At 41.8% G+C, this 288,358-nt stretch overlaps 2 protein-coding genes across 2 annotated transcripts in view; one reads left to right on the plus strand and one right to left on the minus strand.

Moving 5' to 3' along the window:
* Window positions 1-17,239: 17,239 nt before the first annotated feature.
* LRP8 (LDL receptor related protein 8) lies at window positions 17,240-210,400 on the minus strand (the record flags this gene model as incomplete). Its single annotated transcript, XM_082002685.1, has 19 exons — window positions 209,871-210,400; window positions 208,924-209,043; window positions 94,483-94,605; window positions 60,783-60,911; window positions 43,572-43,934; window positions 35,833-35,955; window positions 35,427-35,549; window positions 32,443-32,562; window positions 32,188-32,313; window positions 30,133-30,304; window positions 27,176-27,403; window positions 26,490-26,608; window positions 24,839-24,978; window positions 22,216-22,357; window positions 21,626-21,778; window positions 20,763-20,993; window positions 18,645-18,713; window positions 18,251-18,423; window positions 17,240-17,278 (listed from the first exon to the last, which is right to left on the minus strand). Exons 1-19 carry the CDS (start codon window positions 209,938-209,940, stop codon window positions 17,240-17,242), a joined length of 2,763 nt encoding a protein of 920 aa, XP_081858811.1. The 5' UTR covers window positions 209,941-210,400.
* Window positions 210,401-284,229: 73,829 nt separating this feature from the next.
* The window catches only part of DMRTB1 (DMRT like family B with proline rich C-terminal 1), a gene marked incomplete at its 5' end in the record, with an annotated part of 7,594 nt that continues 3,465 nt past the window's right edge, over window positions 284,230-288,358 (plus strand). Inside the window, 3 exons of the mRNA XM_082002671.1 lie at window positions 284,230-284,635; window positions 286,334-286,566; window positions 288,224-288,358. The exon at window positions 288,224-288,358 is cut by the window's right edge and continues 10 nt beyond it. Coding sequence (XP_081858797.1) covers window positions 284,230-284,635; window positions 286,334-286,566; window positions 288,224-288,358 — 774 coding nt within the window. The remainder of the gene's footprint in view (window positions 284,636-286,333; window positions 286,567-288,223) is intronic.

Raw genomic sequence — 288,358 nt, forward strand, 5'->3', positions numbered from 1 at the left:
TCATATAGATTTTTTTCATGTTTTGCTCACTGTGTAAGAGCTCAAAGAGATTCCCACTCTAGTATCTTCTCTTAGGGGAGTGAATTGCATTAACTGTCTCAAAGTGAAGCGTCACTAGAAGATGGTGACCGAGTATTTGCATTATTATTTCATTGACTGCTAGCTTCTCAACATGAAGCTGCTACAAGAACTGAAAGCCTTTCTATCAACTCAATCAATGCAATCTATTTCCTCTTTTTTTTAAAATACACTCCCACCTCCCCCCCCCACCCCGCCCCTGATTTCTAGTAGAGCTCTAACTAATAAAATATGAGGGCGTCTCAGGAGTGAAAGCCCTCTGGGAGGAAGGAACCAGTTTGTGGCTTGCAAGACTAGTAGTAGTTAAACAAAACCAAACCAAAAAAGTCAGAAACCCCAACCCAAAACCTTGTGACTCTTCTGTTCAAACCTTCATACTTTCTCTCTATACTCAGAAAATACTACCTGGAACCACAGAGACACAATACAGAATAAAATTCTATTACCATTATTAGTATAATGATATTCTGTAGGATGACACTAGTTCTTATTGAGAAGCTTTTTGATGTAGCATTTATATACTGTAAGAGGATTTTTTGTTATTGTTTTAGAGGCCTTTTTATTGCTTTTGACGTAGAGGGATAATACTGGCATCTATAAAGATAATGGAACCAGATAAAGACATTATGCCAGTCTTGAACAATTTACAAACTGAATAAACATTAAATCCTTTTTCACCAGAAGGGTGGCTTTTTCTGTTCTTAATGCAAAGTGACTACAATTCCAAGTTCTCCTTAGTTTTACTTGTAGTTCAAGTTCAAGAAAAAACAGAACAGTCTAGAGGAAAAGTATATGCATACTGGAATTGAAGCTGACAGTGTTTCTGCAATTGTTCTTTTCATTTCTCTCTCTCTCTCTCTCTCTTTTTTCCCTCCTACACCTCAGATTATGTACATTTCCACCTGATTTCTTCACCGATCTGCAGAGAGGTAAGAATACCTCTCTGTAATCTGCCTTGCAGACCAAGACAGAAAATGAAGTCTGTGATAACGTAATACCAATTAAAACGTCCAGTGCAGGTTAAAATAAAGACTTTCTTTCTTTCATTTAGTTTTCTTTGTATCTCGGTAGTTATCTTTTGAGGAGGTAGGTGATGGCATATTTTTGCAGGAGAAAGGAAATACGTACTAGGTGTTAGCGCAGCTGGCTCAATATGAAAGTAACTTACAACCCTTATGGTAATCAGAATAATCTGCTGGAACAGAAAGCTATCAAAGCCTCTGCTGGAATGGGCCATCAACCGTGGGCAGCACATTCAACAACCTGAGATCTCTCTAGTATGTAGCCATGGAAGAAACTGATACAGAGCAGCAGTAAAGTGTGTGTATATTACCTAGTCTTCTGCTTGTAACTCTATGAATATATTACATCCCTCCCGTGTAGCATGCCCACTAACCTTTGATCCAGACTGTCTGTTGTAAAAAATAGGATAGTGATTCTATTGTAAGATCACTAAAGAGCTTCATGAAAGGGAGAATCATTTATTTGAAATATCTTTAAAAGCCTGTATTTCACTAGGCCTTAACAGTATAGGTTTTGAATTTTTAATAGCAGTGCTTGATTTTAATACTCTGGGGCATTTCACAATTTTTAACCCTCATGAAACATTCCTTAAAGTGATAAAATGCATTATACCTATTTTGACTTTATCACGGCCACTTCTGTTTCAGATGAAGTTATGAATCTTCCAGATGTCTTCTCTGCAGCTAGCTCTAACACATTTTTTTAGCATTGTTAATATATATCAAACACATTTCACTGAGAGTTAATGTAGTCCTTGAAAATTAATTCTTTACTTAAGGGAGGTGTTATCCTTACATACTCTTGAGAATGCTGCAGGTAATCGTACTGTTTTTTTGCAGTTTCCTCTGGCATACAAAATTTCTAAGTCTCGCCAGAAAAACTGCAAGACATCCTTGCGTATCCTCTGAATGTAAAAAGTAATACCTAACCGGGTGTTTCAAGGTCTTAGCCTGAACAACTGCTTGTTCTTAGAATTATTGACTTGAGTGATTGTTTCTTTTCTGTGTTGATTCCCACTCTAACGTCCTTTTTCATTCATGTAGTGTGGTGCTTCTAGACACTTTTGTAAGCATCCTGGCTCTGGATCTGTCAGAATCGGTATACGGAGCTGATACTGCTAAACTGGAGTACAGACTGGTGAGTGGAGAGCATGGTTTGATCACTAGGGTGAACATATTAAATCATAAGATACCCGTAAGTACTAACAGCACATTGTCCTCAACAGAGCTCAACAAATCATATGTTGAACATTATTTTCTGCATTAGTCAGAAGCCTGAAACGCTTAGGTTTACGTTGCAACTCATTAATTCATAGTTTTACATGGTTTTAAAGGCTACAGAGGGATAATGGTTTTCCATATAATAAAGAACCATGTGCATTTTTGCTGAGCACCTCAAAAAATGTAAGGTTAGTGAGGTGAAGACTTATGGTTTAGGGTGGAGAGTTTATGACATGGATTATAAAAACAGTGTGGAGCAAAGAAGGCTAAGTACAAAGCAATTGGTCTTTGACTAAGGCAATGTTTTTTGCATGGAGTAAGAAAGAAAATCAAGTGAAAATGTTTAAAAATATTGAGGTCTGATGTGAAATTTATAATGTGACTCTTCTACAAAGGAAATAGCGTTTTCTTTACGGCCAGCTCATCATTGACCATTTGTCTGACTTCAGTTTTACTCCAGCAGTCTTTGAGATGATTAAAGAGGAACTAAAAAAGGCTTACTTCAAAATGCTCATCAAATCAGAGGTGTTAGCCAAATGAGTGTCAGTGGGGAAAGGCTTAATTTTAGGGTAGTGGTAGAAAAGAAAGCAATCATCTTTGTTCTTCCTATGTTGTCATAGTAGCGTAACATAGTGGCTTGAGGAGCTGCCTTTCTTTTTATCAGAAATTACTGTGCACTTCTTTGCATAGTCTTGTTGAATATAGTGAATGCCAGCACAATAATTGTATGTGAGCACAGTTTTCAAACTGCGAAATATTTTTGCTGTATACTAAGTACTAGTACTAATGATCAGGTGCCAAAGGCTAACATGAATTCACATATAAAAAGTTATCCTGTGTATTTTTTTCTTATAGTTGCTTGCATTTCTTCTGTCAGCAGCACCTGTGTATATGCACTTGGAAGTTAAAACTCCTTGTTAGAGGATTATCAAATCTTCTGGATAAGTGTCAGCTGGAGTCATTTCCTTCACAGAGTTCCAGCCCAGCTGCCCTTTACTTCTTTCTAATTGCCATTGGTCTCAGATAACTCACATTTCGTGCTCTTTCTTTGTCAGTTCCTCTCCTCCTCTCTGAAAGCAAACATTATTTACACTTGGGTTATCATTTAGACAGTTTTTATTTCCTTTCTTTCTAAAAATGTTGGTAGAGAAGAGGAGATACTTGAGGCCTGCTGCCGCAGAGGTGCATGTAAGTAGACAAAACTGATATTGCCTAAGATCAGTGTCAACCAGCAAAATTTCTGCTTGATTCAGAAAGGATAGCTTACTGGGATCAGAGCTGTTCTGTAGCCCAAAAGAGCAAGAGATACCTAGAATCTTCTTCAATAGACCGAGGGAAACCACACTGCTGGGTCTTTTGAGAAAAGACAGTAGCTAGTATGGTATGAGTATGATCTGACATCTTATTTGATACTCATTGGATCTGATGACATAAATATTCTGATAGCATTGTGTTGATTTTTCTCAAAGGAGAAAATGTTAATCAAAGTAATATATGACTGTAGACTCCTGATCTACAGGAGCAGTTGCAGGTTACTCCTCTTGGGGACTTACTCTTGTTAGGAAGGTAGTGTGCACTCTAAAAGGTAGATACTAAATCAAAGCTCAGGGTATTTTGTAGTCTTTATAGCACCAATAACTATTGACACCACAAATTATGTTGTCTTCATTAGGATTTTGCCTTGAATTGACTAACTGAAATTAAAAGGCTTCTGTATACCTGCTAATTAGAAGGCTCTGCTCCAGTATTTAGGATTAAATTAAGCCTTTTGTAGCCTGCTGTATAGGTAGCACAAGCAGTGCGTAGGCCCCTCAGGAAAGAGGGAGATAGCTGTGCATCAGATAACCAAAACACAAATATATAACAGCATATATGTTTAAGATGTGATGGGTGACACTGCTGTCTGTGCTCCCTTCAGAAAGCTTCCATTCACTCCTCTGGCCCGTCCCTGCCCTGTTAAGTTCCGAGTGGCGGATTTGCCAAACGTGCCTCTGCTCTGTAAGGTAAAAACTCTCAACAAAGGTAACGCCAACTCTGGAGTGACAGTGTATTATCAGGTAAAGTACTAGAGATTTGCATATGGTTGTTCATATTACCTGTAGTAGTTTGCTGTGCAGCCACCATTTAAAGCATGGTCAATGCAGAACCAGTCTGCATGATCACTGTGGAGGGGCCTGTTCAGGTCACTGGTTGAGAGAGTCCCTTGGGAGACAGTCCTGAAGGACAAAGGGGTCCAGGAAGGCTGGACAGTCTTCAAGAAGGAAATCTTAAAGGCGCAGGAGCAGGCGGTCCCCATGTGCCGTAAGAAGAGCTGGCGGGGAAGGCGACCGGCCTGGCTGAACAGGGACTCAGGGAAAAGAGGAGAGTTTATCACCTCTGAAAGAAGGGCCAGGCAACTCACGAAGAGTACAAGGATCTCGTTAGGTCAAGCAGTGACAAAATTAGAAAGGCAAAAGCCCAGCTAGAGCTCAGTCTGGCCACAGTCGTAAAGGATAATAAAAAATGTTTTTACAAATATATTAACAACAAAAAGAGAGGCAAGGAGAATCTCCATCCCCTACTGGATATGTCAGGGAACATTGTCTCCAAGGACGAGGACAAGGCTGAGGTACTTAATGCCTTCTTTGCCTCAGTCTTTAATAGCCAGTCCAGGTATCCACAGGGTATTCAGCCCCCTGAGCTGGAAGACAGGGATGGAGAGCACAATGTACTCCTCATAATCCAGGAGGAAGCAGTCAAGGACATGCTAAGCCACCTGGACACCCACAAGTCTATGGGGCCTGATGAGATCCACCCGAGAGTACTGAGAGAGCTGGCGGAGGAGCTTTCCAAGCCACTCTCCATCGTTTATCAGGAGTCCTGGTTAACAGGGGAGGTCCCAGAAGACTGGAGGCTTGCCAATGTGACGCCCGTCTACAAGAAAGGCCGGAAGGAGATCCTGGGAACTACAGGCCTGTCAGCCTGACCTCTGTTCCAGGGAAGATTATGGAGCGGTTGGTCTTGAGAGTGCTCACAGGGCATCTGCAGGACAACCAAAGGATCAGGCCCAGCCAGCATGGGTTCATGAAAGGCAGGTCCTGCTTGACCAACCTGATCTCCTTCTATGACCAGGTGACCCGCCTAGTGGATGAGGGAAAGGCTGTGGACGTTGTCTACCTGGACTTTAGTAAAGCCTTTGACAGCGTCTCCCACAGCATTCTCCTGGAGAAACTGGTGGCTCGTGGCTTAGACAGGTTTACTCTTCGCTGGGTAAAGAACTGGCTGGATGGCCGAGCTCAGAGAGTTGTGGTGAATGGCGTTAAATCCGGCTGGCGGCTGGTCACAAGTGGTGTTCCCCAGGGCTCAGTTCTGGGGCCGGTCTTATTCAATATCTTTATTGATGATCTGGATGAGGGAATTGAGTGCTCCCTCAGTAAGTTTGCAGATGACACCAAGCTGAGTGGGAGTGTTGATCTGCTGGAGGGTAGGAGGGCTCTGCAGAGGGATCTGCACAGGCTGGATCGATGGGCAGAGGCCAACTGTATGAGGTTTAATAAGGCCAAGTGCCGGGTCCTGCACTTGGGTCACAACAACCCCATGCAACGCTACAGGCTTGAGGAGGAGTAGCTGGAGAGCTGCTCGGCGGAAAGGGACCTGGGGGTGCTGGTTGACAGCCGGCTGAACATGAGCCAGCAGTGTGCCCAGATGGCCAAGAAGGCCAACAGTGTCCTGGCCTGTGTCAGAAATAGTGTGGCCAGCAGGAGTAGGGAAGTGATTGTGCCCCTGTACTTGGCACTGGTGAGGCCGCACCTTGAATCCTGTGTTCAGTTTTGGGCCCCTCACTACAAGAAGGATGTTGAGGTGCTGGAGCGTGTCCAGAGAAGGGCAACGAAGCTAGTGAGGGGTCTGGAGCACAAGTCTTATGAGGAGCGGCTGAGGGAACTGGGGTTGTTTAGTCTGGAGAAGAGGAGGCTGAGAGGAGACCTTATCGCTCTCTACAACTACCTGAAAGGGGGTTGTGGCGACGAGGGTGTTGGTCTCTTCTCCCAAGTAACTAGTGATAGGACAAGAGGAAATGGCCTCAAGTTGCACCAGGGGAGGTTTAGGTTGGATATTGGGAAAAATTTCTTCACTGAGAGGGTGGTCAGGCATTGGAGCAGGCTGCCCAGGGAGGTGGTGGAGTCACCATCTCTGGAAGTGTTCAAAAAACGTGTGGATGTGGCGCTTCAGGACATGGTTTAGGGGACATGGTGGTGCTGGATTAATGGTTGGACTTGATGATCTTAAAGGTCCTTTCCAACCTAGTGATTCTGTGATTCTGTGAAAATGACCTGAACGATAGTGATTTTGTAAGCACAACTCAGGTGCACAAGACTTACTAAAATCCTTGATGACGTTACAGCTTATATTATTTTGTGCATGTTTATTTTGGATATGTGTCTTTTGCTTTCCATATGCCAGCTGCTGCAGTCTTGGTTTTGTCACCTTTCTTCTCTTTCTTACCAGCTGATGCTTTTTTCCTCCCTTCAGTTAATTCAAAATGGTCTTCCCACCTGTGCAGTGGATACCAAATGAAACCATTTGCCTTCTGCTTTGAAGGCACAAGGGGAAACCAGAAATTGTTGGCTTGTTGTTTTGAATGGTGACTTACTGAGAATTTAATGTGGAAGTCCATCCAGGCTGGGTTAGCATGTTTGTTTTAGGCTGGGGTGAGGAGTTTAAGAGAATGTATTCATATGGGGTTGCTTGTGGTGTGTTTTGACCATTCCTAACAAATCTTAAATGCTTATTGGTGTGTATAGGCTGCATTTACATACTATGCAATGCTTGGTACTTGGTAAAATAATGGTTAATATTGAGATAAGGCTCTGATGGCATGTACACTTGTTACAGCCTGCTGGCACTTTATGGTATAAGTACCTGGGACTGTCCTGGTATGGTTCTCCAAACAATGCCCTGTTTCATTTAAGAAGGAATAAGTAAACATTTTTATTATAGCTAAAAATAAGTGCTTGTGAAGATTAATCTCCTGTTTTCTCCTGTTGCGGAGACGTAGATTTACCTGTGTTCATTTCTTCCTAAATCCGTGTGGACAGGGGAATCTAGGGGCAAGTTTAGTGAGTTTAGTCTGTTCTCCCTTGATTTGACCAGGCTTGTCTGCAGGGTCTGAAACAGCATGGGTATGGTCAATCCTGCTGCTGTGAACAGGAGTACATTTTGACTAAATTCAAGCTGTTTTTCAGGTGCACATGGAGGAGCCTTTTTTCAGTTTCCTGCAAACCAAGGAAACGCTTGGGTAAGCTCAGTGTGGGGAAGTATAGCTCCCATTCAGCTGTTTTTTCCTGAACAATTAGTCCCATAGACCTTGTTGCTATGGGAAACCATAACTGTAGCTAATGCCTGGAATAGTGTAGCTGAAAGTTCAGAGTAATGCCCTACAAACAAATGCAGCATCATCACTAGGTGCTTCTGTCACAGCTTCTCAATTAATTTATCTAGGTCTACCGATAGGCCAGTTTCGTTTCTTAGGCTGTGCATAGATCAGGCTTGGGGCACATCCCTATCTATGTATTACTTAGTCTAGGCCAGTAATCATACTTTGAATATCATACCTTCTCTAATTTAAGTGTTTTAGTGCCTTATGTATTGAAGTTACATGAGCTTCTGTAAGCTAATAACATGCCTGAAGAAAAAACTAAAATGTTCTGTATTTGGTGGTTGTTGATGTAAAGTTGTCATGAGTAAGACATCACTGTTCATTTGTAGTTCTGTCCTGGGCAAAGAGCAATGGCTAAGGCAAAGGAACAACCTTAATTGTCCTTTGGGGTTGTGTGCCAAAGCCCTGTGGTTTTGTCTCTTAGTCCACAAGAGACAAAGTAGGTGTTTGTGATCAGAGTCTGTATTGATAGTTGTTAATGGGTGGTTCTTAAATAACCACCACCACCACCACCAAAAAAAAAAGAGAGACAAGAAACAAAGGGAGATATAGTTTGGCAGGTTCATGCCTCACCACACTGGGATGGAGCTCACATCTTAACCCCAAAAGGGCAAAAGGATTTGAAATTTGGCCTTTCCTGGAAAAAGACCAGTGCTCATAAATGACAGTCTGTTGAGGCATCTCATACGGTTGAGAGAACTTCTCAGAATGAACTTTTCAGCTAGCTGAACTATTCAAAATTTCTTGTTCTTATAATGTTTGTATTTATGGTACAGTGATACAGATCTTGGAAGCTCATGTGTATCTGTCAGTTTTGGAAATGAAAATAATTTTACACAGTTCTTTAAAATCTCTGCTGTGCATACTCAACCATATTTTGTAATGCTGAGACTGTTAGTGTCTGTCTTTTTTTATTCCTTTTTGTAATAGATGTTCTTTTTCTCTCTAGTCCATTGCCCTTAAAATTTTGCCGTTCCCCTTTGCTCTGTTAAGATTCTAATATTGACAATAAAAAGGCCTGTGTTAACAACAAAACTTCCTGTATCTATTTTGAAATTATTAACACTGATTTTTAAAAAACCCTATTTGTTTGTTAAGTGCTGTGGGTTTTAGTGCCTGAGCAACTCTGCATGTGTCTTTTTGGGTGATCATGCTTCTGAGCAGAATCTTTCAAGACTGCTGCTATTTATTCTGAAGTTTCATGGGACTGTCTTAAAGGAACGAGCAGAAGTTAAACATCCCAGCCAGAGTATCTTTCTCATTCAGCTTACAGGGGTATGATTAATAATACCATGTGGTCACAGCGACTTTACTGAATACTGCCTTTTAAACAAGGGATATTGGGTATTTATTGAAGCAATGTGCTCCAGAAGAACCACAGGAGGCAATTGAGAGGAACAGAAAGGCAGGCACAGGCATAGAAGTGCTACTGTGACCTTAACAACAGCCTAGAGATAAGGACTTTTGGTTGCGTGTGGCCTGAAAGAGGTAAACTCTGAAGGTTTTCCTTCTCCTGTAAATACGAAGGAATAAAGGAAGGAAGGATGTGTAATTGTCTGCTGTCACGCCACATGGAACCAGAGCTGCCTTTGATGTCTGTGAACTGCTTTGTTCATATGAAAACCACATTGTTGTGTTTTCTAAAAAATGTCCATGTTCTATACGGCAATGATTGCAAAAGAAAGAAAAGCGAATACAAGAAATTACTGGTCTGATCATCAGGACTGTCATACTGGATCAGCCTAATTCCATTTACCCCATCTCCTATCCAATAGTAGTTTGCAATGGATACTTAGAAAAATAATTAAGTCCTAGTGCTTTCTCTGTACCATTAATGATTTCGTATATAGGTGTTGTACATCCCCTCAGTTGTGTCTTTCTGAGTTGAAGGTTTGAAAAATGTACTATCTTCCTCAATTATCCTTGTTGACCTTCTCGGCGTCTTTTCTAGCTGTGTTAGTTCTTTTTTAAGATGCAAAGATCAAGGTTGTATGCAAAATTAAGAATACATATTCACCATGAGTTCCCTCTACAGCAACAGGTTCTGTTAACCTCACCTGCTCTTTTGCAGGCTTCCAGCCTCTGATATGTTTGAAAAAGTTTTTGTTATTAACGTCTTCATGACTTTTATTGCCACTGATGCCTTTAGCATCAAAGTAATATGAGGTCAGTTTATGAGGTCAGGCTTTTAAATGTGGCACATATTTCAGATATTGCTAATAATAATTTAATGTAAATTTACAATAATTTTGTGTCAGTTTTTCATTATTACGGGAAGTACTTAGCCTTTGTAAGAAAATTCTGCCATTAAAACTTAGACCTAAACATTGCTTTCCAAGTATTGTTTATCTGCTAAGCATTATTGCAAGGTGTTCTCTTTGCTTAGAGCTTACTTAGGTCTGTGTCTTATTAGCAAAATACGTAGATTCAGGGATTTTTCTTGAATGTTTGGTCATAAGGCTTTCCATTATCCTTTATGTGTGAATTAAATGAATGTATGTGCTTTCAGCTAAATCCCAGTGGGGGAATATATGCATGAAAACAAATTACTACAGTTGGAACTAATTAAGTCTTTGATTGTCAGACTCAGCAGATAAAATCCTGAATAGGGCAATGTGAAATGTCTTTCTTATTTGGCCTCAGTTGTACCTGGCCAAGAACTGCAGTTACAACCTCTACTCTTCCACCCAAGGGATCAGGCCCAGCCAGCATGGGTTCATGAAAGGCAGGTCCTGCTTGACCAACCTGATCTCCTTCTATGACCAGGTGACCCGCCTAGTGGATGAGGGAAAGGCTGTGGACGTTGTCTACCTGGACTTTAGTAAAGCCTTTGACAGCGTCTCCCACAGCATTCTCCTGGAGAAACTGGTGGCTCGTGGCTTAGACAGGTTTACTCTTCGCTGGGTAAAGAACTGGCTGGATGGCCGAGCTCAGAGAGTTGTGGTGAATGGCGTTAAATCCGGCTGGCGGCTGGTCACAAGTGGTGTTCCCCAGGGCTCAGTTCTGGGGCCGGTCTTATTCAATATCTTTATTGATGATCTGGATGAGGGAATTGAGTGCTCCCTCAGTAAGTTTGCAGATGACACCAAGCTGAGTGGGAGTGTTGATCTGCTGGAGGGTAGGAGGGCTCTGCAGAGGGATCTGCACAGGCTGGATCGATGGGCAGAGGCCAACTGTATGAGGTTTAATAAGGCCAAGTGCCGGGTCCTGCACTTGGGTCACAACAACCCCATGCAACGCTACAGGCTTGAGGAGGAGTAGCTGGAGAGCTGCTCGGCGGAAAGGGACCTGGGGGTGCTGGTTGACAGCCGGCTGAACATGAGCCAGCAGTGTGCCCAGGTGGCCAAGAAGGCCAACAGTGTCCTGGCCTGTATCAGAAATAGTGTGGCCAGCAGGAATAGGGAAGTGATCGTGCCCCTGTACTCGGCACTGGTGAGGCCGCACCTTGAATCCTGTGTTCAGTTTTGGGCCCCTCGCTACAAGAAGGATGTTGAGGTGCTGGAGCGTGTCCAGAGAAGGGCAACGAAGCTGGTGAGGGGTCTGGAGCACAAGTCCTATGGGGAGTGGCTGAGGGAACTGGGGGTGTTCAGTCTGTAGAAGAGGAGGCTGAGGGGAGACCTTATCGCTCTCTACAACTACCTGAAAGGGGGTTGTGGCGACGAGGGTGTTGGTCTCTTCTCCCAAGTAACTAGTGATAGGACAAGAGGAAATGGCCTCAAGTTGCACCAGGGGAGGTTTAGATTGGATATTAGGAAAAATTTCTTCACGGAGAGAGTGGTCAGCCATTGGAACAGGCTGCCCAGGGAGGTGGTGGAGTCACCATCTCTGGAAGTGTTCAAAAAATGTGTGGATGTGGTGCTTCAGGACATGGTTTAGGGGACATGGTGGCGCTGGATTAATGGTTGGACTTGATGATCTTGAAGGTCCTTTCCAACCTAGTGATTCTGTGACTTTGTGGCCTATAGGCAAGGACTGAAGAACTGAACTGATGTGAAGACCACAACAAAAAAAGCATCTGTTCAGCCTTCTCTTTGCTGTAATCCCGTGTAAGGCTTCCATGTACCCAGGCTTGGGCCTATCAAAATATCAGGGAGATTTGCTTGTTACGCTATCATAACTTTTAGCTCCATGTTAAATGGCTGCCTTATCATGACTGACATGATTACAATGGTTTCCTTTTAGTAGTGTGGAGAACTTAGCAGGCAGCTGCAGCTAATCCCTTAAGAAAATGTTCTCCCATTTGAATGCTGCAAATAATTTGGAAAAGACTACTATTTTTTTAAATCGTGTTAATTCTCATTCTTATTGTTGATGATGTACAGATACAACCTCCTGTAAGAGCTAAGAACATTGCCTTAACTAGTGCTTGTTGGTTTCTCCTGGTAGATGCTGCCACTGCAGGTATGAGAAATCTACATTCAGTGTCCCGAAGCAGATGGCCTTACCTCTGGGGACACTGCTGTGAGGTAATCTTTTGCATTGCTGTGTCTGCTGCTGCAATATCAAAAGCCACAAGGTCATCTTTTTCTGTGTAAAATTTGATTCTGTGAGACTGGTGTCTTGGCTGGGGAGTCTGTGGTTGTAGCTGTAACAAGTAAAAGGTGGTGCACAAGCTCAGTTTGTTTCCTACTGACCAAGGTGCAATGAGCTTGGTAAACTCTTTGCCAGACACATTTAATCTAGCTGAGAGTAGCCAGTTAGTTCTTTGTCACTACCCCGAAGAAAGTCAACCCTCCCTTTTCCCTTACAGGGACTTCAGATTATGTACTGAAATGCATGGCTCTGTGTATTTTGTTTGTTATTTTTGTGACGAGGATGACCAGTGTATGCCTTTCCTCTAGCTCGTTGTAGCAGATTAGGTTCAGTCTCACTCTTTATGTGCAGGACCTCAGACAGCCCTGTGCCTGGCGCAGACTTTGACAGCTCTGCTTCACCCCAGATTTACCACATTTCACCTCATCATAAAATGACAGTCTTGGCTGCCATTCCATGGGAATCATCGTTTGTGGCAGAAACGGACAGCTGCAAAGCTGCAGCCCCAGCTTTTGTCATCGGGACAATCCGTAACCACCCTCCAACTATGACTGAAAACTACTGTTCTAAGCTGTCACCTGGGACTGTCCCGTTACATTCATCAACCAGTGCTGTTTCCAGGGCTCCCTTGGTCAATGCAAACCCTGACAAGGTGCTCCTGTTTATTAGAGCTGTTTGAATAGAGGGCACCAGGACCTGCAAGGCAAGAGGGAGGAGGGCATGTGAGTGTGGGCATTCTGTTAGTATTTTGGGCTGGCCACTAAGCACCTGGCATGTTAATGTGCAAAGGGCCTGGGGCTTGAATCTAAAAGGTGGGTTGTGTATCCCACACCTACATTCACTGTCTCTGGTGCTATCTTTCTCCCTTTGAATCCTTCCAGTGTTGACGCTGCACATTTAGGAGAGGACTGAACTGGGCATTACTCAACTCCTGCATCAACACAGTGAAAAAGCTTGCAACAGACCATGGATATAGCTCCCTTCTTGAAGGCAAGGATGTCAATTAGGAAGACAGATTTAAAACTTTCACAAAGGACTGATTTGATGGGCAGCAAACTCAGTGTGAGGAGAGGATGCATGTGTTCTGCAGAAGGCAGAGGTAACCGAGTTACATATGTTATATAAACACTAATGGGATTTATGAGTATGTGTAGTTGTACAATATCTTAACGGAAGTAGGCAGTACAGTATTCATATGGATTATCTCATACACAACAGTTATACAAATGTGTAAGAAGTGAAACACAAAATTTTATTGGTAGTACAGCATAGAGTAAAAAAAACGGGGGGCGGGAAATTGTTGTTTTAGCAGGCATACCTCAATGCCCCACATAGGCTTGGGACTCTCTTAAGAGGCTCCTTCACTTCTCTTCATTTGTGCTGTCCTCCCTATTTAGACCTGGAGAGATTTTGTAGTTGTCAGTTTTTCTATTTATTTGCTACCATATTATTCTGCTAAAATATGTAACTGAAATGGAGAAATACTTTACTTTAAAGTAAGAAAACCCCATTTTCAGTTAAATAGAAAACTAAGCCACCAATATTTACTAGTAGTCCATATTAATTTGGTAATAACTATTTGTATCTGAAAAGTGTTAGCTGCCTGGCAGTGTTCCTTTAGGGACAAAAATTGACCGAAAGTTACTTTAAAGAAATATCCTGCTTCAAAAGGCTTTGTAAGGACATGTGACAGTGAAAGGTTGTATTGTCTTCTGTGCTCTGATGTCTAATGGTTCTTTGAGGCGATCCTGCAAATGACCTGGGGTGGGGAAGAGAATGGTCATTCATCTGGTTGTCTTGGTTTTGAAGAGGTACTATCAATGGATATTGGTATTTATGACTACGTCATCCCCCTGGCTCATAACTTGAATTTTAAGTTAAGTTATGCAGTAGATTTCCCACACACAGATCAAAGGGGCCATACAGCGATAGCAAGGAGAGAAATCTTTCAAGCATTGAAAGCACTGGAGACTTGTGTCTCCAACTAAAGCTATCATTGTACTTCTTGTGCAATGGATCTCATTTTGGCTTTATTTCCGTAGATGAAACTGATTGTACTTAAAAAAAAAATTAAGACTGCCTGTTGTAAGTTCAAGAACAGCAGTATTTGTCTTTTTTTCAGGATGGCAAGAGGATGCATATTTGCCTGTAACTGTAACAAATTTTTCAGCTTCTGTAGATATATGTTACTAAAGGCTGTATGAAGAAATTGGGTAGTTTGCAACTAGTGGTTGAATAGTCTAACATGTAATAGTTTGGGTTAAGAACTACACCAGCTTTGTTGTGTACGCCCATTCACTTTCGAGACAACACCTTCTGGACAGCAGGTAAGAACTAGTGTGTGTGGACCACTGGATGCTTTACTCACTCCAGTTACATCACTGAGGTAACTGTTCATCTCAAGGAAATAATGAACCCAGTACCATCTTCCATGTGATTTGAAGATGACTAAAACCAAAGTGTCAGGGAAAGGCGATTCAGAACAAAATGGTCTGTTCATTTACATGTAGAATATGAACGGTTTTCAGTGGTGCTATGGCAAAGCTGCAGCTAAACAAACAGCTGAATTATACAACAGTGTTCCCAAGTCCCATTTTGGGTTTGGACAATTAAGAGTTAAGGAAAACTCAGACCAAAATATGATACAGTCCCAGGTCTGGGACAGCACTTCTGGCAGTACAAAGTAATTAATTCAGTAATCCCAGATAAAAAAATTTAATCTTTCTATAGAAACAGTGCACTGTTTTACAAACGCGTTCATTTGGTTTTCAGTAATCCTTATTGATTAAGTACAGCGAGTGTTACACAGAGCAGGTCCCTCCCCCGCCCCTCCCTGGTCCTTTTGTCCGGGACACAACAACTGAAACACAAAAGGCACCAAGCAAGGACTTACTCTAACAGAACTTCAATATGACAAGACAGAGATCAGAAATGATTACAATGTTAAATATCATCCTAACAATCTGAACTGTTATGTAAAATAATTAATTTCTTAAAAAACCAAATTTGGTGTTTGACTTCTCAGTAGTTACAAATCTGGGAAGGTTGAAATCAGCACTGCACATTGAGTTCATTTACAATGGTTTGAAAAAACTGCAGCCTTTTATACATGGTTTATACAGGTTTGTTTGTGTGTGTTTTTAAAAAAGTATCAAAACTGTAGAACTTTCAAATATATTTACATTCATCTGTTAGTTACAGTGTTACCACATACAGCCTTTTCTCAGTGTTTTTCATGCACACAGTGCATGGATTTGTAGAAACAGAGCTTCATACCTTAAAACAGTCATTGGAAATCTCAATTAATTTTTCACTGCCTTAAAATCTAAAATTTGAATAGAAGGATGCTTGATTATTACACAAGCCAGTAAGTATTTTGAGAGTATGCATTATGTCTGTAATGCATACTAGGTCTTTAGATACCTTCTTCCTTTTCTAAGTCAAGAATCAACTTCCAGTGCACATTACACTGTGGATTTATTCTAACAGAAAGAAAAACAAAAGGAAAAAACCCCAAACCTTTCCAGGCTGACTGTCTTCTACTAGACTAGGATGATTTCTCTAGGCTTTGGTACAGGGAGGTACTAGTCCATTAAGGTAAGTGAATTCCCTGGGAATCTTACAGAATGAGATAAGAAAAACCAGTGTTTTTTCTGCAAGGTGCAGGATAACCCAGCCAAACATGCTGATATGGCTGTGAACTGCCTTTAACTTCCTTGCCTCGTGCTCTATGGGAGACCTACCATGGTGCAGGTGGTTCCTCTGGCAGTAAGTTGGAAGATAATTGCTGCACCTCACTGAATTCTACATACACTGAATTAAGACACTGCCCCACAGCATCTCCTAAATTTGGACTCTTTATCAGTAGGAGTAGGGGAAAACGGCAAGGAGGGAAGGAATTAACTTTTCTTACTGTGGTGGTGTGTTTTCCCTCATGAGCCAGGTAAGAGTGCTCACTTTGGGTGTATGGAAGTATATGGCTAAATCTTTGTTTCTACTAATTCTAAGCTAATTTGAGAAGTGCGAGATTGGTGGTGGGGAAAAGCATTTAGATTTACATTTAGAAACAAACAAAAAACTTGAATCAACTTTGTACCAAGCTGGTAAAAGCAACAATACAACACAAAGAAACTGGGTGCCGTAGGAGTTTCTCCTGACTGAAATGCTGCAAGCAATAGCTCCTCAGTTAAAAGCACTGCAGAGGAAGCTTTCTGGATAGATGGGAAAATGTAGAAGCAACCCTTGCGAGCCAGTTTGGAAAATAGGAGCTCTGTTTGCTGTGGGACTGCTTCACTTGTCCGCTATCTTACTGTGCGGCGCTCTTACTTAGTGTCCTTAGGTTTTAAAGCAAACTTCTCAAACATCCTGTAAAAATTCAATTATCGCTAATTTTCATAAACATAGGCTAGTAGTTTTAAAATATATGTATATTTTTATATATGTATATATTTATATGCCTATATATCTATCTAGTCTAGATAGATATATACTCAGATCTATGCACAGCAAGCCAAACATACAAAAAATAAATACTCTCACCCCTCTACTATATTTACAGAACAGATCTTATAATCCAGATTTTGTTAATAAATATTTCTAAACAGCCTGTACAGAATTTGTTTTACTTATGTTGATGGATAGCCACAAAGCATAGTCAACATATTTACAAAATATCTATAAATATAGTCTTAAAATAAAGCAATAGCTACTGAACTTTCAGCCTGGCTGGTTATGTACATTGAGTTAGTAGCTCAGCTGTCGCTTATTCACTATCACAAACGGGTAGTGCAACAAGTTAAAATGTGTATAAAAGATTATACATACAAAACTCTCACATCCTTTGGATGTTTGCAGTTCATTATAACTTTGTGGTTACCCTTCTGCAACATAAATAACGATCAAAAAGGAGCAGGTTCTGTGATCCAAAGCAGGTTTGTTCACGGTGGTGTCTGGAGCAGCAACGTCATCCTTATGGCAACCCATCATCTTCTAAGCTTAATGCTACACGCTGTGAAGGGGAAAAAAAAAACCCACACGCTTGAAAAAATTTGTGACTTGTGACACTGTTGCTAACTTGTATTTTGTCTTAAAAATCTCATTGTTGTCCCTACTGTATTGGTGACAAATCCATTTTATGCACTGTTTTTTTTCCCCTCAAACGGGGTCACTTGCTCAAGTGTTACTAAGGAGGTGTTGGAAGGTTGACTTCACTTGTGTATTGGAAAAAGTTCCTTGTAGGGGATGACACCTTCTCCAGTGTGATCTTTAGCAGCATGCTGAGATAATATAGGGCACTGCCTGTGTGCCCGCCTATAGCAGCTATATTGCCTTCACCCATTACTTACAGATCTCTGTGCAGTTGTTAACTACCAGTGCTTCATCCCACCAGAGCTGCTGCTTTGAAGGAGGCTCCTTAACAGACAAACTGCCATGCAGAACAGGTCTGCTCTCTCCTGCATGCGCAAGACTCACTATCAAAATGAGTGGTTGCTCTTTGAAAAGCTTAATCTTGCCAAGGCAGATCTCCTTTATTTCTTACAGAACCTCATTCACTCCTCCCTTACACTGTTATATTATGGAGAAAATATTCTCCCTGGTTTGTAGAGAAACTTAAGATAGTTTAGACATTTGGTAGCAGTCTAAGCACGGATATAATGCAATCCAGCAGAGGATAAGTAATCAGCTGTCACATATTGAGGTTTTGAGATAGGTAGCTTTACACTTGCCAGCTTACTACATATATTGATTGGGACAATTGTTCCCCATTTGAACAGAATATCTTACTATATAGACCAGTATATTCTAAGACAACTGCATGAGCTGCCTAGAAGGCTTCTGCCTATTCAATCATTATTAAAGAAGTTCTGTTTTTTGTCATTATATGGCAAATAACCAACACTGTAAGTGGTTAGAGGTAATTCTATATCTAAACTGTCAGCAAAATCAATCTTCTCCATCAGCAGTTTCCTCAGATACTTACTGCTGGGTAGACATGTCCAATTTGGGCAGTCCGCCCAATGTGGATTTCATCTTCATCTTCCTCCTCTGTTGTCTTCCTATACACTGGATTATCAAAATTCATGCTTTTAGTATTCTTCCGTTTCCAGTTCCTCCAGATGAGGTATCCCCCCATGCATAGCAAGCCAATGACCACTGAGGAAAGGGCAAAGAAAGGGCTGTGAGCAGGCATGAATCTGCTGGGATGTTCCCATGTAGATATCCATCCTTGTACAATTTTCTCAAAGCCAGGCTACTTTTCCCCATTTCTGCAGTTCATGTACTCTTTCCCACTCCCAACCCTGAAAATTGGAAGAGTGTATTTACACTAGTGTTTTGGAATGATCTCCTTCAAAGGTTAAATCAAATCAGCTCACCGACAGGAATGACGATTCCAATAACAGCCGCCGTCACAGTTGAATCAAAGCCTTGGTCATTATTTGCATCTGTAATTATAGAAGTTGTTCTGATCATTTAACTAATTGCTGGTTTTAAAGCCGTATCTAAAGACTGTTTTATGTTAGTAACCATGTTGTTCTGCCCATCAGAAAGCTTTTGTAATCAACGAGTTTATGAAAAGTTTTGTAATAAAATTATTATGGAGAAGATAAAACACATACACACGCAAATCTGGGCTGGGCTGAGCTATTTCTTCAGCTGATAAACAGCCTGGCCATAAAGTGCTGCTGCCCTCGCAGGATTGCAAACTACACACCAGGAGCGCGCAGCTTGTTAAGGAAAGAGCCGAGTACAGCACGATCGGATAGAGAAGCTCTAACCAGAAATAAGTGACTGTACTTCGGCCTCTAATTTTCAAGCACAAAAAAGGAGGCCAGTTTTAAAAACCATGACATTTAATGGAAACTCCATGCATAGATTAGGGGATGCTGAATAGTGCTCTTAAAAATCCACAGTAGAACACTTTCTGGTACTGACACAATTAATGATTTATTGAGCTGTCAGAAAAATAATGTAGTTCAAAGCCATCTGCACAGCTTTTCTTTTTAATTATTTTTGTTTTTATTTACAGCTAAGGAGTTAATGAGACACATGTATCACTGCATTGCTGTGATATGCCTGCCTCAGCATACAAGAATGACCCCAAAACTCAATATTCTACTTGGAGAAAAACACAATTATGGGGAAAAATAATTAAAACAAATAATATACTTTTCAAGTTATATACTTAAAAATGTTTCATCTGAGCTCTTATAATAGGGATCAGCATAGAAAATTTATTTTTGCTAAAATATCAGTAACTGAGAGAGGAGGAACTAACTGTAGTTTGTCTTTTGATAGACAATTCATGGCATTTAAAAGACCATTTATCCTTTTAAATACTCCCCTGTGGCAGGCTGTTCTATTACATAGTTATTTACTTAATAATAAGCCAGACTATTTCAAATGTGGACAATTAAAGCACCTTGCTTCCATGGCTTATTAAAATGTTAACTGCTGCATTGGGAAGAAATTTGCACAAAAAGAACTTACAAGAATGTATTTTAAAAATTGGATTCTGCTTTCCCACATGTAGTACAGAGTGCGCTGCATCACTATTCCTACAAACAGGCACCCCAGTCAAACAGGGGTAGTTTATTTTGCTTTCTAGAGCAATGGGAACTGCCTATTCTGCTCAGTGAAACATTTAGGGGAAGAAAGTATTTTACTGTTTTTAGAGCAATCTAGATCTTGAATGACAGTCCTGAGGAATAAAGTCTTCTCTCTGCACTAGAGTTTGTTTGGTGGTTTTTTTTTTTTAAAAGCAGTTCAGCTTTTCTGCTTTACCTTGGCAGCACGATCTAGAGGGATTACCTGTTAGCACTGAGATGGTTGGCTGGAGTTTCATTACACACTCATTATGTAGGGTGAACTTGAGGAAAGTCTCTTAGTACTCTCCAGTGGGATACTTTTCTCATATGTAATGCAAACCTTCCAATGTATATCATGGATCAGGCCACACTTAATATGCAAAGAACAGCCATGCAAAGCAGAAGCAGCTTGTCTTGGGCTGTAGTAGTAAGTGCAAATGTCCAGCAGGGCTAAAGCTGGACAGGAGGCATTTTTGACCCACAGCTTGCGCTACATCACATTAAAAATTAAACAATTAAAACAGGTGAAGCACCTGTAGCATTATCCTTATTATGGCATGCAGCACTACAAACAGCACTGAAGCTGGGATGAACTAGCATTAGGCACAAGGCAAGGACTAGTGTGAACTCTCAGGGCCTCATCTCTAGAGTTTGTTTCATGTCTGTTGGATGAAAACCTGATGTAAGTTCCTCAACGTCCGAAGCAACTAGAATCACATCAGCCATCGTAACACAGATGTCTGCAGAGAGGGGACCCAATGTCTCCCGCTATACAACAGGATGCGCCTGCATCTGACCTGTTTGTAACTCAGATGTTAGGTCAGGTCTCTCTCTCACTCAAACAGTGCTTGAGTTTTTGTGATACCATATACATAGAAAAAGAAAAGAGGAATATCATTCTCTTACAGTGCTGTGATAAGTTGCTGTTTCCCGTGGTCATCTCAGAATCTATCAGAATGGATGTGGTGGAATGTAAATGAAAACTTGGGGTGGTAATCGTAGCTTCCGATACAGCTTTGGGGACGACTTCAGTGGTGTTATTGGCACTGCCAAGTACAGTTGCGATGGTCGTGGTACCAGCAGTTTGGGATGCTGCGGTTGTAGAAACCAGTACAGTAGTTGAAGCAGTTGGAAGATCTGAAAAGCAACAATGAAATTTGGTTAAAGTAAGTAAAGCAAATCACAAACGGTGATACAAAGCTGGGGAAGGATTATGTTTACTGATTAGAAGCATAAACCGGATTCCAATTCTATTTACCAGATAGACTATTGATAGTTCTCTGCCTAAAGCTACAGAAATGATTTCCTTAAGTCAAGCTTAATTTATTAATACTAATAAAGCATTCTGGATGGAAGGTAGTTAAGAAGTTCAGAAACTTGCAGGTTTTTCAGTACCTCAGGAACTATTTGCATATTACGGGAAAACTACACTGAAACTACTCGTCTCTTCAGGATGTTACCAGCAGTGACTGTGGCCTCTCCAGATCCAGTATCTATAAGGCAATAACGTGGCAAATTTTAATGATTTATTGACCATTCACACTTTTAGTGCTGGGCCTTATCCCTTCTTTCCTCTTCCTGCTGTATCTTTTTCTGGTTGTGCTTTCAAAAATACACAAGCTTTCAATAAAGGACACCATAATGCTGTGTTCAGAAGGCAGCAAGTAGCGGAATGTTAAAGCTAGTGTTTGTGTTCCACCATCAGGAAACACATTCACCGTAAATATGATTTTCTTGGAATAGCAAAACAGTGATGTGACTGTATTTACCTTTGTAGCATTTTTTCATGTCGGAACCCAGCCACATATTGTCAGGACAGGCACATGTATACTTGGGAGAATGGGGAGAGATCTGAGGTGCAGGAAGACACAAATACTCACAGCCTCCATTTGGTTGGGGGCTGAGCTCACAGGAGTCTGGAGCTGTTCAAGGATGGAAGAAAAGACAAGTTATTTTTCTAATTATTTCTTGTTCCTGGCAAAGAAATACCAGGTCCTTTAAGAAGACTCTTCTACTCCCTACCTCAGTTGGGCTGCTTAAGCATCTTTACAGTTCAGAGTAGAGTGAAACCTTACACACTACTATAAAAACTGCCCAAATATATAATGAATGGCAAGCATCACAGTAACGAGAGTAACTCACTGTTACCAAACATGCTAATTAAACAGCTATTAACAAATTGCAGACCTTTCAATAAATGCTGCTGCTAAATTAATTGTGCAGGAACTTCAAACATTAGCAATTGATTTCACATTATTACCTGTGCTTTTGTTCTCATCAAGAACCATCATGAAGCATTTCATTTACTAGCTCAAATAAACCTGATTTAGGGCCGTGATAGCCTGAGGATGTGTCTTACCTTTGGGCTGCTTTAATTCATGAAATACCACTATGTCATGAGGATTATTGAGATTTTCTGCCAAAATGGAGATGTCCAAGCCATTCAGTCTGTTTGCACTGAAGATTGCTTCATTCTCCAGGTCAGTCCAGAACACTTTGTCCTGCAGGAAACACATACGATTTCTGACCCAGCCCTGCTCAAATCCAACTCAAATTGGATAAAACTCCGGTAGTCACAAAGTTAGTGCACTGTGTTCCTACCTTGGGGCACTTTTAGTTCATCCTACTTCTATCTGCAGCTTTTTTCGTTTTTGGACACTGTCCTTTCTAATGTTCAAAAGCATAGCAATCCTACCTGCTTGTAAAGTGCTTAGTAATGCTGAGTAGCTATGAGACTGAGATAAAAGAGCAGAAATTTGGTTAAGTACAGAAAAGTTGCAGCCATTCTGTTTCTGAACCTTTAAAAAAAAAAAAAAAGATGCGATGGATCACGAGCAGAACCAAAGGGCCATACTAGAATCTTCTGTTATCTCTGCTGATTTTTTTTCTCCTTTCTAATACAAGACTTGCATTAAACAGGTATCTATGAAGAGGACGGTGCCTAGAGCACACCTGGAAGATGAGTATCTATTTCTCTTTTTTATTAATATTTCTTGCATGGCATACTGTGATGAAGATGCAAAATAACTGGTCAAGGAGGTACACCGGAATTGCAGATATCAAACAGTATTTAGCTGCTTGGTCAGCTATGTATGCTGCTGCCTGCTAAAAACCACACGTACTTCAGTAAGGAAAGCCACATTGCTGGAGAACAAGGGCAAATTCTCAAAAGCAAAAGGGTTGTCTGTTTGTCTAACCAGCCATTCAGATGAGGAAGGGTGTACAGAGGTTAAATAACCCAAGAGATCCTTCTGAACACTGCTGATGAGAATAAAACTCAAGAGCAGCAATGTCTTGGGGAAACCCGTGCCCAAAGTTAGATGCCTGGGTATCACGCTCATTGCACAGGAGGAATAAGGGTTTTAAGGAAGAGGGTTTTGCTGAGTCAAAAGCCAACCTAGTTAAGTGAAATGAAGAGAAAAGAAAGGAGGCTGGCACATGCCTTGACAGGGAGCCAACCAGACACCTTTCTCTGCTATAGTTTACCTAGAGTGAGGTGCCAAAGTTGAAGCTTTTCTTCCCATATTCATTTAAATGGTCACAGAAAGCAGCTTAGCTACCAGAGAGACTTCACTGCCCCAGGCTAGTGACACCTGGCAATCCTCTAACAGGGGAGGGAGAGTGGAAGAGCTGGATTACCTCTCTGCTTCCACCCAGGCAAAGCAGGGAGTTATGTCTTCCATACGTCTGGAGTACTCCTGAGATAGGGTGGGGAACACGGTTCTGAACACATGCTTTAGATCTTAAGCAGGAGATACAAACTGCAAAGAAGCTGTTGGGCGTGGGCCCTGCCACTGGGTAACTGTGTATAAACTAATGGCAGAAATGTGGATGCCCATTTATGTAGGAATTTCTGCAGATCTCAGCAGGTCTTAGTTCTTTCCTAATGACATTTGAGGGTCTGAACTGTACTATTTAATTAATTACTGCACTGCTTTTAGTAAGGCTGCAGTGTGACACTGAATAGTACAAGAGTACTGAATCTACAAGACTAATGGAACATAGTTTCAGTGGAACATACTCAAGTAGGAGTCAGAAGCCTTTGTGAAAAGAGGCTTATGTCTTTGTAGGACAGAGCTATAATTTTGGCAACAGGAAAGTTTCTTTGATGTGTAGCAGGGTTTTTGTGTCATAACTGGAGCAGTTCAGCCTGAAACAGAATTACCTGGCCCTTTCAGAACTAGGTGAACAAGCACCATTTTAATGGGAAGTCCCCAACCTCAGCAATGCACTGGTGCACGTTGACTGCAGGGGGAGCCCTGCCAGCGTCTTGCTGGCACAGACAGTCCGGGCTGAAGCCTTGAGACTCCCGAGACAGGTGAAAACGTTTCTGAGGATACTTCTGCAGGTGCTGGGATAGACAACAGAAACAACTAGCCAATGCAGCAAAATTTATGGGGCCGTCCTCCCCCGAGGGTTCTGTTGGCACCAGAAAATGCAACACAGGTATGCAAAGATGGTGTGAAACAAAGCTGCTGAGAGCAGCACAGTGCTCCACTGCGGGCTGAGAGGCTGCTCAGAGCCCATGCAGCTCCCCACAAAGTCTGGCTTTCAAAAGACAAGAGACATTTTGCAGTGTCACTCAGTGAATGGTTGTCCCACCTGCTGATCACAGTAAGTGGCTTCTCCCTTCCCTTGCTAATAGTTTCAGCCTTTGTATGGACAGTTGTCTCAATTCAAATCAAGGAAAACCCCTTACCCCTTCTCCAATTCTGTGGGAGGTCTTACGCTGGGCACCACCAGCCCCTCACGGATGCACTGGTCCTATATTAGGTAAAAGCATGAGACAATGCATTGCTCCTGATTAAGGGCTTTAGAAAGCCATTTTCCCCACTGAACCACACCAGGTTAATCTGTTTCTATAGCAGCGAACGCCCTCGCTGAGCTTTCTGTGCTATGCAAAAGGCAGAGCTTTTAATCAAGAAGAGCTCTGAGACTTCTTGCAGTCTCTAGTCTGTTCTGCATCCGTTTTCAACTCTTACCTCAAACACTGCTAAGCCAAAAGGATGGCTCAGATCGTCAACAGAAGAGATCAGAACTTTTCTGTTGCTGCCATTGAAATCAATGCAGGACAGTGAATGCAATTTGGAGTCTACCCAGTAGAGACGCTGATTCAGCAAATCTGAGAAATGAAACACAATGCACCAAAATTATACACAACTCCAGCAACTCTTTTTCTCTTGCCCAGCATGTTTTTCCTGCTGGGAGCATGACTAATCTCTTTATTATTGGGCCTTTTTTTTTTTTTTTTAACACTAGATCCGATTTTGAATCAGTGCCCAGATATGCTGGGATAAGACCCTATAAATAAGATTAAAAAGGAGGAACATTCTGGAGAGGGTGTGTGTCTGTGTGTGTGGAATGCCTGACTGACAGCTTTGTACAATGAGGATCTTTTGTTACCAGGAGGAGCAAGCCAGCAGCAGCTTGGGCTTCCCAGAGTTACTCCATCAGTGCCTGAGGGAGAAGCTTCATTCATCTCAAGGCTATTTAGTCCTTGGTCTCTTGTTGGAGAGCAAAAACTGTGATTCAAATGAAACACATCTCTGAAGGAGCTGTGCGATTTACACATTTCTAGTGAAGAAGAATCCTGGGTCCAGAAACCCTTCTTGTGTTGCAGGCTGGGGGAACACTGGTGGTGGGGACACTCCTAACACAACCAGCCAGCTTTTGGGGAGGGTGCAGGTAAAAGTGGGAGGGAAGGATCCAGTGTAACTTAGAATGCTAAGCACTGAATTTCTCTTCCTGGAGCAAATTCACTCACTTTGGATGAGATAAACAGAATGCAAGTGGATGAGTGCCAACACAAAACAAGTTCTGTAATAAATCATTAATGTATTTCTTAATTACTAAAGAATAACAATTACTAAAGAATAATTAGTCAACTTAATTACTAAAGAATGCCAGTAAAATTGGTAGCAGCATTTTCTCCTACATCCTTGTCATGGCCAGAATTTTCAAATGTAAAACCAAGCAGAGAACCTCACATCCATATGGCATTAAGCATATATGGCTGCAACTCCAGAGGAGGGTGTCCCCTGCTGCCCCATGAGCACAGGAAACCTCCTTTCCACTCCTGCAGCTTGGTGTGGCAGCAAGAACGACCACAGCCCTGCGTGGGCCGGCAGGATGCAGGATACGAGCCAAGATGGGTTCCATCTCGCTACCACTACCCAGAGCGGCTGCGCAGGCATATCGATGGGGAATGGGGTCTGCAGGCGGAGTCTCTTTCCTTGATGTACTGTGCATTAATCAGTCCAGTGGCTGATCTTGACACTGCTTCTGAGACAGGCCCAGGTCCAGAGTTGCTAGCAGCAAGGACTCTCTGATGCTTCCTGCATGCTCTGGATGCAGCTCTGCATCCTCCCCAAAAACTTCCCTTCGCCTTAAGGCACACCTAAGAGCAACTCAAAGCTCCTGCAGTATGAGGTTCGGACTGTGGCAAGACTTGCTGCCTATGCTTGCTACTGAAATAAAAAAGCTCGTGTTGATGAGACAGAAGTGACAAGAGTATTTCCAGGATTTTTGTGTGCAGGTGCCTTTGCACATTTACAATTTTGTTTTCCTATTTAACAATAAAAATAAATGTATGTCAGCCACAGTGGATGCTGTAGCTCTAGCCTGGGCACTTACCAAGTGTGATGCCATTTGGCCACTCAATGTTGTCAGCCACCAGCACTTGCCGCCCCACACCATTCAGGCCAGCTTTCTCGATCTTAGCTTTGTCTCCCCAGTCAGACCAGTACATGAACCTGAAAGAGACAGATGCAAAGAAAACTGTAAATTGGACTCTAGCATAAGAAATCTGCATTACTAATTGGAGTAGGAGGCGTTCTTGTTATGCGGCGCCTCAGCCACTTCAGTTTAACTCTGATATGGACCTAGTGGGGCCACATACTGTCCAACAGGGTATTCTGCCACAAAACTTGCACTAGAAAGCAAAATCTCACCTTAATAACCCCATGCAAACTATCCCCTGGTGTGTCTGCTAGGTATGTGGACTTCACTTATCCAAGTAGCCCACAAACATGTCAGACAGACTACTTAATTTCCCAGCACAACTTATGTGCCTGGCCCAGCTCAGGCCCAAACAACACATGACCTGACCGTTATTTTCAGAACTTTCTTTAACAGCAGTGGCCTTGCAAAGAGTTGGTTGAACCTTCTCAGCAGTCCCATTTAAGTTCAATGGCTCTATCTATCCTAAAGGGCATCTGAAGTCTTGATGAGATGAGAACCGCTCACAAGTTTGTAAGAGGGAGAAAGAAGACTGGAATGTCTCTGTTGGCGAAGAGGGTGTTTGTGGTCTTTACACCTACCTCCGTGTGGGATCAACAGCAATGGCTCTTGGCTCACTGAGGTCACTGTTGAAAAGTGTCCTCCTCCGGCTCCCATCTGCAGTGGCCACTGAGATGGTCTTGTTTCCGGAATCCGTCCAGTAGATATTCTTATGAACCCAGTCTATTGCCAGTCCTTCAGGAGAGTTCAGCTGGCTGTCTATCAAAATCACCTGCTCAGCTGTGTCACTCGCTTTGTCTATGTAGGCACTGCAAAGACAGGGTTGTCACTGGACAGACACACGGCGCACAGAGGGCTGTGCACATGTGCATGGGCTTCGACCTCAGCCAACTGCATGCCAGGTAGCACCACTGCACCCCCATGGAAAGAAAGTGCACATGTGGCAGCATGCTTGACACAGAAACCCTTATGGATACATGCTGCAATCTGCTGCTTTCTCCTACAACTTGTTCTTATTTCCCTGTATCTGGATGTTAGGCATTTCCAGAATAGGGAACTGTCATTTTATTTTTCTACCTGCTTCCTGCTATAACTGCACAATTCAGCAAAACATCGATTCATGGGGTTTATGGACATTAGAAATATAATCTCCAGTGCTCTGCTGAAGAGAGTCGAACTCAGCACGCAAATAAATGTGCTTAAATGTATTGCAGAATTAGGACCTGTATAACTAATTATGATTCATCAAAGGAATTCATGGAGCTGTACTAATTTGCCAAGTGATCTCCTTAGATACAAAGGAAATGTTCACTAAATGTCAGTGGCAGCCTCAAAATCTTTCAAAACACTAATGAAAGGCAGCAAACTCCACACAGAAGTTTCATAAATAACTCAATGTTGCTCCTATAAGCGCACAGGCTGATTCTGCTCTGTTGCCCCTGCACGAATATCAGTTGCACTTAGTGAACTGAAATGGAGTTATTCTTAGTTTGCATCAGCATTTCTAAGAGCTTAGTCTGGCTCTTAGAGTAACTTCTTACATCTTAGAAAAGTTATAAAAGCACAGAAAGTCATTGTCCCCCTGCCCCCAAATATTTGAAACTGCAAGATGGTTTACATCTCCTTTTCACTGGCTATCCTGCCTTTGGTCATGGAATGAGAAGGTAAGTCATACAGGAGCTGAGCTCTCAAGTATCAGATTAGAGACTTGGAAACAAATGTCTAAAACCGGGAATTCTTGACACTGTCTCATGGTCTGCGGTCCAGGGTGGAGCGGCTGTGCAGAATCAGGCTGGATTAACAGCACGCTACTGCATCTTCACTACAAGGAATGGTTTTGGTTTCTCTCTGACCCAACACCAAAAGAACGGTAACATCAGGGTTCTTCTGCAGGGTGTCTAACAATGTTCCCAAGACTCCTCTCCACCACTGCAGTGAGCTGCTGTGCTGTACCCTCAGTGTGACTCACTGTACTGGTGGGGAAGCCAAGAGGCTCCTGCGGCTTTCAGAATGGGAAGGCTAAAATACAGACGTTTCAATTCTCCCAGTAACTAAGTATTGTAAAAGATCTTCTGACCTTTTAAGGTCAGATCAAAGATCTGATCAAAGAGGAAATGACCTCAGTGGGAGAGGATCTGGAAAGGCAAGCGAGGTGAGCATTAAGGAAGGTGGGATCTCTTGCCAGCAATTACCTCCTGCACCATAGTTTTCACCTTGCGATAACCTCTCAACTACAAACTGCTTTTCCCCAGAGGACTCCTGCAGGTGGAGTCCTATTCTCTGCTGGAAGGACGTGGTGGCTTTTGTTCAGAACTGTTTGATATTAGTGGTAGCAGCAGTATCTTAAACAGGAACATTAATTGTTAAGAAGTTGTAACTGCACACCTTGCTCTGCAGAAAAGGTGGGACTTACAACAAAGCTAATGCAAGTAGGAGTAAGAAAAAGAAAAATTCTGCTGTTTCGAAAAAGAAAAAGGCTTGGTATAGCCATATTCAGGGTATGAACACTGTTCAGTGGTGCCCAGTGCCCCAGGGCATTCACCATCAGAGCGCTGCAGAAGGAGCAGTGTGTCTTGTATAATTTGTTGTGTATGAACATGAAGCCCTTACCCACCCCTGCTTGTGCCTACAGAATCAGACACAGTGAAAGCAGGCAGCTTTCTTCTGAACCATCTCCCCATTTTCAGAGCCCCACAGGCCCGCTCAGGGTACCCGCCTACCTACTTCAGTGCTTAATACTCAGCACAGCCTGGGCAGATTTCCCTGCCAATGGCAGGGGAGCTACCACAGCCTGCAGAAACCCTGGCTTGGCTCCCACACACTGAAACCAATCAGCCTTTGCCTGATCATTAGCTAAAACCCAGAACAAATCACTGTAGAGGCTGCAAAAGGGTGCAATAGCTATGCAAATCAGAATATACATGGGGGATTTTCAGCACATAAATTAAATAACAGTTTTGACTAGGTGCACTCACAGACCCTGGTACATAATACTGTGATGGATGCCACAAAAACAGCTGAAGGAGGAGGGAGAATGAGAATTACAGAATGTGTACTGTGGTCAAGTGCTGTGAATTTAAATCCAGTCTACCAGAGACTACAGTAGGCAGATAGTATCTGTGTTGTTACCTCCTGGCTCACACCGTTTGCCTCTTTTGTGCTTTCAGATGCCAAGTCCTTTGTGGGTTCACGTACAGCAAGCACACAGCTGTCTTGCACAGCATTGCTTAGCAATATTATGTTTTAGTAAACAAGAGTCTATGTGTAATTGCACAACTGCAGCAGGATCTATTACTGATCAAACCAGGTAAGTGCACAAGCCCCTCATTTCTTTACCATTTCCTAAAAAAGCTTACAAAGTCTGGGCCACAACAGGTGTCGTGGGCTGAAACCAGGACAACAGGTAATCCAGTAAGGGAAGAAAAGCCCTCAGGTTCACTGTACCCTGCATTGTTCTCTGCAGATTGTCCTTAAGCGGTAAAGATTAAACCATAGCTTTGGAAAGATACCAAAACACGCATCCTCTCTTGCCCCTTACCTGTAGATTTTTCGGTAGAACAAATCACACCAATATATTCTGTTTGTTGACACCTCCACATCCAGGGCCACAACATTCTTCAGCATTGGAATGATGCGAGAATAGTCCCTTTTCACCAGGTCTATCTTACGGACCTCATGCCGATTGGTGAAGATCAGGTACGGACTCTTGCCTACCACAGAAAATAAGCACATTTGTCATTTTAGCAGCTGATCGAAGGGCTGGATTCAGCTGTCATTTCTCAAAGAACAACAGAACTATTAGTGATAGTTCTGCTCTGTAAGGAAGCTTTACACTACCTCACCAGCAGCAAGTGTAAGTGGCTTCCAGAGGCAGAGCTATCACACGTGGACACAGACCGCAGCACCTCTGTGATCACTAGATGCACACTGGCTCTTGGTCTGCCCATTCTGCTAAGCCACAACCAAAACTCTGGGGAATATCCTCACCTTCAATTACACAATTTAGATATAAAATACATGGGCCAGATTTTGGTGACTCGTGGCCAGGACAAGGAAGAAACAGCCCTCTGGACTGTCTGGAGGGAAAGGAGGCAGCCATACTTGAGGCATGTTAGAGCCACATTGAATTCAGCAAAGCCAGAACTGGTTGCCAGGGAAAAATTTTAGACTGTCAGGTACATGCAGAACTCACAGAATCCACCTGAGCACTTGGGCTCAGGCAGTTCACATGTCTTTTTCTGTGGGGCCAGAGCCTGCAGCCTGGGTGCTGGTGATACTGCTACCGCAGTCGTGATCTCAGGCCAGCCCAGGCCAGAGCCTCTCATGGAGCATAAAGCTTACAGGACAGCAGGACACGTAGAAAACCAATAATTATTTTGCCTAGAAGACCACAGCCAGCACCCTTAGCCTCCACGGTTATTCACAGTGGGCCCCATGGAGGCCAGTTTCCTACCGTGGGAGGCAGACATCTATGTCTCTAGGCTCAGGTCAAGAGGGGCACATCCTTGCCTTCTGCAAGTAGCAGAGCGCGTGAGTCTCTGTGTTCTTAAGTGTCACTAAAATAAGCTGCGAGTCAAAGAGCTGAAGCTTTAGTTTGCTCTTTGTGCGCCTCCCTATGTGAGGTAGGGACAGGATGGGAGGCTCAGGACAAGCTTTAGTGGGTTAGACTGGTTTGTCTCCAATAGTGGCCAGCAGAATACCCTAGCGAAGAGTGCCTTTCCACTGGGAAAGACAAAAGGGGACTGAGGAATATGAAACTAAAAGGGAAGAGCTGGGACAAGGTTCTAGCTCTGGAATATGTGGTGCAGCAGGGTTCCCAGCACAGGCTCTCGGGCACAACAGAATTTTCTAACCAACAAGTGTTGGTTAGATGCCATACAGTGTCCCAGAATTTGGGTCAGTCCTAACTCACTGCAGATGTGAGACTAACAGACTTTATGAGGACAGCTGGACACTGTACATACCATATAGAACTTGGGAAAAAAAGAGGTCATATAGATGTGGCAGGGTAACACTAGAGAAGCAATTCTGTATTGCAGGTAACTCACCCTTCCCCCTCTTTCCATTAAAGAAACCCTCAGCATGGCCAATGCTCAGTTTTGCACCATTCAGCTTTCTATTCCCTCTGACATTCATTTTTGCAATAAGGTTAAGCAAACTACCGGTGTTCATGTTGGTATTTGTGTAAGAGGCTGGGAAGGTGGAGAGGTGGCTAACCAACCATGCTTTAATTGGGATGTTTTCTTCCTTTTAATACTACTACCACTAAATGTTTTTGCTGCACTGTTTTTAATAACACCTGTCAAGAGACTTTCTTTTCTAGTTTCAACTTCAAACAGCCAACTAGTGACTGTAAGCTTGCTCTGTACATTGTTAAAATATTCTGATCTGCATGATTGGTAGTTCTTGCCTAGAGATGCATCTGCTATCACTGCAGCAGTTCCGTGCTGCTTGAAATGAAATGTCTTTGCTTGCTTGCTTTGCTAGTTCCCTTTTGTTTCTGTTCCCCTAGCCTCAGCCCTGCAAGCATGTTTTCTTATCGGAGTTGTGATGTTGATCAAGCAAAGTTTAAGTGCCTGTGGGATTGTCTTACCTACAGCTTTGCAGTTCTTGGACAGGGTGTCCATCTCATATCCCTCGTAGCACTCACATTTGTAGTCCCCCTTGTAATTAATGCAGATCTGGCTACAAGCGTCTGGATTCTCACATTCATCTATGTCTGAAAGGAGTGTTTGAAACCCATCAATAACTTGAAATCAAACCATCTGTGATAGAGCAATGCTGAAGTGAATATAATCGCATCTCTGTATGGTGAAACACAAGGGACTGCTGTTTGCATGTAAATTACCTCCACACGTTTTTTTATCCAGAAGCTTGTATCCAGGCGGGCATTCACATTCATAACCAATCTTCAAGTCTTTGCATATGTGTGAGCAACCACCGTTGTTCATAGAGCATTCATTAATACCTGGAAGGGATATACAGATTATCTATGATAAAGGAGGGCTTTTAGTTGTAAGATTGAATGAAATTAAGAGAGGTTAAGGTCCTCAGAAATTTCCCATATCTAGCAGCTTTTGGTAGCCAGGAGCTGGCCCAATAGATCATATGAGTGACTTCACAGATAGGAAGTCACCACCGTATCACCTTGCTCTTTATTATTCCAAACCAACATAGGATCACTTGGACTGAAAGCTAGTGGCGAATGAATAGGGAGCCCTGGCGATACAGCATATGTGAATCTCTGCATCTCATCCCATCAGAGAGCTGCTGCTTTGAGCATGTTCTGCCAGATGTGAGGAACTTCCAAGGGACCTAAGGGCTCTCTCCAGGAGTTTCCTTCTTCCCCATGCACTGGTTCATGTTGACTTTTCTGAACAGTCTCTCTGAGTTTTAGTAATTCATGCTGGGAGAGTCTCATCTCCCAGGGGTCAGCTATTTTGAAATACTGTACTATTTTCCCATCTAGCTCCAAAGAATGATCTATGTGAAAATTCCAGAACACACCAAAGTACAGTCTGTCAGAGATACTCCATTAGCACCAAGATACAGTCCTCCCACAAACACCTCCCACACAACAGTCTCTGCTGGCAGCCTGCATCAGCCCAAGTGTGCAATTTATGAAGCAACAGCCCCCATCCTCTCCTGGGTCCCTGTCTAATCCAAGGCCACCTCTCTGATCCTGCTTTCAAGTGCTGAAATGAAAAACAGACTAAATGGATCCTTGTAACTAGAACTGAATGAGAGGTTGAGGAAAGCTGGTTTTCTGTCAGAAATAGCCTTGCTGTTGTAATTAACTTACACAAGGTGAAGAGAAAGTCCTCTCCCTAAGTAAGACTGCTGAACAGCAGCTGTGGGATTTCAGGTATAGTGGGCTCACTAGAAGAAGCAAAAATGATTTGCTTCAATCTGTAATGCAATTTAAAGGCAAATTTTTCATTTATCTTTTACTTCTTGCTTCCTTGCACACTGCAGGTGAGCAGTACAGCAAAGCCATTAAACCAGAGCTCTTGGAAGAAAATGAAAACAACCACAAGCCAATTAAGTCAGTAAGACTAGGAAAGTATCACACCAGAAGGAACGCCATCTCAGGTCTGGGATGCTTTCATCTTCCTATCAAAGACACACACAATACATTTTTAATAGAGCATGTTCACTAGGCTCCAAGAAGGTGTCCGCAGAGTCACATTGTGTGATCTCACTGTTCAATGATGTTTATTAATGGATATCACCTATTCCTACACTTGCATAGGTGTCTAGCAAATTGGGTCATAAATACGCACAACTGCTCTCTGCAAAATACTACAAAGGCTGTTTCAACTAACAAGCAAATCCTTCCTCAGATGATTCCCCTGGTTCAGAGGTGCTTTGCGGAATGGATTTAGAGACTGTAAATCAAGTGCTGGTTCACTTGCAGCACTTCTCAATAGGAGCTGAGGAGGAGCCGGGCAGAGCTGTTAGCCTGTTCTCTTTCTGCTGGGCAGCTGCTGCCTGTTACCCAAACTTCAGCAGTATATTCACTGCCTGCCTAAAATAAGACAAGTGATGTTCTGCCTTTTGCCATGCTTTTTGGGGGAACCTTGGAGGGCACCTGCAGTGTCTAGCACACAGCTAGACAGACACACCAAGATGAGGAGCACCTGTACCTCCTGCCTTCTGCGAGGATTACTTGTGGGTAGGCGTTACATTCATAGCAATCCAAATCATTCTGCACTCTTAAAGAAACCTGTTGCCTTTGGGGGCTACTCTCTGCTCAGCTTCCTAACTTAAAAGACTCTTCACTGCCAGCCTGGGACTGCACCAAGTCAGCCACTGGCACCACTGTAAGGTTGAGCACCAAGCCCAGCTGTGCTGTGCCACTGCCCAGTCTCCTGAGACAAACTGGGCTGACAGCTTTGTTGGAAGACCCCCACAGGCAAACAAGTTGCAACACTCACTCAGAAATACAGGGAGATGTGGATTAGTGTGGAAGAAAGCAAGGGTATACGGAAAGCACAAGGTAACAGGATCCTCACTAGGCATGCACACGCACTTGTCTGATACAAAGAGAATGACAATTGTTCCTGAATGTGAGTTACGTAAGAGGCAGGCGCTCCATGATGTCCTGGAAAGTGAGACATTTCCGCACTGGGGAAAAAACCCAAATGTGTTTGAGTAATGCTCCAGACTGAGGCTGGTACCTGGTGGGAAAGGTGAGAGAGGGGCTGCCATAGGGAGAGCAGCACAGCCCTCTGGCCTGGGCTTTCTGTTCTGCTGAGTCTGATAGCCCTGATGCAAATCCCCACTTCTTGTGTCTTGCGCGTTCTCTCTAGCCCAGAGCTGGCAGGACACTGCAGAGAGCAACCTCTGGAAGCAGCAACAACATGTAAAAGCCAGAAATGGCTCAAGTCATGTCTCAGTGATTGCTGTCATTCTGTGTGCATTCACCTTCAAAGCATGTTCCTAATGCTAAATTTTTATGATGTTATCACCATCTTACAATTCAAAGATAATTTAGACAATGAGGCTAAATAAACTGCTCTGTGCTATGGAGAACACTAGTATCTGGGGAGAGGGGTAATTCCTGGTTCCTAGTCCTGTGCTCAGTTCATACATCCCTCCAAGAATAAAAGCTGAGCTGAGAAGGGCACAGTTCAAACTTAAAGATGATCGGACTAGGCTACTAATTATATTCATATGAAGGGTGATGAGAGAATACAGGGAAGGAAAGAGGAGCTGAGTGAGAAATAGCATTAGCAGCTACATGTGGTTACACTCAAAGCTGTGAGCACCAGATGGAGGAGAGGGGAAGCAGTTACAACAGGAGCAACACGTAGAAGGCAAGTACTGTACCACATTCTTTCAGAGGCTCGTCAGACCAGTCCCTGCAGTCTCTATGTGAATCGCACACTTTGCCTCCGTCAATGCACTCTCCACTTTTACACTGAAACTTGCTGGGACTTTCACATGCTGACTCTGTCATGTCGGGCAAGAGAGGAAAGCAACTAAGTTAGATGAGGCTCATGACAACAAAAAGCCCGACATAAAGCTTCAAGAGGGTGTCATTAGCAGAAACGGATGGGATTAAGCAAATGAACATTAAGCCTGAGTATCATGCAAGGAACTTTTAAAGTCATGCAGTCTGCCTGGTCAGCACAATCATCTCTCCCAAGCAACCCCACTGCCAGAACGGCTTAAAACTCTCTTCAGGAAGCAGCCTGCCAGGGCCCACAAGGAGTGTGGAGCTGTCTGTACCTACCTTGGACACAGCCTGCCTCATCGCTGTTGTCAGGACAGTCATGCACCTTGTCACACTGCTTTGCTCCATGGATACAGGTCCCATCGCCACACTGGAATTCATCTGGCTGGCAGGTCACCAGAGCTTTTAAGACAACACATCCAAGCATTACCCACAGAGGATTTGAATCCTTTTCTGTGGTACCTTTTAGCCATATACCTCAGACACCGCTGGAGTTTTGCACCCTCTGTCAGCCAATGTCAGAGCATTGTCTGCTTCCACCAAAGCAACAGAGACAGCAGCTGCCTCAGCCACTGTTCTCCTGTGCCCCTTTGCCATCCCAGATCACCCTTTATGTCCTTGGGAAAAGAGCCCCAAAGCTTGTATGAGCAGATCTTGTCAAAACAGAATCAGTGCACGCAGTGAAACTTCTCTGGTGAGACACAAGAAAGCAAGCACACAGCAAAACTATCAGCAGTGGGGTCTTTGGTCTATGTGAGAGGCCAGGCTGCTTTCCAACTAGGAGTGCAGAGTGGCACTGGGTAGGCACAGGCAACTGCTCCTCAGCTCTACCCTTCAGCAAAAAAATATACTTAAGATATATTTCAAAACATGTACAGGCTAAGGGTATGGGCAAGAGACATGTATTGACTCTCTCTGCCAAAGCCAATGTGGTCACACTGAGGACGAAGCTAGCAACGGAGACATGATCATTCGGGTTACTAAATGCCCATGAGCTAACAGACCACTGGAAGGCAGAAGAGCTCCACTGTATTGCAGCTTGGTGTTTCTTGGGGTTACAGGCCAAAAACATCTCCACAGTGTCAGGCCAGGTTTCAAGCCTGAAGCTCACTTGCCCAGGTCAGGCTTGAACAGCAAAGCTGGGGAAAAAATAAAACAGACAACTGCACCGACCATACTAAAAGCAGTCACATTTCCCTTCCCAAGGTTACACTAAGTGAGAGACCTACCTACCTGGGACCAGGCTTGCGCTGACAAAGGGTACAGGCACTCACTAGCCAGTGAAGGGCTGCAGCCTGTATTTCACTGGCAAAACACGCTCCTCATTCCTGGGACATGTTATGCAGCTTACTACTGAGGCAACCGTCTTACGATGTTTTCTTAAAGTCTTACTAAGGCAGCGCACCCTTGAGAGCTCTTGATTCTAGCCTCTCCATCTTGCTGATTGCATCCTGGTATCATATGACAGAAAATCACTGCCTCTGAATAGCTAGAGGAGGTCAGCACTGATGTTACTACATGGGAGGCGAGAGCTACGTGGCAGACCTTCCTTGACAATTTGACAAACTGGTTCTAATACAAAAATTACTACTCACATAACCCAGGAAGAGCCATAGAAATGAAGTGAGCTAGCATCGATACCATCAAGTATTTGTTGCACAAAGGCTCAGCATTACTGGTGATTGCATCCCACAGGATGCAGGATCCAGATTCACAACTTGTTCACTGGACTTAGCTCTAGTGCATCTTCAGCTGGCGAAGGGCACAAGGGACAGGAAAAGCCGCAACTGCAGAGCTGGTGGGGGAAGGGAGAAATCTGGCCTTTAGAAATACGCAGTAGTCACATGAGAAAAGTTTGGAAATAGCACTGCTCCTTGGAGAGGAAAGCCATATGCACTAGATTCATAAAAAGCTGCAAAGTGAGAAAAAAATCCCAAGCAGTAAGCATAGTTATGGGACCAGCTGTGTTGCCACATTTCAGCTAATAAACCCAGGCACAGCAATCGGAAACCTCAGTGAGACATCTGGGACAGTAGCTCCAAACTAAGCATGTGGGAACTACTGCTCTAAATGGAGAAAAATGGAAGAGAGGAGGAAACGAAGCTGTGGTCTGGGACAATCACAGACCACAGATCTGGAAGTGGCACTGAGAGCTCCTGCAGGGCCGCAGAGGCACTTCTGCTTGAACCATCCTGCCATGTACCACCACCGGCCTGGAGAAAGTCCTGATGATAGAGAGACCACCTTCCCCTTAGGCAATCCCAACCTCTTCCAAGCTAAACTATGGCCATTGCAAAGCTTTTCCTACTGTCTAGCCGAAAATTCCCTGCCACAGTTACTTCTTGTCTTCACCCCCAACATGAAAAACAGTTTACTTCACCTTTTCTGTAGCAACTCCTACATGTGGAGACAGGAAAGGATGGTCCTCTGTTTCTAACTATAAATATTAGCCCTGCACAAAAGTGCTACATGTTATTAAAGCCCATAGGGGTCTTGCCTTTCCTGCAGTAGGAACAGGTCTCCATTTCAAGTACATCTGCATGACAACAGCTACAGATCTGGAAGGTAGCTGCTATAAAACCTACTAATTGTCCTCAACTGTAACCTTCAAAGCTCTTCTATAAAGCAGTTATAGCTAGACGCTAAGAATAGAAAGGTTTCTAACCCTAAAACAAATTAAAATGAAGGAGAATTTTGCAGGAACTGCAAAGACAATGTCGCAAAAGCACCACAAGACTGAGAGAAAAATGACAGCACAGCTCCCAGCTTGGTTGCTACAAGGACTGCAAAACACAGTGGGTGTGGGACTGTACAACATCATTGCACAAAGCTTTTGCTTCAAGAAGAAGAGACAGAAGTTTGGAGACCTGGCTTGGTTTCCTGGGTCACTTCTCCCTCCAGCAGCACTGTGGAAGTTCAGACTTTGAGGAATAGCCCCTCAGCCTCTTAATGGACATCCAGAAAGAGGAGATACAGTAACAACTCTTACTGATCACAGTTATTAAAATGAATATACAGCGTATTTCTTCTGGTGTATTTTTCAGTAGAAGGAGAGAGAATGCTACATTTACACCTGGCCTGGAGAGCATAAGTTTGAGGGGAGAGGGTCAGGAACTTTGTTATCCTGAAGCTGGGACACAATCTCATCTCAGCACCACCGGCAGCACAGCGTTGATAGCAGGTCACCATCAGGGCCATTCCCAAAGCAGGGCAATATCCCAAGGAGAGGGAAGAGCTGTGCTGTTTATCTGCACAAGATGTTAAGAAAATTGCTGCGCTATTTTGGGGGGTTTAAAACCACGAAATCTCAGCAGTTTTATAGCCATCTCCTCTGCTCTGCAAATCAAATATGAAATAGTTTGCCAAAGTTTGTCAGTTTTGACACTGACCCAGTCAACCCATCAGCTACACAAGCACTCAGTGCTGCAAGTCCTCTCCTGGCTACTACCTTTGGAATTCCCCTCCCTGCAGTATGCAGTAAGCAAAAGGCTTATGCACCTCTGTGGCACCATGGTGATTCCTACTTTGGACGGGTGTAAAGGGCAGACCCTGCTAAATTAACAGGCACACTCAGACACATTTCCCATTTGCAAATACTGGGCGCAAAGCTGTATTGCTCAAATTCAGCAGATTAATTCCAGATTCCAAGTCTGAGCCTGTGTTTCTTCTGTCTTCTGTGTTTTGTTTTTTTTCTTCCCCAAATTAACTTAATCTCAAGAAAACTCCAGCATTTGCAAAATGCATCAATCCCATTTTATAGATGGGGAGACTGAGGCACAAAAGTGTGAGGTCAGGTTTCAAGGGATCTGTTTTCTAGCTGTCAGTTTTAAGTATTATTTATTCTCCCTCTTGGATGCCCTAATGTGAATTGCAAAGGACATTTTAAAATATAACCATTCCAGATTTGGAGACTAATAAACCTAACCTAATGTTCATTTTATAAATATATATACATATTTGAATACATATGCTAGGGAAAAAAACCCAACAACTCAATGTTCTCACACAGCTTTCCTCAAATGACTCATTCCCTTCCCATTTACTTGCTGACTCGCTGCCAAAACTTGTTCTCCAATTGTCACCCTTCATTTTTGCTCTACTCATGTATCCCCCCAAAATGATTATGACAAATGACTGGTGATGGCCTCATGACATTTTTTTAAAGCATTAGCTCCCATCCTTCCCTTATACAATGCAAAGCCCATATGATTCCCCTTTGCAAGAGAAGATGTAGTGCTGGTATCTGCAGTTTTAATCGAGTCAAACCTAGTGGCGCTTGTGCCATTCCTGTTGCTAAGGGGATGGAGCAGTCACACACCTGTAACTCCCCGAGTGCCATGCGATACTCATCCCAAAAAGCAAATTTCTGGAGAAGAAAAAAAAATAAAGGTCAATCCCTAAACTCTTCAGTCCAACATATGAACAGTGATGCAGTGTTTCCAGAGCTCTCAAATGTCATTTTCTTACTGCAGGCCTGTGCACCCAAGCAACAGCTGCATTTAGGATGGGGAAACAACATTAGTTTTGACACTGACCCAGTTGACCCATCAGCTACACGAGCACTCAGTGCTGCAAGTCCTCTCCTGGCTACTACCTTCGGAATTCCCCTCCCTGCAGTATGCAGTAAGCAAAAGGCTTATGCACCTCTGTGGCACCGCGGTGATTCCTAGTTTGCACGGGTGTAAAGGGCAGAACCAGGCACACCATACAGAGGGACACTGCAGTAGCTAAAACATGGGGCTTTGAATTGCACTGTTTCCTGGTCCACAGAACTGAGAGCAGCAGAAGCAGCTCATATGCTCATTTCTCCTGGGTAGATAAGCTGCACATTATGCTGTACTGAGACTCACTGGAAAAAAACCTCGGGCACTGAATCTCTGCTAGTCAGGGATTTAATTGTCTCAAGTCAATTCTGCCACATTTCCTCCTTCCTCCACTGGTTGTCAGCACTGTGCTGTGCTGCAGTGGTGTCCAGCTGTGTCCTCTGCCCTAGGGAGGTTGCCTTAAGAGTATCTGGAGGTGCTATTTGGTGAAGCTGCTCTGTAGCTGAGGGATGCTGTCAGAGCTGCGTTCCTTTTGGGCCTCACATCTCAGCAGTCTGAGCTGAGCTGGATATTACTGGTGTTTGTCAGATCAAGGAAAGAAGCCAGGAAACAGAGTGCTCCCTCTGCCTCACCAAGGTACATGGGCACAGTCCTACTCCTCTCACCCAGCAGTGTCAAAGTAAATGGGACTTGTAAGACTTAAAAAAATGCCTGTCAAGTTGAACAACAGGGCTTGAAATTTTAGAGACGTTTCATCAGAAAATGCCACCTGTAAGCTGCTCCCCTCTTTCACCACTTGGATGTAGAAGGGAGTCCACCTTTCCCTCTCCCGAGTTGTCTAAACTCAGACGTTCTGCCAGGTTGCTGTCACTGCAGGGAATGCAACCTGTGAGACAGACATCAGTTCCGCTGGGAGTCCCCTGCACCAGACACCACGTCTTCACCTGTGTTTGTAACGCAGGCCTAGCTACTGCCTCCTGATTCAGAGGGGATGCAAGTACAGGATTTTCTGCAGGAGGTCTCAGAATGAAAACAGGCACCAAACACCACAGGCTGTCCCAGCTAGTGGTACACATCTCTACTGGACATGCTCCTGCCTGGCTTTCTTACAGTCACTTCATACTGAAATGGATGTCAGGAACCAGCTTTGTCTCCTGACTCCACTGTCCCTGTGATACTTCAGGCCCTGGAAGTATGCCTGGGCATCTGCTGCCCAAGATCTCTCTCAGCTCCTGTATCACCTTCTTGGAGATTAAGGAAAAGACATCCTACGTAATCCATCCCTGCTCAGAAGGAGGTTGACAGCAACGGTATCCTTGTACCGAGCAGTCAAAGCTGCTCTGTTCCTAATGAAACATATTTGGCTTCTTCTACTTTGGTCTCACCTCTCTTCTTTTAGGAGAGTCCTTGGCTCTTTTCAAGGCACAAAAGCTCAGGGTTATCTGTGGCTCATCCCTCTGCCCTCCTGCAGTGTAACCGTGTCCCAGACTTACTACATCCTTCTCCTCTTACTAAAGAAGCCACTGAATTTGCATCTGTCTCTCTCTGCCTGGGAGATAGTTTGATCCCCCTCTCCTTCAAGGGCTCTGCCATACAGCTGCTCTGAGGTCACCAGCCTGGACTCAGTGTTGTCTTGGGTATGAAAAGATGGTGCTGGCAAAAGAGATAAATTTTCTTATATACCTTAGTAACAATGTCCAGTTTCTGCAGCTGGTTGCTGCCTTCCTCCCCAGAGGTGGCCCAATGTCAGAGCTGCTAAATATATACAGCTATGTAAATATTTTATTTCAATCTTGTGATTATGAATATTTTAGTAAAACATTTTGCTCTTATTTTCTTGTCTCCCTCCCTCCCTCCCTGGGTAACTGACCAGCTTGAACAGTTTAGTGACTAAAAATGGATGAAACATTCAAAATACCACGCACACCAACAACACCATGTTAAATGCATACAGCCAGCTGAAGAGAAATCCATTATTTATTAGCTCTGTACCTTTAACAAGCCAAACTCAAAGTGCATTTCAAAGTAGATTGTTCAGAGGTGCTGCTCTTGACTGCCTTGTTCAGTATACTCTAACTTCAGAGGCAGATAATTAATTATTTTTTTCCCTGCTGATCATATATTCCCTTTAGCATTGTGGCTTCTAACCTCCCGGCTGTGACCACACCACACAGCCTGAGGGCTTTGAACATTTTTTCCATTTTCCATTCCCTGTCTTTCTAGTGAAACATATCACCTCTGAGGCACAGTACCATCCAACAGCTCTTGCACCCCTTCTCTGAATCCTCAAGGAAAAAGCATAGAAGGAGTCACAAGCGGTGTTTTCCAGAGCTCGGTTCTGGGGCCGGTCTTGTTCAATATCTTTATTGATGATCTGGATGAGGGAATCGAGTGCTCCCTCAGTAAGTCTGCAGATGACACCAAGCTGAGTGGGAGTGTTGATCTGCTGGAGGGTAGGAGGGCTCTGCAGAGGGATCTGCACAGGCTGGATCGATGGGCAGAGGCCAACTGTATGAGGTTTAATAAGGCCAAGTGCCGGGTCCTGCACTTGGGTCACAACAACCCCATGCAACGCTACAGGCTTGGGGAGGAGTAGCTGGAGAGCAGCCCGGCGGAATGGGACCTGGGAGTGCTGGTTGACAGCCGGCTGAATATGAGCCAGCAGCGTGCCCAGGTGGCCAAGAAGGCCAACAGCGTCCTGGCCTGTATCAGAAACAGTGGGGCCAGCAGGAGTAGGGAAGTGATTGTGCCCCTGTACTTGGCACTAGTGAGGCCGCACCTTGAATCCTGTGTTCAGTTTTGGGCCCCTCACTACAAGAAGGATGTTGAGGTGCTGGAGCGTGTCCAGAGAAGGGCAACGAAGCTGGTGAGGGGTCTGGAGCACAAGTCTTATGAGGAGCGGCTGAGGGAACTGGGGTTGTTTAGTCTGGAGAAGAGGAGGCTGAGGGGAGACCTTATCGCTCTCTACAACTACCTGAAAGGGGGTTGTGGCGACGAGGGTGTTGGTCTCTTCTCCCAAGTAACTAGTGATAGGATGAGAGGAAATGGCCTCAAGTTGCGCCAGGGGAGGTTTAGATTGGATATTAGGAAAAATTTCTTCACTGAGAGAGTGGTCAGGCATTGGAACAGGCTGCCCAGGGAGGTGGTGGAGTCGCCATCTCTGGAAGTGTTCAAAAAACGTGTGGATGTGGCGCTTCAGGACATGGTTTAGGGGACATGGTGGCGCTGGATTAATGGTTGGACTTGATGATCTTGAAGGTCCTTTCCAACCTAGTGATTCTGTGATTCTGAGTCTGGAATATACCTGACCCTGCTGGGGCCATGCCATCTGGGACATAAACGCTCCTTGTCAGGCACACAGTTACTGTATTGACATCAAAAACTTGCTGTAAAACACAACCCACAGCAGCCTCCTGGCCCCTTTCCCCCACAAAGGAGAGCCCTCAGCCCTGCCCTACCCCTGCAGACACTCACGGCAGTCCTGCTCATCAGACTTGTCCTTGCAGTCTTCATCGCCATCGCACTTCCAGTTCAGGTGGATGCATTCACCATTGCTGCACTGGAACTCATGAGCCGCACAGGTGTTGAGGGCCTTGGCATTGTAGCCACACTTCTCTACAGACTCGTCCGACTGATCCTCGCAGTCCGGCTGGTTATCGCAGACCCACAGCTCTGGGATGCAAACACTGTTGTTGCACTGGAACTCATTGGGGTTGCAGGTCAGAGGGGAGCATTTTTTTTCATCACTGCCATCCCCGCAGTCATTGTCACCGTCACACACGAAGATAATGGAGATGCATGACTTGTTACTGCACTGGAACTCATTGGGAGAACAGGCTTGGGAATAAAAACAAACAGATGAACTGTGAGGTCTCTAAACTATCCCTGACTACTCTGTCAGCTTTAGCACGCTGGGAATGTCCGAGACAGGGTGGCAACGGCACCAAAAGCATTACCTTCGCTGTCCTAAACAAAACATTTTTCCCCACTGGTAAACTACATGGCAAGGAGCAGGTGAAGATACAGTGGTCATCTCCCCAGCTGTGCCATAGACTGCATCCTATGGCACAGTGGAGGAGAGAACTGTTGAGTCTTCTCAGCTACCCCTCTGGACCATGGGCAGCCCTGAAGAAGAAGGGGCAGCAGGGCTGCGAGAACTGCAGGCAGAAGAATGGGGGGCCAGCTGCAGCACTGCCTTGGTGTTGAGGCTGGAGCAGCCAGGCAAGCCCCGCTGTGTGGGGTGACAGCACAGAGAGCGGGGAGATTGCAGAGTGGGCTGGAGGTGTGCTGGCACCCACTGGTGGACTCACACAGCGCTTCGCTTTGCTCCGTGCTGACATTACCAGCTTCCTGACTTTCACAAGCACAGAATCAGGTTTCAGGATTTCACAGTGTGCCTGGTTTTGGACATATTAAGTGGGATGTGTAGGGTAAATATTTAGTGAGCGGAGCATCAGTTTAGCTGCAATCTGCCAGTAAGGCCCTTTATAACACACTGAATGCCTTCCCTGGAAACCACAACTCGAACATTAACATACAAATGAGACGTTTGTCAGATGCAAAGCTGAGTGGAGTACTCTCCCCTGCAAGCCTAATGGACAGCTGAACCAGAGAAACCTGCTCAAATTAAACTTTCAGGTACTCCAACAATGTGCACTTCAGTCACTTTATTTCATCAAGGTGCGGGGGAATGAAAACCCCTGGAAAAAATTCTCCATAAGTACTTTTAGGTAGTTACTTAAAAGGAATTCTGTTTCTGCAGTTCCAGTGATCTACAGGAAAGTTATGGCTTTGATAAATGACAATTACAATAAACATATACAAATACATTACAATAAACTTCTGCTTTTTTTAACATTGCACTTGGGAATCTTTTTGTCTTCAGAAACAGAACTATTTACTATCATATCTGCAGAGCCCCTGTGATAAACCACACAGTTCAGATGGTACCGATTGCTGCAATGGCAAGTGTGTCCGGAAAGCAGCAGAATCATAGCCCAGCTTTCAGCCAACAAAAGGAACTCAGTGGAATCCTACTGAAATATCATGTCCATTTTATACCTGGGAATGAAAGTCTATGTAGCAATTAAAAACATGTTCACTTAACTCATTAATTTACTGAGTTACTTGTACATAGATACTTATTTACATTCTAGCTTCAAAATTTGCTGGGTTCTATCTGTTAACCTAAGCAGTCTGTAGTTTTACATCAGAGCATGACACTATATATACTTCTCCCCTCCTGCCCTGTGTTCTGTCCCATTTATTCCCAGGTTTTCCAGATGTTACTGTGTCTACCACAGTAGCAATTTGACTAATTAGCAGAAATTAGCTTTCCTTGGTGCAATACCACCATGCACTGGCTGCGACCCAAGATCTCTCCAACAGGGATAAATGTTAAAGAGAATCTCAGCTGCACACTGCTGTGTGCCCAGCTTGACATCAGTAATTAAATGCAACAGTGTGGTCACCAAACGAGCACCTAGTGTTAGACACCAAAATATCATCTGGTCCAGGTGGGTTGCCCAGGCTCCTTCTGTACTCGGTAGAGTATTTTGGATATAGAGAGATGCCCTCAACAGGCAACTCCTGCCACCTACCTTGGGATAAGAACTGTCCCTTAGAGGGGCCAATATTTCTCTTCTCCAAACAGAGGGAACTGAGATCACACAACTAACATTAGGAGATGAATCCCTCTCATAAGTACCTGAAATATGACAGAGTCTAGTGCAGAAGCATCTAAAAAAACTATTCTGCATGGCAGAATTGAGACCATTAAAATGCTCCACTTTTCACCCAAAATATGCTTTTTCTTCATTTGAGCATACTTTTCTATCCTTATCCCATAACTAGAAATAAAATAACCTGTTAACGCCACTGATCAGTACACAGCTCTATAACCTAACTCTCTTCAGATGATGCATAATATGGAACTGCCAAGTGAAAATTTAAGGTAACAGTTATAATGTTACCAATCTATTTAACAAAGGAAGTGAGAAACAGGAGTATTTCTAGGCCTATGTACAGTTTCTGTAACAGATCAAGGCTGAGAAGAATAAATTGCTTTTCCAGCATTATTTTGATGAGTCTCAGAAGCAGATCAGTGAGCAAAATTTTGCATAGCCCTTTGATCCCTAATTTTTGGGCTAGGTGGTAATGATTTGCACATTCCAAATGCGCATTCATTTCCTTTCCCCCAACTGTAATGAGCCCATCTTTCTTCCCTTGTTGTTTTCCTGGTCCCACCTCCACCCCTCCTTCTGTCTGTACACATTTCCCTTCAGAAATTTGCTGCATTAGCAAATTAGCAACCGATAAACATATGTGTGGGATACAGACAATGGAAGTTTGCACAAATCCCAGTACAGATATAAAATTACTGATAAAAGCAGCCAGAAGAAAACAGAAGCAGTTCAGCTTTTGTAACCTCTCATGAGGACTTTCTTAGTGAAGCTTGTGAATTACGAGCTAGAAAGATCGCACGGTCATGATTATTTTATTCCTTTTTTAAAATTAAATTTAGTGTGATGACAGCACTAGAGACTACAAGTTCTCTCTCCACTGAACAAGCACAGCAGTCTGGCTGTTGCGAATTCCCCCTTCCCACTGCTGCAGTCCTTAGATGAGGTTCAATCTCTGCAACCCACTCGCAGAGCTAAAGCCAGGCGCAGTGGCACCAGCACTACCAGGGCATCACCTGCACTGGGACCAGGCCTAGGAGACAGAAGAGTAGCTCTTTGTGCTGTGTATTTTCCTGCCTTCAATTACAGCAGTGATACACTGCTGGGACAACCCGTAAGACCGACGGGCTGCTACCACCGTGCCATGACGAGGAGGCCACTCGACAGCCACCACAGCTCTCACAGGGACCACTGCTGCGTGGGCGCTAGCAGCCAGTGGCAGTGCCAAATGGGAGCACATGGTCCCTCACTACAGAAGGCTGCTCTAGGCATCTCCTGGTAAACTCAAGAAATAAAAATGCCCTCTTCTTCACTTACAGACCTAATGACCATCTTCAGACCAGCTCAAATGGGATAGCTCCTTCTAGGCCACACATGCCTCCAGCAGAGACCTCCATCCACATCTGCAGCTGGGTCTCCTGCTGGCCTCAGGAAGGCAGATAACGTCCCAATTCCTCTCACCCTTCCCTTATCCTCTCTGACAGATAAAATCCACAGGGCATGCCAGGATAAAGCAAAGTCTGCAGCTTCCAGCCACTCAGGGACTTGCTCTGGCACAGACAGGCAACAGAAGAGAAAAGCTGCTTAAAATCCCTCTGTACCTATGCAAGAGCCAGCATGCTCATGCTCTTTGGGGTCCCTGCTGCATGGTTTGGTGCTGGTTTGAAGAACCCAATAAAAAGCAGCACTACAAATTATCTTACATAGCACCTGGAGAGATGAGGATGGGGAAGTAAAGTCCCAGGGACAGTTTACTTCACACCTCCTTTCATAAATCTGTCAGGGTACCTAGGTAGTCCCATCACTACAGCATTTCACTGCCTCCAGAGCATTTCAGTAGAAAATGTGCAAATAGTAATTAAATGATCACTGAGCTATTTTTCCTTTGACTTGAGCAATTTATTTGCATCCTCTGATTTTGCTACCTGTCCTATGGTAAGCTTATTCATGCAAAACAAAGGAAACAAATATTAGCTTGCTTTCCTTAGTGCCAAAGAAATTAATAAATGTCATACTCTAAGGTTCAAAACCTACTTCAAATATGAAGTGATCCCAGTAGAAATTTTGTAAATGTTTTTGAAGAAGTGTTTAACCAACAGGCTACAAAGCAGTAAACAAGCATAATTACAAAAGCAGTTTACTTGTAGAATATTGCAATCTGTTAAGGTTTTTCACAGTTTTAAGGAAGCAAAATACCACATCTAAATTATAATAGTACATAAGCTTTGGCCTATAGACAATATATATCAGAGGTGTTTTGCAATAATCTCTGCCTTGTACTATATACCAATACAAACAGCCCAGCTGTCACAGCTTTTGCCTCACAGCCTCCAGCAGCAGTTCTGTCACATCTTTTGAGGGTAGAGCAGACGCAGTTTTTGGATAGAGGAAGTTAAAAAAGGATGGGGGGGTGGGGGGCAAGCGGGCAGGGAGAAGAGAGATTGCAGTTGTGAAGTTAGTGATTCAGTACCGGCTGGTTCTCTTTTGCCTGGAGTCAGGATTTAACCAGAGGCTTTAGTGAGTATTCTGGTGCAGCAGGGACAATCTTAGCTCAGGCGCTGCACCAAGAAATTAAGATAATTCTGCCACATGCTTTTAAAGTTCTTATAGAGAAAAGTAGAATGCTCTAAAGATACAGAGCACTCCGAGAACTGTAATTTCAAAAAATACATATTTGTACATAACAATGTTTTTACAATGCACATCTCTACCAAGCACAGACCCTCAAATCTGGATAAAACACAAAATATTAAATAAACAGGATATTGATCGTTAATAAAAGCTGGGAATTATGTACAATGGATTATAACTGCTGCCACTGCTAATCTTTAATTAAAGATTTTCTAGTTCTTCAGCAGAAATTCAGATATTTAATTCATCTCTCTCCTCCAAAGAAGTCAGTTCCACTTGATATTACATGAATGGCTTAAAGAAAGATAATTATTTGGTAAAATTTGTGGTAAAGTGGATAACAGCAATTACTGATGCTGAAGACAAGAAAATACAATGAATTATTATACTGCATTTTTCTGACACCCTCCCCAAAGCAATTTAAAAAAAGTGTGACTCAAAATTTCCTGTTTGATTAAATCTGATAACGGATGATTTGCGCATGCTAACATTTGCATTGGGGTGGGAGAGCTCTGCTGTTGATTTGTCACCGCTTTAACACTGGCAGGAGAGGCTGGTGGACTTCAGAAACTCTTCTAAGCTGTAAGGTTTAGGATCTGAGCTCCACATAGCTGCACAAGTGTAACGCCTGAGCTCCACCTGCCCAGGTATTCCACGTGAAGTGCAAACCCAGCTACCACAGCCCACATAAATTAATCTCTGAGCTGGACCATGGAAAAGGAGGTCAGAGTCCAGACAGGCTAAACTAAGCTGGAACTCCCGGGCCATCTATCAATGCTGTCATCATGTTAGTTTTATTTAACTAGTATTTATTTTCAGGCTTAATTATATCTAAATTATTTGTTTTGTCTGCAGACAATTGGCGTGCTTACCAAATATCTGAATATTTCATACAGATCTCGCATCACATGCCAGTCTTTAAAGCATGGATTCATGCCTGGAAGGACAAGTTTTGCACAGAAAGCTGCCCTCCAGGAAGGTCAGCAAAAGCTATGGAGGTACATGAAGATGACCTTGAGGTGCATTTCTCTGAAAAAATGACAGGCCTCCCACAGAGGGAATAATGCAGCCGAATTGCAGTCTCACTACTAACGGTCGTTGTTGCTATGGTGATTGATACCAAAAAGCCCATATAGACGAAGACTGCAGAAGGAATAGTAATTCCTGATATTGTTCAAACCACTAATGTAGCTAGCCATTTCATGCATGCTTGCAAATTAATATTTACATGCGTGCGCTGCCTTTGCCACACTGCTCCCCTCAAACACAAATGAGTTATTTTCCCATTCTCTGAAGCAGTATTTGCATACTATTAGTTAATTATAATGTAGCAGCCAGATGCCAAAGCCCCTGCTGATAAATACTAGTTGGTTCAAAAATCTATTTACTGATTTAGAATATATTTCCTGAGAATCATATATTCATTCAAAGTGGTTTAATTTTCTGAAAATAGAATTAATTATGACACCACAATTTATGGAGAGAAGCAGCTTACATACAAAAGTATACACAATGAATTTCTTCCCTATTGTTAATCTTACGTGCAATAAGGTTGCTAACTCATACTTGCAGTCTCCTCAATTTTATTTCATAATAGGAAAGTGTTAGGCAGTTTATCACAAGTTTTTCTGGTTAAATGACTGAAAACAATCTCAAAATAAGAACAAGTGAGTGCAGTGTAGAGGGTTTAAATAAAGCAACTTGTGAGAAAAAAAAAAAAAAAGAGGATGGTCAGAATGCCCAAGGTTGATACTGTGCAGTTTTTTCGTAAAATCCACGACACCCCAGGGGATCTCATGGGGATAAAGACCTATCACTACTCTTTTACATTCTGATTGGAATATAATCAGCTGAATCAGATTGGAGATATTTGGTACTAGCCAAAATCTAAATGGAAAAAAATACGCAGGGATATATTTCGTGGGTTTCTTTATCGACTTTGAAAATTGGAATATGTATGGGACACGCTTTCTCTTCCCCGAAACATGACTTGCTTATTAAAATGGAAATTTTACAAATTACAGCAATTTGGCAAATCCCTCAGAAACAGCTGATAATATCTGTGAAACTAACAGCTGCTCTAATATTATCACACAAACTCCGTAATTCTAAGGAATAGATAAATGTTCTTTCAGCAACCAGAACAGAACATTACTGATCAGGGCCTGTTCAGATCCTGTGACAGTACACACAAAACCCACATTACTGCATACGCAGACCTCTTGGATTCAGCAGGATTCCCTGTGGTTATGAGGATTGCCTGCACAGACCTTTCTGCATGACCAGGAGTTAATTTTGCCATTGCAGAGTTTAAATCGCAGACACTTTGCCAGGAAAAGCCTACACCATCGATGTTACCTTCCATCCATTGGGCAGACTTCCACCCTCTGCTCATTTGTTAATACAGACACACAAAATGCCCTATTACATACCTGCCAGTTTCTGGTTTCTTATGTCCAGCTCAGGAGAGACACTTCATCAGAATCTTAAAAGCTACACTTTAGTCACACTGGCAAGCAATGGCACAATTTGTTTTATTCACAAAAAATTTGCAAGCTTCTTTTTTTCTTCTGACTGGGAAAGGCAAGGAATTCAAACCCATGCGTGTTGGTCCACAGCTGTATCACTGGCCTGCCACTTCCTCCTTACCCACACATTCCCAAGCACAAGGATGGCACCAGTTCAACCAGATTCAATTAAGTCTTTTACAGTGCTGTAACTAAGAAGGGAATCCTGGAGGTTTGTAACAATCTACAATACTTATCTTTATTGAATGCAGGTAAGGGATGAGGGAGCAGCAACTAACGCCACAAAGCTACATGCACTGCTAATGCTTGTGTATCTACTCTCACATCATGAAAACTCAAAAGCACTTGCAGAGAAAAAGAAAAATCTGAATTTTTAGGTAGAATTTTTCGTTGATGGAATCACTGCACAGACCTGTCTGTGAAAAACAGACCAAGGAAAAGCCACATTGGCCACCCTAAGGGTATATTTCTGAATCAATGGGCAAAACAGGTAAGGCAGAGAGAAAGCCTGGCCTCAGCATGATAATCTGGAAGCTACAGCAACCGAGGGCTCACAGGTTTTAACTCAGCTGAGTAACAAGGGACAAAGCACTGCTCACGTTGTTAGCAACGAGGTCACCATAAAATCTCCATATCCACTAATTCACTTTGCTCGATATGAATTCTCTGTGTGAGGAGATATTTCTTCTCATTGCAGTTTGCTTCACTATTAGACTTAAATATTCATTGCATTTAGAACACTACAGTGTTAACTATTCTGGAGAACAGACAAAACAAGGAAACACTGAGAGTTGTCACATCTCACCCCTTCAGTTTACTCAGCTCTCACATTTCTCCAGGAACAGAGATTCAAAATGAGTTTGAATGTAGGTGCAGTAACAATTAAAAAGATGCTTTTGAAATAAAACAGTGTGCAAGGCAACTGATCTGAAAGGAAAAGCACCTTAAAAAAGAAGCATCAAGGATACAATGAGACAATTGGTAGGATTCCGTATAGCCAAATTCAAGGTTATGAATATAAGCACATACTCATTTATCAAGTCTACAAAGACAAGACCACTGTGGTGGTTTTGGGAAGAGATGAGATCGACAGACTTTTCGGGAAACAACCAGATCCTAATTGTTTTCACTTATGTAATATTAGGGGGCACACCTATTATGTGATGTAAACAATGTACCCACGTAATGTACCCACAATTCTACAAAAGAATGGCAGCCATTTTTAGAAAAGATGTCTTAGACTTTCTACACAAATGGAAATTTTAAGCACTAAGTGACACTCACTGCAATTAGAAGTGTAAGGGTCGTGTGCTAACTGCACTCACTTCAATAGTAGTACGATTTCTATGACATTAGGATTTGCCCTTCAGTTTCTATGGCTTTCAAATAAAAGGCAGCACTTTGCTGGACTTGGGCTGAGATGAAGAATCAGTTTTACAACATGAGCAACTACTTTAAACTTTTTGAAAGAAAGTGTATTGAAGTGTATTTTATTGTGAGCTAAACCTTCCCAGTTATATTTTATCAAATAAATTTCTTTGCAACATATAAGCAAAGTTAATCCAATCATTGTATCTTCCTCTGTATGAAAATTTCAGCCACTAAGACAACTTTCAGATGTTGTTTTATCCATTAAACATGACTCATAAAGCAGCTTTTTTTTTGGTTTTGTATCAAACATTATATGGTCCTCTCCTGCGTAGGACTGCACTGAGTTCAAGCTAACTGATTCTGATTCAGTCTTCAGATCATATGCTCAGGAAGCATAACTGTTAAGCACTCGTTAATTAGCATAACGCATATGTACCCGTGGCCACTGAAGGATGGAACTCCCACCCACGTATCTGCCATTGTAACACGATCGTTGGCACTGACAGCTACAGGAGATTTCCCTTAATAAAACTAAACAGATTCTCGCTTTTTAGATGAATAGGCTCAGAATTATAGCTCCATTCTTATGAAGAAAGCACTTCAGGGACATGAAATAGAATCATATTTGGCAATAAGAGATGCAATTTCTTGGCTATTTTAACTCCAAGAGCTTGTAACTGTTGAAAGATAGAGTGCCCAGATAATAAAAATAACTACAAGCCAGTTTTTGCTTCTCTGACAGTACGACATGTGAGACTGGAAAGAAGAATCAGAGACAACTTTTCCAGTTAAAGGACAGAAAAAGTAGCAGGACAAAGCTTTTGTGTATGTGTAAACATGGACAATTTATCTGTAACTGAGAGATCAGCACACAGTAAATGTGCAGAGGCCATCATCAAAGCCTGCTGTGGCGAGTGAGGCAGCACTCAGTACTGGGAAACTCCATTTGCAGAATGTTGCATGTATCTGTTGTTTTTTAAACCTAAGCTCAAGAAACAGCAGTAGGGAAAACAATCCCATTTTGCCCTAAGCTTCTGCAGGTAAGAGCCCTGGGGCAGCTTAGGCCACGGATTTAGGGTTTAGTTCTTGACTTATGCAATGACTATTTTACCTCTAACCTAAGTTCCTCAAGTATTTTACATTTAATTACAACAAGCATTCAATATATTAAAAAATGCAATTACCTTAATTTTTCCTGTAAGAGTGCAATTAAGGGTAACTACCAATCTCATTTTTCTTGCTGTTTTATTCTGAAGGAACTCTGGACAAATATGATTATGGGCTGAGATTTTTCCTAAATAACAATGGGGATTTTTCTGCAATTACTACTGCTTTCGAAGGAGCTCTAATACTTTAAGCAGTGATAAAGTGGCAGCTGTACATGTTTAATTTCTGAGAGCCAGGGCATAATGCACAAGCATTAATCCCTCCAGCTGTCCAGTAATTAAACATCATGTAAAGCCCAGAGGATATCATTGCTGTGCTACCTTATCTTATTTATGAAGGACTTTCATTTGTCAAATCTAGTCATTTTCTTTCCATTCTTGGAAACTGTAGATTCCTCCACTGTGGCAAGTGTACTCAAGTTACAGCTGCCTACTATAACACGACAGGAATTTCAGGCTAGCCATATCTCTTTCTCACATGTTGAAATAATCATGAATAGTAGTAGGAGATAAATATCTCCTCTACAGGCAAAAATGCAGTACTATGGGCTTTAACCCCATTAAAATTGGTGGGTTTCTCAGGGAAAATATATGGCAAAATCTGACACTTTGGGTTTGATTTCCCTCTGAGCTGACTGAGGAACAGTACATTACTGTGCACCTAGCCTGTTAATGAAGGTAACAAACAGAATTCATAACTTTGACAAAAGCACCTATTAATCAGGCTGCAAAAGAAGATAAAATTAGTGCTACATTTTCACTAAGTAAAAAGCTCTCAGTAGGACCTGTGGAGGTTTGGAATGAACAGAATCCATATGGTCAAATCTGCATAGGTAGCACTAGACTCAGATGCAAAACACAGGTACCTTTTACTGCATCAAGAAGAAAATGATGCTGAGATGACACGATGCCCCTGATTGCTACAGGACAATGATAAAAGATGATAAAACCATTTAACTGTCAACAGAAGAGTCACTTCATGTGAGTGCAGGTGCAGTGTGGAAGGAAGGTGGCATTAAATCAGCTTTGTAATTTCCCCACTTCAGCTGGCTCATCACCAGGTGGATCTGCTGGAGGGATCAGACCAGCTTTAGCCTGCTTTAAATTCTGCCTTCTGCCAATGGTTCTTAGGTGACCTGAGGACTAATGAGCAGGGCATTAGAAAGAGTTGAGTCTGGAAGTTTTCTGCACTTGGACCTTCCAAGAAAACGATCACCTCACTTGTAAGCACTGCTGCTTTTTATGGAGAATCACACATGTGCCTGGAGCTTTGCTAGGAAAGAGTAAGTGAGAAGTTCCTGCCCTGAGGATCTTACAAGTGATATATATACCACAGAAATGTGAAGGCTGTGAGCTACCATGGCAAGGACATGTGGCTTACAGCTGAGCAAAACTGTGCTTCCTGTTGTTTCCCTTATTACTTTAAAAAACTTTACCCACTTTGTTCACTTTTAATCTGTGATATCGTATCATAGGGCTGAAAATCTAGAACTAATTCTGAGATATATGGGCAGCAATGAAAAGCCAGAAGAACAGGATCCAAAAGAAGATGCTCTTGGTAACGAGGCTGTCACTGTCGTAAGACTCCTGTAGGAATTACTGGCTCTCGCTCTTGGACAACTTTATGAGATCAGTATAAATATGTCCATTACCTGCACAAGTTCCCATGGATAGCTCACTCTGTACTATAGTTAAGCAGAATAAATCATGGTATGGGAAAATAGCTCATTATTCTATCAATATATCAATGAATACATCATTTCACTGTATCTGACTATTGGGAAAAGGGAAGATTGTACACTTCCAACTCCCCATCTGCAAGACATAACTTCCATACTGGGTGCAAGACGTGGTCCAAGTGAGAACCAGTAACATAATCAGAAGAGATGGGGGCAGAGCCTTGCTCCCTCTGTGGACCATCGCAGTCCTGTCAGGAGGAACAAGCAATGTGTGCATTACAGGGATGAAATGCCCATTTCAGCCATTACAGGACGGTAGCTCTTCTGTTCTAAAGTCATGCTGAAATGCTCTCCACATTCCTGAGTGGCTGACAAAACTGGTTAATACCTCTCTTAGCACAGATGTAACAAGTTTTGCAGTAGTTAGCAAAGTCCAGCCTGACCCCAAGTTGTAATGCTTTAATTACTCTCTCATATTTAATTTCTCTTTTTAGTCTCAGTAAACGTGCTCCTAAGCTTGTCCAATCAATTGTGACAAAGGTTAAGTACACTGGGAGCAGAAAACCTCAGCCAGGGAAATAGGAGAATGCCAGCACCTCCAAGCCAGCAAATTCAAGACTGAACTTAACTGTTGATGTCTATTTTAGAGGACTAAACCTGACCTATGACTACAACACACTTAGTATTGTAAAGACACAATTTACTTCTGCTCCAAAGAACTAAAAAATAAGGTTTTTTTTTTTCTTTTTTTATGTATTCTTTTATTTTAAAGAGGCAGACATCTGCATTTTCAAAAACTGTTTGTGCACTGAACATTAGCAGTGGACTTAAAGCCTACCTGCTGGAAGTAAATTATTTAGGTGGACAGGCACTTAGCTACCTACATGCAAGGATTAATACCCACAATTAATCCCTGGTGCAATTACATCCTGTGCAGACACAAATCTGGATCCCTAATCACTGATGCTTTATCCACTGCAGGTTAAATAATCCACAGCTTATATTGCTTCCTTGGGAAGTTCTTCCACAGGGTGAAAGTCAGACCATTTTTCTCCCTGTTCATGGGTGAATAACAAGAATAAAGTGCCTTATCATCCATTGATAATGGCTTCCAAGCAGTATGATGAGTCAGTGCCTGGACTGCTTATGAAAGTAACTGCTTTCCTAATCCTGGTACCAGACCAGGCCTAACAGGCCAGCAAAAGGTCTTTTACACATCTCTCTGGAAGTTTTTATTTTAACGGATTTCATCTATCACATTGCAGTTTCTCTCTCCAGACATGGCAAACAGGACCCTTATTTCAAACGAATACAGTCTGCTTTGCTTACTCGTAAGGCTAGCTCTTTATAGGGCTGGATTGTACAGGGGGAGATGAGGAACTCAAAGAAAGTATTTGACTTATTGTTTGGGATGATTTTTTCAGCCCACCTGCATCCAGGTAAGTCCAGAGCTTGCTAACTGCAGCTGAACCCTTTTGTCTAAGGGGATTTACACAGGGACAGCATACAAGATTGCAAATCCTCTCCTTCCTTGAGGGAAAGATATTCTGAGCACTGCTGTGACAAACCTTTTTCAGATCACACAGTGTGCCAATCAAAACAGCAAGTCTTCAACAGTGACCAGAAGTAAAGGAGAGGGATGTAGAACAACAGTTTGTTTCCGTTCATGAAAGATGATGCAGCAAGGATGTGGCTGATGCAAAGCACAAAGGAGAAACCCACCTGAACAGAAGATTGTCTTATTCATATTTTATACTTTTGTCCCTGAATTTCTGAACAGCAGCTTTCTCCCTCCAACTGGCCGTCCCAGTGCCTACACTGACTGTGCTGGATAAATTTCACATTGATTCAAAAAGCAATTACATAATTATGAGAAGAAAAATCCATCAAGAATTATCATATCCAGAACAACATCTGAAAAGAAGAACCATAATATACTTCACTGTTCTTACAGTTTTGGATGGTTCTACTACCATAATCATTGTTTTCTTCTCCTGCAGTACACCCTTCCTTAACTTGGGCCATGAACATTTTTACATAGGGGCAGACACTCGCACAGCCTTAGCACAACCAGTGCTGTTCCGTACAAGTTACCAATGCAGAAATGCAGGCTCAAGTAATGTTCATAAACTCCATATTAAGTTCTTTGGAAACATTGTAATACTTAGAGCCAGTTATTCCTATCAAGAAACAAGAGTATCCATAGTTAAAATATGCTTAAAGTGCCCCATTAGCTTGAAGTAATAGCTTTAGTAACATGGATTTAGAAAGATCTTAGGGTTTTTCTTCTGGATGCCTTCACTCGCAATATCTTCAAGTCATGTTCCACTTGTTTACTGCACATGGAGGCTCTCACCATAGAAATTATCCTGAGCACAAATAGACTCCCTTCCAAACATTTATCTAGAAAGATGTGTTATAGACAAGGTGGTCAGCTCTGAGAAAGATGCAGCCTTAGCTGTGACAGGGTGCTCTGCTCCAACGGGCTGCAGGTGACAGTCAGTACTGAAGCTTCATTTAAAATGAGAACAAAAATGTGAGTGCAGAAGTTAAAAAAAGAAAAAAAAGGTCTTAACCTAAGAACAGATTTTTTTTTTTTTTTTTTTTTGGTCAGGATACTGTGTGCTGCTGAGATAAGAGAAAACCGATAAAAGAGGATTCTACACAGAGAAGAAATGGGAATGTTAGCAGAGTATCAGTGGATAGGCTTAGTGAGGTTTATCAGATTCGGATAAAAGAGAGGATAGCTATCAATCCTCCACAAGCTCTCAGAGTTTAAACGGCTAACACATTTGTTCTCATCCATGAGGAAAACACCTTAATTTGACAAGCAACCTCACTGAAAATGCTCCCACTACAGCCATTCAGCAGTGCCTCCTGTTTCCTCTCAGAGTGAGCCTCTGAAAGGTGCTGAGTCGACAGATCTTAGTACTGATATCTTCTGATGTTTGCACTCACTCAGGAAGCTCCAGGTTTGCCTGTCAGTGCCTTTTTGCCTGGTCCTCTGGCCAAAGAATAGTCCATCCCACATTCAGACTCGGCAGCAACCCCTTGGCAAAGATTGCAGATATGCACCCACCGAGGTGGCAGCCTATGTGGCAACAACACTCAATCGTAAGGAACTAGATCAAAGTCACTTGTCCTTGGATTAAATTTCCATTTTGAGAACCTGCATGTGTACTACAAGCATGGAAGATAAGCAAGACTAAAGATGATGAAACATCCAGAAGAGAAACACTCAGCTACTTCTAAATCCATTAATAGCATCGTTATGCTGGAATTATGTGGCATTCAGAACATATTTACATTCATTTTGGAGGTTACCTAGAGCCTTGAAAAAAAAAGTTCCAAACAATTTCAAGTAGATTTTTAGTATAAATAAAAGACTCCATGAGACAACTCCTACTGGTGTAAGCAGCAGCATTAAATTAGTGGAGGCGGCCACCAGCGTACAAATTGTTTTAATTTCACTAACTCATATAGGGAAAAGAATAATTTTTTTCAATAGTCTCTGATTCAAGCCTACCATCTAAAGGAAAAAAAAGCACATACTACAGAGAAAACACTAAGAGTTTCTTACAGAAAGCAAATAAAAGACTTCTGAAAACTGCCAAAACATCATTAGCTTAAAGGGCACATGACCAGGGGTCTAAGCACATCACCAACTTATCATATCATAATAATTTATTACTTAGGAATTGTCCATGCTCATGCACTTAATTCCTCATGAAATAGGAGGCAATAAAAAGCAACCTATGCCTTTTCCTTGCAAGCCAACCCAACTGGAACTATGCCGCACAGGCTCAGTGCAAGCACAGTAACCTGTTACTGTTACTCCTGGACTCCTGAGTTATGTGCAGTATGGAATGGAGCAGTTTCGAAAAACTCTGTCTAATCTGTAGTTAATTGAATTAGTAAGTCGCATTGAACCTTCATACTGAGCTTCATACATAACGAAACACACGCTTTCATTAGCAAGAGCGAGGCCAGCAGGTTGAGGGAAGTAGTTATTCTCCTCTAGGTGGTACTACTTAGGTTGTATTTGAAATACTATCTCCAGTTTTGTGCCACCCTGACAGCACAGGAAAGGCATTCGCAACCTGGAGAAGGTCCAGTGGAAGTCCAGCAAGACGGTTATAGTGCTGGAGCACATGATATACACGGAGGGTCTAAGGGAAATGGGTTTGGTTAACCTGGAGAAGGTTAGAGGGAGATCTTACTGCAATTTTCCAATATCTAAAGGGGTGATATGGCGAAGCTGGAGGCCAACAGTTCTTAGAAATGCCTCTTCTCCTTTTGCTGGGCAATGGGCACAAGTTGTGACAAGGGAAAACGTGAAAAAGGACAAAGGAAAAATATTTTTACAATGAGTGGCTAAACACTGGAAGAGGTTGCTCAGACAGTAAAACCTTTGGCAAGACTAGATTTTGTTTGATAAAGCTACCTGAACAGAGATAAATATATCCACAGTGTTTTACTCAGAACCACAAAATGTTCACATAAAACATATTTCATTACACAACTTCAATGAAAAGACATAATGTGGATTATGAACTGGCTACGTATTAAAGCCCAAAATTCGGTTTTCAAATAAACATCAATGTGTGCTTGCATGTAGTCATTCAACCCTTTTACCAGTAAGCTGGAAGTAAAAGTAACATTGCTTATATCACCAGAAATATTGATAGATGGGTGAATAACTACACAGAGCATGAGATAGCTTCTCAATAGCCTGAGATTGTTTGCACACAAAGAATTTAATAATGACAAACAGAGTTATATAAGAATAGTATTAGAAAGGTGATTTTTACTTCTGCACAGACTGGTGGTCTGTATAAAAAAAGGTTGGAAAAGTCAGCTGGGATACCGAAAGGAGCCACCAAAAAAAAAAAAAGAGAGAGAGAGAGAGAAAAGAGTCAAGCATTCATTCACAAGAAAATATTTGACAACAACAAACAAAGATCTAAATATGTTTAGTCTATCAAAAAGACAGTTTGAGAAATGACTTGATTACACAGTGTAGGAGTTTCCAAAGAGGCAAAACACTGCTAAAGAGCTCTTTCATTGAGCAGAGAAAGGCCAAATAAAAGGCAATGGCCATTTAGGGACTGAATTTAAAACAGTTACAGTAAATCGTATATCATTCTCTCTCTGTCCATTGAAACCAACAAGCTATTAATAAAGAAGAGTCCAGGCCTATCTATTATATCCCAGCAGAAGCTGGTCTTAGTCCATAGGGCTACGCTCTGCAGGAGGAAGGACATGGCAGTAGACTGCCGAGCTACAACAGAGGAAGGTTTGAATATTGTTATTTAAATTCTTACTATATCATCTGGGTATTAACCCTGATAATCATGTTCCAAACTGACTAACTATATTCTGCTACAGTAGTAAAAGAACACTTAATTCTCCATAGAGTTCACATTATATTCTCTAGCCAGTTCCAACTGGAGACTCCCTTTTTCCTCTCTTTTCCTAAAATTCACTACTTAGCATTGCAAATGTAGAGTGAATGAATTTGTTGGCAGGAAAAGTCATCCCTTTACATGCAATTTGTAATAGTCACTCTAGGACTTTTATACTCCTAAAGGGAGATGTTGCATACATATTAAATATTACTCTAACTCACCAGGAGTGCAACCAGCTTCATCAATACCACTTTCACAATCCTTCTGCCCATCACATCTCCAGGACGATGGGATACATTTGTTGCTTAAGTCCCCACAGCTAATTTTTTCAGCTGGACATACTTGCTTGGCTGGAAGAATAAAATAAAGAAAAAAACCCCAAGTTAAACATAATTCTAGACATTGCTAACATTGTTTGCACATTTAAAGTTACTTTTATTTTGTATGGCTCAATCCTGAGACATATTGCAATGAAATCCCAAGTCAACACTGATTTGGAGGTATGGCTTACATGTCCCATACATGCTCCCCAAAAGAGATCACAATACTTTTACATGGAAAAAAACAAACAAACAAACAAAAAAAACCTGGCAAAAAAACCCCAAAACACTGTTTGTTTAAACAAAATCCCAGAAACTTAACTTCAAACTCAAGGGAGGAACAGAAGTCAGATTTGCATGCAACTTCTCCTACCTAGCATTTCCTTGCAGGCAGGCTCTTGCTTCTGGCCACCCCAGTGATGCTGAGCTCCAACAAACTGCACATAGGCCCCCTGGCTCTTTACACACTCTTGGGACCTGGTGGCCCTTTCCCATCTTCTCCTTGACATCTCAGCCTGTGCATGAGCTAGAAGTGCCCAGCTTCATGCTGTAACTTTCCTCTCTACAGCATGCTGCTGCTTCTTTAATCAGGTCTCCTTGCACAGGCTTCCCCAGAAACAAGGACCTTCCTGTCCTTCCAGCCTGTGCCTGATCCAGTGAATCCCTTCCAGGAGCACAGAAGTAAAACAAGTACCACACCTCACTCTTACTTTCCAGCTTAACTCAACCAAAATGAACTGACAGAGTTGCTTCAATAGATCAACAGGGATTTCAACTAAGACCCAAGGGCTGGTTGTTAAGCAGAAGGACTGCAATATTACTGTGAGTAATGCTCAACGCAGCAGCAGCACTGCCTGTTTCTGACAGCCTCAAACCCCCAATACACTGTGCTTTTGCTGTTAAAACACTAGCACCCTGCACACAGCAGCAGTAGTACTGGACAAAGTACTCTGAAAATACTACCTCAAACTGAGTCAGGAAAAATGAATTGCCTATTTTTATTATAAGGGTTTACTTATATGTTTGGTATTGCAAGACAATTTCTAAATTTAATTATCTAGGGACATTATGGTCAGTAAACTTGGGGGAAAAGCAGCAAACATGAGCATGAACTCACACTTGTTAAACAAGCTTAACTGTAACTGCCTAAATTAAAGGCAACAGTGATCTAAGACATAGAGACACAGAAAGACCCGCAGAAGTAAAAATCCCCGTACATGCAAGAATACAACTATGAAAAAAAAAAATCTGCCAGATTTATCTGGAACCAAATAAGGTGTGAAGCTTATTCTCTTATAACTATTTTGCACTGCCAAAATTCCTTTTTTTTCATGGTAGCGTAAAGAGCAACAAATCTACGTCTATTGTGACAAGGCTGCTTGAATGCACAATGTTCCACACTTTAAACAATTGTTTAGTATTCTGGAATCATCATCTAGTTTGGCAGGATTTGCTTATTAAACAGACCAATTTATCTCTTTAAAAAATTACATGTTTTCAAATAGTTCTTCCATCAGTATTAGCAATGATAATGCTACATGTGGTTGCAGGTCTACTGAAAAGGGAGGAACCTAAATTTTGAATTAAAACTACCTTTCACATTACCCTGCCCTGGTAAAGGTATTTATGCAAAGTCAATCAGCTTCCCAAGCACCGAGCAAGAGAGGATGAAAACTATACCTCTCCCTTTCCACCTGGCACAACAAGGCTGTAGAGGGGCATCTTACAGCCCCAAAGCATCAATCCGCCACTTAAAAAGCAGTGCCATTTCATCCCACTATTTCTCTGTGTTAGCACCTTGAAGCACTATAAGAAGCAGTTTCTAGAAGCTGTGGGCAACCAATACATCACAAAAAATTAGGTCCTGCCACAGCCAGTTAATAACAGATGTAATGAAGTTTTATAACCCTGAGGCAAGACAGCATTTTTGTTAAAGTTTGGTCACTGCATACCTAAATAACATTTATGAATGTTGCATGATCTACAGGGGGGGGGGAAAAAAGGAATCCTTCCTTAGGCTTTTTTATTATTTTACCAGCAGGTCAGTAATAAAAATCACCTGACATAGGAAAGGCTCCACAACAACACCCCACCCGGAACAACATGTCTGCCAGCTCAGATCAGTGGCCTGCCACAGGACGGGACCCATATCCCACATTTTCCCCTCAGCTCTGGTCCCTCTAAGCTGCAGGTTTATAATGCACGACTGCAGGGACGCTCGGTGGCGCTGAGCACTCGCGTCCTTCCACAGAAGTCAGACAGCACGTCTGAAAACCAGGTCACTTGCCAACTGTGCAAAATGGTGTAAAATAAGGTGCTTGCCCTCACCCTCGAGGAAGCTGGCATGCCTCACTGCGTCCGAGCTGCTCCGGACACCATCCCCAGAGCTGTATGCCAGCACGCACCATCCTTGAACATGCCTAAGTAATTCACGGATACAGAAGGAAAAACAAATTCTGTGGCAGCTGATGGGCAACCAGCAGCCCCCTCAAACAGAAAAAATGGCGCTAAAATGGTCTATTAGGCCTAGAAGCCCCACAGCTCCTCAGCACAGAGGGGCCACACCCCAAAAATACCTCTTCTTCCGGCCTTACCCAGCCCCGCTATGCATAGGTGTGAGCCTGGAGAACGCTGCGTTGAAAATAAAAATGGGCTGAGAAGTCTTTTGGCTAACTTTAAAAAAAAAACCCCAAACCACCAAAACCAACAAACCCTCCGTACAGAGCCACACAAGGATTACAGGCTGCACTCGGGCAGGACAGCCCGCAGGGGCCAGGGAGGGACGGTGCCAGCGGCCCCCCCTCACTGCCATCAGCCCCTCCAAGGCGGAGAGAGCAACTTCTGGGAAAGTGGTAGGGACGGCCACAGGCCCCATGTATGAGACGGCACAGGAGGCCTGGGGTGGTGAAATGGGCACAGTGCCTGGCTGTGGGGAGGGGACCCCAACCCCAACAGCAGGGCTGCCCTGCTTTCTGAAGGACTTGCCCAGCAGCATCGGTTAAAAGTAGGGCTTTTGGCCACAAATACCGTACAGAGGGGTGATGTGCCTGGGGTCTCCAGCAGCTACCTGGGCTTTGTGTTCCTCCACCAAGGACTCCAAAGCCTCTCAGCTCAGAGGTGCACAGCTCCACAGCCACCAAAACCCAGCTGCCCCCTCCCAAATGTCTTCACCACCAAACCCCAGCTGCTGAGGAGCTGCTTCAGAGGGCCGGGCAGATGGCAGCTTGCTGCTGGGGCAAGGAGGGCACAGCTCTCCTGCCCCTCACATGGCTGTGCAAGACAGAGCACTTGCACCCTTACGGAGTGCCTCTTCGCTCCCCCATCCAGTTCACGTTGGGCCCTGTGATGAGGTTTGCTTCTAGGCTGCCTTGTGCTGTAAAACAAACATGTGCTTAGAACACATAAGATAAAAATAACTTTCCTCGCTAGGTTTATAACTCCAAATGCATTTCCATGCTTTTGCACTTGGAAGGTTTGTCTCCTTGCTGCATTTCTGCAGTGCATTCAAGAACAAGGTTTGCATTAGCATACTGGGAAAACTGGGAGACCAAAAAAAGTCAGAGACACATTTGTTTATCAGGTTATTGGTCCACATCCCCAAAAATTGTTCTGGTTATTCTTACTCAGGCTATGGTGATGGAAAGGAAAAGTTGTTTTGATGCCAAGTAGGACCAGCTTTGTCATCCTCATAGTAAATCTCCACTGAGAACTAAGTGGGTCAAGACAGGTGAGAACACGTTCCACACACCTGATTTTGAAGAAGGTGAAATATAATTATAAAATGGTATCATAACATACTGGGATCATTAACCAGCAAAAAGGTTATTTATTGGTCATAGTTTAAGTATGGGCATTACTTTTGCTTGGCTGCTGTAGGCAGATGCTTAATAGCTTTCGAAAGCCAAAAGGTTTTGAAAGGTATGGGCAGAAGACTCCTATTTATGGAAAGCAATCCCTGTGTTAATCATCATGCTGACAGAGTAATTACAGACATTTAAAAAATGTAAATCAAAGCTTGAACTTGCAGGGATGCAGCAACAGCAGCTGCTGTTGGTTACAGTACATCAAATCTCTGCGTACCGGTGGTTTCTGCACCCAAGCAATCGTTGCATGGAAGCCAACAACGTGTAAGCACTGGCAGGTAACAGATAGGAGATCTCACATAACACTCTAAGCAAAATTTTGGTGAAAACATTTCTGCATTATTTCAACAAGTTGGGTTCCCTCCCCCCCACCCCGGAGACGTTGCGCCAGTGCAAGCGGACTTGACGTTGCTGTCCACGCTACAAAAAAGTCTTTTAGCTACTGCAATTCAGACTTAGCATTTCTGTTTCTGCACACTGCTTACACAAACCCAGCCTTTTGGGCTTACGTGACCAAAATGTTTACTTCCCACTTTCCTCTTCATCCACCCAGAAAGGAAAGGGTTAGCGCTGTATGTGATGGTAAGTGCCCTTACCCTGGATATATTCTGGACCAATGCAAGTTATAGCAAGATCTGCCTTTTCAGAAAAGCACTGTTAAACAACTTGGTTGAAATGTCAGACACATCAAGACCAATTTATCACAATGAACTGCAAATGCCAAGGATGGACAACAATGGTTTATTTATAAGGAGACAAGAGCAAAGAAGACAAGAAGGTTCCATTTACTCACTACCGCCAATGGCACATTCTTCTTTTTCTTTACAGGAGGCTACAAAGTCTTTCAGAGAACCATAGAGCCTAACTGGCGCCCCACTGTTTGCTTCCTCTTGTGCTACTGCTGTGCTTTTCAGGCTCCGGACATCATGTATATTCAAGAAAGCCCAAGAAAACAGAATTGATTTACTTTCAGAATACCATTTGTCAGGTTCTCACCAAACAGGTACTCTAAGAGCATACACAAAATGTAATTAAGCAGCTTCTACTGGTGGGAAACCCACAAGACTTTTCATCAGCAGACTGAATAGAACACCCTTTGTGGAAATACATCATCGCACAGGTCCGAACAGTTTCTCTAGATCTGCTGAAATAACCCCGCATCCTCTCCAGGCTGCCCCCCATGTTTTTCCCAGGTTCTTCAGAAAAAAAAAATCCCAACCCAAAGCTTTGTTCTGCAACAGAGAAAATACTACACTAAAATTGTTTAATTAATTTCTGACATGCCAATAAATTGTTCCCGTAAAACTTCCACTACCACCTCACTGTGGAACTTAAAATTTCTACCTCCTCCTTTCTTCCAGCAATGGTTTAGTTGTAGGCTCTTTTTTAAAGGAATGTTTTTTAACAAGGACCTCCCCTCCTCAAATATTGCCCTTGAATCTTTTGTCATAGCTGGCAGTCTATCTCAGAGATGTACCAAGAACAAAATAAATGTTCACACCTGCCACGTACAGGACTAGTACCTCTATGTTTCCAGACAAAACAAGCACAATTGTTAAATGAGCAACTGTTCAGAAGAGAGGAAGGGAGCTGACAGGTAGAGATTGTTTAGGGAAATTCAGAACTCTGAGTTCCCAATTCCTGGAAAATTGCAATTCGGAAAACCATCTCAGAAGTCTGCGTGTGCGTGTAAATGTATATCCCAGTCTACACTCACTATGGACTTACATCTGATACTTTCCCCAGAAGCATTTAGGGTGTCTAAGACACACATTTCAAAACGCATCTTGTGACTTCAATTATTATCACAGCTGAAGGTGTGTCTGCACTGGTCATTTCCTTCTCTTGCTTCTTCTCCCACCTCAGCGTGGGTGCTAGAAATACTGGCTTCTACCCTATTCACCCACTAGTTCACTCTGTAGCACAGGAAAGCTTACTGTTGCCTTACTTTACTTCTCTTAACCCTGCAAGACACATGAGATTTTCTGCTGAAGAGTGTTATATAATCATATTTGTTATATTTAGTTATCTCCCTTATCTCCTCCTTGTGCCAAGCTGAGCCCAAACCAAACAATATCAAAGAGAAGTCTCATTTACAATGAGTTTGTGTGGGAGCAGCAACATCCCTGGCGGATGCCTCTCAGGAATTTCTTTGGCACTGGTGTACTGAGCACACACACTGTGACTGCACGGGAACTGCCCGGCGTTCGGATCTATGTATTAGCAATACTCAAAGATAGAACATGTTATGGGGAATGCTAATCAGACAATCGTTTCCACAAAGGTTGGGATTCTGCAGTGAACTTCCCCTTCTGTCATGTAAAGCAACACACCTATGAGCATAAGCCTGCTGGGATAGCAAGCTTTATGTGAACTTGCAACTTCTACTAAAGACAGTGCAACTGCATCCAGAAGCAGTATTTGGTGAGCAAACCAAATATACCGTATCTGTATTACGAGTACACTTGAAATCACTGAAAAAATAGATGCAACTTTACATTTCCAGTTGAAATAAGGCCAAGGCCAAAATGAATGTCATGATTAGTGGCTCAGCACTTGGAATGAGACCAAACCACCACAACACCACCTCCTCTGCCTTTGTTGACAGAGGAGGCCGACCCATCCATCCGCTAGCAAAGGACGGTCTGTTCAGGTCAGAATTGGGGCATATTGACAACACTGATTCCCAGGACCTGGGAGCTTGGAGTGCTGCTACCTGACTCTATGTTTTTGAGTATGTAAGTACACACTTACGTGCAATAACCTTTGTGTGAGCATGCAAAGGCAGAGAAATAGTGAAAAATCTATTCTTTCTGCACAAAGAGATAATTAACTTATGATCATTACATTCAAACTTTGAACATAAATTACTGTGACTCAAAAGTCAGATTAGGAGAGATGACTAAGAAAATATAATATAAAGGCCACGAAATCATATCATAAACAGTATTAACAGTTGATACACCTGATAAAAAGTTAGATTCTGTGGTGTGATTTGTTTGATAGCAACTTATGTTCAGAAGTTCCCAGGAGAATAGAAAAGGATTTACACAAATTTAACTCCATTGTACTGCACAGTACAGCCCTTATCAAGTCCTTTCTTGTGTGCTTGTAAGAAAGGCTTCTTTACAACAGCATGGGTTAGGAGTCTTCGATGAGTCTCCAGCTCCTCTGTCTAGAAACTGGAGGGAGAAAATAAGCTTAGTGTACAAAGGGTTCAGCACATCTAAAGAAGATAGCATGTACCTTGCTTTTGGACAGATTATCTCATTGGTGATTATCACCTTTGATATTATTTCACAGTGAAATAATCAGAAATTCAAAATCTCAGGATTAATTTAGTTACTGAAATATAGACTCACTGTCGGAATAAAAGCAAGGTAGCTTTTATAGGAAAAGCATGTTTCAAACACATACACTACAAACCACCTCAATGAGGAAAATTACTCTCAGGGATAGTACCAGCAGTTTTAACACGTAATATAAACTGTATTTGAGCACAGTGTAAAGACCATCGTAGGCCAAAAAGACAAATGGCATTGGGTTTTATAGTAAAAAATAACTAAGCTTCATGTCCTACAACTTGAGTCATCTGCATGGGTCAGGAAGGGGTTCTTTACCCAAGTTCAGAGCTATCCTGGCATGCTTATGGTTTGTTTCTAAACCTTTCCCATAATACTCAAGATAGCATGCTGGACAGAAGAGGCTAGTACTCTTGGGCTTCCAGCACATAATTTTTCTTAGATTCCTGATTGCTATGTCTTACTCACCCACTTTAAAAATCGAAACTACCAAACTTGGATAAGAAAAACATTTCCTTCCCTCAGTCAGACTGGCAGGACTTCAGCTGATTTTGTCTTTCTGTAAACACAGCAAATGCTCACTTGCTGCAATCATCTGAGCGTGTCTCACCTAATTCATTTCACAGCTTTGCAAGATACTATTTTGATGGCACTTCTGTTCTCTACCTGATATACTGAACAGCCCCTGCTGCTGAGAACTAAAGTCCTTTAACTCAAGTCACTTAGCTCATTTCAGGTAAATCCAAGTCAGTGGTAACAGCACACGGCAAACAGGAGGTCAAACTGGATGATTTCACAGTCCTCTTTGGCCTCAAGCTGTAAGAAACTTGCAATACTTTCAGTAGGAGTCAGGAAGCTTTTTAGTTGTTTTTAACCTATCCTCATGGTCATATTTTCTGAAGTTTTATAATTTAAAACCTAAGGTCAGATGTTTAACATAGGTTGTTGAGCTTCATTAAATCCCTTTAGCTATCTAGTACTTGTAAAATTACAGTGGTTTAGAGGTATCTGTACAACACACAGTGACATTCCCCCACTATCAAGTCTGACTGAGCATAGAGAGACCAGTTTCTAAAAGACCACGGCAGGTTTTTAAGTATGAGAAAGATCTACATGATACAATAAGGGTTTTCTGCTCCTAAACAAACCACATTTCATTACCTGCCATTACATACACAAGAATTCAAAAAAATATCATAAAGGCTCATTCTCTACAACAGCTTTTATGCCCAAGCAACTTTCGTAACAAGTTCCCTTCCCAGGAGACACTTAACACGTCCAGCACAGAGGGTTAGCAATTCCTCAACAGGGTTAGTCCTTGGACTGTCTTGGCCTCTGTACTCCACCTAGCTCATCCAGCCCAGCTTCTTATGATCAGTAATACTTAGATGTCTCATAGATGTTAGTTAAGTGTCTCTACGCATTGATTTGGTCAGAGATGCATAATCCTTTAATAAACTTGAATGAGACATAACATAATCCTGGGATTCTAATCATTACTACAATTTTATACAGATTCTGGACAACAGTAACGTACAAAACAACTACGACCACCACCTACTTGCGGCATGACAGCGCTGGAAGGTGTCGATCCTGTTGCAGAGATGAGCATGAAGGGTAAGACTCCATGTGGCAAGGCAGAAAAGGTGTACAACAGGAACAAGGTTGGTGCAGTCCAACTCCATCTGAGTAAAACATTGTTATACCACGTCTAGCCATGTGAGAGACCAGGAACCGTGTCCCACCTCTAAACACTGCAGAGTTTTACATCTTTCCTGACATCACAGCCATATTGTCACTAGAAACGTTTACTCAGGTTAATCCAGAGAAGAAGTTAACACAGCCCTGTCATGACAGGCTAGTGCCTAGTTTAATCACTACGAAGCACAGCCCTCATTGTTCAGAGGATCTGAATCTGCTAAAAAGTGGATTTCAGCAAACAAGTCTGAGGCCATCTGCCAACTTTTCCCCCTACTTCTACTAACTTTGGCCTTTTGCATGTCTTCTCTACGGATGAGACAAATCCATGATTTACTCTGGACTTAAAATGGAGAAATATTCAAGCATTCACAGAAAAATCCTGGCCCAAGAAATCCGCTGCTGATTTCAACTGAATGAGGAGTCAAGTCACAGATCATGTTGAAAATTTGCCAAAATGGGTCCAACAACTGCCCCATCCAAGCCAGTATCTGGAAGGCCAACGTTAAATGTGGTCACCAATTAAAATATATCCTGTGCCACTTACTTCCTTATATTAAGTCACAAAAGGATATTATTGCTACAGTGATTTTTAAGAGGAGAATAGCTATACAGAAGACTGAGTTTTGTGCTTTTATCATCAGCAGTCACAAGCAGGGGGAGAAAACTCAAGGGGGATAAAACCTTAACTTATATCTGCTGACAGGAAGAGTTCAAGGTACTCATTTAAATCAGCACAAAAGTGGCCTCTGTTGGTATTTATAAGTAAAAAAAGTGCAATGTCAGACACTTCAAACAGGCTGGTGCTACAAATGCCACTCAAGCCCATCATGTAGCCAAGCAGGAGGAATGGGCATGAAGTGAGAGTGGCTGCATGCGACACCCCATTGAAACCCTAACATGGTCACTCCTTGCGAAACCACTAAACCTTCTTGCCCTTCTCTCTGCTCCACCTCTAAGCCAGGGCAGAACTTGTCTTCAAGAGGAGTGGTAACACTTAAGACATTATTCTGGCTACTGAAAACCTGAGTTTCCATGTTAGAGTTCTTCACATCATTTTACACTACTTAAAATTTTATTTTCTCTTCACTGATGAGCCTCTCTGACCTCAGAGATCAGCTGGTCATGCCCTCAGCTTGGCACAGAGGAAAGGAGAGAAGATATGAGTATTAAACACAGGGAAAAACTTAGACATCAAAGTAAGACATGAGAGCAGCTGAAGAAGAACCTGTTCTTGGTGTACTTAAAGCAGCAGTGTGTATTGCTGATCTCAAACAGTTTAATAATTTAATAAACTGACAGTTGACTTAGTTAGCAAATACAGAGGCCTGTTAGGAAAACCCAGGACTCATAATTTTCTTTAGAGATAGTTTTCTAATAGCAAAGCTATTAAATATTCCCTTTTGTGAAAGCCATTTTTCATGCTCAATCAAAAGCAAAGATTAAAAAAATCCAACAATGACATGGCTTTGCTTAAGAAGGTCAGTTAAAATGCTCCCCTTTCTTCTATTCTGAACATAACATCTTCTTTAAACTCTATTGTTTTTAGAGCTAGTTTGAAAGTGCGTGATGTACAACACTGTCCTGTCAAACCTCCCATCCCACCACTGTCTACATCAATAATTACCCTGTCAGTCTGTGTACACATTGCCAGTTGTAATGCAGTTCAGTCTCCCCTCCTTTTTGCATTAACAGTAACGGGTGATGTTGGGTGGAAAGGTAAAAAAAAAAAGGGAAGGGAAAAAAAAAAAAGAGAGGAATTTGCCTTTCCTATAGCCCAGAAATCAAACCGAACTCCAATCTTTGGCATGGTTGAGAGCGCTGTTCCTCAACACAGATCCTCTATCTCTGCTTATATCCAGGGATGCCTACTGTGAAAACCTGAGTCTGATTACAGACAGCCTTTAAAATTTATCATGATCCACTGTGTTCCCTCATGATTAGTGATGCATGATGCCTTCAAGGCAACTGTGATTCAGGCAAGCCTTAGGAGAATAAAACACTCAATGGTAACAGCTGACGCAGCACAGACTGATAGCAACGTAGCTGGGAATCGGTGAAGTTCAAACGTAGACATGCTACAGGAAGAAAGAAGAGCGTCAAGGAAGAAATGAGAGTCAGGAGGTTAAGGCAGCACAAGGTAGGCATGAATGGAAGTCAGCTAATCAACCCTGAGAAATGCACCATTTGAAAGGAAAACTTGTTCACCACCTTAGATCAGTGATTCTGAAGCCTTGTGGGCTTTTTGAACAACTTTCAAACTTTCTCATGGAGCCACACAGCTGACAAATTGTGTTCAGCTGCTGAATATAGCTCCCGGGGCCTACAATGGCCTTGCTGCGCAGAAGTGCACAGCTGGGGACTGACTGCCAAGGCCTTCCTCCAAGGCGTGACTTCTTACAAGCCTGTTGTCATCTATTCAGGTACCGGGCACACAGCTGACACAACCAGGCTAAGTAGCACAGCCTAATCCCCATTAGCTGGGCATCCCATGGGCACAGACCCCACTCTTAAGCCTTGACTTACAAAGCCTATCCCTCACAGACTGACTTAGCAGAGACTGCAGAAAGAGCTGGTCTCCACAGAAACGCAGGTAATTACTCTATTCTCCCAATCTGTAGTAATACAGTAATGCTTCTTTCTTTATTTCTAGACTTTTGGTTATAGCTTTATTAACATAGCTTTCTTCACTACAGATTCAGTGATAAAATACTCCAGATTGCAGCACACAATAAATCAATCATACCTCCTCGTGTGATTTGTAACTCAGCAGTTTGAAAGCATCTTGGAACAATTTCTGCACAGATACTTTTAGACCAGAGACACATCTACTTTTTATTGAATCAAATGTTATTTGACTGGTTTTGGTTTACAGATACAAACGAAGGAGTGTTTTCTAGCCTCTTCAAATCTGTAGCACTGGGACCTTGAACTGTTTAAAAATTAGTTTCTAAAAAGAATTCATTCTTTTCACTAGCAGTAATCTTGCTTAGTACAAGCCTACCAGCCACAGCCACCTTGGTCACTTGTCAAATTCTGATACAAACAGCTGAGCACAGCACCTGGACCAATTTTATCTATTTCTCTTCCCATATATTAATCTCTAGAATCCCCCATAATATGCATACCAGGGTGCTCCATTCCTATTACAGCAAATCCAGAAACGAATTCCAGAAGGCAGTTTATTTCATACACATTCTGGCACATTTAAGCGCTTGACTTCCCCACTTCTTTTGAAGCAAATTAAGGCTCAACTCAAAATTAAGTTTTAAAGCACAGTTTAAAAAACAGTTCACCAGACTATGTCATACAATTAACAAAAATCAGTTACCAGCTGTCAGTCTGAACTTGAAGACAGAAAAAATATTTCTTAAATACTGAAAGTAATTACAAAAATCACTTAGGTTAGAGAAATGACTGTTTTTATGGGGCTAATACACAGACTGGAGTTGAGAGTACAAAACAGATCAAAGCAAATATCCAGAATGATACTGGGATGAACCCACTGGCCAGCTACCTTGGTAAAAAGGGTGTTGTGGGAACAAAAGATATGAAAAAAAAAAAAAATGTAATGATCCTCACAGTAAATGGCTATACACCGTGCCCATTTAGCAACCACATAAGTCAAGAAATACATGGGGCCAACTTCCATCTCCAGTTCTTCCCAGCAAACCCCACTTCCAACAACGAAACAGGAGAGTACTTTGCCTGTAAACTGAGATGTAAAATAATATATAAACTGGCAGATAACAGATATGTAAACTGTATTATACACATTTTCCTGTGACAGTTCCTGTTTCTCACTCTTACCACTTATCAGATATTCTAGTACTATCCTGAAGATAAGCACAGTTTGATATCTGATGAACTCCTAATGAATATACTGTTAATGGCATAACCTTCCTTCAGTACAGTAACTTTTCTGTTCATCAAGCACATGGATTAAACAGCTTCTCTGCTTCAGAGCATCCTTGTAATTAATAATATATTCTTCCCACTTCTAAATATAACTTCTAATGAGATGCTTTAAAGAATCCAAGCTGCACCTTTCACGAAGTACTTTTGATCAGAAGAAAACGAGACAGTTTGTTCAGACAACAGAACCTGCTTTAACTGTGGCTGTCAGCTTCCCAATGGGCCCCATCCTGAAAGGCAGCAAGCCTACTTCAAGCAGGCCATGGCAACAAAACTTGACAACAGCAGAAAACACCTTCCTCTACCTAAAACATAGTGCCTCCTCATCTCTGGGGACATTCTGTGCCGATCAGAGGTGAAGAGAAGTATACATAGATATATTAGATATAGATAGTATACATAGATATATATTAGGTAACTTCTGCTCAGTAAAGAACAAACAACTCCATGAAAACTCTGCCATCAATCCGCCTATCAGGCAGTAAGCTAATACACGGTGCAAAATGTCACCAACTGCATCTTCCATCTACGTGACATGAACCCCTCTCAGAGGTTTCTCCTGGTTTCCATTTGTTGAGGAAAGACAGATCTCCAACGATCGCAGAACAGAAACAAGGTTTCTTGATACCTATGACTGTCTTTGGAGATCTACAAATGATGATCCACTGTTAGGGAGGAGGAAGGAGAATGGCTCTCCCCTACCCACGAACAAACTTCCCTTAACCTAACAAGGCTATTTTTGCCCTGAAAATTCATTCCCAGTGATCTGGATGCCCAACTTATTCCCAGACAGAGTATCTCCCAGTGTCAGAGCTTAGTACAGCTTGCAGCATCTGGGCCAAATGTCTTTATGTATAAACCATGCCACTTCACCGACGTCTGTTTGCATCGGCTCAGAGCACTTCCCATGTTTAAAAGCTACAGGACCATTAAAATCAGCACAGCAAAAGGTTGTAATTTCTGCATCAACACCCCATTTAAATTACAGCTTATCTTTAAGACAGGTATCTATTTTTTTTTAAAGACTACAATTAGTAATGATTCCTGGATAAGTGACTCCACTTGTTTATTTACCTTTATGTTAAGAGCTGTATCTTATCTCTAGTTCTAGTCCTTCTCTCTAGTTCTCTTATCTAGTTTTGGCTTCTGTTCACTAGATCAAATTATGCTCTTTCTTACTAGGCTAAAGAAACAACTGTGTGATGAAACCTCTAAGGAGAAAAGTGTAAATTGATAAAGGCAATTCTCAGCCGCCTCTTCAATAAATCAAATACCCTTCTAATGAGGCATATTTTCCAACTCTATAATCACGTGAGCTTTGTAAGATTGTTCACAACCCCTTGCCTAATAACCTTTCCGCTTTATAGCATCTACCCATGTCTTTTACCACCTCTCAGTCACGTGTTCTTCAATTTAACACGGCCTCTAATTAGTTTGTAAACTACATTTTTATAACCTTTATGCTTAAATCAAATCACATAACACAAAAAACACATGGTAGTTTATTAACGCACACAGTACCTTATTAACAAGGTCACGATTCAATCAAGAAACAGTGAAAAGTGAGACACCTCCTGTTTTCCCCTAACATTCTGACAGGTTGTTTTTTGTTTTTTAAATCTTGATGTATTATATTCTATTATAAGCCTTTCTATGGTTTTCTCCAAAACCAACAACAGCGTGATCAGCACACACAGCTCCGGGAGCTGAAGTGTATATTGTTGTAGCAGTAAAGAACTCGAGTCTTGGACTGCAGACCTTCTACAGCAGGTTCTATACAGTGCTCTGTTTAACCTTTTAAACTACCATGAAAATACCCGCTTTTACTAACTGAAACTTCCAGCAATGTTCCAACATCAGTAAAAAAAAAGAAAAGTAATAAAAGTTAAAAAAAACAACAAGCCACACATCAAAATACAGATCAGAAAACTCACTGGCTGTGTCTTTCATTGAGAGTTTGCCAGTACTTCTGTTTTAAAAACAAAAAATTTAATAGCGGGCATGTTGTTAAATGTGCAAATGTATCTTCCTCCTCCTCTTTCTGAACAGAAATTACAAATACTCTTAGTATTTTCTCATTTTCTGCCACTGCAGCTTACTGTTTTACTCTCATCGACCAGTATCACACTGTATGGATTTGCTTTTCATACAGCTACATAATTCCTTAGTCCTTAATATATCTGGCCGTAAACTTGTCATGCATACTTATGGCTTTCCTTATTCAGCCTCTTTATTATCTAACTACCCCTTGCACCTAGACTGTAATTGTTTCAACTTTCAGTGTTACAGGTTCTTATGCTGATTTCCTATGGAAACAAAGTTTCTATATAAGAATAAACCCCCCCCAAGAATCTATTTCTCTGCCCTCATAAATTCTAAATGCGGTGGCCAAATCAAAAAGAATAACAAAAAGATAAGAGGTCTCAAGGAGAGTTCCTATAAGGTCAGTGAAAATACGTGACTGGGCAGAACTCCGACAGAACAAAAGGCTGCCATGTAAGCTCAACACATATAGTGGAAGACAAATAACCCATGCAGGAGGAAACTGGGGAAAACTTTTAATTGCAATTCTTACCCTCTTTTACACCAAAAAGTCAATCAAGCCCAGGACATAAATGACCAGGGAGGGGGTGGGAGAAAAAAAACCAAAAACAAAACCAAACTTCACTACTACTGGTACTCCTGAAGCTATTTGCTAGCCCAGTGATTGACCTATCTTTATGTGCAAGAATCTGACCCACAGGACGGAGAAAGCTCACAGAAATACAGTACAATGCACTGCTTCTTACGGGCTGGTACATGGCTTTTTAACTTTTTCAGCAGAAAGACGTTCCTTCCACTCTAGCGTAACTGAAAGAGGTAGAATAGATCTCCGAGACAAAGTTCTGTTGCCTGTATAGTAGGTAAGATTGAATTTGGTCTAAAGTAATTTTTATGACTTTCAAGTTGAAAGTACACCTCATTTCCTATGCAGGTCAGCTATAATTTCCTATGTGGCTACCTAAGACTTGAGAGAGCCCAATGTCAGAACTTTAAATAACTTGCTGCGCTCACAGTGCCTAACTTTTCCAAAACCTTCTCTGACAAGGAGACAGAGTTGTCTCTATGCAGGCTTTTCCACTTGCCAACTGCAGGAGAGAAGACACATGGAGCTCTAGGGGGAAGGGTCTAGCAGACTGTAAGAGCCAAAGCACCTGCCCAGCCCCGCTTCACACTGACAACAAGAGTAGCAAGAAGCTAACATCAGGGACATGGGATGACCGGCAAGCACATACACACCTTCCATTATCATCCTACGCACTGCAGAAAGGTCAGTTATACCGCTGTGAGTGAGCTCCTCTGCAGTATGGGCATCTGTGCCATCCTCCCCAAAGAAAACAGATGCCAGTCTGCTAATCTGCTTTTAGAAGAGGGAAAGGACAAGCTGGCAGAGATTTGGATCTGTTTCACAATTACCATCCAAGTTCTGGAACAACACACACCTCAGATGATCCCAGGCGGAGTTAATAACAAAGGCTGAGCTGAACCACTATAACCTTCAAAATGTAAAGGAAGTAATGCCTAAAAAGCAACTGGAAGTATGAAAACTGTTTGAATACCTAAAGAATTCTTCATCCTGTTGGGTTACCCCCCCCCCCCATAACAAAACAAACAAGAGTAGCCATGTGAAATCAGCAAAATTGAACATCCATTTCTTACTGTTTGAAATAACCCCAATATCCTGATTGCCTGGAGAAGTGTGCTTATAATAATGTTGAAATGTATTACTTGATTACATCAGCCTTTGCAATGAAGTTAACACTTTGAGGCCACACAGAATAATAAAACCAGCCTACATGTCACCCCGGCATCCAGATTCCAGTGCTATTTTGAAATAGCAACTAGTCTCAATGAACCAGAGTATACAGAAAAATCAAACACAAGTTTTGTGAGCATATTCAAGAAGAGGATATAACACGTTCGTGTTGACTTTCAATCAACAGAACAACCTGACTTGCTCTGTCCAGTCTCTCTGCTGTCTAGGTCCAGTTCATAATATGGTTTTAGCTGACAACACCGACACACTACCTGATGTGCAGGAGCTCCAGGCATAGCAAATGTTTTTTTAGAAGAGAGCTTCGTGCATCCATGTATTGTGTGTATTGGCATGTGTCATCCATGGCTACCGTAACTGTGCGTTGAAACATCACACTGAAGTACTGCGTGCTACTGTTCTTCCTTCTCCTCCTCTCAGACCTCTCCGTTCTCTCCACCCAGTCAGTTTTCATCTCTCAAGATCTCTGGGGTTTGGGAAAGCAGCTAAGTACAGCACAGCAGAAGTAAGTCAGCACATGTGCAGGTCTGAACTACCAAAATTTTCCTTTGGCTCAGTAGGAGCAAAAATGTGTCTTGAAAGCCAGAAACATCAGCCCTAGTTCTCATAATATTTGACGAGCAGATAGGAATGTATTCACTCCTTCTGGGACATATGTTACACAACAGCTTCCAGTGGCAGCTGCTTTACACTCTTTGGAAAACAACACTTCGAAGCTAGGACCGTAAGAGATGAATGAAAAAATCCAAGTGAAGAAGAATATGCAGAATTGTTGTTAAGCTATGAAAAGGTAAGAATTGATCCCACTGTTGCGAAGTTCCTGATTTTGCATCATCATTGAACACACTTCTCAGGACCCTGAACCCCAGACTTTTTTTTTTAAATTATTTTGCACAATTTTAGAGCTATCTCCTCCATTTGTTATGTATAACAGGGATCACTTTTCTATTTAGTTTAAATTGGCCTTTTCTAAACATCAGTCCACAGCTCGATCTATTGCCCTTTGAAATGTTTTCACAGTGGTTGTCTCCCTGGTATTTAGAAAGCACCATGACTAACTCTTCATAGCTTCTTAAATACATGCAAAAAGAAAAAGACTTTGATTTTTTTTTACTAAACAGAGTCACATCACAGACTGTCTCCTGAAGCCAACTTTTAAAAACAATAATAAATATTTTGTACCCTATAATATCATGGGTTCCCATCTCACAAAGAAAACAGTCACACACATGGAAACACCTTGTTCACTAGTCTGTGGGAAGAAACTGCAATGCAGAACTCAGACACACGTGTTTATAGAAGTTGGTACGCGTAAGCACAATGCAACGGCCACTACTACATAAACAGAAAATCTTGCGCATTAGGACTCAAACTGTGCTCAGAATTCAGGCCACCAGTGATCTAAGGCCACCAACAGTTTAGATCCATTACTTTTTCTGTTCTTCATTGGAAGCATCATTTAAAAGGATAATTCTGCATTTCAAATAAAATAAGGTGTAATGTTCACACCAGCACAGTCTGGCAATGAAAGGAAGGAAAAGGAGCAATAAAAATTCTGATTTTTCTACATAATCCTAACATACAATACTGCTTAAACATTTCTCCTTAAACCTTCACATCCAGGATTACTGGCTTATGAAAAGTAACAAGGAATAGTTCAAAACACACTAAACAGTGGAGCGTGGCTGGTACTGCAACAATGTCATACTGCTATTCTGCAATGATGTGATTTCTAGACAACCCAAAAACCATGCCCCCAGTCCAGCTACAGCATGCATTTGAACAGCAAGATGCAAAATCTAAGAGCACATATGGAAGGGATGATCTGTGCCTGAAGGTTACACAGATTCAAAATTTTCACTTTTTAAAACAAAAACAAACCCAAAAAATTTTGATATGGATGTTCAGAAGTTGCTCAAGCTCAGTTTTTGTCAGAGCCTGTGCATCTCACTGCCTTCACTAAACTACTGATGCATGTAGCCATGATACTAAAGCATGGACATGGACAGATGCCCCCCTTTCCACCAGCACTATAAAAGTAAAGTCTGCACAAGAAATTGCTTCCTAGAAGCCATTAATTTAGGCCATTCAGCTTAGAAGAAACTGCCTACACTGAAGCATCCAAAAAAGGTGCATTTAAAAATTGGTAATATTTTTCAAAGGTCTCAGCTCAGAGCCTACAGATACTTTTTTGTGCACTCCTGAAAGTCTAGGCTCAATTCTTAGAAAATAAATTTACAAAATACCTTACTAAAGAGGTGTGAAGGAAATCTAAGTAAGGGATTGTGAAAGAGCAATGTTCAACTGAAAATGTCCCCATATTCTAAACTTTTACTCAGTTAATTAAGAAAAGGCACGAAATTAGATCAAGAAGAGTGCTGAAATTAAGAGCTTTTAACCTCATGGTAAAATTGAACCAGTATTTCATAGCCCTATTATTAACTAGTGCCTCTCAAAGAGAAATATAGTAAACAGACTTACTCCAGGCACCTAGTAAGATACAGTGGCACTACTGTGAGCAGCTTTGACAAATTACACCACTCTGTTTTTGCAGATGGTGACACTTCAAACCACTTCACTCACCTGTGATCCCACCATGACGCAGCAGCAGAGCTAAAATTCAAACCCAGGTTTCTTGATTGCCAGACCTGCAGCTCAACAACTTTCCTGAGCAATGTCATGCAAGTCACTTGAGAAACATGTACCAATATCTTAACTTCCTACCACTACCTCAATGTGGAAAGCAGAAGCAGCAGTGCTCCAACAGGGGCACCAGACTCTTGGTTCTCCCACCCCTTCCTTTCACCCTCCTACCTTAACTGCTGCTCACCACGCCCTTTGCATAGAGCATCCTCTCACACTTCTTGCTCATGCTCTCTCTCTTCCTCAAATCTGAAATAATCTTTTTAATAGAATTATATATCTATGTATCTATTATATACCTATTTATAGATAAGGGTCACAGTCAAGCCATGCTTGACCTTAGATGTGGGGACCCTTTGACTTTATTACTATAATCTTTGTTTCACTACTTCTGCTATTCCTCTGTTTCATTAGTCATCTTGCTTTACTTGAGCCTATTCGCACAGAAAACCCACTCTGCCAGCCCCCATGCGAGTAACCTCACCACGGCCGTAAGCTCTGTGCTAGAAGGCAGCTGCATAGGCCTGGGCAGAACCCCACCGGCTTCAGGAACGCTCTGCTGCAAACCCAAATACTTAATTATAAAGGAAAGGTGAATACTATTACAAGGCCCATGTTTGATCTGCTTTTCTGAAGCACTCTCACACACCTCTTGGTGCTGAAATAACCACCGAGTTTAAACACAGTTTGTATAGTACTTGGTGGTTTTTGGATAGAAGGGGGTTGCAGTTGAGGGGTTTGCAGTAGAGTAGTTAAGTGTAAAAAGGATTTTAAAATGTGATTTTAGAGTTGACAATTTTTTTTTAATCCCTTTAAAGCAATTTATTTTGCTGTCTGGCTTGAATATAATGGATCAGGAACTGTTTCTCCGAGTTCCACATCGGATAAGCAGTTAGGTAATTATGGAAACGGAATGGCATTTTAATTATTAAAAAAATAGATTGTTCTATTGTGATCTTCAACAGCATTGCTGTTTCTTATAAATGAACATATTGTGCAAGCTGTGAAGAAACCATTGATTAAAATAATCAAAAGCCCTACTAGACACTTAGACATGTTTTCCCTTTGTGAAAAAACCAAAACATTGTATCTGACTGGTTGAGAGACTTGAATTACCACTTTCAAAGCCTACTTCAATTTTTCATCACAGATTAATTTAAGGAAATCTATTATTACAGGGTTGGTTTTTTTTTTTTTGAATTTTACATAAACTATATGAGAGCTTCGTGTACTCTGATAAACCTAGAAGATTAGAAAATTTTACCAATAGCTTTTTATCTTGTCTTCCTACCAGCCATTTTCAGCTGAAGCAACTTGTTTGACTAACATGCTGTTTCCAACCATGCCAGCAATTAAATACTTTTAGAAGTGAAACATCAGTAGTTGCACTTACAGGTGTCTGATAAACAGAGCAACTTCTCAGCTCCTGCTCTGAAAAGCTGTAATGTCATTAAAACGCATGGTCAAAGAGGTCAGTCATTGGGAGGAGTCCATAACTGGAATTATCCTACTAACTGAATAGTTGCCATCTTTTCCCCAAACACCTCTGTTTTGTCAGCGGAGCGGATGCTCTGCCGTTGATGCCAGCCCAGGACAGCCACATATATACCAGTATTTCAGGGGAGATCGGGTCCAGTGGAGGCAGCATCACTCCCCCAGATGCTCAAGAATATAAATGAGACTGGGGGACTCATGTACAAGTGCACGTGTGCATGCTGGCTCCTTCCCTTTCTTTCTCTGGCTAATCATGACGCAATTCTGTACCCCGAGTGCTGGGAAGAAGGAATGCTCGCAGACCGCATGCTTGGCTCCATTGAGAGCTTGCTGGTTACACACAGCGATGAAAACAGAGCCTCTTCAGAAGTCTCTCAACTGTGGCTAAGTCCAGCACACACCCACGGGGCTCTCTCAGCCTCTGTATTAGCAGCTGCTCTTTCATTTTCCCCTCTTTCCAGGCTCATTTTCTTTCGTTCACAGAGATTACTCCTATTAATCAAAACAGGGAGGAAAAAGCCCCACAGAACACTAGGGGGACAGAATTATACAAAGAATAAAGAAGTTGAGTAGCACTGAGACCATACCTATTTGTAAAAGAGATTATGGTTGCAAAAGAGCTTCTTATCAATAGCAGGAATAAAGCCACAGAAGGTCCCTAGATGAGCAAACATAATGAAACTTGCCAAGATGAATGATAAAAATTATACAAAGCAAAATTATAGGAAGCAAAATTATACAAGTCTCCAGGAAACTGCCAGAATTAATTGTAAAACACTTTTTCCCGCTACGCGAGGTCTGCACCTTTTTTTAATCCAAATGAAAAGCTTACCTAAATATGCTGCAACATTGGTATTTCACCTTGTGCCTGTGATTACAGTATATCCTCTCTGTTCTAGAAAAGGATCGAGTATACCAAACAGCATCCAGGATTTTGTAAAAATTCATACTGTAGAGAACAATTGAGTAGTGTCATGCTCCATGTTACGCCATCTCCAGCATCCACAGCAGCTGAAAGGAAGCCACCCTGCACCACTGCTGGTAACATCTGCATGGCCACAAAGAGGCAATTGCTTCATCAAGATCTGAGCTCACACCAAGTGAAGACGTTGCTTTTTCACGCTAAGGTGACAACTCTTCCAAGGTATTAAAGGTATCAACAAAACGAATTGCTGCTCAAGGGGACCATGAAGAACTCAAGGCAAATAAAGCATTCAGTAGACAAACATAGATTTAGTAATTTCTAATATGTCCTCACTCTTATATGTGCAAAAGAAACTAAGTCTGAAAAGGATCAGCTGCTATTAAATAACTGTATTTCTTATCTTGCATTGAACATTTGATCTTCTATATACATACAAAGAAACCTCCACCTGCCTTCAGAGGATGGAACAGGCAGCTTAGATGGCAACTTTAATTGAATGTATTCAGGCTATTGCACAAGAATAGTGGTGTGTAGACCTCTGTCTGAGAAAAAAGGCTTTCCCCTATCACCTACACCTTTACTTCATTACAAATATCCCCGCTGGTTCACACAACTCAGCTCCAAGTTTGACACTTGCAACATGTCTAGAGGCAGAGAAGGCAGAGAACTGAAGCAGAAATATACAAAATTCTAGCAGAATTCAGTATGTTAATTACTATTTCTCATTCACATTCCATACAGGGCCAATGTATCTACTGAAATGCTTGAATGGCATACCATTATTTTTTTGTGTCTGTGCATATGTGCATTTCTAAATACACACGTATAATTTTACCCATATAAATGCACACACAATAACTAGAAATGAAATTGCTGTCAAACATGCTAGACATGTTTCTCCCTGTACAAAAAAAAAGGGAGAAGCATGGTTATGTTTGTGGTAAAATGACTAGTGTTTGTAACTTCTGTGCCCAGAGAATTCAGAGTCTCCATACAATAACTTGAGTCTTGTACAACAGTACACTTAGAGAACTCAAATGACATGGTAAGAAGACTACCCTAGCAGAATAAGCCAGAAAAATGGTGCAATAACTGGCATGAGTCCATTCATATGGGAATGTGTAAGCATGTGCAGTCCAACAAAGCTGCTGAGCTAAGCCCTCTGTATTTTAATGCAAAGGATTCTTAACATGTTTTAATATGTTAAAATACAAGACAGAAAGGGTGAGCTGAAATCTGTCACTCCGAATACAGCCAGTGAGTACAGAATCCCTAGAAAGGAGACTAGAAGCTATTGCTAAAGTAAAGCCCTGATTAAGGGTCTCAGCAGCGATGGAAGCTCATCGCATCCCACAAATGCACAGGGTGAAGATCCACACTACCCTCACATGTGCAGACAGCACCGTCAGCAACCGTGCCTCACCCCAGAGCACAACCTCACCAGGAGCATTTCAGAGAATCAAAAATCTCCAGTGCGGGGTTTAAATTACGTAAGTTATCTATCAAAGCATACAGAGACTGCGTATTAAACCAGTCTTAATCATGATCCTAATCCTCAAGGAAGAGTGATGGAGTGTCACGAGACCCTTATGAAAACTGCAAATTATTCCAGTGGGAGTTTGTCCTGAACAAAAACACAAAACCATGATTCTATAAATTGTAGGAATGGAGAAAGAGAGGAAAAATACCTATCCAGGAAAAGGTGACAGAACTAGGAATCACAGTTTCAACATACCATTCATTCTACTAAAACACAGAAGCTATTTAAATGTGGAAAATGTTCAACTAATGTCATTTGATATTAACTTATTTTTCCCCTCACAGCATAATTCACACATTTAAGAAAGGAGAAAAGGTTTGCTTTCTGCACTCTTACAGTGCAATACTGCTTCATTCTTTTAGCAAAACATTTCAATTTTCAAATTATGTTTTGCCTTTGATTCCCAGCAATTATTTCCTTTCACATCTGCCATAGTAAGTAAACAAAAGATTTTGGCCACAAAAATGATCAGAGGGTTGGAACACCTCTGCTGTGAGGACAGGTTGAGACAGTTGAGGTTGTTCAAGCTGGAGAAGGGAAGGCTCCGGGGAGACCTTATTGCAGCCTGCCAGTACTTCAAGGGGGCTCATAAGAAACATGGGGACAGACTTTTTATAGCAGGACCTATAAGGATCCTCCTTCTGGCCTTTCTTGTAGATGGGCGTCACATTGGCAAGCCTCCAGTCTTCTGGGACCTCCCCTGTTAACCAGGGCTGCTGATAAATGATGGAGAACGGCTTGGCAAGCTCCTCCGCCAGCTCTCTCAGTACTCTCGGGTGGATCCCATCAGGCCCCATAGACTTGTGGGTGTCGAGGTGGTTTAACATGTCCTTAACTGCTTCCTCCTGAATTATGGGCGGGTTATTGTGCTCTCCATCCCCATCTTCCAGCTCAGGGGGCTGAATACCCTGTGGATACCTGGACTGGCTATTAAAGACTGAGGCAAAGAAGGCATTAAGTACCTCAGCCTTGTCCTCATCCTTGGAGACAATGTTCCCCGCCATATCCAGTAGGGGATGGAGATTCTCCTTGCCTCTCTTTTTGTTGTTAATATATTTGTAAAAACATTTTTTGTTATCCTTTACGACTGTAGCCAGACTGAGCTCTAGTGGGGCTTTTGCCTTCTAATTTTGTCCCTGCTTGACCTAACGAGATCCTTGTACTCTTCGTAAGTTGCCTGCCCTTTCTTCCAGAAGTGATAAACTCTCCTCTTTTCCCTGAGTCCCAGCAAAATCTCCCTGTTCAGCCAGGCCGGTCGCCTTCCCCACCAGCTCTTCTTACAGCACATGGGGACCGCCTGCTCCTGCGCCTTTAAGATTTCCTTCTTGAAGACTGTCCAGCCTTCCTGGACCCCTTTGTCCTTCAGGACTGTCTCCCCAGGGACTCTCTCAACCAGTGACCTGAACAGGCCAAAGTCTGCCCTCCGGAAGTCCATGGTAGCAGTTTTGCTGACCCCTCTCCTTCCTGCATTCACAACTGAGAATTCTATCATGTCATGGTCGCTAAGCCCAAGACAGCCTCCGACCACCACATCTCTCACCGGTCCTTCTCTGTTTGTAAACAGCAGGTCCAGCAAGGCACCTCCTCTGGTGGGCTCACTCACGAGTTGTGTCAGGAAGTTATCCTCCACACACTCCAGGAACCCCCAAGATTGTTTCCTCTCTGCCATGTGATACTTCCAACAGATGTCTGGTAGGTTGAAGTCCCCCACAAGAACAAGGGCCAGCGAATGCGAGACTTCTGCCAGTCGCTTATAGAATGTCTCATCTGTCTCTTCGTCCTGGTTGGGTGGCCTGTAACAGACTCCCAGCAAGATATCTGCCTCATTGGCCTTCCCCCTCATCCTTACCCATAAGCACTCTACTTGGTCTTCACAATCGTTGATTTCTATGCAATCAAAACACTCCCTAACATACAGAGCCACCCCACCACCTCTCCTTCCCTGCCTATCCCTTTGGAAGAGCTTATAGCCATCCATTGCAGCACTCCAGTCATGAGAAGCATCCCACCATGTTTCTGTGATGGCAACTACATCATAGCTGTCCCGCTGCACAATGGCTTCCAGCTCCTCCTGTTTGGTGCCCATGCTGCATGCATTGGTGTAGATGCACCTGAGCTGGGCTATTGATTTCAACTCTGGCACGCCACCCCTAGGCTCAACCCTAGTGAGCCTGGTTTTATCCCCTCCCCCCTCCAAATCTAGTTTAAAGCCCTCTCAATGAGGCCTGCCAGTTCATAAGCTTCACATCCTCAACTTTCATTTTCCTCCTATTCTCTCCTATTGAAATAACTGCAAGATTAATTATAGCTATAAAAAGTCAGCATCAAACCCTTTTATGACCATTCCCGTTTATGAACTGCATGAACACATTAGACCAATAGGAAAAATATTTAAATGCCAGCATTTAAATCTTTGTAGCAGTCAACTAGCAAAAGCCCAAAGTCGATGTGAGGTATGGGAACACTGCAAATGTCAAAGCTTGCAATGCTACATGAAAAAGTGACTTTCTCACAAGGTAACATTGCTTAAGAAAAGAACAATAAAACATCAGAAGAAACCTGATAGGTATTTTCTACTGGTTTTCCTATAGGACTTTGCCCTCTGAAAAGGTCACTTCTGAGATATAAGCTCTGAACACCTTCACTTAAAGGAAAACACACATTTTGTTTTGAACAGATATTACTTAAAACTCTTTAGCACTGGTAGAATTGGAGCACAATCATTACATACCCTAAATTCATTTACATCTCTAGGTAAGTAAAATGCTGAGACCACCAAAGCCATGTAATCATCAAAAAGAGGATGTAATTCACTGCCCATGTGCTGCAGATAAAAGTTATCCCACTACTAGGGATAAACAGCTAGGCTTTGAGTTCACTGAATTTCCTTTGATGTAAAAAGGGTAATTTCATGCTTCAAGAAAAGGAACCGGATGCAGGAAAAACTGGATTTGCTTCCTTACCCTGTCAAAGCCTTCTTGTGTTAGTCCCCTACAGTTTTGTGTCCTTTGGGATACTGAGGTCAACTTGGGGTTGCTCAATAAAGGACACACCTGGAGGCATTCAAAGGAGTTACAGTGGTTAAGAAACCAGAGGCACTTTGGAAGCAAGTATACACTGGCTGAGACAGGATGATTAAATCAGGAGTAAAGGTATATTTGTGAGAATTTGAAGTTACATACACTTAGGCTAAAAAGGATTTTTAAAAATCTGCACTGGACTGTAAGCCACTATCCATAGGGAACTACTAGTCTGCTAACAAGCCTCAGCCTTGTCCACGTGCAGTGTACTGCTGAACACTTCCATGGAAAGGGGTTTTCAAGAGTCTGGAACCCTAAGTAGAGCTGGAAGCTAAGTAGCATACTAAAGACATAAAAATGGATTAATTTTGATGCTATGTTTTTGATGTGGTAAAGCTTGGACAGAGGCCAGTGAATAATGCAAAAACTGTATCCTGGTTGTAGAATCGTGTCATTTCCAATTATCTGACAAAATAATCTGAAATGGAAATGAGAGACTACATACAAGGAGAGGTTGAGAGAGCAGCATTTGTTCAGCCATCAGAAGAGAAGGGTACAGGAAGATTTTATTGCTACTTTCAACTACAAAATGGGAGGAACCAGAGAAGATGGAGTCAGACTGTTCTTGGAGGTGCACAGTGACAGGATGGGAGGTGACAGACATGTCCTGCAGCAAAGGAAATTCTGGTGAGATACAGAGATATTTTTTTTTTCTTCATTAATAAGGGTGGTCAAACATGTAGATAGGGGTCCACTTGGAGCAGGGAATTGGACTAGATGACCCCCAGAGGTCCCTTAATCTGAAATGATTCCATAACTTCATGGAGAGATCATCATGGAGTGCTTTCATTTTATTCTGTATCAATAAATTTGATCACCTTGACAAATCAAAGTTTTCATTATGAGCCCTACAAACCAGTCTGGAAAATGAGACTGCCTCTTTTGTGCCTTGTCACCAGGAAGATCCTGTAGCTCTACAAGTGTTCCCACATCCTATACCCTGTCCTGTACTTGTTTTACAGATGCAGTGGAAACCTGGGATGTGGTCCTGAGCTGCTGTAACCCAGCAGTGCTCCCAACAGCCGACCGGAGACAGTGATGGGGGGTAATTGTAGAGAGACAGTGACATGACTATCAGAGCTGCTGTATTTCATGCTGGCAATAGCCAGTTAGTGTAGTGGGAGTGTTGTTAAAATGCACACCTCTACACCTGACATTAACATTACCTTATTCAATTCCCTGAATAATCTGTAACAAATTAATCCAACAGAACAGTCTTTAATTTACATGTTCCACTGCATTTACAATCCCCCACCATATCATCACATATATACAAACAGATCTGCTCTTAATGTTGGAGGGTGAAAAAACCAAGGAAAAAATCCTCTCTATTACTGCCCCAGGTCCTAAAATCTGGTATCTGGCTGTGCCTGGCTGATTTGGCCTAGTTTTTTCTTTTGCTACTTGAAGGTCAATTGCTCAGTGTATGTGATGCCCTGAATGAGACAGTCCACCCTTCTCCAGGATAAATTCTCCAAGAGCAGGGAAGAGTTTATTAAGTAATTTTCCACAAACATGCAGTAACGTCACCAAACTCACTCAGTCATGCAGGAGACCTGGATCGAAGAGTAATAATAGAGATGTAATATCCTTCGGGGTGGAGAGGTAGGAGAGGACTGTGCATTTGGGGGTGAGCAATACCATCAGCACTACCAACAATTACAGAACTTTGCACTTGGGCAGCTTGACAGAAATCAAGAACAGAACTGATCACCACTGTGAGATCAGCATGAACAGCAGCAGCACACAAAGTGCCTAGGACCATGGAAAATACCCATTAAAAATATAACTGTCAAGTTTGGATACATCTCCTTGAGAGGCTTGTGACATGTACTTCAAAATAAAAAAAGACTGCATGAACTGGTACTGTACTTCAAATCAACATCGAGGGTTTGATTTTATATTCCATTTAAAAAAAAATCTATTTCCAGGACTGCTGCTTATTAAACCAGCCCTATTAAATCATTCCCTATTACATACAATATGAATTCAGGTCTCCTCTTCCCTTTTTCTTCCTCATAACACCCCACTATACCTTTCTGTATAATAATTTCTGCTCTTAACTAGGAGAATGTCACATATCTGATAAAGAAATAAGCTGTCTGCATTCCTTGGTCTCATTATATATACAATGGCCTTCAGCAAGAGTTTGCCAGCTCGGATTTTCACTTGCTCTATCTCTTTAATTTGTGTTCCCTTCAGTGCTGTTACTGTTTGTTAGCATGCTTTTATTATTCTCTAGAGATTTTTTGGTTAAAATCACTGGTTAAATAATGAAAATACTTCAGAGGGAAATTTAAAATTTCTTTCTTGTAAAAAAAGCAGAACGATTCAGTACCTGCGCTGGAGCAGCGTTAGGTGGGTAACATTCATTTTGCTGGAGGTGCCTGTTAGCTCAGTAAGAAAAATTACTTCCCTTCGCCCTCTCTCAGCTGCAAGAAACCAGATAGGAAAATCATAAGGAATGCAAAGCCTGTGCATATCAGCAGCAACTGCATCACAGCTCTAGGGTGATCACCGAGCCACACTGGGTTGCCTTAGTGAGAGCAATGAAAAGTAAGTCCAGGACTCTGGCCATGGTGGGCTCGCCAATGGCAGAGTATGTGTAGGCTACCAAAGATCTCCTTGCAGCTGGCAGCGGCATGCTGCTGTATAACCTTGCAGCAAACAATTATAAGGTCCCCAGCATTCGATCCTACTGGGAGGTCAAAAATATTTTCTGTACCCCAAAGCAGCTGCTGGTGAGGTACATGAGAATCGCAGGCGTCAGGCTGACAGAGGCACTAACTCTACTCCCACTACTTCCAGATATTCTGCTATCTTTTTAAACGATTTGTGGGGAGCTCCTTGCATACTAACAAGCTGGCACGGCAAAGATGAAATCCATTATTATTTCAGAGCACCTTCCAATGACAGTTTTGCACCCACTATAGGGTCTCCCTCACAGCAGGCACAGAGATGCAGCAACGGCTGATGTCAAACAGGAGAACAAGCCTACTTCGCCCGTGACTATTATCTTGGCATGTATCCTGCAAAGCCAAAGTAGTTCATTTGCTTTACGCACAAGCGGCCAACCTTTCCTGAACAGAGGTCTAGTTCAGGCAATTGCTGAATCTAAAAAGGCTGTGTCGAGGAAGATAAAGCTGGGAGTTGGCATGCCCAAGTACTAACTCTTCCCCTTCCCCACCAGGAGCACCGCTGCAGCACAGCTAAGTGGTGTTTCTTTGTTCCCTCTCACCCACCATCCCATTTCTTTTAATTTATTAAGTATGTTTCTCAAAATAATTTTCTGCTCTTCAATATTAAATTCCTCCTCCCTCTCCCAGCCTCAATCGACGCAACTTCTTAAATTGTGAATTTGGTCCCTTTTGCCCCTTGCAGATAGCACTAATTTTCGTGGTTTTGTTTCTCTTGATTTAGCAGCTTATTCTGCTTCCACACGGGGGGGGGGGGGGGGGGGGGCCGGGGGTGGACCAACAAAACCAAAACACATCTCCCGCCTAAACTGACAGTATTTCTAATGATGACTTCAGAGAGAACAGATCTAGCCCACAAGATACCCCAGAATACATCAGTTTATAGAAAAGGAAGACACACTTCTTTGAAAACTTAATATAAATTAAATGAGACAAAATAAATTCAGCAGCCAGATAATAGCACTGAAAAACTGACAGATTGCAGAACACTGAAGTTTAGTAGCAACACTGATGTGTTACATGAATAATTCACTTGGACAAACCTATGGATGAGAGAGCATGTCTAGGTTAAGGATCTGGCTCAAAGAAAAATGAGGAAATAAGCAGTTTCTTACTCATTATGAGACATTTCAAACCAAAGTCTGGACAATCACAATCGTCTTCTCCAAAATCAGTTCATGCTAGAAATTAATCAACCTTCAATTAGGACCAAAACCCACGACAAGAAGTCCTACACATCTCAGCAGCTGAGAATTCCACGGGCCTCAAAAGATATCCTTACACCTGGCCACATTCAGTGGCTTGAAGAAAAAACTTCGAATTGCATGGATAGCAGAAAAGGCCCTAGACATCACAGGTCCAACAGAAGTCAGGCTTCCTGTGATGCCATCTTACCTATCCGACATAAGACAGGTCATGCTCTCCTGAAAATCTGGGGATGGGTAACATCCCTAGAGAGGTTATTGTTAGGTACAAAGCTAGGCAACTTCAGTTATCTGGGAAACTGAAAAAGCAAAGTACTGTTTTGGTTTTGGAGAGGTGTACCTAAAAAACCACATTAAAGAACCCCAAAAAACACCACAGCCACAAACTGTTATCCTTAACTGAACATTAGAGATGGGGACACAACATCCCTAACTACCAATCAGAGAGCACAAAATGTATTAAAAAAAGCACCACAAAAGCATTCAGAAAATAAAAAGCCATTTAGCAGGCAGCTAGGTGCTCAGAGAAACTGCCCTGCTTTGATCACATTCTAAGCTGGAAATACTCCTAAAATGCAATAGTCAGCACTATCAATGTGCTTAACCTCCCTAGCTCGAATGGGCTGTGGACAATGTCCCAGTGTTGCATTAATCGAGGAATAAACCCTGGATCCTGGCAGAGGTGCTGGCAATTACGTGGCCTGTCTGAAAGCAATTGATTTTATTAAGCAGTTTGATCTTGCCAGAGGCGAGAAATCGCGATTTCCCGACCTGCCCCTTCCCAAGGGAAACTGCAGTGCAGGCTCCTCCAAAGGGCTGTGCTGCATTTCTGAACAAGAAAATGAGACAGTCATAAGGGGCTGCAGTCATTCCTCAGCCACAGGGAGAAAGTTCAGCCTTGTTTTCATCAGGGAGAAAGAAAGCAGGACTGGAGGGAGGGACCATACAGGAATGTCCAGCTATAAGTTTTGCCTCTCACTACATTTTCTGTTTTTCATTCCAGCCTTGCCTTGCCCCTAACTGGCATTTACACACACACAGAGGTAGGCCTTTTACGTTAAGGGTACAAATTAAAAACAAAGCCTAACACTTCCAGTTTCTTGTCTACCAGGTTTATAACTCACTGCTGTCGTGACCAGTAGGAAGACCTGCAAACATATGTGAATCAACCCCGTGACCAGCACCGCGCTTACGCATTCCCAGAATGATTCTGTTTCAGAGCAGAGCAGATCAGCCTTTGAGATGACACACACTTGGATGACAAGGATACAAATCATCTGGGAAGAATGTCCTTACTGTGCAAATTAAAGCCTATAGCTATCAACAGTCATAAGATTAAAACTACTTGATCTTCATCTGATTAAGTGTGAACTTCAGATCTGAATAATCCTATAAAACAAGTAAAGTTCCAAAATTCGAGTTGCAGACATTTTTAAGATTCAAAGGCAAGCTTTTAACTGGTATAGACAGAAACACTGGCTTCTATTGCGAGCTAGCCACAAGACAAACATAGGCTTGTATCAAGTATGCTGTGAACATCAACATACAAGTTCATGCATCCAACACACAAAAATTGACCTATTTTTGCTAAAGCTCATAACAAAACCTAAGTACCATATGCTGAGGCAGAGCATGGTAAATCTGCCCAAGAAAGCTATAAACAAATAAAATATGGCATAGTTATATGCTATAGTCTTTCACCTGGTTTCAATGCCCTTGTATTTAAAAAACAAATTAAGAATCGGTCCATACAGGTACTGCTAGTTTCACAAGAAATTCCCAATTCACCCATTAAGCATATACTACGGAATGGGAACAAACTTCTCCCTGCGTTGAGGTGACACTGGCCCACTCCTACTAGCACCAGGGAGACATTTGACATTTCAAGGGCCATCTCTTTTTTTTTTTTTTTTTTTTAACAGAGCCACCACCACAGAAATGCAGACTTCAGTCTCTTAAATGATTTCAAGCAGAAAAAAAAATCACTTTCCTCTCAGGACAGCAGTCCTGTACTGTAACAATCAGAGCCTTCAGTCAAGTCTCTTTTGCTATACTTAAGTTTTAAGGCTGATTTCCCCAGAGGATGAAATAAGTAGGGGAAAAATGGAAGGTTAAATGGCTAGAAAAGGAATGGAAGATGATTAAGAGAAATTGTCAGGGATCTTAGCGCTGCATAGCCTACACACAGTCCATGCTATGGTCTCTAACAAGAGATTTACAGACAGAAACTGCAGGGAATAGAGCTGCTTATTTATTCAGCCCCCCTCCAGATAATCAGGTAGTGGAAGCAGCATTAATAAGATAACTTTTGACTAAGGGTGAAAGACTACATGTTAATGTAGTTACTGAAGTAATTTTTTCTGTAGCCTGTACATGGTTGCAAAAATGATTCCATTCATTTTATGCAAGAGAAGTGCATTCATCTTCCTTAACTAGGGAGAAAGTAGGACTGGTATTAGGCTTAAAAATGGAAGTATGGTTAATTCCAAAGTCCTCTATGTGCCCCATTCTGAAGAAATCCAATAAAATACTTCCTCCAACACTGCTTCTGACTCTTGGGAATATATTTGTGAAGTACATGACTGGAAATTCAATACAATGGCTTGTACCAGTTTCTTGGTCAAGAACAAATCTGCAGATGTAAGTAAGCACACAAATAGAAGTCTACATACTAGTTAGTGGTTTCATTAAAATATATGTGGGATTCCCTTCAACTCAACATTGGACAACCCTTCACAGTTCTAGAACAAAGGAGTGCAAATTGATGTCCTCAGAGTCAAAATTCTTGTTCTTTTGAATGCGCTACATGAAAATCAAGCACGTCACTTTACTGACTGAATCAATGGGTTTTTGAAAGGTGTTCCCTTCAGTTAACATCTGTCATACTTACTTGCAGCTTTAGTTATTTTACATTGCTCATCCTCCACTTGGTACCTTTTTCTTAATTTCTTCTCAAAGGCAAAAAAAAAAAAAATGAGCAATGCTCTAACATTGTACAGTTCCTCTGTAATGACAAGAGCCGTCTGCAGTGATGATAAATCCCAATATGCTACCATGCAAAACACTGCAAATCTGCGTTTCCAAAGCCCTGATCCCAGGTGAGCACAAATCTTCATGCACCACTGCTGATCATGAGCCCTACAACCAGATAAACTGCAACAGAGCTAAAGATATTTTCAATTCTGTTACAGACAGAAATACACATTAGATAGTACTGCCTGTATCACAGTCTGGAAAACTGGTACATTTGAAAATTTGGAAACCATCTGATTTGAATGGCCTGAAGCTTTTGTGTCTTTAATTTCTGTTCTAGCAGAAGCAAAAGTTGACAGATCATCCTGCAAGTGCTAGGAACACCACCTCCAGTTTCTCCATGCTTTCATAAGACAACATGTCTGAGAAACACCACTTTTCTGTGCTACTCACTGCATGCTGCTTCTGATTCATCTGACCCATCAGGACATTCTTCTTCACCATCACATTTCCACCTGGCTGGGATGCAGTGGCCGTTGTCACAAGTGAAATCAGACTCAGCACAAGTTTTCTTTGCTGCAAGGAAGAAAAAAAAAAAAAGTACTTGGCATGAATACAAGCAGTTCAAAAGACCTTCACTGCATCCAGTCCCACTAAGTACAATACTGATTGCCCTGTATTGAAAGGATTCATTTCACATTCAACATTGCTTCTTCATGACAGAGTCAAACAGGTATCAAAGATGGATGTTTCTTCTCGCTAGAACTCTTATCCCTCCATTATTTAACATGATTCTCTCTTTTATGTCCTTTTCCAGACATCCAAAAACCAGGTATGCTCTTTTTCAAACAAATTTTCTAAGGCTTTTACTATAAAAAGCTGCTGCCTACATGGAGCTAAACGTGTGCTGCATGATTTACAGACAGGTAAGACAAACAAGTCTCACCTTTAAGTACTATAATCTAAGCAATAATATTTTTATCTGTGCAATCTATTCATGGCTTTTTAGTACATCTATCACCATAGTAGATGATCATAAAGCACTCCTCTAAACACTAATAATCTTTTCATTAAATGTCAACCACTCCGCACAATTTACTTTGCTTGCATTAATGTAGGGCTCGAAAGAGATGCAAGACGCGAACTCAGGCAATCAATTGGTCTATTCCTACGTGCCGGTGGCACAGCACAACCAGTGCCCTGTAATACAAATCAGCATCTTTCCACTGTAGCAGAAAGTAATCTACAGATATCTGGCCCCTTCAGTCCTTGGCCTCAGCGCCAATGCGATCACCAGTCACTCACTGCTTTTGCAGTGGTGACTTTAGTGGCTTTTCTACTAGGAATTGGACTACTAGCAATGGCTCAGGCTCAGTGTTACCAGCCTTGAAGTGCAAGACTCCATGGCTAACCGGTACCTACCTTTGTTAGGGATCAGTTTACATAGGAAGTGGTGGCAAGGGAAGATTTGTTTCTCCCCTCTGCAAAGCTGCTCACAACCTAATAGGATCACAGGAAAATTCAGATAGTAAAGGACATCAAGAGGTCATCAAGTCCAACCTCCTGCTCAAGACAGGGTCAGCTCTGAGGTCACACCAGGTTACTCTGGGTTTTATCCAGTCTGGTCTTAAAAAAAACCCTCAAGATGGAGACAGTGCAACCTCCCTGGGCAATCTGTTCCACGGCTTAGCTGCCCTCACAGTGAGGTTTGAGCTTGATAGCTATTTTCCCCTGATATGTCATGTGCACACATCATTGCTACATTAACATTTCTTCCAGCAAACATTTTCAAAGCATTAAATACAACAAATAAGCTTCCAGGTTGGTGGTTCCCCCCCTTCTTTTTTTTCTTACACAAGCTGCTGTCAGGGAGGGAGCTATATTAAATATAGGTCATATGCCCACGCAGGAAACAAGGAGCATTATTGTGTGAGGTGCTGGAGAGAACTACATGGAAGAAATCAAGTACTCATGTTTTAACACACAAAACATGCAGCTTCCCTGAACAGGCATCCAGCAGGAAAACACTGCAAAGCATCACTAATCTGTACTAAAGCTCTGCAATCTCTCAGGATGCACTTTACAAAGAGAACATATATTTACAACCCTTCTGTTGCTAAATGAGCCAGATTAGGGGAGGGGGGGTGGGGGGGTGGGAAGAGGACAATTTTCTCTTCAGTCATTCAGAACCAGATATTATGAAATAATACAGGGGGAAAAAACCCAACCCCATATAGACCAAGAGTTTTACAAGAGACCAGTCATACTAAGAATCCCATCTGATCTTCCAAAGACACGGCACCTACATTATCAGAGGGAACAGACCTTCTCCTGAACATGTTCAGTTAGAAAAACCAAAACTCGTGACACTGATTACCGAGTGTCACTTCTGATTTATTTAATGTAAGTTTGATTTAATTAATCTGATGTATTTAATGGTCAGAAACTGCAACCAGCTACAGATGGAATATGCATGCATAAGCAAAGTTGGAGCACTCCCCTTGCTCGCTGTGAAGCTGACTGGGTAACGTGTTGGTTATCTGCTGTTAGGGGAAGGTTATGGCATCTACAAATGAAACAATCACACCTTCACGCAGAAAACAGAGACTAGTATAATACCATAGGCATAAGAAACTTAATTTTTAAAATGTATTTAGTTTTATGCTAGGTCTCTCAATGTCCTTATGCCTTGCTTTCCATAGGAAAACTATCCTTTAACTTATTTTCTAGAGATCCAGACACAACTACTTTTCTGCCCCAAAATAAACCTCTCCTTTTTCCATCACTCTGACACTCTGATCGCTGTTATTTCCGGGACATGTGGACACAAGCACGAGCATGGGGGTCAGCCACAGAAAGGAGCGTAACAGGCATTTCCTTCAACATGGCCAGCCTGCTCACAGCAGATGGTGGCACCGATTGCTTTGTTCCCCTGACGCTGCTCTTCGGCAGCACAATTAATAGATTGCCAGGATTCACAAAAGGGGGAGAAAAGCATTACTGACAGTCCCAGGGCATCATTTGGAAGGCCTTAATGCGCTCCCCGAGTGCAGCTCCTCTAAGTTGGGCACACCCGTCTGTCAGCAGTGACCTAACTGAAAAGTGTCATCCCCGTCAACACGCCCACCCAAAGGTCCAACAGCCCCATGCCAGATAAATCAGCAGGATACAAATGCATTTGGTGCTTTGAATCTAAACTGTCTAATCTCCTAAAGGGGCAGGATTAAGGGAGGGTGAGCTCAAACCTTTCTATATTATTATATTTACTTGTACTGTTTGTGGTGGGGTTTTTTTTACTGTTTCTATTTTTTATTATTTATATTTTAGATAGTACATTTTATTTGTTATTATTTTTTACTACTATGACACTCCAACACATCAGGTCACAGCTCTGCAGACTGTCTTAATTCCAATAAACTCTGCTTTGTGTTGCAAACAGCAACCCAGATTATTCAAACTGCGAGAATACTGAAGGACCGTCTAATTTCTTACCTCTAATGCAAAACTGGAATCCTTTTATTTCCAACCAGATTCACCTTCTGGCACTCAATTGTCATGTTACTGGGATCACAACACAGCCAGGGAGAAGTTAATTAAGATATTAGCACTCTGTGTTTTTTTCCAAGTCCAATAACCTTTTCTGTTAAAGTCCCATGTTATACACCTTTCTTCTATCAATTCTCTATTAAAAATTCACTGAGGCTCACACCATAAATTGTCAGTGGTGCATTAAAGCGTAAAATAAATAAATACATCCCTTTTAGGCAACGGGGACGACACAGGTTCATTTTACGGTTTCACCTGGCTCAGAAATAGCCCAGCGAAATTAATTGTTCCCCTGAGATCCATTTCCTTTGCCGTAAGCAGCCCAGGCAGCTCTACTCACATGCCTCTTCAAAATGAACATAAACAAACAGGAGTAAGTAGTCACAGCATCCCTGTGCCTCTGCTCCTCAGGGGGCAAACCGATCCCTGGAACAAGAAAAAGAGAAGGCTACTGAAGCGTACACAGAGCCTTTCATCTTCTCCCTTGCTCGGATGCAGAGAGACACCAAAGAGACTGCCTTTCTTTTGACTCGTGCTTGATTTGCCTTTGGTACCTGCCTTTCCTTTCTCACATCTGCGGCTGGACACCTATGTCAGAATCACCAGGGTGGAAGTCGGTGCCTGCGCGACCGTGGGGCTCAGCCCCCACGGGCCACGAGCCCTGGCTTGGGCAGCTTTCCAAAGGAAGGCTCAGTCAAAGGCAGTCATTCCTGCCTCCCTTCTCCCAGGAAGAAAGGCAAGGGGGGGAAAAGAAGGTTTCAACTTTATCCAGCCATGACAGAAAAACATCCTAACACACTGAATTCTAAACTGAACTGCATCAAACCAACATGGTCCCTCATTTTGTAAACGTCCTTTTCCTTTCCATTACTCACATCTCTTACTCTGAACTGCAAGTAAGATTTCAGGGTTCACCCCTGCAGCAAATTAAAAGCAGGGGACCCAGGGAGACTGGTTTAGAATATAAGCATTTATAGAGGGAATTCATAAAAAAGGAATCACTGGGGCTATGTATAATTAAACTGGAGGAAATAAATATATAATGAAAGGAACAAATCCTGTACTGGCTAGGAGCAGGGACTGGATGATCTAAATGTGACTTCTAACTTCCAAAAATACCTCTCTCAAAGGTCAAATCCCTGACCCTAAAGCCAGACAGGTATCTGAATCTAACTGAAAGGTTCAGGATTGATTCTTTCTTCTTCTTTCTAATAAATCCCAGCATCCTCTCACTGCCCTCACAAGCCCCCAGTCACTTCATTTAACCACACTTAACTTTTGCCTCAGTTCTAGAGGCTTTATGGAGCACGAACATCTTTACAGTTACTCTTCGTAAGATACCAGCCACTCTGTGATTCAATTTTCAAATCATGCCTCTTGTTTATTCCTATTTTGCACATCTGTAATACTAAGCAATACACCACTCTGCAATAGTTTCATTTTCTGCTACTCCTAATTTTCCCAAACGAACACAGCTGAGAAGCAAAGTGGACATATTTGCTCTCTTATCATCAAGAGTTCTGTGACCAAAGCTGTAGTTATTCAACAGCAGCAGTGATGTAAAAGCACATACAAAAGCGCATTTTCTGATTACAACTTGCCTGTAAAGAACAGTTAAAACAAAGTTTTTGGTTGTGTCTGTCCATGTGGTGTCATCCCCCCCTCAAGAGAATGAACCCCTATGTAGTAATGACAGACTCTAAACACAGGATTTTTGGATTAAGGGTTTTGTTCAAACTCTGGGTTGTGCATCCAGATAGAAAACCAGGCTGGTAACAGCATCCTCGACAGTTAACCCACATGATCCCGCAGACTGTGCTCTCCCCCCACTTCCCCCCCTCAGTAACTGTTGGCCAATTTCCACCAATTCTGAAGGGGGCGGGTGGCAGAGGAGAAACTTCCTACAAGTTTCATGAAATTGGTAGCTAAATAGAGAACAATCAAAATTACGGCTCCGCAGAGGGAGACGAAGGCAGAAAGTGGCCATTGGGCCAGTCTGCGGCATATGCTGCCAGCAGCTGGGGCTGCGCAGATTCTGCATCTCGTACCCAAGGTAAGGTTTATTGCAGAGAGAAGAAAGCAATTAGGGAATAAAAAAACAAATGACCAAAAACCCCAGACACCAAAACCATTGCAAACTGGTTTCATTTGTTCCACTACCCTCATTCCTTTACACAGAACCTGCTCCTATTAACTTCTGAATCAACACCACCAGACTTCCCATCAAACTGTGTATCTGTTCTCATTTGCAGCAATTATTCAGCCTTCTTGCAGAAATTAGTTTCACCCAAGCCACTGTAAAAAGAAAATAAAATAAAAAGGCCATACAATGAAAGTTTTGCTGTGATCGTTCTGCAGCAGTAAAATAGCACAACCCTGTAGGATATGTGAATGGGAAGATGACGGTAGGCCAGAAAGAGAAATTGAAATTCATAAAACAGGGTTCCATTTCATGCTGGGAAACTTCAATGGCAACTTTGATCAGTGGCTTATCAGAGCCGCTGAAAAGACTCCATACGAGAAGAAGAAAAGCAGCATCACACGAGTTCAGGAGCTTAACAGAGACCATCGCCATCACTCAGCCCCGAGAGGTGCCAACGGCAGCTTGAAGTGTAACACAGGACACAAGCTAGCTCTTCCCAGAACAAAATACATCATCATTATGGCTCACACTGCCCTTCTTAAGGACCTCAATTAATCCAGTCTCACAGCGAGCAAAATACACTCCAGCTGAATCATTTGCTTGGCCCAATGAGGTTTTCTGCTTACCAAGAAAGAGGTAGGGGCTCTGCTCATTATTCTTCAGCTCTTGAGAGAGATCTGGGCTATACGAAACTCGGCAGCAAACAGACATCTTCAGTTTATAGCTTCAGTCAACTCTTGATGTCAAACACAGCCACCACGACTTTGCAGATGCTGCTTCCAAAAAAATTTCCAGCAATATAAGAAAGCAAATCTTTTTTTTTTTTTTTCTTTTTTTGAAAGTTACATTCGCTGTGAACTTGATACGTACTCCCAAACCCAGAAAACGCTTGGAGCAGGAGACTGAGCCCTAACCATGTATTTTGTCAGCATCTCTGCCCTTCAAAAGAAAGTCTGTGGTATCAATCCCAAATCCTTTGGCCAGGTTATATACCCAAAGGATATCTTAGTCCTCTTAAGGAGATTTGAAAATCCTAACCTACATCTGACAATACTACAGCCCAAGTACTCTCGATTTCTGCTGTTGACTAATGTGGTATCGATTTTGCAAAGGAGGAAGCGTAACAGGGAATGTAGAACAATCCACCCTGGTGTGGTTTCCTGCAGGTGGGCAAACAGCACTCCATTCCATGCCCAGCTGCCCCTGCTTTAGGCACCCAAACACCGAAAGCACCCGGGTGTTGGGAGCCCAACCCTGCCAGCAGCACCTCTGCCAGGGCTACGGGGTTGGCTGCAGGCAGCCCCTTGCTGCCAAATTCTCAGCACGGGAAATCCCCGGAATGTGTTTTTTTGCAGTTTCAAAGTGGCAACAGGTAAGATCCAAGAGTTGAAACATCAGGAAATCCTAGTAGATGTGGACTGTTGAGTCCTTTTAATTTTCAGACAACTAAGGACACCTTGAAGTAATGAAAGGGAATATTTAACCACTCTCTGAATCTGCCCGCATTTTTTGATGCTGCCACCTCAGCAGGCAATTACATTTATAAAGCAAGATTAATCAGACCACCTCAAACAGCTGGTGCTCAGACACAGACTGTGCTCCCTTTGATACCCCACATGAAACACATTTTAAAGAAACTCTCCCCAAGACCCCCTGAACCAGCCCCAGAAAACAATGCCCAACTGACAGAAGCCTAGTCAGAGGGTTTGGGACTGCTTAAAGCTGCTACTACAGTTAAACATGCAGCTGCCAAGTCTAAACTAGCCCCTCTGATCAATCAAATCAAATCAAATCAATTAAATTAGAAGGAGAAAAAGAGATGTCACCTGTGGTTTTCATCATACCAAAGATATCCAACTTTATGCATTTTAAATGGTAATATGTGTAAGCCCTCTATTTGGAATTTAGATACATTTTCATGTTTAATGTCGAGTATAATGTGAGGAAAATGGCCGCACCTAATTGCAAGCCATGGAAAACACAAAATGCTGAAACAGCATTTTGTTCTCATGTATGAAATTAAAGTGACTTCAACTAACAAATATATGCCTTCATCGCTAATTTACTCATGTAATCAAGGCAAAACTAAACAAAGTTTTTCCCCAACCTGTCCCCAGGTTGCTGCTGTCATGTCAGACTTCAAGAAGGGACTGTACGGTCAGAAGTTGCTCTGTTTTTTTCCAAATACACAAGTTGATCTAACGAATGCAGCATTTGTCCCTACAAACCATGCTTCACCAGTAGGAAAATCCCAGAAAATAATCCAAGGACAAAATGACCACTTGGACTGGCATGCTGCTTCACGGGCATTAGAGGTCTGTAAAAAATACTACTTGGATACTCAATACAGGTTCTGCTTTGGAGTTCGAAGGCTTCAGCAGGGCTCTGGGGCTTTGTTTTGGGGAGCTTCACAGCAGGGAACAGCTCAGGCAGAGTGCTCAAGCACTGCCTCGCTTTGGAGGAACGTGCTCCACACTTCTTCAGGCAAGGCTCCCATCCAGCATCTGCTCCCTCCATTTTTCCTTTAGCATTCTCTGTTTGTTTGGGGTTTTTTGGGTGGTGTTTTTTTTTTTTTTTTTTTTTTTTTTAAAGAGCCACTTGTAACAGTGATCTTTTAAGTTGTACAAAAACAGGCTTTGGGACAATTTTCTCATTGCTATTCTCCAGGAACCCACATCACCTCAGTGTTCAAGTCTCTGGAGTCTAAAAAAAAACAACCAACCCACAAGGAAACCAACCAACCTTCCCCCCATTCTACTTGTAAATTGGAAAATTGTGTCCTTCTGCAGAGGAAAGGGGAGGAATGGACAGATTTTCCTACCAGCATCTTAAATACAGGCCCAGCTTTGCTCGGGCATAGGCCGAGAGCCCTGTCCAGCCTGCAGTCACCTCCGGATGCTGCCAATCAACCCCTCTGCAATGTGGCAAGTTGGCAGGTGCGGAAAGTACCTGCCATTCGGCGTCAAACCACGGCCACCGACAAAACCTCACTGACGCTCACTCTCATACAGCAGCAGCGACAAGGAGGCTGGCAAGCGTGCAGACAGGGTCAGGCTTCAGAAAACGTAATTTTTATTACAGCAAAGATTATGCGAGTACCAAAGGACTAACAGAAAGCTTGCTCCTCTTAAGTAAGAGATCTGAGGACTTGAAATGAGCAAGTCACACATGTCCGCTGTTACAGGTACACAGATAAATGACATGCCAAAAGTCATGCAGCAAATCTGTGGCATAGCCAAGCATCTGACCCACATCTGTCAGCCCCATCTGCTAGTGAGGTATCTTAAGCCCAAGACAAAATTTCCCCTTTACAGAAAAGAGCAACCATTGTTCTGCTGCGGAAGTTGAACATGTTTCCAGAACTCCATATTGCTGCAGTCACGACCTCTTCAAAGGATTTGGTATGCTCTGTGTTACCAGTTTGTTTCTAAATATTTCTTTGACTAAAGCTCATCCACACTGACTTTTGCTGACAGAATTGCCAGCTTTGCCTGTCTGCTTTGGAGTTTGTTTTGCTCTCTTATAAGCAGCAGCAAGACATTGTTGCAAGACACAAGCTCTTGGGAAGGACATTTGCAAATTCCCCAAGAGGCACTTGACATTATTCAGTCTTTCTGTTTCTGGGAATTAAAATACTAGGGGACATATTCTACCCTGGAAACCAATGAAGTCCATGAATAATTATTGGCGTCAGTGGTCTCTGTGCAAAACTGGACTCGGATGTTTTTATGACACCCTATGACGTCTGTTTTCAATATAGGTTTTATAACCCTCAGCCTAAGTCAGAGTTATGTGCCTCACGGAGGCACGTATAAATACTGCTGTTTGACAGGGACATCACAGAGATATGAAAATGTTCCTGGACAGAAATGTGAAAACAGTGAAAAACTCCCCAGACTTGGAAACTTAGGACTGACCACATGCATTGGACTCTTCAGCCAGGCTGATCCTGTGCTGCAGCCTCTGGAGCTTGAAAACTCTTGATAACCCCATATTAATGGCTATCCCTCTCCACAGAGAGGTTAAACAATCAACGCCCCGAGGAAAAAAGCCAGGCTTCTTGAGGACAAAACATACTGAAGGCCATTTCTGCTAGCAAGTATATTAAGGCAGAAAAGCAGCAGCTGTTAAACTTTAAGTTCACGGAGAAATTTTGGTTCCCACCTACAACCACGCCTATAGTTAATCAGGCAGGTACCTGGGAAACAGAATAGCTGTACTTTAAGGCTGAATTTTTCTTCAGTTATTCAGAGGAGGAGAGGAAGGAGGAGACAAAGGACATGTGAATGTAGATCCCTTCTCAGTTAAAGCAACCAAAGCAAAACATGGCATCTTCAGCAGAATTTCATGCCAAGCTTGCATGCAGGAGGTAAATCCAGAATCCCAAAGCCTGCACAGGCCCAACGACAGCAAACCCCATCATGCTCTTGCTGCAGTTGCATGATATATGCCGTCTTTAGGATTACAGTCAGCATGAGGCGTTTCTGGCAACCTTCAACCCCTGGCTGCATGTTTGCTGCTTCACTGCTAGAGTCTGCCCTTGCACAACCGTGTATGTGTTTTGCAGCCCAGGTCACTTGGTTGACATGGGCTGCGAGAGCATAAACCACCTCTGCTGAGAAGCAGCAGCAACTTCACCAGTCACCTTTGCCACCAAAAGCAGAGCCGTGCCATTATACACTGGGAGTCCCTAAAATTGCACGCAAAGGCAATTCCTCTGCAACTCTGCCTTAAAACTGCCAGAAGAGAAATATATACCATTTAAGCTCTGTTCTACATAACTTGGCGCGGGTCCAGGCTGCATACTGTTACTACAACTGTGTGGGAAAACAGTAAACTGACATCTACACCTGCAAGCTCTGTGTAAGTGCAGTAAGACACATGCATAGGGGGAATTCCTATGAGCAAGCAGTATACATTCCCAAAAATGTGTTAGTTGCTAATAGCCCAGTTATCTCTGATCTGTAATATAAATTACCCAAATCTAACGACACACTGCAAACCCAGCAGAACTCAGGGCAAAACTCACGATACCTAAAAAACCAAAGAAAAGAAAAAAGTCAGGAAAAAACCAAAGGTGCTTCAAGAGTCAGGATCAACGACCTGAATCACCTACTTGAAGACTCAATCAGTGGCAAAAGGATGCCTTCTGTTGGTAGAAAACTGGGAGACCGAACAAGAGAGGCACGACAGATCTGGGATGATGGAGAAAGCATTGCCGGTTCTGTGCACAAACCCATACAGGTGGCCAGTAGGCAAAGGTGATGTAGGTCTACGCTCCCGAACAGGGAATTACATGTGTAGTAACACACCTGAGCGTTCTGTTTGGCAGCCAACAGCAGGGGAAATGAAGCCGTTACTTAGCTTGATTCTGCTGCATTTATTTATTTTTTTATTAGAAGCAACACCACATTTAATTTTACTTTTATACATGGTCCAGTTACTTAATATTGGATCAATGTTTGCTCTTTTTCTCCTGTTCCTACTTTATTGAATAAGTTGCAGGGTGAAAAATGCAAGAAATACTCTGTACAGTTAAAAAACCCACATGACGTGGTTTACTTTTCTGGGAGGCCAAAACACTACAATTAAAATGCCCATTGCACAGTCTTGGAAGAATGAGGAGTCAATAGCAAGGAAAGGAGTGAGGCTTTTTCTAAAGACTTAACCCAGTGTTTTCAGCTTTATCCTCTTTTTCCATTTGCCTTGTTTTTATCAAAATTATGGCACTTTTTGGAGTAAAAATTTATTTTAGGATTATATAAAAAAATGTTCCCCTTGTTGACCATGCATTCATTGTCTTGAATTCTTTAACTTCTTCAGACACCAAAAATAGAATTGGAAAATGGGAAGTAATAATCAGTATGCCACAGAAGAAAAAATACACACAGAAAACCCCTGTGCCATAATATACACTACCGAAAAGCATCATTATGTCATACCAATATGTGTGGTATAGGAACCTGCATTGAGTTAACTGGTAGCAAGACATCAAGAACATCCAAGATGATAAAAAAATGTGAGACCCTGATTCTTTCGACAGACCAGTGCCACAGATGTCCCTGTGTACCTGTGAAGGTATCTCCTCTACAGCTCTGTTAGTTGCTCTGTAAAGACAACATGAGTTACATCCAATGACTTAATTTGCTAGGAATCTTGCTTTTTAAGACCACTGAATCCAAGCTCCAGGAATTGTAAGGGAGCGCACACAAAAGCATTTTCAAAAACGTCTCCAAAGCCAGCATCGTTTCAGACTGAACAGCAGGTTCATCCTCTGATCCAAGTCTGTTACGGCGGAACAGTGCCAAACAAACGTCTATTAATATTCTGCCAAGGAGCACGAGCGAATGGGCTCTTGCATTACGCTAAGTGAAGCGGTCAGGTTAAGAGTTAGGCATCGGTCACACGGTTCTTCCATTCAGGCACAAACCTCTTCGCCCATCATCGTGTGTTGTCAAATGCTTTTGTGCATTGCAATATTAAATACTAGTGCCCTGGGGATGAGAAATGAATAGGCACAACATGGAAATTATGATGCATGCAACAATACCCTTTAACCTATTAACAAGTATGACCAAGCTTACTTATTCTGAGCTCTCTAATCATCAAGGCAGGACGACATCAACAGCTACCGTGTTACACTGACAGGGCCTTCAATGGCAAGTGCAGTTCAAAGGTCCATAGGAAACACAAAAAGGCTTTGTCTTTTGATGTAAAGAACAAAGCTACCATGTGGCACAGCATCACACATGCAATTAGTCAGGAAAGTTAATACAGCAGAAGCAGATGGTGGAACCATGTCAACATTTTTAGTGGGCACATTTCCCCTTACTCTTGAGTTGCTGTGAACTGAGGTCATGGGGGAGCAGCAGGCAGATTGCCTGTAAGCTGGATGGCACCGGGTATCATCATTACCCTTTTATCTACCTGTCTGAGGTACCTGTGTGCTCCCACCTCTACTGGCAGAGCTCCCATCTTTCAGACAGCTCCTTTCCACCACATCCCCATGCCACACGGTAGCACCATTAGCCTGACTGCACATGGAGGGAAACTGAGGCAAAGACAAAGAATCTCTAACCCTGGTTGTGCTGTGAGATGCTGTCAGGGAAAGGCATTAACAACAAGCCCTCTGTGGCTCTTTCTGCAGCCAAATGACTTACCAAACGCTACACGGTTCACTCGTACAGCGCAGCTACAGCACACGTCACTCCAAAATACTTTATACATTTGCAAGGAGCAACCGCTCCCCTGACGCTTCTCACCTGCCAGTCCTGAAGCTCAGCTAACACAGGACAGGAATGAAAGGCTTCTTGTTCATCAGTTACACCAGATGCGCAGAAAACGTAAAACCCAAACCAGAAGGATTGCACAAAGAAATACAACACACGAAACCTCGTGATTCATAGGACTTCAAAGGTACAGCCCGGCACACAGCTTTCAGACAAAGTCTCCTCCGCCCTTATTGTCAACCAGTTCTGCCCAGTTCCCCAGCTCTGTACCTCATGGACTTCAATAGTATCCAGGTGAGGATGGCAGGAGCTTTCAGCTTTGTAAGTCATTTAATTAAAATAAAATGAACAATCAGCAGTTAGTCAAACCACATGTATGCTCCAGCCACTACAGCTGCCAAATTCTGCAGCCCTCGGTCCAATCTGATTTCCTTTAAAGCTCCTGGCAACCCATTAATTAAAATGCATTATTTACAGCTTCCAGGGGCTTGAAACCATGGGATGCACTTGATGGAATTTATGCAATTACGTACAGTCAGTCTTAGCGACAGACTCCGTTCCTGCTCTCGCTCTCCTCTGCTCCCACACCCGGCCGTTTCCTTCCCGGCAGCTCGTCCACGCGGCACCGTTCGGCCCGAGCCTGCCACGGCACGATCGGCTGCCATGGAAATGAGCAGGAGGCAACAAAGGAATCGCGAGCCTCTCACTGGCGATGGAGGATGGCGCAGGAAGGCCAAGACAAAGAGAAACCAATTTGCCTGCTGCCTCTAAACACAAACAACCCTCCCCCTTTGTGCAAGGAGATGTTGATGAATAGAGTTTGCTCCTGATTTAGGAAACCAAGCCCCTTCCAGCCAAATGCAACCAGGCTAGATGGATGGAGCAGCCTGCCTTCAGTCCTACGCAGCGGTCCATCCGTTAGTGCTTTGTGGCGAAACATCAGTAACTAGGTGATCCCAAAGCAAACCCGGAGGATGTGTAACTAACTTAATAAGCAATCCCCGTGTCACTCGTACAGCAGCATCAGCTGCAGACAGATTTTCTCTACTTTCAGAGGAGTTTTTTTTTTTTTACTCTATTATTAAGTAGTCACACTCATCAGCAATTCCCTTGACTTTGTGAGAAAAAAGCATCTTAAAACATACATTAGAAGGTATGACTGACAAGCATAACAAAGTCTGCTGTGTCTTTGAACTGATTTCCAAGGTGTTTTACAAGAATAAAGGGAAAATAAAGCTCTATGAAACTGTGTACTTTTTACTGCTTAAGGAGTCCCACATGAACACTGCTGAAAGACCAACTACCACAAGCCCAAGAAATCCACATACATAGTCCTCCCAATGATTATTACTTTTTTTTTTCTTCTATGTGTTTCTCAATTTTTTTCACGAGGCCAGTGACTCACCTATGTAAAACCTTTGGAAATCATCTTTAATGAGACATAAAAAGGAGAAAACGCTGTGAAAATAAGCCGCTAGCAAAGCCTCATAGCTTTCTTCCAGCAATACAAAAGTGGATTTTGGCCTTATTCTCCTGTGGTTCATTTACAATAGGAAAGACAGCAAAAAGGGGAGAAAGCATTTCTTGCATGATGAAGCAGCAGCTCCACAGATTTCAGTCTGCAATTCCAAATACCCAACGTGCCTGCACCGTGCCTTCAGCTGGTGTGAGGAATGGCTCATCTGCTCTGAAGTCACTGTAGCTACTCCAATTCAGATTAGCTCTAAAAGACTCTTTTACCAGGATGTATTGCAATAGTGCAATTGGCATTAAGTCCAGGTTTAAAGGTACTACAGAAGAGGTATTTTTCACCACAAGCCCAGAAACACAGGAGTTTTTATCAGTATTTGGCTCTTGATTAAGTCTTTTGTCACTGTGACTTTCATAAGAACAGCTATGAATGGATTTATAGATCAGTGACCATGAAAATGTCTCCAACAGTTTTATTATGTTTTCTCTCTTTTCCAGCATTGCCCATTCTGTACATCCTTGTAGGTGATGAAGAACCACTACTTTCTATCCAGGGCAGCCAGAATGAAATGCCAGATGCTTTTTAACAAGGAAGTCAGCAATATCTTTTTAGACTGTTCAAAAGAGGAGTTTGTAAAAACTTAGCCATTAGAGTATGGAGTCCTAAACTTGCAGTATACTTCAGTAATTTTCTGGGTCCCTAGCATTAACAAAAACATTAACCTACGCATAAAATTTTAATTCAACAGGGTCACACATACTGGTAATACTGCGCAGCTATCACTGCAGTACAATGAATGATCTGTAACCCCTAGGTAATCAGTACCCTCTAGAAAAAAAAAGTAGCATCAGAACCAAAAAGTGAGATTTAGGGATGAGAATTCTGCTTCCAGGAGGAGGGACAGCATCCCCAAACTCAGCGTGTCAGAAATTAAGGAGCAACCAGAGGAATAATTTTCAGATGTTCCTCCCAACTCTTCTCTACATAGCAGCACAGGTAAGACCCTATGAAGACTATGGCTACAAGGCAAAGTTAAGATGTTTTGTAATTACCAAACACCGACCAGCCTGTCACCACCAGAACTGGGACCGGTGAGCAATATCAGAATTAAACTTCCCCTCTGCAAATGGTTTCCAGTCACCTCAGTGTTACCAAGACAACTCCAGCAACCAGAATACAAATTACCTTTGGGGTACCACGGTAAACTCTGAGCACTTACCAACTCTGCATGCAAATTTAAACCACAACAATTTAAATGACAACTGTGTAAACAGCAGAAACTATTAAACTATCACAGGAGTCAATGGTACTATAGTCAGGAAAAATGTTACTGGAGGCAGCAACAAAACAGAGCAAAAGGAGGAGGAGACACACACATAAAAAAGTTCAGCCTTGTAATTCATGAGTGCCAGGAGAGGGCTTCTCATTCCCTAGGAAACATCACTTCGCCTTTGACTTCTTCTTGTCCTGGATATCAGCTATAAATAAGTCCCAATGTTGGGGCAAAACTTTACATGTAAGAAAGCCAGGCAGCTTTGGGTGCCGAGTGATGCCTGGTTATAAACCACTCTGGAGCTGTGCATTTCAATTGTTTTATTTCCAAGAACTGCAAAAAAAGGAAGAAAACAAAATACACCTTCTTTTGCCTTTGGCACGACGTGTGAGGCAACCTTAAAACTCAGAGTGTTAAAGAAATGCTCTGGATGCACAAACTGTTTTGCAAAAATGCTGATAAACCAAGCACAGGAGTAGTTATGTTACTGGCGTGAAAAACTAAGGTAGTAAATAGCTTCAGCAAGTGCAACTATAAGGATTAGGTGACATAACTAAGAATTTTAAGATGCATGACAAGCTCAAAGACTGAAATCTGAGAACGAGGCAAGGGTGGGAAATACTGAAAGCTGTGCTCCCCATTAAATCTGAGTAACAAAGTAATTTTTTTTATCCTGTCAGAGCTTTTTTCACTTGAAAGTGCCAAACACTTTACAACCAGAGCAGTTAGAGCCAGATTTTCAGGAAGAGATGGGTGGTGCCCTCAATTTTAGGCTTCCATCAGGAGGTAACTTCACCTAAAGCTTCTCATGACCAGCAAGAGCCAGGACAGTTCTGGCCAGACTCCTTCCTCTCCCTGCTCTCCCACTTTCATGCAGACTGGAACAAACCAAAACAAAAATTAGGCGCCATATTCCTCCATCCTCCATTTCCTCTTGAAATACTCCTGACAGGAGGTCTGGACTCTGTGGCAGCTCTGCAGATCCCTCACACAAATGAAAGCCAGCTCAGAAGTCCTGCTGTTCACAGCTCACGTAGCTGCTTGGGTGCTGGTGGAGTGTTCGCATGCCTTTATTCTTCCTCTTACACTGACGCCTGATGAAGTGCTTGGCTACAAGAGGATTTACTGATTAAAGTATCAAGTGCAAGCAGCTCAACTGCAGAGAGCCAAAAGCAAGACAATGGGAGCCTGACCACTCTGATCCACCTTTCCCTTTGCTAAGGTGAAGTCCTTTCTACCAGATTAATAAAGTGCAGCTTTTAAGTAAAAATTCTTATGCTCCTGCCAGGCTAAGTTACAGTTGGGTAGTTTGTATGACCAGGCAGAAGTCTTGGTTACAGTATGACAATCTGCCTGGTGGGACTGTCTGTGCACCTACAATCACGTGAGACATGGATCATTCCACAGAAGACAACGTGAGATATGACCTCCTGTTATTAGGTCTTTCCTTGCCCAGCTGGGAGCAACTGATTAAATTCCAGAAAAATTTATTTCAAAATTCAAGGGAACTCTCCTCCTGTCTGTACCTTAAAAACCCCTCATGTTTTATAGCATATGAACGTTCAGAAAACATATTTTCTAGAGCCTACCATATACATTGCTCACTGGCCCAAAGATGCTGAAATGTGCTAATCGGACAGGACTCCAACGGGTCATGACACAGAGTCCTCAGAAAATTGATGTTTTGGGTCAAAGAAATATCTCGGAGACTAAAAAAAAAAAGTTTTCAATTAAAATACAACTCATTGGATGCTCAACTTGACAGTAAAAGCAGCAGATTATATTTCCCCAAACACTGTAAACTGAAGTCTTTGCTGCATGTGCAAGGAGCCAGGAAGAGCAGTTGTGCCAGCACACAATGGTCATCGTGACAGTGAGGGTGGATCTACCTGATGGAATCTAGGTTTTTAGTGACAACTCAAGAGAACACAAAAATGGGATCCAACTGTCATGCTGGACTACATAAGCCCAGTATTACTTCTATATTAAGTAAAGTAAAATAGCAGAAGAGGACTACAACAGAGTATGACAGTCATCAATTTTCATTGACAATGTGCAGAACTGGCTGTGCCACACAGGCTTTCCTCTGGAAATCCCCCAGTTACTCCAGTCTGTGGCTTATCTTGTGTGGTCACCAGAGCTAGGAGAGATGAACGGAGGCTGAGCAATTACCTATTCCTTGATAGCAACATTATAATTATAAAAGAATAAAAACTCTGGAGATACAGAACTCCAGCTTCCCCAAAGATCACTCCCAACTATTCATCACTGTCAGACGCTGCCCACTGAGTGGACAAGCCCTACCAGAGCCAGGTGCAGGGCTTTCAAGGGGGTCAATATCTAGATCAGTGGGATATTCAGAACCTGGCCATAACTTTCACCATCTTTTCATCTTTGAATCAATCTGGCAGCTGACTGAGATTATAAACCTCAGAACTTTCCTTAGTCTTTCATTCTCATAAACGACTTGTCTGCTCCTTCTCCCTCCCTTCCCATTTCAAATGAAGTTGTAAGTATTAGCCCAAGCAATACAGTCTGGCCACACCTCGCACCTGCATTATCATCTCACCTATGCCTGGTTTCATGAGACATTACACTTTACAGCAGAACTGAGTCTAAATGGAAAGCGCGTAACTCCCAACCAGATGCAGCCGAGTGCCCTGCAGTGCTCTCCTGCAGTTCCTGGCCAGCCAAGTGAAGCGAGACTCCCCAAAAACCTTCTGGTCACCTAGAATATGGGAGAAGCAGCTTGAAACAGCTCCAAGGATCAACATGCATTCAGAAATGCTTTACTGCTGGAGTGGCCACTATGAGCAAGGCAAGAGCGGGGGAGCTCAACAGTACTGAACAGCAACCAGCTCAGAAGAGAGAAGGCAGTTTGATGAGCAGTAATTCCCACCAGACTCCTTAAGCCTGATGCACAGCCACTGTAACTCCAACTTCAGCAAAACCACAGCAGGACTTAAATATAGCCCTAAGTATGCCATCCCTTCAACAGTCATACATGCAGAAACAACTGCTAAAGGCTGGCAGTTTATTACTGAATTCGCAATCCATGGTTTCCTTAGAGTTCTTCTTAGCATTTACTGTTAGGTTATGCACACTTTCCCACTTGCTTCAACATCATAAAATCTGAAGTCTCTGTAGCTCTGAGGAGAAATGTTGCCCTTCAATAATTAGTTAGAGTCCTTCATAAAGTTACAGAAGCACTAAAACCAAAATAAAAAATAATGGTTTCAGCATTGTCTTGAATGCATGAATAAAATAAATTCTACTTTCAGAGTACTTGTCATATTCCAGGAGGCTAAGCATGTGCTGGCAGTGAGCACTGAAGTCACAGCAACGCAGTAATTAAATGCTCAGTGGTGTGCGATATAGGAACATGGAAGAAGTCTAACCAGAGGAATCATCTCTTCTCCCTATGCTGGCGAGTCCTTCATTCCCAGACTGGAGACACGATGGAAGCAGGACACACCTCTGTTGCACATTCCCTCTGCAAGTCAGCACATGAAAAAAGAATCCCTCATTTCTGTCAAGCTGTAAAAGCTACAACAATCAAAGCCAAGTTGGAAGATGAAAGAGCACTAAACTCAGCCATAATTTCCCTGCTCACCAGCCATTCCCTGAAGATGGCAGGCCCCTTTGGTTGTTTTGAGAAGGGAGAGGAAAGGATTTTTCCTAAAGATCCTGCTTCACACCATGGGAAGAAGATGCTGTTCCTTCTTCATGTGTGCAAAGTGCAAACCAAATACACTTCTAACTCACTGGGAGTTGAACAGGGCTATGACATGGCCTAATAAATCAATCTGGCCCTGCTCCTAAGCCAGCAGCAAGAACGTGACTAACTTTAGTACCAATTGGAATTCATGTAAAAAAGCACCAGGGTTTCCTGCAAACTGACAAATAAAGGCAAGATTAACAGAATCACTCTGAAAAGAAAAATAAAAAGGGCATAAAAAGATCTTCACGATTCCCTACTATGCAACAGCTACAAGGAACAGCTGTTAAGGAAAAGCTGTGCGATGTGGTTCATCTCATCCCTCCATCAGCAAGTGCTTGTTTTCCCAAAAGCAGAAGGTGGGAATAAAGAAAACCAAATCCATCAGAAAGCCTAAAGTCGTCAAGGATTGCAAATTAGTATCATTAGAAATAATTTTGTTCTAATGACTCTGTCCCACGGTACTCGGCATTGGGAAGTTCAATCCCAATCAGTGGGTGACTTCGTTTTCAGTCTATGTGCACATTTCTCCATTTGTTGCCTCTGGAAAAGGAAAGGGAATTGGTAAAGGAACACAGAGGGAAGGGTGCATCTGCATGGCGGGGAATAACTGCACGCTAGCTTTGATGCTCTTTGCTTCTCACACATTTCTTTGTCTGTTATGGGCAAAAAAATAAGCAAAATAATGAAGTTAAACCCATTGCCAGGTCAATAGCAGCTCAATCCCAGGCCAGGTAATCACCTAACAGTGTGGACATGCGTGTGGCAATTTATCATGAAATGAATTATTAATGACAGGTGTCTAAAAACAACCACACACACCTCCCCTCAAAAAGTGAGCAAAACCCCCAAACCCTAACTGCCATCAAATATGGACCAAATGCAGCTGGAGAATTTAGAAGGCAGAAGTTTCTCCAAATGACCCATATGCTTAACAGTCCTGTTCCTTGAAACTACAGCCGCTGGCTGGCAGGCATTTCCCTTCTGAGGGACAGAGTCATTCACATGTCCAGCAGAAGCCGGTAACACGGATTGACCCATCCTCCCACTTCTGCCTTTGGTTCTTTATTGGGAGAGAGGTGGAAGGGAGGAGTGCGTTGGCAGAAGAATTATTAGAGAAGGGAAGGGGTCTATGCATGAACATACACCACTTGCAAACTCCCTTTTTCATGAAAGCATAAACGATTCAAAGACGTGAAGCTGCCAACAGATAGCAGAGCAAAATCACGATATTTTAGTATGAAAGCTCCTATTCCCTGCCTTGGGGAAAAAAAAAAGTTTTGTTTCTCATCAAGGCGGCTCCATTCTCCTTTTTTCTTCTCAGCTCACGATCCGTGGCAGTTCATTATGAAGTTACAAACATTTCACTTTGTTCCTGGGTGACCTAGGTCCTGTCATACAATTCAATTGGCAGGTGAATTTTAAACGGGTCAGAACTGATAGTAGGCTGTTAAAACGAGAATAAGCTGATTGTCCCTGGGAATATAAAAGAACAGAGGGGACTTTCAGAGTATCTGTGTCTCCAGATAACCTTTATTATGTAATGGAGCTGCCTTACACCGATTTTTAATTTTTTTTTTTATTTTTTGTTTTTCCATGGAAGCAACTAAGTCAAAGTTCGCTAACAGTGGAATAGTTGTTTATCAAACGCAGCCGTAAGAATCGCAACCTCTGGGTCCTGCACCCACAGGGGTTGTGCTCCTTGCATATGCAGGACAGAGGTCTCTCTCAGTCTCTACAAGGCTGCTGCATAGGGAGCCAGACCAGCCACATGTCCAAGGGTACAACCACCAAAGTGCCCAAATCCAACTTAAGAACAGCTAACGGTGACCTGTCCTGCATAGCAAAGATTTACTGGTTTGCTGGCAGTCCCCCAAAGGCTAAATTTGATTCTCCCTTAAAGCCAGATGCACTATGTACATGGGTACAAAGTTATTTTGGAGACAGATGAATTTATAAGTAGTTGCTTAAAAGCCTTCAGGCTCATGCCAGTTTTCTGTGAACACACCAAGTCCTTTGCTAACTGAATTCAAACACAGACGCATGATTTAGATCAAACCCTCATCGTCCTCTCCACAAGTCACCCAAGGCCACATGGAGACCGGTGACTAATATTTAAAATATAACTGATGATGGCTACTGGCTGCTTAGAGGCCACTGGTCAAAATTATATCTTCTCAAGAAATCCTCACTGACCAAAATCCAAGTCCGAAGACAAAAACCACTTGCTTCCCCAAGTCATGACGTGCTTCCAGACATAGCCTGGAAGAGCTCTCCTAATGGGTTAGTCTGAATTTATGTACCTTCAGATGGAGAACAAAATCTGGTCTTCTGTGTTTTAGCTGCAGTGGAACAAGAAGAAAAGTGGAAAGCCATAGACACCTGCTGTTGCCCTTGCAGTCACAGTCCAGTTTTCTCTGGACCAAGTTTTCTCCTTTGAGACCAGAATGGTTAACAAGTTTTTAAACAGCACAGCAATAGAAAATTTGCAATTATTTCAGCTTCAGGAGGAAGCTGAAGAAGAATCTCCTCAGAGATTCAATATTGTCTAAAAACAATAAAAACACACAGGACAAACACATGCAACAAAATTGCAATTTGAAATATTTTTCCACAGTCAGCAATAAGAGACTACTTAAATTTGATTTATGTAAATGTAAAATTGTGGAAAATATACAGCCTGCAGTGACATGTCGATCCCCTTCCCAATCGCAACCTTGAAAATTATGTATATTTTAATTCATTCTTAAAACTGGATGTTTATGTCAGTTTTTATTAGTTTTCACTGCTGTTTCTCATGCGAGTGTTCTCTTGCCACACTGCAGAATCTTTTTTTATTCATGTAGCAACGAGGCTGCCAGAGTGAAGCTTTAGTTTTTAGCTTAGTCCTTTTATTATTAGTCTACATTTTTGTGATCTCCTTTTATAAATCTACAAAATATTTTATAACAACGAAAGTGAAAAAGAAACAAAAAATGAAAAGCACCCTCTAACCTTGCAAGGACACAGCAGAGTCCTAAAGCAGTGACAGCTGAAGCGTGTCGCGTTCGGCCGAACCCCCATTCTGTGGCCGCATTGCCCCATGGTTGGTTTCCTTCCTTCTCTGGACCCCAGGAAGAAATCCCAACACAAGGTGGAACAAGTGCGTGAGCACACACCCAGCAGCCCACCACCTCTGCTCTCTCGGAGCAATGTGTTGCCAGCTGCAAAATAAGCTGGGAGAGGTGGGAAAGAAAGGGAGTCAAGCCAGTCTCCACATCGTCCCCCCCCATCTTTCCTTGCCAGGATTCATACGTAACCTGTCGGATGTAAAATCTGCTCTCTGAAGGGAGAAACCTCCTCTGGAGCAGCTACACCCCAAATGTCTCCAAGCTGACCACTCTGCCAACAGCCACAACCACACTGAGCAGCTCTCACATCTCAGCTGAATGCTTTACGGTGCTGGACAGAAGCAGGACGAGATGCCGTTCCCACACTGTAGCACTTTGCAAGCTGTATTATGAAAAGATAATAAATCAAGACTGTCGTAACATCACATTCAAACAGTGACAATGCTCTCTGCCTGCCCCCAGGGCACCTATAAATCACAATCCCTCTTCTAGAATGCGTGCATTTGTAATTTTACAGATTCAAAAGGTCAAAACTTTACCTGCATTTACTTTAATACTATTCATACATTATTAAAACCTTTTAGGAATCACCCGCTTGCTCCAGGCCCTCCCACAGGGCTGGGCAGCAAGGGCATGCTAGCTAGGGAATTATTATGTATTCCGTGTCAAGGACAACAATTCAAAGTCAAGCACAGAAGAGAAAGATGCTAAATACGGCAATATCTCAATATTTCTAATTTAGCTCTAAAATAACCTTTTTTATTTAAATTTGTGTGCATTACACAACTAACACTAGGCTCTCTCATTTGAGCACATACAGCCCTTTATCCAAAAGTAGTAAGATGCTCTAGAAACTGTCTCACATGAATTGTAAGGAGGAAGCAAGACATCAATCTACCTGCACAAGAAGTTCAGCTGCTTCTAATCTATTTATGAAAGGCCAAAGCACTAAACAACCTATGAAGATGGAGCAATGCTGCATTCATCTGTAACCCTGAGAAAAGATCAATCCCAAGAAGTCAGTCTTCTTTCCTCCTCCAGCGGTACATATTGGAGGGCCAACACTTGCCATAGCTTTACATCCTCTTGCCAGAGCGAAGCAATATTGATTTTTGACCAGGTAAAACAGAAATACATAAACAATGTTTAACAGCATTTCCTAAAGCAATTTTTATTTTTTTTTAAGATTAGTAACTAATCTTCAACTAGTTCATTCTTGATTAGTTTGAAAGATTTAATTCAAAACACATCAGGCCTACACCTTAAAAGGGGAACAACCCATTAGCAGAAAACATAACACTTCCAGAAAAGTTTTAACCTGCTTGCTGGAAATCAGTCTTGTAGCACGCATGTGCTTGCACACACAGATATATGCATACACATACACTGTTGTTATGACCTTAACTACCCACCCTCAGTTAGTCAGAAAGCACGTAACTCTTCAAGTGCTACAACTACCTGTCTAGCATAACTATATCTTTCCAAGCATCCTCAAACTCAGAAATATTACTTCTGTGGTTTTATCTCCTTGTTTACCAGGAGACACGATTTACTTACGAGCCAATGAACACATACATGGTCACGGTTTATAATGCTCAAGTACCTGTTACTGCTTATTGATTCAAAGATTGAGTGGATAAGATGTGCAACCTTACGACCAAAGGATTCACATATGATACGCAGAGAACCTCCCCGCTACCCCACGGCTCCACACCTTGGAAGACCGTCCTAGCCACTTCTGCAACGTCATTCTCTGACGAATGGAAACCCGTGCTCCACTTTGAGTTGTGAAAACTCACTCACACAGCGGCACACAGTGTCAGTCAGGACTGGGCACGTAGGAATATTCAGTTTTTGTGACACCCCATTAGAAACTTTGCTGGGGACTTATGAGCCATGCCAGCAGGTCACCCTTCTGCAGCACCAAAGGCAGTGATCGGCCTGACTTTTAACAATACAAATAAACCCAAGTGACACATGACATTTTTAAAACTTACTTTTTAAAAGAGCTTCCAGAAGCCTCAGCCTACTGCTAATGGCAGCAGGTATTTGAGCATTGAAGAAATCAGATTTCACTGGAAATCTGGGGAATTCGGGGAGATCTGAGGTTAGTGCTTTCTCCTCCCTCACTCCAGTCAATGGACATACAGCGGTATGGCACCGAGGACAAGGATCGCCAAGCTCACCTATAGCTATGGGCAGCACTTTATGAAAACAAGTAGTATCTAAAGCTAGTTTCAGACCATGTGCTGCACTTTCAACATCCTCTCAATCCATCTGAAGTTGCAGATGGGAATGTTGCTCCTTAGTAAGAAAAATCTTTCTGACAACAGTGAGGAACCGGGAAGCATCTGGTCTGCCTCCCCCTGCCCTAACCTCATGGGAACAGTAGCTACCGCTCAGCAACCTGACCTTTTGACTGGGTTGTGCTTGAATTATTCTAGTAGGCTCACCGCTTCAACCATCTCCTGCTTTCAGTTCATCTTAATTTATTGCCTATTTCCATAATGTGCTCCTTTGGTGACCTGCGTATAAACAACAGTTGCTTATACAAATGAACATTGTTTTCTTTTGGTTCAAATGTTTTCATATTTACCTGGCATCCACATGATATTTTCAACTAAAAATCTCTCACTTCAGGTATCCCAGGTCTTATTCCAGGAAATATTTCCTTTTTATTTGCTTTGTAACATTTGCAAGACTGAATCACAAAATACGTAAAACTGTTAAGTTACAATGCTGCTTAGGTTACGGGCTTAGAGTAAATAGGCCTTATCATCACAACATGCTGAGCCACCCGGACATCATAAACTCACCACACTGCAGTATCGCACATCTCTTCCTAAGGGTACAGGCTGAGGTTTCTCCAAAGCCCGAAAACTCCAAATGTACTTTATTTCTTAACATCCATTGAGGTGCCATTATCCTAGAAACATCTCCTATGAACAGTCAATACCAATGGCAAAGCCATACAGGTTTAATTCCACTCCTAAGAACGTTCTCCACTTTTAAAACATTCATTGAAAAGATTTACTGAACTACTCCCTCTAATTCACAGGATGTTCTAAGTAACCGCTTGATGGACACAGTACCAGCAATGGTTGCTGCTGGCAGAAATGAGTGATGTTTAGACTTCCATATTCTACTAAGTATTAACATAAATTATGAGTTCTTGTACACTTACAAGTTATCTGGTTCTGTACATGTTCACTGGTCTGTACTTGTAGATCAGTAAATTGATCATTAATGTAGCACCAAGGCCAAATTCGTATCTTTGGTGTAGAGAACAGCACAGCATCTCATATGAAAGCAATAAAAATAACTCCCCAATGAAACCAAGCAAGTAATCGTGTTTCACTGAAAAGATCAGGCCCACTATGACCCAGTCTTATGGATGCATATGAGCTCAAGTTTGGAGCCACTCACTTCTCTCTCCTACCCCTTGCCGCACAGCATGCATAGTACACACTTGTGCTATAGGCACCGAGAGCTTTGTGATATTGTGCATGGCAATAAGCAGCTGAGTTTAAAATACAGCTGCAAGAATCTATAAGAAATAACCCACAATGAAATTCTGGGTCTGTCTGGGTGAGCGTACAGATTGTCTTGGGTTGCAGTGTGACACACATAGGAAGCTTCCGTGTTTTACCTTCTTTCTAATAGATAGAAAGCTTTTTGTCTGCATTTTATTACCTACCCTTGAATAATTAAGACTATTTGCTCAACGGTGCAGCATCTCAGCACATGAATAAGACTAAACAGATTTATTCCTAGTGACTCTCTGCTGAGTTCACGAAGTTTTGTTACATCTAGATCTCAGACTGGCAGAGTGTGAACACGCACGAATCGTGTTCTAGGTCCAGGCAGCCCAGAGAGCCTCTACTCTAAGCTGGCCCTGAGCCCAACAACATCAACTGAAATCACTTAACCTCTCCTCTTGGTTTCCCATCTTTCATCTGGAAAATTAATACATACTTCACAGCCCTGATAAAAACAATTCCATTATTTAAAGTTTGCACAGTGCTTTGAAGATGAAAAGGGCTATGTTTTGTCACTAGCACAGTTTCAACAGAGAGATGTGGTTTATTTGTGCTCAGGAAATTTATGCTATTGAGTTCTGTTTGAAGAACATATTTATCTGGAGAAAAATCTATTTTATATGAATGAAAACTATTGTATTTAATAACATGTCTGAGGGGGAAAAAAAAGAAAAAAGAGGAAACATGGCACAACAGGAAAATATCCTGGATATAAAATGTTGGCCAGATCAGAAAGCTGCATTGTCTCTCCAAAGCACCCTGCAGATTTAGGGGATCCCTGGAGTGATCCTACGTGTCCATGACACAAGGCAGAGCAGGCAACTGTATTGCATCAAAACTCTGAGGATCCTAAACTTCAAGCAAGGTTTGCCTTTTGCTTAGTTCCCCTCACTTCATACTTAAGATAATCATGTAGCAGACCTTCCCTGTGAAGTCAGAACCTCACCTGCTGGTGTTAATAGAGATTTTCTGTCTGGATGAGCAGTTCTTGCTCCTTAAATGGGTTCCACTTCTTCAAAGCTGTGTCAGTATGCATTGCCATAATAAAGTGCATGTTGGAGAACCTGACGTAGAGGAACATCTTATATGCTTCCGTGACTTCTTGCTGGTCAGAAGCGTATGACAGCTGGGACCTGAAGCAAGGAGGCTACATGGATCTAGACTTGCTTGTTGTTTCCACACGCTGACGCAATCCTGCTGCGCAAACTGCCAAGTTTATGCTGCTTTCACAAAATATGACATCATGCGATTTATTTTTTCCCTATTCTTTCAAAGAGGGGGGTGCTTTTGTTTTGTTTAATTTGTTGTAGCTGCTGGCATGCGTGAGGAGAGCAACATCCCAGTTACAATAGTTTTGGAAGCTGGATTCATTGTGTTGTGACGGGTTGCTCAGGGCTCTTTCTACATTTTTTCATTTCCTTGGCAGAGCTGCAAGCAGCACAATGTCTCAAGACAAATTACAGAGGCATTTACCCAGTTCTGAGGCTTGTCGTTTGCTATTCAGCCTTGACCAAACTGGCATGATGTACGGAGTGCGCTCCGCCACTCATGAGACAATTTTATTGGCACTGCAAAGAGACTCATCATCATATTTTGGACAAATGTACCATTCTAAACATACCTAAATATTTTAGGCCACCACCCTAGTTGATGTAAACCAGCATAGCATTATGGAAATCAACACAGCTGTTTACGTTCACTGCTGCTAAGTCCTTTAACGTCATATCAGTTTGGGAACAGGGATTTTAAAACATACAGCACTGCAGTATTTGTGTTTGTTACTGTACAAGCTTTAAAATAATAATCATAAAAGCTTCCAATACAATCATCAACCAACACCATTCACACAAAAGTGGTATGTGAACTTTGCCAGCTTATAAACAATAAGTGCATGTACTTTATGTGCTGTTGCCAAGTGTATTTGCAAAATCACCCACAGCTCAACAATGGTAGAAGTGACACCAGAGCAAGTTTACCAGAGAAGCCCACTTCACACCCAGTAACCTGACTTGCTCTCACATCTTGCAAGGTGTTAATTCTCCTGCAATAGTCTTCTTTCCCCTAACGCTCTTTCTTTCCCCCCGCCCAAGCATTTTTCCTCTATCACAACAGCCATTTCAGCTTCTGACTTCAACTGTGTTACTTTGCGAGCTTCTTTTAACACACCAGTTCCTGGCTCTCTGAAGTACAGGCAGGTACCTGCATATTTCATGCATAACCAGCCTGGTCACCTCTCTCTCCCAGTTCACAGGTCTCATCTTGTATCTCGAGTTTGAGAGAGATTCACTGAAGTGTTAGTCAAAGTACTTGAGCTTGTTCATGGACTCACAGCTTTGTAGGAGCACCTTTAAAGCAAAAAGGAACCATTTTTCATGTTTAAACAAAGTATGTGAGAAATGAGACCGTAGAAACAAAGGCTGTAATTCTTCCTCCTTCCATATATCTCCTCCAGTTTGGTGTTTCCTGCACAATCAAGGCAATGCTGCATCTAAGGCCGGGACAAGATACCAAGCACCAGAACAAGGCTTTAAGTCACTCTTGAACTGCAATGGAGCTATGGAATATCTCTAGACAGATACTGTTACTTTAGGATCCAGCTCCTTTATCCTTAAAATTATTCAGAAGCAAGAAGAAAACAGGCACAGCTCTTCTCTCAGGGAAGAGGGGATTCCTCCTCTTTATTGCTGTGGAGTCTCCCCTAATGCAAAAAGTGCTGTTTGGTCTGGTTGAGAAAGGAAAATCCCAAGCAAAAACCCTTCCTCTTTAGAAGAGAAGGGCAAGCAAATTAAACAAACTTCACTCTAGATGCCAGGGTCCCTTCCAGCACCAAAAAAATGCTTTTGAGAACTAGACATACTCCTACTACCATAGCAAGGTACCTGGTGGAGCCCTGAATGCCGCTCATGAGAAACAAAATGAAAAGCACATTTGTGGAGATGTAATGGATCAAATCCACTGTGGCAGGTGCAGTTCTACAAATCTAAGTTGAGCTACGCTCCCTTACACCGGTTCTGTGTTCATAACCATGTCAAGAAATCCCATCAGGCATTCAGTCCTGATGCAAGGAAAATCTGTTTTCTCAAATATGCAGCACTAACTATTATTCACTTCAGAGCCTTTCCTAATAAGCTATAAGGTTCGTGGAAATTATTCCTTGATCAGGTTAATTCATTAAACAGTTGGAATACTTTCCATTCTTTGCTTACGCAAAGGGTTTATCCTGTGATTTTGCTTTAATGATTATTTGTATAAGGTATTAAGTCGACTAGTAATAGACAATTTAAAGAAAAAAATAGTCTAAATCTATTTAAGTTAAACTAGGTTTCTGCACCAAACATGGAAACACAATGCTTCCTTTTACCACCACTTGGATGGATTGTGATGTTATGTAATAGGGATATTACGGAGGAGAAACCTTGCATTAGCACAATACAGCAGTGCATAACAGCTTCAAAAAACAGCCACGTTGCTGAATCTGGAAGTGAAAAGGAAGAGCTGATCTAGAGTAGAAGTCGTCATTACAGGTTATAAGAAGGAAGAACATAGCTGGGGATTCAAAGCAAGGATAATGGCCACTGGGTGCATCTCCCTGGCTACCACTTTTACATGGAAAGTCTCAAAATTAGCCATGTTTGCGTTATCTTTAAAGCCCTCCGCAATACCAATATAGTAACACAGAGATTAGGAGAGAACTCAGTTTTAATGGGAGCCTCTCATTCTCTGTTCTGTTCCACCCCCTCCAACATCCACTTTTGCCTGAGTCTGTCAGTCCCTGCACCCTGTCCCACCCCAGCACAGTCACAGCTCTGGGACAGATTCCCCTTATCGCATGCCTGTGTGAAGCCCTGAACTACAGGGTCCTAATACTTCATGACGCTTTTCCCTCAGGGGCTGCCTCCATAGAAATTAACAGCTATTAATCACCAACAAATCTATTAGGCTCCTATATCCCATGTGTATGGGCGCACACATGCATGTGTGCGTCAGAAAGACAGACTCTAAAAAAAACATTTCCTGATTTTGTTCTTTACCGAGACATAGTCACTGGAGACGTTTCTGTTTGTCTGGGCAGCACCAAGACAGAAGATGAAGTAATGCAACATGCCAAGTCCTCTTAGTTTTAATCCTTCTCCCAATTCTTTCTTCTAATATATAGTGTCACTTTGCACCTAAGTGAACCCTGGCAATGTCCTGGAGTCTTTCTTGCAGAAAATGTCTAAATCGTAGATTTCAGCAAGTCAGTGCCAAAGTTCAAAAGTTAGATGCACTACTGACTCAGAGCCCCGAAAATGGCTCCCGAGACTTCGGCAAGACTGAGGGGACCTCGACAGAGTAATCCCAACAGGGATACTTTCTGAATTACCTGAAGGAAAACAATTGGGAACCAGAAGTACTGAGGCACTGAGTCTTTATCTGAACAAGTCTAACACCTGGGATATCTTCTCATCCCATGAAGGAAGCAGGGAAAAAAAAAAAAGTAATCCTACTTTCTAGGAAGTAACAGCTAGAAACTGCAGTGGGAATTAATGCTGTTTACTGTCTCAAATGCTTCACTTTCACACAGAAGAGTTTGCTTCTACACAAACTCTTTCATATGCCAGGGATCTGCCTGTTTTCAGGGACCATCTACGTTGTCACTGCCATGAGACAGAAAGCATCACTTCTGTGTCATGCATATCCACAGTGAATAACAACTAGAGCCAGCCAGCCTCCCCCCATCAGACTGTGTGCACATATCCCGGGCTGAAAGTCTCATTTTCTTATCAGAGTCTATTTTCCTTCAGGCTAAATCCTTCACCATCTTTTCTCTGACTCTTGCCATATGCAAATGTCAAAGGGTCATATACAAAACAGCGAGACGGAAAGGAATGAGGACAGAAATGTCTACTAACCAGGGTGGTGCTGCCTGCAGACTCAACCCCAGACCAGGGGGGTTTTCCTCCTTGCTGTCTTTCAGCATAAAGGAATAAGCACTGTGCAAATAAACAATGATAAAGGAGATCTGGAGATGCAAAATGGTTTTAATGACCAGCTTTCACTGGGATCCTGATGATGCTTTGCTTGCAGTGCTTGTCTCATTTGGAATAACATTGCATCGTTTCCCTGATAAAGGGAAGGAAGATTGCTGACCTTCTGGATTCACTGCATCTCAGAAAACGCAGATTGTTCTCTTCCAATTCAAAGAAGTGGCAGTGACAAATTTTCTAGCAGCTACTGAGGGACTTAAAAGAGCAGCTAAGCTTCCACATTCAAATATATCCCTTTCCCTAAAAAGATTTTTTTACCCCATACCATTTGTATATTTGGAATGCATTTCCATACTTTTGAACTGAAACAGATGGAGATTAAGTGACATGCATAAAGGACCCAGAAAATGTTCATTTAGCAATCACAGATTGAAGAGTTGAGGACTAATTCAAAAACTACTAAGGCAGCCATGACAAGGCCAACCCTGTTCCTGTTTGTGCTGGGTCATGACAGAGCTCGCTGCTCAAAGTCAGATATCCTCCATGAGACTGAACTTCCCAATGTCAAAACTCAGGATTGTTTTTCCTCCTGGACTCCCCCCTCTTTCCTTCTTGCTCCAAACACATACTTGTTTACATATAAACAATTGTGAGAGAGCCTATAAATTAACAGTTGTGCCTTCTACAGATTTGAAAGGACAGAAATAAAGAATATTGATGACTGCTCAGACACTGTGGTCTCATGGGCTGACACACGGGCTCTTTTCATAGAGAAATACCACAGCATTTCTTTACCTAGCTGGATGGGCCAAATTAGCAGAGACGCCATGTCTGCTTGTCAGTGAGCAACAGCCTGTTCAGCCAGTGTAACCCTGTGTCAATATGATCCTACAAGAACTTCATTAGTTCTACCTGGTCTCCATCAACACCACTGCTGGAGACGCAAATCACTCCCTGGCTTCCTCCTCCAGTGCCTCTTCTGGCAGCCTTCATGCTTAGATGGGCAGGCTTTACACCAGCAGCAACCCCGTGCAGCCTGGGAGTATCTGTACTCACTGTTGCCTCCTCTCTTCAGGGCCAGCTTATGTTATAAAACCTCTCAGAAAAAAATGTAAAGGCCCACAGGAATATCCTACGCTGCAACAGGGCAGGAGTTTCCCACAAGTGCTGGCTGCCATCACCATAAAGGGAGTCATCCTCTTGTTTGAAACAAAGTTGGGTGAAGAAACACAACTTCTGTAAAAGCTGCTTGGGTCTATATTAAAGATCTTTGAAAAACATTCAGAGATCCTTGTGAAAATTACCCACCAGAACACAGCTCCAGCTAACAGATGCAGCAGCTGTCCTAATGTACAGAAACTCACTGTGGGTGCTTAGGGCTTCTTCTCCGACCCTTAAGCCAATTTTTAATAAAACATTTGTTGCAGAGCAGGTCACACATGTCAGGAGTCACCCCACAGCATCGGCACACAGACTTACAATACCACTGACATACTTGTACCCTTGCATCGTCAAAGTCTCCAAAGAGAGACAAACATGGCCAGGCTCTCGTACTTGCATCCTCATGGAGCAACAAGGAAACCTGTACATCCCCCAGACCCTCACAGGAATCCCAGGCATGGAACAGCAGCAGCACTCCCAAGCAGCGGGACACGGAGATGGCTACATCTCACAGCTGCCCAGAATGACTTTATCCTCCATGCTGCTGGCTCTGAATAACATGACTGGGTCTTTGAAAGTCTCCACAAATTTAAGAGCAAGTTAGGCTGAGAGCAGCTGTAGAGAAGAATAGAAAGAGATCTATTTCTCAGGAAGATGAGCCTCCTGTACAGGAAGGACAGGGTGCCCAGCGTGCCAGAGACGTGTTCTTTGCCAAAATGCCAAGAAGAAGCAATAGAAAGCTCTAAGTCAGTTTGCTAGTTCCACAAGCACAAACTGACTCCAAAGCTAACCCTGGATTGCAAAGAATTACTCTTCTGTTTGTGTTAAGCAACCCTCTTCAACAACACTGAAAAAAGCTCGTTATTTAAGCAGGGAGTGTTGAAACCACCTGACAATTATCAGCACAGACAACAATAGTTAAAATAAACACCAATTAAGCAAAGGCAGGCACTTTGGTTACAAGTTCTGCATCTGCCCACCAAGAAATAGTATGTTTTCTATATAGAGAAACAAGTGTTCTGGTTATGGCATACATTAAGTGGGGGGGGGTCAGCAGAAATCAGAGCATGGAAATCACAAAGCAAATTAAACAAAAGCAAAGAGTTTTCAACATCCTGACACAAGAGGAAATATTTAGAAGTTTAATTAGCACTGACCATCATACATTAGGCTTGCTATTTCCCAAGGGGCTTGACATTTTGGATGCTGCGAGAACACTGAGAAATATCAGCTCTTGCAGAAAGAACTGTTGTTAAAATCCAAAATCCACTTTGAAATACAAACACTATTTGCACAGCATTAAAATAATAGCTGGAACTGCCAGCCTGAGCTCAGTGAGAGCAAAACTGCTCAGAGGAAGCACATGACCTGCCAAGCAATGTACTGTGGAAGTTTTTGCAAAACATTTCCTCACATCTTGCACCTACTGCTGAGACCACTGACAACAGCAGAACTGCATCTACTCCAGGGCAGCCACTGCTGACCAACCTGTGTTTCTCCACCTACCTCCAGAAAGTCACCTCCGCAACGCAGGTGGCCACTTCTGACCAATAAAAGCTTAAAATCTCCTACAAATCCCATGCACAATCATTCCTTCAAGTCTTTTTCCATTAACGTCTCCTACAGAATCATCTCTACAAGGTAAACAAACCACCCCACAAGCCACAGGACAGCCACATCTGGTCTACAGGCAGGCAAGGCACACAAAGCCGCTGCCTCCGGATTTGGAGAAGAAATTTCTAGATGATTTCCTTTGGAGAGCACCTGAAACTGCCACCACCCTGTGGACCATATAAAACCTCCTGGTTCCTTGGGAAGGTTTTCTCTAGAATGAACGTACTGGATCACGTTGTATTTCACCCCAAATGACACACAGCCGCCTTCTCTCTGCCCTCACCTCTGATCCACACTGAATGCAGGCACCAATGCCTCCACACGAGTTTTGCTGACCAAGTCATCCTTTCAGTATATTTTTGCATGAAGCAAGTTTCCTGTCCTTCCTTTAATTCTCAGCTATCAGACTGTTTACTGGAGTCTCCTGATCTCTCTTGTCTGCTCCAATCTGCCAATAAGCCTTAAGGATCTCAGGCACTATTTTCTGTGTTTCCCCATTCCATGTTTTCCCAGAAAGCCTCCCTTGAATGGCTGCCTGCTATAGCACTTCCATTCAAATCCCTCCGAAAGCCCCAGCTCTATCGTAGCACTGAAGAGAGACCTGGGAGAGGCCACTCCAAACAAGAGTTTTCATTCCGAACAGCAAACTATTGACACTGAAGCCAAACTTGGCCACAACAGAGATCTGCTTGAGACGCTTATGATAGTAAGTCGTATCGCCTTCTGACATAAGTATGGCATCAGTCACGACAAATGCCCTCAGTGACTGGGCGCTGTATTTTCATGTAAATAAAGAGATTTTGATCTACTTAAGGTCAATTCGCATCACATCAGTTTGTATTTGCGTCATTTTTATTTTTATTCATTTATTTAATTTGCTTTGCGTTCCTAGATTCCAAGGCCTTCACAACAAAGACCTCAATGTCTCTTTTGGTACAGAAACAAATAACAGCACCCAATTCTGCTGACAGAAGCACAAAGTCAAAGGCACATCCATCCAGGAGAACTTTTCAATGCCATACAGCTCTCCACTGTCACAGGGGGTCTGGATGCAGCCATTACTCCTGTCAATCTTTAAGATCCAGAGATCAAGAACCAGCTTCACCATTCCACTCTTTGATGAGCTTAGATATTGTGGCCCCTGGAAGCAACGACAACCATCTGTGTTTGCCTACGGTTACTGCAGAGTTACACTGTAAGAACCAGAGATCACTGGAAAGGTTCACTGACTTCAGAGCCTGTGTCAACATACACCAGGTGAGAATTTGACTCTTTCTTTCCCTAATGGAAAGACAAAAAGCACAGAGCCTCTGCTCCTGAGTCAGAGATTTGTGCACCTCGGCTCTCTTGATATTTCCAGCTGGCTGGATGAGCTGAATTTGTGCTTAAAAAAAAAAAAATCAACCAACTCCCCCCCCAAAAACCAGTATGTGCCACATTCATCACAGAAAAAAGGGACGAGTTATAAACACATACCTCTGCCCAGACAGCACCAGTGACAGCCATAGAACCACATGCATTTAATTAACTCAATACGTAAAGTGTCTCGCAAATTTTGTACAAAATTCAGACCTAGGCCAAATGCAGACCCAAAGCAGGTGAACAAAATCTGCATAGAAGTGATACTGCTTTGAAAGCTGAAGTGTTTTCTGAATGCAGTGTATGTCAGTGTAAATCCGTCCCACACGTTAGCAATCAGACAGAGACCTCTTAAAACTTCGAGGAGATGGGAGGGGCAGCATATGTTTACACTGCAGCATCCCAGAGATTTCCAGATTTCTCAGCGGGCACTAAAATCACTGGGAACTATCACCATGCAGTCCCTCCCTCTTGATCATGCATTATTTCGAAGGGAGGGAAGAAACAAGCTTGCCATAGCAAAAGCAAGCAATTAAAGATATGCCCATTTGGATATGCAAAAATACTTTAAATGGCTGGTTAGAAAGCTCAGTGGTTTTCAGCCCAGACAACTGTCAGCAAGTCTTCATAAATTAAGACATTCTGAAACAAAAGGAAGCTCTTCTCCCAGTTCTTCCAATATTACAAAACCATAAAAATCATAGAATGGTTCTGGTTGGAAGGGACCTTTAAAGGTCATCTAGTACAGCCATCCCCGGTGTGGGAAAAGGGTGTGCTGCCCGCATGGGTCTCACCTGCCTCCAGAAGAGCCTGCGGGGCCTTCCCAGCTCTGGGATAGGTTCTGTCACTGAAAGCTTTCAGGGTGATATTGGAGCTACTGACCTCAGCCCCCACCCCGGCTGCTATCCCTCCAGTTTGATCCTGAATGAGTCTTTTTGGTCGAAAAAAAATTTTGCTCATGGTTCCAAACGAACTCCTCCCCCTACCCATCTACCTTTAAGATCAAATCACGTTAGGTTACAAAGAAATCTAGGAAAAATCAAATCTCTATTTCAGCTTTTAAATCACTCAGACCCAAATTAAACTGTAAGGTACACTCAAAGGGTTAAAACACGTGCATAGCTCATCACTATAAACTTACAGTGCTATAATGTTGATTCTTTTTAGAGTGCACAGTTTCGTCATTTATAAGAACAACTTAAAACAAAAGCTATTGGTTTGCAGCTTTTTTTAAATTGCTCACACTGTAATAAAAATACAAAAGTATCATTTTTTACCATCTCAGCATATCAATGCCTTATGATGATCCAATACATTACATTAAGACCGAGAGAATTAAAAGACAATAGCACACTTGTGTCAAAAGCTAATACAGACATCTGCACGTACTAAGAGCTGTTATATTTAAGTGGTCTTCACGATAAGAGCCAAATCTTCTTTATACACAGTACAACCCTTGTTTACATGTCTGCTCAGAGCAGCATGATTAACTTGACTGGGCTTGGTAACAGAGCAGTACTCTTTAGCCCCAAGAGTGAGATACGATATAATTACTCTCTCAGGAGAACACTAAAGGCAAGCCTTAGAGCTGACCTTCTCAAATACTCACGTACAATTGTGTCTTAGCATTTAATTAGTCTGATCCGACCTGAAAACATTTGCTATCACATCAGCTCTGTGAAGGAATGCACAGTGCAAAGCCAAAGTGGCAGTGACTCAAAACAAACCCAATCTACCACTGTAAAATAGAATTAAAGTATATAATCAGCATTTCAATGTTTTTTAAAATCACTAAGCGTTGTCAAATATGCAACTCTGACACAGATCAGCAGCACTGAGCAGGAGACACTGAACTACCTCTGAGTCCCACCAACTGTAGAAAAGCTCATTAAAAATGCATCCAAGAAACAATTTTCTCATGCTGTAAGTCAAGTTTTATTTAAACAAACTAAAGGCCAGACAACTAAGAAACTACAGGGAACCAGGCACCACACACATCTCAGAATCTCCAAGGCTTTGTGCTGGAGAGCAATCACTCAGCCCTGAATGCCGGGACTGGACTCCCCATGAGAATACAAAGAGCTTTCCACTTCCCCGACGAATCCTTAATACCGCAATCTGAGAGAATGCTGTTGGGACCTTAAACAATTGGCATTTGAAACCAAATGCAAGTTATAAAGCACGAAGAAAACGAAGGTTTCTAATACTTGGTTTTCTGTCTTAGTTTGTACTTTGCTTCCAGTGTCGTGGTTTAACCCAAGCCCGCAACTAAGCCCCACACAGCCACTCACTCACACACACCCACGCCCCCGTGGGATGGGGGAGAGAACCAGAAGGGTAAAAGTGAGAAAACTTGTGGGTTGAGATAAAGACAGTTTAATAGGAAAAGTAAAAGCTGCACACGCAAGCAAAGCAAGGAACTAAGTCACCACTTCCCATGGGCACGCAGGTGTTTGGCCATCTCCAGGGAAGCAGGGCTCCATCGCATGTAACAGCTACTTGGGAAGACAAACACCATCGCTCCAAACGTCCCCCCTTCCTCCTCCTCCCCCCAGCTCTCTGTGCTTCCTTCTGACTGCCCTCACCTCCTAAGCAGCGGCCCATCAAGCACTCATCCTAAATGCTCAACAACTTCAATTTCAAATCCCCTCTTTCACTCCCTAGGTTCGCTCCTTGCCATAAAGCTTTGTGCAGTTTATTTTGGAGGTAATTAGGCAGCCGTATTACAGTCCTGCTCACACAGCCTGAGAGCTACTGAATACTGAACAATATGTAAACAGGGTGGGAAATGGAGCAAGGTAGGCATGTGTGTGGGGCTGGAGGAATCGCAAAGCTTCCTATGGTGAAGAAAAATCAGCTTACTTCTTGGTTGCTCATTACAGATGTTTGGGTTTTCACAACAGAATCTGTATGTCTAAAACTAAACTCTCATCTTTACTCCAAACTCCTCGCAACCTCATTTCTCAGTCAGTCAGCAACTATCCTCACATTACACTACTCGCCTGTAGTCTGTGCCTGATTTTTCAAATTATATTGTTTTCTGTTTTTTCCCCATCCAAATAGCACCTCGCACACCCTGGGATCCTCTCTGCTTCCAGGTACAAGTGTTTTCTGGAGTCTCATCAGCCCCAGTCATTGCAGGACCCTTTTCTCTGTCTGTGAATAGATGTACACTTCCTTTTTGGCTATCTACCTTCAGCCACGGACTGGTACAAACAACAAGACCGACCAGCCAGCACTTTGACACATCAACCCTCTCTGTTGCATCCCTCCACAATGAACTCTCAACTCCTCTCACATTGCAGCAAGGGACAAACTCTCACTTTTTCTCCAGCCTATTTTCAAAGCAGGTTGTTTTGGGTTTTTTTTTTTCCCCCTTCACATGGTCACTAGTTTTTCAGAGGAGATGCCATAATCGTAAGGAAGCACATTACTGCTTTCAAAATACTTCCTTGAAGATGCCATGCCACTTGCTACACCACCTAAGAAAAATATAAATAACATAAATTATGTTACTGTAGTCAAGTTAGTCCTTATGTCTCTCACCCAACTTGCTGGCCCATCTATCTACCCATTTCTAATACTACTCCAAGACTCCAAGTAATATCTTTTCAACCAGCTAAAATAAATACACTCATCAGCCTTACTATGTTTGCATCCACCCTAAGTTTAAAGAACCTCCAGAAGCAACAGATAAAGCCAGGAGTGACTGAAATCTCATGCAGTGGGGCATGAAACCCCAAGGAAGTGTCATTCTGTTTTTACTTTTGCATCCTCATTTTGGTAGGACAATCCCCAGAGATGTCTATTCATATGCAATGTGAGGTCTCCTTTTCCTTCCCTGTGCCAAAAATAATGCATTACCATCTGTTCACAACTACCAGACATGAACTGCTTCCATAATGATCCTGTGTAAGAGCTGGAAAACTCACACCAATCTCTGCCCAACACAAATACACACTGAGACAAAACCGCTGAAAACACAACAATACGATCCCCTTAACCATGCACATCCATCCCCCATCTCGTGTCACCAGCAGAAAGATGAGAATTAATAAGAATGCTTCTTCCCAAGAGCTTTGCTGAACTGAACAAGGAATAGATCTGCCTCATTCCGTTTTATTATTTATAACACCCCAAATCTCTCTCGTAACAAGCCAGTGCAAAAGGTAGTGACAAGAAGTGAATATGAATGGAAAGCTTCGTAAACATACAAGAAATAACGCCAAAAAACCACAATAAATTTCTTAGAAATGAGAACTCAGAACTTCAAAGTCAAGTCAACTGAAAAGCAACCCGTCAGAGCAGTAACAAAGGAAGTTGGTGCCACGTGCAAAGCAATTATTCTCTCGAAATTCTGCTGAAGAACAGAATTGACTATAAAAAGAATTGCATCCAGCAATGAAGGCCCCCCTCGCTAGTCAAATGAAGGAAATGCATCCTTCCAAAGACAATATAAGCAAGTGAGGGGAGAAAGCTAAGGGAACAGAACAAAAGGGACATCCCAAAATACTTGACACAGTCCACTTAGTGGCTTTACATGTATAATTGAAAGCTACCAGAACTGCAGTCACTATTACTGCATGGTTCTCATTAGCTCAAAATGTTTCTTGAAGTTACTTGGCTCAGAGGGAAGAAAGAGAAGATCAAGGACACATAGTTGTGCCGCTGGCATCAAAAGGCTGAAACAGAAGTAATGTACAACGAGAATTTCTCTTGGTATACTCAGCACTGCCGCATGTGGAAATGGAAATAAAATGAATTCTGCCTAGAGTTTGTATTACCTATTGATTTTAAGACCTATACCGAATAACGGCAATTGTTTTGAATTGACTTGTGCAGAAGCATATGCCTAAACCTGTATTAATGAGACAAAAACCAGCTTTTATCCTAGGATCTAAAAGTAAACTGCAATTCCCATACACAATCATAGGACTATCCAATAAGATTCCTGGTTGAGACCACTGATGTTCTACCCCCCCATCTAAAAAAAGATGGAGCTAAAATGATTTGATACTATCCCAAACACAGGAGGATGCTTATAATACTTGTAAGGCTGGCCTCTGCAGGTTTCCGCTACAGCCAGCCTGCAAGTTCAACTTCAAGGAGTTATTGGACACTCTTTCTATAGTTTTTTCACAAGTGATACAGTGGTTTCAGTTACCAACCTTACAGACACTTCATACCACCCAGACAGTGGCTGACCAAGCCAGCACCCTAGTCTGTTCTTAGTGCGTAAATCAGTGCTCCTATTCCAGGCTGAACTTCCAAAAACACCCTCAAAACGGAAAAGAGCGAGCATCACCTCTTCAGTTCCCACTGGTACCTCTGGGCCACATGGAAGAGAGGTTGGCAGAAGAGACAGACAAGCACTCTTTAAGAGTAATTGTAACTTACTACAATGCTGCTTCTTATACTTACCTCAACGTTCAAAACAACTCTTATTCAGAGGTCTGCCTTACTTTGGATGCTGGGATTTGAAGGTTTTCCTTATTGTCTCCTATCCTGGAGAACCACTAGCAAACACCAAACAGTTCATGGACAAGAGATGCATGATAGCACTTGCTCTGTTATAAAAAGTCTCTATAAGGTGGTTTAAAAGATCAGCTAACTCACAGGGAAGACCAACTGCGTGTTTCTCAGCTGCCATCTAAATGAAACGAGGCTGTTTTCCAAGTTAAACTGATAAATTCATATCCCTGACTATGCAAGTCAAATCACCCCTGTTTACTTCAACCCTTTCAAGGTTTTACCTTAATATATTCACGCCTCCATCACCATTTTAGCTTAACAAGTATGACTTCGATTAGGAAGCTCACATCTTTTTGGGAAGGCAATGGAGGGAAGATTTCCACTGAATCCTTCATATATTGAGGCAGAAATTAGTTCTTTTGCTCTATTAAAATGAAGCCTCAAAATACTGAAATTGTATTTTTTTTTCCCCTTAATTATTCCTGCTGTTGCAAAATTACCAGCACGTATGCCACTGGAATAGAAAAATCAGTCTCGTAGGTAATAAGTTTTATTGAGTTCTCAGAATCATATCATCCGTCCACCAGACTTTTTAATTTGCCACATGAATGGTTCAGTGTAACACCAGTTCTTGGAGTATTTGGGTAGGATTGAGTTCATGCTGAGTGCTTTCCTGAGCCAAACAAAAGTATTCTCCAATGTGTACACAGATTAGAGAACACCTTTTTTTTTTTCCCCACAGCAGTACTTAGATCACTTTTTATCACTTTAGGAACAGATGGATAATTTATATATGGCTGGTTTCATGCAAACTTTACCCACATCTTGTTTGACCACACTAAAAACAAAAGGAAAATCTCCAGGGTTGACATTCGGGGGGGGGGGGGCAGGGGGGGAATCTTGCATATCGGTAACTGAGACCAATTACTTGGGAGTTCACATCACAGTCTTATAAAAACCACTCCATTTGAATGGAGAGTACTCAGAGCTAAGGGCCAGATATTGTACTTCGTGAACTCCAAAAAAAAAAAAAAGTAACCTACCACGGACTTAAACTCAGTCAAACGGAAAACAGAATGAATCCCAGAACCCCATAGAGTTTGACAGACGTCAGCCCTTGCAAAACCCTTCAGGATTTTCCTTTTTACCTGCTTGTATGAATCGATACTGCATAATCAGGACAAATGCCTGCTTAGTGCTCCATGTGTCTCTGAGGGCCAGAAGAGGTCCTGGGGTGAGACAGTACAGCAGGCAGTGGTACAAGAGGAAAATAATTAGCGGCAGATCTGACAAGCTGCGATACCTCTAGAAGTGATAAATCCTGGGACTTGCATATACATCTCGTATTAAGTAAAGCCAAGCATCCTCAGACTTGAGCAACATTTGAAATCCATGTCAGATTTCAATACCCATTGCTTAGCTTTCCTTTCTTATCACTCCATTCCTCCCAAAACATTACCCTAAAATAGAACCAAACACAAGTTGGGCAGGCAGGTGGGTGGGGGCGAGTATATACTCAATCTGTCCTTCCCACCATCAGTAGAGCCAGTCCACTCAAGATAGTACCTCGTATTCAAAACCCAGGTAGGAATATCTTTCTTTGCGTAAGTAGATTCCTGATCCCTCCTCCCCTTCATCATCAGTTTCACCAAAGGTTCTCACTCTTCCACTGTCTTAACTTAAAAAGTTTAAACCAATCCAGTATCAATATCTCAGTATAAAAGGGGGGGGACACGGACGGGACAGACACCACAGATTGATCAGATTGATGACGACAAAATAAACACTTGACTGGACATTTGTAATCTTGATTTTACAGTATTTTAATTATGTTGAGTGAGGAAATTATTTAAACTCCATCAATATAAGCCACATTTAACTCAAACTAAGGACATAAACACAAAATTCTGTAACAATTGGCTAGAGGGATACAATTGAAATTGATGCAACTTTTGCCAATGCTTATGCCTAGGGTAAGCAGAATACCTGTGTATTAAGTGGAATATTTATCTGGAAAAAAGGGATACATTTAGTAGTATTAATCCTAAATAGACGACAGAATTATAATTGGTTTTGTGGAAGAAAGAAAAAGGCAATTAATTTCAACTTACATTGAACAAGATACATCAGGGTAAAATATTGACAAAGCAGATGATTCTGTTCCCCTATGCAGAATGCCAACTGGCACTCAGTTTCAAAATGCCAGTTTAAAAAAACAAACCAAAATATGAATAAAGAAATCAACTATTTGAAAGACTACATTGCACGTAACTACATCACAAGCAAATTACTTTTCTCTGCAGGAATATGAGAGGAGAAACACCCTACTGTAGTCAAGGGAAGCAATCACCTACTTTTTCTAAAACACACGTGTAAGTACCTACATGTGTATGTACTTCCCCTTCATGGCCAAGACCTGTGTGACCTCAGGGACTGAGTACAGAAATCTGGGCAATTCACTAATCCCGTGTCTAAAAGACACAACAGTACAATACTTGGTGGTGCAATACTTTTTTGGTATTCTATATTATTCTACGATAACAGGACTCCATGTTAGTAACAGTTTGAAGGGTACCACCCCTCACTACCCTTCCAGCTAACAGGTGAAGGAAACCCATAAAGGGAGGACAAGGTCACCTTTAAACAACCCACACAGCTCCAACTATCACAGACATAGCCCGACATACCTGCCACCTGGAAAACAAACCAGCCAGAGTCCTTGTTTGCTGGCTAGAGACGCTCCTGCCCAGGAGCCAGAGCCAACCACCGTGTGTCCGGATCCTCTGGGCTCTGCCCAGCCACAGCTTGCCAAAGCTGCAACCTTAAGAGCACCTTAAACTGCTGCCTTTGTGCAGGCAGGGATGATCCAGGTCTCCATCTTTCATCCACACAAGGTTTTTAAACATCCCCAGGACAGAGCAGCAGCAGAAGCAGGAGTGTCTGGACTATGCTAACCACCTGATTGCTGCCACCACCAAAGGTCTACACAGCAAGTCCCCTTTACATCCACCTTCCACTGCCAATACTGCCTACAAAACACAGGCCTGTAAGAACAATGACCTGCCTGAATAAACTCGGTGCTGAGATTTCTCTGCTCAGCAGGAACCAGGTATGAGCAAGGAGCATACAACAGGTCCTCTCCCAACAGCCAGAGACCTACATACATCAGTGTTGGCTTTGGACGCACTGGCCTCCAGCACAACTCAGACTTCTCTATGAGCAAGATCAGCATCTTGTGAGATCAGTCCTCACGTGAGCTGAATGTATCTCTCAATTCTTGCTTGCAGGATCCCCCGAAGCAAGTATATTATACAATTCTTTAGAAAACACACAGTAGTTTAGAAACTACTGTTCTAAAAGAGCATTAAGTTTGTAAAAATTACACATTCAAAGCTAACTGTCAAGCAAGAGTTCCTGAACAACCTTAATTGAGATCCCTTGTGTATTTACAGTATAACACAGACTTAGATATTCCTGGGCTATTTTCTTTCCCTACTAGCTGTGCCTCACTTACAGAGCAGGGAGTTACTGAATAGTTCCCTTCACCCTTTTAGTTCTATACCTGGTTATTTGATCTTCAGTAAATATTATCCAGCTTCTCCACTGAATGCAAAGCTGGCAATTCCCTTGTGACATTTTATAGCACTCTCCCAACAGCCTCCAACTCATTTTAACCCAAAATGTATAAGTAATAAAATGCTTGAAAACACACATCAACTGCACACAGAAAAGGTCAGTCTAAAAGGTCACGTTCGGCAATGTTAAAACACAGGAAAGCTTGTCATATAAATCCAAAGCATCAGAGAAGTCCATGCTATAAAACGACTACCAACTACGTGTAATTTTAAAAAATTATGACCTGTGAGGCTTGAGCTATTAATCATTCAAGACAGAGACAATTTCAACTTTTCCTGCAGGTGCCTCCTGGGCAGCCCTTGCCTGGCTAAGATAGCAGTGCCCCCCTGCCCACTGGGCATCCTAAGGGGCTCCCACCTTACCCTCAAACCCAAGAGGCTCAATGTCACACAACAGCCAAATCCCAAAATGCACAAACAACGTGTTGCTTCCAGGCAATAGTGTCAGCAGTTGCCACAATCACTTGGGATTCGCTCTTGTCTTACTGCTTGGGTTGCAAACAAAAAAGAAGAAATAAAAAGAAGAAAGTTTATTACTGCACCCTTTTTCTCCCTCCTCTTAGTATTATGAGCCACAAAGGAAGTCTTCTCGCACAAAAAAAATTTTCTTCTGCTTTTCTTTTTAAAATGAAACATTCAGGTCTCATCTGCCTCTGTACACGTCAAAACTAGCAAGCTTATGTTACCACGGCTGGCAAACAAAATCTGATTAACTGAAGTGGAGGGGATTTCTTTTTAATAGTATTTAAGCTTATTAGATGGTCAACAGAAGCTTCCGTTTCAGTAAAAACACTTGAGAAAAAACTTCTTGCTAACTATTCAGCAACATTGCTCCATCAGTAAAGCACTGAAAGCTCTTAATCCATAACCCATGGATCACACAAAGAAACCCTCCTGCAAAGAAAAGACGAACCAGCAACAGCCCTACTAGTTTAGGTGACATGGGGGGAAGCTGCATACAGCCAGACAATGAAAATAAAACACATAAAATACTCAAAAGCTTGGTGTGGGTGTGTCCCATCCCATCCCCAATCACAAGCAGAACTGAACTAATTTCTATTCCCTAATGTGTTTTCCTTTAAAAAAATGTATTACAACTTTATGTTTTCAACAGAAGTGCTAATAGGCCGTGTACAGAGCGGAAGTGCACATGTAATTTAGATATAATTTAGCAGCTAAATTACCTTTGTGGTAAAGGTCTGTTGCTGAATCACTTCACTGAAAAATAATAATGAAATAGTTATTAGCATCCCTTAGACATATATGCCATCCTCAGCATGTTTTTAATAATAAAGTGGTCCTTAGCCCTGGACCAGTTAAGTCAGTAAACGCATATTAACTTGCTTTAGAATATACAGGACACTTCGCTTGAAAACTACTTAGAAACCAAAGATGAACTGAAATCTTTGCTTCACACTTAAAAGCTAGAACATTTTATTTGATGTTCATTTCATAGACAATAAAAATGCAGACTGGGTTTTTAAATAAAAACCCCAACCTATACAGAAGAGAGGAAGACGAAAAAGCAAATTGATAGCAATAAATACAGCACAGAAACTCTTGAAAGCAACGTTCAAACAAGATGACACAAAAAGAAATTCTCGAGGCAGCAAAATTAAAGACTAAAGACATTTTAAAATACACTAAAAGTGACAGTAATAATATAGAAGGTGCTTAAAAATAGTTTCCATTCCACAGCAGAAGATAAAAAAATACTTCAATTTTAACAAGTAACACAAGGCTGTCAAACAGCAGTTATTAAACTTAGACTTTTTAAGGCAAGTAACCTGCACTCAAGAGTTTAAGAGCTGGCTGAGGGGCAGCAATAAAAAAAAAAAGACCGTTTACTTTCATTAAATCTTACAATACTCATGTCATTCCAGGAGACTCAAAGAAAGCCAATGTTATGTCAGAATTTAAATACAATGAATGAGTGCTCATTGACCTGTCAACGTAATACCAGTTCTAGCTAATCTAAGGAAGCGAACTACATTTGTCTTAAAGACAATCAACATAAGTTTATAAAAACGAGATCCTGTCAAATTAACCAGTTGTTTTCCTTAGCAGGCTATGAGCCTTACAGAAATAACAGTTTTTGTAGCTTATCAAAGCAATGTGCAGAGTAATTTGATTACTGACTGGCAGCACCTACCTGGCAAACAAAAACAGGTTATTAGAAGGTTCATTTAGCCTAGCAGGCAAGTCTACCATGCTCCAGTGATGTTAGGTTGAAGGTTAAGTTCAGGCTGGAAGTGTAACATCATTTCTAGGAGCTAACAAATCTCAGAAGCGTGGTGCAGAGTCCACTGCAGGTTCTGCAGCAATAAGCTGTTAAATGAAATTTGGATTTTTGAAGGGATGAAAGGAAGACGAAAAGCAGAATTACCTGTCAATGAAGCAAAGAGCAAACCCCGGGCAATCACACAGATGACAGCTCTGCTCTCACCTGTGCCCAAACCCATTTTAAAACATAAGAGTAAATGTTCATGAGAGATTTATACTTCCACACGTTCTTCCTCCGTAGGCTGCTCACGCCCTGACTCAGGGCAAGAACAGGCCCCCACAGACAGAAGGGCATGCGCTTCAATGAGAAACAGATGCTAACGCACCACTAGTACTGCCAGACCACTGGTATTAACCTTCTAGAACAATTATTAAAGCAATAAAGTGAGAATGAATAGTTATTTAGCTACTGCACATTGATATTGTGAAAATTACTTAGCTACGGCAAATTGATACTATGAAAACGAGTCCTGAAGTTATTACAGAATTTCACGTGCTTCATATGCCATTAAATACCGGGACGTAATGAGGTAGCTATCAAAGTAGTCACGAAATGATCATTGGAAAATAAACTAACCAACTGTTTAGCCCAGGCCCTGATTACGCAAAGCAATGACCAGCTAACTTTGCCAAGCAAAAGTCACCGTCCGTCACATCAAAATACCCGGGAAACAAGCTGGAAAATAAATATGTGCAAACGCATCTCCATGAGTATTGCACGCAACAGTCGTAACTGCAGTACTTTCCATCAGATGTTATCAAGCAGAGCACCCCTGATACACCCTACGATGTTTAGAAAGGCAGAAACAGCAGAGCTGGAGTTATGCTAGGCTGGGCAGAAGACAGAAAGCCCCCGCAGCAGACCATAAACCATAAAACACACTGAGTGAATCGGGCTCAAAAAGGATTGCATCCTGAGTGAAATGGAATCTCAGGCCGATGCAAAGGGAGCAACACAGCGAGAGTGACACGCTGAGGGACGGGGGCTGAGCCCGTTTTGGGAAAACAATGGAAGATGCTGTTAATATAAAGAAAATACATAATTGTTAACATCCGACAGTCATTCAAGAGATTATGTAATTAGCTCAGTTACACTTCCCGGCTTACCCTTAAAGAACCCAAGTTTCCAAAGGACTGGCCCATCTTAGCTTCCACTGAAGTCACCAGAGTATTTGCCATTGATTTCAGCAGGGAAAGGCTTGCCGTCGCCATCGGCGAGTATTACATGACTTCTGCCTATTTACAAAGATGAGCGTGAGCATGCGTTCGGGTTGGACACAAGCAAAAGGCATCATCTCTATACGACCTCTCAAATGCTCCACTGACCCTCTTTCAGCTTCAAACTAACTGAACCCCTCCAGAACATTTGCTTATACACCAGGTACGCTGCAAAATATCCTCAGACACCAATCCTAGCAGAATTCAGGTGGGGTTTTTTTGGCAGAACCGGGCCACATGGATCCAGAACAAAGACCAGACAGCCTTTCTAAACTGCTAAGCAGGTAATGCTGAGGAATTTCTGGGGAAAGGTGAAATAAAAGTACCTATATCAATAGTGCCCAGATAAACAGAAATACAGCCAAAGGCATCCTTGAAGCTTTGCTAGCTTTGAGTTACATTTTACCTCATCTTTCAGTATGTTTGGAACATTAAGGCAGTTTCTCTGTAACATATATAAAAACTCACCCGCTTGTGTTTGCATCTTACAGTATAGAGTTATTTTTACTTGAACTTGTTTGAAATGGCCTACATAACTTATGGCTGATGTATTAACTATTGTAGCTTCCCTAAAGGCATGTTGAAAAAACCTTGATGTTTCATCACATGCAGTGTATATATTGTGGTCTGGACTTTCCATCATTTACAACTTTGCCAAACAAATAATTTCAACTGAAGTGTCCTACATTTGGTCTATAGCACACGATGCACATTTTATTCCCCCATCTTGAAGTCAGACACCACAAATTTAAGCTATACCAGTCTGTAAAGCCAGGAAGGGGAAGTGTGGTTCTCCCAATAAAAAAAAAAAGTTTTTAAAATTGAATATTTCACATTCAATTTTAACAACAGTTTTCTGTGGTTTTACAACTACTTACGAACCAACTAAGGAGAAAAAACAGATTTTCTTGTTTCCACTTCTCCCTGCAACAGTGAGGAGCTGATTCAGGAGATGTTACAATATACACAATTGTGTCACAAATATTTGCATAATCTAAAAGGGCAGAGTTCAGTGTGCAATAGTCTCTCATGCTCCATTATTCATAAATGCTCCAATAGCATTTCCACAAACGCCCAGTAGTTAATGAATCCTGAAAGCTTTTAGTTCAAACAATTATTCCTCATGAAAATGTGTACCAAAGCATGATATTTGTTACTCTATTCGCTTCTCCCCATTTAAATTTCAATTGCTGAGCAGGAAGAAGAAACAAAGCCTTCACTGTTGGGTGACAGCCACACTAGAACAAATAATGAAGGTGAAAGAGCTGATGAGCATACTCTAAATAAAAGTAAGACCTTTGAAGTACATCACTCTGAACACCACACATTTGTATGAAATAAGGGTCAGCTTATTAATTATTTACAAGCCAAAAGGGGGATATGACAGATTAACGTTATTGGCTATTTTCAGTTCAAAACAGCTGCAATTAACTCTGCCATTGCCCTGAACAGTTCATCTACAAAGCACTGACACTAGGGAACAAGGCAGCGATGCCCAGTTCCAACTGATAACCACGGGAACTGCATTACAAGAGTCACTTTCAACAGCGTCTCCAACCCTGCCTCCGACACGAAAGGGGTATTTTCTGGGAACGCTGCAGCTTGGGTCTAGCAGCAGCCACGGAACCTCACAGCCCTCCATGCTGCGCCGGCCAGCAGCGAAGAAAGATGTTCAGGAACGCCGGAGGCGGATGCTGTACATCCCCCCCAGCTGCTCACAGGGGGAGCAAGCTGTGAATGGATGAGAAACATGTTTTATGCACAGAACTTGGACTGAAAGAAGAGTGGAGAGGGGCAAGGCAGTCCAACCGAGTTTGAAGTCCAACCTGCCTGATAAAGCAGTTTCTGCCACGCCAAGTAACGGTTTGCGCTCCCCCAGGAGATCGGCCGATCTTCACGCATCACAAGGGAGAAAAATCTGGTTGTCGTGCCTGCAGTCCTCTCCTTGCCATGGGTGAAAGGTGCATCAGGAGATGTTACAATCTGTTTCCATCTGAATTACTTGAACTGATAAGCATTTTCAAGTGCCTGACTTTTGCCTCCCAGGGAGGCTGGATCTAGGAGCTGCCCCATTATATCTGCATGCTCTCTCACACACATACATCCTCCCTTTATGAAGGAAACATTTGTTGTAAACATATGGAGAGGCCCTGCTGGAGGCCAGCATTTAATGCTCTAGTTAATAACATTTTCCATTTTTGAAGGGGAAAAAAAAAAAAGGGAGGGATAGAAAAAAGGGGGAAAAATAAATTCCATAGGATGTGAACACAAATGGCAAGTACAATGGCTCGCAGGTGTAACAGGTTTTGCCAAGGTTTGAGAAAGCAAGCTTAAAAGACATCTTAGGGCTCTATATAAATAAAGGAGCTAGTCCCCATACTATACATGAAATAACTGGCCACCTATATACATATACATATATACACAGAGCAAAGGGGGATTCAGCCTGTTCATGGTCATTTTGAGGCATGCTGACAGAAATTTGCATTGGGCTAGGGTTTCTTAACAACAATTCTCAAATACAACAGAACAGTTGTTTTTAAATGTCAGACAACATTTAGCCGACTTGTCTTGCATGGTCCTCTTCTGTACAGGGAGTAGCAGCCGTCTGGCTGATGCTCTGGGTTGTTTTCCTCCTGGCTGGATTTCTTGATTTCGCTGCCAGCATTTTTGTTCTTTGATGACTAGGTTTTTAAGCTGGTACCCACTGCAAATGATAATGGCTAGTCAGGTCTATTACAGCACAGTGTTAACACCCACAGCCTCCATCCCAGAATGGGGAAAAAAAAAACAGGAGGGTTGGATCACAGAGAGGCAGAATGTGTGGGTATGGATTTTGCTCCAGGATCAGCTGTGCCTTCCTTGGCTAATTAATCTGTAAGATCTGAACAATCGGTAGAATGGAAAAAATGGGTCAAGTTGGCAGCATGGGACTTAAATAAATAAAAATGAGGCATTAGCTTAGACTGTGTCTGTGCTTTGTCCAGGTTTGAAAACAAAACAACACAACAGTCTTAGAAAAGGAGATGAACTGATGAGAAATTAGATGTGGGCACACTCTGTGAAGCAACTTGTTCTACATGCAGGAAAGACAGCATCAGTACCTTTACAAAAGACCAGACCATGACACTGTTAGGATGTAGAGATAGACAATGCATGCTTTATGTATGGAAAAATAAATGGGCTTCTCGCAGGGAAGGGTGGCACCTAAAAGATAAAGGCAGATCTAGTCCACACAACCACAGTTTTACTTTAAACTAAAATTTATATTGTGTGTGCGCGTGTTTCTTTTCCAAAGTCTGGGACTCTCAGACAGGCAGTCCCAAAGAAGGAAGTCCAGAATTCCATCCTGTGTGTCACTACCTGTTCCACTCATTCAGTTTGCAATTTGTGGAAGCAGAGCTGAAAGACTGACCATGGTGAATCTCATCACTCCTTACTGCAAAATGAACTGGCGTCTGACTGAGGTAAAGCTCACCACTGTGACATGGATCATTGCTCGGGAACAAGAACTTTGGTTTCAATTATGGGAAGCAAATTAGTTTCTTGCACTTCTTGAAGCTCAGTTTTCAATGGATTTTGTGCAGAAGACGTTCAAGAGTTGAACAAAGTTGTTTTTGAGACCAGAACATGATTCCTCTGTGCAGATTCTGCGAAGTCTTCCACAGCTACTAAAACCAACTAAAAAGACAAGAATCTTAAAAGATATAGGCAGCAGACCTACTTCCTTACAGCTTTGAGACCTCCATTCCTCATTCAAATGCCATACAAATCAGTCCACAAATAAAGCCAGACACCTATATGCCAAGAGTGAGTGTACGCAAGTCTTGTTTTTACAGGAAAAAAATATTAGGCAGCTGAACACACCTTGTGACAAACTGGACCCAATCCTAATCAGATTCGTAGTAGATAGATCACTTGCCTAAGAAGGGAAGCTGTAGCATATATTGAGTCAGTCAGAGGATGCCAGCTATGTTCACGTCTAGGCAGTAAATTCTTCCACCTCTCTCAAACACAGCACTGATTTAATCTAAGCAGGTTTACAGAAAATAACTTGTTCTCACTTTTCTTTACAGAGTGCCTCTTTTCGTGCTTGCCTCTGCCCATTCCCTTCCTACCCTTAGAGCACAGGCTGACGTAGCTCAATCTGTTACCAACTCTCATTTGGGAGAAATCTTGCCATGTATGAGGTACCAAAGAGGAAGAGCTGGGGGCTCAAGAACGTTTTTAAAGGATCACTGAGCAGGACAACATTGCAACGCAGATTCTGGCTCCCAGTCATGCACACAGCCAACTGAGCCACCTGCCAACATTTAAAGCAAATAAGTAGAACAAATTTCTTTGTGAATTTACTGACCAACTTCCCTCCTCTTCCACAAAGGGAATGCTGTGCTCTACCCCTGCCCTCTTTGGGCAGCTCATTCCCATCCTCTGCCCAGGATTTTATTTTGGTCTAGTAGTTGTTGTCTGCTACAGAAGTTACTTACAGCTACAGAAGACAAATGGCAGGCAAAAGCAGCTAAGAACCACTGCATTTGTCCAAAAGCATTACATGGTATATATTTCATTCTGTAACTTAACTAGGCAGCCGCAATAAAAGCCCCAGAATTCTCTCCTTGGCCAGAAGCAATTCAGGCCCTGGGGAATGATCACGAATAGTGGCTAATGTGGGTGATGCCATGTCTAATGCAACAAGGTCAAAATACATAATTAGCATTTTTCTCTCAGGGTTTCTTTCTCCTGCTGCAGTTTTCGCCCAGCTTGCTTTCCCGGGCTGGGGCCGTTCTCACTTGCCGCAGGGTAAATCAAGAACAAGCTCCAGTGAAGACAATAGTGATAATCCAACAAAAGAGAACTCCAGCTCTCCATTTCTAATGGAACTCAGCATTCACTAGTGCCAGCTCAAACGTTACAATGAAAACTCAACTTATCCATCCAAGAGGCTGGTCCTCCATTCATATTAGATATTATCAGGTCAAAATTTACAGCAAGAAAAGCCCCACAACCTTGATCCACCTTAAAGCAAAAGCTAAGAGCAGAGCATGTGAACTGGGTGAAGGGGACCTCACGAGAGCCATTAGCATACCAGGAACACAGCAATGAACTTTCACTGGGATTTTTGCACTTTTAGTGGAGTCTTAAAGGCATTAAAAGGGTAAAGAGTTGCCATGACAATGAAAGAGAAAGATACATCTATAAGACAGGGCTTTACCAGCTTGGTTGGAGGGTACGTGCTGCTGTTCTATGGGACAAGGACTGTATTCACCGCCCTGGTTAAAAGCACTGCCCTCGTTTCTGCATACAGCATTGCTAAGATCTAGTCATTTATATATTTCCTGGGCATCACCAAAGGACGGATTCCAAACGAAGGGTGCTGGGGAGGCAACCAACACTTTATGGCACAGTCTAGATTTGTCCTTTACATGGAGGACTACTATTACCTTTAGTAGGCTCATATCCTCCTCTCCCAGCACGTATGTTGCAGTGCTGCCCTTCCGTCTCGCTTGCCCACTGCCTCCCTGTCCGTGGGGTCAGCCTGCTGGGTGCATTTTGCTGCCACTGCCTTGGCAGGAAGGGGGCAGTGGGCAGGAGGAAAAGGTCACTGCCAGTGGCACAAGAGTCTGTAATGCATCAACACCAATCTTCCACACTGTAGCCCGAAGCAAAGAGCACATCTTTAATTCTGTCTCACAGTAACCACCCACAACCTGCGATGCCTCCTTGATTCATGTATGTGTGTGTCCCCGTTTCCCTCCCTGGCAGTTTTCTGCTCTTTTCCTCTACCTGAAACTCACAGCACACTTGCAATCTGTCAAATGGTTTCCATTTGTATCTAGAATTTCACTATTAATAATACATTTTTATCCTATTATTTCTTTTTTCAGTGAAATTTCATAGCAAGCTGGCAATTTCTACCTGATAAACACTCCCATGATATGATTTCACAAAGTCTGGATGGTGCCTAAAGCAGCAACAGGAACTGCATTTCAGCCACACATGTCTCTGCTTTGAGGAGGGATGCTCACATCCTTCATTGTGGTACCTGGGGTTTATTGTCATCGAGTCACTTAGAAGTAGCACGAAAGGTGTACATATCAGAGGCCAGCTACTGGGGAAAGGCAAGTCCAGCTGTCCTCTGCTCAGAGAGGTAGGGAAAGGAAAGCAGAAACAGCTGCTTTATTCTCCATATAACACACACAGCAATAAAACAGGATAATACTGTCTCAAGAGTCTAGAAAGAAAAATCAAGTTTCCCTTTCTTTCCAGCCCACCAAAAGAGAGGACAAAGCAGCAAAAGCAAGAACCAGCAGGCAAGCCTACAGGACAGTGTTAGGGAGACACAACATGACAGAAGACCCTCCAAAGTACATGGCTGATGAGGTAACTAATTAGGCATTACAGCCCAAAATAACACTGGGACTCTGCAGTGGGCATAACGGCCAGTTTTCCATGACGCAACAGAAAACCTGGTGGTTTCTCTGAGTAAGAGAGGATTGATTATATTCAGCCTAAAGCCAAGGGATCATAAAAAGTGAGCCTCAAAGTCTGGAGGGCTAGTTTCAGATTAAATTCAATGTTCAGAAGATTACTATTCCTTTTCAAGTTTTGTTCTTTTTTCTTTCCGCTCTTTCACAGAGACCCTCAATCTCCACAACATACCCCTCTGCCTTCCTGCAAATCACAGTGATCCAATTTCACCCCACGTCCCCATCTTTCTTATTGCTCCACACCAGCTCTCTAGCCCCCTATAATCCTGCTCAATGGGGACATGCAAAAATCTCAACCCCTTTTCTTCTCCTCACCTTCCAGAGCATTATCTTTGATAATCCTAAATTTGGATTACACAACCTGCATTCACTCTGTTCCTGGCAACATTTCCTTGGCTATTCCTGCATGGAGTTGCTCGCTTCCACTTGCATAAACTGCATTCTCCTCTCCCCGAGTTCACCCGAGTCCTTCCCGTACCACACACTTCCAGCAGCTCAAACGCACACCAGCCCCACAGACATGTGATCCATGACTCACAAATCAAGTCAGCACTTAAGCTGCTTTCCCAAACACAAATCCAAATCATCTGACCAAGCACGCCAAGGAGTACAAACACAATCCACCTCAAAAATCAAGTTCTGTGACCAGGCAGCATTTGCTGGAGGAAATTTCTCCTTTGTTACTTCAGAACACAGAATTTCTAGACAATCTAAGTGCTACAAAAATGCCTCTGTAGTCTGAGTCCACCCTACTGCTTCAGCTCTCCTGCCATGGAAATACTTCTCTTAGCAAGATTTATTAATTCTAGTATCCCATGTGAAAATTAAATATAGTGTGGAACAAATTAATAATTATAATAGTAGATAAGATATACAAATTAACCTGCTACTGACTAAAAAAAGACAAAGCCAATTGTTGCTGGCAGACAGATTTAACATTTAAGCATGCATCATGGACACCTAAGTCACTCTGAGTGCAGATGAGAAATCCTCATTGTGTGACAGACACGTTCAGCAGCTCCTGGGGCAGATGCAACTGAAGTGGATTTTGGTGTGGTCCAATCCCACAGTATGGCAACAACAGGGGATGCATAGAAACACATGCAAAAGCAATGGGAATTCCTAAACAACTAGACTATGGATAACTGTAGGGATACCAGCAGAGCTAAAAAGCTGTATTCTGGAATTATTATTTCATCAGTAAACACAGGGGGCCTAATTTTGTTCTCAACTACAGTGATATAAGAAGTTACAGTGGAATCACAGTAATCGCACTGCAAGAAAAAAAAAGCGTTAATAACAGAATCAGGTTTGTACTACCTGGGAATTGATGTGCAACAACATCCGCTGTGCTGCTCTATCTTATTTTGCTTCAAGATTTGTGGCAGTCCCCACACTTACAATGGGAGGTACGTCAAACAATTGTTTCTGTTGTTAGTAAATGATACCCTCCAGCAGGAGCTGCAGAAAATCTTACGAATAGCTATCTCAGTGCTTCTTAAAAAGAAAACCCAATATTGTACTTTAAAAAACAAAAGCCAAAAAACACAATAGCCTTGTTTAGACGTATCCTTTGTGAACAATTACCAGTCAAAATTATATTAAGGTGACGTACAATGTGTTCTCTATTTGAGGTTTTAAATAACATCCTCCACTATTAAAAAAGCAAAGACGTTACTGAATTGCTGAAGTTTCTTTACAACTTGGACCCACTCACAAGATTTTAGCCTCTAAGCTCATCTCATTACCAGGCCAGAAGCACGAGCTACTTGCGAGCTCCTAACATGTGCTACCACAAGCTAGAGGTACGTTTCCTTTTACAGTGTAGTTTAAGTAAATGTCACTAAAGATTTCTTACTGCCTATTTCCCCCCACCCCTCAAATCACTTGTCATACTTTCTCTGTTCTAGCAAAGTACAATTCCTTTTAAGAAGCCAGAAATTGTGGAATTCTGTCTCCAGGTTCAGATCACAGGTAAGATATTTAATATGTAGATAAAGAGTTAGATTAAAAATAGTATTATAGGTTGCAGAAAACAGCTTCTATTGTCAATTCTGACAAGATCTAATTTTTAAAGTGCTTGACTAGGCCTTCAATGTTCTTTTAATAGAAATCATTGAAGATTATTCTCAGGTTTTTGAAAGAAAAGAAAGTCAGATTAAAAAATTACAATTTCAGGATGGATGCTAAACATGCATCTACAGAGATTTGCACAAAGGTTCACGCCCAGCCGAATTTTAACAGGGTATTAAAAGCATATCCTCAACACAATGACAGATTTCAAGCCCTTAACTACGCAAGTTCTTCACTGAAGACCAAACACATACACACACATAAGAGAGGCTATTTTCTTTAAGTCTCTCTGATAAATAGCTCATCTTTTGCTTTATCAACAAAACCTGACTGAAGGAGATGCAGAGTATGTTTAGCTACCTAGACCCAAATTAGGACAAGTGAAAGCAGGGTTTTAAGGGAAGTTTTGAACAGTGTTCATCACAACCAATGCTCCACTAGATCCACTTTACTCCAGTACAGTTCCTGTGGCAGTCTCAAAGCCAAACCCTACAAAAGGGAAGCAGAATGTACGTATGTCTTAATCTATGAGAAAAGACAGAGTAAGTTGAAAAGTAAATCAGTTCCTGTACTTCTGTGAATTACAGCTGCAAAATGCTGTGAATAAGAATAGAGTATCCAGCCACCTTCATTACACTCTCCTTCCCGTCATCCCCTTCCTATGAGGGCATGCAGGAGAGCTGTATGTAGACTACAAGTAAGACCTCAAGCTTGTATAGGCAGCTGTGTATTTCATGAGCTTCTGTAAATATCTAGCAGGATAACTAAATAGACAATACCTACATGTATAGCATGCAACACCTAGGAAAAGTCACTATCCCTAGGAAGACAGACATGTATTAATACAGCGAATGTGTATGCTCTTTTATTCTCATACTGCAAACTATGACTCCTAAATACTACCTCTCCTCGTACCTTAACCTATTAAATCAGTATGTTCTTTGCAGTATTGCATGATTACTTCATTTACACAGCTTACAGTCCACTAAATACTGTTATCAGAGATCTCACATAAATTCATGCAGTGAAGGGTATGGTCTGGCATTACATTATTACATTTTCTCCAGAGCTGTTTCTTTAAAAAACAAAAAAATCCCCACAAAACCCCAAAGCACACAATCATTGTGATGATCCAGTTATAATATTGCTCCAGAGTAAAGGCATCAGCCCAATGGAGGGTGCTGTGGACCAAGGTGTGGGGTTAGCACCGTGGGTGGGAACCTGGGGGGACAGGAACTTCTGAAGGTCAATTTTTTTCCACCTGTGAAAATATAACATTTAATTTTCCTGTAAATCAATTAGCCCCTAGTATATTTCACACACAGAAAATATCAAGGACTCAAGTCCTAAACAATGTCTCCCAAATTAGAGTAAATGAACCCCCACAACCACATCTAAGCCAATCAAATCTAAAAACCATTAGAGCTATGTCTTTCTACCCTCCTGCTTCCAATTTAGTTAGTGTCAAAAGAGTAACGAGTAATCAGGAAAATTCCTGTTGGGCTTATCTCAGTCCAGTGGGATCTCTAAATCTCTTACCAGCATTCAAAATGAAAAATAAGATAATACCCACACTTGTTTAGCCCAGATTACAACATACTCTGATACGCGTTCACTGAATGACTGGAATTTACATCTTGCAGGAACCCAGTTTCCCAGGAATTTTCCTGCACACCAACTGTGGTGAATTTTGTGTGTCAGCATCTAAAGGAGCAACAGCATCTCAAAGCTTCCAGAGACTTTCAGTGACCCTTTTTATAATCTGCATTTCAACCACTGGTGTATGACATACCCCCTTCAAGATAAACGTGGTTTTGGTCTGTTACTTGAGAAACACAAACTGCCAAGGCCAATGGGGGCTTTATGATAATATTTGTATTCTGGAAAAACCCTTGTGCCACTTAAACTCGCGTAAGACTGTAGCTTTTGTGGGTGTTACTGATTTCTCTTGGAGACATATCAGAAACTATTGCAGAAGCGATGCTCCTTTGCTGCCAACAGCTGCATCTGTACCAAAGGTTGCCCAGGCTCTGCTGATGAGTCATTTTGACCCTGCAGAGCCTTGGTCTGAGGCTCCCAGATGGCCACAGTTTAAAGTTTGCTATGCAGACTGGTATTCACATGCTCAGTGACCTCTGTGAATGAAATTGAGACCTCTTGACTCCCAGTGAGTTTAATATTATTGCTAACACCAACATAGCTGAATGAGCAAGTCTCCCATACAGTAGGAGACAGACTTGGAGAAAATCAAAATTCAGTGGGCTGGGATCCTCCAAGATCACATGGTAATAGTTGCTTCACATCTTTCTTCCTGTACAACAGGAAGGCAGAGTAGCCACAATGCTAAAGGAACAGCAACTCTCCCCATCACACACCACCCACATGGTGGAGCGTCCCCTGCACGGATACTGCCACCAGGAAGAATGCTGTGCTCTCTTCATCCTTTTCGTACTCACCTGCTCAAGCTGAGAGAGACCACACAGCACATCCCATGTGAAACAAAACACAATTTTACTTTACCATTTTATGCATCTCTAGATCAGAACTGTGTACTAGCTGCCACCAGTCAATGTCTAATTAAATAGAAAGTGAAAATAATACGAAAAAACCTACCAACCTAAAATTAACAACAAAAATTGCAAGCTTGAGTAGCATGAGAAATGTTCACAAGAAAAGGTGAAAAGGAAAGAGTAACAGGAACATAAATACTCTGGAAGCTCACCACTTGGTCACCTATCAACTGGATTTCTACCAGGCACGAGGAAGCACTGAAAGATCTGGGGAAACCACAAACTTCAGGAAATCCTGCAGAGATCAAATCTCCTGTAAAACCCAGGAGGGGAAAAAAAAAAAAAAAAAAAACAAGAGAGAGCTCATTCATCTTAAATACTCTGCCTAGAAATCATTTTTATATAAAGTCCCTAGGTTAACCTGAACCACAGCAGAGTGAAAGGGTTCACAGAGGAGGAATTACTCTTCTGGACACAAACTGGCTTCAACAAAGCAAGAAGTGAAATTCTTCTGTAACAGCCCATGCACGTTACTCTGAGGGCAAAAAGAAGTATGTTATGCACTAATATATCCAGCACTGGCTACTGCTGGAGGCAGCACGTCAGCCACAAAGGGACAACATGACAATCCTGTATTTCTGTGTATTTAACCGTGTAATTAAAACCTGCTGCTACACATACTAATTAGATGGACAGCATTTATTCCAGCAGTCAGCACCCCTTGACTGACAGCATGGCAGCACCAGGTGACTACAGCAGCCAGGCAAACACTTGGCTGTTTAGAGAGGTCACAGGACTGGCTCATCAGAGGACACCTTAGTAGGGCTGGATGGGGAGTTAACACGCATCTCCACTGGTCTGCATAAGTATCCTTGAAATCACCACAGACTAAATTGCTCCAAGCATAAGAGACACCGTATCCGCATTGCAAAGAATCAGTGACAAAGCCAGATCCCAGGGAACATCCACTGGAGCCTCAGCAGAGGATGCTCAACAGCAAGTCTGAGAAGCCATTAACGCAGGACTTCAGCTTCACATACCTGTTTTCAGTGACAGTACAGTGTCCACTTCTGATCACTTCTATAGACAGTGCCATTTGCAGTTTGACAATACTTCCTAAAGCAGATTAATCAATGCATAGCAAAGTCTGCACTGAGGAAAGAACATGACTTAAGCTTATTTAACTTATGTACCCTCTGCAACAGTGGACTCCAACAGCACAAGCACATGTCTGCAACCAAATGCAGAACAAATTCAATCTCACCTCCAGGTGCCTCTTATAAAGCATGCCCCCCACCCACTGCACAACCTCAGCACCAGGTGCAAGGCTCTTCTACAGACCTTCAGCTGGTCTTCAGACTTCTAATGTTCACTAATGTTTATAATCAACCCTTCCAGTTCCCAAGAAAAGACAAAAGACATTTCCACATAAGAACCAGCAGCCACAAACCTTACAAGAGCAGCATTCTCTGGGTTGCAGAGCAACACAAGCATCAAACACTCAGTGGAAACTTCACCACTCTTGCACGCGTAGAAGCTCACAAGGTAGTATCTAGCCTGAATAAACGTTTACACTGACCACACACAGTCACTTACACATCATCCTGTGCTGTTAACCTAATTGCTTTCACATAAATTCAAAGGAAAAATAGTTAATGTATCTCAGAGTTCAACTGATCACAGCAACACACTGGCCACCACAAACCGTGTGGGCTCAGGCCAGAGCTGGTCTGGCTGCTCAGGAGGTAAGTCAGCTCCATGCCACATTACAACCTTTGGTCATTAGATGTAGTACAGTTGCCTGGCTCTCGTTAATCCCTGCCACTCAGCTGCCTTCAGGAAACGAATGACTGTAACCATCACCCTGCCTTTTAACTGAAAGGACAACATTAGATTGCATCAGCCATTTCGCTGTCACACTGCATTGTACGCAAAGGATAATGAGCCCAAAGGCTCTGGCATTCCGACGGTTTTAGTTTGATAGCAAACATATTACTTGATGGCACACAATGACAGGAGACTGTCCTGGAGCACGGCGAGAGCCTGCAGCCACTTGGAGAGACAAGGCACGCCTGTGTCCCCGCTCCTGCATTTCTTCCTGTAGATTTGTATTGAGGCTGGGGCTTGAGTTTTCCCAGTTCTCACAGCAGAAACTTGCAGCCCGCATGGAAACAAAGACATAGCACCATTTTTTAAGGGTTTCTCTGGGTAAATAAATAGCAATAATAAAAAAAGTATTCCTTGAGGAAAAAAAATTCTTTGTTGTATTTAGTAGGAACTTCTGGGTATCTGTAAGGGGAGTGACTTTTTAAGATTTGTAACTTACCTGACCACATCTTATGTTTTTTACTTCTTTTTTATTCATCCTGGATATTAGAAAATTGTGGTGTTTATACTCTACACTCATTTTCACATTCCTAAGACATGTTAATAGCTGGGCTATAAGCACTGCAGTGAAGTGTTAACTGAATTTTACCAGCACCTCTCTTCACCTTTTCACTCTCCACTGACAAAAATCTTTTCCAGCTGAGTTCAGCAAACATTCATTTCAGAGCAAAAGCAGCAAAACCCCACACTGAGCCACAGCGAGTTTAGGTACAAACAGTTCTAAAGCTGAATTAAAACAAACAAAGCCAAAAACAAAATCTCAGATGCTATTTAAAGCTACAAATTGTTGATTTAAAAAGATGGTGCTGACTAGCAAGAAAAGGTAGTCAAAACATTTTTAATTTGTGAAATATTTGCAAAATTTACTGATGGGGGATACCAAACTAAGCTATGCACAATTACAAAGCACTAATAAACACAGTACTACAAGCTAGGCTCAGAGCTCAGTCACGCTGGGATAAATGCAGTCTCGATTTACAGTGGCATCACTAGGAAAGCTCTGTCCTCCCAAATCTATCCAAGAGACAGCAGGAAGAATTTTAATTGCAGAGAACACAAGTCAAGGAAGACCCACCCATCTGTATGTACCCTGTACCACTCCTGCCTCTTCTGCCTGGATGAGGTTTAACTGGATAGCATCATTCACATACTGCAACCACCCCCCTTCTTGCACCACAACACAATAATTATTTAATCCTACGTTATGTCATCTTGAGCTCCCTGCCTACACATAGCTTCTAGAAAGCAACTTACATTGAAACCATACAGTAACTATTAGTCCACACATTATGTAAGTAATAATCGGGGGGGGGGGCAGCAAATCCATAACATTAGTAGGATGGCCAAGTACCCCATTTCCAAATAAATGAATGTCTATTTGGTTGTTACCTGAACAGCACAGGGATTACAGATTTCACCCAAGCTAACAGATGGTCTTTTACAGTTTTGATCCATGACACATTTAAAGGAATGCATTTCTGAAGCAAGACACGTGAGAAAAAGAAAGACCTGTAACAGGGAAAAATGGACTGTGTTAAGCGTGCAAGATTCACGCATGCAAGGTTTCACTCAGCTGTCACACCAGGATTGATCCCATTAACTTCCATGGGGACAGGCCCGATTTACTCAATCGTAAACAATCAAAATGAGGCCTGTGGATCGAGTCCAACAGAGCGCTTTGTTTGAAGCACGGCAGGCTCCGTAGGCTCCGTCAGAGCCATACCCCCACTTACAGCCAGGCACACGCTGCAGAGATTTGCCAAGGGAGCCGTGGCGTGCTCAGAGAGGCCGTCAGTGCCACAGCAGAGCTCCCATATTGACCAGGCTGATCCTGCCTTCACTTATCCAGCTCCTTATCAGAAGCGTTACAGGACGAATAAGGTAACTTTACTTATGACGTGGGTCCACACTGTCCACTTTACTGATTAAACAGGATCAGCATAAATGTGACACTGTATCTTACTGTTCCCTAGGCAGTCAAACATCCCAAAAGTTGTTCCTATCCAGAGGTGAGTGTGCAAGGGCAGACACAAAATACAACATCATTAAGCACAAGGTAAAGTACACGAATTAAAAGCATGCTACTGAACATCACGTCCTTACATGACAAGGAAAACTGCCAAGGTTCCTGCTTGAAATTAAAAAAAACCACACCCTTACTTGCACTTAATTTCACCGTCTCTCCTTCCTCTGTATTCTCAATGACTGTACAAAAGCTGCCGGCCAGACGCGTCTCATCCTTTTCTCTGCTCTCACGCCCGCATTTCACTTGCTGGCTTTTACAATAGTTTAAAATTATGTCAATTTTATCAGTTTTATATAAGCCACGGTGATCAACCATGAAGTAAAGGAAATGAAGTAAAAATGCAATAAACATTATTGCTTGACAGCTGCTTGGTGACCCATGTGAGACTAGCTGATGGCATTGCTCCAGGATCTTATAGAAGTGTATACCTTCAGATTAACATTAATTGGCATCCTTGCTTGCGCTGCCATTAAACAGGCCAAGGAGCAAATGGGCCAGGAAAATTCAGCAAACCACTTCCCCCTCAGCCAAGGGAGAGGCAGACAGGCAGCCCACAACAGACAGGCTTCTTTGTTATTACCAGGCAGCGGCAGATACACAGACAGTGCCCTGACAGCTCTCTGCAGAGGGTGACAGATGATCTCATATATGATGAAGTTTTAAACAAAACAAATAACAATAATATAAAAGACAGAGCAGATTGCCTCCGATTTGACCAGAGACATCCTTTGCGGGTGCTAATGGAGTAGAGAACCGATTTTAAAACTTGCCTTTTTTCACCACACAGAGTAAGAACAAGTGCTTGAATCAAACACGAGGATGCATAAAGATCCCTTTCCCTGGAAGACAGTTTTAGACTCTGAATTTTTGGCAACAATCTGTGCAAAACACTAAAATATTTATTAAGCCATTTTGGGCCAAAGACCTAGGCACAGGCTCTGCACTATTCTGACATGGGTGTCTTGTGGCAGGCCAGGGAGCTCTTGGTGCATCTGAAAAGATTAGCTCCTTGTGGATTTGGCTCTTTTTGTTAATCCAAAACGAGAAATTTTATTTGTCCTCGCTGACAGGAGTCATTGTAAATGCAGCTGTTAGTTTCTTAACAACATCAGTGACTTCTCCTTCCCTGTTTATTTGGGGTTAGAAGGGGGGTTTCGTTTGGTTTCTTCTCAGAAAATTCTGGCAGCTTCCCCTCTGGACAGGAGGCAGCACAGTAATATGTGGTCTTGTGCATCAACCCGGGATTTCTCAGAAAGTCAGATTTTCTCATGCAAAAACCTGCCACTCTCCCATACACACCCACCATAGGCCTGTTATTAATATATCAACTTGTCAAAAAAAAAGTTTCAGACCTCCTTAAGCTCTCAGGATCCAGGTCACAGGGAAACTATCACACAATTTCCCAGCTCCTGACACGTCAGCGTTTAAGCGCTCATGGCAAGACCCAGCTTGTGTCTGCTGCTTTCCCGTCTCCCCTTTGCCCCCTCACCATCCCAGAGGCAGTGCCGAAGGCACCTTTCCCTTGAAGCCGATGCCGTGCCACTGCCAGGATGAGTGGGGAAAGCTGTTAGCGATACAGTCACCGACTGCTTCGCCCTTCACAAATTAAATTGGAACTATGAATGCAGACATACGACTCACCATATTTTAGACTGGACATTTTTACCTAAGGCGTGTTCCCTGCAAAGGCCGCAGAGCGCAGGCAGAGGCAGCACGGTAGGCACCTGCTCTCCTCCACACCTTCCTGCGGTCAGCTTGCCGCTGACAGACAACGTGCAAAGAAAAAGGGCAGCGCAAAAATAGGGTGTTGAACCCAGAGTAAGTTTATTGCAAGGCTTGCCACGGATTCGCAGGACATTCAGATGGTCCCATGATGCTTTCAGTTGGGTAATGGAGGATGGGATATCTTAAAGAGAATCTCGGGCTCAGTGAGGGTGAGACACATCAACCAACTACTTTAAGTACTTCTTAAGTGTAATAAATGGTCTGGGGGAAAGGCCTCAGCAACCCTCTCAAGCTGCATAAGCAACACCATCTCAACCACCACCTCACTGCATCCTGGTCTTGTTGTGAACAAAACCCCACTATGTTGGTACAAAGCTGCAACAGACGCAACTAAAAGAGCACAACACGGACATAACTGTTACGACCAACATAAAAAAGTCATCTTCATTACCTAAGAAGCCAGTATATGCATGTCAATTCAATCAAAAACCAAAAAAATAGGTGCTGGCTAAGAACCATTCTCTAAGAACTACTTTGCATGCAAGTGTGTCTCAGGATCCAATTAATTTAGGAGATGGAGTACACCTTGCAAAGAAACCAGTCCCATGAGTAATGATGCTTGTACCAAGAGATCAGCAGGGGATGTGGGGGAAGGAAAGGGGTTAGGGAGAGTTGCCAGGCTGCACTTCAAGAGTGCAGCTTTGATCTAAGACAGAAGGGGAAAAAAAATTACGAATCCTTTAGACTATATCAGCATGGTTTATTCATCAAGCTAGAACCTATTACGACTGTACTGATTGCTTTGAAGTTCCCTGGCCTATGTCAATTGTTTATTTATGATTCCATAATTGAGTTATGTCAGAAGTGCCAGCTTGGGAACTACACTGCTTCCTAAGGGGACAATGAACATGAGTACATTTTAACTCCACAGTGCTTCAATGTGTGTTGCCAGGATGCACAGGTTTCTGTTCCAAACTGGGCTGCTCTTCCCTAAGGGCTGAAAAATGTTGAGCGCTTCATGACAATGACACTAATAACTTGATCAAGAGAGGAAAAGACTGCCACTATAAAAACCAGCATCTGTCAGACCATGCAAAATCAGGAATGCCCATTTTACTTCTGATGTCAGGAATATATGGAGGCTGATGATGCTGGTCGAGGGTGGAAACTGAGCTCCACTGGAGTCATGATACCAAGCAGTAGCAGTCAGAAATGAAATATTATGTATTTAAAAAAAAAAAGTTGCCTGGATTTTCTCATCATTTCTCATCTCCAGCCACAGGGAAAAACAAACCAACCAACCCCCCAACCCACCCAACAAGGGACAAACTCCATCACTCTGAAGCCACAGCAACACTCATCTAAACTAAGCTCACAGAAGACTTGTGTTATACGGAGCTGCCTAGCACTGGTGGAAATAGATCACCTGTAGAAACATCCTAGGGCTTTTTCAAAATGTTCAGCCAGAAGCTGGAGTGTAAAGTATGCTGTTCTCATAGATCTTTGTTCCCCTACTTCTGTTCTTTTTCGTCTTGGCAATATATTTATGAAATTTAACTTGGTCATTAACAATCTAATTCTCTTTCCCACTTATGGAACAGTCTTTTGGAGCGGTATGCCCACTCCTTCCTTCCTCAAAACATACTTAACACAAGCATTTTCTGTTCCTCCTAACCGTCTTTTTCCTTCCCCCAACTTTCACACCACAATCTGCCTCCATTGCTTCCCTTTCTTCCATTCTGTACTTTGACCAAAAATCCAACTACAGGGAAAAAATACTCCACTGTGCAAAGCCACCATTACCACCTCCTTTCTCTCTTCATCATACTTGGGAGATGCAGAATATTACCAATAGGCCTCAATTTTATTTTATTTTTTTTTTTAATTTTGCTCTCACTCTTCCCTACTCATTAAATTTTGCAGTTCTCCAAGTACAGTATTTTTTATGCTTTAAGCATGAAACAATTTCCCATTGAGTTTTAGAAGCCTAGTTATTTCTAGGTCATTATCAACAAGGTATGAGGGATTCACAAACATGAGTGACTGTGCCCCAAAGCACTCCTGTGACACAGAGGCCATGCATTGTTTCTAAATGAGGAACTGGGGCTCAAGGAACAGGGGATCAGTGTCTCACACAGGAAGGAGGCCAGGTCTGTAGTCTGAAAAGAATGTTTAAAACAAGCAAACAAAAAAACCCTCAAACAAGAATAAAAAACAATCCAAACCACAAAACCCATAAAAACAAAACAAAAAGACCCACAAAAACAACCACACAACATACAATAATTTTCTCTCAAGCAATTGTGTTCACTAATGAGACATCAGTTAAAATACCTGAATTCTAACTAAATCCACAACATTCGCTTATTTTAACTAGTTTCCTCCTTCAGCGAGAAGATGGTTTCTGCTCCACTCAAGTCCTATTTCCAAGGTACAAACATGATCAGGGCATTCAAAGTCACTGGGTATCACACTAGCAAGGGAAGCTGAACATGTTAAATGCAGCTCTTTTAATTGTGTCTCATTCAGTCTTCAAAGTTCCCATCAGCTGCCAAATGCAATTTCTTCTGGGCTTTGAAGTACTTCTATCCTAACTTCAAAAATATCTCTGCCACAATCCCTCATTGTCAAATCATGGCTCACCAGCAATAAATGTCATTAACCTCACCCTCCCTTCTCTTCTCCTTCAGATGGCATGGCTTGACACCATGCTTGGTTTTAACTATGCCCACTAAAATCCTCATATTGTAGATTTCTAAGTATTTCAAATTATCATTGAATTTTTTCCATATACTTTCCATTACCATACAACATTTCAGTACACTGGTACTTTTCTAATTCATCCTTCATTAAAAAATAACTCCATCTTCAGTCTATCTTTCTGTACAGGAGGAAGATAACAGAATTTAAAAGCTCTCTTCTTCTCTCACCCAATTTAAGAGTATATTTGATGAGCACTGGCATGTCCAAACCCAGTCTAAAGCTTTGCGCCTTGGACATTGTGCATATTCTAAGATTGTAACCTTGAGTCCCACAACACTGTGCATCTTAAACATCATGTTTTCTGTGCTAACAGCTGGGTTTCCAGTATTCATCACCTCCTGTCTTCATTTATCTTTGGCACTAGAAACAGGTCTAGGAACTGCCTTTTTTTAACCATCTGGATGGCATCCCATTGTTTATTTCCACAAGGAACCAAGGGAAGTCCCACCCAGCCACCTCTCCCTTTGCCAGGGCTCTGTGCCACATCCGAATGCTGCTAAAGCAATGAGTTCTTCTATTTGTGATACAGAGCACTCAGAAACGGCTCTGCTCTCTGGGGCAGTCTTGCAGACTAGAAATGGTGATGAACCAGAATTCAATTATGTAATGAGGAATTGCTTTAATTAGCCAGTTAATTGACTCCTCAATTGCAATAAGTAAAATCACTTGTTTTTACAAGGCACAGTATTTTTTCCTAAGGGCTCCCAGGAATCAGCTCTGCATCTTGCTTCTCTTCCACCTCAACTAAAAATAAAAACGATTCAAGAATCTGGCATGCTACTTGAGGATCACACATTTGATTACTGTTTCAGAGAAGCCCAGAAAAAAAAAAAATAGGCAGAGGTGCAGAGAATTGCACTAGGGTAATGAACCAGTCTTCCTCTGATGGAAAGAAGCCTGAATTTGAGGTAGGTTGAAATGCAAATGAATTGAGCTGCCTTAATGCTGCCATCTTTTTACTTTTGTCCAAAGTCTCCGAACTCAGAAGGACGTGGACTTTTCAACACAAATGAGATCCAACATCCATGCACATGATCAAGAGATCTGCTCAAATGTCAAAGGGGTACAGAGTGCCTTGGCAGATCTCCCAAATACATAGTTCAGGGCCAGTTATGCAGTGGTGTAGTTCCAGGTAACTCAAGAGAGGCAATCTAGGCCACTTCTGCAGCACACTAAACCCAATGCCTAGTCTGGGATTAGGATACTACAAGTCAAGACCCAAGATCAAAGACAGAATTTGGCCAAAGAAAGCCAGCTTCAGTTTACTCCAAGTTTGGATTTGGCAACAGATTTAATGGGGCTGTAAAATTCTACTCTGAAACAGGGGAAAAAAAAAAAGAACATGATTCTGAGTCAAGCAACTTATTACCACAAGGGAATTCCCTGATCTGGAACAGTAGGTATTGTTAGTGCAATTAGTCACTGCACTTCACCCAGCAACAACCACAAAGAAGAGATAAAGGGTGAAACTGGAATGAACCATCAGTCTCTGTTGCAGGACCCAGCACTCTGGTTATCCCCTGGAGAGCTACAAGGGTAGCTGCTGGAAAACCCTGCTAGCATGAAGGCTTGTCTGCAGTTCTCTCAGTGAAGGGGAGGACTGTCCCTGGAGGCAGACTGACCCTAAGGACAGAGGCTTGTTCTGTGAAGATTCACCACGGGTAAGACATCCGGGCAGAGGCATATGTTGTAGGACACCAGGGAACCTTGTCACAGAAGCTTTATGGGACAGGATAGGAGGAGAAAGAAGGTGGAACATTTCAGGAACTACCAGTATGGTGATGGTTCCGTGCTATAGGAAGGATGAATGCAAAGCAGCAAGGCACGCTGCCCGGATGGAGGGCTGAGTCTAACAGCATCTTACCTTGGTGAAAGGGGAGGTGAAGAGACTCAGTGATGTGCTACCTTCATTGGAGTTCACACAGGACTTGAACATGAATAGCATTATTTATAAACAAACTCCTCATGTAGGAAACCTTAGATATAATCAACAGGGAACATCTGTGTGTTTGATTAGGCCTGACATTTTAAACTAAAGCCAAACGCTCTGTAGTAATACTAAAAATCAGCAGCATTGTAGCAAATAACTCCCTGCTTCTGATGCAGATATGGCAGGAATTATTTTGGCCCAGCATTCTGCACCTAAAGCAAGAATAAGTATCACCAAAAGAAAACCTTTCAGGTTTTGAGCAGCAGCAGCTCCTGCTGGAGCCTGCAGAAAGCAATACACTTTTAGGAGTGTCTAGGCAAGTAGCTCCCAAAACAGGGGCAAGAACCCCAGGTGGGATCACAAGTCAGATGAAATTCAACTGTAGTACAAGAGTTTGCAACAGAAAATGGGGACACAAGAAGAGAAATTTGAAAGCCACTTCTATACAAACCTTCCATTGCAACAGCTAACATTATACCTCAATTAAAAAAGCAAAATCTATAAGCTTTTGAAACAATTCACTGAAAAAAACCCTGAAGGACTGGCTTCCAACAAGGCATTGGATTTTAAATGAACCAGCCAGCTCAGGGGAACACAGATTGAAATGGATGCAAGTTGGCACACCAAACCAAATACCTAGACCCTATAGATACAGAAGCGTCCAGAACTTGCCTGCCTCCCACCCCCCTTACATTGCTGTCTGGGAGTCCCTAACACATCTGGCTGGCACCAAAGAACAAGGATCACCTTCTTCCTGGGAGACTCCGTCACCAAATGCCCCTAATACATTATATAGCACTAAGCTGAGTAAAACAAGCTTAATTACAAATTACCATTAAGATATGACACAGGTCTCAGATATTTTTCCTTTTTGCCTGATGACATTCCTTTGTTTGACAACAAGAACACAGAATTTCTATGGCAGAATTACAATCATTACAGTTTTCCTTCAATTGCAAATATACTGTCAGGACCAATTCTGCACTAAGTCACTCCTCTAACTTTTAGAACACCAGATACTGAAGGATGGACTGCAGCAGCCTTTAAGAACAGTACAGACATTGCCATAGAAGAGTTAGAGTCTGGAATAAATGTCATGTCTAAGGCAGTTACATGAAAAGTTAAAATAGGCAAAATTAAATTACCCTTGAGAAATCCAGTCTGAAAACCTGACCTGAATTTGGTCAGGAAGTTTGCTTTGTCTAACTTACTCAAATCAGGAGCTAGGCATTCAGTTCAAGACTGAAAGGTATGCAGGGTAAGAGGATACAAGTGACAAGGCATACAAAGTAATGTACAGAAAGTACTGTGCCAAAACGTAGAAGGTGCAATACTGCACATGCTAAAATCTAGCACAGGATGTCTCGAAGAGGCCCTGCAATAACCTGGGAGACCAAAGCATCCAAATCAATTGAGATTCACTGGGTGACCAGCAAACAATTAACAAAACCATTGCAATTTAACAGAAGTAATAATGGAAAAATAATCTCAAGAATCTCAAACATGGTCAGCTTTCTTCAGTAACAAGTGTATACAGGTGTCAAACCAATCCATAGCCTACAATGAAACAGCACTGGCACTTTCGCGAGAGAAAACCTATTGGGTTATATGAGCCTTGACTTGATTGATCAAGCCTACGACTTGATTAATAGCTCTGTGGTATGGCCAGCACGTGAAGCAGGCCAATCCTCACCACACTAAATAAAGCAGAGGTCCATCAGTTATGGGACAAGCCACAGTGTTTGAATATGCATGGCCAAATGCCTGTCCTGCCTCGGTATAACGCTACATGCCATTTTGTGTAGAGCACACAGTCTCTGCCCACATGTATGCTCCTCTCTGTGTGCGTTTATAGGCAGCCACCATGCACCAGAGCGGCTCCTCCTGGCAGACCCCTGGGGCTCAGTCATCCATCCTGCCCCGGCACCAGGGCACAAAAAGACAGCAGCAGAGGAACCGAGCACTGTGGAAGAAGAATGAGCAAGTGTCCAGTTTCCGACGAGTATTTCTAAAGGAGCAGAGATGCTGGGTGCGCAGACGGCACTTTACACTTCACAGCAAAGCCCTCATCTGGGAAAGGAGAGCTGACAGACGGCATTGTATGTACTGCAAGGGGCCACATTCATGGAAACAAGGAAAGAGAAGCAAGCGACCCCTCCAGAGCCAGCAGAGCCGTCTGCTCGTTTCCCTGTTTGTTTGCTCTTTCAGACTTAAACGCTTGAGCAGATTTACACAAGTAAGTGCAGTCAAGAAGTGGGCAAACTGAATATGAACACTAGGCAAACTGGCTGCAGTGTCCAAGGAACAGAAAGCGCTATTAATCCTCTGAATTGGATACCAAAGCACTGCCTGCACCCCGTGGAGCTTCCCAGTAGGGTCCCCTCCCTGCCCTTGTGCAGAGCTGCACAGCGGGGAGGCTGCAGGGCACAGCGGCCGGGCGGGCTGGCTGCAATACCTACCAGATCCGTGCACTGGCCGTGCCCCTGCCTCCAGCTGCCCTTCCATATGCAGGGATGAGCAATTGTTAGCAGGAGCCTCAGGTAGTTAGTGGAGAAGGAAAATAAGATGCTCAGAAGTAATCTGCACTTGGAAGTTGACCAAAACAACGCTCCCAAAATACTTATTCCAAAGAACTACTGCAGTTGATTTTTAAAAACACAACCTGCCCCTTAGCTGGGCAAGCTTTGGGTTACCTCCAAAACTTGCCTCTTCTAGAGCCAGCAGTCAACAGATAACCCTCCAGGCACATTGTTGCTTAGGGGACCCCTATGCTACAGCAAATCTGATATTGTTTGAAATGCAAACAGCACAATTTTAGACGTCTAAACCATCAAAGTCGGAAACTAGCTTGCAATGGGAACACTGCCTTCATGGGTATTTGTGCATGTGCACAGAAAAGATGACTGAGTCCAGAAATGAAAATGAGATTTCAAAAATGCTGAAATCCTGCAGCTTGCGTGTCCTCCCCTGTCTGTCAAACCCAGTTTCTTAGAAAGATATTTACAATGCCTTGACAACTGCTCATCAAACCCAGTGCATGTTTTTGCAATTTTTGACAGTTAGAAGAGAATATATTTGTTCAAGTTTATTTTTATAGTGTTCAACACTATATACCAAAGACTCTGTAGTATGGAAACCAACAGCATTTTCTTCTACCCAGTTGTAACTTTATCCCTGCCTCAAGGCTGCACAGGAGGATGGGAAAAAAGATACCTATTCAGATCTTCACATCCTTCTGCTTTCTTCATGCAGTTTTCATGCCAACAGAGAAAACAGAACTTCTCCTGTCCAGCCAGAGAATACTAGTGAAAGATGAGCTCCAAAAATGAGCCATCCGCAGCTCTCTCTTAGACCAATGAAGTTACAGGATAGATTCTCATCACTGACAGAAGCAGTTGCTTGATGTTAATAACTAATTCATGTAAAACTGAATTGAACTAGAAGATACAGCACCTCTACCTGTTATTCACTTCTAACCACAGGCTTCCTCATAATCCAGAGCATCTTCCAGATCTGTCGCTGGCAGTGAAGAGTTTGACCATTTTGTCCTTCCTGGAAGGGTGCAGTAACTCTTCCCTTTTGCACGACTGCTTTCAAGTGCCAATTTCAAGGAATATCAGGGTCCACCCCTATCTTGTCCCTATCATTTTCAGCTCTCTGTGCCAGCAATGAGACTTCCCCTAAGTGTAACAGATACAACTGCACCTTCTACCTTTGCATACTACCATCCACAAGTTCTTATTTGCTCCAGGCATTAATATTTGTGTTGCCATAAATAGTACACACTGCATTATCTAGACAATATATTTTAAAGAAATAGTTATGTTGCAGCGTCAAGCACAGAGTTGTACAAACTTTGTTCTGCCCTCTTATGTGTCCAACACATTCACCAGTGAACAGAGGAATTTTATGGGTCAGATCAAGATGCAGCATATAATTGAAGAATATAATCCAAGAATAGGAGAACATGTAACTGCAAGCAGTATTCACAAGCACACAGACAGTTTTTGTTCCTTTGGCAGTAACACAGGCCAGCATTTTAGAAACATCCTGCTAGTCTTATAAAACAACGTGACAAAAGGAAAATACAATTTTTATCTCAACAAAACCTGAGAAGAATTTTATAGTTGGACTTTCTTGGTCTGCAGGCTTTCTTCCTGTTAGATTTCAAATGCCTGTCACAAACAGAGGAAGAGGGAAAGGTCATTAGCACCCTTCCCACAAACCACGGGAATCCTTTAAATTGAGTTGAAAAGCATTAAGCATCTGGAACAGAGAACTACTGCTGGGTCTCCCCACAGACTTGCAGTGTTCTGCAGGTTTTTTGTCCAGCTGCCACAACAGTTTCTCCTTCTCTGCTCTTACAGTTCAGTACCAGACAGCTTCCCATAGGCCACAGCTTGAGACCCGCTACACCAGGCAATCCAAAAATCATCAGGTGTTTCACACTGTCACTGCTACTGCCTTCACCTGTCTGGATCTTCCTGAAATAAACTTTTTACAGTAAATCCTAAGGCTGGGTGCAATCTGACAGCGAACAAGAACTCAGTCCCAGAAACGCAACAGCAAGCAGGTTCCCTTTGTCCTTTTATAACTAACTTGATATTTCCAAGTTTTTTTTTCAAATTTTGGTCAGGAGTTGTACCACAAACGCAATTTTTCTAATTCTCACAGGAACATCTAAGAAAGTGGAACATCAAGACGCATAATTAAAGGTGCAGGCACCACAGTGCTCTATCCATCCCTTTGTCTCCAACATGAAACACCCTCTGCCCTTTCCTCAGCTCCTGTCTTGCTGCGCCTGTCTCCTCAGGTTTCTTTCTGGTTGCCAGAACAGTCTCTTGACACAGCCAACTTCCATTCACTCCATCTGTCGCCAATCCAATGTGATGGACTCCATGAACTGAAACCAAGGTGTCCTCTTAACTTTTCACCAAGCTGCACTTTATGGCCTCTCACACTGCTCTTCCAAAACCATCATCCCCTTCCAGCCAACTAGGCTCAGACAAAACAGTCAAACCACAGGTTGTGTGCTAGGAATGCCAAGAAAGCTGCTGCTATCTCTAGAAGCTGGAGCTGGTGAACAAGGACGTGAAATTCCCTCAGTGTTTCTCATGGCTCTGATTATCACGACAGATGTACGTTTACCCTCCCTGAAGGGTCAGACAGCCAAGAGAAAGAATACCTAACAAAGACCAGCAACCCTGCAAACAGACTATAAATATAGACTGCAACAGAGACTATAAAACTCTGCCCATCCTAAAGCAACATTTTAGTTGAGTTATGCCAACTGATCCCAGCACAGGTTGAAGATACGGGATTGTCTTACAGCATGAGAGTTCATAACTTGCACACCCACGTTTCTGCGCAGCTGCAAGCACACAGCTGCTTGCACAGGAGTAAGGCTTTCATGCCGTTCAGCCAAGCACATTTAAACCAGCAGAGTTTGGTTTTGGAGAGTTTTTGGCTTGTTTTTCCTCAACAAAAACTCCTGGCTTGACTACAGTCTGAGCAATACACATAAAAAGCGACTCAAGTGAATTAAACATACCTCAGAGGAGCAGAGGATATACAGTACAGGTACAAAGATCTGGCCAGAGATGGTGTGATAAAAACACGGAAGAAAGGGGGATGAGGTGATTTAAAAAAAAAAAAAAAAGAAGGGAGGGGGGCACCTTTTAATAATCCTTTTGAAGCCAATTTCAGTAGTTACTGGCATATTTTGAAGCAGTCACTTATAAAAGGCAATGAGATCCCAAAGCAAAGGACACTGCTTCCAAGACCTACACAGCCTCTAAGTTCATACACTAAAGTGAGTACATATATGTCTGAGACTGGGGGGAGGTTCCCAAAACTGAAAAGTCATTCTGCTGAATATGCAAAAATACTTGAGAAGCTGTATAAAATCTAGTAGGATTCCAGACTCCTATTAAAAGTTATTTATTTTTTCTAGTAGTTTCCCCTATTAAAAGCTTTTTAGAACAGGAGCGTGTTTTGCAGTGTCCACCGAGAGCAATGTATCATACAGTGTATTCCTGGAACTTAAGCAAAAGTTTTTCTGCCTCATGGACAGCCAGGAAACAATCCAGTTACTAAAAGTTGTCCTTTCAGTTAATAGAAATAAGCAGCAACACAGAAAAGCCAGACCATAGGACACACTGTGCATTAGGATCCAAGAAAGGACTCCCCTCCCAGGATCTCACTGGAGATTTCATACAAATTATTTTTCCAGCTCTGCTAGTTGCAGACTGGGAGGCACCCTTACCCTGTCATGATTCAGGGTGGGCTCTCCTAAAAGCATCAATAATTTACTTCACAGAAAAAATAAACACTGTTTTGGGACCTCAAGGTTCACTGGGGATCCCTGCAGTGCCCCACTCACATGGCATTTCTCTGGTAAGCGATAAAGTCAATCTGCTGTGTGTCCTGGTTTCAGCCAGGATAGAGCTGGTTTTCTTCACAGAAGCTAGTGTGAAACTGTGTTTTGGAGCTGGGATGAGACACTGTTGATAATGTGCTGATGTTTTGGGTTGTTGCTGAGCAGCCAAGGACAGTCCAGCTTCTCGTGCTAGAGCAAGGAGGCTGGGGGTGCACGGGGAGCTGGGAGGGGACACAGCCGGGACAGCTGACCCAGGCTGGCCAAAGAGATATTCCCTACCATACAATGTCAAGCCCAGTACATAAACTGGAGTTGGCCGGGGGGCGGAAATCGCTGCTCCGGGATGGGCTGTCGATCATGGGGTGGTGAGCAATCGCTGTATTGGGCATCACTTGTTCTTGTACATTCCTTTGTTGGTATTATCATTGTTGTTTCTGTCTCTCTTTCTGTCCTATTAAACCATGTTTATCTCAACCCACGAGGTTTTTTTTTTTTTCCTAATTCTCTCCCCCGTCCCACTGTGGGAGGGAGAGTGAGTGAGCGGCTGCATGGTGCTTAGTTGCCGGCTGGGGCTAAACCACGACACTGTGTTAATGAGCAACATTATATGTCTATGTTGTAGGATTCAGGTATTTTTACTAACAAACAAACCCAACAACAAAAAATGACTTTAAACATACTCAGCCTACAGGCAGTAGTAAGGACACTTGGTAAAAGAATCCCAGATACAGTGTCTAACCTGAGAGCGCTGCTGAAAGCAACCCCTCGACCTACCCTGCCTTTATTGTTGCTAAGGAAAAAAAAAGTGCAGCACAATGACTTAAGACCATCTAAAATGGACAGATTGGTGTCTTTTAAAAAGATAACCCATCAGAAAGGGCTCATGACTACTCATGCCCCACTCTCTTGCCACAAAGATATATACCCACAAGCTCTCTCTCCTTTTCAGGAATTACCAAAATTGCGGGTTTGCCTTTTAAGGATCTGATTATCTCTGTATCAATTGTAAAAGCCTCAGTTCCACCTTCAAACAAGAACTCAATCACAGTTTGATGCCAGAAAGGCATAGAGCATCAGGGGGCTATACAATTTAGAGCCATCTGTTCCCACTCCCTCTTCCTTTTGCTCATAACCAAGGAGAAGCCACCCCCCTCATCTTATTTCCATTTGGCTTTTCCAACCCTCTCCAGCTTACCTGGCTTCATGACTTCTCAGGCTCCACCGTGAGCCTCCTGTGCCTGTGGGCTTTTTCTTCACCTCTCTCTCCACCCCCTCCCACTGATCTATTTTATTAAACACACCTGTCTGCCCCTTCATCCAACTGTTATTTCCATTTGTATTCATACAAATATCCAGGCCCAGGTGCTGCTAGTTAATGCTAACTATATTAAACTGCTAGATGCACCTGTCAACTGATGAGCAGGAAAGAAAATAACATCGTCTAGGTGGGATAAGGCTTGCTAACGAAGGACTTTGAAAGCAGTGCATTAGCACTGCATTAACGAGACACCCCTGGAAATCTGGGTCACCCCGTCACCACATGCTGAAAGCGGAGCCTCAGATGAGACAGGAGGAGAAAAACGGGATTCGGCTCCTCACCACCAGCAGAGCCAAAGGCAGCTTGAAATGAAGCAAGAAAGAGGCATGGCTATAAAGGCAACTGCATAGTGATGTGTCCACAGAAGTTTTTCTTTCCGAGACATTTTCAAATGAGAACACGTTCTCTCTGCATGATGCATTGACAGCTTATGCCCTAAGGTAAAGAAATCTGAGCATGACACAGAACATGTCAAGATACTTGTTCAGAAATTTTGCAAACCCTCCAATCTTTTCTTTACTGCAAAGTGTGTAATGAAATCCTATCTAAAAAGCAGACTTCTCTCCAACATATACTTGCCTTTACTTCCCATGTTTTAAAACACACTCCCCTTCATTGTCTTATCTAAAACTGTGAAAATTTTGCAGTGTTTTCTTTGCTGTCAATAACTGTTCAAAATTCCATGTTGGTAACGTTGAGAGCCGTAGTGTCCCAACTCTGTCTTAATATTTTAAGCATTGGAACAAGATTAAGTAGTATAATACAAACAACAGTGTGCATCAAAATTCCGAGCTCTGCTGGAGAAACTGATGGAGCTGAAATGGTCTTAAAAACTGAAAAGTCTGCAAAATACACTTAATGAGCAAATATTCATTTGTTTGTCTTTCTTTTCACAGTTCTTTTTAAAGAATTCAGTGATCAATGTGCTGTTGCTGTTTTCTTTATAATCACTGTTAGGAACATCAAAATATTGAAAATCACAAAAAAGATTAACATCCAGAAGAAAACAAGAGCAAATGAAAACAAAACAAGGAAAAGTGCATGTTCAAAATCACTCTGAAAACAGAATGATTAGGTAATTAGTATATATGCGTGTGTGTATTTGTGTGTGTGTGTGTATATATATGGATAGTCTTCTCCCTTAAAAAGGGAAAACGGGCAGAATTTTATACTAGTATTTGAATAATGTGATACAACCTTTTAATTTTGGTGAAACAGTGGAACACAGAAAGTACAGGTATATTAAGCTTAAATGGGAATTTAATCCACACCATAAATACAATGAAAAATCTAAAATAACGATGAGATGGTTGGAATATTTTTCCCTTGCAAGGCAAGATGGTTAATAGATGATGCATTTCACTGTAAAATTTGGAAGGCCTTGGTTTTCCCGTGAGCTAGATTAATGGATTGTATACATAAAGCTTGCCTCTATAAAAATGAATCGTGCCTTCTTGTATTAAAAAAACAACAACCCCAAAAGACTACAAAAATCACACTTTTCTGCAGCTGTGATACAGCCACGGAGTTAAAGACAGTACAAAGTTGTGATGTGCCTCAAAGGAAACTCCAAGAGGCCTGCTGGGGCAGGTTGCTTACAAGAAGTGTGCTAACAGAAAATGTGCTTTAGTTCATCCAACAAAGCAGCAGCATACTGCTTAACAACAGTGAACGCTGGAAGTGTATAAAACTGTTGCTATAGTACACTCATTAAATGTGTGTGAAGATTGGAAATTAAATTACACAGAAGGTCTTGGAATAACACTGTTGAGTTCCCTCAAATGTGCATTTTGTTATATTTGAAGTTTCAAGATTTAGTTTGTTAAACACAGTATTTAACTTCTTTAGTTTTAAATTAATTCTTCGTTTTAAAATATTTTCCTGAAACTACTACAGTACATTTACAACCAAGCATCAACCTTATACAATTTTTCCAAAGATGTTTCTAGAGGTTTTTAATACTTAAACACAAACCATGTGCTGCACTAAAAGAGATATCTAGGTAGGTAAACAATTTTTCATAGTGACAGTTTTCTCTATTAAACTTTACAGATTAAACTAGAATGAATCACAGAAAACAAGTATTACATCTCAAAACTGGTCATGCCCAAGCACAGCTCAATAATTTTGGGGCCGATGTGTACTATGGCAATGGCTGTGCAGTCCCCTCAGGAGCAGATCAGCTGAGGAAGGAAAGGAGAAGACCGAATACACCGGAGATGTGCAAGGACGACATTAGATAGTACAGTGGCTTCTGGCCAGCAGACTGACTTTTCCAGACGGCAGAAAGCAGAGCAGCCCTCACCTCAGGGTATGCCAGGAGCCAGCCAGGTTCTGGTGCCACTTGAGGATCAGTGTAATGTAAAGGCTGAAGAAAAGTGCCGTAAGTCAAATCCAACTTTGGCACCCTGTGCTGGGGGCACTCGGTGGAATACGCTGAGAGGTTAGAATTCAAAAATTAATCCCATGATAATTTCTTGTAAGTACCTTTGGCTCATCAACGAGCTATGTCAGCCCAAGACCAATTATTTTAAAACTGGCATTTCTAGAATAAAGTATTGTTATCCTTTCCAGATAACAAGATTATTTTCCTCAGAATTTATGGCACATTTCCTGGATTATAACTAAAGTTAACAATTGTTATGTTTATCTTTCTATGCTTTGTCCTCAAACTGGTGAATACGCTACAAAATCTTGTACTATTCTAATACTACTATTCCTAGGGGGGAAGTGGAGAGGTTGTTCCTTTTGGACAGCACTAAACACCAGCTAGGATTACCCCTTTTCCAGCCATGTTTGCAGCTCCAGGATGTGAAGCTTTGCCATGTCTCCAAGCACAACTTTACAACAAGCTTTATCTTACAAAGCACAGCAGCCAGTGCCTAGCTGATGCCTTATGTAAAAGCGTTACCATTAACATTTGAGAGCCGTACTAACAATGGGAGCTAAGTCGTAAAAAGAAAAGCAAATCTTTTGATTCTAGCAAAAAAACTGCAATGAAAAACAAACACTTGATTCACAAGTGCTATAGTTAGAGAGGGAGAGAGTCAAGGACTAATCTACCATAGTAATGGGATTGAAAGATTCTGAGTTGGTGGAATTTAGTGGCTGTACTAAAAATGCATCTCCTCTTCAAGGCATGGAGCCAACATAATGAAGAAAAGACAGGAAACAAGTTAGGGAGTGCCATCCAAGGTTCTAAGAAGACCCTGTTATCTTTAAAATGGAAGAGCAGCCTATTTCCATGAAACTGAGCTTCTCTGTCTTTTGCAATCTAAGGCTGGTTTTTATTACCAAAATCAGCAACTGGAAAATACATTTACCAGAGCATTATTCCCATCATTATAACAAAAGGGTCAATTAAAACTCAGTTAAGTGGTAAATCTGTTGTGTAGTGGACTGACTTTAAAAGATAATTTCAGGTACTTCAGTAAAAACTAAGTAACACTGGGCATAGCACTGGTTACCTTTCCAAATTTTGAATCTCTACTGCTTAAGAAAGTCAAATCCTTTTTTAATATATTTGTTCCTCCCCTCAGAACGCCCAAGCAATTCTGAACCATTTCTCAGTTCAACAGTACTGCAAGTTTCCAGAAAGAAGTGGTTTTCCAGAATAATTAAATAAAAATGCAATTGCATGTTTACAGCAGGAAATAAACAAACGTCTCTGGCAAACAAAAAAGAAGAAATAAGACAGATTTAATGAATTGATGTTCATATTATGTCTGTTAAATGGGAAACAACAGAATCTATTGCATGGCAAAAATAGCAGTGAGGGACCAGTTTTTGCACAAATAGATTACGTTGTAAATACTAGACATTCCTGCAATGTGCAAACAAGTCCTGAATTCACACTACATCTGAGCTGTATTTGGAGCTCAACTTTGTACACTCAAGCTTTGTAATACCCAACTGTCTAAACGAAATAAAAGGGAAATTTTGCACATTACTTACAAGGACTCGTCCCTTTAGCTGCTCCAACACAACACGACTTCCATAGCCAGGGTCTATGTACATATTTTTCAGTATATTTTTTTTCTTTTCTACTAAAAAAATGATGAGAGAATAAGCTTTGCAGGGTTAGAGAAGGCTAGACCACATCTCAGCTCCTTACAAGACAATGACACAGCAAGTATTAAGAACAGGGTCAGAAATAACTTGATCACTTAGACTAAAAGGTTAATAATCATGTATTTCACATCTTACCACCAAACAATTGCTTTAAAATTCTTACCAGGAAGGGTCTGTAATACCATTTACACTCTAGACTTCCCTAGTAGGAAGTAAAATTTTATCTCACCACTTCTCTTTCTGCCTTAACACTAGAACTTCTCGTTGGCCAAAACCCAAGAGCTCAATACTGCCAGTTTCAGGAGGACTTAAAATGCACACACAAAACACCCTCTCAACCCAGGCCTGCATTCTGCAACGTGGGTCCACTTTTAATTAAAAGCAGAAGCTCAGATTATCCCACCCAAGCATTAAACAGTGTAACGCGTTTTCTTAGTGCCACTTTAATAGCCTGCTTTTAAAGCAGCTTTTAATTCTGCATTCAGCTTAAGACACCAAACGCTGCCAGCACTGTCTGATCTCAGCATGACAGAGAAAAGTACCACTGGGTCTCTGCTCCAGTATTTCTAACAAACATGGCTGAAGAAAATTATTTGCCTAGATTATGAGGCTAACAAGTATTCCCCAAATTAATGATGAACTCCAGTAGTTTTATTTTTCACTCTTGCTCTTGCTGGTAAGAAACCACTCCGCTTCAACCACAGCAGGGATGACTAATTATAAGCACCCTGTCTGGGGTAGAAAGAAATAGTTTGTCTAAGCTTATGGAAATGCAGCCACGTGCTTCACTTTCTGCCTTTTCTTCTTGTCAAGCAAACAAAGCGGAAGGGTGGGAGGGGGAATGGCAGCACAAGCAATGAAACAGCCTCGGCAATTCAAAGCTGAAAGATGTTCCAACTGATGAAAGGCAATGAGAGGAGGCTGCTCAGTTCTTCCTCTGCTGTACCAGGTAAGAGGACTTAGGATGGGCAAAATCTGTTCCCTAAGCATGGTTCATCAGGGCATATCAAGGCTTCAGAAACATTACTGCATTTTTAATAATTCAGGAATCTGCCTGCGTCCCTCTTGATTAATGTCTATGTAGCAATTGTCCAGGCTTCACCAAGGTTGTCATTTTGCTGTCTGGAAATATCTGTAATTGCTTATACCAGCTGAAATGGTTACTTCAGCTTTTCGGTGTCTTTTAAAGTTGGTGTCGTAGTGAAGGGGCAATTTTTTGACAGCAGATGCCAAAACTGTGGCTGAAAAAAAAAAAAATAGAACAGGAGAGGAGAAAGAACAAGGAGAAAACAGAAAAACTCATCTGCATACATAGAAATGCACATTGTACAGATGCCTTTGAGAGCATACACTTTCCTCTTTAGACCTGTAATGACCTGCTTGCAAGAGTGTATCCACGAGCAACAATTTGCACAACTGCTTTGGCTAGTTCAGCAGTAACCAGCATATGCATGCGCAGCTTCCACTAAAACCATAGGAGAGGGAATGAATGTCCTGGAACTAGGACTTGTTCCAGATTTTTTTAACGGCTGCAAACAAGTAGTAAAGATTATTATATACCAACATTAGTATGGGAAGGGAGCCCGTTGATTCTTCTAATAAAATCCGCTGGTCTAAGCCATAGATACATTACAGTCTTCAGATCTGTTTCAGAAGCTTATGTGTCTAAATATGCCAAGACATTTTTTGCCACCTCATAGCTCACCTATTTAGCTTTGAACAAAATTCTTCTGCTAAGGTTTGCTAACTGAACTGAACAGTGGTCCAAATCCAGAACAATTAACTTAAGCCCATTTTTGACACTCTCTAGAGGAAGATCTCTTTCCTTAATAGATCTTATATTCAGAGTAGGTGATCATGTTCTTCTGCTCACTGCATCAAAATTGTTTGGTTTATGCTTAAATAAAGACTATAGTGTACCTTTGTTACTCTAAATAATGTATTTTCCTAAGACTGACAAGTAGTCAGCACTTATTTTCCATGGCAGCCCAAACAAAGCCAAGACTTGGAGCCATGAAGACATCAGACATGCAGAGATGGTTGGTAAGACAGCCTCCAGACCAGGAAGAAGGACAGACACCATCTATCTTCAGCAGCCTGGAAAAAATATATATATTCTTTTGTACTGGCTACAACAGTAGCCCTGTACCATGAGGGATGTGACAAGGTCCCTGCATTCTTACCGAGAGGCCTAGGAGGTCTTGGTGTCTCCCAGGAAAAGAGGATTCGTGTTCAGTTGAAAACTGCACAATGAGAACAATAGGAGCAAGACGTGTGGTAAGCAAGTTCCCCATGATGCTAGTCCTCTGCATTCTCCATTCTAAGGAGGAGACCATGACAACAGCAGAAAAGCCATTCACTGCTGACATTGGAGACACAATGGCCAAATAGTACTTTGGGTGAAATAAATCACCCACTAGCTGTTTTATTAATGACCGAGCCAGAAAGCTCATACTTCATTGCAGAAGATGAAAGAGGCAAGTAAACCAAAGCTGCTAGTCGACAGGAATGCATTAATATTCATTTAGCTTCTTATATGCTGCCCTTCAGATCAGGAGAAGAGCTGGGTATTGCTGCTATGTCAGTGCTTATCAGGTTTTAGGTCTTGATTATATATTGAATTCCCATTTAAATTCAAGATAAACAGTAAAGCCAGAAAGACTGACACTGAAAACCACATACACACCAGGCTGACGGTTATCTGCTAATTAACACAAGAATAAAAGTCAACACAGAGGCATCCTGAAACTCTACTGTCTGCTCTTGAATGTAAGCAGTAATGAGAAGCTGATACTTCTAAAAGGAAGCCCTACCATAAGTGAGTACATATATACATCAATGAGCTTTTCTCTAGGAAGCAAACCTTTGGAGATGGCCCGGTCTACATCCTCGCATGTATTTGTACGCACACATGGAGATTTTGCCCTCCCTAAGAATTTACTTCTGCAGTTGTTCACCCATAACCAAATTTTCATTTCACTTAGAACCACAGAATAGTTTGCGTTGGAAGGGACATTTAAAGGTCATCTAGTCCAAGCCACCTGCAATGAGCAGGGACATCTTCAACTAAACCAGGTTGCTCAGAGCCCCATCCAGCCTGACCTTGAATCTACCACTGCTCTGGGCAACCTGTGCCAGTGCTCCACCACCCTCATTGTGAAAAATTTCTTCCTTAGATCTAGTTGAAATCTCCCCCCTTTTAGACTAAAACCATTACCCCTTGTCCTATCGCAACAGGCCGTGCTAAAAAGTCTGTCCCCATCTTTCTTATGAGCCTCTTTTAAGTACTGGAAGGCCACAATAAGGTCTCCCTGGAGCCTTCTCTTCTCCAGCTTGAACAACCCCAACTCTCTCAGCCTGTCCTCATAGGAGAGGTGATCCATCCCTCTGGTCATGTTTGTGGCCTACTCTGGACTCATTCTAACAGGTCCATGTCTTTCCTGCACTGAGGGCTCCAGAGCTGGACGCAGAACTGCAGGTGGGGTCTCACCAAAGCGGAGCAGAGGGGCAGAATCACCTCCCTCGTGCTGCTGGCCACGCTGCTTTGGATGCAGCCCAGGATACGGTCGGCCTTCTGGGCTGTGAGCGCACATTGCTGGCTCATGTCCAGCTTTTCATCCACCAGTACCCCCAAGTCCTTCTCAGCAGGGCTGCTCTCAATCCCTTCATCCCCCGCCTGTACTGATACCAGGGGTTGCCCTGAGCCAGGTGCAGGACCCTGCACCTGGCCTTCTTGAACCTCATGAGGTTCACACACAGTATGACTGCAAAACAGAGGGCAGGGAAGAAAAATGGAACAAAAATGTCACCAAGACACTATGGCTTCATTATTTTTTTCTCTGTCATGCTTTCCTAGCAATGCTTTCACAGGTACTCTACAAACACCCGTCAGTACACGTACATTACTTTTCGCCCTCAAAGTCAACAAAGTTAGCATCAGAAATTCACCAAAGGTAAAATTAAAGCATTATCACAATAGCTTAGGACAGTATCAAACCCATCATGTTACCCATCTATAACTCCAGGACTCAAAATATCAGTGGCACAGACATCACCAAGTCTGTCGATGAAAAATTGATATTGCAGGTTTGGGGTGAGAGGAAGGAGGAGGTTTCTGCAAAGGGAGAAAAGAAATTAGATGATTATTTTGGCCATAAGTACATTTATAGGGTTTTTTCATGGGAATTCTAGTTTTAATGGGATATAATGTCTTCAGTTTCAGAGCCTAAGATAATTACTGAAGGAGATTAGGTGGCAGCTTTCACTGATGGTTTTCTAACTGGCTTTTGGCACCATCCCTTTACGCCCACCATACTGGGTTCTTCACAGGACAGAATAATAAGGATGGGCCCCTGCGGCAGACTTGCTGTGACAGGTTCTGCATCACTCCCAGAATTACCCACTGATGACTAATTTCTGTGAGCACAACTTTTCCACCAGTGAGAAAAAATAATAATTAGAAAACAATATTAACAAGTATATATTAAATGTCACATATTGTTATTTTTGTTTTCAGTTTAAAAATCATTTCTAGGCATTGTAAAGTAAAGAAGATTGCTGTGAGAGAGGTCTGCTTGACTTGTCTTCCATGCAGTTCTCACCACTCTATTTAAAACCATTCATCCAAACACAAGGTATTCTCAGAGGCACTATTGATAAAAGACTGCACAGAAGCCAAGCGCCACAAGCGGCTATTTTTAATTATCCAAACTGTGCACTGAAAACATGCACAGCTTTACAAGCGAACTTAAGGTCAGAGAAGGAAGCAGGGATTAAAAAAAAAAAATATATAAAAAAATCACAGCAACAAGCTACATGCTAAGAAAAATCTCCCTATGGAACCTCCCTGTCTGGCCTACGACTGCGTATCAGTCCAGGTGAAACTTTTGGGCTACTGTAAATGAAGATAAAACATGTTGGCATCTGTGTGACAGACATGGCCACAAATAAATCAAGCAATAAACAGCACAGCATGCTATTTCTGGCTTTGTGCCTCCTTTTCGTCACATTAGGGTGAAAAGTTGCATTCAAAGACCACAACTGTCTCTGAAACAAGAAGCCTCCCAACACCCCCCACCATCTAGGCAGAAAAGTAGACAAATTCAAGTGTCTGAAGGGATTATGGGATAACAGAGAAGCCTTCTAACAAAAGCAGACAGCCGTTGTGGCTTAAGGAATCAAAATGAACACCCCAACATCTTCCTCCTAGCTTAGTGCAAAGGTTTTGCGATGACAGTGCTTGGCCTAAGATGACACTGCCGGCTACTGATTCTTCCCGGCCCCAACCCTTCCCTATTGTTCTTCTCTGAGTCCTAGAAAAACCTCAACAAGCTTTTGAGGGACAATCTCAGACAGTCATTGCCAATCACAGCTTGAGTCACACTACATTTGCCTCACAAAGTTTTTCCCGCGGTGAGAAAACATAGTTCTACCAGTACATCCCAGAGGCTTGAAGAAGAAATAGCAAAGGGTCATGCAGACAAGGAGATGGACCGAGACTCAAAAGACATTAGTTCTGCTCTTATTGTACCCTATGCCTACAAGACGCTGTATCTTTATGCTTCTCACTTCTCGGCTATCAGCATCTAGCAGAGAATTAAAAACCTCAGAGCCATGTGTTTGTAAAGTGCCCAACACCGCGATGCCCTGATCCTGGGCAGAACTGCCAGGTGGTACTGTAGAAGCCAGATTTCTCAGATGTGTTGCCCTGACTCATGTGCACTACTCTCCTCCACTGGCTCCTTATCTCCATGGACTGTTTTGGCTGAGAACGGCTGACAATCGCAGGCCATACATTTCTCCAGTGTAACTGTGCCCCAGAACAATGCTGCAAGAACTCTGAAAGAGTGACTGTCTGACATGGCAGGATGTACCCGAACAGCACAGCAAACAGCCATTCCAGTACAACCTCTTTAGACATGAAGCAACCTGGCAGCAAAACGTACCGCTTCCAAGAGCTATCCGAGGGCTGAACATCAGCTCAGGGACGGAAGCAGCACAGCTGTGAGCAGGAGGACCAGGCAATGATTCCACAACAGCAAAGCAAGAGGACAGAGTTACATGCCAGAAAAACAGAGCATTGGGCACCCTCAGAAACAAGCAAGTCCCATAGACAGGGTTCAGTATGGACCGATAATTTTAAGTACACGTGTCCATAAAGAAAGGTGTGAACTTGAACAGAATCTAAGGTGATCTCCCCCCCTCCCTGCACTTCTTAAGGATCTAAATCTAAACATTATCTTAAATTTGCGTGTTGGAGGTAGGGGGAAGAAACACCTTACCACAGGGAAATGCTAGCTCATCAACTGATCTTCAGTACCTGCCCATGCGTATGCTGCTCCTCCTGCATGGAGTTACCTTCCCTTTAAAACGCTTTTTCTTTATTTGCGGCAATTTGCCACTTTTCACATTAAGGCTCTTTTTCTCAGTAAGGGCAGCTAAAAAGTAGTTAGATATTATACTTACTGTAATTATAAATATTGTAATTAAAATGAAAATGCGCAGGAAGAGTGTGCTTAAAAATAGAAGACTGAAGACAAAGATCCAAGGAATTAACCGACTAAAGCAGAAGAGATGAGTTATTTGGAAGTGCGACAATGTAGTTATTTTCTCTTCCTCTGCCTACCCAGGTTTGCTCATGACGGCCATGGCTGTCAGTGTCTATGCTGTCATCTTCCTAAAAAATTTTTGAAAGCATGGAGCTCAGACTGTCCATTAGAGAAAGTGAAGTTCTGTACTACATCAAACTTCAAACACTAAATAAACCCTATCTAAAATACATTTCTAAACTAATCTCAAGAATTTATAGGTAAACTTAGTTTTGAGGCTATCTTGACTCAGGCAAACACAGTAGGTCCCCTCTCACACTTTGGCAGTTGTGATACTTCAAGGTAGCCCAGCTGCTTTGCAAGTAAACAAGATAAAACACATTGTAAACTATTCTTACACTTTATACAGCAATTTTTATCCATTAATCCAGTGATAGCTCACAAAGGTTGGCAGGAATATTGACGTTTCCATTTTAAGCAACAATGCCCAGAGAGGTTAAGCAATTTGTCCAATGTCACATAAAAATGCAGCTGAAGCCAAGGAACAGACCAATTTCTGAAAAGCAGCGAAGCACAGACACCTTGCCTCAATTCACTGAAAGCTCTGCCATCACAGCCATTCCCACTCAGTTGGAGTCCCGCTTCTTCCAAAAGCTAGTAGATACAGACATTGCAAATGATTTACACCTCTACGTCTCACTGTACATACCACTACTTAGTACCTTTCCATGATATGCAGACCTGTAACAGGACAGTGAGTTATACAACCATCAATCCTACACACTTGTGTACACACGCTGAGTCCTGTTGATTTTTCTCATTGATTACATGGACACATCACAATTTCGTGAACACAGCTCAGTCCAGCAGATAGCTCAGACCACAGGGTCTATATATGAGCTACTATAAATTGCATATCCTAAAACCCACTGTGGGGATATACCTGGAGCAGCCATATCCAGCACAATGGTACAGTGCCACACTGACCACCTAAATTCTACCCACATTTTTGAGAGAGGTTGCACGTTGGGTGATTTTGTGAACTAGTTGAGGCTTTGGGCTAAGAGAACATGTAAAAGACTGGACAGAATCACATATTGGATTGGCTCACCAGAAGTTCATGAACAGATTTGTTTCCTCCAAGGCCACAGACTGGCTGCAAACTACTCAGAAGGCAGTTGTCTTCGGCTATTTTTAGGGCTGGGTGTCCAGATTTTCCTTAGGAAATGCATGCCAATCTTCAGCAAAAAGTCAATAAAAGAACTAATCTTTGCAGAATAACCAGACTGTGATAACCCTGCATGTGGACGTCTGACACCAGCACCATCTCCTTTAATGAACACATTTCAGCACTGACAGACAGCAGAAAATCCCAGCATGGAGTTAACAGTCCCCTTAGATGGAGCCTAGCAGCAGGCAGGCACAGCCCCAGACCCAAGCTACTGAACACCACTACCAATCCGGCCTTTTTTTCAAAACTAAATTAGGGGCTACAGCCTTTAATTGCCAGGGTCTGTGTCTCAGATTCAAATACAACTGGATTTTCTGTTCCTTGAGCAGACTGGACTTTTACATTCTTACTGCTTTTTGCCCTCCAGCAGTGAAATCAGAGTCCCATGCTTGTTTATCTTCTGAGACTACTGTGATTTTAGCATCCTTGCATTTTCCTCCCCTTTGCCTTGCTGAGTAGGTATTCCCAACACATCTGTATCACAGAATCCAAGTGTCAAAACACCCCATGCCCCTCAATGGCTTTTACTGCAGGAGACACAGACTCACCCTGCAGATACCTGGAGAAGAGAAGGCTCCTGGGAGACCTTGTTGCAGCCTTTTTCTGTTCAAAGGGGCTTATAAGAAAGATGGAGAGAAACTTTTTACAAGGGCCTGTAGTAATAGGACACAGGGTAATGTTTTTAAACTAAAAGGGTAGATTTAGATTAGATATAAGGAAGAAATTATTTACTATGAGGGTGGTGAGACCCTGGAACGGGTTGCCCAGAGAAGTTGTGGATGCCCCATCCCTGGAAGTGTTCAAGGTCAGGTTGGATGGGACTTTGAGCAACCTGGTCTAGTGAAAGATGTCCCTCCCCACAGCAGAGGGGTTGGACTAGACGATATTTAAAGGTTCCTTCTGAGCCAAACCATTCCATGATTCTATGATGATGTTCTCACAGCTGGGATCTCTGAAGCTTGGAAAGAGAAAAATATCCCATATTTATTGTGCTATTTAATTATTTAAATTTTTTTACTGAAATACAGCAGCAATAAATGCCACTTGAAAACAACATGTATTTTATGGATATCTAAGATTTGGTGTGTTTTTCTATGTGTGGATCTGACAAATTGCAAAACTCATTAAAACAGAGCAATTGCAGCATCTGCAGAAGAGTTGCGCTTACTTTAAGTAAGCAAGCTTACTAAGCAGCTGTCACAGAAAAACCTGCAATCTCCAAAGAATAACAGCTCTCATAATTTTAGGAGAGCATCTCCTTCCCACACTGAGATGACCAGTTTTGTGACTACTTTTTTTATATAAACAATTGCTCAACCAAGAGCAAAACAATTCATCCCCTCTGAATTTGGGCACAAAGAGGAAGCAGCAGGAAAATTAGGCAGCCACGCCTCCCTCCCCAGCAAAGGAAAATGCATGAAGTAGGGCAGAAAAGATCTTGAAATGTCCTCCAACTCGAACTCTTGTCCCAAGGCAGGATCAAATGCCCTGAGCCACTCCTGACAAAAGTTTTTTCTTAAAAAGTTCCAGGTACAGACATACCCGCTAATAGTTCATACCACAGCTTCACTGCTGCCACCCTTTAGATGTCTAATCTAAATCTCCTTTACCAAAAGTTTAAATTTTCAATACTAGTCTCAAAGTACTTCCTTGGAAAGAAGCTCCACTACTGGAAATTTTAGCTTGCATGGCTCTCCTATGACACCATTATTCACACACCAACATCACTGCGATCACACTACAGCCTTCTATCATTTTCTTCAGTAATTGTCGACTACCTTATCTACTTAAATTAACAAAAAAAAGGAAAGCACAAATAAACACTTCTTGCTTAGTCCTAATACCAACCTCTAATATTTCATTAACACCAGACTGCATCTGCAGGTCAGTAACAAAAAACTCCAAGAATACACTTGACTCTTCTGTTAGTCTCCTCCCTGGTATTACCATTTGCAGCTTTAACTCCTGCTACAAGAAATCACACAAGTCTTCCAGTCCAAACTAAACAGCTGAAACAGATTAAAATACAAGGGCTTGTGCTCAGTCATTGAAATTAAGAGCTCCACCAGTCCAACATGAAAGGAGGAAATGTTCAGCAATTCACACAATCAGGACCAAAAAAATATAAACCGTAGAGATCCTCTCTACCTACAGCTTATGCATCCTAGCCAACTCTGTGGCCCCATTATCGAAGGCTGCACTTCTGAAGGCCTCCAGGTCTGTGGAAGCCATTCTCCCCAGTCAAGGTGGACTAGTGAGGCCTCTAGCAAGCATGCACCAAACTGAGCACAAGGGAGACCAGATGGTGACTCTTTGCACAGTAAAGAGAAGGAAAAACAGCTTGAAGAAATCTGATTGCCATGAGGAAATACAGATCAATAGAATCAAATAAAAGAAATGCGGTCTTTACAGGGGAATAAGGTAGTTCAAGGGAACAGTCACATGCCTGAGACTTGGTACCCATTTCATAGCTGGGGCAAAGCCCTCCACTGCTAGAGGGGCGTCACTGATGCCAAGCCTGAGCCTCAAGGCAAATGTTCCAGGATCAAGGCCAGAAACTGCCTAAAAGCTACTCCATCCAAACTTGAACAAAGTCAAGTCTGGATCACATCACAGCAGTCTGACAAATGGCCCTTGAGCCAATATGGGAAAACTGCACTTCAGAGATAAGCAAAATTTCATCCAAATGTACATTAAAAGTATCTATTATGAAGATAAAATATAATATGAAATCAAATCAGAGGAAGAAAAAAGTCTGTGGATTACAGAAAGATGAACAACAAACAGATCTGCAGCATCATGTAAACCAATTAATACCCCATGCCAAAAACTATTCGCCTTCCTCCGATCCTGAACTGCATTTCTTAGAGTGGCCTTAAACCCTGAACTTACCTGTTTACTTCTCTGTAACCAAGACCAACAACGTAAGCAATAAATCTGCTCCCACTGGCAATCTACCAGCTTCATGGGTATTACATGGGATTTCTGCATTGATTCCCACTCTGTGGAGCGCAACCAATGGCACCTATGAAGCAGGTCCCATTTTTTATTATTCTGGAGCGGTCAGCATTGACAGATCTCATATTTTGGAAGTATCTTTCCTGTATGGAATCCACACAGAGCTAGGACCTGCCAGCGGCACCTCAATTCGCAGTTTGGTATTCAGCCACTAGATGTCTGTGTTTTATATATATATTTTTATATATATATATATTTTTATATATATATAAAAAACTTACCCCTGCCACTGGCAGAGACAAAGCTGGAACTCCAGGTAAGTGGAAGTCTAGTCTGTTTGTAGACTGGTATCTTAAAAGACACAATGATTACGTGATCATGCTGTTTTTCTGTCTGTTACACCTCTTGTTAACATCTGCTAATCAAACCAGCTGATAAATTTCAATCAAGTCTGAAAACAAAGTGTAGGTCTCAAAGTTTATTATCTTTATAGGAACTTTATTAAGATTCAGAAAATAACAGCCTGTGTGAGAGAGCTCTGAATTAGCATCCTCACTGAAGGAAAGAAAATCTCAGCCTTTGCACACATCCTGTTTGGTGGCAGTCAGAGGTGCACTGACAACCCAATCAGACTAGCCCTGGCTTTTTCTGCTTTCTTGAGAGTAGGTCACAGAAATCAGGCTGATTGCTGGGAGCTAGGAGGGTGAAAATGCAGGCAAGATGCATAGGACAGAAGTATGTGGCTCAGATTTTGTTAAGCTGAGTGCTTATGGAAGGTCTTGTTCTGTATCTCTAACTGTAATTTTCTTTAATAAATGCCTCCTGATTAAGAAAAACTCTAATGTCACTGAACTTGACAACTATGAGCAATCAGAAAATATGACCAAACAAACCAAGAAAAAATAGGGAGAGACTTATAAACTGAGTGTGGAACATTCAGGACTGAATTTGAAACCTACAATGAGAGCAAAAACTCAAACAGACAATTTCTTCTTTAATTTTGTGAAGTGGAAAAGATTCACTCTGTTTTGATGCGTGACGTAAAGATTTTATGCTTCTAGTCAGGGTGCTCAGAGACCTAAAGAAATGTCAATAATTGTCTATGGCCAAACTTTAAAACATTACATTTTAGAATTTAATAAAAATATTAAAAGTAATAAAAAACAAGCAGTAGCCTGAAACATTGCTAGGCTGGGTTTGGATTTGCTTGTGAGAATGCTTTAAAAAACACTCATTAGACATTGTTAGTGGCATTAGTGTCACAGAATCACAGAATCACTAGGTTGGAAAGGACCTTCAAGATCATCAAGTCCAACCATTGATCCAGCGCCACCATGTCCCCTAAACCATATCTTGAAGTGCCACATCCACACGTTTTTTGAACACTTCCAGAGATGGCGACTCCACCATCTCCCTGGGCAGCCTGTTCCAATGCTTGACCACCCTCTCGGTGAAGAAATTTTTCCTAATATCCAATCTAAACCTCCCCTGGTGCAACTTGAGGCCATTTCCTCTCGTCCTATCGCTGGTTACTTGGGAGAAGAGACCAACACCCTCGTCGCCACAACCCCCTTTCAGGTAGTTGTAGAGAGCGATAAGGTCTCCCCTCAGCCTCCTCTTCTCCAGACTAAACAACCCCAGTTCCCTCAGCCGCTCCTCATAAGACTTGTGCTCCAGACCCCTCACCAGCTTCGTTGCCCTTCTCTGGACACGCTCCAGCACCTCAACATCCTTCTTGTAGCGAGGGGCCCAACACTGAACACAGGATTCAAGCTGCGGCCTCATGGATTAGTTGTGTTTTTCAGGTGCTCATCTCAGAAAAAACACTGAATGGGTAATCAGATGAGGCACCAGATCAAAGGTTTGTATAATTTATTGCAAAATACAAAAGTCAAATGGAAGAGAAATCCATTAGAAATCCTAAAAGCAACATTGATGTGAGTGATACGACTGGGACTGGAAAGATGGGGATCCTCCCAAAGACTTAAAGAAAACACCCAAAAGGGATAGCTCTGGTTCAGTAACAGCCTGTGAAACATTTCACACTTAAAACCCAGTTTCATTTCAAGTCAACATAAGCAGTGACCAAAAAAATATTATTCCTGCTTGGGAGAAAAGTGGTCAGAGTCTGAACTCACCCAACAGTTCTTTATTTCCCCAAGTTCTGCGACCATGCTTGCACCCTTTCTGCAGGAGGATTTTAAAGGCAAAGAAAACCACATTTTTCCTCTGGTTTTGCTGCTGCCAAAATAAGTCTGTAGAGCAGATTTTATCACCACTCTGCCTGCAGCCATAAAGGTGAAGATAGCACAAAGGTCAAACAATCTTAAACATAAGAATTAAGCAGGGAACAGGAACACAGCTGTCCTTCAGGCCACACGTTATCTTTTCTGGTCTCTCTACACCTGGGACTACCAGCACAAATCACACTGGACCACTTGACCTGAATTTCTGGCAGTGTAAGCCTGCTCCGTTGCTGAGTCACCACTAGACCAGAGGGCAGGAGGCGAGTCCTTCTTTTGTCATTTCTACAAAATATGAAAAGCATTTTAAAAAAATGCAGCTTAGACATTCAACAAAACCACCAAGTAGTACCCACCATGATGAAATGGAAAAACTAAATTTAAAATGTCCCATGTGTATAGGAAAGTCATGAGTCTACGAGCAATGACTTGATAGGAATGCAGTACCATGCCAGAAGCCTTGGGGAGAGAGAGAACAGCACGAGCATTTGCCACATGTTAATGGAAAAACTAATGTCCTCACAGCTCCTGCATAAACCCACACCAGATGATCCCACAGGAGCAGCAGTTCAAATTCTGACCGAGGATTAAGTTGGACTTCTTATACTGACCAATAACACATCAACACAACAACAGACACTGTAGAGAGCCCAGAGGTTAAATCAAGGTCTTGTCTACTCTGAAGATTAACGATCTTGTATCTGGAAACATCCCAATGCCTTCAAAATCACTGTGTTAGCCTCAGACACCTTTAGCTGCCTCAGTTTTAAAGTTCAGCTCTAGGTGCTGATAATCAGCAGCTGAGTTTCCAAACTGTAAGTGCCTTACAGCTTGGTGAGACTTTTCTGCCTCAGAGATAAAAAGAAAATAAACTGTCCCAGCAGGTACTAAAATACTGCAGTACCCCTTACAAGATCTTCCTGCTGTTGCTCGCGCAAGGGGCAGGGCACTCGCAGTGCGCTGTTGCCTCTCCTCCTTGCAGCAGCTGCCATCGTGTACGGGAAGCACTGTAGCACTTTGGGTTTTGACAGTTCATCCAGCATCCTTGGAGCACAGCCCTGACAACATATTAGAACATTTTGGAGGGATTCTTTGGAAAGAATCACAGGAAAATTGAAACAGACTTTGAACTTTGCCAGCAACAGAAATTATATATGCATAGTGAGCCTCTGCCATACTTACTGCTTCCTCTCTCTCTTGCAGCAGCTGATAGATCACTGCATAAACTACTGGAAGTAATTGAGAGGAAGGAATTGAACCTTCCTGTGCATCAGGCACGAGGAGGATTCATCCTGTATTGAGGGTGACAGGAAAGTCACTCAGATTACTCAGTTGTCAGGATGTCTTCCTAATTATTGTGGTATTTAGAGGAGAAATGTGCACTCTCAAATGAGATTCTGCCAAAAGTGATATGAGAATTAAAATCCTCAGAACAGAGGAGTGCCATGACAATGAGACCTCTGGAGAAAGAAAAAAACCTCTCTGACCAGGATTTTGCAGAGACTTAGAATTCAGGTGACTCTTAAAATTGTGACTGTTGTTGCAAGATCAGCATTAATTGTGAAAATTAACTAGCTCTTCTGTGATTTTATTCTATACATGCCAAGAAAAGAACAAAATATTGATTGAGCTGCAAGTTTTATTTACATAAGGATCTGATTGCCAGGTTCATTCTTATGCAAAGCAGAGACAGAAAGCTCTTTCAGCAGGCATTCTAATAAAAATCAGATCTAAAAATAACATTATGCTTTGGCTTTACTTGTAAAATGCCTGAGAGTGCAGGCCCATGTTTCTTTCTTCAGTAGTCACTATGAAACGCAAGAACTAGATCAAGGAAATCCCTGCAATTTCCACTGATTTCAAACTAGAGGTGAGTTTGCTCAGAATTGCAACGTAACTGACCCCAACTCAGTAGCAGTAAGATGGAAAAAAGAAACTAGTGTCCATTTCTGAGTCTCGTTTGAAAGCATACCCCAAAAAAATCTCCCACTGTATCGCTTTGAATGTGTAGTATTTTTTCCCCATACGTGCGCTCCTGTGAAGCTTTGAAAGCTTTTATTTTTTAGTGCTGTGTCTCCAGGTCCTTCCTTGAAGCTATTGTTGTTTCTCATACCATACCTTTTTGAAGTTGTAAAAACAAATGTGTGTGCTATATTGGACTAATGCCAGAAGGAATGACCTAGCAAAGTCATTTTTGAAAAAGACCTGTCCCCTCTGGAACAGAAGCAAATTGCTGGCCTTTGAAAGGCAGAAGATCAGCTGCCTAAGCCCTTGTCTATGAAAAGCAGGCATACCTGATGAAATTATTACATGCACAGTTGCATATAATATTATCTGTTCAGTAAAAAGTCAGATGTAACTTTTTAATAAAAAAGGCTACCTCCATTTAATAGCTTTTTGCATTTAATGCTTTTCAAAAGCAAAACTGCCTTTTTCATTATAGCTATACTGCGAGAAGCATGTAACCTTGTCTGATGTGATAAAACTGAGCAAAACCACGTCTCCAGACCAAAAAGTGCCATGAAGAACATTTTGTATTTTATAAAGCTAGTCCTAGGTCACTCTTAGCATACATCCATATGCACAATTCATATACTTGTTCCTATCTGGCTATTTACAAAATCTCATTTCTTCCTCCAACAGGCAGTGAGGCACAAGGTAGTACACAACAGAATGCAATTCTGGGATAATGGTAAAATTCTACTTTCCCTGGGGGATGTTGCGTTTTGGGTTTGTTTGGTGTTTTTTTTAATTCTTATGCTGCAGGAGAAAGGAGTGAAAAATCTCACCATCATTACTTCTTTGCAAACACTTCTGCTCATTTTGAAAAAGCCACAACACATTTCAGTGCAGAGTAAAAACTCAGTACTAAGCAGCTGAAATAAATGCTTGGGCACAAAACTGTTGCTTTGTAAAGCTCTTAGTGAAGCATTTACTGATTAAATCTGGGATGAGATGTTGAAGTCCTTAACAGATACAGAAGGTTGCTAGGGAATTTGCTGTTCTCCTACATAAAAAGAAAACAAGTGCACCCAGGAGTAAATCTTTACAGCCAGAAACAGCCAGGCATACTGCAGTGCAGGCTTCCAGAACATCTGCTCTACAAACCTAATTATCCCTCATTGCACAGATGCAAAAGCCATCTGAAATGTTAGCACCTGAGACATGGAGATGATTTTAAGTCCCTTTAAAATGGACTTTAAAAAAAAGGAAAGCCAGGCAGAAATATTTCTGTAAGCTGATGCACATTCTGTAAGTCAATAAAAACTGATCCCAGTTCATTCTAACATCAGATACTTCACATTCCCATAGCTGTCCCACAATGGGTGTTTACTCTTACTGCTCTTTAGACTCAGTTCTAAATGGGATGATATGAAACCGTGGTACTACAATCTACTACAATGCAGCCAGTTTTTCAGGGATTTGGCAGCTCCTTTTGAGTCCAGAGTGCAACAACTTCATTTAGTCTTAACCTGCAGTAGACATACACAAGTCATAAGAACTAGGTAAGAACATAATTTCCAGAAGGAAATGTTAAATTAAGCTCACCTCCTAATAGCTTCAAGGACACTGCTCCGGCTATTGGTGGCCCTTTTATTTGCAGTTTCCTTCCTGAGAACAAATTACGTGCAAAAGTTGAGGGAAGTTTTTAATTGGTTTATTTCTACAAATGTGGCAAAGAAATGAATATAAATGAGGCTGAGATATGTGGCTGTACAAGAGCACACAGCTTAAATCATTTAAGAAACGGTATCCACAAATCTCTTTTCTCAAGTGAAGACATCTTTCTCTTTGTCTCTCAGGAACTCTGTTTCATCTCATTGCTCTTGAATTTTCACTAAGAGTCAAGTGGCAAGCTGCCAAATAACTCACAGTTGGCTAGAAGCATGGTCACCTACAAGCTAATTGATGCCACAAAACTTCCCTCCAGGATGCCATCTGGGTTGCATTCAATATTCTTACTGGATTCAGAAGTCTGTCCCTCTAAACTTGAAAGCTGCTTCTCTTGACCAAATGCCAATTTGCTGATTTTGTTTGCAAGCACAACATTTAACTAAATAGCAATACCAAGCTCCTATTCCAGTCTTTTGACTATCTATCGACTGCACTATTTTACAAAAATAAAGACAAACCTTTTCCCCATCTCACAAGTAGGTAAACTGGGAAAATGAGAACTGAAGGAGCTTGTCAATGCAAACTTAGAAAGGCATCAATATAAAATAAAAGGGTATTTTATACCAAGTCCCTGCCCCTGCCTGAATAAGTAGCCCACATTTTAATAGAGCTAAGTACCTTGCATCTCTTGATGGCTATAATGAGATGACTTGTTTTCATTTTAAAGAATAGGGCATTTACTGAATAACCTAAATATTACTTTTGGGGCCTATCTGCCCCACTAATAGTCAAATGGGTAAGGCAGGCATTTTTATTTTCCTATTGCTACTTATTGCAGCAGAATAACACCTTACTGACACGCAGTTGCACCCTTCCAGTTCTCTGCATTGACAGTAATAGTTTTCTGTATTCCAAACCAGTTCCATGGGAAATAGCAACAATAAATCAATGCAAAGGTCTCCTGCTTTCCTGTTGTGTATCTGCTGCTTGGCACGGTTCTGTAACTGTGTGGTCACATCATCAGACTTGGTCATGAGATGGGTAAAGTCACTCACCTTTACAGCATGACAGCTGGCATCAAACTAGCATCACTTGATGCTGGAAAGCAGTTATCCACTCCCAAAGAACGTGATGCAGCACACACCATCACAATATTGTTAGTAATCTGAGGCTAAGGAACAAACAGGCCTGAGCACAAACAGCTCGTCATTTCCAGATGAGGACTTCCTCTGATGACAATTGAGGTTAAGTTTACACAGTTTCTTCGGGTAAGGAGTGGAGAGCCTGCCACAGAGCCTGTTGAAACAGGGACATGTTTTGTCAAACTTTCAGCCTGCCTTTCCCATCACATCCTCATTCTGCCCTTTATGGGTTCTCCACATTGGGCATATTTTCTCAACAGGCATCACACGCTCCATTTATTAAAACCACAAAGTTCAGGCATGGCTGAGTTTCCGGATGGCTCATCAGACCTTGCACAGGGGTTTCATTCTCAGCCCTGGTGACATTTTATTTCTCTTTAGACTTCCCTTGTCTCCCAGTGTCTAAGCCCAGTCAGGCAAGCTTTCGCTACAAGCTCTCTGCACAAGGAGGCACCTTGCCCATGGAGAACTGCAGACATAGCTGTCCAAAGCACCCAGATCACCCTTCAGCAGGCCTGGCTCTCACCTCCATGTTCTCCCAGAACACAGCACCTGAACATCGTCCCCAGAGGGGCTGCATGAAGCCTTCCTGAGCAAGGATCCTTGCAAAAGCAGTACAATTTTACTCTATAGCCACCTTCCTAGAAAACCTTTGTAATACAATAGATTTGGCAGGACTGAACCATGGTTACCTGCTCTTCATCTAGAGGAGAGACAGCATGCTGGAAAATGCAAAGGCAGTTTATCCAACTCACTTACTCAGACATAATGCTGTTTGAACAAAACTCCAACCTGGCAAAAGCTCATCAAGACAAATCTCCATCAAGTTCATATATTTAAGCACACATCAGGGATAGAAATATAGAATGTCTACTCATATTTGGCAATTCTTCCTGGTCATTTTCTGCAGTCAAACTAAAAGTCTAATATTCTGCAAGTGTTTCAGTATCTATATATTACAGGGAAATCCTATTAGTATTAGCTGAGGAATGGGTGCGGAAAAAGCAGGATATAAGTTACAGTACTGACGTAACAGAATTAGAGAGGTTTAGAGTGACTCACTAAATACACAGCAACAATAAACTCACTTTGAACTCACCAAGAGTTCTGCTGTGCAATCTAATAGCCTGCAGCTCAGCAGGAGAAAAACTGCCTCTCCAAATGGTTCATGGTTGGGGTTTTTTTGTTTTGTTTTTTTGTCAGTTGAATATATTGCACAATATCTAAAACAGAACATGATCTTCAAGTTTTTTTTCAGATGCAAGTGGATTAAAGCAATAATATTGAGGCTTTCCAGGCCATATTCAGGCCAGGATACAAGACTGTCAGGCAGGACAAGGAGCTTCAACTGGGGATACTCAACCCAAGTAGTGGTAGCAGCATAGCCTGCCCACCACTTTGTGGGACTGAGAAATGCTGCTCATTTCCCTCGGGTCCATTCCTGCTGTGACAGATAAGACTGCAAATGGTGGGCCAAGCCTGGAGAAACCTTAGCTGCTGCAATGTTCATTGTCTAGGACAGGGTGAACACCAGAGGCACCGGCAAGTCAAAGGATTGTAACTGTGAGGATTTGACTGACATAAGTGGGATCCCAATACAATTTAAATACTATGTCAACCTTCATGATTTCCTGCTCTTTTAGCATTCCTGTGTTAAAGCTGAGGCCTACACACTACCCCTGAGAACTCTGGGTCTTTCTGCTCCAAAAGCAGAGAGACCTGAAGTTTAGCACACGAAGAACCTGCTTTAACTGTAGGAATAACACACCATCTGTTGGAGCGAGCTTAGCCCCTTCCACAAACAAGTAGAGCTGTAAAGGCAGACTACGCAGCCTACCAGCAGGTACGGGGGCAATTTTCCAGTCTCCAAATTGAAAGCAAGATCATTCTTCAACTAGGGATATCACAAACTAAGATATGCCTGTGGTTATCTTCCCTTCAGCAGGACACTGGAGAACACAGGCAAAAGAAGTACTGGATACAGACTGAATGAATAGTCGATCAAATATGAATGGTTTCTATTTTCATGGCTTGCCTATGGCAAGTCCTCACACAACGATGTAGCTGGGGGATACATGAGATCAGGAACGGAATGAAACTGTACTTTCTTTTCCAAGACAGAATTACAGAGAAGTTAATCATCACTTGGAACAAAACAGTGCTCCAAGCCCAGAAATTCTGCTCCCCTCATCGAGTCTACTCTACACGTAAGTAGGTGGGAACTGACAATTTGACTGTGGTCAAGGAGTAGTCATCAAACATGATATCTCCCCAGCAAGCCTGCCCTTCTACCTGCACACCATTATTCCTGTCTGTAGTACTGCAGATCTGCAGTACTTCAATCTGTACTATTACAAAGCATGCATCATGGACCAGGATTGGACCTTGATTTTTTGTAGGTCCACGATGATGCTCCATGCACTTCTGGAGGCTAAGAGAAAACAGGGTAATACCCTAGTGAAAACTGCTGCAGAAAACATTTTTGTGAACAAAACAGGACTGAAACCATTGATTTTTGAGTTTGGAAAGGTTCCACATTGTCAACTGTGACTGTTTATTACTGTGGAGGACAAAAGATCCCTTGAAACATCACTTAGAAATGCAATGTTTTATCCAGTATATTCCCTTGGCAACTTTTCTCCCCTCACTGCTATTTCACAAGGCTCACCTCAGGAGATAAAACGTACCCAAGGTGAAACTCTGCCTGGATGGGAGATGGTGGCCCTGCATACACTGGAGGAGCCCATGCCAGCACGGCTACATGGGTACAGCCCCGCAGGTGCAATGAGGCCGACCAGGGCTCTTTCAGCAAAACCTCAGGGACCACAGAAACCTGTCTCCTTTCAGCCTTTCTGGGACCATAACTGCAGTTTTTCCAGCTAAGAGATGTCAGTCTCAACAGAGCTACGCCAGGAGGGAGAAGGTCAAGCCTATGCTATGAAGCTACAGGGCCAAGCTGTTAGTCAGCAATCTGAAATAACAGATCAGCGTTTCCTCAGAGACTTCTGCCGCAGTGAGATCAGGCTGAGTCACCACACAGAGAAGATGTTTTCTTTCTTCAAATTTTGACATCAGGGAATGGTGCTGTCCACAGATTAAAGTAATAAGGAAATCCTACCAATTGCCACAATTAATTAGAGCAGAACGCACAGCAAATATCTTCCCCAAATCCCAAGATACTCATAGTTTATTATTTTGATTTCTAACACTTCAGAATGACTTGAGATCCTCGATCTTCAAATTCATAGCCAATGAGATATATAATTTTCTCTCACACACACAGTACTCACAGGTATGAATCTTCTCCTTCCCATCTATTGACAAGAATTTATCCAATGTAAGACAGTGAAACCTGCATCATTCTTACATGTCAAACTGCTACAAAAATCTCTGCTATTATAAAAGCAGAGGGAAAAAAACCACAGTAACGGATAATCCCAACTGATTACTGTAGAAAAATGACATTTACGCATGCCCATTTTCTATGTTAAAGGTCAAGCTGATGCACCAAAAAGCTCTGTCTACAGGAAATTCATCCCCAACCAGCTCAAGGAGAGATGACACCAGCTTTCAGGTGTACCACGGTCACTAAAAATGTCCATCATTCTTAAAGAAAAGCTTGAGGGAATTTCGGTTTATTGTTCTAGGCCTCATCAGGCTTGTTCTTTCCCTCAAGAAACTTAACCCCACAAGACTTCAGTAAAAACAAGTGGCAGGGACAAAACCCTATTCAAAAATGATACAGCAATATTCTGCCCTAAACCAGTCATTGAGTATGTTTCTAATGCCACATTCAAACTCACACTCCCCCACAGTAAGAAAAAAAAAATCTTGTAGGAACAGGCAAATTAGGTCCTGCACTTGGCTGCCTTCCTCCCCCTCTGTGCTTTTCACTGCCAGAGAAGCATCTTCTTTGCACTCTAAAATTAACCCTGTGATGTGATAATGAAGCCTGCACAACACAGTACAGAAAAGGAACCTGTTAATAACAAAGATCACTGCTCTACCCTTACTATCATGGACAACCCACGGAGAGCTATCCAGCTTGCATGGAGAAAGAAGCAAAGCAAATAGTCTCCTAAGAGGGTATTTTGGTTTCAAGTTTTCTTGAAACACTCCTACAGTGTGCTGAGCAGGCAGAGATGATGCTGCCAGGGCAACAGCCCTGTAAGCTGAAGACCCTGTAAACCCCAGCATAAATCTGACTCTTGCTGCAGGAATGCAACATTTCCCATGGTGCTGAGTATCTCAGTCCTGACCTTGAAAGCTGGAGGATCAGAACTGCTCAGTGACAGGCGACAGCTTTTGTTCTGTGAACACACATCTTCTGGGTTATCATTTGCCAATACACTTCACAGCATGCCCAATAATTTGGTGCACAACTGCCCTGAACTGAATTGGAGTCAACAGTAGGCAGGTGTGAAGCTCCACATCAGCTCCAGTCTCTCCAGCACTGTCACTCTGGCAGCCTCAACCTGGATTTCAGTCTCAAAGTTTAAAAATACTGTAAATGAACTAAACAGATCTGGGCAGGGTGAACTTAGCAGCTTCCAGCCAGCTGAAATACAGCATTTGTGCAGGAGCTATTACGCTTTCTACAAGTATTTGCACAAAATAAGGCTGGCAGCATTCACATGACTGCATGCATAATCAAATATAAAGAAATGCCTGCTGCTCTCAGCCAAGCTTTGCAGTCTCCTTCAGTGCCTGAGCGAGAGAAGGTGTTAACAAAGGCTTTGTGCATTGCTGTTGAGGACAGGCACTGTGCAAAACAGGGCCATGAGAATTAATGGCTAAACTCATGCAAAAGGACTTGAAGAAAAAGATTCTAGCAAGGCAACGAGATGCTGTGTGCAAGCCTGGGAAAGGCTCCACGTTGCTCAGGCATGTGCTCATCCACAACCATAAAGAAAAATTAACTACGTTATTTATCATTTCCCTCAAGGAGAGCGTGCCTGGATTTATACCGCAGGCCCCAGGATTTCTCCCCTGCTCCTCAAGCACACTCTTTAAAGTGCCATGCCACGATCAGAGTCCCTCCAGTCAAGAACTGGACGCATGTGATTCTTTTCAGCACCTGTCAATGCAGCTCCTTAATCCTTATTTAACTTCAGGGATCAACATGCACTGGCACCTTGGGCAAACATACGTAACACATTAGTTTATAAAAAATAGGACAAAATTCTGTGTTAAAGAGCTTTTGTATAAAGGGGAACAGAAATCACCCCAGCAAAGAGCAATTCCTTGAAGTAAAACGTGCAATTTCAATACACCAGCGTGATCCTGGCAGAGATTGTTCCAGAGCTTCCCTCTGAAACTCATTATTTATCATCCACCAAGGAACTGTGCCCATATAGGTTACCCCTTCTAAATTGTACAAGCCCAATGGGATCACCCAGCAGTACCCAGCTAATTTAAATGCTACCTGTTATTACCACCAAGGTAAGGATGCAGCCCTACTTACCAAGCTAGCAGAAATGAATATTGTTGCGCAAACTTAGAGTTGTGCAATCTAAATTGTATCTTTATTGTTTTACACAAGAAAGGAAGAAGGAAGAGAAAGGCAGCAATAAAATATATAATAGCAAATTAAACTTTCCTAATCATCTTGGTTCTTGGCAGTCAAGGATATGTTACAAATAGTTCACTGAGGCAAGAGTGCACTAGTGATAATTTACTTCAATAGTTAGGGCTCAGGCAACAGCAAGGTGTGGGCATGGAGGCAAAGGAGGTCTGGAGAGACAGTGTCCCCACATGAAATGGACACTCCTTAGCAATTAAAAAAATCTATTGGGTGCACTCTCAAAACTGGGATTTTGGCCAGCTGACGTGGCTGCAGTGATGACTGCCTGTATACAGGCTGCACTTTATTATTCTTTAGGATATGTTAGAATGAACAAAAAGAAAGAAGTCCATTTTAAAAAGCAAAACAAATAACCATGCGCCCCTCAAATGCCTGTATTTTGTATGTCTTTGATACTAAATACAAGAAGTGATCCATTTGAAATTTCCTTGCACTTGACCCAACACTAAAATTTTGAAACAGTGAGTTATCTCAAAACTGGGATTTTTCTGAAGATTTTACAAACTGTATATGACAAAGGCAAAGGCTAAGCCCTTGAGCTGTTGTTTAATCCAAGGAACATGATTATCTGTGTAAAACAATGCGATAATGGACCAGAAAACAAGAAATTGGGAACATTCTTCCTGAGTCACTAATGTTCACAATGAGTTGCTAAATCACTCTACAGCCTTGGGCAAAAGATATCTTCTTTAAGCATCAGCTTTCACATCCATAAGACAGTATTTAGTCCACTTGTATGGTGAAGATTTATAGAAAGCTACACTGCTAACCAGCCACTGGATGACAAATGTGTAATCAGCATAACACAACCACACTAACAAGAATAGAACCACTTAGTTACAGAGACAGGAGGTATATTTCTTGGCCTATATCAGTCAACACTGACATTTGTTACCAAAGAAACTGGAGCATTTTTCTCTGTTTATAAGTAGCTGCATAGATGTGATTGTGATTCAGAACGAGAAGTCTTCAGTCTTACAAGAAACAGTTGTAAGTTTACATCTGAAATTCTTATTCTCAGTGCAAGTACATTCACTACTCGTCCTATTGCTGATTTTTATGCTCTTAACTATTCTCTGGATCATGCAGAGTAGCACCATATCTGGACGGAATAGGTCCATCAAATACAGCAAGATTTACTGATACAGAATCACTCCTAAATCAGCAAGCCAAGCAGCTGGTATCATAGGAGACCCATGCAACACATCTGGAAAGATACCTACAACCTTACTGATCTAGATCAACAAAAATAGAAAAAGCCTGAAAAGCCACCAAAGAAATTAATTGCATTAACTTTAAACACGGAAAGCAAAGATCTACAGAAAACCTCTACCGGGTAATGCAAAGCTGAACAAAGACTTGGGATCAAAAGACAAATTTAATTCACCTTTTGAAATGAAGCTGATTTCTTTGAATCAAAGTAAAATGTCACCTCCGTGTACATCATACTACACGTTACATCTCTAGGAAGGAAGCATGAAAAAAGTACGAAACAAGGCCAGTTAAAATACAAAACAAAGTTAAAACCTGGAATTGGAGCAGTTATCTAAATGACAAAAAAAGTACTGTTAAGAGTTTACTGTCAGTTGTACACACTAGTTTCTTCAACAATTATTTTTCTAAATTGATAAGACTATGCCATAGGGTACTTGGAAAAGGAGAGAAGTCTACAACAACGTAACATTTCAAATTTAACCAAAATCAAGAGGAAATTTCCATCTATTCAAATGGATTTTAAACACACTTTCTCCCCTCTTTCAGCGTTTTGCAAGTAAAAGAAATGACACCCACAGAAGCCACATAAACCAAGCTAGAACTCCAGAAAAGATAAAGAAACTTACAGCAGGCAAAACTGTCACCCAGGATGGACAAGATTCTGCAGAACTAAAGAATTAGATTTTAAATTAGATATCTATCTTTAAAAAGAAAAAGTAATCACAGCACAGAGAGCAGCTGCCAAAAAGAGCCCTTCGGGTTCTGCAAGTACAGGACTGTGCTCCTGCTGCCATGGAAACTGAGTCCCTGACTGCTCTGGTCCTGGTACAGTGCCACACATGCTCTCACACATTTAATAAATATTAATAGTGCAAAAATAATATTAATGTATCAGAAACAGAATATCTGAGAAAAAAACTGGCAATAAAGCTCACTTTACATGGCTGCAGCCCAAAGGCTACTAGACTTATTCTAAGCCAACTATAAATCCTGTTCTCTCCTAGTTTCTAACACTTGCTCTTGGCATTAATTGCAAGGTTAAACTGACCACTCGGCCTTAGCTTAGGCTGAAAAAAGCCAGGAAACGCGGAGGAGAAATTGAAACACTTCCACTAATCCAACAGGTACCTGTGCAGTAAGCAATATGGTTGCATGTATTGAGCACTGGACTGGTAGGTAGGAAACCTCATTTCTGCTCTTGGCTCTGCTGCTGATTACTTGTACAACCACAAGTCACTCAGGGCCAGCTCCCACCTGCAGAAGAGCTGTAACACCATTTATTCACCTCTTCATGAGGAAGAAGGCATAGGGCTGCCAGACCAGGCTCATCTCTGGGAAAAAGTGATGGTCCTTGCCAGGAACAGTACCATGGTCTACCAAAGCATCATTATTAGGGCAAGATACAGAATATATCTCACCCTGAGAGACTATCAGAGATGGAGCTCACATTCCCACTTTAAAAATCTTGAGCCCGCTCTTAGATTAAAATCTGGCTTTTGAAAATATTTTAGTTTGTATGAGTTAGTTTTATTTTTCAACTAGCTTACAGCATTATTGTAACTTTTAAAGTCTAATCAGTTTGCTATCTCTTGTTTTTCAGCCAGAATTTTTCACAGAGCAGAAAATCTGCATTAATTTTATCACAGGGCCTTTGAACCCCCTTCCCTTCCCTTGTGGCTATCTAAATATTAATAATTTTAACAGGAAATACAGAGTTAGAAATACCACACTCGGCATTTTCAACACTTCTCACACATGCACCGTACAATAGTGTAGGCTTCCCTTTGGCTAGAACCAGCTGTCTGCACTGGAAGCAGAGCACACTGGAGCAGGCAGTCTGCTTTTTTACCAAGGACGTGCCACTGCATAATAAAACAAGCAGCAACACAAATCTTCATACTCATCACTCAATCTCCGCTTATTGATTTGTTTTCCTGGGCAAAGCAAAGAAGGAAAAATTGACATCTTGTGGTATTTTATAAGGTATGTAACGACACAGAAAAGCAGAGCTGAACAGTAACGCTTTGGGAACATCTTTGAAATTAGCTGGGAAAAGCTGCAGATAAATGGGAAAAGTTGTAGAAAGGAAAACACCGTAAGAAAAGCAACAGTACAAGGACCAAGAGAACTTCACACCAAATCAAGTCTACCACAAACGCATCTCTAATACAACACCAGAGTCTCTGAGGCACACCAAAGACATGGTAAATTTCTTGGTGAATTAAAAAAGCTGGTGCAACTAAAAAAGCTAGCAGAAACAAAAACTAGGTGTCTATATTAGAAACAGCTAAGAGAGTCAGTAATTGTCAGACGTTTTCAGGTGTTACAGAGCGTTTAATGGTCCGTTAAGTGGACAATGGAGTCAAGAAAATTCATTATTTCTAGCACTGACAATCTTAGTCTAGGTGTGTCAGATAAATGCATTCACCAACAGAGTACACTTGATTCCTCCAGTCTCATAATTGTAATTTGTTCATCTGAATTAATCTCTAAACATTTTCTCACGAATATTAAATTATCCTAAATATCACCTACTCTAACAGCAACCAGTAAGAAATCTCATCGCAAACCTGTGGTAATCCTGGGCCTATAACACTGCAGACAAAAGAGAACTGGTCTACATTGACTTTTATCTTTTTATACATCCAAGCTCTGGATGAAGCACGCCTACCTTGGCTCAAAATGCATATTATGTTTATATCCTCTGAAATAAGAGCTCTGAGCTCTTTGATAAACAAACCAAGTCACTGTTGGTTTTCACTGCGCTTTCATAATTTCCTTCTTGAACTTAATAATTCTTTTCAATCTTCCCATTCCCCTTGACTTCAGAAAAGCTTTTCAGATATCAGCTTGTTCCTGTAAGAGCAACCCGTGTGCTTTCTTGCTCTAGCACAGCAGCACTCCATAAAATGAAGTTCTCTTCCCTCTGTAGCCATAATGACCCCAGTGACTATCCCATGCACCCAAGTTCTCTCTTCTGCCTCTTCAATGGTCCTATTCCAGCTTGCACTCTCTTTCATTCCCAGACCATAAGCAGGAGTGATAGAAAAACATAACCTCCTGGAAAGCAGTTTGTATCTAGAGATAATAAAAATCCTCAAGCAAATATGCCAGGAAATGGGGAAATGGAGAAGGTCATGTTTCCCACATGTACTTAATGCTTGATTTTCTACATAAAGGATGCAGCACAGGGAAGGAAACCTAAACCCGAAACATATGCAAATAGTTTTCTCAGCACAGACTACAAGAATATAATGAAAAAAGGAAGATAAGCAAATAACATCATTCACTGTGGAACGCAGGAGATCAGTGACTTGGTTTTGAGCCTAGTTTGCAGATGAACACAGTACAGACCAGGACAGGCAGGCAACAGGCACACTGCCAAGCAAACGAGCAAGCCCTGCCTCTCTGCACTACTGTTCCTAGTGCTTCCAGTTTTGGGATGAGCATGCAAGCTGGCCACGCAACTCAGTTAACTAGCACTGACATCATCAAGAGCATATGACCATGCATATGTCAAGGAAACCTAAAACTCTCCACATGGTGATGTGCACATATCGAAGACACACAGGCATCCCCAGAGTAACATGCGGCTATCACTCAGCACAGAGAATACCGTCTCAACACTGAACATGAAGAAAAACTGGAGGAACAGTTACTGGAGGACAAAAAGAAGTTACAGAATATATGCGGCTGTTGTGACTGCCTGCTGCCTCGCTTCGTCATGTCCCAAAACCTGCAAGCATGGCACACCATTACACTCCAGTGTTTCAGAGCCACTCAGGCCATATTTAACTCTTCACAGGATCCAGACTTTACTTCTGAAATATGTTTTTGATATATTTTTAATCCCAAATTCCAGTTCTAGTGAAATCTGAACTGAAAAGCAAGGAGACGATCAGGCTGCCTCCTGGGGTTTTGCACAGGCAGCAGGAATCAAACTCCCTGCAGATGCTCTATGCACAAAGCCAGCAAGAGAACGGGACTCTGTCTTCCTCCCAACAGCGAGGGAAGCGTGTCTCATCTATACCGACACATAGTGCAGCCCCAAGGCCAGGCAAGGGTTGAGGCAGCGGGAAGTTTCCTGATGCCATGTTATTTAACCTGAATTCTGGACATGTAGGAACAGTCTTTGAAATGGTAACTCCCTTCAGACTGCATCTCATACCTGAGGCAGCTTCAATCCCACCCAGTATAAAATATCCCTCTGAACAGTACTCACCAGAAAGCAACACCACAGAAAGGATACTAATACAAAGATGGAAAATGGAGCTTTAAAAGAGAAACAGTAGTTCTGCATTTGTCTGTGTGGCCCTGCAGGCAGGTATTACAAAGCTTGAAGTGGCTTTCCAGCTTGTGTTTCACTTTAGGAAACTGGTAAGCTACTGCTTGCTTTTTGCAACTATACTCTTAATTTAAGGATTAATGAACGGTGAAACATTTAAGCAGAGGTGTTCCAGTCTCTTTTACTCACTCTCAGGTCTGTGTTAAGATGATGTGAACCCTACTTGCAGCAGAAAAATAAAATCCTATCAAACAGAACCATCAAACTAAGAGCTCTTACTTTGTGTCAAATATATTGTGTCTGGCAGCAATTTGCAAGTTCTTCCTTGTTTTCCGCTAGCTGCAGTGGCAAGCAAGAAGAAACTTGCAAAACTGGGCAAAAAGTCTCCAAGAGTCACTCCCCCACCAAAGCAGCTCTCTAGGATTTTCCATTCTGGGCGACATGGCACACAGCGGCAGGCAACCTGCGCACACAGCTCACAGGCCCCAAGGCTGACCTGGCCCTGCAGCATCCACTATCCTGAGGGAGACATAGAAGAAAACCCGGCATCCCACATTCTGAGTATCTCAGCAAGGAGTGATCCTTTGCCAAAACATTGTGCCTCAGAAAATGGACATTTTTCCCACTATAAAAACAGCTTTGGTGTTTTATAATGTTGCTGCTATACCGCTAAGGAAATGCCAAGATGACTGTGTATCTGCAAACGTTCTCTGAAATAGGTTATAAAATTCATTCTTGACTTTCCAGAGTTTCCCGAGAGGAAAAAACATAACTTGCTTGTACAGGGAAGGAGTAAAATGTCTCTAAAAAATCACGTTCAAAACTGCCCTGGAGCCCTGTCCTCATTGTGTGGATCACATATAGCGAAGGTCATGACAGTGCAAGCTGTAAATTGCAACGGGGTTTTTGTCTTGTCAGGCCTACACAAACTGGATTGAGCTCAAGAAAATAATTTTGCATAGAGCAGAGTCAATAGTCTTATACAGATTTAAACTCAAGATATCTAATTCCAGATCTTCAGACGTGACTTCCCCAGCAGTCCAAACACTGTAATTTTCACTATTTTTCTCTTAGGAGTTTAGTTTCCTTTTAGTAGATACACAAGAACATTTAAAGGAACTTCTCTACTCCCTTTTTCTTTTCTTTCCCATAAAATGCCGTAACTTTCTGAAAACATGATAGGAAAAAGGCATCTTCATATTTAAGCAATCTGTATACAGCTCTATATATTTCGACCATGCACACAAATTAGTATGTCTTCCTTCTCTCTTGTTAACACTTCACAAGCCACGTGCCTACAAATGACCACTGTCTCCTCTCTTCCCGGTAGCCTCCTTTGCTACAGTTCTTTTGCTACTAGGATTTGTTTCCTTTTATTTCTTGTAAGGCAGTAACTATATTTATACTTACTTGCTACCTACACCTATTTGGTTGGTTTTTTACTTTTCCCCAACAGGTGAGGCACTTTCTGCCATCCCTATTTTCCTGCTCTTCCCTAAATCTTCAGCACTTTGTCTTCATACTGCGAGAGTCATCTGTTCTTTTTGGTGGCCCTTTGACTGTTTTAAATCATCAACACTACTGAAAGGACTTGCTAACATTAAAATATGTGATATGAAATATGCACCATATGCAGAACGGATACTTGCTCAAATGAGGAAGACCAGAAGCATGAAGATTCAACTTTAAAGATGCTTCTTGGAGTATACTAAAATCGTAAAGATAATTTAAATTTAACCAAAGTGATATACGCAGTCTAGTCTGTATTGTAGTGGGCATCTTACAAAAACAACCAATGCAGGATAATCCAAATAGTGTGAGTGACAAATCCCATTTCTCTAACGCGCACCTAGTCTCTACTGTCTGCTATCACAAGTGAACCTTGTGGCCAGAGCGCTCGTAAATTCTGTCTTCATCAGGAACATCAGTTAAAGTTAAGAAAATGTGTTCAACAGCTTTTTTTTCTTTTTTTCTTGAAGAAGAAAACCAATCTGGAGTCCATTCATTTCATTAATTTCCCACAATTAAAACCTCTTTTGTCAATTGAAAGAATTTGGCCCTATTATATATAAGAAGGTTATTGAGCAACCTAGGATAAACTTAACACACCTTACAAATCAGTACTGAGTAATCTGACTTGTGTAAGAGCCGAGATCATTACTTTTTCATGCTTCAGTTCCTATGTTTGCCATATTAACTCTCACATCAATCCTATGGCAGATAACCTGAACTACCAACCACAACAGAAAAGAATTACCGAATGGAAAGCAAATTCCAAGGAGACAATATCCAATGATTACTGAGACGTTCTCCCTGAAGGAGAACTCCTTAAAGGAGTCTAAAACTCCTTTAAAAAAAAGCCAACATCATGCCAGCAAAGCTTGGGGGTGGGGATAAACAAACAAACAAACCAACCTCATAACAATGTCAGTCTTGCACAAAGATGGCTTCTAGTAGGAAGCACATGGAGTACTGCCAGAAAAATTACCTCCTTCCAGAACTATTTAAGATACTCTTGGTTACAAAATCTTCCAGTGTATACAGACTGCCTACCACAAGGGCAAGCTTGTTTCATAAAACAATTCTTAACACAGATGAAGACCAACCTGTCTCTTCAACAAGGGAGGATATATACAACCAGCCATGAGCTATTACAAATATGTTATCACCTCTGGAAAAAAGCATCAGCAAGTAATTACAGGGGTTACCAGGGTCCATATCAGTACTCATTACCAGCAAGCCACCTGCCTATTCTTTTCCGTCTCCATCACCACTCCAGCATGCTGAGTTTCCCAGAACAGTTTCTTCTATCGCATATGTTCATAGAACAGTTTTTAAATAAATATGTTTATTACAGCAATGATAACAGAGGTGACATCTAGAAGCAAAAACACATGGAACATATTCTTTCACCCAGGGAGTATAACTAAACATTACACATGCTGAAAAGCCGTATGCATTTTTAAAATAAAACAGTGTTCAGAACAATATAAGCAAGAAAAATGTGTGTGAAAAATGCAGTTTAAATGTCTTTCAGACTGCTTGGAGAAGCAACTGCAAAGTCAATATATATATGAACTAAATTAACAATCTATGAGTAATTTCTGTAGTATGCTCCCCAATCAATAATAAATGCCAAGTTCAGATTAAAGAAAGAATTCTTCCTGAAGTCTCCACATCCAAAAATCCTTTTTCCTAGCCTCTCAAAAGTCACCATTCTACCACAACCTAGCCATCGTATTTTTACCATCCTCAAACCCAACAACTGTAAAAACCCTCTGAAATAAAACTAAATCAGATGCAATTACCCATCTAACCATTCTAACACTGCACAATTCACACAGAGCTGATATTCAGCAGGATGTTGTTTTACACTCTCTTTTCTGACACAGTGCTTAGAGAGCGGATCACAAGAAAAGGGAAAGATAAAAAAGCAGACCAGATACTGACCCCCTCACTCATGCTAGGCAAGAAGCTCAGGCCACAAACCTACTCTTCAACATGGAGTGCGAGGTGCAGAATCTGTTCCTCGAGATGCTACTCCAGCCATGATCCCAACCTCTGAAAGAAGCAGCTCCCAAAGCACAGCCCATAGGTCACCTGCAGCTCACCAAGCCTTTGTACATGAGCTGCAGAGGGGCTTTTAAATACGAGGGTTCTAGAATACTTCTCTCTCTCTGGGAATTCATAGGCTTCTGAAAAAACTTGCCCAGTTATGACTACACTTGAGTCCAGGCTAGTTCTCAGTCAGCCATGGCTTCCCTGAGTCTTTTGAAATTTGAAACATTATAAATCTACATTGTCTCTAACTAGTGCCAATATAATTCCTGCACAAACCATGTCTATATCGGAATTAAGTAACGCTGCTAACTCCCCAGATCATAAACTTAGGCATATATAAAGCCTATCAAGTCCTCTGAATACAAAAGCACCAGAAATAAATTTTATGTTTCATGTTATAAAATCAAGACGTTTCCCATGAACAAGAGTTTGGGAATCCCGGCTCTCCTTAAACTAATCTACTTAGATTTCCCTCTGAGTATCACCTGACACAGATTTATCAGTGAAGCTGTTAAGAGGACAGTCACATACTGAAAAACACATAACCAGTGACTCTTCTTTTCTTGACACAACCCCTGGGTCTATGAACTTTCAAGAGTTCATTCAGTGAATTATAACTTGATGCACATTCAAGGGCTGTTACCCTACAGAGAGAATTCAAGAGGCGTGGCACTTGCTACAATCTTTCCAACTTAAAACTCCCAAATTAAAGATACTTCTCTTTAAGACTTAGGGTCCATAACTTCTTTTACAGATGCTTCTTACACTCCATGGTTCAGACAAATTCTCCTAGGCTGTCAGAAGCTGCAAGCAAAATAACAGAGAGGTAATAAAAGCACAACCCTACAAAATACCCAGAATTTACTGGGTGCCACTCACATGCACCAGGGCCACACCACAGGAGAAGGCAAGACTGCCACTTTCTCAGGACTGAAAGTATAGATCTCCTTGCTCTCTCTTCCCTTTCACTACCAGGGAATCAGTCAGTGTTAAGCGGCTGACGCTGCCAGTCAGTGTTATGTGGCTGACGCTGCCAAGCGGTGCTGCGTGTTCACCTCCCTTCTCCTCAGCATGACTGCAAACACAAAACTCACACCAACCCCACATCTTGGAGGACGCTTCAAATAGGCAGCGTTTCACAGGAGCACCTGTCACTGGCCCTGAGCACGGACTCCCCCGGGGTTAAACATCTCTCCCAACTCCGCGCTCCCTTTAGAGGCTCTGAGTAGAAACGTTGCTGGAGGCGAGGAAGGAACCTCACGGCGGGCAGAGGAGAGGGCAGGGGACCGGGCAGGGGAGCGCTTCCGCCGGACTCGCGCTGCCGCACCACCCCGCATGTGTCCCGGGCCGAGCCAGCCCGGCCGCGGCCAGCAGCGCGCGGCCGCTACCCCGCGGCGCGGAGAGCAGCTCGCGGCGGGCCCGGCCACCGCGTCACGGATCTGCTGCTCCCGGCAGCCAATCGGCGCCGGAGCCGGGGACGGCGCGACTTCATTCATTCATAAAAAAAAGAGGCGCAGCGCAGCTGGGAAGCGCGCCCTTCCAGGCGCGGGGAGGGCCCCCACGCCCGCCTCCCCGCCCCACCATACCCGAGGACGGACACTCACGGCAATCCGCCTCGTCGCTGTTATCCGAGCAGTCGTCGTCCTCGTCGCATTTCCAGATGGCGGGGATGCACCGCTCGTTCCGGCACTGGAACTGGTCCTCCTCGCACTCCTTGACGACGCCTGCGAGACACGGGGCCGCGCACGGGTCAGCGAGGCGCACTCCCACGGCGGGGGCATCCCGGGGCCGCCTCTCCGCCCGGCCGCGGCCGCGCACAAGCCGGGCAGGGCGCCGGGAGCCGCCGGCCGAGCGTGGGGGCTGGGCTGGCCAGGGCAGAGCGGCTCGGTGCGGGGCTGGGGGAGACGCGCCTCCGCGAGAGGACGGCGGCGCGTCCCGAAGCTGCTTTGTGCAGGGATGAAAGGGACCGTTCCCGTGCTTCCCCGCGTTCTTTTAAAGGCGGGGGGGGGGGGGGGGAAGGAGCCTGGGAACAGAAGACGGTTAAAGCCGAAATGCAAAAGACAAAGAAAAATTACAAAGCGCACCGATGCTGGGACCTCCTGCGCGTCCGTTACCGGGGCAAAACGCACAGACACCAGGGGACAGGGTGGCGGGGTAACGAGCACGGGCGCCGTCCCGGGAAAAGGGAACTGACCCAACTCAAGTTCAGGGCGGGGGGAACGAAGGAGCAAATCTGCTTTGCAGACACGGTGCAGCGCTGCTGTGATGAGGCACAAATCTCCTCAGAAAGGGATTAAAGGTGGCAGCTCCTGTCACCAGCGGTCGGGTTGCATTCGCCCGCTGAAGAGCGTACCCGGCCCCGCAGGTCGCACCCCCGAGCGTGGCCGGCCCTCCGCAGCTCCCCACCCTCGCGCGGCCGCACACCCCTGGGTGCCCGGGCAGGCAGGACGCTCGCCCCCTCCCCGGGAGCGCAGAGGCGAGGCGCGCACTTGCCGCCCACCACGGCCGCCCCGGTGCCGAGGGAGAGGCGCCAGGCCGCCGTCGGACCCACCTTTGCCGAGGTGCAGCTTCAGCAACAGCAGCTGGAGGAGCAGCAGCCGGGCGAGCGCTGGCCGGCACATGGTGCTCGCTCCCTCCCCGGCAGTGTGCGGGCTGCGCGCAGCCGGCGCGCCGCTCGCTGCCCCGTGCCGACTGCGGCCGGCGCCGCCCCCGCCCCGCCGCGCGCCGCCGCCGCGCCGTGACGCGCCCCGCTGGGCGGGCCCCGCGCGCCGCCGCTCGGCACGGCCGCGGCAGCCGCCTCCGCCTGTCGCTGCCGCCGCGAGCGCGGGCCCCCCCCCCCGCCTATCGCCGCCGCCGGGCCGAGCGCCGGAGGGGCCGCGGCCGGGGACACCTGCGCGACACCGCCCTCGGCGCGGCCCCGCAGACGGCACACGCCGCGCTCGGGCACGCGTTCCCAGGCCTGTCGCGGAGGGTGGCGGCCTTCGCCGCAGCGGCGGCGGCCGTGCTCACCTGCTGCCGCTTCGCGCGGGGTGAAGTCCCGCCGTGGCTGCGGGAGGTGACCGCACGTCTCGGCAGACGGGCAGGCGGGGCTGTGCGGCTAGCGGCGGAGGGGCCCGGGCCCCGCTGCTATAACCCTGGCGCTCCCGCCGGCGCAGGCAGGCCTGTGCCGCCCTGAGCCACCGCGCAGCATCGGACCCTCCAGACGTGAGCCTCCCTCCACACGCCCAGTCACTATGAAGGCCTCGTTCATGATCTTAGTTTTATTAAATCTGTTAAACCTGTGGACGCTTTTAAATGGCCTTGAGTCACAAATTGTGTGCTCTCCTCATTACGTGAGATCTCCCACTGAGGGATTTCATTATGACCATAGTGATGTGGTCATCTCCACTTAATTGTGTTCAAATTAGTGAAACGAGTACAAAGTACGCAAAAGGTGCCAACCTCCCCTCGCAGGAGGGGCACACCCTTGCTACTGCGTAAGCATGTGTGGTTTGACCGGTAACTACTAAGAAAAGGTTTCACAAGCTATGGGACCCCATGTTTATCACTCCATTGACACAGTGCTGACGAGAAAGCTGTTCACTGTCGTTAATTAACGCTGCAGCCTTGTTCATACAGCCAGGATTAAGAGTACTTCAGTAGTCTTGTTGGGAAAAGAGATTTTTCAGGAGTAACTTGAATCTAACCACAACAGGACTAAAGATTATATGTGGAGTGTTATTTAAAAAAAAAAAAACAAGCACTAATTTTACATAAACCAATGTAATAAAACTTCTCAGTTTCAAACCCTGAAACGCCATTGACTTCAGAACTGGTCTGCCATATAAAAATGCACCTGTGCCTTTAACAAAAATTTTGCAAGTCATTAGTTAGTAGTGTCACTAATGCGTTTGAATCATGTGAAGAGAAGAGCTAATCATAGAGCTATTTCACTAGCAGCTTATAGAATATTAACAATTTATTCAAGCCTTTTTGAACAATTTTTTAGCATGCAAAATGTAACGCATGTTTGTGTTGGCTGGATCAATGTGACAAATTACAATAATTGCTTAAAGCAAATGAGGTATTTGTAATATGTTAGGTCAAATTTCTCCTTTTGAAATGTGCCGAAACACAGATTCATAAAGCTACTGTAATTCCTGGCCTCATTTGTCTCTTTCCTAAATTAGTTTATGTTGGAAGTGGCTCCAAACACAATACTGAAGCTACCCAGCATGAAACAGGTGTGAGTGTGCAGAGCATCAGTCCCAGCAATGGTTTGCTATGATCCCTATCAGAATTTAGTTTTATTAAAAAAATCCAAACAGGTATTTTGGCCTGAATGGCGCTCACAGAAAACAGCTTTAATAAGCTTTTTTTTGAGTTAATAGCTCCGATGACACCTGACCAACAAGCAGTTTCAGCAGCCTTCACTGACCAGCCATTTGTAGGGGCTACTTGTAGCCTAGTACCATCTTGTGGACATGTGTGTCTCCCAGGAATTGCAGAGGCAAGAAGGAAACTAGAGGTGCTAAAGGGGAAGTAAACTAGGCAAGGGAAATTATTTGGTATGTAAAAGAAATTAAATCTAGTTTTATTCATTATGTCCCAATAGTTAATTAAGACTGTTAATTTACCTCCCAAGGTGTATCTCTTCCAGGAGCTCACCTCTTGAGTCAGAAACTGGAACAGGAATTCATGCTTCTTTTATCCAGACTGTATGGAAATCTGTAAAGCAACAGCACAGGCATATCTGGCCAAAAGTATGTCTCCAGCAGCTAATCTGCAACGTTTAGTAACCATCATATACAAAATACTTTTTAATATACTGCATTGCTAGTTGGCAAGTGAGGTTGCTTATAGATTTGACACACATAAACCACATGTGTGTGGTCTCCTACTTTCAAGGCTGGTTATGGTAGGTGACACCAAGGGTCTCTAGCTCATTCTGACCCATACTGCAGCTGATAGCAGATGCCTGAGAGCAAATGCAAGACCAGAGCCAGCATAGAGCAGTGCTTGCCCAGAGTAGTTTCCTATCTTCCAGCCAGTGCTTGAGGACTTACTGAGACAGTGGTAGCGTCTTTAGTCCTGAATAAGTTTTCATGAATATCAGTTCCTTTTCAAACCTAATGTAAGTAAAAGCTTTAGCAGGGACCACATCCCGAAGCAAGGAGTTCCCCAGCTCTACGTGTTGTGTGAAGTACCCCTGCTTCACATTGCTTTGCCACTGCTTGGTCATTACTGGCTCCAGGTGTATAGCACAGAATGTGTACTCTTGCCATGCACGGAAACATTTCAGCTTAAAAGTAATGTAAGTAAATTTAGGAACATAGTGCCATCCTAAAGATTTTTAGAAGACCAGCACAGAGTTGACCTACATGGTCCTTATTTTTGGTTGATCTGTAGCATAAGGGTGACCCAGCTTTATTCAACGCTTCTCGAGCTAGTACAGGGCTCTTGCTGTAGCACACTGTTTCTCCGATGGCTATGTATAGTTTGTACCAGGAATTAGGCTCAGGCTGCTGTGTCAACTCTTTTTTCACTCTGAGTGACTTGTATGTTCTATGTCTATCTACTAACTAAACATTCAAAGTCATCCTAAAAGTTCAGGCAGACCAACCAGCACTGGGGCAGCCTCAGCCCCAGGGCACAAAGACGACGAGAGCAGGAGACTCTCAGACCATGTCAAAGTGCTGTGAAGGAAGGGACAGTTCAATAACCTGCTGTATGTGTAATCTGCTAATTTGTTTGTACTTCTGGTCACACACCACTACACATTGAACACCACAAACTAACACAAATCAGCTGGCCACTAACAGAGCAAGGAAGTACATCAAAACAGTGAAATGTGATTTCTATAGAGCTCTATCCAGATGGAGCTTCCCATCAGCTAGATCTGTGTTGCTCATCATCCACACCATTTCTTTGATCTATTTCACAAAATGATTTTTGTAGCTGGATTTTTTTTTTTCCTAACACAGGACTCAGATTGTTTTTTCATACGTAAGTTTTTCAACAATTGGTCACTTAGACCCATATCATATGTCATGATAGCTACAGCTTGTACATCAGAGAACTCTATTCAGTGCCATAATGAATAACTAATAATACCCTGCACACTGTATTTTCTGCAGGCTTATATTAGTATACCAAGTTCTTTTGCTGTTTACTCACACAGGTGTGCATATACACACCCTCTCAATCACACATTGTATCTGAATTGGAAAAATCATTCAAAAGCATGTAAAAAAGCAATGCACCAAACTTATTTTAGTGAAAGTTCATCTGGTGTTTCCAGCTTTTGTCCATTGTATGTACACTTCCCCTTGTTTTGCAGAACACTACTACACAAGTTCAGACCATCCTGAACAACATGCTACAAGCCCTTCCATTTAATGTACAATGCCCAGGAGCACTTTAGTAATCACCACATTGCAGCTGGAGAGGCCCCAGACTAGCTGTGCAAGATCAGGTGACCAACACCATCCACACTGACTTAGAGAGGGCCAACAGATTACATGTAGTTTAACACTGAGAACCTGGGCATGATGTTGCCAAGTTAGAGCAGTATCAGACTTACCCCTCCTGTCTACCATTGGGCGGGAGTGTTGATCTGCTCGAGGGCAGGAAAGCTCTGCAGAGGGATGTGGACAGGCTAGGTCAATGGGCTGAGGTCAACGGTATGAGGTTTAATAAGGCCAAGTGCCGGGTCCTGCACTTTGCCCACAACAACCCCATGCAACACTACAGGCTTGGGGAGGAGTGGCTGGAAAGATGCCCAGTGGAAAACGACCTGGGAGTGCTGGTTGACAGCTGGCTGAATATGAGCCGGCAGTGTGCCCAGCTGGCCAAGAAGGCCAACACCATCCTTGGCCTGTACCAGAAACTGTGTGGCCTGCAGGAGTAGGGAAGTGATTGTGCCCCTGTACTCAGCACTGGTGAGGATGCATCTCAAATACTGTGTTCAGTTTTGGGCCCCTCACCACAAGAAGGACGTTGAGATGTTGGAGCGTGTCCAGACATGGGCAAGAAAGCTGGTGAGGTGTCTGGAGCACATGTCTTATGAGGAGTGGCTGAGGGAACTGGGGTTGTTCAGTCTGGAGAAGAGAAGGCTGAGGGGAGACCTTACCGCTCTCTACAACTACCTTAAAGGGGGTTGTGGTGAGGTGGGTGTTGGTCTCTTCTCCCAAGTAACTAGCAATAGGACGAGAGGAAATGGCTTTCCACCAAACAATTTAATGTCCTTCTACAATAAATTTCTTTTTTCCTTCAAATGGCCATCCAAAAAACTGTCCTCCTCTATTTGTGTAATAATCTTTAAAAATGCTAACCTGTCTATTGGGCTGAGTTTTTCACTCTTGTCTTTCAACTAGACAAATCTAATTCCTTCAATCAGCTCATGGTTTTAGATATGCTAATGTAATACATTTTGCAAACAGATATTTAAATTAGACCTTTTAATTAAAGTTAGTTGAACCAATGCACTAGCAGCCACATCCCTTAAACTGCCAAATGATATGTCAGTACCTGCAGTATTATTTACATGTTAAAATAAAATTCCTTTGCCAAAACTACTGTGTGTTTTCAGCAATACATAGCATTGTATATTACATTTAAAACAAAAACTCATTTCTGCTGCTTCTACTAAATGAGGCACAAAACAAACCACAAACTCAGTGGAATATAAATACGGGTTCACTTCTCATCAGGACTTGTCCCTAAGACTCTTACATAGCTCCTGGTTTTTACCTACTGTGCTCAAAATGACTAACACTTTTCACGAACTTCCTTCCTACTTTTCAGATTACCAAGCCTACTTTTGTTTGAACCTTGGTTAATAGCTTGTTTTAAAATGTTCTACTTACTGTTTTTATCTGTTAAGATACCTTAGTCTTTTGCTTCTGAAGAATTTCTTCAAAATTTGACCATTTTAAACTACACAGAAAAGGTTCTTCTACTACCCTCTTTTCATAGTTTTCCCTAGACTGATTTCCAAGAGCTCTCAATTAAAATCATATTTTCCCCTACTGACTTCCTTAAATACCTCCACTCTTGTCCATGTGGCTATAGGAATTTCCCCTAATTCAGGCATCTGACCACTGTTCTGTAGCATCGGTGTCCATTAACATTTACCCTCCAGCCCCATTAAATGGTTCTGGCCATCCCCATCTGTCTCTTTGTAAGGGCACTTTTAATGATGGGTGATATTACCTTCCATTTGCACAAATCCTCTTTTGCATGTGTGCAAGCAGTTAGTACTTTCTAATTCTTTAGGGTTTTTTTCCAATTCATATTTTTATCTGTATCTGACTAAGTGGTGTCCACACATTGATCTCCCTTTTCTATGCTTGTATTTTTGCAACTTTATTGTTTTAAAATGCTTTGTTCTATATCTTCTATAATCTCCTTTGTTTCTTATCTTAATTTTGTTCTCTTTCAACTTCAACTTCTTTCCAGAGGCCTCCAATCCCCTAAGTAAGCTGTTTGCTGTTTTGCCTATCATATTTCTTATTGAAATCCATGCCCTGTACTACTTTGTCTACTGGATCCATCTACCCCTTTCACATTCTAGGGATATTTCACAGCCAGTGGGACTTTTCTTTTGCTTGTTTCATGCCTAAAAGGTCAGTCAGACCCCTTAGTGCAATCAAAGTTGTCTAATGACATCCTTATTTTTAGCCAGCTCATGGCCTAGTAAAAAAAGGAGGACATCACACAATCAGATTTAAATCAAACTACAAAACCTATCAGTTTATCATCCAAGAATTGTCTCTCCTACAAGCCAGAACCTCACTTCTGTAGCCATAATTAATCTTTGTCCTAAAACTGTCACTCAGTTCTTCTTTACTCAAGCATAAGAAGCAGTATGATATAATACTGCCACACTGCTGGCCAAACAAAATCTCAGTGGTGCTTATTGTCCAGGTATCAGACTGCAACATTTACTGACCAAGACTTCCATTTAAATGTAAAATACACTGCATCACACATTCACCAACTGCATATACACATGCACAGATACCAGTCTGTCTCTCAGTTGTGCATAAGACTCAACTGAAATATTACTCAGCACCATTCAGCAGTACTCTGGCCATATAAGGTTCCCAAAGTAGCTGGGAAGAGCAGCTCCCTGTGACCCTGGCTTCCTGGAGAGTGCTGTGTTAAATTACTGTTCCAGTATGGCTTCCAATCCATCTTCTTCCTCTTCATGCTCCCGTTCCTGCCACTCTATACCAGGTCTTTCAAAGGAGTAGGGGAAAGATAAGAGATGATTTGCAGTCCATTGGTAAAGTTTTTATTCAACTAGAGAGGAGTTAACACAGAAGGCTTCTGCCCTTCATTCCTATCCCAAGGCTGAACAACCTGCCACTGCAGTATCCCTAGACAATAGATCTGAGTGCAGCCAAACCTACAGTCACAATAGGGACCTTTTCCATTAATTTTAATGAGCATAAGAATGAAGGGATTGAGAAGAAAAAAAGTGAGGATTAGGTGTCTGGCAAGATCTTTTGCATGCTAGAGGAGCACTGCTATAGACTGATCTGCTCTTTGCTCTCGTACAGTGACTAATCACCGTGAAAGCTAACAGAAATGCAGACTTGAGGCCAGTTAGTAACAAGTACAGTGGGATTTTTTTCAAGATGTTTCACTTCAAACTATTTATCCTATTAGCACTAACAAAGGAATCATGAACTGGAGCAAAACTGAAGTTGACAGTGTCTCGTGTAACTCTACAGTGACCATATACCAATGCTGTAAAGCAGCAGATTAATACCACAGGCTGGTGTTTGCTCTATGGCTCCCAAAAGGCTTAGACACAAACAGTGAAACCTAGTAGCGGCACCAAGTCTGGATTTTTTTTTTTTTTTCCTTTTTAAAAATTCTCTAAGCTAGGCACTCCATTTTTCTCCCACACCTTATTTGTTTAGGCCCCAATGCTGCAAAGAAGTGATGTATTTTGCGTGGATGGCGGGAGCAGAGACAAGGTCTGGCTCTGTGAGGTGTGAAATTCCCTCAGCTCCTAGCAGCCTTCTGGAAAGCTCTAAGCATCTTGAAGCTCACAGACAAATTATTTTAGCATTAATTACAACATCAATGAGAAAATAATACCCAAATGGGAATTCAGGATGATGTCTGCATGGAATGTTTCTCATTATTTTTCTATGGATTTCGTAAGACAGCAGAACACTTTAAAACTGTCTTGCTTTCAAGCTAGTGCTGAATCTATGCCTTTATGCTAAGTGGTGGGCAGAGCCTAAGTCGTCTAATTTGTAAATTCTTATAGCTGCTTGACAAAGCTGTCTTTCTTTATGAAGGTATATGAACCCAACATTTGTTTTCCTTTTTAAAGTGAAAGCTCATTAAAAGCAAATTTTTCAAGGTCAGATTCTGAGTAGCTTTTTCTTGCTTTCTCTTTTGATTTACTAGCTTGTCTTTAATAATTTCTTTTCAAAGCTATCCTATTAGATATTGCCATCTCATCACTTTCCATTCCTAAATAACAAGAGAATGAATGGAGTCTTGTGCATAACCAAAAGATTTGAGCTTAGTCATAGTGGAATTACTTGTTTTTCAAAGTGGATAAAAATCAAACTGTTTTTTAAAATCCCCCCAAAAGAGGAATGGGGAGCGGGGAAGAAAAGGGAAACACTGGGAGATTTTTTCCCAGGAGAGAAAAAGAATCCAATTATCATCTTGCAAATGTAGGCCTGATTTTCAAATATCTCCTCACTTTCCATGGTGTTTTGCTTAGTCAATGATAAAATTCTTCTGGGTGTCTCTATGCACAGCTTCATTAGAGATACATGAGAGTAACACAATGCAGCCTGGTTTACATTAGAGACGAGTTATTCTTTGAAGTTGAGAAACCTTTTCTCACAAATTTTAGGACAGAGCTGATGCCATGTGTAGAATCCACGTTTGAATGAGTGATAGACATATGTATGTGCACTCCCAGAGCTACAGTTCTTTGAAACAAAGTTTCACAAAACGTGTCCTTTCAGATTTCCTGCCTGTTATATCACCTTGCAACAACAGCAATTGATGGTACAATCCCTGTGGCATTTTGTCATATCATATAAAGCATCAAGTGATAGATGCACTTCAGACTAACATGTCCTAGAGACATCATTTCTAGAAGCACAAAACAGCTCTCCTCCTACCCTTACTAGTGTACCCTTCAAAATATTCCCCCATCCCCAATTCTTCCTTCAAAAGCCAAAGTGTCTCAGTTCCAGAGATGTTAAGTTCTAACCATGGCGGATCAAACCTGAAAGAATACAAGCAGATCGATACTTGTAGTCTAAACCAATCTCCTACTAATTCAACTGGTACTTGATTTTCTGCACCTCGTGTGCCTCAGTCCTGGGTTCTCCTATGGCTCTGATAAAGCACAGTATTTATGCATTTGTACGTCTGCACAGATCTTGTTAGACTCATATAGTTCAAACATCCACAAGCACTTCCCACAGCACTTGGTTAAAGCACTTTAACAAACGGTGGGCACATTCACCTGCTAGAGGGCACAGGCCTCAAGAACTAACATGGGCTCCCAAAGATCATGACAAGTCCTTGTAGTTCACCTGAAACTTGACTTGGGAAGTGGATTGTTTCTCTTACCATTACAAATTACATATTTGGGGTCTGTTTTGATTTAATAGTAGCCAAGCCTGTAAGTGCCAAAAACATGGCATAGTGTTTGTATCTCATAATTCAGTGTAAGAGTAACACCAGCTTTCAGTCCAAAAGTGAAACCCAGCCATCACAGAGACACAGAGGGAAGTAAAGGCCTCCTCTCTTTGTACAGGTTCACAATCTTATCTTTGCCTTGCCAAAACAAAATCAATAGAACAAAACACCAAGGTTTGGGCCTTTTGCTAATCATTTGACAACCAAAGTCTATAAATTCATTTCCCCATTTCATTCCTTTATTTATCCTGCTGCTCTGAAAGTCCTGAAAGGACAATGAAAACTGGCTTGACTCTGGCTGTTTCAGTCAAATAAAGCTGGCATGGACATGCAGTTACACTTAGCCACCCACCCACACGATTTTAGCTTCCCAGCCATCAAAGCACAATCAAAACTGCATTTTCCTGACTGTCAGTTTCTCTAAGCATTTTTTAGAGCGCAGATGTAATAGGTTTTACAGGGAGTCCCTTTGATTCGTGCCAGCCCTGCACATTCTCATTCTGCCCCTAATCTCTCCTTTGTGGCATGCGGACTCAGAGTGGTGGGCATGGATCCCAGTGGACACTGATTACCATCCAAATTCCCTTTTGGAAATGATCCCATCTGGCAACTGCAGAACCCAAATCTTCAACCCTTGGCCATTGTTCTTCCCCAAAATGAGCAGATTCAACTTTATTACAGATTAAACATTCACTGTATTCTACATTTAAAGCTAATTCCAGGTTCTATGTCAAAACACAGAAGCTTTCTCTGCTGACCCTCCTTGTACTGTTTTTTATTTTAAGGATGAATAAAAATTAAGCAGTTGAAGCCATTTTTTTTTCAGAATACATACAAAGAATTGCTCCCCAAGCTTAAATTTTGCATGTCAAGTTTCATCTGGGAGCAGATTCGTTTTTACAGCTCAGTTATCAGCTGTGCAAACAGGCTATTATTCATGTTCATTTAGGGTCTTACAGCATTATTGGCCTCTCAAAAATTTGCCAGGCCAGGAAAATTTATGCAGTACCCATTTTAGAGAGGGGGAAAAAAATGAGACAGAGCTAAACAGGCCCATGAAAGGCAACCAACAGCCTTATACGTCTTACTCGCCCTCTGTGAGCTAAGAGCAATGTAGTTATCTCCTGTTGCACACTCACCACAGAGAGGCTCATGTCAAATCCACGCGCACCTCTGCACTGTGAGCTCTCTCCCCCCATTCGTGGTCACATACGCAGGATGCAGATGGTCAGATTGCTCTGTGATCCACTGCAGAGAACACATAGTTGGTATGTAGGCCATGGCACTGCCTTGCAACTAGGGAGTGTACCAGGTTGTAGGGCACAGAAATCCTATTAAAAGCCCTGTTCCCCGTCAGCTGAGCCCTTCTTCTTGCCATTCAACCCACTAGCACAACTGATGCATGGATGATGATAGGTCTTAATTCATGACTCAACTCCACCTAAATTAGCCAAAGTGCAAAAATCTGACCTTCAGCAAAAGTGTCCTGTCATGTTTCTTGCAGTGGTGCTCATACGCAGAGTATAAATGTTTCATGGATAAACCTTACTCTTCTTAAGCAAAGATAATCTGTAAGGCTAGACTGTGCAAAAAAAAAAGAAATTAAATATTAGTACGCTTTATATGCTTCTGCTATGATCTATTGATCATAACACATATCATGCACTTGGAGATGAAATTTGTACCAATGGCAGCAGTTACCTTTTCTTGTACATTATATTCTTAAGAGTTTAGTAACATGAAGTTACTTATTTTTCTGAAACACATAAAAAATTCTGGTAATATAAAATCAAAGTCTTCCCTTAACAAACAGAAATCCAGTAGAGTTAAGTTCTCCCTGGTTTTACCTGCAGTGTGGGGTGGTATTTTCATATGGTTTATTACATCAGTTTTCCACAATATCAAAATTATATCCAAATAAATTTTAATAATCTGAAAGCATTGTAGAATGTGTCTGAAAATCAAAAGAAATCTTTTTACTTTCATGCAGCAACACTAGTGAGTATTACCTGACAGTCTTTTAAGACAGACTGTCCTAGTATCTTTACCACTAGCATTTGAATTGGTTACAGTCCTGCTGTAAAAGTTTGTCTCTCTAGGTAGTTTAAATGACTCTTTATTAAAAATGCAGAAACATAGTATCATCCCTTATCAAAAATTAAACCAGCATGGTTAGCACCCTTATAAAATTTTTAAATCATCACTGTTCTCATGTTAAGTTAAAGCCCCCTCGTTTGCTTTAGACATCTCTGGGAATTCATCCATCTTCAAAGGAAACTCAAAGGGCAAGACAGTGTTCCTGTGATTAAATGCAAGAGTAAACAATGAACATAGTGCAACAAGGTGGTTTTGTGGTTTTTGTTTTAAACCAAGTGCACGAGGTTTCAGATGTAAAAGATACCAGTACCTAAGAGAATTTATCTTGAAATAACCCAGTGTCTGAGTCTTGCGCAGAAGAACGGGAATTCGTTGGTGGACAAAAAGTGAAGAGTACTCCTAAAAAAGGCTGAAAAGTAAAATTTAAGTTGAATGGTAGCCTTTCTTCAATTATTACTGTGGGCAGAGGAGCTTTTTACTTAATGACTCTGAGGCTGTTCACAGCTTTCAGCAAATCACAAATTGTCTATTTTCTGCCATATGAGAAGTCAGACTGACCACCATCTTCTGACACCTTCCTGTGTCATCAGCACTAATATTTATCTAGGCAGTAGCAAACTTGATATAAATCCATCATCACAACAACCTCGTGAGCAACTTCAGATGATTCACTTCCATCTAGCTCAGCTCTCTATATACTGCATTGCTGTCTTCCATGTAGAGTCTCCTTGAAATCCTATTGGTGTTAACCAGTATTTGTTTACAAAAACTACTTACGAAACCAGGCAATTCATCTTCACCACCTGGAGGCTGACCAAACTGCCCCTCTATCCTTGAAGGTAGATAATTATGCATATTTTTCTTTCTGTGAGTAACAGCAGCATAGGACATAAATATAAACAAGACCGGTGACTCTGCCAAGGAAAAGACTAGTCTGGCATCTCCAGTCACTAGTGTTGTGAGGTGCATGAACCACCACCATGTTCCTAAATAACAGTGGTACAACAGGAAGCATTTTAAGTCATCAAGGGATGTCTTAAGTCCCTGCCCAGCACTTTCCATGATCAAATTCTGTTTTCACTTACAATGTTAATAAAATTCATCATGTGAGATACCTGCACCATGTATCTGACTCTTTATTTTCTTTCTTAGTTTCAGACAAAACCATTCACATATTTCAGAGAACTAAAACAGGGAGAATATATTGTTCTCCCACATAAAAGAACAGAATAACCCCAGTACCATTTAGCTGAAAAGGCTTCAGAGCCTTCAGATCTTGAAGTAGGGACTTCAAATGAGTTAAAAACCATTTAACTTATTTATTGCACACAAAAACTATGCTATGCTTACATTATAAAGGCTTCTAATCAAGGACATAAAATGGTGTGGTTGCCTGTGAAACAGTAATTCATGTGCTTCGTGCACAGGCACCATGATAGCACTGTAACTGACGCTGTCACATATGCTCTTTTCTATAAGACCCTTACCTCATTCAGTGTGCAGAATGAACAATGTTCAACTACTGTGTAGCTTTCAATAGTTTATTTTCCCTTCATTATTCACTCTCACCAGGCATTATTTATTGCACGCTATTCAGATTCTGCTTTGAAAACAGAATTATTCATTTCTTCATAGGCTTTTCTGTGGTGCTATCAGAATAGTATGAGTGCTTGAGAAATTTTGAATTGAGACATGAAATGCATTCATTTTTATAAACTTTCTGGGATGTCAAGGTTATAGGTTTTGCCGTTTTTACAGAACATGAACTGAGTAAGAAGTACCAGCTAAACTTGGTTACCTAACACAAGCTGTTTAAAACATGTTTTCAGACTATTACACAGTACTGCACATATTCAAGATTAAGATCCCAGTGGCTTCAGCTGGAGCTGTGATTGCTCAACAGTTACCCAATTTACAACCCTGGGATCTTAGCTGTGTATCACAAAAAAAGACAAACTCACAAGTAGAAAACAGCCTTGAAAAGTTTTTTTTGATGCAAATAGGATGCTTAGAATCAAGAGTTCTCTGGCGCATGTGGAGATAAAATCCGTTTCTCTGCTCTTCACTTGCTATCACAAAAACAACATTTTTCCTTCTGCAGATCCTTGCATCACTGGCTATGCGCTCTTCACTTTCTGCAACAGGAAAGGCTTTGGTGCTCATTCACTACAGACTATTGATTTCTCTCCAGAGCACACCTCATTATGCTAGTTTTTAAATGAAGCAAAGGTCCAAGCAAAAAAATATAGTGTGGATTCCCATAATTACAGATTAACTAAATTCAAGTGTGTAAAATAGCTGAATTAAGGCTGCACGGGAGACATAGAAAAGGTCAACTTTTGTGAACTTAACTTCGTCATTTTAACACTCCTTTGTCATAGGTTTTCTAAACATACGTGTGTAAAGTTTGTGCTCTTTTTTAGCACAAAACATAGACCCAGCTGTTATCTCTTTAGACTCAGTCAGACAACTTGCTTTTGCAGTTGTTGGACTGTAAGAAGAAGAGGGAGGATGAGTGCCAAGCCTGACTTAGAGTATCCCATGATTGCAATTAAACCCCGCTCAGCTAGAACAGACCATGCTTACTGCACGCAAAATCATAGATTTCAACAGTGATGCTCTAGCAAGCCTTTTTCAACTCAGTCCATATGGATGTTGGTCTGTCAGCATGCAGATGACTATCCACAGGAAAATTCAAACATGTAAAAGTAACACTCCTGACAGACTTTAAATGATGACAGAAATATGCTGGGGTCTCAATGTCTCTACAGCTTACAGCTGTCTCTGGATCCTACTATCCTCTGTTCCTGGGCTGAAAGTAGAAACAGATCAGTTGATTAACAGGAATGTTTGAGAGGCTAAAATGTTTTTTATGATGAGTTCTAGGATTGATTGTTTTGCGTGTCGGTAAATCAAGTCAGTCTTCAGCATAAGTTAGTTTTTCACATCATACAGTCCATATTAATATCCAGCCACAGGGAAGTTTGGACTACATAAATGGCAGATGTATCTTGGTTATGTTGGCTGAGAGCTCATTGTAATGAGGTGATGAGACTGAGGCAACAACCACCAAGATAAGTCCTCATTGTAGGACACGGTCTGAAGGAGCTGAATAACTGTTACAGAAAAGGTCCAGCTGGGTGCATAGAGAACTTGGATCTGTTCTTGTAAGCATTTGCAAGTGTCTAACTCTAGAGTCAGAAACATGTATCTTGAGAAGTGCCTTAGGCTTCTGGAGAGGAAAGATTCCAACTAAGCTTGTATTGTACACCCACCTCCATCTTCTCAAACACATTCATTGTTAAAGTAGCACATGGGCAACCGAAAGAACAGCTCAGAAATGCAGATAATTTCCTCTTTGCACATATATTGGAGAGCTCCTGTTGGGAAACACAACAGCAGCTTTGAGCTTGCTCCACATAGCAGTTGTTGGGAGATATCAAATTTCAAAACAGAAGAGGGGGGTGAAGAAACCCAAACCCATCAATACCAGTTCCCTATACGGCAAATGCGGCATTTAAACTAATCACACCAGCAAAGCTTCAAAGCCTGGAGGAATTCTCATCACTTCACTAGTTACTCTTTCAGAAATACGTTTCATACTACATGAGAAAGGAATTCTGGATGCATCCTTCTGCACAGCACAGATACAGGCTGTTGTGCATATGAGCACAAGATAAAGCGATATGGAGCACCAGGAAGTCGCACTTATATTAATGGAAACATTACTGTGCAGTGCTGCAATATTCCTGCCTGGTAGCTGGCATAAAGCACAAAACGAGAACACACAGCAGGGCACCTTATTAGGCAGGTTGGTGGTGTTGCTTAAGATCAGAGGAGTGGGTGTTCAGAGAACAACGTGAGAGCCAGAAAGCCTGCTCACGGTGCTCTGCCTGGAGACTGAGGGCAAACAGGACCAGTGACCGAACAGCACAGAGCCCATCATGGCCAAGAGGAACTTTGTCACATCTTCAGACAAGGGCAGTCAGAGAAAAGGGGCTCTGAAGTACTGTAGCACAAAAAGAAACGTCAAGGTCTGGGCATCCTTAAACTGTTGCTCGTGCTTCTCCTAGTATGTGCAATAGTAGTGAGCTCTCTCTGACTGAGCTCACTACAAAATTGTAATGATTTCAGTGAAGGCGGTGCACAGTCACACTCCTTACTCAAACTTTCTGGAGATTAACGTACCTGTCAAGCAGTATTACAGTGTATGCTTCTCTGGGACAGTATTTGGTTGCACAGATGTCAACCTGCTTGTTCAAATAAGAACTGATTTAGATCCAATGATTTTTTGCACACAAGGATTAGTTTCTCTGGGTGTAGAATTAGTTAAAAATCAATTGCATGCTGTGAAAGACAGAGGTACTCAATGATGCTTACTTATGCTTCTAACTGAATGGCTTCAGCCATCTATGTATTTCCTCTTTTCACAAAAGAGAGCAAAAGCTTCTCTGTGTTGTTCTATGTCTTACAAGTGGGTCTGAAAAATCACATTTTTTTCTAGAATATTGGTGCTTTCTTGCTGACAAATACCGGGTTTTTTTTCCCACGCTTCCTCCACTCTCCATGGGCATTTCCTTTTGCTACTCTTTACTCTTTTGACCTAACTGAATATAGTCATCATTAACACAACCAGAGAACTATGTGTTACAGTCACGGAACAAGTAACATTTAAAAATTAAATTGCTGGCTCAAATTAATTTAGATCACTTGAAGCAAGAAGTTATCCTCAGCAGGCAGCTGATTTGAGGACGTCACTTCTGTAGTGGGTCAGGCAAGAATCCACAGAGCACAGTATCCTCCTTCCAGCTGTGGTCAGCAGCAGACGCGTGGGGAAAGAGTATATCCTGTGCCATCCTTTTCTGACATAGGCTTCAGAGAAACAATACTTCAGGGAATCCTGGTCTACAGGTTTTCCCTAGACCATTATAATTACTACCACCAGTGGATTTAATTTTAAGTAGAACTGTTAATTTATGTAGTGTTAGATAATAATAAGGCCTTGTATGGTGGGATTGGATATTCCCACAGATACTAGAAAAGCACATGAACTATAGAAACTCTTTGGCGCCCAGTTGGTATTAACATTATTTTTAGAAGACTCTGGACTACTGTGCAAGAAGTTGAGAAGAATATCTATCAATCATCACTGTCCACACTATCTTTGTTTGATAAGGAAAGTTTGTACAGTTTGCAGGACTACCTAGTACCATTCATGAGCAGAACACATGCTTACAGAGAGATTTATCAAATCAAAGAAGATTTACTGTTTTGCTGTCATAAAAGTCCCCAAAAGTCACAGTGAAGAATGAAGTTGGGTGAGTGCAGGAGGCGTATAGCAAGCACTGAAACTGATGATGTTGCAATGGACTACACAATCCATTTCATATGCTGTGCAGAAAGCACTGTGGCTCCTATGCAAATCGTAGAGCTCAAGTGCAGGAAAATAAGGACACAGCTAAAGTAGGATAGATTATTTAGTCAGCAGGAGAAAAGGAAAACATAACAACTTGGATATTACTTTAGAACCATTTCCTTTCAGACTGCAATGTTGACATCCCAGAAATTCAGTGTAAATCCACACCACTGAAGCATATCTGGCTTTGAAATAACCTGCTGTTACAGACCTGCTAAGAAACAGCAGTATACAATTTATTGGAGTTATTTCAGTTCAAGGCAACAAAGCTCTGCATTGCACACATCAAGATTTAGCTCAGTTTGAATGATTCAACAGTTAGCAGGTACTCTTGCCGATGACATTGTCAGCCATCATCTGTCACATGGGGTTTCCCAATACAATAGCAGAGAAAACACCTTTCTCTACTTCCAAGTACATTACTTCCAGATGTTCCAGTAACACAAAGTAAATTCATATGACCAAATCCATATACCAACACCACTGTCAGGAATGGAGCAGCACAGGATCTGCAGTGAAAAGGTGACCGATTGTTTTGCTTCAGATACTGCAGATACCAGGCAGGGTCTGGGCACCCTCTCTAGTTGGGGTTCAGCAGGCAAGCCTTGCTGCAGCTCTGAAAAAGATGCTCCTACTCTGCAAGCTGTAATTTATTACTAATCCAATAACTTCAGGTTAAAAAACAACGGTAGATTTGCCTGTTTGTTTGAGCCATAGTGGAAGACTGACTTGTAACCAAAAGTCTGAAGGACAAATTAACCCCTTTAAAACAATTATTTATGAAACTGAAAGCATGGTTGTTCAGAAACACAGATGATCCCTATCAGTACCTCTCTGATAAAGTTTCAGCAAGCTCTTTTAGATTAGGCTTTCTTTCCCTGCTTTATCATCCTTTCTATTTAATAATGGCCTAGATCTCATTTATATGGGGTGGGCATGTCTAGAGATATTACTGCATTAAACTAGGAACCATATTTCCATATTATCTGTGACATTCAGATGCACCTCTATTGATATTTTTTCCTTGGTTAATTAAGCACTGACTTGAGTATTAGCTCACATCCTGGCCTTCCTCTCAGAGGTGATAGTAAGCTCCACATTCTCTCCAGGAGCTAATATGCATCAGCTGGGGTAATAAGTGTGTAAATTCTCTTTGCTATACTTTTTGGAGAGTCTATCTTCTGTCCTGTATTCCCATAGCTATATTTAATATTTCCTTATTTCCACAACATTACATAATCTGGACCAAATTTTTGTTCTCTGAGGAATCACAGAATAGTTGAGTTGGGAAGGAACTTCTGGAGATCATCTACTCCCAGCCCCTGCTCAGAGCAGAGTCAGCTAAAGCAGGTTGCCCTGGGCTGTGTCCAGCCAGGTTCTGAGTCTCTCAAAGAATGGAGACACCACAGCCTTTCTGGGTAACCTGTTCCAGTGTTCAACCAACTCATAATAAAAAAAGTTCTGACATTCATATGGAATTTCCTGCATTTCAATTTGTGCTCATTGTCTCTTTCCCTGTCACTGCGGACCACTGAGAAGAGTATGCTTCTGTCCTCTTTACACAGCAAGCCTCTTCATTAAAAAAAAAAAAGAAAAGAAACAAGAAACAAACAAAGAAGCAAAGAAAACAAAAGCCAAATGCAGATTAAAAAGCTGAATTTGCATTCTGTCCTAAAAAGCATCTTTGATGATGTGACTAGCTCCTAGTTTACCTGGGCATCTAACTTTAAACCTCTAAGTATCATATGCATTTGTGTGCTTTAAAAACACAAAAGCCTCTCTGGGTGTCAGGAGGCCAAGTAATGTTTAGTATGTCAGTACCCCTCGTTCTGACATTTCCTAATGTTATACTGCAGAAGAGAGTTGGAAATGCCTTTGGTGTGCTTTACAGTAAAAAGCATTTTATAGTAAAATGACATGACACTGTTAATCTCCAGAAAGTAACTGCCACAGAATTAGCAACATATTCCAGTGCCTTTTAAGAGCAAGTCACCATCACCATCAGGGAAGAGATGCAACATATAGATGGGCTCGGGATCGAGGGGTGGACCTGACCATGGACGCTATTGCACAGGTTATCCATGAATGTGAAACGTGTGCTGCGATCAAACAAGCCAAGCGGTTAAAGCCCCTCTGGTATGAAGGACGATGGTTGAAATATAAATATGGCGAGGCCTGGCAGATTGACTATATCACACTTCCACAAACTCGCCAAGGCAAGCGCTATGTGCTTACCATGGTGGAAGCAACCACCGGATGGCTGGAAACATACCCTGTGCCCCATGCCACCGCCTGGAACACTATCCTGGGCCTTGAAAAGCAAGTCTTATGGCGACATGGCACCCCCGAAAGAATTGAGTCGGACAACGGGACTCATTTCCGAAACAACCTCATAGACACCTGGGCCAAAGAGCACGGCATTGAGTGGGTGTATCACATCTCCTATCATGCACCAGCTTCCGGAAAAATTGAACGATACAACGGACTGTTAAAGACTACACTGAGAGCAATGGGTGATGGGACATTCAAACATTGGGATAAACATTTAGCAAAAGCCACCTGGTTAGTCAACACTAGGGGATCTACTAATAGAGCCGGCCCTGCCCAATCAAAACTTTTACGTACTGTAGAAGGGGATAAAGTCCCTGTGGTGCATGTGAGAAATATGCTGGGGAAGACAGTCTGGGTTACTCCTGCCTCAGGCAAAGGCAAACCCGTTCGTGGGATTGCCTTTGCCCAGGGACCTGGGTGCACTTGGTGGGTAATGCGGAAGGATGGGGAAGTCCGATGTGTACCTCAAGGAGACTTGATTTTGGGTGAAAATAGTCAATGATTTGAATTGTATTATGTTAATTGTTACACAATACCGTATGTCATTACTACTATGGTTGCTATCTACCATATCGATGGTATTACAGTAAGAATCACCCAGACTGATGAAGAATGAGCTTCACCGAAACTAAGCAACATGCAGCAGTGATGGAACCAGAACTGGCTTCAGCAGCTTGCGCCCAACAATTCCCTCGAGACCGACATCTTCGACCTGCAGATCATGGACATGGACCGTGCCAGGTAACGATCCAACACCACATACCATCTCCCCTGCCCTGAGAGACTGCTATGATGGATGAAGCCCAGAGTCATGGACTGAATGAACTCCACAGACATTTTAAAGTGATGGCCCATGGACTAAGAAAGTGATATCTGTGTGTATATATTAAAAGACAGGAAGAGTAATATTGAATAATTGGAATGTATTGAAAGTACAGGACCTGGGCATGACGTAAATGGTATGGAATAAGGGGTGGATACTGTCCTGGTTTCAGCCAGGATAGAGCTGGTTTTCTTCACAGAAGCCAGTGTGAGACTGTGTTTTGGATTTGGGATGAGAAACTGTTGATAATGTGCTGATGTTTTGGGTTGTTGCTGAGCAGTCAAGGACAGTCCAGCTTCTTGTGCTGGCCTGCCAGCGAGCAGGCTGGGGGTGCACGGGGAGCTGGGAGGGGACACAGCCGGGACAGCTGACCCAGGCTGGCCAAAGAGATATTCCCTACCATACGACGTCATGCCCAGTACATAAACTGGAGTTGGCCGGGGGGCGGAAATCGCTGCTCGGGGACGGGCTGTCGATCGCCGGGTGGTGAGCAATTGCTGTATTGGGCCTCACTTGTTCTTGTACATTCCTTTGTTGGTATTATCATTGTTGTTTCCTTCTTTCTTTCTGTCCTATTAAACTGTGTTTATCTCAACCCACAAGGTTTTTTTCCTAATTCTCTCCCCCACCCTACTGTGGGAGGGGGAGTGAGCGAGCGGCTGCGTGGTGCTTAGTTGCCGGCTGGGGCTAAACCACGACACCGATACTAATCACCATTCCCCTAGGTGCCAGCTGGCATCAGATGTTAACTAAAGCCATTTAGGTAGCAATACCAGCTGTAACAACTCCTGAGGGGATGCAAGCACACAACTGCCCCTCACACTTGCAGCTAAGATACCCAGCATTAGACTCAGCTCACCTGTCACAGTGCTTTAGAGGGGTTTAGACCAATTATGGAAATGGAGGAGGACCTTATCTATGAAAACTTGGAGGAGTCACCTTTCCTACAGCGCAGTTTAGCTATGTGAGTCACAAGACAATACTGTTCAGCTATGGGTGAATAATAGTTATATTTAAAGGACTAAAGCTGAAATTCTTAATATTGTCTTGGAGAGATAGGAATGCTCAATGTGTGTATGAAGAGACTTGTGAGGTAAGGCAGTGTCAGTGCCGCTGCACTGGCTCACGTCGCTAGTCCCGTGCTGCGCAGGAGGTCTGCAGTAATAGGAAAGTGGAAGTAGAGTTCCTGTCTTTTCATCCAGAAGCTCATTGACTAAAGAGAGTATGACTGACCCACCTGCCATTTAGTATCTCAAATTGCTCATACGAATTCCTATAAACAGATATAAAGTGTTATTAATAATGTTTTCCTAACATAATAATGACCAAAGTCTGAATGTATTATAGCATTAATGCTTTATGATTTTCCTGGCACTTAATGAGGTTATTACTGTACTGATAAACTGATCTCTGTTAGACCCCTAAGGGGTTTGTATCAGGATGTCAGCAGTGGAATGACCATGCAAGTGGCCTTGCTGTATAACAAGTTTTATTTTTTTCACACAAGTCAATGAAGCATAGAGTGACTGTCATAGCCCTTTGTTTGAAAACAGCAGCAATAGGGCACACTATATATGCAGCTTCACAAAGCATTAATCAGTTGCGTGCACCGTTTAATTACTGTCTATTATTTTATGTTTTTGATAAAGTATTCAACGGAATTAAATCCCGAGCATCACTTTCAGCCATTGTTATCCAATTTGGTTTCAGAAAAATTTCATGAACAAGTACACAATCTCAACATATTTCAGCACAATTTATGGCTCCAGAGATGTAAGTTCCAGGGACAATTTAATAGAAAAGAAACATGATTATTAATAGAAGTGATAAAGGAGTGGGATCATAATGTGACTATCACACAAATTACCTAATGGAATAATAAAGTATCCATTCTTCTAACACAGCTACTTAGATTTAAAATGTCTTTTTGTCCTCTGTACTAGTAACCACAGTTATTAGTGGTTATTAGTAAAACTACAGTTTGCCTGCATGTCCCCCTGAAGAGGAGAGAATGGGGCTTTTATTGGTCATGTTTTTCCCAGACTTGTACAAAACAGGAGGTTATAGAACATACATTTACAGTGATGCCATAAGCAAAGGAATGGAGGAGATAGATAGAAAGATTAAACCACTATATAACACATTAAGGAGCAATAATGTAGCAAATAGTCCAGAATAGAGCACCCATTACTTCTACTGTCAGAGCTATTGATAAACTGAAAAATGTAATTGTTCTGAAGGAGGAAAAATGTGAGACTATAAGACTGGCAAGCTCTTAACAGGGATGATAAATATACAGCTCTCTCTGATGAGATATTCAGCAGTGAATGTACTTGAAGTTATGACTTCAATGGTACAGAACTGGAAACAAAATAAATTAATAATGCTAATAAAAACCACAAAGGACACTTCAAGATAATTTTTATCTGTTCTATGAAAAGTGATATGGAAAAACTGCTCAGGACATAAGGTTGTAGAGTTTAAAACTGTGCGTGAAGTATGCACCATTATCAATCATGCAAAAAATTGCTGCAGTCCATTTCCTACTAATTTATAGAAAAACATCTCATAAAAGATGACAAACTACAAAGAAATGACTGCATCTGCAAGTCTACTAAACTGGGAATTTATCCCTCCTCCCCCTCCTCCTCACCACTTCCCCAGGTAAAGGGGAGAACCCATTTTCCCATTCAGAACCATTAGTTTTCTTGCTCTGGTCATCTGCCAGGGTGGCTGCAGGAGCTGAGCGCAGCCTGAAGTTTCCAAGCAGCATGTAACAGGAAAGTAGTTAAGTGAATTGTTCTCTGTCATGGCCCAATCAATAAAATCTGAGGGAATCATCAGTGAGCAACCAGAGATGGCTTCAACATGGGAGACACAGGAGCCTGCATAAGTAGCGTCGCAGAAAACTGAATAGATTTAAGGTTTCCCTTGATTAATTTGAAATACTTCAAAATTCTTGGAAGACAGATCCTTTGAAAATGAAAGCATTGTCATTAGAACAGAGCACTACTAGCCATTCATTACATTTAGCCACCTATATTTTTTAAAAAATGGTATCTTTGCATCTCAGTACACCCTTCTGTGTGTAGAAACCATGACCCAAGTGCAGGTACCCCTGCCAGTGTACAGAAACTCAGCACAGCAAAGCAGTTCATTCTCAGGCTAAAATGTTTAACTTAAAAGCCTTCACATTCAACATTTCCACAGCCATAACTGGTAACCTCATTGTGGTGCACACCAGGATGTCACACTCCTCTCTGCTGTCCCACTTTAAAAAAGACAAAGAGTGAGGTTTTCCCAAATTGCTTGTGGCTTAAGGTGTTTGTCCCACATTAGCATTAGTCAGTGCCCACCATCATCTGCCACGGCTGCAATTGCTCATTGCCACCACGAGTTGGGTGAGGGATGCATATGCCCTGGAGATCACACAATTTCCTTTGTGTTCATCTTCAGGACCATGACTAAACTCCTTTCTTTTTTTGTCCTTTTTAGAAGGACTTAACTCCTTCTTTTTTTCCTCCTTTGTTTCTCTTCCTAGTGTGGCATGTGCATTCTCTAGTTTTATTTGCGCATTCTTAAATGAGTAACTGCTCTTTTAAATATAATAATTTTAATCACAACTATGTACTTTTGTTTAAAAGTCATCCAAATGTACAATAATCACAGCAGTAATATTTAAGAAACTTAAATCAGAAATACATTAGTTACATTTTTCTGGCTTTAACTGCTATCTGAAGAGTGAACATATCCCTTTATCAATCTTTAGCTGTTACTAACCATAATTACATACACTACACCAATTCTGTCTTAGTATTGTGTCCTTCCACACCATCCTGCTGATCTCTTCATACATAGAAAGAAGTCGAGCACGTATGATTTTCAGTTGGTCCAGCTCTTCAGATGTACACCAGCTATGGGTTTCAACAGACAGCTCCTCTCTGCCAGGCAACCACCACTGCATATCCTTGAAAACTTTTCAGGATTCAAACAGAAGCAATTGTTAGCCAGGCCCGTTTTGAAACGGCATATGAATTGATGCTGCAACAGGGCATCGGGCCAGTGAATTCAAGATGCTTCTCCTTTTACACCAATCTAGAAAATTAAGATTTCCTCAGTTCAAGCCATAAGACATCCCTAGCAGAAGGTGGGAGACAATACTAGGATCCTTTATGTCAATCATCCATTTGGAATCTGCTCAGAGGCATAAATGTTTTTTTTCCCTTTGTCTTTTCCTTTAAAGGCCTATATCTTCCATCCTTTCATCTGTCTCTTTTTTCTTTGGTTCCCAGTACTTTGGGCTAATACAGCAGGATATTAGTCTCTCACAGAAAATGCTGCTAATTAGTGTATTTCTGTATTCATCACCAGATCAATCTTGCAGGGTGCAACCAAGTTATCAGGCTATTTAGGAGAAATCCTGTTCACCTCCATTTCTGCAACATGTTTGTACCAATCTGTCTTGTGTTTTCTTTAGGATTTATAAAAATAAAGTATTAAGACAGACTTTTCTCCTCCTGTGATTTATCTAAAGACCAGATTTTGCTATCCTTACTCATACTGAATGGTCACTTATGACATACATTCTTTAATTGATTTCAGTGGGACTCCTTATGTAGTGCGCATGGTAAAATCTGGCTTCATAAGCATTAACAAATGCCCTTCTCCCTCAAACAAGGAAGGTCTTCAAAAGAAAGATTCTTTATGCTCAGAAAAAGATCCTGATATTTATTCCAGAAAATTAATATAGCAGCACTAGTAGGACCCCAGCTTCTAACATACAAAAACCAAGAGGTCAATTATATTTTTCAATATAAGAACTGAAAAGTTTTAATGCCACTATTTCACCCAGTGCAACAGCTGACATCCTTACCCTGCTCAATTCACCTTTATGTTGTTATCCATCTGTTTAAATGGTTCTGCCATTCCCTTCAATCTTCATTAAAAGTTTAAATCACTCTTCAATCCCATGGACCTCCAAGCCTTTTGAAAGCTAAAGATTGCTTTAAAGTGTCATCGATGCTTAACCTACCCAGCAACTACCAGTAAATATGGTAGGACCCACGTTGTAGCCCCACTGTCAATTGGTAGTTTTTGTGATCCAATAATAATACAGGTCATTGTTTGCCGCACAGATTCCTAAAAAATAAATAGCTTCAAATAGAACTCAGGTCCAAAGAACCACAGGAAACCATTACCTGAACCTCAAAGAACAAACAAACAAAAATTCTGATGGATTTTGGCTTCTGTCCCTCAACCAGCAGCAGTCTGGGATCATCAGAGCAACTGGCCCTGTGGCCACCTTTCACATTCTAGCCCCCTTTAAACCAAAGCTCAGACTGGATTTTATTGCCACTGTGGCTTTACCCAAATAAAAGCTCTTCAGGCAAGCAAGGGGTGCAGTTCTTACACCTCAACTAAGGCGGCAGTGGCTTTTCTACTATAACAACCCAGTTATTTTCACCAATTTCCAATTCTGTTTATCAGTTACACAGATGATGTACATTAGGCTGAGATGGGGCTGGAGAGACAAGAAAAAATGTTGATGGCTGAACCAGCAGCGTGAAATTCTCATCTCCCTGCTTTTGCATGCTATAGCATCCGCATCTCTGAGCAACACGAATGAAGATGCCTAGTTCACAGGATACACTGGAGTGCAGCATTAGTTAGAGGTCAAACTGTTGCTATTTTCTTGGAAAGTACTTTAGTCAGCTAATGTATTAGACTTAATAGATAGGTACTGCTACTATCTGTGTGCCTCTCAAGCCCTAGGCTACTGATAAGCACATTTGTATTGATTGCAAAACAGTATATTCCAATATTACAGTTCTGAAGGAATTTTCTCCCAAGGAAACCTAAAATACAAAAAATCTCTTCAGTCCAAATGAGGGAGGAAGAAGCTGGAAATGGCTGCTGAGTTGCACACAGGATTGGTTAGATCATGGCCACGCCACATGCAGTACTGCACAGGTTAAGTTAAGGTTTGGTTTGCCACGCTTCCCTCAGCTCAGCGCCAAATGCTGCTGCAGTGGGGCCAGAGCACTCCTGCTGGAGCCAGCCAAAAGAAGCAGCTGCACAAATGCCTGGTAGGCAAGAGACAGGCAGGGAAGGCTACCTCTGGTACCTCTGCCTGCTGAGCAGCTACCAGGGAGCTGCATGGCACAGGACTCATTTGTGAAAGGGGACAGGAGGGACGGCAGCCATGCTGGCACCTTCATGGGACTTATGACTCAGGGAGTGGGATGCATGGAGGTAAGTCTCGGGAAAACCAGCTGCAGGTGCACTGGCACGCATCTGCACTGTGCCCTCCTAAGCAAAGTGCTCCCTGGAGGCAACATCAGCCTAAATGCCAGTCTGGCTTCTCCTCCTCTGCTGCTGAATTCCCAAGAAAAGATAAAGAAAAAAGCACTGAGCTTGCTGTAGAATATCCAGATTCAGGTTCCCGCTAAATCACAACCATCTTGTGGAAACCCACATAAGAGATAGGGAAAGGACAATTCACTGTCAGTTAAGTTTCTGTATCTCCACCTGTAAAGTGCTACAAGACAAGGCACAAAGTAGGCAACATAAATAAAAAGATAAATGATCTTATCCTAAGAGGTCAGTACAGCTTGTCTGTGCACCATCACTGATGCAATGACAGAGGCAGAGAGAGAGTGCTGGCACACAGACACTTCTGAGACACTTCACAGCACATTGAGGCTTCCCAACAATGCAGAAATACGCTGTAAGTTGTTTCCAACCATTCCGCCTTCCCATTCTCAACTGAAATAGAGGATTTGGCTCCAAAAATGTCAGTTACATGGAAGTGCTGAGATAAATACCAGGGTAACAAGCCCAGTATCATTAAAACCTGTGAAGTAGATGAGGAATATTCATGTAAACACTGTAAGAGATAAAAAGAATTAGGAATTAATTAGGTTAAAGTAATGTCAGTCAAGATTTTGCAGAAATTAGTAATAATTTTAGAATAGTTACAGCCATCATGTTAGAATAAAACAAAAAAAAATTAGATGACTAATTTTTTACACCTTAAAAATTTTTGAAGGATGACCACTCTGCTTTGCTAATTCATATGACTTTTGCAGACTTGCATTTCATGCACCTAATTTAATCTCACAAGGCATTTGGAAGACATTTGTAGAGATTTTTTGAACCATTCTGAATGAGCAGGGAGCTGCCAAATTTAACTCAAGTGGAAAAAAATTAGTAGAGCCACCTTTCAAAAGCCTTGGTTAAGTTTAGCTCTTTTCTTCTTCCCATAATTCAAGGTAATGTTTTGTGTCTCTCCCCATCATACTATACCAGAAAGACCAGCGCCAATATGCAGCAGTAGATAAACCTCTGAAAAATATCAGGAAACAACAATATTAAAATTTTCCCAAGCAGCTTCTTCCTTGAGGGACTCCTGGACCAATTCTTCAAGGCCCAAAAAGCTCTTGATGATTATCTCCAAACTCATAAAGGCTTCCACAAACCTAGAGCTATGTCTTTTTACAAATATGTATCCTGAAAATACTTTAAACATTATTATTTATTTCTTCAGCACCAACACTACATACATAATTCATTTGACTAACAGAACAATGAACAAGGTAACATGGACTTTTGCTACTTGCCAGCAATAATAGAAGATTTTTGTCTCTGTAGACTAATTTTTATTTCATGCTTCTGAGTTTTGAGCCTTACCATGAGGTTTGAGCTTCAAAGCAGTGCAGCAAGGAACAGGACGTGTTTGCCACAGATTTTAGCACCAGAGGCAGCTGCTTCTATTTGTCTACTGGCTAGACCCCGTTATACAACACATGGTACAAAGAGCAAAATAAATTAAAACATTTCATATGGAAGACAGCATTGAGGACTTATATAGTGATGGATGACAAAATATTAATTAGATATGGCAAGCTATCTAGGGGGATAAAAGAACCTGGTCATCCTTACTGGCTTTGAACTAATGACACATAAACAGGAGCCTACTGCATTCAGAACAAAGTAACGCATAATTTGACACTTCTCAGATGACTGTTGATTTTGCCAGACATTGAAGGGCAGTAAAGTTTTCCCTAAGGACAGAAGTGGCATAACTGCCACTGATACTATAATTCAGGCTTGAAGTCCTGGAATCAAATGATTTGAAAGTCTTTTCAATTATAGCTTTTTTCCCACCTAAGCAATTATTGAACACCCCCAGTACTATATTTCTTTTATATTTTTTAAAATATTTTGTATTTTTATTTCTTTTGTGTATTTCTTTCCTGTCAACTCCTCCTTTGCAGAAAGTGGCAAAAGATGAGCCTTTCATGACAAAAGCATGCAAGTTGCTAAGATTAGTACCATTATTTGTTCACCTTTCTTCTCAGCAAATTTGCAAACTAGCACAGTAAATATAACAAATATAAGCAAGCAAGGCAGGTGCATTGAAGAACTAAATAATTCTAATCAGTGTGACTAGATTAAACAGCTTCTTAAATATTTCAATGTGGCAATTCTTTAGGAAGTGTTTATGACAAACTTATAACAGTGCCAGGCAAAAGACAAAGTGGAATCTATCCAGGCTCATCCATATTTAAATGTGTGTTCTCAGTGCAAACATGGTTTAGGGAAAAGTGATGATATCTCCAAACTTACGATAGGTGGCAGGCAAGAATGCTGGCAGAAGCAACCAGGAGAAATAGAGGAGATAAATGGGGAAGTTGGCAGCAAGAAACCGTTTGAAAGTGCAAATGAGCTCAGGGGAGAAAACCACAAAGACAATGCAAGTCCTGCAAGCCCAGCATTGATTATAGGTCACCAGACTATACCAAAATTCTTGCAAAATTTAGTTGCCTTTTGAATATTCTGAGTGAGAAGCTAAGTGAAGAAAAGACACCAGCTATAAAACAATTTGGTTATCAAATTAAGCAAACTATTCAAGGAACAAGAAGGGGGAAAAAAAATATGAGATGTAAGAAGATGGCCAAATATTTCAGAAACATGAAGAGCTTTAGGCTGCCAGGAATGAGGGGAAGACATTGGGCATGGATCAAGCCCTCATGAACAGCAGCCTAAGTGAAAAAGGAATGGGAAAAGAAAACATTTCCAACATTTTTTCGTTCTGAACTGTTCCATGTGCCATGACTACAGCCTGTCTTTTTGAGGTGGAAAACTCTTCAGCTGCTGCAGACATCTAACAAAGGGGCAGTTCAGCATGCCTTGCCTGCGTGGCACATAGGGCTTTAATAGTCACTGCAGGGAAGTAGGTGTCCCCAAATTGCTGGAGGCTCAGGTTGGCAGTATACACATGCCTTTCATTTTAGGCCAGTAAGTCAGTTATAGAAACAAAGTACAACTCGGATCTTCTGCCAACTCAATTTATTCTCTCCATCTGGAACATAGTCCAGCACTACAATGTAAGATTGCCTTTTCCAAGATACCCATCTGTGAAACATAAGCTATCAAAAGGTGAAGTTCCATTCTGTCTTCAGCTCCTTCCACTTTTAAACACTGACAAAACCGCAATTTTCCACTGTATCATCTTGAAACTAGCCAGTAGAAGAACATATTTTTTTTCCTCTTCATCTCCACTAAGACCACTGCTTTGTTTGAGTCTCAGAGGGTCCCTTTAAGATATCACCAGATATCAGATGGCTGTAGGTAGACAGAGCAACAAATGTATATCTGAGTATGTCTGAATCTGGAGTTGGCAGACTTTATTTGGGGGAGTTAATCGCTGAATGGACAGTCCAAGATGAGGAAACAGTTGCCATCACAAGTCCTACTCCAGAAGTCACATCTGAAATCACAGTGATATTCTATTGATAAAATGGAATTTGCTTAAAATGGACATTTAGTAGGAAATTTAAAATGCAGTCAAACAATGGGACAAAGGGATGAACCTCTCAGCAAACCACTACTAACAGTGTCAGCATTAAGGAGGAGAACCACCACAAAAACACTGACCACACATCCCAGCAGCTGACCTATATACAGGAGATAGAACATACTACCATGATCAATCATGTGGTTTTGATCAGTGCCAAAGGGAAAGCAAGCAGCTACTGCACAGGTAAAGAAAACCCCTGTCTCTCCAAGTGACTGAGTTCACTCTGTAAGAGCTACCTGTATATGTGATGTGCAACATGGAGCTTTGTAACATGAGCAACAACATATGAGATTAAAATATGCCTCAAGGAAGAAGGGAAGAGGACAAGCAAATAGAGCAGGAAGGGAGGCAAAAAGGAAGGAGGACTACCAAATTTGCCTATATGTCTGCTCCTTACTGCCAATATTTTGCACAACTATTCTGCTGAGCACAACTCCTCTGCTTTGTCAGTTATAACAGAAAGTCAGAGACCTCACAACCCAGAGAGAAAACTATAAATGTCAACAGCGGCATTTTACATTTAAATCTACATAAACTTTAAGGAAGGAAAAAAAAAAGAAAAAAAACTTCTGAATTTGCCTGACCTCTAGTTTTTCGGTTTTGGTGGGGGTTTTTTTAAGACCAATTAATGTTTTAGGTCAGAAATCTCTGAATGCTCTGTATTTAATTAGCATTAGGCACACAACCAGATGCTGTTGTATCTAACTTGTGGTTTGGGACTTATAATTGTAGGCTTTCCACTGATGGCACTTCTGGACAGTCACCCTCAGGAATTACATTTTCTTCAGTGTGAAAACCCTCTCTGCAAATTTTTGTGTAATCCCAATTCTGTTTTTAAAACACTAAATGCAAGAAGAGCTGTTTCTTCACAGTACTGCTACCTTAAAAACAGATTAGTTATATGTAGACACTGATGCTTTCTTTTGTAACACCGTATGCACAAAAAACTTTTTTTGTTCATGCCAATATCCTAATTTGCATGCTTTCTGTCACATCAAATGAAACTGCTCATTGGAAATTGGGACATAAGCTACCACTTGCATTCATGAATATGTGCCTCCTGTTTTCATTTAGCACTTGACATTCTAATGTCCTCTTGAGTAGTTCCGCAGGTGAAAAGGCCAGTCATTATCAGCAGCCATGGGAGATAAGAAATATATAGGAAAAACTTATCTGAATTCAAAGATTTTTAGCTTTAGCAAGTATTTCACATGATTCAATCCTTAAAAATAAACCTGGAAGATGCTTTTCTCCCTGTCTGCTGCTAGAGATGGATCTCTGCATATTCACAGCAACCTCAACAAAGGATTTCTGTACTGCACATCCACTGTTTTCTGCACTTCACTTCTGCTGTTTCCTGCATTTACACAGTAAGAAGCAAGACAGAATGACCCTCCCATAGCAACTACAAGGGGCTTCAATTTTTTAAAAGGTGCTTCAGTCCAATGAGACACAGATTAGCATGTGGGTACCGGTGTCTCTTCACAGCCGCTCCACATCAACATTAAACACTTTGAACTGTCAGTGTAACAATAAAAATAAAGCCATTCCTCTTAAAGTGACCCACTGAAATAATCTGTAGAGTCTAACATCATAATTTATTAATATTCAACTTCTCTTCAAATACACACTGAACATAACTACAAAAGTATATGGAGCACTCTTCCCCTCCTGGCTGAAATATATACCCTCTCATAGCTGTGGGTTTCAAAGAAACAGCCTCGTTACGACTCTGTGGAAATGGTGAATGTTCATCAGGAGATCGGTCACATTGGTTTTGCTCACATGATGAACACAGATCTCAGTTAGAGCCTTGGGCTCTGGTCTACCATGCTGTGTATCTGCTCAACTGAGCAGTCTGCAGGCTCATATTGTATTTAGCTTAATCAATGGGCTCAACCAAATCAAAGGACTCTCTGTATCTGCTCAGAAATTACCTGGTAAGAAATAGGTACTCATTTTCACATGGGATCCTGGTCCCATGGAAGACAGGCAAAATTCCCACTGACTTCAGAGAATTCAGAGTCAACCTACCAGCAGTTTAGCCAAAGAGAATTTAACCTTATTTTTAAATCAGGAGATTCAGTTTTACACCCAGTTTTCAAGTTTTACCTTTCTTTGCCTCAGTGCTTTATTCTTTTAATTGTCATTGTTGTTCCCTGCCCTGGCATTGGTTTTCCAAGGAAACCCATTTATCTCGGTATTTGTGAGACTGACAGAGCTCATCACCAGCTTGCAGAAATGATGGAGATAAATAACATGCAGTTTATTCAGATTAATGGGTGCGATGACAATGAGCTCACGACAGCAGCAAACAAAAGGTCTTTACAAGTTAATGATGACTATTGCTATGGTGAAGTATGAAGCATTTTTACAGAATGGAAATTGGCAATAAAAAGATTCACTCTCTGCTAAAGCGATCTATTAATAACGAGCCTTCCTAAAGCAAACAGGGCATTTTTTTGAAGACAAATTGTCAGCCACAACTCCTCTATCTAGGGTGCTCAAGGAAGTGGTTCTGCCAACAAAGTAACTCAGTCTGCAGCAGAGGACAGCTTTCAAATAAAGGAATGGTGCCTGAGAAGTAAGACTTAGCCTGCAGCTTGCCAAAAAAACTTACCATGTTAGTGCACCTACTAATAAGTATTTTTTAAGACAAAACCAAATAAGGCAAGTTATATTAATGATGACTGCCTGGTAAGGTAAAAGTTAAGCAACACACTATCCCCAAAATTCCACCAATGATGAATATGGTGCTAGGAACTCAGATTGAAAAGCCAAGAATAAAATAGTCTCAGAAATGAAACTCATGCTCAAAGTCCTCCATAGCTAGAAAAGGCTCATGTACAAGACATGACAGAAGGTATCAGCTCTGGTAAAAGCCTGTTAAAAAACATTTGGAATTGGCTTCTGAGACATGAGGAAAAAACATGTTCTGCAGGGAGCTACTATACAGGGTTCTGTCCTTTCATGGATTAAATTCAGTGGAGTTGCCAATGGATCACTGGATCAATGGATCATTGTATCACTAGATCTGAACTGACATCTGTTTATACCTGTCCAAATTTAATCCACAGCAAGATGGATCGCCATTTTGAATGCACTTTCTTTTTTCAGGGATATTTCAGCAAACCTGAAGCATAAACAATGGCAAATATTTAATAAAAAGCTCTTAGTAGTTTTCATGGTTAATCATAAACCTATCTCCTCCTACTAATCTGACAGTCCAAACCATATATATGAGTGTCCTCACATGTGCTTGTTGTAGTTCTCCAGACCAGGCCAAAATACAACCTCATAGTACACAGAACTTATAGGAGGAATCCAGGAATGCAGGACTAAACTCTGGTGCTTTAATTCATGACACTAGTTTCACCTGTTCATAAAAGTGCAAGAAGAATTAAACAATTTGGGATCAAGTATTTGAACATGAAATGGTAATGCTGAATATTCATGATTTCACATTCTAATGGAGACAATTTTATTTACAGTTTGATGGCACTTCAGGTTTGTTAGGAATAAAAATAAACATGTCTAAAATCAACAATTGACAAGTGGTGATTTTGTGTGGCCATAGATCTATAGTACACTTATGGTGGTTACTTTAAGGGCTGAGTTCAATTGCATTGCTTTGTATTTGTATCACAGCACTATATTCTATTCCCATTTGAACTGGTATAATTCTGAAGTACTTTCATTAATAGTGGGATTACTCCAGATTTGCACTGAAGGAAGGTTTGCTTTGAACTACATCATAGAAGCAGTATAAACTAGGACACTGACTACTTAAACACATGGCACTCATCTAGAATACTTCTTACAGTGTTCAGGTAAAGCAACAAAGAGGAGAAAGCAACCAACACAAATAAAGATAAGACTAGGTTATTTACAGGAACTTTCCAGATTCACAAGGATTAGAAATGACTATGAAAACTATACTTTTTCTTATTGTTTCTGAAATCATTAATCATGGTGCTGAATATGAAAACAATCATTTAGATGCAGCTGGAAAAATAACTTATCTACAGCTGAATTGGAACTGACTCCTTAGAAATCAGTAAATGAGCAAATTTTTAATCATCACTAAGTGTAAAATTATGTAGAAGTGCTTATGGTTCCCAGGCTACACTCTCTCCAGCTGTCTTTAGCAGACAAGCTAGGAAAAAGGAGTAATGTATTTTCACTGCAGCTATTGCTGTCTGTGCATCTATCTCCTATCCAGTACACCATGACCCTTTACTTCCTACAGAATATGGAAGGACACTCCAATGCATCCTTTTCAACCATACAGGTGTAGAAGTAGACTGTGTGCCCACGCCGAGATTCTCTTCCCTATTATTCTCAAAAAAATCTTCTGTTTATAATCTGAAATTAGGATAGATCCTTAGGGCAGAGTCAGTAGTGGTTAGCTACCAATACGTATTTTCTTGAAGAGCTCCTTTTAAGCAGCTCCTTTTTCTGACTCAGAAATCCCCTTTTCTAAGTACATGGAGCAATCCGGATTCTGATGGGAATCCTCATTAAAATGAGCACAGAGCATACCGCATAAGGGTCAAGAATTAACGGTGAACTTGTGTCCAAAAAATAAATACCGTTCAGCCCAGCCTTCCCTGAACCCCACACTACCTGAATTCCATAGTTACATAGTTCTTAAGCTAATGTATCATGGTTAATGGCAGCACCTACAACACATGAGATAATGCTACAGCAGTGATGGGACAAACAGCATTTCTTGACATTATGGTTCTTTTTAGATCACATGTAAGTCTACACTGAGCTTCATTAGTAAGCTCTTATCAAAACTGTATGTGCAGTATAGCATGCCAAATGATAACAGTCTAAAAAAGGAGGAGTTTTTAAAGTTACCTGTGCACAACTACCCTCCTCCCAGTCTCAGTAAACCTAAGCACACATATTAGCACTTCAATAAGCTTACAGTGGCTTTATTTCCTCTGCCAAAATCTAAGATTGAGAAGAAACAGAGCTATTTATTCAGGTGAAGTTAAAGCAGTATACTTTAGCATAAGAAAAACTGTATTGACTCAGATGACCAGGTGGGAGGAACTGTTGAGTGGCAAATGACAGACGCAAAGAGAAGGCTCTCCAGAATGCAGATTTACATGCATTTGCTGGTCTGTAAAAAGGGCAGGTGGGAAGGATTTGGCAATACTCCGTCAAGAGCTTGCTTCCAAACCACTCCTTCCAACCTCTCTCCCCCTGTCCCTCAGAGCACACTGGCCTACAGGAGCAATTTGGCAACTCAGTAAAACAATCCATGGATATACCACTACATCTCCATATGTATCCAAGTCCCCCATTTGTACATTCTCTCCCACGCATGTCCCTCTTCGGGACAGGCAGTGCTTTTCACTTTGTGTCTTAAAGCAGCCAGCAAACTCTGAATCTCCAGTGGAGACCCTAGGTACCAGGCACCAGTTCAAATAAGCAAGCAGATTTGAAAATAGCTGCATTAGGGGATACTCTGTCCCCGTTACAGAGCACGGAAGAGATGTTATCGGTCTGGCCTGTTATTACAGCAGACAGCTCTTGCCCTGTGGCAGGTTGATTTTACTACACTAGCATTGAAGGGCTACTTCCCATGAATAAGACAGCAAGATTAAATTTGATGATCAACCCAAATATACTTTGAGAAAACATTGCTTTTATTCATATAACACACCCATGAATTAATAGCAAGTATACTAACATGACTCCTGAAAATAAGGACAATTTTTCTTTAAAATAACAAACCAAAATGAGGTAAATTTTAGTTGAAACTTAACTATGCCAAAGTATGTATTAGATATTAAGTTAATAAAATTTAACTACTAAAGTATTAACTTGAACTCTACAGGAGCCCACATATGGAAAGTGCCATACTTTTTAAGATAGCAACCTATATGTAAGACATGGTTAGCAGCAGACTTGTTTTGCATCTTTCACAAACACTGTTTGCTAAAGCATAACAAATGTATATGTTTCTCCTTGTGCTGTATACTCAGGATTTCACAAAGTGAATAACAAATCAGACCATGTTTAATGTTGGAGGAGCCCCATTAAAATCCCTTGCAAATGTCCATGTCACAGGTGTTTTGCTGCAGATTCTACCTCGATGAACACACAGCTGCTTATCATCACAGGATGTAGAGTTCAGATAAAAGAGAGATGTGACATGTTGGTTAATCAGGGAGAAGAAAAAAGAAAAAAAAAATACGTTTCTATCTCTTAACTGTGTTTTCTACATCACTGAATGTTGAGACACAATGTCATTTATTTCAACCATATAAACCATGACCACATATTTGCGGATGCAATTACTTCAACATTACACTCACTAGCTTGGAAACAAGCCCCATTTGTCTCATTCCTCAAGGAAAATAAAAGCCATAATGCCGAAGTGGAGAATAGAGATGTCACATCCATTCAATTCACCCTCACAGCACCCTTGTCTTCTATCCCAATCCCAGTTCCTGAGTTACTGGAGACAGGTTTGCATACACTTTACAGGAATTGATTTGCAGTAGGATTTGTTTTGTGGGATAAAGATATAAGGAAAGAGGGAAAGATGAAAAAGTGCCTAAGTGGATAAGCATCCAGTATACAAATTCAGAGCTTCCCTAAGGAGCAACTCTTGGAGATGAGCAATAGCTCTAACACTCTTTGCAAATACTATTCCTTTGTAGTTGGATGGCTAAATAGCCTGTTGAAGGACATTTTACTTATTCAAACTTATCTGTATTAGAAAGCAGCAGTTACCTACTTAAGAGTAGAATACTTCAAAACAGCTTTTTGTGCATTTCTTCAGTCATTAGCAACAACACTATAAGCCCCTTAGACAAACAGCAAATTTATGCAGCATGATAGCAGGAATCATGCTGAAAGGAAATTCCCTGGATACCACTCCTGCACCACTGACTCTTGGTTTAAGGCAGCTGAGCTATTTGCCCAGAATAATCTTTACAGTAACATGAAGTGCGATGGCTGTTGCACTGTTTGAGCCCATACAGGCCTGGTTATGCTGCTTGCAAGCACTGCTGAAAGAAGTGAACAATTCCTTAATTATTTCTCTGACACACTCTCTTGCCAGTCCCTGGGGGCCAGGGGCTTCAGCTGGCCACCTGTATTGGTTTGGTCTAGTGTAGTGGATGGCCTGGCAGAGCCCCATGCAATGAGAAGACATGGTCAACCTGCTTAATGTGAAAGCGGGCTGCTGTCCCACAATCCCGTCCTCCTTCCTTACAGCTGACCTAATATGAGCTGGTTTATGTCACAGAATGAACAACCGCAAGGGTTAATGGTCAGAGAATAGAGGAATTGGCAATACCTGTCCCAACCCTAGAGGGAATTAATCAAAAGGCTTTCTTTTGCACTGGTGCAGATTGCACAGGAGAGGAGACACATACACCCTATTTCTCATGAAGCAGAGAAAGTCCTGACTTAGAAGAAGCTCCCTTAAGTAGAACCTCTGAATAACTCAAGACACATGAAATCCATAACTACTTAATATTTTCCCAGTATCTTAAAAAATAACCTTCCATATTGCCCAGCAAACATCTTATTAGCAGGTAGTGCTGAGAAGTCTCTCTGTTTATTGTGGCAGCAAGTATGCAGAAAACACATACAAAAACATTGCATACATTGCTAGACAGAAAACTAAGAGTGGTGTGAAACAGGATCATTTTTCCTGAACCCGTATGGCCTCAAGCTGTACCTTTACTGCAGCCACTGTGCACACAGAGCTGCTGGAAGCACAGCATATCATGGCAGAAGGAAAAGGTTTGGTTTTATTTTTAGGGGAAGTTACGCAACCTCTCTAAAGAACATGTAGTAAGCTGAAAAAAATAATTCCTCCATTTGAGATGGCCTTAGAGCTGCTCACACATGTAACAGATCAAAATATAACCTTGCATAAAGCAGAAGGTCCTGTAAGTCTGTTGGTTCGCAGCTGTCCAAATAATAGTTTATTGAGCTGAGTAATGATTCCAGTTTCTACAGTTTTATTATTATTGATTATTATTAAGAATTAATCATTGATTATTATAAGAGTTGAAACTGCTTGCTCTGCTTAAGTTAGAACAACTAAGTATGATACTGTACTCTTCCACAGAGATCCTTGAGGCTGTACAGAGTACATTCAGGGACCCACATGATAACCAGAGATAACCACATCCTTAGAGAGCTCTTCCCCATTCTTAATTTCTTCTAATTTATTTTTAAAATGTCCATAGTCTCTGTTTCATGGTATTGTCTGTCTCCTCTGAAAGACAAAACCTTAAGTAAAGGACAGTTACCTCCTAACTGAGCATGATATTACACACTGATGCTGAAGTCTCATTTCCTTTGTACCCTGGGGCAAAGTGATTCCAGCGATTTTAGCAGTTTCTCACATTGGTATTATGTAGCTATGGCTTCCCCTTGTACTCGTGTTCCCAGAAAATTACTTAATGTATACAGGAAGCTGTAAAATCCTTGGAATACATTAACATATCTTACATGAGAAACACATCTGCTTCAAATTTTCACCATAGTTTAGGCACATTCCTTCCAAGTTACTTTCAGTAACTGGACAAGATATTTCCTTATATTTCTATTCCATTCAGTAATTTGCCTTCATAGTATTGTACTTGTCTGAATAGAAATTAGTTCACACATAGCTACCTTTTACTATCATTTTTTTGTAGAGTGCATATCCTTTTCCATTGGTGCTGCTATCTCCTTCCATGCCTTATCATCCCTATTGGCAGACACCAATACACATTGATCTCCTTTTTGCAATGCTGGTTGAAGAAAACATAGTTTGTCCTGGGATGTAAGCCTTCGCCGGATCCTTAGCTAAAGCACAGCAAAAGAGAGTTTCATGAGTCCTTTGTTTACACCCAGAGGGGTGCAATTTATTCATAATTTAAAATAAAGATTCAGATTCTTTTTTAGTCTTCCTTTGGCCCACTGTATAAAATTAGAGTAATCCCAGATCATCCCAGCAAGGGTCCTCAGTTGATGTGAGGCATCAACAGCCTGTCATTGCCAACCTGATTTGCAGGACCTCTTGGATCAAACACTGGGAGAGATGGAGTAGTTCTATGTTTCCAATGATTTGAAAAAGGCAAAATCCACCTATAAAAAAGACAAAAAAGGAGGATTCAGGGAAATAGAGGCCAGTCAGCCTCACTTAAGTCCCTGAAAATATCAAAGCATGTTGTCAAGGAAGAATCGAAGAACTAGCTCATGTAAAATTTCCAAACCTCATTCAGCTACAGGAAGGCAAAATCCAGTGTCAAGATCTAGATTCACTTTGTCCTTGAAGATTATTGAGTTAGTTTTGTGAGCAAAATTAAAGACTAAAAAAGGGGAAAGATCAAACCAGAACATAAGAAAAGAATAGTTTTCCTAAAAAGAGTATTGGGGAAAAAAAAGATTCATCATGTAAATGCAGCATGAAAGATGTCAAGGCAGTATAGTAAAATGAAGTTGGATGCCTCTGTAATTTCAATATGCATACTAGTCTTAGGATAGTGACAGAAAATTATTTTAGTATCTTCACTGCACAGATACATTCTTAAGACATTAATACTTCACAGGCTGAAAAATTAATAAAAACACACACAAGGCATTAACATTGTATATGTATGTTGAAATGCATTTTCACATGGTCATGCTGATAAAAGCAGATTATCCAGTTAATGAGATAAATAAGTACAGATGCACTTCATGGAAGAGCATGTTATTCTAATAAAATTGCTGTAATTACTGGAGGTGCCCTGCAAAGTATTATCCATTCCTAGCTGTTTTAATCTTAAAACTTTGACTCAGTCAGCTCTTAATAAAATACCCTAGCTAGAAGTGTTAGCTATGCCCATAATAACTGACCTTGAAAATAAATTACTAGTTAATCAATGAAGGGCACTGTCTATCTCTGTGTAGACAAGTCAGCTCTATCTACCCTGGACATAAATCCAGTGCTCATCAGATAAAAAGAAGGCAAGCCAAATTAATTGGTGAAAAAATACCTGTAACGTGACAGAATATAGAAGAGGCTGAGGATCATCAATAGACGCTGACAGACACAAGCTGGCTTTGCAGCCCTTCTACATTGTTTGGGCTGATACTTCAAATACTAGATAAGTGTCAGGGATTTGGTGGTGAAACAGCTGATTTTTTAAAAATAGTTAAATTAATTACATATCACTGTTTAAAATAACTTTAAAATTACATAGCTGTACAATCATAGATGTTTCCACATGCCCATGCTGATACAAATGGTCAAGGGCACAATGATTATGATGCTCTGGGAGAAGAGTCCACCTATGTCTGCAGAATGGCACGATCTCCTGTCAAAAAAACCCTTCTATCTTAATCTGAAAATTAGCATCAGCAAGGTAACAGAGCCTCAGAGCAGCAGTGTTCCCTTTGTTTTTCCTTTTTTTTTAAATTTTTTACTTAGTTTTGAGACATAAACCAAGGAAAATAAGTGGGGTTTTTTGTTAAAGGGGGAGAAGTAAGTGCTAGTGTCCAAAGTATGTTTTGTGCACCTACCACTTGGATGCCTGTAAGACTCCCAATTCCATCCTCTTCTGGAAAAGACAAGGAAAATGAAAATCACTAATGCCCTAGTTGGTGTGGATCCCAGAATGTTCTAAGCAATATCCTAAAATAAACAGTTAAAATAAATGTGAAATGCTAACAGGTCACATACTAACAACATTAATAATTTTCCTGTTCCTGCTGAGCTAGATACTTGAAAGTAAGTATGGGAAACCTCCGTTATTACAGGCAACTAAATACAAAGTTTAATTCCAGTTTTGATATTTCCACCACAAAGTCAGTCATTTTTATTGAATTTCAACTTTAAAGCCATACTGGGTAACAACAAACATCAATTTTGAATTATTTCTATCAAATGGGCCTAGAAAAATGGGACTTATTTGACATCTTCCTATCTATTCAGCCAAGAAAACTGATATAAATATTTTTATACTGTAGGTGAGCAAAAACAGCTAAATGCTGCTGTCTAGAGATATTTTCTTAGAAGTCCAATGATAACAGAACATTACTGACAGAACAGAGATATAAGAAAGAAAGTTCTTATTACTACATGGCAATTCGTTTTCTCTCTCCCTTACACCCATCAGCCCCAACATCCTTGGACTATCCCAATTTCTTCAGTCTTCCTCAAAGCCATGTTTTTTCAGACCTGTGATCTTTCCGGCTACCACTGTTCAGGACTAGTTGGTCCAAATCTTTCTTGAAGTGCAATGTGCCAAATGGGTCAAATTGCTCCCGTAGAGGTGAGGGAAGCATGGAGCATTTACATACCTTACCTGCTGTGCTTTGTTTGGCCAGCTCAAATGGTGTTTTTTATTTGCACAATAGTACAACACTGTTGACTGAAGTCCGATTTATGATCCAGTAAAGTACTCTAGACTCCTTTCTGCACAACCCTCTCTAGACAGTCATTCTGGTTTTCTGATGCTGTAGCAATCATTCACACCTGTGTTGCACTTGTTCTTATCAAGTTGTCTTCACATTGGTTCAGTTCATTTCTCTAATTTATAAACATTGCTTTGAATACTAATCCTATCTTCCAAAATGCTTGCAGCCCTTCAAATCCTGGTGTTAATCTGCAAATTTAATATCTTTTTTCTGTAATACCTCATTGAAATAATTAATGAAGTTATTAAACAACATTTTCAGCTTAAGTAGCCCTGTTTGACATAGGGACATGGCTCCATGTACTGCAAATTTAACTTTCCTCATAATAGTTTTTTTTAAACTACTTTTTCTGATCTCCCAAGTTGAAGCATATTCCACAGGAAATAGTGCAGGATTCAGCTCTATTCTCAACTCATATGTGTGTCCTTTCTCTTCTGATGAAGAGATAATAGTGTGTCCTTTTCAGTCTCAGAGTCTTAGTTCCTATTGACCCATTAGTGGAACCACTGATACACTTGAATTGAATGAATTTGTGCTCAAATAGACAGGGAATAGACAATGAAAGATTCAAAATACTTTTATGCCAGTTTGATAAGTGATAAGAACACAATTTTTGTCCCTGCTGTCTGGAAGTTATATTTTGAACTGCTATGTCAGTTCCTTATGTTTTAATTGTTGTTTATAAATTGCACATACTTTGAGACTACAGTAAACATATTTTATTGAACAGAAAACAAATTACCCAGAAATCACCAAGTTTTATGTATCACATCAGTGAAAGAAGATAAAAGCAAAGGACTATACAGCAAAATGAGGATTCACACTGCTGGTTAATTCTGCTAGCTACAGGATCTGTGATAGCAAAAAAGCAAGATGCTGAAAATGTACAGTATGCCCTTCAACTGTATGCTTTTCTGTCCATTAATCCCTGCATTTGTATGGGTCCTGTAACAGGGATATGCAAGTTCTTTCTGTGTCACAAAAGACCTTTCCTTTTTTGCCCATTGTTGCCACACTGTTACTTGCTAGATGTAAACTAAGCTATTAATGCCCTAATACGCACATCTGCATCTCCTGAATAAAGAGTCTTATCAATTTTATTTGCAAATGTTGCAGTCGCTCCATATCAATCCTTAAGTCCGTGTACACTCCCACATCGTCTCTGCAGAGATTCTTCACGTGAAGATGTCTGTGAAGTTGGCATTGAGTAGCACTACCAATGGAGGGCAGATGATGCTTCTTATAAGGAAAGAATGGCTATGGTCTCAATTAATACATTTATTTTTCTCTTTCCAATATGCCGCCTCTCAAGGACTAGCCACGACAAACCTTATTTTATAAGACTTCTACATTTGTATGCCTCTGGTGCAAGAGCATTTGGAGCATGTCCACAACATACTGCATGCAAATGGCTCTCCCATGAAATTTTCAAAGAAACCCTTATGCTAGTGGTACATGAAGATGAGTTCCAGTAGTTCTGTGACAGGTGAAAACCACTTTTGCTCTGTGGTGATAAAGGGATGAGTAAATGCGGGAGAAGGATGGACTTCACAACTCTATGAGAGTTATATTCCGAAGCCCTTTATTGTCTTGTCTGACTCCAATATATATCATAATTTTCGCTTAGTCACTGCGCACACACTCATGATTGGTTACAGTTTGTTACACACACTATTGCAATTGGCTATATACAAAATATCACGCGCTGTCCATGCGCCTCTCACACAGTCAGGATTGCTGCTTGCAGGTGTTCCTGTTTTCCTCGCTTCTTCTTAGTTGTTTACCACAGCTCCTTCTCCTCAAGGCCGAGCCGTGCAGATATCCAGCTGTTTACCAGCTTCTCAGTGCCACAGCTCCTTCTCCGTAAGGTCGAGCCATGCAGATCAACGCCACAGCTCCTTCTCCTTAAGGTCGAGCCGTGCAGGGTGATCCCAACAAGTAAATTCATATTATGGCAGGAAGTAAGACTCTGTCTTTGAGTCTGTATTAGCAGTGAAAAGGTTTCCGTGTACAAACTGTATTGTTTTCCATGCATCTGCATCAGTAGAAGCTGGTCCTTTATTTACAAGTATGAATTACCTGCTGTTGCAGCTCAGTACTACTATTAAGAATTGCTTTGGCCACTGTGATGAAGGGGGAAAGTCTATGAATGGAAAACTGTCCTGACTCCAAGCAGGTGTGAAGTCTGAAAGATGCAGGTGACAGTTTCATCTTCCTTCAGGCTGGGTCCTTCAGTATAATGGAACAGACTTGCTACATGGAGAACTTCTAATGCTGCTCAATGGTTATTTTCAGAGAATGTTTTGGGATGCTTCTCTTTTTGAACGTTCAACTTGAAAGACAAGAGGGGAACTTCGCCTTCAGAAAGCACTGAGCATGCACAGTCTGTAAATCATATCCTCTTTAAGTTACTGTATGTTAGGCAGAAGACAGCTATATTTGAAAATTTGAGATCAAAGTTTTACTGACCCACTTTAAAATATCACTTTGTTGTAAGTTACTGCTGCAACAGAAAAGCAAAACTTACAACCAAACTTTCCTAGAACTTCTAAAGACGAGAATGTATAGATTCAAATAGAAATCTAGGAGCAAGGACACTAATTGTTTTTTTCAAAGTCTCCCTCAGAAGGTATTATTATATTGAATCTTGACTTGGAAGTTCACCTGGGTGCTTTTTTTGCAAAAGACTCAGTCCTTGCACCAAAAGAATTACTCTTTAAGGCCAACATACCAGTCAAACCATGCACAAATAGACATTCCATAGGGCAGAAATTTTGAGATATATGAATTAGATGAGGGAATATTTTTCATGAATAAGACAATTTAAAAAAAAAACCAACAACAGAGAAATTACTGAATAACTTTGGGCATTAACTGTGTGTCTTTTTTTTTTCTGTCTCTCTGAAGGGGAAAATAAGATTCCTCTACTTGTAAAGCAGGGTAGAAAATCTGGAGAAAGGAGCTATACTTCTGCAAAAAAAAAAAAGTATTCACGATATCCAGGCATCTTTGAGAGTGCAATTTAAAGAAAGTACTAATGCTCATTCATTCATTCTCTTCTTCTTCCCTAACTGCTCTCTTGCTCTCTTACACAATACACACTACACATACATGTATGAAGACAACACTGGAGAAAATAAGAGCACCAACCAGGCAAGACCTCAGCAACTGTACTCTTAAAGCAATGAACAAAGGCAGAGCCACCAGATCTACTTCTTAAATATGGAATAAAAATTATATATGTGACTAAAGACAGAATTTACAGTGGAAGCAGGTCTAATGAAAATAAGTAAAAGTTTTGGAGCTGCTGGCTAATAGGAAAACTGTAGTGACCCAGAATGGACACGGAAATGTTTCGTTGTTGTCTTTCACTGTCTGGGCATGATCTATCGCCGTGCTCTTGAGTGATTGCACTCTGCCAGAAGGCATCTTTCCAGTTTTGCTTTGAGTGACGGCATTTTGTAGCAGTAGACTTTAGTGACATGGAAAACTCAATTTGTAAGCATTTCTTATAACAATGTGTTTAAGGGACCTCCTGAGGGCAGCTTTCATTTTGTACATTGCAGTAATCATTGCTTTATTCTATTGAACTGTTTCTACTTACGATTTTATGCACCACAAAGTTGGTTCTTGTTTTAACATTCTCAAAACAGGTGTGAGGTACAGGATATGGTAATATCCTCCTCCTATGGTAATAGGAGTGTCATACAAGTAAGGAGTAGTTCTGATGCCCAGACAGAAACAAAAGATGATGGTGACCAGTGAGTTTAGTCAGTGGATTATAAATTAGAATGAAAGTAAGCGCATTAAAGAACACATTTTTTCCCACCAAAAGGGCCAATACTGAGCCCAAGAGATACTGAAATAGTGCACAGGTCTTTGCACAGAACTGAAGTTTACATGATGCTAACTCACTGGAGATGGTGAACCCACTATTTCATTGTTTTTTAGATTTCCATCCTAGCAGCTTTGGAAAGAAGTGTGATTCCGCTTTGTACACGAACATTTCTGTCACCTCTATCATTGCTCAGTCTGCACCTTCACTCTTGCACTGTGGTAAGGAAGAAGAGGGAAAGGCTGCAAAAGGAATTGATTGCTTTTGCAGCTTCTCAGTAGTTTTTCCTTCCTAACTCAAGAGTCTCAGATGTTCATGCATCTCCAAAATTTTGTGGATCCCCTCTGCCCACTGAGAGGGCTTGAACAACAGGATCAGGCATTTAGCCATCAACTTAATAATAAGAGAGATGATACTGTTACAATACTATATACTGAGAATACTGCCTAAGACAGATGTAGGCTAAAAGAAAATGTGAATGATAGATTTCTTGCTCCCTACAAAGGAAATGAAGCAAATGATATGTATAGTATTGCAGCAAGACCTGCATCTTATCAATAGAACATTAACTATGCCAGCTGCAAGTGGAAATGCCATTCCACTGAAGTGTTATTTTTTTCCAAGCCTTCTCTTCTTAGATATGCTTACTGATTGTATAAATATTACCATCATTAAAGAAAAAAGCACATAGAAACACATATCAGATTACCTCCTAGGGCTAGCACAAAGTGTCTGCAGCGTTTCCTAATTTTCAATAGGGCATGAGTAGGATTTGCGCTTGCAAGTACTTGTCTCTTAGAGGGATGATTTTCACCCACTCAAAATAATTCACCTTTTGAAAGGCTCCTGACTTTTCTTTTACCCGCGTACTCCAACTAGGAAGAGGAAATATATTGTCATAAAATATCAGGAAATTAAATATCACGAAGACCAGATACTCAGCATCAGAACTAAGTCCCATTGATTTGCGTAAGTCTTGTATCAAAAAAATGTTTTTAGTTGCTGCTTGTTAAATCCTCAGAGGCTCAGGTAAAGTCTTACTTAAAGTCTGGTTCATGCCAGAAATAAGAGTCCCTGTCACGAAACAGAATTAATACCATTGAAAATTCATTTACATGTCATTCAAAAAGGACTTTTGTTTGGAAATTATGCTGTACATAACAATCCTGATAGAAAGGCATAGCTACACATTAGTATACAGCAGGACATGAGGTTAAGCAGGTATATCAGGTTAAGGAAAACTGGTTTTTGCTTTTTGCAGTGCTCTCAGAGCACTTCTAATATTGCACAACTTTTACACTCATATAATTTCATTGGTTCCAGTAGAGTTGCTCCACTTATACCGATGACTCAGGTACCATGTTTGCACTGGCAGCCAGAGCAGAATGTTTGTAACTTGCTGTGGTGGGGATAAAATGAAGATGATGTCAGGTTAAAAAGACAGTCTCCAATATAATTGGTATGAACAGATATTCAGAAACTGATTAAGATGATCTGGGAAGACAGCTGAGGATAGACAAGACAGCACTAATTTCACTCTTGTCCATACAGTTCAAAACTATTTGTCATGTCAAAATTGTTGATAGACAGTTATCAGTGATTGATTGATTGTTTTTATTGATTATACCTACACAACTAGATTTCTGAGGCAACCAAATATAAGAAGCTTCCTTTTGCTGTAATTTCACAGTTAAATGCTAAAACAGAGGCACGTTGGAGGTATCAGAATACAAAATATGCATTGCTTAGTGTGCAGTATAGGCATGTGGCAATACATATGGCATGATACATGAACACCAAACAATATGCACAGGCCCCTGTGAGTTTGCAGGAAGTCACAGGAAACACAAGTAGGTGACAACAATAACATGCAGAGTAAGAGCAAAGTGTGGACCCAGCAGAGCATGAAAATGCATTCACTCCCCCTTCTCCCAGGATGGAATATGGCTGAAAGCAAAGAGGATTGTCTTCAGCAGATCCATGGGCTGTATCTGAGACTGTCAGGATAACTACAGTTGCTGCCTTTATTAGTGTTCCCATTCTGAGCTTCTATGGATGCTCAACATCCTCTGGGTTTCTAGAATGGGGAAACATTTTGAGCAGCTCAGCTTGTACACAATCCAAAATGTACAGCAGCAGCACAGAGTGCTTGTACAGCATGCCTAATACACTTCAAATAATGCTACACTATAAATATTTGAAGTAGATAGATACACTTATGGTTTCACCACAAAGATAGTGCCTTTATTTCACAGATGCATCTTGCACCAATGTTATTTTGGAGACTGAGATAATACTCCACCAGTAATGTACTGCCTTCTGAAATGCTATTCCCAACTGATTTTGAATTTTTGACACGCTTTCCCATTATTTCTATACTATTCATTCTATTCTCTTTTCCCACAATTAAAGCATAGCTATTTGATGTGTTAAGCATAGTCTGGCTTAAGATGAACAGATAACTAATCAAATATTTACATTATGGCGATGTGGCAGTACTAACATACTGTGTGTTTCTTGTACAAGGAAAATGCACAGAAGCTACAGAGAATGACTGAACACACAGCAAGTCACATCACATAGCAGATTTGCCGTTCAAGTGCAATTTGGAAGGAAGGCAGCAACAGCTCCTAAACAGCACTGGGTCTTGCTAGATAATTCTTAGTATTTTCATAATAGAAAATCTTCGTCTCAAAACCAAAAATAAGTGTACTGTTTACAAACCTGAAAAATTGCACTGTTGATCCAAGTGTTTCTCACTGATTGTATTAAAAACTTCTGATAGAGAGATAGTTAATTAAAGAGAGTTTGCTAGATGAGGACTGATAAAGCAAGAAAAAATTATGAGTGTCTTCCCTATGTGGGGTTCTATATTGACTGTATGAAGAGCTGCTTGTGGGATTACAGCTGACAACGCAAAGGGAAGGTGCATTTCAGCTCCTGTGCAAATGAACTGAAGAAAATTTGATGCTGTTTTTTCCACATCTCTCATCAGAGAATTCTCTCTTCTTCTTTAGTGTTGGGGGAAGATGAAGATGTCCAATGGTTTAATGGTTTTCAGAGAGCTGCCATAGCAAGCAAGCTGTAAAGACAAATTCTTCACAAGTCGTAGCTGGAACTACATACAGTACATTCTCTCTGTTTAGGGTTTGTTTAGGATAATAAATTTTTTTGAGAATTTATTCCCTGAGCAGATAATAGAAAGGTATTGCACAGGTTAGCATTTTTATGTCCTATCTGCCATATCTCAACAACATCTAAAGTTTTAAAAGCTTCACATGCATTATAATAGGCTTGCTTATGCCTAGGCAATTATTTTTCAAATTTAAATGTCTCTCTTATTTTAATAATGTTTTTTAACATTCCCTAAAGGGCTTTAGCTAGCCTGAAGAACCAAATAATATTAGGTTTCGCTTTTTAAAATAGAAGAGAACTATAATTTAAAAATGCAGTATTTACTTGGTTCCCATTTAACTGAAATTTGATATATTTAGAAGCCTCCCAATTTATATTCAGGATCACCACTTAAATACCAATGATCAAAATTTCATACATATTTGTGCACAGCAGCTACTGTATGCATACTGATGAGCACTTTTCAAGGCACTCCTGTTGCACTAACATTTGCAAATGATGTGCTGACATGATGGTCTTTCAGGTAAAAAGACTGCAGCTAGACAAACTCTCCCCAGACCACTCCAGTGGTACCGTCAGTCCAAACATAAGGTAAGTAGTGAAAAGGGGTTGCAAAATGCAGTCCCTGGAAATTCCTATGCATGCAAGTCTGTCTCCATAAAAGCAGCCTCTTCTCTTTTTCCTGGAAACTGAAGTCCTAGGAGTTTTTGCAGCAGCTTGTTACACGCATGATTGAAGAGTCTGTATTTTCTTAAATACCCTTCTCGTGTGAAGAGAAAAATCAAGGCTTCTCCCCAGAGGAAAGTAAATTCATGTTACCCTTGCCTCTGATTTGTATCGCATACATTTAAGAAAAGTAATGAATATCATCCATGCCTTGGGATGAAACAAGGTTAGACCATTTTGACATACACTCACCAAAGCTAGTGGCTACAGTTTTCATTATCAGTGACATGACAAGCCCCTGCTGAGATCAGAGCCTGCCATGGGAAGTGAAGCATGTAGACAAGGTAAGTGAATGCTCCAACCTCAGAGAATTTAGTCTTCTCAGATGAGGCAGATAGGAGTAAATATGAGTGCCTCCAGGAGGAATTGCTCCAGCTAGTCAAAGAAGGGTTTCTCAGGGTGACCCTTCATGGCTTTTTGAAGCTCACACCAGAAATCAGCAGAGCAGTGATTCTAAATCACAGAATTAGAAGCTGTATAGACTGTAAGCCTGTGCCTTTGCCACATGACATGTCTCTTAAGTCTTTCTTCCCCAGACCTCACACTACTGAAGGATCTCTTTTCTTTGCAGAATACTGCTTGTTAAAATTCACACCAGAACGTTTAATGGCTACTCCTAAAATAGAGAATAATTACAATAGATTTTTTACTGTTTCAGGCTCTGCTGTGCAGAACATGGCCAAATCTAGTCTCTAATAATGTAATTTCAGATGCACTGTACCATACACAGCTTTGCACTGTACATTTGTGGTTCTGCTCCTCATGGACTGATTTATCAGATTATCATTGTAGCACAACTGGAATGATTTTTCAATTCTTCTCTCTTTCTTTAGTGTCTATACCTCACTACATGAAGATCTTTAATAAAGGACATTATGCTGTTTTGGTAGCAAAAAGCATACTCAAGACTGGTGACTAGCTTTTTTAGTTATTCTTCCTCTTAATTTCTGGAAAACATTATTTCCTCAGCCATACTGCTTTCCAATACAGAGCTAGGCTGACTGCCTGTCATTTTTATTTTGTTTTAAAGAAAGGCTAATACTAGGAGCTGCAATCCAACAAGTTCACTCTTACAGTAAGAGTGCATGTTTCCCAAGGGGTGACTGGCTAGGAAAACCATGCTGGAGATTTCTGCAGCACCTGCCTCCCTGTCACTCAATGCCTCTTCTGATAGCTAGTGCCACAGATGCCCCGAGAAGGCTCTGCCCCAAGATTGCTGTTGTGCCAGAGCAGAGGAACATTAAGTGTACAAGTCGATCTCTAGGTGTTTTGCAGTCTCACCTGGCTGACTATAACCACAGTCACAGGACTCTTTAGGAGCTGCTATACAACATTGCATTTTTATTTTTTTTGTTTGGTTTCTTTATTTTGCAGAGGATTGCCCTAGTGCAGTTCTTTACTTGCACACTTGCTGCTAAAAACTACTATTTATGAGTTTCATGAGACGTACGAAAATTGAGTAATAACACTGCCTGTGAACTATATGCCCCCTTTGATAGAAGTATTTCTCCATTTGAAAATAATCAGGTATAATCCTTGTCTTTAATAGTACTTCTACACAAGCTGTCCTGGGCAGGGGCAGGAAAGAGTATCCTGGTTTTGCTAAACATCTTCAATCAATTACAAAGCCTCTCCACATAAGTTGATGAGCTCTTTCTTGGCAAAGCTTCTAAATCTCTGGAGTTGTTCTCTGTGGATCTTTCACAGGAAGCTAGAATGATCTGGTATGTGGGATAAGGATATGGGGATCCATAGTGCTCATAAAAACCCACTTATTTTAGCAATTTATCAGTATTCTTCCAGATTTTCTTTCAGTCTTGCATATCTGCCACATAACACATTCTACACTAGGTAGTTAGGCAAGTTCAAGAAAATTTTGCCAGTCTGACTCAATAATTCACTCTCGCCTTCTATTCCCTGATACGCAGCTATGCTGACATCAGACAAAATATTTTTACAAATCACTGTGAGTAGACTGATGGGCTCTCCACAATGGTGCAGAGCACTCCTCTGTGAGTGGAACAACCATATTATATCATCCATCTCTGGTTCTTAGTACCAGTAGTGTTCATACATTGGGAAACTGGTAAAAAGAAGCTCTATTGATACTAACCCCAGATACAGAGTTGGTTAAAAGACCACTGAATACAAGGGAAAAGATCTGTAGAAATTAATAAGCTCTGCATTGCAGCTTTAGCAAGGGTCATGCTTGCATTTCCTTATATTCCCCACTATCATCCCACTCAGCTTTACTTTCACTTACTCTGCCTTTTCCTTGAATTTTGTACAGTCCCTTCTCTTCTTCACGTTGCGCAGCTGTTCTGAATTCTGTAGGAGCCTTAAATTACATCTCAGAGGAAATAAAAATATTCCTGTTACATTCAGCAGAGGAACCCTGCCAGGTAGGGGAGGGTTAGTAAATACAAGTCAACACAAATTCAGTTTTCCCCTCATAGCTGCTGTACCTGCAGTGGTAGGGATGACCATACACTTGCATGCCTGCTTCAGCCTTTCTGACAAGCTATGATGGAAAACGTCAGCCCTCAAAATACCTGATCATTCACTCCTGGGTTTAAAGGAGCCATTCTGAATTCAAATCCAATTATTCTGCATCTGTATGTTAGCCAGGCAAAATATTTTATTGTCTTTGCTTCACCTTTCTCCTCTCATATGAAGTTCTGCCCTTGTCTTTTTGTGTTTTTTGCCTCACTGGGAGATGCCAATATCTTTTAATAGATCTTGTGATGGGATATTAATCCAGCTGTCAAATACAAGTATCAAAGCCTGGACACCAAGTTTCATCTTCTGGTTCTATCAATTTGGCACTCAATCTCTTAATGTGGCACTTAGCCAATAACATCATCAATGGATCACATGAATGTCAGCACCTGAGTTTGCAGAGCTATGTACTAGCACAGCGCAGCAAGTCTCTCCTTTGCAGTATTAGGTTTTGGGGGAAATGTGGCTTTTAGAGGACATTAGTGCAAAGCTATCAATGTGCAAATGCATCAATGCAAACCCTAATGTAGTTTGGAGTGCTGCAAAATAGCAATTACAAGCATGTGCTGTGAATAAGATGTTACAGTTCCACCATCTGAAATATGCATAGGTGTGTGTGCATGTTTTCCCTCTCTGACTTCCCTTGCTGTTTCTTCAGTGGCAGTGCTTTAGCTTTTTAGCACTGCATAGGAAAAACTACCTAATAAATGTTGGACCGTTCACCTTTGGTTCCGTTAATATGTCCACTGATAGACTTGTATGCCACTTTTTTTGCTGCAAAATTTTTGCGTTTCATGTGATTGATGCCTTGGGGATCTGCAAAATTAAGGTAATTTACATGTTCTTCCCTAAGCACTAGAGCTCCTGTTCTCTCCCTTGTATTCTATCTAAGCATTCTACCATATAACAAACAAGCTGAAGAAGGAAACAGATGAAACAGATTTTCCTTTGCAATACAAAGCAGCCTCAATTTGTGAAAAAACTTATCACAGACAGCAACCTTCTCACTCCACAAAATCTCTAGGTGCTTCAGGAAAGATGAATAGTTCCCTAACAAGGAGTTGCAGTGCTGAGCTCACAGTTGAAAAAGATCAAATTTGCTACATCCTGTAGGGCATAATAAGGAAGCAAAACCCCAGCCATCTCCAGGTGAGGTATCTATTTGTGCCTTAAACTTATATATAGGAAAACATGTAGGTAAGTATGTGGCATGCTCCATGTGGATCTGATAGGAGGGGTGTGAGAATAGGAGGGAGTGCATCTGCTTTTTATTTTCTGATGGCCAATTTACTAATCAGCTTTGAGTAACTTAGATTTTACTAAGTCCAGCCTGGGAGCTGCAGTGTTTAGAACAAGGGCTTTGGCAGCTTGAGCTAAACAAGACAGGTATCAGACTTTCAAAACAATTTCAGAACACAGAGGTATGCATCCAGTGTCATACTTTTCCTAGTAGGAAAGACCTGCCTGACTTCCATTGGAACGAAGTATCTCCTCTCTGGCAGCATCTGGAAAAAATTTTCTATCACCTACCTCGCAGCAGCTTCCAGCATCTAAATACCACTGCAAATCTTGCCCTTTCTACAACTGATTCATAAAACTCAAATTTGGACTGAGTACACGGGGACAGAGACTAATGCTTACCCGGAGTGAAATTTCCCTCAAGACTGGGTATATCAGGGAACTGGAATCCATCAAGATTTTCAGTCTAGCACTGTGCATTTCCTAGTTGTCTTTTCTTTTGCTGGAAAGAACTGACTTACTTGCCTGTACCTGGAGGCTTACTCCGCACCTCTCACACAAGCTTGTCTGTATTACCATGCAAATTTTCCACTCAGAAAGATAAAGCTTGTGGGGATGATTGGGTTGTTATGGCAGAACTGTGCTGCAGGCTCTCCTATGTTCTTCGAAGTGCTCTGTGGTGGATGTTTGTTTTTACTTCTTTCAGAATCTATAATGACTCCATCTTTTCTGCTTTTCCCCAGTGTTACCTGCTGCACATGAAAGCAAAGTCAACAAGATCAGTGGAACTAATATCATACTGACTTCCTGAGGATAAGTAATGAGAATTCAAGCCTTCAGGAAACAGCCTAAAAAGTAAGATGCTCCAAAATATCTGGCAACAAAAGGTCTTCACAGACACAAACAAAGAGCCTTTTCTTCTCTGTCTTGCACACATTCTTTAATCAATCTTTAATGGACAAAGATATAAACCCAGTTATGTTTGGGGAGAAACCTGGACTGATAAATGATTTGATGTCAATTAAGATGCAATATTAAGATGCTGATATGATGATTCTTCTCTGACTGAAGTGAAATGAATTGCCTGCTTACCAGAAGCGAAAGAGAACCTTTGTGAAAGCTTTTTACTGATCTTCCTGCAAAGCACTATTTATTGAAATAGTAGTTCACTGTTTGAAGTCTGGTGCAGAGGTTGGATTCTATTCTGATTCTGAACCATACAGATATTTTTGCTTTAGGATTTCCTCTGTATTTCCTCTTTGCAAGAATGGATAGGATTTAATTTAAACTCAGGCAGTGAAGATTTTAATGCAGAGTTCAGACCTGGCAAAAAAAGCTGCCTAGAGTAGATCCATGTGGCTGTGATGACAGAAGAGCGTTACAAAGTCCTGCCTTGAATTAGCGGATGAGTTTATGCTTCCCAGACATTTCCCAGCCTATCCATTACTGATAGGACTTCACCCTTTCCAGACCTTCTAGCTAAGTTAAGTGGGCCAAATCTATCTCTGGTGGAGGCCCACTAAAGACGGTGGTATTAACATACTGTGACTGACATGCTGCAAAATCAGATTAGGCACCAATTTCTTCAACAGCTGATCTCATTAACTGTCATGCTGCCACCCAGACCAATAATCGCCCTGTTCTCTTCCTTGTAGAACTCCATTTTAGAGAGGTCCTATAAATCATCCAGTTTGGCTTTTTACTGAAACAAGCAGAACATAAGCTATTTTTCCCTTCAAAATTGAATTAAACATTTTCGTATGGTACATTCATTATCTATAGCATAGCTGCATACAAAATGCTTAATTGGTCTTTGGGAAGCATGCAGCAAAATACTGCCCAGTTAGAATACAGCTTGAAAGACATTCTCTTGATTAGGAATATAACTGAATCATGGTTCATTAGCAGATTTCTATCCGGAGAGGGAATCTGGAGAGGTATTTTCTAAATTATGGGGTTTATATTAATGATGTCTAGCCAAACGGACTGTCTGGCTTTATCTTTGTATCACGATCTCTGATGGAACAAAGCTATTGACTAGGTATCTCTTAGTAATTACTCTGCAGAGTGAGAGCTGCGGTCTTTTGCTTTTTTCTCACCACAATTTTCCACTGAAAATGGTATAATTTTACTTAATCTTTTGTACTGCAAAGTGGGATGGAGTTTTTGATCAGCCTTTTTATGATACTTTCTTGAAAATAAGCAGCTATATTGCATTTTTTTAGTGTTCCAAACTGTTTTGAATCCTTTCACAGACAAATTTATTTCTCTTTCATTATGTCATTACTGTAGACTTCTACTTGTAACAGCTTTTCTCCCCTTAGCCACAAGAGCTAGGCCTCTCCTTACCTCTCTGCAAGAAATGGAGTGGAGGGGCTACACTACCCAATTATGTTTTCACAGGATTCAATCAGTCAAGCTATGCTGATTTACAATAGCTGAGGTCTTGGATGACTATCTCTGAAATAAGCTGTCTCTTTGGTCAGAGAGATTTCAGGCATATTATTTTACATGGGCGGTTTCTCCAGTAAATGAGCCTAGCCTGTATATCTTTGAAGTTTTAGTCTAAAGTGGATCATTTCCTGAATCATTCACTGTATTATCAATGCTATTTCTATTAAAAAAACCTCTTATCAACCATTAATATTTGCCTTGAAATTCCAGCTAAAATTTAGGCCAGCGAGCAATTTATGAGAGGAGCTGGGATTCTGTTGCTGGATTTGTTTCCTTATTTCTTTGCTCTTCCCTAACTCCTTTGAAACCTTTCCAGAGGGAGGCTGCAGTCCTGCAGGATGATAAATGAGGAAATGACCAGAGGGCTCCAGGATTCCCAGGCAGAGGCTGCAGAAAGACAAAGCATTAAGAAGGAGCGACAGTTCTGTTAGCACTGTGCTACAGCTTTTTGCCTCTCTTGCCTTCTGTCAAGGTCCTGTGGGTCCTGCTGATAGGATGTAGAAGAAAGGGTATGGTATATGGTGCAATTTCTTCTTCTATCAGTAGCACATGGGTCCTGTCCCCTTAGCCTTTGCCTCCTGTTGCTGCTATATTTTGGCTCAGTACTAGGTATTTTACTCACGTTAACAAACATCTGAGAGCAAGCTCCCTGAAACTTCAGTGTCTGGGAGCAAACTGTATCTACTCAAGAAAAAACAAATAAGCTCTAGTTGGTTTTGGCACTTTTGCCTGGGACTGCTTGTTTAAAATTCTGGACAGGTTTGGCCTTCTGGCAGGTGGTGCAATGAAAAAAATTAACATTTAGTATACTTCCAGGAAAATTTCTCCTAGAGCACTGCTTATAACGAGTGCTTGCTAGTCTGCTGGTTTATGCCAGGTGGAAAGCGAGACATCAAAGACTCCTGATTTATCCTGGTTTTCCTTTTTTCCTGTGAAACTTCTTGATACCCGTCTCATTCAGCTTACTTCTCAATTTCATGCAACCAGAGTCAACTTGAAGGAATGAAAATAAATGTTTTACATAGAAAGCATTTCACTATCTACTTTTCTCCCTACAGGTGCTGTTCAGGAGGTACATGGAGACTGAATTATCTCTGACCATGGAGTTCACAGTCAAATTCATCTGTGCTGGCTTAAGAATCCATGTTGTGTTCCATAGTACTTTCTTACCAAAATCATAGGACTTCTCTCCTTAAACCTCATCATATACCTGTCTGTCCTCTCCTTTCTTTCAAAAAATACCAAAGAATTTTAAAAGATGGAAATTTCACAATTAATGTATTTCATCTATTAGTTTAGTTTAACTGAAAAGCTATACTTCTTAGCTCTTATCTAACTTACAATGTTTACCTTAATAATTAAAAATAACAATCAACACTGAGAGTATTTCCAAGGGATTGACAACTACGTGTAAGACTGGATCACTGAAGGCAAGGCCAAGGGCTATTAGCTTCTGCAAGCTGCTCCCCAGCCAGTGCTCTGTGACAAGGTTGCTATTGCTATTTTAACCTCTTTTTTAAAAAAAGAAATCCAATATACATGTTTCATGTTATTCCCAACAGAGCCATCTCTCCTCCAAGGCATAACGGAAGAGTGGGTTTTAATAGCAAAGCTGGACTGCAGTACAAAACATAGCTAAAAAAATCAGCCACAGTTATGATTAAAGTTGCTGCTCTGAGTACCAAAGGTTACAGTTATATGGAATTGAATTTTCAAGCAGCAGAAGGTGTTTTGCTTTTTCCACCTAATTAATTTCCTTTTTTTAAAGGCTTCCCTCTGAGGTCTTTTTTTTGGATATTCAAGGATTTTGGTGAAAGTTAACGGCAAGTGGCATCAATGGAAATCCTGCATGCAGATCTCTTGGGGATCTCACAAGCTAAGCCAAACATTTTAATAAATACCGCAAGGAGGTCACAGCAGAGGCACTCTGCAGAACCTCAGGGAAATTTTCTGCTGCAAAACTCTAGGAAACATAGCTTATGCTCAGCTCTTTATATACACAGACTGACCAGCATCCTCCAAGGTCAGTGGAAGGGGAGGGAGCTGGTCCCCTAAAGCACAGCTATTTTGCAGCAGTGACTCGTAGAAGGCTACACATCTGCATTTTCCTGCTTCCCTGCAGCAGGGCCTGCAGCATGGTGGAGGCAGGGAGCTAAGGAAGGGGTTCTGTCCTCTACATCTCAGCATTGTTCCCATGGGAGGAAACATTATCTCAACTTTCACTGTCAGCTGTGCATTCTAGCTCTAATGAATGCCCTTTCCAATAAACTTTCACAATAAATCTGTGACCAATCATTTTCACTGTCAATCTGCTCTTCTCACAAAGCGGGGCTTCATTCTTCTAAGGGTACAGCAAGGTAAACTGGAATGCAGTGCAAGGTGCAGCCTTGAGAAAATCACCAGAAGGAATCAAAGTGAAGATGGAAACAGATCCCCAAGGTGTGTGATTCATCATCTCCAACAATTCCCATTACTAATATTCACAATGCCAGGTCCCAGCAGCTTTCCATCACGTGCCTGAAGATTACTATCGCTCTATCTGAGTTGGAAGAACAAGCAAGAAATCTTCCCTATTGCAGCCAAAGTTCAAAGCACAGCCTATTAGCTCACATCACTATTAATTTCCTTTTACATTAATATATAATATTGCTAATGCTTCTCTGTGGATTTCTCACACATCAGAAGCACCAAATACATATTTATTTAACTAACAGGATGCAGCCAGAGTCTCAATAAATTAGTATAGTAACCCTGGCTTCACTGCTACTTCATGAAGTTATCAGACAGCCAAATACAAGACAAAACCAGCAGCATTTCCCATCCCACACTGTGAACGGAAGCCAGTGAATTAAGTCAGACCTAATCCATGTTTCCAAGAAGAGTCAATCCTTGTCTTTCATCTTCAAAAAGCTGGGCCTGTTCTCATAACCTCCTAAGTCTTCCCAATTTCACTTACCTGGAAAGACGCTGCATGGCAATCTTCTTGCTGTGTTCTAATTATTTTGTATCTCTCTGATAATTATTTTACTGAAGCTCAAATTCTCATAAAACAAATTGTCATTCCTGTCATATCCTCAGTCATTTTATCAATAACTTTAAGACCATTTATTTGTGCGCTGACAGTTTTATCTTTATTAAATATAATAAATATCATTTATTAATATGCGATTATTAAAATATTGTTGGGAAACTGCATCTTTTATAGACACCACAGTTTAAAGGGGTAATTCTTATTGTTGATGTTTCTTCTGTTTTACTCAATGCAGTTTTTTTATCAGGCACTCAGCTGTCTCCACTTCCCAAAGTTCTAACTGATGTGTTTAAACAGTGGGAACAATGAGCAGATATGTGAACAGCAGAGGCCAAAGACAATTTGAGAAGAATAATAAAAAGTGCACTAAAGTAGAGAGTCAGATTTTTGAACAGTGATTATAACATTTAATATAGACCATAATCTGGGAGACCAAGGGCCAAAATGGTAAAGTGGAGAAACCATGGAAGTCAGTACTAACTGTTCGTATTATATGGGAAAATGCAATTAATTTAAGAGGGTGAAAATTAAAGGAAATTATCATAAGCTGGTTTGTATAAACTAGACTGTAATACATTGAAGAAAAAGCACTGAAGCCAAGAGTAGATGTATGACTTCGGTTATCATTCAGAGTCCTCTAAAACACTTGGAAAGGCACCAGAGAGATCTGGCAGAGAGGCACAGAAATATTTTTTTTTCTGCTCTAACAAACCTCTATGTATGTAGGATAAGATTTTTAGAATAAGATGTATAAATCCCTAGTGATTATTTAAGGCTATCATTTAGTCTTGTAATTACTGTCGTCTCTTAACAGTTGTATGTTTGCTTGCACTGCTTCAGAGCTAGAACGATTTATCTCAGAGCTCCATCTACTGATTCGAAGGTGGCACGACGTATTAGAAACCATCCCACTCAGCCTTCCGACAGATCTTAGCTCTGTTTCAAACCAAGGTAAAACCCGCTGTAAAAAGGCCCAAATAAACAACTCTGAGAACTGTTGGGGCATATAGCAGGGCTATAGCTATATTCTACTTCCTTGGTGGAGCTAACTCACACTGGAGTTTGACAAGCATCAGTCTCTGTAGTGTCAGCACAAGCACTCTCTGCCCCCTAATTACGCGTGCCCAGTTCTTATACCTCCCAGTGCATACCATTAGTCACACCCGTAAACCTACTTTCTAGGCTTTGTAGTGAACACAGGGAACTAATTCAGAAAAATTTTGGCTTGTTTTGGTCCCAGGTTCTGGGATGAAGGCAAACTTTTCCTGGGCCCACCTCCTTCCCCCCATACACCGACTTTGAGAAAAGCACTGCACAAACTGAGCACATTAGAATTGAAATAATGTGTCACGTACTGTCATGCATCTTTAGAAAATGAATACAAATAGATCCTCTTTCCATAGAAAGCCAGGTATCTTTGCATAAGATTTTACTCAAATGGTTCCACCTTCAATTCAGTAGGACTAAATGAGATGTATCACAGTAAAATCATTGTTCTTTGGTCCATTATAAATTTCATAAAACATACTCAGCACTGTTTTAGAAAACAGAAGTCACTCAAGCCATCATCTAGGGTATTCAGCATGAAAAACACTCAAAATAGGTTTCATGCCAGCTCTCTTTAAAAAGAACTGAATTATTATTTCAAACAAGCTATACCAGATTGCTTACCAAGGAAAATTAAACCTGTATGAAGAATAACAGGGCATTTGGAAATAGACTCTATCTGAAATTTCAAATGCTGGAAACAATGCAGGCAGAACAAACACTTCTGGGAAAAATTAACTGTGTAGAGACAGAGCAGTGACCATATATTGAGACTTGAGCTAAATTTATCCTGTTGTCTCCCTGTTCTTGAGAAAGGATGGATGAGATGTGACTTGTACCTGCCTGACCTGGCATCTAGCACTGATTAGAGAAGTTCTGAGAGCTGCTTCATTTTGCAACTCAGTTGCTTCCACCCCTATAGTTTTACCAAATTTGGTAAAATTGGTAAAAAAATTGGCACATTTTAGTGCCCAAGTGTACTTCATTTTTTGCCATCCTAAGCACAGCTCATGGACTAAGAGTGGTCTTCAGAAAGGAATATGTATCATTACGGTATGTAATGAGGAGACAGCAGCAACACTTCCCTCCATAGCCTGAGTGCCCTGCTGGACTCCGAGTTTCATGAGGAATTCACTGCAGGAAAATCTTTGGAATTACTCTGGCTGTGCTAGCACTGCACACAGCCTGCTGTCAACAGAAAAAAAAAAAAGGGTCAAAAATATACCATTTTGCTAACAAAGACAAAGAATGCTACAGGCACTTGCAGTTATACCTGCCAGCAAAATGACCCAGCCAGCCATCATGTGCACGACCCTCTGTCCAAACCAGATTCCACCCAGAGGAATAAGAATATTCGAAGAGAAAAACTAGGACACTAAAAGCCTCCTTTGGAGATTTGTCCATATAATAAAGCACAACAGAAGTCTTTTTGTAGGATTGTACTTCTATCCTGAGGTCTTTACTGGCTATTAATTAAAGTCATACTGTCTATTTATACAGACAAAGACAACCAGGGGCTCAAGTAAAAGATAAAAAGTAGACCCCGTATAATTAAAAAAGAAGTCTGAAAAATGTTTAATTATGTGTTTTATCCTCTATGAAAAGCAACTGATGTATGTTTCCGTTGCTATCAATAATGACACTAACTAGATGATTTTCAACCGCCAGAAGAACCCAGTAAATCAAGGGCCCCTCAGGCATATGTACTATACTCTGAAAACCAGGGCCATGTACATAGAGCATGCATGCACGATACAGCCGTTTCTTCTGGACCTGGCTGCACTTCCTGAAACACTGATTCCAACTTGATTCTTTCCAAATGTCATGTGCATTTACATTTTTCTTTATTAATATGCCTGATGAAATTTAAACACTAAAAGCTGTGTTGCTTTTACAGGTCACTAAGAACAGAACCAGCAGTAGGACAAATTCATCACCGCAACCTTTTCTTTCTTCTCATGAGTTTTCCTTTAGTTCTGCCCTTGCACAGGGAACACCCACCTAATCCATAACATCCTGCTAATTAGTCCTTGCCAAGAGAACTTTTATCCATGTGAAACTTCCAGCTGCCACTGTGACAGAAACAAAGCATAAATTCCTGGCGTAAAGGAATAAGATCTAGCAGAAGCTTATAACATTTGCTTGACAGGACCGTCTAGTTTAATTTGAATTTCTAGAAACAGCACTCTGTTGAAAAACACCCCAACCCCCAACCCCATTTCATGAATTCTTTTTCTAGATCCACCCACAACACAGCAAAATTTTGTCATGAGTTTTAAGAGACAGCAAGTGGCAGCATATCAGCTCCAACCAGGGAGGGCCATGGCTGGCAAACAAAATCCAGTAATGCCATGGATGAAGCGGTCAGTGCCACACTCCTGAGCGGGGCTAGTGGTGCCAGGGACTGTTAGCCCTTGCTGACGTCCTGCCTCTGCCTTTTTATTGTCACAGAGGCAGAGTTTATAACCACGGCACATAAAAACTCTGCAGTGCCAGGCCAAGGAGGCTGAAGCAGCCTCCTGGCCCAAAGAAGGTCTGTGGAGAAGAGGGCTCTAGAAGACTTACCTTCTGAGAGAATATAACCCTGTAGGTTTAGCCCACCTTCCTCTCCCAGTCTCATTTTTGCCCCTGAGTTTCACTCAGAACAAGCCACAGGAGCCACCAGCTGCTGCCACAACCCCAGGTACAACAAACACAGCAGGTGCCATGACAGTGCCTAGTTCTTAGCTACACCCGAGACCCTCGTAATGCCTGAAAAGCCACAAAACAATGCCTTCTTAGTTAAAAAAAGCTAACCTTTTCTTCAGCAGCTTCTCCCCCTGAGGCCTGGGATCCTCCCAGCGGTGTGCCGGCTCCTCCTGTGTGCTGCTGCTGCCCTGCACCATCTGCCAGGCTGGCGAGTGTACTTCTCTTGCCACCTCAGTGATGGCCATGTTGTGCTTCCCCTGGGACAGCACCTCCATGAAGGATGGGCTCACACTTCTTGCACAGATCTCCAGCAATGGCAGCTACTGCTTGACATACCGAGGTGGCCTTCAGTGCTCTTCTCTTGCCCCAGCTGCACAGGGCAGAGCCACAAGGCCTAAAGACAGGATGATGAATAGCGGCTCCCCACCAGGCAATGCCCACTTCAGCTACTTCATAGTTTAGTGCCTTTTTCTCTATTTCTTCCTCTCTTCCTGTGAATTTTTCACTTCAGGGGTGCCGCACACAGCTGTTCTCCCCAGCCGCAGCACTGGGCTCCATGTTCTTCCTGAGGCAGCCACATTATTTTTCCTGCCTCAGCGCCTTTGCTGTGGTGCAGGACTGGGAGCGGGGAGGGCCTTGCCGAGGGACCAGGGAAGGCAGGTATGCAGGGACCCCACAGCAACTCCAACCGACACACAAGCGAGAAAGGTGCCATGAAAATCTCCCTCACCTTGTCCTGAGGAACACAGAAGCCCCTAGATGCAGGGAGACTCAGCTGAAGGCCATGGGGGGTGTGCTCCATCATCACACCTCCTTCTGCACAGCAAAATGGCTGCTGCGCTGCAGGGCAGGGCAGGAGCACCCTGAGGGAAATGGGGGAGCACAGGGTGGCAGGCAGAGCTTTCTGCTGCAATAATGCTGCTTTCTTTAAATGGAAATACTCTATTTGTTTAATCTAGGCTTTCATTGTTCAGACACAGAGAAAAGCAGAGAATGAGGGGACCAGGCAGCAAAGTAGCGTCATGAAAGGCCCGAGCTGTGCTTGCCACAGGTGATTCTGGGGGGCTGAATTTGAGGAGGAGTCAACTGCCCTTGTGGTTTCTTCTACACCATTTTGACTAAAATTTCCATGCAATCCATGCCCCAGTTACATGTTTACATAGAAAGAGGCTTGTGTTTCAGAAAATGCCACAGTTTAGGGTGTTCCTTGTCTTTACAGTCAAGTCACTCTGATATTTGAAAAGACTTAGTGGGGCACCAAAGTTTGAAAAAAAAAATCTGAGTATATACTGAAACCTTCCTTTTAAGTCTTCTGGGAAACCCAATTACACTTCCAACAGTCATTGTATATGCCTGAATTTCTGTCCTGTACATGTATTACGTATGCACACCATCTGCCTGCACATGAACATCTGTGAGCCAGGTTCTGCTCATACACACTGGTATGATTCTTTTATGAGTTTTTCTTTGATGTTAACTATACTGATATCAATTTAGTGTAATTTCATTAAATTAAGCAGAGCTTTTTTCTTTTTTTTTCCTCTGGTGGAAAGTCAGAGCAGACTCTTCTGCATTATGTCAGTCTAAAAATTACCATAAGTAAGGTCAGATTTCATCTTTAATTATTTTTGCTTCCAATAGTCTTTGCTGAAAGAGATGAATATCAACCAGTTCGAACTTTGAATCTTCATTGGAAGTTCCCACGGGAACCCACCCTACCCTGGGAAGTACCTCACTTTAGCCCAGGACAAGCCACCCACAATCCTAAACTCTAGTCTGTGAAGTTTTCTAATTCTCAAAAAAACTAACCCTGTCCTGTGGAGCTCAGAGGGATGCGGTGGAGGCTCCTGAACAAAATAGTCTGATAACAGACTGAAATCCCTAATCCTGCAAGTCATTTAATTGCAGTGTTTTCTGTTACGGTTCTGCCGCTTGCACTTCACAAATACAGTTATTTTCACAGGTATTTGTATTCTAAACAGTGCGTGGTCTGATAGTAGTAACATTGCAATAGCACTATTACATGCACGGATGCATAACTGTTTCCTTTCACAGTAAATTTTATATCTAGAATTGTCTGCAAGAAGCCCCACAAACCCCAAAACTATGGGGTTTTTATTTATTGTGGCAAAGTCTAATAATTAACATAGTACTGTGATTTATCAAAGGACATTTATTATGAAAATAAATCCTAATAAGAATTGCTTTGCCAGGTACTTAAAGATAAAACTATCCAGAAAAGAGAAATGTAATATGCAAATGAAATAAGGATCTAGAAATGGAAATTATCATATGTGAAGTAGAAGAAAAACTCAAAGAGCTTAAAGTGCTGAAATTGGAGGGACAGGATAATCTCCGTCCCTGAGTTCTGAAAGAACAGGCACATGAAATTTCATGTCCAGCAGCAAGGATTTTTAATCAAGCTGCCAACTGGTAGCATATCACTACTGAAAAGCAAACCACTTGCCTATATTTCAGAAAGGGGGAAAAAAAGATAACCAGAAAACATTAGTGTGAATGACATACAAGGCTCTAGAAGGTGTTTTTAAGAAAAACATCTATGAAAGTAGACATAAATGGAAAATGGGACAAAATGCAACCTAAGTTTACCAAAGGTAAGGCAGGTCGAGTGAATATATTTCTGTTGATTAAAACTGCTGCTTTAACCAGTGGAAAGTGCTGTAGATACTATCTATTAGGCTTCTGCAAAGTAAGTTGTGAATAAAATGCTGAAGCAGGAAAAAACCCTGGTTGTGTTAGAAGAGGAACTGTTGTCTGGAGGAAAGGTATTATTGTAATTCTTAAAGGATCAGTGTTGGAATCCGTCTTACTTAATATTTCCAGTAATGACTGTGACACAAAAAAGAGTATGCTGATGAAATTTTGCTGAGAGCAAACAGAGAGATACTACTAATACAGAAGAGGATTAAAGGCTCATATAAGAAAGAAGTGGATACTGTGGCAACTGGAATAACAGAAATTGAATGAAATTTAGCAGCACACAATGTATGTATGAAAAACCAATAGCAGGGGCTCAGCACTTGGAATCCAAACGAGGAGATACATTAGTTGAACACAGGCTACCTATGAGTCACTACTGTGAAGACATCTGTGGAAAAGCTAAACACAATCCTAAAATGTTCTAGGTTTGGTATTGCTAGTAGATGTATGAAAATATTAATACCATTGTACAAGGCATTCCTGAAATCTCATTTCAAATATTAATTTTTACTCTCCATGTTTGAGTGCTAGGACAGGTGGAAAAGACTGCTATAAAAATAGGAAAGCTTGTCTTACTGAGATAATGAAGACAGCTCAGCTTCTTTCCCCAGGCTTATTATCAAGTCACTAGAAATCTACAATATTCACCAGTTCACCTTTTTGAATCACAAGACTGTTGGATAGATCACTGTCATGATAATGTAGCAAATAAATCAAATCTAAAATATAAAAACATTTGGGAGGATGGTTGCCTAATTATTGGCCCTGTGTAATCACCCATAAATACCCATATCATACTTTTTTTACTATCTCAACACAAATATTCATGATAATCTCTATTTTTTACAGTAATGGAAACTCATATAGATAAAATTTCCTATAGATAAGATTTCCTATAGATAATGATGTTTTTATTTTCTTTTTAACTATTTGGTTTTAAAACTGTAACACTTAACACTTGGAAAAAGAGAGGATTGAGGTATTTGTAGTGACTGGGATTCATCTGAATGAAGAATGTACACAAATATTTTATTAGAGTTAAGATGTTGCTTTATTTATTAAAGAAAATAAATGACATTGCTTTTAATTTGTACTATTAAAAAGCTGTGTTTTTTTAGGAGATAGATATTGTATCTAATTAGTGCATATATTATACTTAGTGTTCTATCCCTGGTTAATTATTTAAAATACAGTACAGATTTGTACAGTACAGACATGTACAGATTTTCTATTAACAAGCAAGGAAACCTTTGGATGTCCTCCAGTAAATATTCTGCGAACATTTCTGCCAACTGCAAATAACAGTAACTATCATTAACACTTCAACTTTTAAGAATACAGTGCACTCAAAAAATATCAAACTTGTTTGGTTTTGGATGAGTTCTGAGGCAAAGAATGCTAAAATAAAATACAAATATTGCAAATATGCGATTTCAGTAAACTGTGTAGATACGCACTTTATTCAGGAACACTTATTATTATGTAAATTTATTAATTCACTTTATTATATGTAGCCATGTTAGTGTTTTGGTTCCATTAAATATTGAAAGATAAATCTTCTGTTAAGTATACATGAGAATTACTGCAGTAGTGAGATACAGCATGTTCCAGTTCAACATTTTCAGATTCATTGTCCATGGAAAACAGAAGTCATATGTTAAGAGACTGGAGTCCTAAAAAACTTAAAACAACAGGCTCGTGTGAGTTTATGTCTGTGTAAACTGAGTAGACTGTGAAATCTGTGGGCTCAGGCTACTGTGAAAGCAAACTGTCTTTCAGGAATAAAGACATTTCTGGTGGTAGAGGCCGAGGAAGCCTGAGGAAGACCTCAGAATATCCCACAGCACATTATGCCCAAATGGGACACTGGGCATGAAACACACTCCTCATGCTGGGGTTAGTGTACTGATATGTCAAAGCAGGTGTACCTCGCCTCCTCCCAGAAATGCAACTCCTGTCCTCAGTTTAAATGTGCAATGGAAGTAATTTTGATGAGACTTCAACCCTCCAGTATTTTATTTTAAATAAAATAACAGGTGGTGCTGTTATTTTAAAGATGAAGATACATATGTAGAAAGACAGAGGACTGCTGTTGTTCAGCCAAAAGTGGGGATCATTGCTCATCATCAGCCATCAGGTAGCAATGACTTCCCACCACTGCTGACCTTGTATTTCCTTTTATTTCATATCTATATAATGGCCATGGGAAAGAAGCAGAAGTCTGAAAGGTTTCAAGCAGCCACATTACATCTGTGTACTGGGCATTCAGTGTACTGCTGCTGGGCATTCAGCTGCCCTTCCATTTCTTCCTGCTGTCGTTGAGAGCCGAAGCACGTTGATGGCTGCTACGGCTGCCCAAAGCACGGTGCTTCAGAGGAGCTGGGTCTCGGAGCAGGGCAGTCACCCAGAGAAACGGCCTGCTGCTGAGGCAAAAGCCAAAGAGGGGACTGCCCAGAGGAGCCACTGCTGTGTAGGTCAAGCTTTCCAACAGCATGACCCTGCAGCAAAAGACAACCTTTTATGACAGTTAGGTCCCACAGCTTCGGGGAAATTGAAGAGATGATTTGGTGTCCTTTTCTATTTGTTTTCTGGAATTGATCAAACTAAACTTTCCTGACTTAAAATCAGTTTTCGTTTAGATTTGGAGAAAATACTGCTAACAACTTATGGTCCAATTATGTTATTTTTATGCTTCATAATAATTTATCTTGCAAACAGTTCCATTTATTGTGATGAAAGACAGTCGGATTTTACGATCACAAAGTATGAAATGCCAAGAAAATGTGCCTCTCTGGTTTCCCTCTTGCTTCCACTGTGAAAATACTTTAGTATGGCTTCACATCAGCATCCTTTTATCATTGTATCTGTCAAAGCTGCTGGTCAGCCCTCTGCTACTTTCATGTCTTCTTTGTCCATAACCTCTGCTGCCACAGGTGATTTTCTGCCCACTGTTGAATAAGTCTCTCCTTTTTTAATTTGCTGTGTCAGGGAGGTAGAAGAGGAGGATGCCCTATCAATCCATTTGTTTTATTTTCTATTCCATTTTTTACTTTCAACATTGTGTTAGTGGACTTTGAAGCTACAGGAGCCAGCTGAGGTAGCTCATCAACACATCTCATGTTGGAAAGACAGAGAAATGCAAGTTGTCTTAACATAGAAAGAAAGTAAATCTGTCAGGGGAGGAGAGCCTTACTTCCTTAATTTGGAGACAGGCAGCCATTCTTTCAACTTGTCTTTTTATGTTTATATTTACAGAAGTCCTCTCCAGTGAAAATATTCCTCAAATGTATGTACACATCCATATACATATAGTGTATATATATAATCTAGAAGGTACAGGTAAATGGGAAAGAGTCTGTTGTCATTGTCCATAGGAGAAATTTATGGAAATAACACAGAAGAGAAGGAATGCTTCTGAACAGCATCTTTCAGTATACCTGTCTGGAATCAGCTAATGCAAATTCATCAGTGCTAGTGCTTGGTTTCTCTTCCCCACTACAAACAACAGACAAACCACAGTTTGTCTCTGACATATGGGGTTAAGGAGCCAGCAAGAAGCTTTATCACTTCACTTGGAAGTCTATCAATTCCCAGAATCATACCCAAAGAGCAGATCATGTGCTATTGGTATGAATACCAGAAACCAATTCTAGCATGCATGCCAGAGGTTAATCACCACTGTTCTTGTCTGTTCTCTCTCCAGGGTAAACATTTTGATGAGTCTTCATGCTATGCTGGTAAGTAACTACTATTTGGTTGTTTCATTTTTATTTGCTTCATTGAAGTATCTGTGAAGAGTCCAGGCTGAAGAGGAAGGAAACATGGCAAACAGCCATTTTTATTTTTTTTGCATTGTTTAAGCTACTTCAGATATTCTGAAATCTAACTCAGATGTGAGGTGGAGAAATGCAGTTAGAAAATGTGGGATATATACACCAGTGTTGACAATCACAAATGGAATCCTGTCCACAGCAAGTACACTTGATGCTTGTAGTAGTCTTTCAGCTGTCTCCTGCCTTATCCATCTATTAGCATTGCTTTAGGCTTGCTGACAAGGTAATATGACAATTTCAGCACAAAATAGGTGCTAAGCAAAGATGACTCTAAACGGGCCGCCTACTTACTGTGGTGAGCGTGACTGCTTCTGCATAAAGTCCCTTTTTCGCTGTTTGGGAGAATTCAAATGTGATTTTGTGGTTTTTGTGTCTAAGAGAATATGACAAAGAACTGTAGCTGAGGGGAAGGAGAATGAGGACTCTGGATTAAAAATGTGTTTATTTCTCCAGGCAGAAGACAGATTGACAAGCCTAGTGGTATCCAGGCTAAAATCCGCTAAATTTGGGAGCTTACTAAAGCAAAATGGTGGTGTAACTAAGGCATCCCCACAGCTGCTGTAGCACTAACAGAGTGGACTATTCTTTGGGGTTTCAGTTTCTCTTTTGTATTAATGTCTATAAAGGTGACCTTCTAAAGAAACAAAAGATTTCTTCTAAAGGGGTAATTATTAAGTTTCTTATGACAGGGGAATATAAGGAAACAATCAGACTTGGATGATACAGTGATCGCTATTTATTGCAAACTGACTGAACATCTTCCACAGAAGGTTTTTAGCATAGATCTATTTTTTCTAGATAGGGATTTTTAAACACTCCATCACTTACTTGGACAAAGGATCTGTGAGTGTGTATTTATGTCTGTCTCATTCTTTTCCCCTTAATACATTTTATTTCCTGCATATATGGGAGATATATTAATGCAGGATAAGAACTGTTATGTGTTTTGTTTCCTTGCTGGGGTTGATTTGTCTCGTGGTCCACCCTGCCCTTCTGGTACTCATGAAATAACCAGATCACAGACTTTACAGTTTAATCACTATTGCTTTTCTCTTAAATAAAGATCTTGTTACAATAAACAAACAGCAGTCATAGTAATAAAGTCTCTATTGTTAATATTTAAGAACTGAGTTTTCCTGCTATATATTAAAAAGATCCACAATTTTAAGTACTCAAGCTTTGAGTTGTGTTTGTTAAAGAAACCAGGAGTGCTATATGTAACTTCTATAAATGTGCTATATGTAACTTCTATAAATGTTTAAGATTTAAACTTATGTATGAACTCTGTCCAATTTTCTCTGACCATAGCATAGAGTTTCACCTTTTTGATACAGCAGATGAAAATCAACATGTAATTGTGCTCCACCTAAAACTTGTGTAACAACAACAAAAAAATCCACCCCAGTGGAATTCCTGTTTGAATTACTGAAGACAATATTTTGAAGTAAAGGAATTGACACTGAAAGAGAATTGAAAAGGTGAATCTGTTTATATTAATTTAAACGACTTAACTGGAACCAGTTTTAAAAATGGTGTAATCCAAACACATTGTAGCCATTTCAAATCTTAAGGTAGATATGATCTAATCATATTGAATTGTTTCTATACTGCACTTTTCCTCACATTTAAAAAAATCTTTACTACAGTACAATTTCACAGTGATTAGAAAGGTGGAAAATATAGTCTACAGAAGCAACTCAAAGAACTTTATTCATTGTCATGTAGGCTTTGCTTTGGGCAGGATTAGACAACCTCATAAGGATACCAGCAGCTAGCTGAACTTTGCAGTTCCGTGACAGATATTGATGGATATGCACTAGTGTTAGCTCAACGGTGAAAGGGAGATTTTTGTCACGCAGGTCAGTCAGAGGACGTTTTAAAGGCTTTGATGGTTTTTATAAGGAGCTTCTAAATATAAGGATGACTACAGAAGAAAGCATGAAGATGTGTCATCAATGCTACTTAGTAAAATGATAACCTGGACCAGGTGAGGGTAAGAGTCCCTATCTTGACAGTGAATGTGAGCTGATTGGTATGATGGGGATAAAATGTGAAAGGGATTTTTTTTCCCTTGTGAAAGGGAAGAGAAGCAGGACGCGATTAATGCAAAAGAGAAGTGGGAGGAAGGCAAAGGGATGCACCACATAATCCAGAGCATCCTTGCTGAAGGCTTCTGAGTGTGTTAAGAGTGGGAAAAGATTGTATATGTGGAGTTCAGAGGAAAGAATACTGCAGCATTCTAATCTAGACAGGAGGGGAAGGAAGCCTGGTTTTCTAGACATGTGGATGGACAGAAGAGACAGAACAGTGTTGAGATAGCCAAGCTATATTTTAATGAATGAATACACCAGGGACATGTAAGGAGGTGAAAACATCTTCTTCCCAGCAACAAGACAGGGAAGGGAGTACTGACATTCCGTGGCAGTTTAGAGAAGGTTTCTTGCCAGCCTGTGGGCCAGACCTAACTGGAGATGTCCAGTAAGGGACTGGAAATTAACCTGCAAGCTCCTCTGCCAGTGCAGGAAGCCACAGTAATCTCTCCGTAAACCCAAAAGGGACTGAAGCCAGGAGATCAGTTACCAATTCACAGGTCGAGTCAAAGTATTTGTTAAGACTGGATAACAGAAGGGGCCTGGGTGTGGAGTGGTGAGGAGCATCTGAAGCCTCGCTAGTTCTCCTTGGGCAGTTCTGCCTGTGCAGGTAAATGTCCTCATGTTGAGTATACCACAACTGATAGCCACAAACATGGGACCAACCAGTTATAATGTAGAAGAGCTAATAACACGAACACTATATCAATTTTTATATAATGACTTATGGAAGTACATAATGGACATTTCCAAACTACTAAGACAGTTTTTGAAGAGAGGATTTTATCTTTATATGTGATGTCTTAAAAATTCAAAAGATATTCTTTATTGTTATGCAGAAGAAAACATTTATTTTGAACCAAGTTGCAAATATTTGTTAATAGAGATCTTGGACTGAACAAATTTCTTGATTATGTTGCTATTGCTCTGTGAAATGTCAGATGTAAGCAGAACAATTTCCTTGCCAAAAAACATCTGCTGCGTAAAATGCTAGCTGGAAAGTCTGAGAAGGAGAAAAAAAACAAAGCCCAATGTTCTGCTATTCAATTTAAAGGCAGACAGTCTTTTGATTTGTTTCCTTTTACCTAAATCATTGTTTTTCTTCACTGTTTCATGTACAAAGCAAACTGCATACCAAAACCACACACTTCATATGATTCAGAAGTTGGAAAGAAGTAGAAGTTACTGCTATTGAGTTCAATAACATGAAATCAGCAGGTTGCTTTCCTTTCATTTTGGCAAGAGAATTCTTGTAAATGCTATTTTAATACAGAACACTGTCTGTACACACTTTATGTTACAGTCCCACCAAATGTTACATAAAATGCTAGAGTGAACTGAGTAAGTTTTAGAGAAAAGATTCTTTATTGTGCCTCATTTTCTTTCAAATACGAATAAAGGCAAAAATTATAATAGACATGAAGCTGCATCCACATACAATTCTACATCTCATTCCAAAAATGTATTTTAAAATTGTTCTGTCTTCTTTGTGGGATGATGTTGCTAATGGTGTGTGATAAGGTAAATCAAATGTATATATAAACACATAACAGGATTGGAATAGCAGAATTCTTTAACTGTCTGCAGCAATACATATTTACCTCACAAGCAAAATAAAAAGTTCACTTTTCTATAAAAAGCAAGTCTAGTTACGTTTGAAACAAACTATATGGACAGTATAATAAATCCTGAATGCTTAGGTGAAAATTGTTCAAAAGAAAAATCCACATGACTTTGAAAGACATGGTTTATTAATGGAGAAAGTGTTGCAGCCCATGGCTAGTATACCTTTTCGAGAGAGAGAAATTTAAGTTTGAGTAAATGTCTTAAATAGTAGTATTATGTGACTCAGAATAGAAAATTACTGGGGAAAATGTACATAGCCTACCTTTCTCCTCCACTGCTTAAGTATCCAAATGAACACAGATTGTGTATCTATGGAAAGATATAATTACAGTTTGTTTAAATGTGTCATCCATCCTCTTTCACGCTCCAGCTAAATATGCACATCCTCAACATACAGCAAAAATATGTAGCATAAAATTAGGAATATATTATCAGTCTATATTTAATACAGAGGCAATGTTTCAAATGATTATGGGAACATCAAGGCACTGGCATAAGCGAGCAGCGCTTCAAGACTGCATTTAAGAGTAGCTTCTATTAAAGGCTTATCAACCAAGGACCTTTCTGAACTAGGATGAAATGGTAACATTTTCAGGTCAAATTTTCAAAGACATATAGCGACAATGCACATGCCCATGCACATGAAGCTGGGTTTCTAGACAGCATTTTAGAAGTCTTCTGGGGAAAATGGTCTGCAGCTGAGGACAGGGAGCTGATTACATTTGCATGTGTGCTTTGCAGTCCCCACTCACAAAAGGTGCTGCTGTGCATGCAAACCAGCACCCAGTTTCTACAGAGCACTGCGGTGGTCTCTCCTACGTGACCTGCTGTGTGCCTGTGCAGATTTGGACTTGCTCCTGCACGGGCTCCCTGAACGCATGGGTGCAAAGGCGTCGCTGAAAGCCCCTCACAAAAAGCAGCAACCAAAGATGCAGTCTGCAACTGGGATAGCAAAATCGGCAGGCTGGGGTTGCTGCCATGCTCGGTGATCTAGGGACTGTGTACATTTGAGGATTTGGGTCTGAATTGCTTTCGAGAGCGAGTCGGGGCTTGTATACTGGCTTTCCTACTGGAAACCTGCAGACTCAGATGCAAAGCCCTACTGGGTCTTTTTGCAAAGTGAGAAGCCTGAATCTAGGCTGAGCCTTGGGGGCTTGCAGGGCACAGGGGCTGGCTGCTCACTGCTAAGGCAAAACAGACTGTCACCAAATCTCTTAACGGACCTGCTATGCCGGGGCCTTACCCCCCGATGTTGAGGGGTGCGCCCAAATCTTGCAGGAAGGTTTGCTCCAAGGGAAGGGCTTCTGCAAGGCTGCTGTGAAACATACTCTTGCATATTAAAACTGTTTCAGAGCAGCAGATAGATGTTACCTGTTCTCTCGAAAGTAATTGGTAAAAAACTCCACAACTACTTGGTGGTTTATTCTCTTTAGTGTAGAAGTTATTGTCATCTCAAGATTTTAAAACAGAATTAGCTATTGCATATGTGAGAAAAATCAGCAGTGTCATGCCTTACATTTCAAAGCAGAGAGTTTTCTCCTGTAAATAGGCTACTGTGTAAACCATGGTTTTGTAGCTACCAGCAGTAACAAATAACAAGTGTTTTCTAAGCAATACTGGAACCGGAGCATTCCTGTATTTCTAATTGAAAGCCTGTCTTTGTTTCCAGAGAATAAGGAATTCTGAGAAAAGGAGACAGGTCTTTTGAATGACATACACTTTCTGCCTTCATCTTAGTCCTTGTTTTGAAAAACAGGATGATGAAACAGTGTTTTTTTTTCTGCTGAGGCAGTCACTCTTCCTGATTAAGAGAAGCATGCTGCAAATTGGAAACAAAATGGAACTGAACTCCTGTGCATATTAAAAGCAAAGGCATGAGAGGTATGAAAGGGAGTGGGGATGTTGAAGTGCCAAAAGGGAAAACTATCACTTAAGGCAGCACTGTAAGGCACACTGCATTTCTCTCCCATGTGCACCCCGCCTCTGCATGCACCAGCACAAGGAAATGTACTAAAACGTGCGGCACGTTCCCCCTGCTCTTGCAGACACAGCACCCACTCTCCCTCTTCCTCCAGCCGCCCATGGCTGAGGTCTGGCTCCCGCCCGCACCAGGGGACTGCATGGGGAGGCGGGCAGGTACAGCTGTGCCTGGCTGAGGGAGGGCGGACGTGTGGGGCCAAGGCTGCTCCTGTGCCACAGGCTCCCCAGAGCAGGGCATTCCCCACCCGCCGCCATGGGCTCTCCTGCCCCGCCTGCCCAGGTTGCTACATGCTGGGGAGGCAGCGGCCATGCCCGATATAAAAACCCTGAGGAGCTGGCCCCATCGTGCCAGGGTGGTTAGCCAGGACTGGTGTGCAATGGACGCCGAGGAGGCCGCAGCGGTGGCGACGAAGGCAGCACTGCGGACCCCCAAGTGCTCTCGCTGCCGTAACCACGGCTTCGTGGTGCCGGTGAAGGGCCATGCCGGCCACTGCCGCTGGAAGCTCTGCCTGTGCGACAAGTGCGCCCTCATCACCGAGCGCCAGAAGATCATGGCGGCCCAGAAGGCCCTGAGGCAGCAGCTGCCCGACCCCCCGGCTGCGGCAGACGCAGGGCCTGCTCCCTCAGGCGAAGGCCCTGCGGTGGCTGCCGGGGCAACCAGTGCCCCCGAGCAGAGCAGCCATGAGGGGATGAAGGGCACCCAGCCCACGGGCAGCAACGGCAAAGGCACAGCATGCAGGGGGCCGCTGTCACCTCCCAGCGGCCCTCCCTTCTGGGACTATGGTAAGGGCTTGTCCCCAAAGCCTCTTCCCCTGTCTCTCCATCTTTCTTTCCCTGTTCATCTCCCTCTTCCCCCATCAAACACTGCAGACTGGCGCAGCTTGCGCCCGCCTGATTCCTCAGGCTCCAGCTCCCTGGAGAGCCATTCCTGCTGTCTCTCCCTCTTTCCTTCCTTGGTGGACACAGGTATCCAGCTTGCATGTTGAACGTGCAACCCTGCATGTATTTTCCCTTTTGTAGGGTTTGCAACGTGGGTCGCGCAGCTCTGCAGCGGCAGGAGCAATGTGCTCAGCCTCACAGCTTATTGCAAAGTTGAAGCTTAAGCAAACAGCTGTCCTCTGAGAGGGGAATTAGTCTGGGAGGGAAACCAAACTGATCCATTGTGCACTGCAGGTGCTTGTGCATGTTTCTCTCTGAATGCTGTCTCACTGTTTATAAATTCACAGGCACAAGCCTGCAGCAACAAAAATGCTGAAAAACTCAGTGATGGCAGGTAAATGGGGAAGTTGCTGCTGCAGTTGCCTGAAGCAAGAGTTCTATGACAGCACTGTAAAAGAAAGGGACCTTTTGGCCTTAATTCCTGTAGCAAAGACTGAACTTCGCTCGGATCACTTGGTGTAAAAGTGCATTTGGTGTTTAAGAGCAGACTATAGATTTTGCAGGTGGAAGAGTTGTATGGTTTGCCACCTCTTAAATTGCTTCCTTTAATAGAGTCTTTCATGTGACTTGTCTAGTTTATTACTATTTATTACAGTAACTTCATACTATTACTATTTACTATAGTAATTTTAGGGAAATCCCTACAGACTGCAGCAGTCATTAGCCTGAGCCTCTGGAGAGCTGGCAGCCTGCACGACAAAATGCTGTTCGAGAAGCCCAGAGGAAAGAGTAATTTCAGATAACTCTAGTTCCCACCTAATCTGTCAATAACTGTTCCCCCTTTTTTTTAGCTTTGTTTTCTAAGAAAATTATGTTTATGGGTGATGCTGGCTGTACATATGGCTGTCAGTCCTTCCCTTAATAACATTTTTAATCTGCTGACCAAATTTAAAAAAGGTTAGGGACAAATAGTACAATTTCAGTACTTGAGAAGTCAACCTACTCTCGAAGAAAATTCTTCCACTTCTTTACCAAGAAGAGGACATGCAGACAAGAAAGACCCTATTCGTATTCAAATAACCACTCTTTTTTAAAACTTCAGAGAGGCCATATAAGATTCCAGATGAAAGATAAAAAACTAAGGAAGTAACTGATTCCTGCAACTGAAATTGCCAATGTATGTCCCTAAAATTGAGCCTTTGTAAATTAACTTAAGAAGTGACAGGTAGGACTAAAGTTAGAACTCTATTCTGTAGATGTTTGTTTTAAGTTCTGCTAGAGTAAAAAGTCTTAAGGTAGGTTGTTTTGCTGTTGGTGATGTACTGAAAGAATAAGATTCTGCAGCCAGTGCTTTACTAAGGACTAGCTTTACAATGCACAAGGCAGCAAAGAACACCAATCATTCTGCATTACAGTATCATCTGCTGCACCTTTCCTTAGTTCCTTAAAAAAATCACAAAATAAATTCACGAGGAGCTAAGCATGAAACCAAAGGGCCATACTGTCCTGCCTAAGAGTGGAATTTGGTCCTGCAGCTCCTTGTCCTGAACTCCATAGAATGACATGGATACTTTAGTTTGTTTTTTTCTCATTTTTTCCTAGCTCACCCTGCTTTTCCTCCAGAATACATGGTCAACCCAGAATACGTGGAGAGAGAACCTCCAAAAGTGTACCCTGGGTGTTCCGGGGTATATCCTTACCACCCATTTCCCATGGGATTTGCCATCAATCAGTCAAGCTGTAGGGGAGCACCATCATCTCCAGGGATATCACTTCAGAGAGGTTTCCGACACATTCCTAGCAACTATGGGCCAGGGAATGCAGCTTCTGTGTCAGTAAGTAATGGTCTTTGAATTACCTCTGGAAATACTGCTATCTTTACTTTCATCTGCTATCTTGCTGTTAAAGTACCCATGAAATGTTACCCTGCTTACCAGTTATTTCACAGCATTTTGGTATATTACGCTGAAGAAAAAAACATTAGCAAATGGTAATGTCCGATAGTCTGACCTGAACCCAGAAGAGCAAACCCATGCACTTGCAAGGGACCAGATTTTGTGAAGTATTTTGGGGCTTATATATCCTGCTAACATGTGCAACAGCCTTGTGGAATGATGGCAGTAGGACACTTAATATGGTCATGTTGTGCCAGCACAGATGGCACAGAATGTGCATTGGGAGGTTCTTCTTCTTCCATGCCTGACAAATCTAATGGGGAGGGAGAGTGTCAGGGCTTCGCCAAGGCACCAAAGCCACAGAGAAGAACAAGGGAAAATCAGCTTCCACAAGGAAGTGAATCAGAATGGTCGGATACTTCTGTTTTGAGACATTTGGTTTCTCAAAAACAGTGGAAAATTGTTGTGGTTAACCCAAGTTTCAGATGAAAAATGACATCTAGCATCACAGGGCACACACCTTCAAACCACATAGATATGGTAAGAAACAAGATGCTGAACTGCCTGTCAGTTGTAATGGTGTGTGGGGGCACTTCCAGTTCCTTTCAGTGCTGTCAGTCATGTTGGTTTAAACTGGTGGTGTCCAGTTTTTGTACCACAGTTGGGCACACTATCAGCTTTCCAGTTGCCACGCACCGTTCTGTCTGCATTGAGTACAATTCTTAAGTTCTTGTTAAAGCAGAGTGATCTGCCTCAAGACTACTAGATTTATTATGCTTGCATAGACATTCCCTGTCACATTTTAGGGATTATTGAGAAAGAGTGTGGCTATCAGCAGTCTGAGTCCTGGTGGGCTGATATGCACAGCTTGGGAAATGCCTTGTTTAGACCATCACTGTATGTGGTTTTGAACTTAATTTTTAACTGTCCTGAAACTGAACGAAAGATCTCATATGAGCTCTATCTGTACCAGGTATCTGTGCATAGCCAGATCCAAGAGATAAATGGTCCTGTTTCTCTGATGCTAGTGTTTCTAAGGGATGGAAAACTCTCCTTGCACATGGGATGAGTTTTATCATGCTCTAATAGGTCTAGTGATCACGGAAGACAGGGGCTGTGGGGCACCCTGTGGTACACACCAGTGTAGGCAGAGCCACTCACTTCACTGGGCTCAGGGGAGAATCCAGAACTAGCAGGGAGGTACTGGCAAGGAGCATTTTCCTAGGTTGCCTCTCTGTTGCATAAAGTTACAGACTTGTTCAGTGGCAAGTGCACCAGATCAGTGGTGAAGGTGAGCTGCTCCTGGTTTAAACCAACTACTCTAATGAGATACTAGAATAGAAGATGAGGACTTAGAAGGTCAATTTCAGATGAGACATGGTCTGAGAAGCTGCCACTTCTCAGTTTCAGTGTGTTACACTATGTACAGGCTTTGCACATGCCAGTACGTGCATAGACGTGGCAGCATATGGCCACAAAATGGACAAAAAATGTAATATTCACAGGTAAAGATTGAAACAGAAATTGTTTGATGCTGCAGATACGTGCTGGAGAGAGTCTTTAGATGGAAGATGCTTTGCTTCATGTGTTTCCGCAGATTCCAGATGGAAGTGGAAATTTCCATCAAGGATACTACACTCCTCTGCCTCAGTTCATCCCACCAGGTTTTCTGCCAGGAATTCATTACATTCCACCTCCCCTTTCACTGAACATGTTGGCTGAAACAACCAAG

This window comes from Phaethon aethereus (assembly GCF_964289735.1).
Source record: "Phaethon aethereus genome assembly, chromosome: 8".
NCBI classification, from domain to species: Eukaryota; Metazoa; Chordata; class Aves; order Phaethontiformes; family Phaethontidae; genus Phaethon; species Phaethon aethereus.